Source organism: Crocodylus siamensis, chromosome 2 (genome assembly GCF_052110815.1).
Source record: "Crocodylus siamensis isolate JL-2025a chromosome 2, ASM5211081v1, whole genome shotgun sequence".
NCBI classification, from domain to species: Eukaryota; Metazoa; Chordata; order Crocodylia; family Crocodylidae; genus Crocodylus; species Crocodylus siamensis.
In genome coordinates, this window is record NC_143396.1 from 224,302,552 (window position 1) to 224,570,781 (window position 268,230).

The 268,230-nt window shown below is 45.4% G+C and overlaps 1 protein-coding gene and 1 pseudogene across 4 annotated transcripts; both read right to left on the reverse strand.

The window, feature by feature from the left end:
* Positions 1-10,246: 10,246 nt before the first annotated feature.
* Positions 10,247-32,540, reverse strand: LOC149871776 (cytochrome P450 1A5 pseudogene; annotated as a pseudogene).
* A 17,270-nt stretch (positions 32,541-49,810) lies between these two features.
* ACTN1 (actinin alpha 1) lies at positions 49,811-187,796 on the reverse strand. Of its 4 annotated transcripts, none has more exons than XM_090033216.1 (22): positions 187,453-187,796; positions 124,193-124,307; positions 118,987-119,106; positions 99,143-99,229; positions 98,551-98,638; positions 97,113-97,191; positions 84,921-85,002; positions 81,334-81,419; positions 73,832-73,924; positions 72,083-72,313; positions 71,263-71,410; positions 70,009-70,159; positions 67,220-67,328; positions 65,429-65,569; positions 62,295-62,477; positions 61,593-61,727; positions 59,991-60,170; positions 59,255-59,401; positions 56,738-56,818; positions 56,107-56,172; positions 53,659-53,817; positions 49,811-50,710 (listed from the first exon to the last, which is right to left on the reverse strand). In XM_090033216.1, exons 1-22 carry the CDS (start codon positions 187,555-187,557, stop codon positions 50,552-50,554), a joined length of 2,745 nt encoding a protein of 914 aa, XP_089889342.1. In that variant the 5' UTR covers positions 187,558-187,796; the 3' UTR covers positions 49,811-50,551. The 4 variants fall into 4 exon arrangements, with proteins under 4 accessions (XP_089889342.1, XP_089889341.1, XP_089889339.1 ...); XM_090033215.1 differs by lacking the exon at positions 81,334-81,419 and adding an exon at positions 82,757-82,842 and having other exon boundaries at positions 187,453-187,794; XM_090033213.1 differs by lacking the exons at positions 56,107-56,172; positions 81,334-81,419 and adding an exon at positions 82,757-82,842 and having other exon boundaries at positions 187,453-187,792.
* Between the last annotated feature and the right edge of the window lie 80,434 nt (positions 187,797-268,230).

Sequence of the window (268,230 nt, forward strand, 5' to 3'; positions counted from 1 at the left end):
GGGCCAAGAGAGGACTGGGCCCAGGCCCGACGCAGTGTGGGGAGTGAACCCAAGCCGGGGAAAAACATGGCAGCTGCGGGCGGGAGGGTAGGAGCAAGACTCCTCCCTACATCAGGCCTGGGTCCACTCCTCCCCCACCCCTGCTCTCCTGCATCGGCCCCGAGCCCACTTCTCCTGTCCCCCTGCTGCTGCCCGGTCAGCCTGGTCCTGCTGCTCCCCCTTTGCCCCCCTGCCGTGGCAGCCTGGCTTCTCCCCACCCTTCCCCGCATTGGGCCTGGGCCTGCTCCTCCCTTCCTCCCGCTGTTGCAGCAGGGAGGGAAGGGGGAGCAGGCCCAGATGGGGGGGCGGGGGGGAACCCCATTCTTGACGGGCAATTGGCTAGTTATTTTATATTTTTATATCTTTATTTTATATTATTTTTTCTTTTTTAACCAATTTTATTATTTTATTATTATTTTAAAAGCAAAACATACTTCAATTTGGTATATTAGAAGGCCATAGATGCCTTATTAATAGTTGTGACTTGGTTTGGTCAGGGCTACTAACCAACATAATATAAAGGAAAGAATGTAAAAGAAATCTAAAATAAAATACATATTGAAATAAAAGATAGTTTTGGAATGAAAAAATGTGCCAATATTTCATTTGGAGGGGGTCAAAATGCTGTGTTGAAATTTCCCTTTGAAAAAAAAAAATCAACCTTTACATCTTCCTGCTGACCACTTCAGTGTTAACACAATGGTGTTTCCAGAGGGCAAAATGTTCACTCCAAAAAAGCGTGCCCAGTTCCTGACTGATTGGTTCAACACAATGGTTTTGTGGACCAGTTTTGACTAAGAATGTACATCACAGCTAAACCATGCTACGTACTTTTGGTCCTGGAGCCTCTAGCATGGGGCACAACAGCCCTCAGCTACTTTGAATGGTGCCAGCTATCAGGTGGGGTGAAGAAGCAGCTACAATAGCTAAAGATTGTCAGTGTGGGGCCACCATTTGTTCCTCAGAAGTGCCCTAACAGCAGTTGATGGGAGGAAAGGTACCAGAGATCCATTGCCAAGAAAGCAGCAGATAGTTGCTACATTGTGCTTGGTTCTCTCAGAGATGAGGCAGTAGGCGCACAGGCCTCTCTTCAGGTCTGTGGGCATACTATACCACCTGAACAATCACATATATAGAAGGTCTGGCAGCTTGCCTAGCTTTTGGCTCCTGTGCAGGCAGCTTGCCTCTTGACCTTGTAGGTGAGAAACAAGAGTTTGGTGGTTAGGAAGAATTGGGCTCAGTTCTCTGCTTGCCACAGACTTCTGATGTGACCTCCAGGATGTCACTTAGGGTCAGATTGTTAAAATGTATTTAGGCAACTAGTGCGATTTTTAAAAGCACAGAGGTGTCCAATTCCCACTGGGATGGCTGGGCAGTAGAAATCACTCTCCATCTGCAGGTACTTTTGCAAAGCTGGCCCTCTGCCCTGTGCTTGAGTTCCTCATCTGTTATATGGAGCTAACCATCCTTCTCTGGGGGGAAGCAGAAGGCACCTATTACTCTCACTGCAATTACTACAGCTCACAAGCTCAAGACCTGCTCTGTGTAGTCTGCAGGCACAGTGGGTCTGAGTTTAGGCTTTCAGGTTATCACGTTCGTCTTCAGTTCATGGTCCTGATCATGAAGGAAACTCTACTTCAGCTGCAAAACAAAATGCTGATTTTGTGTGACATCCATGCCCCCTTCCACCTCCCAAATAAATGAGCGAAACTGAATAATAATCATTCACTTATGTCAGCCCAAGGACCACTATTCTGGATGCAGCTGCCAGGGGCAACAATTACAGCAGCTGGGCAACCTACCATCCTCCCTCACTATATATTTCTAATTGTACTGTCAGAAGCATAACTATGTCCAATTTGGAAGAGGTACTCTGGGTCACTGAGGTTGGCAGAGCAGAGAAGGCATCTGAGAGGCACGAGTTTTAGACTCAACCCCAGTTGCAAATGGGTACCTAGTTATTCAGGGAAGTCAAATGCAAAATAGTGCCACAGCACTCCTTTGTCCACTGTTGGCTGTGAAAACTGGCATTCAATAGCTCCAGGGGCTCTAGGCTCAGAAGCAACTTTGGCTTCTTTCTGATTATGGTTTATTGTTTTCTGTCACGTAGGGTGCATCTACATGTCGCTGTACGGTGACATTGCTATAGGGCCATGCTTTAGTACTTCCTTTTAGAAGTACTAAAGCACGGGGCAGTATGGGTGGTTACTGTGCCGTGCGCGCAGTGCATGGTTAGATTTCGCCACTATGGCAATGTAGCTGCCATTCACATGTAGACCCACGTGATTGCTACATCACTGTAGTGTGCCATATGGCAATGTAGCGTGTTGATACCTCACCATAGGGTGACGTGTAGACACACTTACAGTGTCATATATTGAATCACTGCTATTGCTAGCACCAGTCTGAACAGTCAATGTGATGCCTCAAAGGCAGCTGAAGGAATTAGCTAACTGCAAGGTGGCTGGTCTGCCACACAGAACCTGTGGTGGGGAAAGAGTTAATGTCCACCCCCTGAAAATGTGGTAAACACTAGCCCAAGCTGCTGAGGTAATCTCTGTCTCCTGTTTCTGACCCTCCATTAAGCCAGAATGATGCTATTAAGCGTCCTTTGTTCTCCCACAAAGGAGATTGCAAGTAGAGCCACATATCACTAGATGGCACTGGTGGGATGCTCTTCCATGGTCTGTGGGTCACAGGCTTTGTCAGCAAAGAGCATTCCCCCAGTCTTTCAGCCAAACTGCTGGCAATAGGAAGAGTGCAGGACTGCCAAGCAGGACTCCTGGGTTGTTTGAAGTGGTGCCACTCACTGGCTCTGTGACCTTGAATCTGGCTGCTTCATTTTCCCCATCTGTGAAATGGGGAAACATGATAAAAAAATACCCCCAGTAATAACCAAGTTTGGCAATACTCCTATTTACTACCCTGAGGGAAGCTGCTGTTTGAAGAGGAAAGAATTACAGTTGTTATTGAAAGACATTATCAGCCTGAGACCACTGACATGCACGTTATTCTGTTTGTTTGCCTCAGGTTACTTTTTTTTTAACTTCACTTCTTGCTGAGAGCTCTTATTTCACTTGTTTGTTGACTGACATGCTCCTAATTAGTCATGGTATTGAGAAATCATTGTCCCTACTTGAAAAATAGCTGTTGTGATGAAAAATCACATGTGGAAAAATGTTGTTTCAAGTTAAAAAAGAATGATGTGGCACATTGCACAAGTTCATGCAAAGGCCTGCAATATTCAGTCAGTTGGCAGGCAGATAGCTCTGTGGGAGCCTGACACAGGTAGCTTCCTTCTAGTGGTCTGGGCTGCAGGTGACAGCATGCTGCATTGTTTCAGGTTGCTTCTCCCCCTATTTTAGCTGTGTCCCTCCAAATAGACCTCAGCAATTCTGATCTTTCATTTCCCTGGAGTAGGGAACAAAAGGAGTCTGGGACTAGGAGACAATGGCATAACAGTCAACCTGTGGATTGGCTGTCAGACCAGAAGGGGAAGATTGGCTCAGGAACAGGGCAAAAGTGGGATGTGTCAGATGGAGAGCGCAGAGTGGAGCTATGCCTCTAACATGATTCTGTTCTTCCCTCCCTCCCAGATCTTTCAGGTTCAGGAAACAAGGGTTGGATATGCAGCATATGTCCAGGGGAGATCAGTCATGAGACTTGGCCAGTTGCAGGAAAGGAAAAGGCCCATAAAATATCAACAGGAAAGCACTAAAACCCTTTGCTTTTTCCATCTTACAGCTTTACAAGGATGTGCTTCAGAAATGAGAGGGGGGGTGTTATTAGTTAGTTTCACAATGATGAAGTTTACATCCTCTCTTAATGACTGTAGCTCAGTCTACACTTATTTTACTGATGTGGTTTTGAAACTGTTTCCCAAACCTGTTTCAATTTAGTTCTTTCCATCTCTATGACTTTTATAAGCATCAGACTCTGGTTTAACAAATTAAAATAATCTGCAGCTATTTTCTCCCACTGAGTGTCAAACATTTAGTTTGAAACTACTGTAATAATACAACACAGAAGGAAATGGAATAAGATGACTGCTTTCAGATATGCTACTCATTCGTCAGCGGGTGCCAGCAAGATGAACTTTAGCTCTACAGGATTTAAAGTCCTTTACTGCACATTTATGTTAGGGATCAGTTTGCTTAGGGTCTAGGCAAAGGGTATTGTATCTGCCCTTTCCATTGGTAATGCAAATAAAAGCAGTCAAGAGGTGGAGGGCAGGAAAATGCCACTTGTTCTTGCCACTTTTGGTTGGGACACAGAGAGAGGAGACTGTGCCAAGATAAGCGATTGTATTAAGAAGCCTGGCTGCAGAATTCTAGTATTATAAGAGTCTGTCTGTCTGTCTGTCCAAAACGCTTTATTCGCACTCTGACTGGTTGATGGAAACAGCCAATCAGAGTGCTCCAAGCATGGGGGAGCAGCACCATGATTCCGAAGCCATGCTGAAGACTGAACAGAGGGTGGGGCTGCCAAGGACCGGACAGGGAAGAGGCAGAACAGCGGCAGCATGGGGCGTTATATGGCAGCACTCCATCCCAGCCCCTTCCCCCTCCCCCACCTCACCCCCTGTCACTCTTGACGGGCAATTGGCTAGTATTTGATAAGAATGCAAGTGACCAAGAGAGTGACTGTCATTCTTCAAAAAACTTTAATGAAAATTCAAGCTCTCCAATCAATTAGAGCTTCTTTGACTCTTCTAATTTAAATGTGAATAACTTCCTCCATCTGCCTCTGCATCTCAGAAATGGTGGTGGACACTAGTACTTAACATCTTCCAGTTATCTCCCGTTGGAAGTTTCCACAGCATTAGTAGAGACATGATGTGGCAAAAAGTCAGATGACTAATGTGTATGTTTGAAAATAATTTTAGCCTCTGTATATCAAAAACAGATTGTGTGAATTAAGCCCTTGAATTTTGGCATAAAACCGTCTGCTGGCCACAAGCCAAGTACACAAAATCTGCACTGCATTTGAAGTAATGCCATGGGCATTTCTGTTGATTTTTTTGTCTCCTTTCTGAAAATCCAGCTTTTTTCCCCCAGCAAAGTCTACAATGTGTACCTATCTAAAAAAGCTCCTAAAAAAGTTATGGCTTTACCATACCAATTGTACAGTGTAAATTCTATTTTAGGTGGATTATCCTCCACTTCATGCAGGAAACTCAACTGTTCTGGATCACCAAGCCTGTAGGCTAGGCCTCTGACTACTCAGTAGCCAAAGGTGATCTATGGAAATGTGAAGTTTCATTGTAAGAGATGACATACATAGGCATTTCTGAGACTCGGAAGCCTCCACACTTCACATTTTGGGGCAACAAAGGGACATATCTTTCCTTCTGCCTCCATGCCCTTCCTAGGAAGGTTCCAGACTGCCCTCCCAGCAACTGCCCTCCCTTGGCAGGACCTCAGGGGATGACTGTAGCTTTACCTTTCCAGTTGTGAAACCCTCAATCATTTGTCTGTAGATCTAACATACCCCTCTTTCATTCCTCTCAACTAAGAATTTTCTGAAAAAGTTACTCCTCTATGAGGCTGAAGTAAGGCAGACATCATTCCAGAACCAGTGACACCTTTGCCTTATAGAAGTATCATGCTTTTAAGATCCGGTTCCTTTTAGCTGTTCAGAAGTTTTCAGCAGAGATCAGTATTCAAGTTTGGCCAAATGTGTGCACACCCTGCCTTTAAGAAGTGTAATTAATATATATCGACTGAGAGTTGCCTATATATATATTATAATGAGGCAACTCTCAATGAGGAAAACTGAAGCAACACCTAGTTTCCCTCAACAAGAAGGTAAGGTGTATGTCACAATGTAATATTTTGGGCAATGAGGTGGTTTTCCCACTGTAGGAAGTGTATGGTGGGCGTATTACTTAAGAGTAGTGAAACTGCTAGTGAGTGGCACGATTAACCTAGACTTGTATTTTACCCAGCCATGTATTCTGTGTACACCACATTCCAAAACTTATTTTAGGAATATTTTTAGTACTCTTAAATCAGACTGGGACTGTGTTTCTCTCCACAAAGAAAATCAGTTGCTTTAGTTGCCTTAAATCCAACTGAACAAGGTTAAGGAACATACTCTCTTTAAAAATAATGCAAAATTGTTGGTTTATTTATGTAACTATGTGGCATGTTGTATGTATGTGTAATATAATTGTATGTATATTGTATCATTATCACCAGCAATCCCTTGCAGTCAAGGATGATTGTCCTCCATGATTGCCTTATCTGTGAGTCTGAAAATGGCTGACAAGGCCAATCCAAGATTAACAGATTCTGCTGCAACTCAGGTATGTGTTTCCATGCAGGGTGGGTGGCTCTAGATTCTTGATTTGGTCTGTAACATGCTGTTTCTGCTGCTCCCACTTTTCCATTTCCTGGCTTGGGGACAGACATTACACATAAACTGGTTTAAGTGATAAGAAAGTGGTTTAAACATGTAACAGAACAAGCTCAGTGCACATAAACCAGTTTCAAAATGGCTGAAATTTGTTTAAGATAAACCTGGTTGAATGTAGTATCACACTTAACTGATTTGGGTCAAACCGGTTTATGCAATGTCTGTTCTAGACCCCTTCCTGGTTTAAGTTAAATCAGAGTCCCCAATATCCCAGATGCTTTACAGCCCTGGGCTGGGCTGGGCTGTCTGCTCCAGAGAGCAGGGCTGACCCCACCCCTCTGCTCCATAGCTGGAGCTCCAGCAGAGACTGCAGGCACAGCAGGGTCTGCCTGGCTTCCCCCTGCCCCCACCCTCTCTCACCACTCACTGCTCAAGAAGGGATCCCCCCCGCATCTCCACCCCAACCCCACAGACCCTAGGCATATGCTATGCTGGCTAATGCTGAGAGGTGTGTGTGTGTGTCTCCAATTTCACTGGGACAGGACAAAGGCAGAGAGGACAGTGTCTACTTAGGGCTTGTTGGAGCTAATCAACAGGTCAGCTGGTAATGTCCCTCCATTCCTTCCTTAGAAAAAGCTGTTTAAGTAGAGTTTGGACTAATGTGAGAGACTTTTGTTTTCTTGATGGGCTGCTAAATGCTCTGTTATCAGATCCCTGCTGGCTCCCTCACCTGTTACGTTTGCAGACAGTATGAAGAAGCAGGGAGAGGGAGATTGAAAAGCTCAGTATCATCAGCAGATGCATGCACTGTACACCCCACCATTTGCCTCAGACTGCTAGCCAGGGGCTGGGGTCTGGCAACACTCCCACCCCTTGAGCAGCGAGTGGGGAAAAGCCTGGGACAATGCAGGCAGGGTGGAGGTTTAAACCCTTCCCTAATCAGAGCGTCCTGCCAGGGCATGGCCATGCCCCACCTCAGCTCAGCTCTGTTGAAGGGAAGGGAGGGTTGCTATAGCATCCCCGGCTTCTAGTGTGAGCCACTGCAGGCATGTGCCTGCATTTCCTCAGTCTAGAGGAAATGTCTGGGCACTTGCAAACTGGTTCAACCTAGGCTGGTTACAATAACCTGCAAAGACTGAATCAATTTAGGCTCATGCTTTTTTGAATGTCTGACCCTAACCCTGTTGTCATCATGAAATTTCAAAGTACTAAGATCCTTGCAGCAGACTCTTTCTCCATTTTGGCTAGTCCTGGGCCAATTCTCTAATGAATTGATGCTGATTTTTTCAAGTTGGCCTTGAGGATGTCCTAGAAGCACTTTCTCTGCCCTCCTCTTGAGTATACACCTTGACTGAGCTACAAAAACTTGCTTTGGGAGTCTGGAGTTGGACATTTGGACTATGTGGTTGGCCCAGTGAAGTCGATGTTGGATGATCATCACATCGATGCTTGTGGTGTTTGCTTGCAAGAGGGAGCTAATGTTGGCATATCTGTTGTCCCACTGGATTCAGAGGATCTTGTATATTATGTGTGTGTATATGTATGTGTGTGTGTGTGTGTGTGTGTGTGTGTATTTTACACATTCCCACTGGCTAGAATCTACACTCATGTTGCAATCATGGAGTGGGGGGCTGAGAAGTAGCAGCAGCAGCAGCAGCAGTTTGGGCCCAGTTCCTCACTGCCTGGCCCCAGCACATCTCCCCTCCAGCTGGAAGTTGCTCTCACACCACAGTCAGGAAGCAGGGGGCTGGAAAAAGCAGCAGCAATGCTGGGCAGCTCTCATCTGCCTCTCTTTGCTGATGCATTGTCAAAGCCACTCAGATGCACTGGACTGGAAGCAGGTTGTTCTGGCCTATGGATTGAAAAGGTTGCTGGCCCCTGATATAGGCAATACAAACTTCCCCTAACTTTCCTGCAAACATACTCCAATTACTTATGGTGAGTCCACATTTGGGGTGATGGGATAAGATGGAGGTGGTCCATTCAATTCTTGGCCTCTCTGCTGACAGTCCTTACAAGATAGTCAACTGTTGTACATGTACAGATTCCTAATCACACTCACACTAGGAACTATACTGAGATTACCACTCACCTTTAATTGATTTCATACAGGCTGAAGAACAGCCATCATATAGACATATCAGTGAAATACTAAGGTTTAGTTTCTCATATCCCATACAGTATCCAGTGACTCAGTTTCTCTTTCCAGTCTGTGTTGTATTAGTTTCCTTAAGAATATACATTTTAAAACACAAACAATGACTTGTAACAAAACAAAAACTGCAGTAACATTTTACAAAGCAATCAGTGACAGCACTAGTATTACTGAAGTGGTATGCTCTGAGCTAAGCCAGAAACTTGCTAATTGTACTAAGATCTGTCCCTTTATCATAGATATATATCTTGCGGGTAAAATTTACAGCGTATTTGCTAAGATGCCTATCCTTTTAACTATCCTAAAGCTAGAAAAATATCAAATGATAATAAGCTATTATAGCAAGTAGTCTGTTTGCAGTGCAAATGTCTGTTAATAGAAACTGCTATACCTTCTCTACCTTTAACAAAAAATATTTCATAGATTTCAGAGACATTAGGGCTGGAAGGGACTGCGGCAGATTATTGAGTCCAGCCCCCCGCCCAAAGGGCAGGATTTTTTAATTTTTTTAATAAAACCATTTTTAAAAAAGGTAGCAATATGTAGATGGAAGGCAAGTAGTCCTTTATTTCCCCTCTTATTGCTATCTTCCCTTTATTGTCATTGCTTTAGACTTGTGATTTTCATAAAGCTTATTGTTTAATGAATAGAGCTACTTGTAATTAGTAAAAATATCCCAAATTCATGAACAACAGCACCAAGATGTTTGCTGTGGACTAACAGCATTGTTGTTTACAAGTATCCAGATTACTCAGTTCTATTGATGACAACTGGCAATTCATTCACAAGTCAGTTCAATGAATGATCATGCCCAAGATAACTACTTCAGGAAGAAGCAGCACCATGCAACTTAGCTGACTAACCACACACCAGTGGATATTTACCTCTGCTTCACTGAGAAGTCCTCAAACATAGGATTTCACACTACAAATTGCACTGAGAGCGCACAAAAAGTGAATTTCCACATAGCATGTAGAGTTAAAAGCAAAAAGAGTTTGCAAACAGCTCATCGTTTCAAACTCATGCAATTATTTGTGAGAAAGCTGGTTAAAGTTTCTCCTCAAAAAACTTGAGGCAAAAATGAGATGATACATACATGATAGCTGTTCTCATATGCCACATATCCAATCTGATCTTGAATAAAACAATTTGCACAGCAGTAGCCAATTTGTTACATTTCAGAGACAATCCCTGGTACTTCAGAGTGACAGTTACTATTATTGCTTATTCCAAACTAAGGCACACATTAAGGCTACCAATCATGACAATGGTATTATCTGGGACATAGAAGCGCTACCCGCTATTAAGACCTCCCACAAGACGAGCAGTTATGATCAAAGGACCTTAGTATAATCTTTGTTGTGTGTTTATATGGGTAACAATCATGAAGTTAGTTAATTGAGGTGTGAGAAGCCAGTACAAGGCAAGCTCCTCAGGGCATACTAGGCAGGATTTGCCAGCCCTTGAGTCATCAACAATAGTCTTTATCTGCTGTTATGCATGAGCTCTCAGAAAACATTAGATATGAACAAGCCCCCAGTGAACTAGCACAGAGAGATAGCCCCCATTTATTCTGTATTGCTTTCCTGTAGAGAGGATGTCAGCCCTCAAATGGTCTTGGCAATTCCAGAAGGCAAACTCCATATTGTAAAATGGTATGTCCCCTTTCGTGTCCCAGTAGCGAGAAAGTGCAGCTCACTCAAAGCTCTTATTTGGGAAACGCTGCTTAATCTGGAAGTGCTCACAGTTCTTGTGCTTCATGGTCAGTCCATATTGAGGTGTTCCGTCTACCATCTGTCCATCACATATGCTGAACTCTCGTTGCTGGAGCAGTGTGGCCAAGAAGATCTCCCACCTGGCAATGGACTCACCAATACACCTCCTCTTCCCCAAGCCAAATATCATCACTTTGTCACTCTCCATCCTATTAATTTCCATCCCTTCAGCATTGAGGAAATGCTCTGGGTTGAAAGCAGATGACTCTTTCCAAAGCGTTTCATCATGGTTGACTTGCCAGTGGTTGATGAATACACAGAGGCTTTTAGGGATGTAGTAGCCATTCAATGATGTGTCTTTAGTTGTGCAGTGAGGAACTGTGAAGGGCACAAAAGAAGATGCCTGAATGTCTCCAATATAAAGGCCTCGGTATATGGCAGCATGAGTCAGTCTGACAGCCTGGGTCTCCTCTCTCTGCCAATGGTCTGATCCGATTCATTCTGAATCTTCTTCTGAATGTCTGGATATGTTACAAGGTACACAAGAGTCCAGGACAGGGCAGTTGTCACAGTATCAAAACCAGCTCCAAAAAGATCATTGACAAGGTTGACAATCTTTTCCTCAGGGAGCTGAATGTTGGCATTCACATCCTTTTTTTTATCCTGACAGTGTTCAATCAAAGAGTCAGTGGTATCACGGATGTGGCTGTTATCAAAGGTAGTGTAATGTTCCTTAACAATCTTATGCACACAATATTCTCTTAACCTTTAAATGATCAAGCTTTCCTGAAGAGACTAATTAAACTTTTCCAGGCAATTTTACCTGCTGTCTTTTTCTGAAATAACCTTCCCTTCTCCTTTCCCTGTTAAACAGGTTACTGTTTTATATTTAGACTTGTTTTTGAAACTCAGCCTACTTAATAACAGCTGCCAATGATAATAAAACCCTCTTACTTCTATTACAACTGCAGTAAGCAAAGTAGTGTTTATAAATTAAGCTCACAACCAGAGCATAGCTGTTATAAAAGGGCAATACAGTAATTAATGCACTGACATACACATTCATTAACCCAGTAAGTATGCCTGATAAATGCTAGGATACTCAAAGCAAACTTTTATGATATATCATAGGTCTATTTTGAAAAAAATCATTTAAATGAGAACCATGAATATTAAAAATCCCCTGCATACGTATTCTGCTCCCATCCATTACTTATACAAGACTTAAATATAAAATGTCTATGTGGAATTAAAGGTAAGCAATGTGTAATAAACTGACAAGGATGTTTAGCGTTACAAAAAGAAAATCTGCTTCATTTTGATTCTTCTGGCTTTAGACTTTTAATTTTTCATGAGTCAAAAAAGGATTTCTTGGTCTAGAAATGTTCTAATTTTCAAGTGCTGGTGAAACAAGGTTAAAGAGAGCAACGCTGTATGCATGCTCTCTAAGAAAACACACAACATTTAAAATGTGATTTGGTAAGGATCACTGCCAAAAACACATTGCATAAGAGAGACTTGTATTATTAAGATGCTGATATTATTACTTAAGAAGAGAAGACTGAAATGAGGCTATGTAGCAAGTTCTCCTTTAACCAACAGAGTATCTCAAAGCTATATAGATAAACTTCTTAAAAAAAAGAGAAGTGAAATTTGACAGTTTCATTATAGGTTTAGGTTGCTTTTTTGTTTCATCTATATCAAATGATATATATTTTTTATCTTTTAAGGATCACAAGTTTAACAAACATAAAAACAATTGTGCAAATGACTTGCATTCAATCTATGGTATCATTAAGATACAGTTCTTATTTTTCTCTTTGTAAGCACAGATCAATTAGCAACTTCAGACATTTTGTTTTGGAATAAAGGCATGTATTATTGGGAAACCAATAGTAACAAATGTACCATTGTGAATATAGATCATAAAATTAAAGGTGGTTTGACACACAACCACAACATGGTGGGGAAGTAAGATCTGGATACAAATTTAACCGAGTTCTAGATTTCAGATTTTCTAGCTTTATAAACAGACACATATATTCTTATCTCAAAGCTTAGAGAGCTGCATTCAAGAGTAAATTGGGAGATGTCTATGAGTTTTGGAGATAAGATACTGTATCTATTTCATTCAAGCTAGTTACATTATCAAAAAGAGATTAAGGAAGCTATTCTGGGATAAGCTAATGACTCTCATGTTTTAGGGACTGTCACTATTTCTAGTGATACCATTCAAGGTGGAGGTGAGAAGAGAATGGGTTCAAGATGGGACTGGGAAAATAACCATGCTGGACAGTAAAAAATCTGGATTTAATATGGGTAGTGGTTTTATGGCTCATTGCAACCTTACAAGTACTGCCAATCATCTCCCTGCACTTCATGGGTCTCACTTTGCATTAACTAGATGGCTTATTCTGCTACACTTATAATAGCTCCTGCTCACACTTATTCATTCCTAGTTTCCTCCTTCATCCCTCCAAAGCAGACTTTTCGCATTTATATGGAGCTCAGCCTGCTTCTGCTTCTTCTTCAGGCCTGAGGAAGGCACATGGACTGCTTACACACACAGGGGGAAAACAAACAAACAAGAGCTTTTACTTTCAACTTGGTGTGCCCTTGCAGCCAGTGCATTGTGTTAGTTTGACCTGGCTCACCCAACATTTGTATAGATCACATGCTTCAGCAGGGCTTTTTGGTGCTTTTATCTAATAGCTGATTGAATAGCTTTTGACCCATGCCCAAAAGCTTATCCAACAGCTCTCCTGACTATACATTTTGTCCAATAAAAGATATCACAATGTGGTGAGCTTGCCAACAGCAGCCAGGCTGCTCGCTCGAAAAGGGCTTTGAACGATTGGTGGGACATTTCTACCAATCAGGTAAGGGCTGAAGAAGGGCTTGACCCGCCCCTACCTGGGCCAAGACGAAGAGTTGGGATCTGGGTGAGGACACCCCCCTTCGCCCTGGTTGGTCCGTTTGCAGTCTGGGGGTGGAGCCTCCAGAGGGTATAAAAAGAGCAGCGTACCTGGCACATGGGTGGTTGCATCAAGGGACAGAGAAGAGGACAGAAAAAAGAGCTGGCAAGAGCTGTCCAGTGGAGCAGAGCTGTTGCCCCAAAGATCCCACAGACCTCTTTGTCAGATGGGAGCAGCGAGCGGCCATGTCCCCAGCACCACTGCTGAGGAGCATGGTGACAGTGCATAACCCAGTGTATGGAGTGGTCTGGGAGTGGACTAAGACTCTGGGGAGCTGCATGAGGCAGCTTGGGTCCCCCACCCCAGGCAAGTAGCAAGGAAACTCAGTGCTAGCAGTGCAGCATGGAGCAGTTTGGGACCAAGGGACCAAGACCCTGGGAGCCGCTCGAGGCAGCTTGGGTCCTCACCTCCTGGCTGGGAGTTCAGTACAGGAGGCGCTGCACAGTGGGTCCCAGACGGGGACTGAGACCCTGGGAGGTGCTCGAGGTGGTTCAGATCCTCCACTCCTGGCATGTGGCCAGGAGTTCAGTGGACAAGTAGGGCATGGCAGATCCAAATTGGGACCACGACCCGGGAAGCTGCTCGAGGCAGCTCAGATCCTCCAGCCCTGGCATATGGCCAGAAACTCAGTGCATGGGTGGTACGCAGCTGGTACCAAGTGGGGACCTGGGCCTCAGAGCCACATAAGGCAGCCCAAGCCTCCAACCTTGAGCAGAAGACAGAGCCCTTGATGCATGCGGCGGTACATGGAGCGTTGAGCAGGCAGGCGGCCCAGAAGGAGCCAGAGGTTCTGAGTCTCCACAGACTCGTCTGAAGGGATAAGTGCTATTCACCAGGCCCCCTGGAGTCATAAGTTACTGGGGAAAGGGTTTCCAACAGGGGAGGGAACCCCTCCCCCTCAGGAGAGGCTCTCGGGGGGGGCCTTCTTTGAGAATGTATCCCTGCCAGGCTGAGGAGGGCCTGAGGAGCACAGGGGATCTCCGCCTCCCTCCCTTTTGGCATATTGCCACAGCTCCAGGACAGCTTGTGTTTGGAGTGTCTCCCCTTAAGAGTGAAGTTATGGTTGATGTTCGTGTGCCTTCTATTATGTGAAACAGCACCTCATATTTTGTTCAACCTAATTTCTTGATTTGTGAGTTTAACTGATTATGGAGTTCATTATTACAATGATCTTATTGAGACCCTGGTTGGGATGCTGTCCCTTTGCTTATCTATAACTTACCTGTATCTCCAATGGCAGTAAAAGATTGTATATATAGAGAATAAGGTTTATAGTCATATAGTGTGTGTATGTATATATATCTATACAGATATAGATATATATCTATGTTTATATTTGTATATCTTTTTGATCTGCATATATTAATACATTTTTATATAGTTAAGTTTCAGATTGATTCAGAGCCTGGCCTGGTTCTATAGGGAATGGAGGGAAACTGCTCAGCCTGCAGTTTCTACCCACAGTACACCTGCCCTGGTAAAAATCCTCTTCAATTGGAGAAGGGAGAACATACCTAAGTACACTCAGGCTACAACAAAAAAAGCCTTGCCTCTTGGACATTTCCTGGACCAACCCAACGACAATGTTTCTAGTCTCATCTTTCTTGTAAGCAGCTTACTACCTTTTATAAAATGTTTAGGCATTATGGCTTAAAAAGTAAATTGAATTGGTCTAAAATATAGTATGTATACAGGTTATGCAATATTCAAAAGTAAAAAAGTTACTGCAATATTTATTTGATTTGTATGCCAAGCTTCCCAGCAAGGCTCAGGGATGCTTGCAATAAGAAAACAAGCAATTATATATATGAGGGATTTAGATGAAGCCTAATTGTCTCACAAATCAAGTTTAAAGCTGATCAGAAGGTTATTAAATCACCAAAAAATTAATTGTATCATAATTGATAATACAATTTTATCTAAAAGGATTCAAACAAGTTTTATGATCTGAAGCCCAATTCTGCCATTGGAGCTGTAGAAGTGGCTCCATTTATGTTTGTGAAGCGCCACCGATATAAATAAAACTCCAGGCAGGCCCAGAGACTTGAACTAACAATCCAAGCACATTTCTTCAGTAAACCAGTAACACTGGGTGCCTATACCTCTCATGTGCTCAGGGGTGGAGAGGGGCCCTTTTAATTAGAGCAGCTCCCTGACAGCTGCTCTAATTAAAACAGCTCACTATCACATGTGGTAAGCCCCAACATGTTTTAAAATGGCTGTGGGGTTTAACTAAAGCTCATTCCATAAGCTTTAGTTAAAGCCCCCCCCAGCCATTTTAAAATGGGGAGGGGAGGGGGGCTTAATACACGTGACGGAGAGGTGAAGCTGGAGCTCTCTACTTAGAACGTGGAGCAGGCTTGATTATATTGCTTGTTCACTAATGCAGAGTCACTTAAAAAGAGAGAATAAATCTCGAGTGTCCATTCAACTTTTTGTAAAGAGGACAGCAACAGAAAAATACATTAATATAAAAACCCATGATTATGTAGTCATCCTGTTGAAAGCCAGCTAAGGATTAGGAAATAGGTTTCAAACCTCAGTGACAGCATTTTAAGGAGAATTTTTTAAAGAGTTTATCCAAAACCTTTCAACAATTATACTTCAACTAAGTGGCTTTCTGGGAATTCACTTTATTCTTGAGGTATTAATGAATTATGTTCAGTCATGCTTCTCACAAACTTTAGCACAACTAAGAAGTGACTACTAGAGCTCCACTGAGGACAAAAATGATCGCTCACAGATGTGAAACAAGGTTTCTTTTCCACCTTAGCAAGCTGATGTTATATTTCAGCTGTTCAGAAACAGAACTCAGAACCCATGAATATCTTCAGCTGGCAAATATAACCAAGCCAGAACCATTAACCTGGCAGCCACAAAGGTAGTGATGATGACAGCTATTTGTAGAGTTTTGATATTTAGAATTCAGCATTTGACTATTCATTTAAAACACCTGTTAGCATTTTTTATTTTACTTTGATTAAAAGTGAAATATTTAATGTTCAATGTAAGCTTGGCTAGTAAACAGCTTACTTAAAGGACAGGAATATAAAATGATCTGAATAGAGACAGCACAGTGTTAAAAGCAATGGTCAGGAAACAAGACAGGTCTAACTCATGTGCTTATGGATCTAGAAGAAAGATGTTCAACTATTTGTCTGTCTTTAGACAAAAGGCTTATATCAATTAGAAGACAATATACACACACCCACACACAGAAACTGCTGGGGAAATTATATATAATATGTATACTCTCCATATATATATAAATATACATATATGTATACACACACACACACATACATACACATGCATATCTCTCTCTAGATCAGGAGTAGGCAACGTGGCTACCAGCAGCTACTCCAGGTACCTGCTGGAGCCCGGGCCACTCTGAGCAGGGCTTGCAGCATCTCAGCTGCCTGCTGGGAGCAGCCCGCCTGCCCAGAGCCGGGGCGGCTGCAGCCAGGAGACTCCAAACAGCTGTTCCAGGCTCCAGCATCAGCTCCGCACTGGTGCGTGCAGGTGCACCTTGGAGCAGGTGGTGGAGGAGGGGCCTGAGGCAGCACAGCCCTGGTCTCTCCCCCACTCTGGGCACGGAGGCGATGGAAGGCTTCCAGAGCCCAGTGCATCTTTTTGTAGCCAGCCTGGGCTCTGGGCAGCTGCAGCAAGCAGCAGGCAGGCTGCAAACAGCTGTGCTGGGCTCCACAGCTCCAGCACTAGCTCCATGTTGGCGGCGACTGGACAGCAGGGCAGCCCAGCCCGCCCCAAGGTGCCTGTGCAGTTGCTACCAGCATGGAGCCAATGCCGGAGCTGTGGAGCCCGGCACAGCTGTTTACAGCCTGCCTGCTGCTTGCTGCAGCTTCCCAGAGCCCAGGCTGTACCGGGCTCATCACCTCAGTGCCGGGAGTGGGGCAGAGACCAGTGCTGTGCTGCCTCAGGTGTCCCCCCCACCGCCCACTCTGAGGTGCACCTGCATGTGCTGGTGCAGAGCTAATGCCGGAGCCCGGCGCAGCTGTTTGGAGCCTCCCAACTGCAGCCGCCCTGGCTCTGGGGAGCTACTGCTAGCTTGGATCCTGGGCTGCTCCCAGCAGGCATCTGGGACACTGCAAGCCCTGCTGGGAGCAGCCTGGGCTCTGTTGCTGGCAGCAGCCACCCTGGCATGGCTTTACAAGCATTCATGATGCTCTGCCCAGGTGCCAGACGACTGGAAGAAGGCCAAAGTGGTTCCCATTTTCAAAAAAGGTAGGAGGGAGGACCTGGGTAACTATAGGCCCGTTAGTCTTCCTTTGATCCTGGGGAAGCTATTTGAGAAGATTATTCAGGAGCACATCTGGGAAGGACCAGCAGGGGGGATGATGCTCAGGGGCAACCAGCATGGGTTCATTAGGGGCAGGTTCTGTCAGACCAACCTGATTGCCTTCTATGATTAGGTCACAAAATCATTGGATGCAGGTGTCGCCGTGGATATAGTCTTTCTGGACTTTAGGAAGGCCTTTGACACTGTTTCTCATTAAAGAGCTAGGTGACTGTAGCATTGATACCTACACAGTCAGATGGGTTGCAAATTGGCTGAGGGGCCGCACCCAGAGAGTGGTGGTGGATGGGTTATATTTGACTTGGAAGGATGTGGGCAGTGGCGTCCCCGAGGGCTTGGTCCTTGGGCCTGCACTGTTCAATCGCTTTATTAGCAACTTGGATAAGGGGGTGAAAAGCGCCTTGTTCAAATTTGCTGATGACACCAAGATTTGGGGCAAGGTAAGCATGCTAGAAGGGAGGGACAGGATACAGCTGGACCTGGACAGGTTACAGGGGTGGGCAAATGAGAATAGGATGGGATTCAATACTGACAAGTGCAGGGTACTGCACTTGGGTGGTAAGAACCAGCAGCATGCCTATAGGCCGGAGAACTCTCTTCTCGAAAGCACAGTGGCAGAAAGAGATCTTGGAGTCATTATCAATTCCAAAATAAACACAGGCCGCCGATGTGAGGACGCGGTCAGTAAGGCCAACTGCACCTTGACATGCATCCACAGATGCATCACAAGCAGGGCCAAGGAGGTGATCCACCCCCTCTATGTGACACTGGTCAGGCCGCAGTTTGAGTACTGCATCCAGTTCTGGGCGCCGCACTTTAGGAGGGATGTGGCCAGCATTGAGAGGGTCCAGAGGAGGGCCACTCGCATGATCCGGGGACAGCAGGGCAGACCCTATGAGGAGAGGCTATGGGACCTGAACCTGTTCAGCCTTCACAAGAGAAGGCTGACGGGGGACTGGGTGGCCATCTATAAACTTACCGGGGGGAACAGAGGGGAATGGGAAAGACCCTGTTCACTCGAGCACCTCTTGGAGTAACAAGGAATAATGGCCATAAGTTGTTAGAGGGTAGGTTCAGGCTGGACATTAGAAGACACTACTTCACAGTCAGGGCGGCCAGGATCTGGAACCAACTTTCAAGGGAAGTTGTGCTGGCTCCTACCCTGGGGGTCTTTAAGAGGAGACTTGGCAGTTACCTAGCTGGGGTCATATGAGCCCAGTATTTTCTCCTGCCCAGGGCAGGGGTTCAGACTTGATGATCTACTTAGGTCCCTTCCGAGCCTACATCTATGAATCTATGGAGCTGGGGCTAGCCGTCGCGTGCCAAACAAAATGGTGTCACGTGCCACGCTTGGCACATGTTCCAGGGGTTGCCGACCCCTGCTCTAGATAGATAGATAGATATACATTGTTTATGTTAAATATTTATATTTAAAACTTTGTTATACAAAGTTGCACTTGTTCTAAAGTTGCCAGTTAAACTGATTGTTTTCCTTATTGCTGAGTTGTAAATTAGATTTTCCTTCATTAGGCAGACACTATATTTAAATTAATATACCAACTACAAGAGATAAAGTGTGGTAATGGTTTTGGACACACACATTGCTTTTAGAGGCTTCTCCCACAAAGGCTTTAATTGGTTCCTTGTCAACAGAGAACTAGAAGCTGCTGTTTTAAAATTAGGAGCCATATACCCCCATTTTAATATTTCTGTAGCTAAAAGGTTTTCATCTTCAATGCATATTTGGATAAACCCACAATCCTTAAGACAATCATTCTTATGAGTAAGAATATTCTCACTGTAGGGAAAATATATAGCTGACTGGTTACTTACAAGTATCTGGGGGACTGATACAGTAAACGAAATTATTTTTCATACTATGAAATATTATTAAAAGGAATTACCATGAATTGTTCCATTGATAGGGCTGGAAGAGTGGGCAGGGCATGAGGCCTGTCTGCCCTGCCTGGCAGGAGCTGGTGAGTTGGTTTTTTGTTTTTTTTAAGGGCTGGGAGCTGGGGCATGCAGGGCAGCCATGGCGGGGCTGGGAGAGTGGGCAGGGGCCGGGGGCTCATGGCAGAGCCCCCCCATGCAGTGTAGGGTAGTGGGAGGAAGCGGGGATCACTCCCCCACCTGGCAGCAACCAGTGCATGCAGGCTTTTTTTTAAAGAACCAGGATCTGGGAAAGCGGGCAGGGCAGCCATTGAGAGCAGATGAGGGTGGGGCTGATTCGGAGATTTGGCCAATTAGGGTCCGGCCAAATCTCCGAATCAGATTTGGCTGAATTAATTCAGGACAGTGATTTGAATCACTGAATCGAATCACTGTCCCCCAAATCAGCCGAATCTGAATCCAAAGCGAATACTAGCCACTTCACACAGGCCTACTGGCTTCTACCCAAGTAAGTGTTCGACTCAGCAGTTTCAAGGAAAGGTTACCAATTTAGTAATAAAGCACAGATAGCAATTAGTATCCAGGAAAGGTTACCAATTTAGTAATAAAGCACAGATAAACCAGCCAGACCACTTAACTGCAGAACATTTTAACACCTCTGCACAGTGCACACATATAGTCAGCCATATGGGATTGTACAGCTGCTGTTATGTTTGCAGTTCAAACCTTTTGTACTGTATGTGAGGCCTGAATGTAGCAACAGGTGCACCCAATGATGTCTCTTCCTGCATGCTACCATTCTCATTTTTGGACAGACTTAAACAATTGTTTTTGCTTTTTGGTTCATTCTTCCACTTTCTCATAAGGTATTAAGAAATGGCATTTTCTACATTTGCTTGACATAACCCCCCTTTTACTGTTATATAAAAGGTATGATTAATATAAAATAAGCCCATATCATTAAGGTCTCATCTTAAGTTTAGTTTGTATAGCCTGGATGCCCGAATGGTGCTGTGTTACCACACTCCTAAAACAGAAACTTAATGGAGTGTATTGATTTTTCCTGAAACACAGGCACCAAAACATAGCTGAATAGGCAAATTAGGTGCCCCAGATTTTTCCTGGTTTGTGGCTGACACCAGCTCCATCTTTGAAATATACTTCAGGGAAATCGTTATTCCCTTGCCCAAATCTATTCTGAATAGACAATAGTTACATACTGTATTACAAATTAAATAAATTTCACACACACTTGTACTTCAGACATCACCTAAATCAGTGATTCTTAACCTTTTTAGTCTCAATTTACCCTTCATTTGTCTCACGGCGCCCTTCATTGGCCTCAGGGCATCCCTCGGAAAAAAGCTAGCTCTTAGTTTTCAGTTGTTTTTTGACTATGGAAAAATAAAAGACAATTCTTCTGCTAAAGAGAACTCAGAAAGACTGTGACAGGTCAGAATGTTTTTAACACTATGGATTCTTATTTCAGATCTCTGGGTTTATTTTGTGAATCACGTTTGCACACACCTAACAGTGCTAACCTTTTGTGGCACCACATGGCACCCTTGAAAGGATCTCAAGGCTATGGCACCCTGGTTGAGAATCACTGACCTAGAAATAACAATTTAAAATACAAAAATATACAAAATGGCCATGCAGTTTAACTAATACAAATCTGCAGAATTTCTCTTTAAGAAAGTCCATAATGAAGTTACACAAAGGTCACCACTCTTGTGTTAAGCATCTCAAGGTAAGTACTTCCACAGATATTGTGCATCTACCATGTGTATGGTTGCAACTCTCTCTTTAGGCAGAGATTGTCCTTCAGAGACACCCTTTTGTATCAGTAACCTTAAACTGCTACATAAAAAGGGAAAGGTTAAGAGTAATGTTGTACCCATGATGGTACAGGAAACGTTAATGTCTGCCTATGTTGATAAAACCCAGAGTCCTCTCTCATCCAATGCAACATCCATCTTACTGAGTCACAAACCCTCTGGCTTGTTCTCTCCTTCCTGGCCATGCATATTTTCCTTTCTTGACTGCCTGTGGTGGTAACTTTAAGAGGAGGGCCACATAGGAATCCAGATTACAAGTGACTTATGGCAGGAGGCCTAGTTGTGGTTTTTCAGTGATTAAAATTTCAGGGTTTATCCACCTGTTGATGTGTACCTAGGTGGTTCTGTTTTTCCATATACCTGCTCAGCCAGAGCATAGTCGTGCTGAGGATGCTCAGTACGCATTTATTAGGGGTGTGCAAAGCGGGCCCTTCAATTCGGATTTGGATTTGGATTCAGATTCAGCCCGAATCAGGGACAGTGATTCGATTCGTTGATTCAGATCACTGTCCCTGATTCAATTCAGCCGAATCTGAAGATTCGATGTCGATTCGGAGCAAAGCTGCTATCAAATCCCACCTCAGTCTTCTCTTCCGCAAACTAAAGTTCCCTCGGCCTCTCCTCATAAGTCATGTGCCTCAGCCCCTAAGCAAGCTATGGAACTGGTGACAATTGAATCTCTGCCTCTTTGGGTTCTGGCTTGTTGAACGACAACATTTATGAGAAAAAAATGAGCTAATTAAACTTGAGGTCAGTCCTTTGCAACTGGAAGCAAGAAAGGCCTTGCCCTTAGTTTTTATTCAGTGCTACAAAACAGAACCAACAGCAGATATTTCTTAAGCACATAAAACAGCAATGATTCCCCTTCATTGTTTCCATCAAATTTACCAGGGGTCTGTAGTTTAGATTGAATGGGAAGAATTAATTGGAAAGAATCAGTCTATAAAACAGCAGCAGGCTGCAAAAAGGACTGCTGTGATTGTCTAAAATATGTGGAATGAAACAATAAATGTCGAAGTTGGTTTGATTCCTTTTGGTTCTTATATATGTGTTTGGCAGCATTATGAACCACGCAAAGACTAGGCAATTCTGATCCATTGAATATATGCAAGCAATATGTGGATGAATGGTAAGAAATAGTGTGTGTTCACATTTGCAGTAATGAGCACTCTTCTATTTTCACAGGGAAGAGAAATTAGAATGAATAATTGAGGTAAAAAAAACTCTCTCTCGGTTCGTTTTCTTTGGAGGCTCATTGAATAACAAATTCTTAGGCACACATTGTTGGTGAGACAAAAGGTATATATTTGCAAATAGGGTCAGAGGGAGAAGACAAAAGATCAAAACCCTCTGCCCCTGAGTACCATCATTAGCAGGCTTTTATCCCCTCTCTTCTGGCACGTGTACAGAAGCAGGAACTCTTACAACTCATTTCCGGTTCATACAAACATGCATGAGAATACGTCAGATCATGCATCCCATGTGTATTATAATTAACTACTTAAGTATGCGGGGCGGATAGGCTTAATATGTATTAGCTGATTGCGCCTGCTCAGAACGTATTTTAGGTTACCAAAAGTTCAAACCTTCTCTGCCCCAAGGACAGGACCATTAAAAATTGCAATTTACTCTTATCTACATGAGAACGCTAAGGAGTATATGCTTTACTCTAACAAAGAGATAGTAAATTTGCAGAACAAAGAGAGCTCTTAGAGTTTTCCTTCAGTTCCCAACCCCCCCCCTTCCCTCTCTCATTAGGGAGACAAGGAAGGCTGGCAGCCGTACTTAATCAAAGGACAACTATTGATGGGAGCTAACAGCTATTGATAATGCATTTTTAATAATATTTCTAACAATATTCCCCCCTCAAGATGCTTTCTGATCTTTACTTCATTTGGGCATATCAAGATAATTACGAGGAATTCTTCTGAGGACCATGACTTTTGCTACAGTCTGTGCTTTTAGAGGGACTGCTGCAACCTGCATTCCTTCTACTGTGGTGGTTATCAATCTAGTAAGACAAGGAATGAGACAAGGGATAAAAATCAAACCAGTTAGAGCACACAAAAGCACAAACCCTACTTTTTTCCACCAGGGTCCTCCAAATAATTGAAACCACCAGTCCTTATTCCATGTGGTTTCCCACGTTTGTATTGGTACATGGGCTATTTTCCTAATCTCTTTGGCAATCTCTAAGACCACCTTCCCGTTATCATCTATTTGGAGGCAACAATTAGAAAGGTTGAACTTTCCACAGACTCCGCCATCCTCTGCGAGTAAATAGTCTAAAGCCATTCGATTTTGGTATATGGCTTCCCTCATCTGAGAACTTTGTCGAGCCAGCAACTCGAGAGCAGTGGCGGTCTGGTTAGTAATTACTTCCAAGACTGCCTGCAACCGGATGATTCTATTCAGCATATATATTGGTGTCCGGTAGCCCCAACTTCCATCATTAGCCCATGTAGCTGGTCCATAATACTCAATAATCCTCTGAGGAGGCCACTCATCCTCCTTCCACTTTTGGGAGCCACCCTGTGTCAAACTTACATCAATACTTCTCTTGGCCCTGTTCCAATCATCATACAAAGAGACTCCTAGCTTATTTCCACCCTCAGATGGTAACAAAAAGAAAGATGGTACAATTACTCCAATATAGCAGGTTCCCGTCCACCCTCGTGGTAGGACCGTATAGGCACGCTTTCCACAAATCCAATAATGTCCTTTTAGGGCCCTGTGTTCCCCTCCCAAGGCTAGGGGGTCACGGCTGTGGAAAAGAAGGGGATAGTATTTGGTGCCTTTATGCCCTAAAGGGCCAGTGTGATAGTTACTCAGTTTAAACTGACATTTCCATACGCCATCTTTATCCCTATACTCGCACTTGGTTATTTCATTTGTGTCATTTAAGGCACTCCAATATGCATTAAACCTTGCCACTGTGCCATTCAGGTGTGCCCATTGCCACTTATAAATGTAGGTAAATCGTTCGCCTCGGGTCTTTTCATATGCCTGACATCTGGTAGGGTCAGGATCGAAAGGTAATATTCTTGTCCTTTTGAGATTTTGCATCTGTGTGGAGATTGGGAGCCTAACAGCAGCAGAATTCCATTGATCAGCATACCTGCTGCATACTCGGGCCCATTTTAATGTCCATGTACACTGACTATGTCCTAACCTCTTTCCTGTACCATTACTGCTAATACAGTACTCTCCCAAGGCCACTTGGGAAAGATCCCAGCTGTGGTTCTCATTCCATTCTTGACCAGTACTCTTAACATCTGCTTTGTCACTGACTAACCATTTTGGGGCCAAAGGAAAAGCCCTCCAAGGCCACTGTTCTCCGGCCTCTCGGAGCCCCCCACAGGCCCAGCAGTTGGTAAGATTAAAAGTACTTGCAATTCTCTCCATCATATCAACATACAAATTTGTCCCTGGGGGAGTAATTTGGGAAAGCGGGGGCATAGGCCAGTGGCTAAGGCTATGCAATCCTGCTTCTTTCATTATGCAGATAACAACAAGGCACATTATAATTCCCACCATATTTTCCCTTTTACTTTCTGGACTAATTTTCTGAACTTTGATTAAGCCGTCTCAGGCGCACTTGGAGATCACCAGTAGGTTCACAGCTCCACTTGCTGGCTTCTTGTTCCGAAGACGACTCAGCTTCCGGAGTGAGTTCGTCTTGGGAGTTGTTGTCCTCTGACGCTTGTGGATGTCGTTTCACACGGGTATGGTGTATCCAACGGTCATGGCCAGCAATCTTTACAGCGGTGTGGGTTGTTAGAAGTACCTGGAAAGGGCCACTCCACCTCTCAGTCAGAGGTTCCTTTTTCCACCGCTGCACCAAGACCCAGTCTCCCGGGGAGAAGTCATGTACCGGTACGTCTAAAGGCAGGCGCTGAAAGGAGGCTGCATACCTGTGAAGAGAAAACAAGACAGACTGCAAAGCAATAACGTACATATGAAGCTCACTATTACCTAATTCAAAAGTTACATTCTCTCGCATCCCAGGAGGTAAGACTCGAGGCGGCTTGCCAAACATAATTTCATATGGGGTCAATTTAAGGCCCCGTCGGGGAGTGTTTCGAATGCAAGTAAGGGCGAGCGGCAATGCTTGAGGCCACTTAAGACGTGTTTCAATACAGATTTTGGTGAGCCAAGTCTTTAAAGTCCTATTCATACGTTCCACTTGTCCTGAACTCTGTGGTCTCCATGGTGTGTGTAATTTCCAAGTAACCTTGAGAGTTTGCGCGACTCCTTGAACCACTTTTCCCACGAAGTGTTGTCCTTGGTCCGACTCAATGGACTCAGGCAGGGAATACCGTGGAATGATCTCCTGCAACAAATACTTCACTACTGTAGCCGCAGTGGCAGTCCTGGTGGGCCAGGCCTCGACCCAACCAGAGAGCTGGTCTACCATGACAAGTAAAAACCCGTGATGTCCGGACCGTGGGAGCTCGGCAAAATCAATCTGCCATGCCTGTCCAGGGTACGCTGCCCAGGGTCTACCTCCCATTGGCACAGGGGGTTTCCTTCGGGGGTTTACTTTCTGGCATGTGATGCACTTGGTAGCAATGCGCTGAGCTTCTACATATAGCCCTGGAGCTACTGCTTGGCGGATCACTAGATCACCCATGGCCAAGCCTCCCATATGGGTTCTTGCATGGAGCTGTTGCAGCACCTCCCGAAGCAACGGCCTGGGTATCATGACTTTCCCTCCTGGTACCATCCACCACCCCTGTGAGTTCTTTTCTGCACAAGCTCTTTGTGCAAATTTATCTTCTTCAGGGGAATACTGTGGGACTAAATCTTGGATGTCTGGCCATATGGCATGGGACATGGCCTGCTTGGATACCTCCTCCGCTTCTCCCCCAATAAATGCAGCTTCCTTTGCTGCTGAATCAGCCTTTGCATTTCCAAGCTTATGCTTTTCCTCAGCAGCCTTCCCATGGGCCCGCACATGAATGACTGCTACCTCTTTAGGCTGGTGGAGTGCCTCTAGTAGCTTGGTAATTTGGGGGCCATTAGCAATTTTATTCCCAGAGGCCGTAATAAAACCCCTTTCTTTCCACAATAGTCCGTGTGCATGGACTGTAGAAAAAGCATAGCGAGAGTCAGTGTATATATTAACCCGCTGGTCTGTCCCCAGCTGTAATGCTCGGGTGAGCGCAGTGAGTTCTGCGGCCTGTGCCGACCATGAGCTTGGCAATGACTCCCTCCATACTACCTTATCCAAGGTTACCACTGCACATCCTGTTCGTCTTTTTCCATCGATGACAGAGCTGGAGCCGTCTACGAAGTATTCAACATCTGGGTCCTCAATTGGGTCCTCAGCAAGATCAGGTCGCACCTGTGTGGTTTGATTTAGGACCTCAAGGCAGTCATGCATCGGTTTTCCTGGCTCCGGCAGCAAGGTTGCAGGGTTTAAGGCTGTAGTATGTTTGAAAGTAAGTCCTGGATTAGAGAGCAAAAATATCTCATACCGTGATTGTCTGGAGGGGTTAAGAAATTTCCCTCCCTCAGTCCCTAGGATCTGGGGAACTCCATGAGGAGTGAGTATTTCCATATCCGCACCCATGACTATCTTCTGGGCTTCTTCAACAACCACTGCTGTGGCTGCCACAGCCCGAAGACAGGCTGGCCACCCGAGTGCCACTGGATCTAGAACCTTTGAGTAATATCCCACGGGTCTCCAGGTCGGGCCCGATGGCTGTGTCAGCACCCCTGATGCAACCCCTCGATTCTCATGAACATACAGTCGATATGGCTTTTTACTGTTTGGGATGGCCAGGGCAGGGGGCTGGGTTAATGCTGCTTTAAGCAGATCAAAGGCATGCTGCATTTCTTTATTCCATTTCCATTTAGTGAGACTCTCCTTAGTTAGTGAGTCATATAGTGGTCTAGCCTTCCCACCATAATCTGGTATCCATAGTCGACAGAACCCAGTTAGCCCTAGGAATGCTCGTAGCTCCTTGGGTGACTTAGGTGGGGTTAGACCTTGGATTGCCTGTATGCGATCTGCACTTAGGGCTCTGACTCCTTTTGAGAGCTTATATCCCAAAAATGTGACTTCAGGCTGACATATCTGGGCTTTCTCTCTAGAAACTTTATATCCCTTTTTTCCCAGAGTGTTTAGGAGTGACCTGGTGGCTTCCTCACAGAGCTGCAAGTTTGGGCTTGCAACTAGCAGGTCATCCACATACTGGAGGAGAGTCACTGCGGGGTGTGATCCCTTCCACTCCTCCAAGTCCTTCTGAAGGGCAAGTCCGAAAATATGAGGGGCTGCTACGAATCCTTGTGGGAGAACTGTCCACATGAGTTGGGCTTTATGGAAGGTGTCTGGATCCTCCCATTCAAAAGCAAACAATTTTTGACTGTCTCGGTGAAGGGGAATAGAGAAGAAAGCATCTTTCAAATCTAGCACTGAAAATATTTCAGCTTCCCCCGGTACTTGTGTCAAAATCGTGTGAGGGTTCGGGACTACAGGATGGTCTGAAAGGACCTTCTTATTTACTGCCCGTAAGTCTTGGACCAGTCTGTATGAGACCCCATCTGCCTTCGGCACTCCAAGGATGGGGGTGTTATAGGGTGAAGACCCTTCCACTAGCCATCCGTACCTCTTGTATTTCTCTATTAACGGCTTGAGTCCAGCTCTGGCCGCTCGGCTGAGTGGGTACTGCTTTACCCGAACAGGCCCCTCCCCATCCTTGAGTACGATCCTTACCGGGGAGACGAACTTAGCTCGCGCAGGGGTTCCATCAGCCCATACTGAGGGGTCTACTCCAGTCATGTGATGTTCTGGACTTACTGCAGGGCGTCGGTCCTCCAGGAGAGCCATCTGATAGTTCGAGCTCTGCTTGACAGGTAGCTGGACCACCATCTGATCGTCTCTGAAAAAGATCTCAGCTTGCAATTTTGTGAGTAAGTCCCGCCCAAGGAGTGCAACCGGGCAACTTGGAGAATACACAAAGGAGTGCTCAAGCAAATGATCTCCCACTTTGGTGAGGAGTGGTTTACAAACAGGGAGTCGGGTTTGCACTCCCTCAATCCCTTCTACAAGTACATGCTGTTCACTAGTTCCTGCACAGGGGGGTTTTTCTGGAATCATTGAAAATGTAGCCCCAGTATCCACCAAGGCTTCAAAGTTTTTGCCACCAACCCTAATGGTTACCATGGGATCTTCTCGGGCTCCAACCCGAAGGGTAGTGGTCTTAGATCCCTGTCCCCTTCATTCTGAATCCTCACCCTTGTCTTCTGCCCGCATGAGGTGACCTCTCGGTTCCCCCTCTCTCTTCTCCTTCAACTTCGGGCATTCCCTTTTCCAGTGTCCTTTCTCTTTGCAATAAGCACAAACGTCTGCTCCCACTCTTTCTCCTTTCCCCTTCTGCATCCCAGCCTTTTCAGAGTTCCCTCCAGTTATAGCAGCTGCTAGTGCTGCCATCTGTCGCTGAGCCTTTTTATCCTCCTTGCGCTCCTGCACTTGCTCACGATTCCCATACACCTTATATGCAATTTCCACCAGCTCTGAAATCGGTTTCCCAGCACCTCCCTCAGTTTTCTGTAACTTCTTACGGATATCAGCAGCAGATTGACCAATAAACATAAGATTTACCATGCGCTGGTTATCTGGGGCTTCTGGATCCAGATCCGAAAACCTGCGAAATGCCTCATACAGCCTCCCAAGGAAAGCTGAGGGATCCTCCTCTTTTCCCTGTCTCACTTCATACAACTTAGACAGATTGGTAACCCGAGGCACTGCCTTTCCCATTGCTTCCACTATAATTCCCAGATACCGTGCACTCAGCTCTCTGCCTTCGGCAGTGTGATTATCCCATCTCGGCTCTTCTACAGGGAAGGTATCACGCAGAGTACGACCAGCAGCACCCTCTAACTCAACTCTGGCTGCCGCAATACGCTCTGCTGTCCCCAACACTAATCTCCTCTCCTCCGGGGTTAGGAGGGTCTGGAGCATCATCTGGACATCAGCCCAAGTGGGTCGATGAGTCTGCCCAATGGATCGAAACAAATCCCTCATCTTTTCAGGGTCTTCACGAAAAGAGGGGCTCTGATTCTTCCAGTTAAATAAATCTGAAGTGCTAAATGGGGTGTAGACAAAAGTTGCAGTGCCTCCTTCCCCAATAACCTCTCGCATCGGACAGTTCAGCACCGGCTGTGACTCTACAGGCTTGCGCAAATAATAACCCTTATTTCCTGATTCAGATGAGGCACTTGGCTGAGGCTCACGCTCTAACTCATTAGATATGCCTTGGTACGTCGGTGGTGGTCTCTCTAAGGGAGGGGGCGGTGGTGCAGAAGGACTGGATGCCGAGGAGGCGTCTGACTCATCTTCGCTACCCGACAGGGCAACCGGAGCACGGGTCCGGTACTCAGCCAATTCAGAATTCCCCCCCTCATTAGACTCAGGAAGTACAGGCGCCCCCCCCCGAGTCTTTTTCTTAACAAGCATCACATGAGACTTTACTAAGTAATTCTTAATCCAAGGTGGCTGATTTTGAACCACCCACAACCAACAATCAATATAAGGAAACTGATTCCAATACCCATTTTGCATAACAATTTCATGGATAGCTATCACTTCTTTTAGCACAAAGGATCCTTTCGGGGTCCAGTGGACCCCAAATGTTGGCCACTCGAGTTGACAGAACTTAATTAAATCATCTTTTTTCATTTTTATTCCGTAATCGGCCGGCCTTGCAAATTTATTAAAATGACGTAATAAGCACCTTAGAGGGGTATCCGTGTTTTCTACACGGGAGCTAACCGTACCCATTTTGCCCACAAAAGTGCACCCAAGGCACACCAAATACCAAAAAGTCCCTTACAGCAGATGATTTACCATGAGAACATGCACACCTCCTGCTCCGGACCCAGAACCAAATTGGGCAAAGGGAGTTCGTATACTCACTCAGATACCCCAGAGATCTCGATCCAAAGCCAAAAATGTGTACCTGGAGACTCCAAAAAAAAAACAAAATTTGCATAGGAGCTCTTAGTGTTCCGGATGTTCCGGCTCACACCTCAAGCCCCCCCTCAGGGCGAGCCAAAAAGAAAGGCTCGGCGCGCAAACCCCCCAGGGGGGCAGAGACGATGTGCCGACGAACTCCGGAGTTATCCAAAGAATGCCCCACGTTGGGCGCCAAATTGAGGTAAAAAAAACTCTCTCTCGGTTCGTTTTCTTTGGAGGCTCATTGAATAACAAATTCTTAGGCACACATTGTTGGTGAGACAAAAGGTATATATTTGCAAATAGGGTCAGAGGGAGAAGACAAAAGATCAAAACCCTCTGCCCCTGAGTACCATCATTAGCAGGCTTTTATCCCCTCTCTTCTGGCACGTGTACAGAAGCAGGAACTCTTACAACTCATTTCCGGTTCATACAAACATGCATGAGAATACGTCAGATCATGCATCCCATGTGTATTATAATTAACTACTTAAGTATGCGGGGCGGATAGGCTTAATATGTATTAGCTGATTGCGCCTGCTCAGAACGTATTTTAGGTTACCAAAAGTTCAAACCTTCTCTGCCCCAAGGACAGGACCATTAAAAATTGCAATTTACTCTTATCTACATGAGAACGCTAAGGAGTATATGCTTTACTCTAACAAAGAGATAGTAAATTTGCAGAACAAAGAGAGCTCTTAGAGTTTTCCTTCAGTTCCCAACCCCCCCCCTTCCCTCTCTCATTAGGGAGACAAGGAAGGCTGGCAGCCGTACTTAATCAAAGGACAACTATTGATGGGAGCTAACAGCTATTGATAATGCATTTTTAATAATATTTCTAACATAATCATGGTCATCCCACCCTGCTCCAAAAAAATCATCTTATCTCTATACTACCATGCAAATGTAGGCCCTAATCCTGGATCAGTATCTGCTAGGATAGGCCCCGGCACACAGAAGGAGACCCATCATAGATCCATGGAAGTTAGGTGTTGGAGCACAGCCTAGTGCAGGGGCAGACAATTATTTTGGGCAGAGGGCTGCTTACCGAGTTTTGGCAAGCCATCGAAGGCCTCATGACAGGCAGCCAGGGGCAGATAAATATTAATTTTCTAAAATTTTAGGTGCCCTACAGGCTGGTAGGCCACATCTGGCCCATGGGCCGCATTTTGCCCACTCTTGGCCTAGTGCATCACTTGTGGATGTGAAGCAGTCAGTGGTTTAGCATGTGGTGTCTGGGGCTGTATTTGTGAACGTTACCTTTTCTCATACAGTTCTATATCATTTAGTTCACAAACTTTATCATCAGCATTTCTGTAGTCCCCAAACCCTAAGAAAGAAATGACAAATGGAACTAAGTCTCCCTATTATGTCAGTAATGGAGCATTTACCTTCCCAATTACTATGTCTTTATAACTTTCCGTAACCTCCCTTTGTAAATCTTGATATAGTCAATATCAATCTAATGTCTTTGCACAATATATTTATTAAGAGCAGTGAATGTCAACTGGCTAGCCTTAGATCAGAACTACAGTGAAAACTGTTTATGTTTAACCTTAGAAGAATTTTACACTTTAAGAACTATAATGTTCAATTATAATAGACTTTATGACATTGACACTAGCAAAAATGAGAGACTGCATCAGGCCTTTGATCTCTGTAATAAGCTACCAATCCTCTTGATCAATGTCCTCTTTTCATGGGACAAAGGATCATTTTAGGATTATGGCACTGGACTGGGTTTGTCTTTGTAGCACTGTCACATATTGCCTAGAAATTCATATACACAACCCTTTTGAAATTCCTCAGTGTCAGGTACCTCAATAAAAGTGGTTTTTAATTTCAGACATGCTTAGTGCTTATAGCACCCACTGATTTCAGTTAATTGTAGGGGCTAAAGATCTTTGGGGGGAAATAAATATCAGGTCACTTATTAGGACCTAATCCCATAACTATGTGCTTAACAATAGTGACTCAGGTTTCAAAATGCTGTCCTTAACCTCTGCTCTACAATTTATAAAACTTAGTTTAAACAGTCTATGCCTATGAAATGATCTGTGGAGTCTTTCAAGTCTTTTCGTCATGTATTGAAGCTGTCGGTACACCCTGAAGCACATATTTTGCTGCTTCAATTGTACCATCAGTGATGCACCTTTTCCAGCATCACTTGCTTTTTAAAAGTTATTTTAAAAGCAGATTTTATATCAGCAACATTGATAAAGCAACTCAGCATTTTCTAGCAAGATAATTTAGAGCCAGGATATAAACTTCCTACTCAGACCAAGTAGCATCTTGCAGTGTGGTTAACTCCCCGCTCCCCTACCCTGACCCCAGTTTCAGTGTGACAGCTCAGTGCAAAGTGCCATCTAATGGGAGTAAATACTGGTATATGAACTTGGCCTTTAGTGGCTAAAGCAGAAAACCAGCTATCTTGTCTTATAAATTCTATGTGTAGCCTTGTTACTAACTTGCTGTTTGACTTCAGGAAAGTAACTTAGTTTCTGTTTCTTAACTGACAAGGCTGTAAAATGGGAATATCATTAAAGTGTTTTAAGGACCCAGATAGAAAAAATTATTAGGGCTAAACTTTATATTTTGTTAGTGACTTAATAAGTGTCCCAAGAGAAAGTAGGATAATTACTGAATTCCTTTAGTTGTTGTAATTTCTAGACAAAATCAGTTCTTGGCAACAGCCATTGGCATCAGCCCATTATTTAGAGATAAAGACATTAAGACACATAGAATAAAGTTGTTATATCAGTGTTATAAGCATTTTTCTTTTCCTTTTTAATATTTCTTTTACAGAAACAGTTCTCTAGGTATTCATGTAGTGAATTGCTTCAGGGAAGTTAGAGTGTCTTTGAAAATAAGGGGCAATATCCTGAGTCACTTGAAAGCAATGGCAAGACTTCCAACAGAGCCAGGATTTTGCCAGCAGAGAAAGGTGAACAATGTTACAGCTGAACAAGATATAGCCTAGAGTAGGAAAAGTCTGAAATCATTTAATCTGAGAAGCAACTGAAAGCACAAATGTAACATTTTCCATTTTGCCCTTTGAATTGTTATGCTCTGATGCATTTCTTCCCTGTGTGATTTCCTTTCTCTGCTATTAAACTAACCAGATCATTCAGTTGCATTCAAAAGGAATCTCATACCTACCACAAACAAAGCAATTTTGCAGCCTGATTTCTCCTAAGCTTCCATACCATTTGAAGAATTTTTCTACATCCTGTTCTCGGGCTCATGGACTCAGTGTCCAACAGAGGCAGCAGCCACAGTTTCAATGTGAAACTATAAAATAAGAGCTTTTAAATTACTGGTGTTCATAGATTAATGAACTAAAAGCAGCTTGAACAGGGCCATTTTTACATCAAATAGCAGAAATCCTGGTGGTTAGTCAAGCTAGATGCTCAAGGAACAATCAAGTTTAATCCTAGTTAAAGAAGTGATTCCTTTTTATAGTGATAGAAATGCGAAAATCCTTAGTACTGGTTGAATGACTAGTGTCGGAGAACTCTTCTTAGGAAGTATTTTTCTTTTAAATAGTGTTCATTTTAACATCTCTGATATCTGATTTGTTCATTGAGAGTTGGCAGTGACACCTGGTTGAGAGCCACTGGAGTAGGTTGAGCAGAAGAGTGGTTCTCAACCAGGTATGCCACTACACTCAGAAAAATGGGGAAGTGGTCCCCTGACTCTAACAAGGCTGAGAAACACTGACTTATACCATGCTTATCTGCATTTTGAAGTGAATATGACCTGAAAATTGTCTCTAAAAAATGAAACCTTGTTACTGAATAGATTTCCTCTTTCTGCATATTCTGTGTACTATTGGTTTATTTTCTTGGGTACCACATTGTAAGAAGGATATAGATAAAATAGTAAGGGTCTAGAGATGAGTGGTGAAGACTATTAAAAGGGCTGGAAAGTAAGCTGTATGGAACTAGGTATATTCCATTTGGAGGAAAGGAGGTTCAGGGAGAACACAACAACTTGAATACTTGAAAAGCTGCCATTAACAAGAGGAAGAATAACTGTTTGCTTTTGCTACAGGGAGCAAGATGCATGGAAATGGGTTTAAACAGCGGCAAAGCAGTTTTAGATCAAACAGTTACGAACAGCAGGACAATGGAATAAGTTCCCTAGGGAAATTGTGGAATTGCCTTAACTGGAGGTTTTCAAGAAGAGGCTAGATAGGTGGCATCTATCTAACAGGATTTAGAAAGAGTGAATCCTGCATCTGTGCAGGAAGTTGGACAAGATGACCCTGTGATTGTACTTTTCTGATTTTTGTTTTTCTTATCACTTTTGTGGAAGTTCTGCAGAGCCAGTCCAGATCTTGAGCCACCCAGTGTGGCTCAAGCTTCATTAACAGAACTGGTAACTGTGGGCCTTTGCAGGGTCTTTATAATGAAGGGGAATGCATCGTTTTGAAAGAACCCAGATGAACTACAAATTATAGGATGAGATTACAGGGCCAGTAGTTAAAAGAAACTTTTTTTTTCTTTGTCAACTATACAAAACATCGGTCACTGTGATAAAACATGGAATGCCAATGTGTATCTATATAGTCACTATTCAGAAGACAGCCACAGAAATGCTATAGGTAGACAAGTTTCTTTGGGTGAATCTGATATCTTTTATTAGACCAACTAAATAGTTGGAGAACAATTTTTAAGCAAGCTTTCAGGTTCAAAAACCCTTTGTCAGGCTAAGGAAGTTTCTGCAGTTGGTGTGTGCTCTTCCTGGATGGAATGAAAAGTAAAGAAGCCAGAGGCTGGGCTGTGCTGGTCTGCATACAAGACAGGCAGTTAGTGAAAAAGTAGATTAAGGAGTCAATGGGTGAGAGAGCAGTCTGGGTGTGGGGGAGAGAAGAGGGCTGGTTATAATGTGTCATAAATCCAATGTCTATATTTAGTCCATGGTTTTTAGTATCCAGGAGGTTGATGAAGTGCAGTTCATGGGCTCATCTCTGGGAAGTGTTTTGTAAGTTTCCTTTGAGGATCAGGACTGAGAGATTGGAGAGAGAGTGGTTTTCTTGTGAGAAATGTGCCCCCACAGGTAATTGGGTACTCTTGTCTTTGATAGATGTCCGGTGTGCGTTCATTCTGGTGCACAGTTGTTGTTTGGTCTCAACTACGTATTTTCCATCTGGGCATTTGGTGCATTGGATGAGATGTATGACATTTCTGGAGTTGCAGCTGTAAGATCCGGGAATGCCGATGGCTCTGTTGTGGGGTGTAGTGATTGTGGGAGTGGTGGAGAGGTGTTGGCAGGTTTTGCATTTCTTGTCATGGCATGGTCTGGATCCATTTGGTGTGTTCTGGGATGCAGGAAGTTTGTTTATGGTGATGAGGTTGGTGAGGTTCGGTGCTTGTTTGAAAGTAGGATGGGTAGCTCTGGGAAGATCTCTTTAAGAATAGGGTCCCTTTCTAGTATGGGTTGCAATTGTTTGAGGATTTTCCGTACGGGTTTGAGGGAGGGGTGATATGTCATAATCAACTATGCTACAGAAATGTTATAACATATATGATCTGAAAGACAGACTTCATTACTATTAAACTTATTAATTCCTTCCATCCCAGTGGTACTCAACCTTTTTCTCCTGCAGGACGGATGGGCAGTGCCTGGTCTCTATGCAGGCCATCAAGCAGCTGCTTGATGAAATTATAGTACAAAACATGGCAGTTTGCTCAAGTAGCCACCAAATATTTGTATAGGATTTTCAACTAAGATTGTATCCCTTTTGAATAGTGTAATCATGCTCTATCATGTGACAGTGTAGGAAGTACTCTCTCGTCATGAGATAGTTATTTCAAAATGGCAGAAGAAGTGTTGATTGTAAAAGGACCAAGATTTTCAGAACTGGCTAGGAAATTGGGTATGAAGCAGTGTATGACTACACTGTCATACTTCAAGACACCTTGCATAAGCCTGATTTGCAGAAAGTACCACAACTCCACTCTCTGACAGGAGACCTCTTGAATACATCTCATACTGGGGACACACAAATCAAGACCCCATTTTCTTCCTGTTTTAATATTTATTAAACAATCCAAACAACCTGACACTTACAAGCTTAAATTATATTGTTCTGAATGTAGCATGAATGCATTCTTTTAAATTCAAGGGACAACATAAGCCTCATCCTAAGGTCTTTTAGTACCATCAGCATGTTCAGCATCACATAACACACACAGACATCATCTACATGTTCATTAATGTGCAGTGGTTACTGTGCATTTAATTTAGTACTTGTACAATCAAGTACTAAATAAATGCGTGGTAACTAGAGTTAGTGTGCAGTAGTGATGGTGAACTCCTTTTTAGTGATGCTACTGTGCAGTAGCCTAATAATACTGCACAGTAGCATATTAGCATTGTGTGTGCTGTGGTGCGCTACTGTGCAGTATTATTAGACTACTGCGCAGTTAGCATCTCACGTAGACACATCTACTGAGAGCCTATATTTTTCAGTATAAGAATTCTGTCTTATTGCAAGTTAATGCTAGAGGACAGGGACAGAAAATAGCAAGGTAATACATGGTGGACAATGCTTTAGTTGAGCAATGAAACTGAAGTCTATGAGAAGTTGAGATGTAACTGTTTGTATCTTAACTTAATTTGCCATTTACAACTTCAGTGGATTAATGATAAGCTTCAAGCAGCAGGTTGTTTATAAAGAAGGATTTGCAGGAAGAAAAGGATGCCATTTACTGAATATCCATATGTATTCTTTCAGAAATCTAAACTACATTGGCTCAGAACTGAGAAAAATCAGATATTTGATTAACCAAGGTATTAAAAAATCCAATCTTGCTTTTAGTGAACTTACATTATCCACAAATACATGGCTTATTCAGCCTCTTTAAGAAAATACATTTCGTTAAGATTACATCTATTAAAACCCAGGAATTTAAACCTGTCAGCATATTACAGCCAAGAACACTAGTGGTGCCTAATGCTAAATTACTCACTGTAAATGTCTTAAGACAAAACGTAAAATTATTTCATAGAAGCCAGGTGAACAATACAATTAATGAAGCTTAATAATAAATGAATGGCAATGGAGAGTAATTAGATGCAATGTGGTACTGCAGCAAGAAAGCAATGACTGTGGGCTGAATACACTGTCATATTTCTCTGATCAGAGAAACAATTGTCCCCTTTTACATGACATTAATGAGTTTACTTTGAGAATGACAGTCCTAAGAAGAGAATACATTAAAAAAATCAGCAAAGAACAAAATGAGGAAAGGCTGGTGGGAATGAAAGATTAGGAAAGATTAAGAATAAAATGTGGATATATATTATACTTACAGTTTCATAGTTGGTAGGGTCAGAAGGGACCTGAGCAGATCATCAAGTGTGACCCCCTGCCATGGCGGGAAAGAGCACTGAGGTTAAACGACCCCAGCAAGGTGTTCATCTAGCCTCCTCTAAAAGACCCCCAGGGTAGGAGCCAGCACCACTTCTCTTGGAAGTTGGTTCCAGATCCTAGCCACCCTGACCATGAAGTAGCGCCTCCTGATGTCTAGTCTGAATCTACCCTCTGCCAGCGTGTGACCATTATTTCTTCTCTCTCCTGGTAGGGCTCTGGGGAACAGGGACTTCCCCAATGCCTGCTGGTCCCCTCTGACTAGTTTGTAACAGGCCACTAGATCCCCCTTCAGCCTTCTCTTGTGGAGGCTGAACAGGTTCAGGTCCCGTAGCCTCTCCTTGTAGGGCCTGCCCTGCTGCCCCGACCATGTGAGTGGCCCTCCTCTGGCCCCTCTCCATGTTGTCCACATCCCTCCTGAAGTGCAGCACCCAGAACTGGATGCAGTACTCCAGCTGCAGCCTGACCACTGTTGCATAAAATGTGGATATATATTACACTTTTTAGGCATCTTTCAATATATTTTAATATATGGCCAAGTACAGTCATAGTCCATGCTGGGCTTTACCTGTAGCAAGCCTATTGTAGGATCAGGCACCGTATAGGCTTAGAATGATCTTTGTCATCCTCTTTTTGTAGGGCAAATTACATAATTGTCACAATAAAACAATAACTATATTTTATTTGCTCTGGGTTTAGAAGGTTTTGGTTAAGAACCCTTATTCAAGGCAGCAATCCCCAAACAGGTAAATGTGCCCTAACTGCCTATGCTAAATGCAAGTAGAAAGAGCTCTTGAGTCTCATACTTTCTGCCCCCACTGACCAGGACAGTACTCAGCCCCACCCTATGATTGTAGGGTGGAGGATGGGGAACCTGTTCCCTGCTCTGCTCCATGAGCATGGCACTGGGTAGGGAATAGGCTGGGGAACTGGTTGGGAAGACTGTTCCCCACTCAGCATTGTGAGCATGGAGCTGGGTGGGGAACAGGCTGGGGAGCTTGTTCCCCGCTCAGCTCCGTGCTCATGGAGCTGAGTGGGAAACTGGCTCTCCAGCCTGTTTTCTGCCCAGCTATGTGATCATGGAGCTGAGTGGAGAACAAGCTTCCCAGCCTGTTCCCCACCCAAGTCCACACTTATGGAGCTGAGCAGAGTTCAGACCTCTGCCAGCAGGGAGCTCCCAGCACCAGCTCTGCGACAGTGGGGCTAGTGCTGGGAGAAACTTATCTGCCAGCCTGAACTCTGTGGTCATAGAGCTTGGGCTGGGAGACCCTTATCTTCCAGCCTTCACCCTTTGTAGACCTGGTGCTGGGAGATAAGGGTCTTCTGGCCCCCTGCTTCCTGACTGGGATGGCAAAGCGGGGCTGGAAGATGAGGCTCTCCCAGCCCCCACTCCCTGATCACAATCTTGGAGTGGGGTGGGGAGGGTTCCCTGCTGGGGCTTGGAGTTCCCTGCTGCCAGGGCAGGGGGACATAGTGCCTGCCCAGGCTCCAGTGGCAGAGCCCGCTCCAGCAGCAGGCAGCTTCTGGGGCAGGGAGCAATCTTTTGCCCCCTGGCGGCCAGCTGACCAGGAGTAAATGTGCTCCCAGTCAGGTGTCTACAGCAGTGCTAATGCACTGTTACTGATCAAAAGTAAGTTTGTTACTTTCATTTTCAGGCAACAAATTTACTTGCAATTAACAAGGTTTACTTTGCAGTAAGCATGCACACGTGTAGACACACTGCAGGGTGAGGGAGGATGCTAATGAGAAGAGATTCTGGTTTTTCTCTGAAAAAAAAAATCCCAAATTTTCAGATTACAAAAGTAACCCAAAATCCATTTTTCTGTGATTAAAATGAAATGTCACTATATATATTAGTGGCATTTCATTTTAATCATGGAAAAATGTGGATTTTGGGTTGCTATTTTAAATCCAAAAAATTGGGGATTTTTTGTCAGAGAAAACCAGGATCCCTGCTGATTAGTGGACTCCGCCCTTGCTCCATGCAGCCAGGAACAGAGATCAGTCCCTACAGCCATTCCAGCATCTCCATGCCTCAACGTTGGTGCAAAAATCAGTTTTCTTGCTTAAGACACACACCCTGATTTTGGAGGGCTAATTTTCATTAAAAAGTTACGTGTAATATAGGAGTAAATATGGTAGCAGCATCAAAGATTCCCCCCTTTTTTTCCATCACCAGATTTAAGAACAAATTTGCTTCCTGTTAAAAGTTTAAAAAAAACAAACTAATAAAAATTCCATGTGGATGGCTCCATGAGCACGATGCAGGACTCTTCCTATCTTGTGTGACATCACCAGTAACTAAGATAGACATGCTATGTTGGTTCTTCACTTACTGCTGCACAAACCCTCTGTATTCAGTGGAATTGTACCCACTGAATGGGTAGAAATGACCTTCCATCAGCAATTGTTTGAATGATGCCTGAATCAGAAGAGAGTCCAGTTCCCTCTGCGGGAGTGCTGCAGGAGTGCTACAAAGCGTTATACTGTGTTGTCATTAGAATCTGCAATTCTGTCTCTGAATACCCAGGTAGCAGATCTGGATGATTCCCTGTGCAGAGAGTCGCTTTTCAGAGCAGATTTGTAATTTACTTTTGATTATGAAAATAATCCTACAAAGATAGTGGCCTCACTGAAAATTGCTTGGAAGTCCTCTAAGACAAAAATATCAAGCACAGAAATGTAAGCAAATATTCCACAGGAGTCAGGATCCCTTAAAATACTGTCTGTTTATTGCACTTTGCTTACATGTCACTTGGAGGGGGTCATTTCATTTCTTTGTTGCAAATAAAGAAGAAACTGGCCTAGTGCCACAAACAGAAGATTATTTCCTGCTCAAAGTAATAAGCAGCAGGAGGGGAATTCTTCAGTGAAATGAAATGACTGTCGTTTGAATGTGCTCAGCAATAAAGAAGGGATAACGTGCTTTTCCCCACCCAGTTTCCTAGGGAGCCTCAGCAGTTTTAAGGCACAATTATACAACAAAGCAAAGTGAACTCATAAAACACAGCACCAGAAATTAAGGTGCTTGAGGGAATGGCCTATGAAGAAAGATAAAACAGCAGTCACACGGCAAAGACACTGAGAAGAGATGGGTTCCATTGCATGCTCCACCACAGCTTTCCTGGCTGACCTTGGGCACATCATTCAAGGCTAGAGCCATTAAAGATGTAGCTACTAAAGTACCTAACTTCTAGGCCCTTGGAGAGTACAATTCAGAAACCCAAATTAAGCCCTGAGGCTTCCTGCACAGTTCATGGGGAGTAGGCATCTGAGAATGGTGATCCACTATGCCTACATGTGGAACAGGCAGGCACTCAGAGCTAGCAAACAGGGGACCTGCACTCAGTGGGCGCGTCCACACGAGCGCGCATGTGCCTCATGTCCTGAGGCAACTGGAGGCTGGGTCCTCCATAGAGATGCTCTGGCTGCCAGAGCGTCTCTATGGTTGCCCCTCGCCCTGGTGCTGAAACGTGTGGCCGGCCAGCCCCTGTGTTTCAGCACCAGGGCTCCAGTGCCGGTCCGGGGGGGCTGGAGGAGGGGAGAAGGAACTGTGGGGGGGGCCAGCCTCCCCTGCTAGCCCCCCTCAGGCTCCTGATCCCTGCGCTGTCTGGCTCCATCCTCACAAACCCCCCCATCCCTGCCCCCCCACCCCATACTTAAAAAAAAACAAACAATAAAACACCCCGGCACTTACCTCCAGTTTGGCTGTGTCTGTCTGCCTGGGGCCCTGCCTGCCCAGTGCAGGGCAGGGTGACAACCCAGCAGCCCCAGCCTGAGCCCTCCTGCCCCTCTGCTGTCCTGTGCTGCCCTGGGGGGCTCTGCCAGGAGGCCCTGCAGTTCCCCCCCCATCCCTGCTTCTCAGGTAAGCAGAGGTTTTTTTTTTCCCCTGTTATTTTTCTGGGTTTTTTTTAAAGTGATGGTGCTGGGGGTTGTGAGGGTAACCTTGTGGACCTGGGGGTGCAAGTTTGGGGGGGTGGGGCTGGGTGGGGCAGCCATTGAGGGGGTCTGCAGCAGCTGGTGGGGAACGGAGCCAGGTGGGGCAGCAATTGGGGGGCTGGGGTGGGGCATGTGGGCCTTGCAGGGGGGGTTGGTAGCCCCTGTAGGGACCATTTGGCCCCCATTGGGGGGGGCCATACCCCTTGTGTGGGGTTGAACCCCCTGTTGGGGGGGCCAAACCCTTTGTGTGGGGGACAACCCCCCTGTTGGGGGTCTGAACCCCTTTTGGGGGGTTGAACCCCCTCTTGGGGGGTCGAACCCCCTGTTGCGGGGAGTGTAGCCCTTGTGTGGGGGACCAACCCCTTGTGTGGGGGCCATTGCCCTGTGGGAGGGCAGCAAAACATGTATTCATGAATTCATGAAACCTGTATTTAGAGCTCACTTTATTATTATGATAAGAGACTTGCTTTAACACTGTAGATATATCAGTAAAACATTGTCCAAGTGATCGCTGTCTCTGTCTGTCTGTCTCTCTCCTTATAGTGGTCTTTTGTTTTACTTGTGGAGGAACATGGATTTGGGGGTATTTTACAGAGTGACTTTGGGTTGTTTTTTTATCAGGGATTTTTCAGTTTTACAATAGGGAACACCAGAATTCCTGCTAGGGAGGCCAGTGGCAGGATTTTGCCAGCTTGGACCTGGCACCTTGGACCCATCTGGCTGTGGCTGACCTCCTAGCCAAATGGGGCCAGGAGGACATGCTTTGATAGTTCAGACGCCACCACACCTGAAACATCTTACGGGTGATAGCTGCCCAGATGGCTGGGCAGGGGGCACAGATGGCAGTAGTGCCACATAGAGGCCAACCCTGCAACCACAGTCCACTGGCAGCTGGTCCAGAGGGGCAGATGCCTCTACTGGCTCTGCAGTCCCCATCCAAGTCTGGCAGGTCCACAGCAGGTCACAGCCAGGCAGCAGTCCCCACTGCCGGACTACTGCTGTGGGTAGAGGGTGCAGGGACCTCTCAGGGCTGCTTCAGCAGTCCAGCTGGCACAAGGGACTTGTCCCCAGGTACCAACTGGCTGAGCCCCAGAAGCTCCTGAGAGCTAGTAGCCCCAAGCTACTTGCCAGGGTCGCTTTTTATACTGCTGGGGCCAGGACAGGGCAGATTTTTACACTGCAGGAGACAGCACAGGTGCTGGCCCCAGACTCTAGCTCCCCCTGGCTGAAGATCTGGGAGTAGCCAGGCAGGGTTATTTTGCCCCAAGTGGCACAATTTGCTCCACAACAAAGTGCATGTCCGAGCACATGCGCTGAGGCAAAAAGCCCCAGCTCAAATTTGCACCGCTTCTATTTGAGCTGCTGCAAGCGCACATGCTTGCATGTGTGGACATGCCCAGTGCGGTGTCTTAAACCCTGCTTCTCAAGCAAACATGGTTGCTTGATGGGAACATTTACTTGTAATCTGCAACTCAGAATCTTGCCCGAAGTCTCGCAAACTGAACAATTTACTCTTTCTTTTTAAGCAGGACTAGAAGAGGGGATGGGAAGGCTGATGCCTACCGGTCAGATCACTATATCAGGATGGTGAACATATGGATTCAGATCCCCTTTTAGCCTGAGATGGTTCAAGCCTACCAACTCACATCTTCCACATACCATAGAAGTCCTAACCACCAGGCAGCAGGTTAGCTGAGAGCTGGAATGTGCTCCCAAGCTGTTGAAGCTAGGCCATAAGGTAGCTAAGAATGCAAGATTCATATGGCCAGATTTAGATAGGAACAGGACTCTATAGCTTAGTCACTTAAGGAGGGGTGTGTGTTGTTTCTGGTCCCCACTACAGGGACTGTGTCTGTATTTAATTCCACAACTTTTTATCATCAAATGCATGACCTTTTCTTGGAACCCCTGACTCATCCCTCCCAGTGTTGTGGTCTTTCTTACCACATGAATCTGGAATTCTTGGCTGCCTAGTGGCCCAGCTTCTTCTTGGCTGCATTAAGTGGCACAAGGGATTTCAAAACTAAATTGAACAGAACAAAACCCAGGAAGGAAGCACTTCTTGTTGAAGAATCAGTCTCCAGAGAAATTAGTAGAAGCCATTTCACACTAGGCTGGAGATAGCACCTGGGGGTATGCTGTAGGCTGTTTTATATTGGTTCCCAGAGTATAAATTAAATCACTTTTCCACCTTCCTTCTATTTTCAGTGTGCTTGGGTAAGAGATGGCAGTCTATTCAAACATTATGAATGGTCTCTCTACAGTATCTCTCTAGATCAGTGGTTTTCAACCTTTTAAAATCTGCATACCCCTAAAAATTTCCGAAAAATATAGACCTCCTTGGAAATTTTGAATGGAGGTGCAGACCCCTTTGAATTGTAAGTGTGGGTATTCACATACTTTTGATTGATTGTAGTCATTTTTGCGGACCCCTTGGACATAGTCTGCAGACTCCCAAGGGTCCACAGACCACAGGTTGAAAATGACTGCTCTAGAGTATCTAGACGCCAGTCTTTACCCTTTGTTCTGTCTTACTTTTCTTCTCAGGAATCAAAACAGAAAGGCTCAAAGCTTAAAAGATTGGGACCTTTGAATACACTTTGCCAGGAAAGCAAATCCTTTTAAAGCTATTGAGCAAACTTGTTTTGCACACACTAGGGAAAATTAGGAGCAGCTATTTGTTGCTGGACATGCCACATATTCAGTTAATCTAAATTTATTATGGAAAGACTCTTCAAGCAGCTTAAAGCTAATGGAATGGATTTTTGGGTTTACATAACAGTAGCTCGTTTGATTCCCAGGAACCTCCTAGGCAGTTCGATTAATTCAGCAGGGGCTGAGTTTTGTTAATATTTGGCTACCACAAGAGAGAGCTGTCCCATTCCAGTGTCTACAATACAAGCCATTTGTTTGCTATTGTTGGAGAATCAGACTTGCTTTCTGACTTCTTACAAAAGCCATTAGAATTCTATTTGTTTCCCCCTCTCACCAGCAATTACAAACAACCAGCTCCCTTTTATCCCCCACCTCCCCTGCAGTAATTTGACTGAAATAAACAGCCAGTCAGATCCAATTGAATGGATGGCAGGCAGCTCTATAAACACTTTTTAGAAACTCAGCTCATTAATAGTTGCCTTCCAAGGTTTTCTTTCATCCTCTCCTGACACCCCTGGCATCACTCCTAGACTGAAGGCTGGCAGCAATAGAGAAGTGCAAATACAAGATGTATTTGAAATATAGTTTAGATCCTGACAGCTTAAAAAACGTTACAGTCTGTCCAAATACTACTCTTGTCTCTTGGCAGTGTATTGTTAATACCTGACCCTGCGTGGCCGTCTCAGATCTCAGGCAGTAAGATACCAACTGTCTTTTGAGATAAAGACAGTTGAGTTTTAAGACAGTGTTATCTAGAATATTGTGAAACAATCTCAATTCCTGGAAAACACTGCTTTAAAAGACTTGTAGGCCAGCGGAAGCAGCCAAAGACTGCTTCCAAAAATGAATGTAATCAAGTCTGGTATCAGGAGGTAGGCAAACAAAAGCAGCAAGTATGGTACTAGAACTACAAAATATGAGCCTAAATTAAAAAGCTGTTTCCAAAATTTGACAATCAAAACCCCAGCTCCTGTTGGACGGCTGCCATGTGCCACATGATGGTACTGCATGCCACAAAAGTTGAAAAATTTCAAAGCAATTTGGGTGCAATGATGCTGAGCCTTCCTAAAGGCTAGAAACTTGACTCAAGAAATGGAATTCACAAACCCAAGATAGATGTTTCCTGCATTTTAAAAGGGCAGAATTAGGTATCCAGAACTGGTCACCAAAGGCCAGCATGTTGAGCACAGGGGCACTTACACCAGGCTCAGGAAATGCTGAAGAAATTGGTGTTCTGAAATCCTGAGCCTCTCTGCTTTACGTTGCAGCTTGTTGCCCACCTGCATTTGGCATTTATTTATTTAACATCAAAGTGAGAAGCTGGAATTCACAGCCCAAATCCCCCGTGTAGGTTTGGGTACTTTGTGTATGGGTGAGTGGCTTGCTATTTTCTTTTAAAATGGCAGCTGTGTGGGGAATGCCACTGCACATCTTTTCTCTGTAATTGTAAAACAGGTATTAGTACAGCATGAGCCCAGGAAATGAGAGTCCCAAATTTTAGGCTCTCCACAGCCTGAGTATATTTAAAGCACCATCTCTCAACTCCCAGAACATTGCCCTAAATACCAGGTGGTCAGCAGCAGGCCTGTTCTGAGCATGCCTACTGGATCAGGCTTCTCCTGGTACTCAGGGTGCAGGGTTGTCTCATTTGGGAATCCTGGATGATTTTAAGCATCTCAGAAAATTCTCCAATGAAAAAGCTCCTGGTGGGTTTTGGACACCTAAGCAGGTTAAGTTTCCTGTAAAGTGCTCTGCTGATTTAAGTGCTTTAATTCCTAAGTCCTACTTCACACATTTAGGTTCCTTTCTGAATCTTGCCCAAAGTATTTTGCCATAGCACTATGATTCAAAGAGGGTGATACTGCCAAACCTAGGTTTGAAGATGATATAATACAGGCATACCTTGGAGATATTGTGGGTTCGGTTCCAGACCACTGCAATAAAGCGAATATCGCAATAAAGCGAGTCACACGAATTTTTTGGTTTCCCAGTGCATATAAGTCATGTTTACGCTATACTGTAGTCTATTAAGTGTGCAATAGCATTATGTCTAAAAAAAAATGTACATACCTTAATTAAAAAATACTTTATTGCTAAAAAATGCTAACCGATGGAAAAATGGTGCCGATAGACTTGCTCGGCGCAGGATTGCCACAAACCTTCAATTTGTAAAAAATGCAATATCTGCAAAGCGCAATAAAGCGAAGCACAATAAAACGAGGTATGCCTGTACCAGAAATGTGAGAGTCTCACCTTGATTGCGCAAAGCCAGTCCCCTGGGCAGAAGGGGAAGCCCAACATACAGCAGAGGCCAATAAGATTTAATGTCAGGGTTTTTTTAAATACGCAAAAACAGAGGTAAAGGCCTGTAAGTCCACAAGCAACATTTGAGAAACACAGACTACTCCACTTACTGCATATGCAAATTGGATAGCCACATCATTTACTTCACTTCATAACTTGACACCAGTCCCAATTTTTGCCAGTTGCTTTCATTATGACAAACATTGGTTAGCTGCAGTTTAACTAAATGCATAAAACTGCTTAAGTTTTAGCTCTTCAGCTGCAATGGTTACATGGCAATGTGACTGTACTTCTTTTAACTGCTAATGCAGCCATGAACTGACAAGGCCCTGTCAACTGATCTAGTTGAAGATGGTCTTACTTTGAGATGGGGGTTATACTAGAGATGACCTCTTGAGGTCCCTTCCCTAATTTTCTGTGATTCTCTAATTCCACGCCTGCTGTTAGAGGCACAAGGCTCTCTGAGAGACAATAAAAAGAAGCCATAATGAGATATGAAAAATGTAGTCAGCTGTTCCTGTAGTTAATGTGCATGGAGTTTGAGACACTGCATAGTCTTCTAAGGCCATACATGAAAATGGACACTCAGCTGCACTCCTGCTTTTAGGGGTGTTTGAAATGCTTTATATAGTGTTTAGCACAATGGAGTGCAGACTTCTAGGCAAAAACATAAAAACGACTGGTGTTTGTAATGTCCTTTGAAATCCTCCAAGTAAGAGTGAGAATACAAAGTATTTTTCCTCAGAAAGGTCACCAACTTTAAAAACTCTTTGATTCCATTCTAGGTACTGGCTCAGGACATCACAGACAACTTGGTCAGAAACATATGGAAGAGGAACAAATAGCCATGGTAAATTAAAACTGCCCTTCTTCCAGCCCTTCCCACCTCCCAAAATCAGTAATGATACAAGAGTTTAATGTTTCAACTGTGAAAATACTTAATTTATCTAATATTTCTTGGCTAAGTAGATTAGTAATAGCCGTTTTGTCAGACAGGGATGATATCACAACATAGCGATGATTACTAGATCTAATTTAGGAATTAAAAAAAAAAGAAAGCCATGCTATAAGATATTAAAAAATATCAATTTTTCCAGAGTCTACCTCTGGAAAGTCCCAACTGACCTTGCTAGGTGACAACACAGACATTTGCTGCAAATTTACAAATTATTTTTGTACTTCTACAATCTAATTATTCCTCCAAGAATAATACTTGCTGCACATGCTCAAGCCTGTTATATCTGAGGATGCTTACAAAGTCTTCAGAAATCTTAACTTAAAACTCCTTGTTTCCAGTAAGGCTGTGGAAAGTAGAGAGATTAGGAAAGAATAACGGTTGCTTGCAAAATGAGATAAACAGAAAGAGTTTTTTGCTCCATCTTGATACACAAAGAATGCTCCGTCTCTCTTGAATGACTATTGCAAACAAACAAACTTGTCTATCTCAGAAGAATGTGCAGTGATTAAAGATTCAACATCACAAACATTAAGCCACTGAATGTCAAATCTACTGATAGGGGGAGGAATGTTTAATTAGGCTAAGCATATTAGGGCTTTTCATATTTTTTAATTCTGGTGACTAATTCTGGGATACTCTTGTAGTAGTAACAAAAATAACATTCCTACGCATATGCTGATGTCAAGGGTGATTCAAACAGTGATAAGACATCTGGGCCAACGTGGTTCTCATTTTCAAAAAAGGGAGGAAGGAGAACCCAGGAAACTATAGGCCAGTCAGTGATCCTGGGTAAGCTTTTTGAAAGACTTATCCTGGCGCATGTCCGTGAGGGGCCAGTGGGAGAGGTTATGCTTAGGGACAACCAACACAGGTTCATTAGAGGCAGGTCCTGTCAGATCAACCTGGTGGCTTTCTACGACCAGGTCACCAAATCCTTAGATGCAGGGGTAGCAGTGGATATAGTCTTTCTGGACTTTAGGAAGGCCTTTGACACCGTCTCTCACCCCATTCTCATTAAGAAACTGGGGGACTGTGGTGTCGACACCTACACAGTCAAATGGGTCGCCAACTGGCTGGAGGGCTGCACCCAGAGTGTGGTGGTGGACAGGTCATTTTCGACCTGGAGAGATGTGGGCAGTGGGGTTCCCCAGGGCTCGGTCCTCGGGCCTGTACTGTTCAACATCTTCATCAGTGACTTGGACGAGGGGGTAAAAAGCACCCTGTTCAAATTCGCAGATGACACTAAGATGTGGGGGGATGTGGGCATGCTAGACGGGAGGAATAGGCTGCAATTGGACCTAGACAGGTTACAGGGGTAGACCAATGGGAACAGGATGGATTTCAACACCGACAAGTCCAAGGTGATGCACTTGGGGAGGAAGAACCAGCAGCATACCTACAGGCTGGGGAACTCCCTTCTCGTCGGTACAGAGGCAGAAAAGGATCTTGGAGTCATTATTGATGCCAAAATGAACATGGGCCAACAGCGTGGGGACATGGTCAGGAAGGCCAACCGCACCTTGTCATGCATCCACAGATGCATCATGAGCAGGTCCAAGGAGGTGATCGTCCCCCTCTATGCGGCACTGGTCAGGCCGCAGCTGGAGTACTGCGTCCAGTTCTGGGCGCCGCACTTCAAGAGGGATGTGGACAGCATGGAGAGGGGCCAGAGGAGGGCCACTCGCAAGATCAGGAGGCAGCAGGGCAGGCCCTACAAGGAGAGGTTACGGGACCTGAACCTGTTCAGCCCCCACAAGAGAAGGCTGAGGGGGGATCTAGTGGCCTGTTACAAACTAGTCAGAGGGGACCAGCAGGCACTGGGGGAGTCCCTGTTCCTCCAAGCACTACCAGGAGTGACTAGAAATAACAGTCACAAGCTGGCACAGGGTAAATCAGATTAGACATCAGGAGGTGCTACTTCACTGTCAGGGCAGCTAGGATCTGGAACCAACTTCTAAATTAAGTGGTGCTGGCTCCTACCCTGGCAGTCTTTAAGAGTAGGCTAGATGAACACCTTGCTGGGGTCGTTTGACCCCAGTACTCTTTCCTGCCATGGCAGGGGGTCAGACTTGATGATCTGCTCAGGTCCCTTCCGACCCTACCAACTATTAAACTATCTCATTTCAAGCCACTTGAAAGCCACGTACATTTCATTCAATGCAAAGGTAAACTTCTAAGGAAAGAGATATTTATATTGAACCTAAAATATTATGAGCATAAAAATAATTCAGATATCCAATTCGTGTTGAAAGTATCAGCTTATATCCATGATTCTGACTAAATGAGATTAAAACAAAAATCAACTAAACAAATGAAGAAAGGCTAGATCTGTTATCACAAGACATTTTTAATATGGTTTGTGACAAGCAATATCAAAGTTACCAACTCTCAAGCTTCATGTTCTGAAACCAGACAACTCTCAGCAACAAAAAAAGTTGTGCACTGATAAACATAAGAGGCATATTGTAAATTTTTAATTAAATATGAAAACATGAGCTGTGTACATTATTTTTTCCCTAGAAAACACAGCGAATCCAAAAGTTTATCATAAAATATTTTCATGAAAGAAGTGAACCAGCAAACAACATGCACTTGCGTGCCTTCCCCCTCCCAAGATAAACGTGATAGAGACATATGCAAATGGAGAAGTATAACAGAACAAGTGGCTTCTTTGTTTTTGGAAAGAAGGATGGAATGTAACATTGTGCTTGATTTCCTATGTCACAACAAAAAATATTTGGTGCAATCTTTTTTAAATTTTCTCTTTATGTCTCAATCTGGCAGAGAAAAATACCTTTTCTTCTGTAATAAAATATGTCTGTCTTCTTTTTTAAATGTAACTTTTTTTTTTTGCAGAAAATAATTTTGTAAACTGTCATTTCAAGGGCAAGGTAGACTGTCTTATTCTAACGTTCCCCCCACTTTAAAAACATGATCTGTTATCTGAAGCAAAAAATGGGGAGACACAAAATAAAAGGAGGCGGAGTAGAGGCTGCTTTGCATACAGAAAGAAGGGTGTGCCTGGACGGGGGAGGGGGTGGGGAGTGTGTGGTGGGGGAGGAGGGAGGTTAAAGGTCACTTTCGCCATACAGTGCTGTGGAGAAGGACATGTAGTCCAGGGCACCGGGTACAGCATTAGGCCCATGGTACGGTGCCATTCTAGCAATGCAGTATTCAGCCTGATCAGGAGGCAGTTCCCGTCGTAATTCATCCACAGTGATGTAGTTCTGCAAAAAGAACAAGAGACATGAAATATACTATTATCACTTCAGAGTACATTAGATATTTAAGGATGCAAAAGGTAGTTATCCCGCTGGGGCGAAATTGGGATGGATGGATAATGCTGTAGGGAGCAGCCCTAGGAGAACTGGAGGAAAGGCCTGGTCAGAGCTAGGGTGTTTTGTCAGTGAAAATCTCCTGGCAATCTTTGCCATTGATGAGGTTGTTGCTTAGGGTGAAGCGCTGAAAGCTGAATCTTATTTCTTCAGCTGGTCCCTCATTAGCAAGCTTTAGCACATGAGCTCCCTTTCAGGCTGTCTATACTGATTCTAGGCTTCAAAACTGGGCCTTAAGGACTTGTAGACGCCATTTCTTCCGTGTAAAAACAAGGTAACAAATTGGTTCCAGGTAGTACTAGGGTAAAAGGAATCAGCATGAACCAAGGGCAATATAATCCACTGAAAAACTCCTAGTTTCTCCATGGTATTATCTCACCACTCTCCTTGCATTTTCTATTCCTCATATTTTTCAAAAGGAGGCAGACAATCCAGTTAGGTTTGTTTTTGAGAAACTGGCTCACTACCATTTTAGGCAGTGGCTATTCAATGCTGCTTTCTTGAGCAGTAGCTCACCATTAAGTTCTGCTTAGGTAACTGGCTCATAAGCATTTGGAAACTTCTGGAAAATATTTAGGTTTTTAGAGATTCTCTGTGTTTTTGACTTTGATTCCTTCGTGGAAGCTTTTCATTTCATGATTTGGGTCTAAGGGAAGGTTGCTTTCTTCTTAGTGCAACAGTAATCAAACAGTATTTAATTTACTATAACAGTGGAAATGTATGAATATGGCTCATTACACTTTGTTAGATGTACAAGTAACCACGTTAAAATTCAATTACTCTACAGTAAAACTCAGTTAAAAGTATTTGTGTTTTAATTTATATTTTGTTGCAAATAGCAATTTGTCACATGGTTGGTGAGAAATAGAAAAGGATGCTTTAATTAAACAGAATGCATAATCAAAGATGGATGATAAGTGTGAGGTTTATACATAAAAGTTATGATAAAAATGTTAGAGAAACATGGAAGACTAGTGATTGTCACAACATGTTAGAATTTGAGACACAGTATTTCAATATTTTCACTGTGTAATTCCATATTTCAGGAGAGATTAATATTAATATCAGCAAACAGCAAAACATATTAAGATTAATATATTTGGCGAATTTATTTCAGTTAAATATCATGAGATCATGCCAGTGATCTCATGCAAGAGAAAGAATGTATAATTTGTTAGTATAATCCAATTTAATTGATTATGCAAACTGAGAGAATTAATAATTTAGCCAGGTGTGGGGAATTTTCCTATTTATTACACAGTATTTGTAACTGCTACCTCTTCTTAGTCATGCTGTTTTAAATCACTCATCAACTCACAGACACAGGGTACTCTCAAAGAAGATTCGATACTGATAATGTAATATACATCCTTACATGTCATTGTGAATTATCACACGTGGGAAAGACCATCTAAAATGTACTGATGTCTAATAATTAGTAACTTTTCAATATTATTCAAACTACAGTTGATCAAGACTGTCTGCTGAACTTGGTGATGCATTTTAAAATGACCAGTCAAAATGCAGCTTTTGATGACTTGTTTTAAAGTATCGGGGCTCCAGAAGGGTTTTTTGGGGGTTTTTTTAAGGTAATACCTCTGCTCATTTTTAATGATGGAAAATACTAGTGGGTAACAGTGATTATGATGATGGTTAATTCTCCATTGATGACTTCAAACTATGGTAAGAAATGTGTTTTTATTACACAGTAGCAGATATATTTGGCTTTAGACACTTCTATGTTGAAATACCATACTTACTTGAATCTAAGATGAGGGCTTTTTGCCAGTCAGGATGGGGCTGGGGGAACTCATCTTAGACATATGAACAAAGTGGAGTGTGTGTGGGGGGGGGACGGGGGGATAGGCAGCTGTTGTGGCTCTGACTGTCCCTGAGCCTGGGTCAGGGTCAGAGTCAGATCCATAGCAATGTTCTGCCCTCCCCTCTGCCCTCTGCAGTTTCTGCCCACCCTCCGTCCTCTTCTCCCCCACTTACTAGCAGGCACAGTTCAGCTCCAGCTCAGGCTGGATTCCCTCCTGGGCACAGAGCACATGGAACTCTGTCCCCTGCCTGGCAAATCTGCAGCGCTGCTGCGTGGCTCAGCAAGGAAGAGGCAGAGACTGTGGGGAGTGGAGGGAAAAGGGGCAGAGATGGTGGGGAGTGGGTGAGGAGGGAGGAGCAGAGATAGTGGGAAGGGGCAGAGATTATGGGGAGTTGCAGGTGGGCAGGCACAGGTGGCGGGGAGCAGGAAGGCTAAGGGGGGAAGGGAGGTGGGCAAAGAGCAAGAAGGCTATCTGACCACCCAGACACTGCTTTCCCTGTTGTAGTAGTGAGGGCGGGATGATGAATTTAAGACAACGCTCCAATAATTAGATTCTATACCTGGAGAAGTATAACAAAGTTCTACATTTTCCACATATAGACTCTAATTACTGGGGGATAATCTTAAATTCAGGATTGTCTTAAATTCAAGTAAATAAGATAAATTTTGTTTCTTGTTTTAGTTTTAAACTTTATATGTTGAAAATTAAAACACTTGAAACATATACTTAGTTTCCACTGACTTCAGTCAAGTTCAGTGTAACTTAAGGTGACCCTTGACTGCTTTTGCTGAGCTACTAGAAACAAGATGAACATAAAAGCTTTTGCTTGGCCTCTGAGTGGTTCATCAAGTAGATTTACAAGAGCGCTGAATGATTTACTGTTCACTTCTGAGACAGTGAAGAGAAATTTTCCTTCCAATTGGTTCAGCCAATCCTAAATCAATTTTCTTTTCTTTCTTTGTTTCTTTTTTTTATCTAATAATTGCCATGTGTTCCACTTTAGAGGTGTAAGCTCACCTTGTCTCCCGCCAGGATCTTGAAGGAAGCCATGACCTGGTCCGCAGTATCCGTATCTGCTGTTTCCCGGGACATGAAGTCAATGAAGGCCTGGAATGTCACTACTCCCAAGCGGTTAGGATCTACGATGCTCATGATACGGGCAAACTCTGCCTCTCCCTAGATAACAAAAGAATCATTGACAGGTCAGCCTACTGGTGTGCTAAGGATGAGCAGAAGGTAAATCCAGTTCACAAAGAAGTGGTCCTCTGAAAGGTGAGGTAACCAGACTGGAATATGGGACCAATTTTGAAACAAAAGCTCATGGCTAAGAAAAAGCCAAACTACGAGAGTTTTCAAAACAATTGTACACAAGACATTCACCTCCCAATTCTTCTAAGATGGCTTCTTAGTAAAATCATTTCCCATTTATATTTGCTCTTTGAAATGATTTATTTTCCACAATGCCCTACATCAGGGGTTGGCAACATTTTTGGAAGCAGGCCAGAATAACTCAGCTTCAGTCCAAGGTGGTTTGGTGCTAGGACCTAGCTAGAGCCACTTCTCATCACTACCTAGCTATGGTGAATTATGGGTGAAGCGCCTGGTAATGGTTTGGCATAGTATGGGCAAAGCCCTCCACAGCCAATGCCAAAGCCCCCATTCCATGGACTGGATCCAATAGTCCCACAGGCTGTAGGTTGCTGACCTCTGCCTTTGATACTGGCATCTACCATACCATGGCAAAGCACTCGTCCTACCAGTTCATTACTGTGACTCTAGTGGACACCAATGTCACAAACACTTCAGAACACGATATAAATTTCCCTCAATGCACCCCATATATCACAGAGGGTTGAAGATCAGGATCTGAAACATGTTTGCAATTTTTTTTTTTACCAGACAGATTTGTACCTTAGTCTTTATGTGGGATCTCTTCTCTTTCTACCGATCATATTGGTTGTCCCTCTTTAGGGTGTTTAATGGAACTGAGTTCACCCATACTGGACTGGCAGTAGAAATCAGGGACCCAGGGGTGAGGAGAGGCCTTGGAAAGTAGCCTCGTCAGTGCAGACTCTTTACAGCACTCTGACACAGAAGACAGAGCTATATAGTTTTTAGTTTCTTGCATTTTTATTACAACATGAGCTTCTATTGCCATCTCTTGTCTCACTTCTACCCCTATACAAGAAGGAAGGGGAAGAGTCCAGTCTCTGGGAACAAAGGCAAAAACCTTCAGGCAGTTCTAGTTAAATCTACATGAAATGGTAATACTTAGACAAGGGCTTTGGAGAATTTGGTCAAATGTTAATTCACATGGCCTTGTGCACCAGACCAAAAGAGCTTGTGTTTATAGTAGACTGAAAAATGGCATACATTAGAATTCTACTTTGCCTAGCGTTTACAATGGCAAGGTTATTAAAGTAATTACTTAAGCTTTTTCTGTTGTTCATTTCCTCTCCTGGCTGATTATTAGCACCAACATATTTTGTCTGCAGAAGTCTTTCTACAAAGTCATACCAATACTACATTGTCCTGAACAATGGAATCTGCTTTTTGTAGGGGAAATATTACAAGAAAGCTAAAAAATGGACTTTAAAATGCTTGTATGAACAAGCAGGATAGGTATGAAATAAATTACTATTCCAGTGATTAGAGTGGGCATAGGCAGGGCAGGGGAGGGAAAGCAGATGGATACCAGGGAACTGTTCTAAACGTAATTGTTTTCAGTCCGGGAAACACCTTTAATAGGTTGGAAAAAAAGCTGATCTTAGCCACAAAGTTTCTACCTGCCCAAAGAGTCCACGTCACATTAATGCTAGACGGTTTTCAAAGGGGCACCAGTGGTTAAACACCCACGTAGGGCATCAATATGGAACAAACAATGGATACAGAGCACTCAGCTGAGTCTCACTAGAAGTCTGAAAGTGATTTTTTTATCGGGATCAATTTGTTACCCACATGGCACTGCACTTTGCAATGTTCTGTTATATGGATGGTTACAACCATGCTGTGTGCAGAAAATTCATTAAAAAAATCTTCCTATGTGGACATTTTTGTTTCAATTCTGAAGTTAAAGAAAAATCAGCCTGTTGTGTAGATTTCTACAAGAATCCCACTATTATTGCTAGGGAAGTTACAGGGTTGCTGCATACAATGATCACAGCAGTTGAGCAGCTGTGCTGTTCCTTCTTCCAGTTTAAAACATCAAGTCTGCCAAATAGAATTCTTATCTGAAAGACACTGGATGTAACTCTCACGTTCTTTCCTATCTAGTTACAGGTGTGGTTCACAGATTTAAACTCACTTTCTCAAACATGTACATACACAAGTTTAGCTATTGCAACATTTGCTTTCCACAGATGAAGTGTCAGAAGTAAGGTATCTTTTACCTGGATTCATTACAAGTGTTTTCCCTTCCCCCTTGTGGAGAGCCATATGAATTATTGTGAACAGGAGTGACATTACCATATTGTAACCCATGGAGATAAGGCAGGCTCGGAAATCTTCACTATCCATCATGCCAGTCTTCTTCTACAGGGAGTGATGCAAAGATGGAAGAAGCCAAGAAAGAGAAAACGGAAACCAGTCCAGGAAAAATGAATTGACAAGAGATATTGCCAAGGATGGATTGGGGGGGGGAAGGGGGGAAAGGATGGAAGACAGGATTTATAGGACAATAAAGAACAGTGCAATAAAAACGGTTTGAGAAATCGTGAAAGGGTAAAAACGTATTGGGAATGGAATAGTTTGCATATGGGAAACATATGGGAGATAAAAAGGAACAAGGTATGAAGAGATCAAGTGAGATGGATTGATAAATAGAAAAAAGGACCAAGAAAATTAATGGAAACAGAAGTCAAAGGAGTTGGTAAAGACAAAAAAGGAGTTCACCCAAGATGACAGATTAAGGCAGTTAAAAGGGGTAAATAGGAAAATATATTAACAGGAAAGGCAGAATGGAAGACAGTGATGCATGTACAGTAATAAACAAAAACAACAATGACACATGGATTAAAATAAAAAAGAAGAGAGAGGAGAAAACTGTTATTTCCTCATAGTTCAACATCTGGCTGCATTCACCACTAGCATTCAGTACCTGCGCATCGTTTCCAATATCGTAACCCAAGCTGATCAGGCAGGCTTTGAACTCCTCGGGGCCAAGTGTGCCGGAGTGGTCCTAGTTATGCAGTGTGCCAAGGCAGCAGGGCATGCAGTGCCAGTGGAGTGATGATGTGGGGCAAAGGTAAGAAAAATAGAGAGAAGATCAAAGAAGGTGAAAGGACAACAAAGCAGGTGCACCATGCCGTGGGTGAGGAGAGGAGAGGGGCAGAGAAAGAATGACATGCAGACAGAGAGACAGGGAAGAAAAAAAGTGCACAAAGTTAGATACCACAATGACATTTCAGGATGTGCTAAAAATGCTCTCAGAACAGTTGCTTCTCAGAGAGCTCGTAACATCTCACCAGCATTCAAACACCCAGGACAGTTGGGCTTTAAAATCTACTTTTTCCAATTGAATCACTGTTCTTTTCCTCAGCTGTGCCAGAAACCCTGCATGTATCAAAAGTAACCCAGTGTGCAGGAAAGCAGACAGGCCATAAATACTACTGCCTTGCTGTCAAAAGCCAGGTGTTTCTAGTCAAGGAACAGGCTAGCTCCCCACAGGAGCTCAGCTGTTGGAGTGCCTGGTGTGCTCCTGAAAATCCAGGGTTTCCTTGAGAACACCCAAGGTAAAAACAGCTGAAGCTTTGGGACATGATACCACCCCTAGCTCTATGATGTCTGCCTCTGAAAGCAGAGCTGCAGCTGGCTGAGCTTTCTGAAGTGCTCTACACTGAAAGTAGCACCTCTGGTTTTATGTAGGCACTGCCTTTGCTATTATGCAGGGAAAAACACTGAAGATGGAAACAGTATTCCTTCATTCATGTATTATGTCCATTTCCTTGGTGTTTTTGCAAGGCCCACCTGGCAACTGTGAGCATTCTTACAGCAGTGTCTCCTGCATGCCAGCCACCATAGTTCAGCAGCATATGCCAGTCTCTTTTTGGTTCAGAGTCCCAAAGTGTTGTAAGCTGGCATGTGTTCACAGCCATGAATTACACAAAAGTTAGGGCTTCCACGCACAAAAGTAGAACTTTAGTGCGGAGGCAGTGTGAATGGGTTTCCTGCCTGCAGTCACCATCTTGGCAGACCACAGAGGCTGGAAGAGGGAAGTTTCTGGTAGGACTGCAGGGCCAGCTTCCATCTGATTTACTCCTTGCCAAGAACAGCCAAGTTTTTCCTTCTGATTTCATCACTGTTGCCTCCTCCTTTTGTATCTGATATTGTTGAGAAAGGCCTGTTCTCAAGGGTTACACATTGGGTAACATAGCTAAAAAGAGAGGACCATTGGGCAACATAAGGAAGACTTAAGATGGTCACTAGCTATTTGGATATACAACACCCTATACATCTCCTTGAAATTAGACTGTAGGAATTTACTCTACATGGTGATACCTCCTGAGACCATTAAGGCACTAAAGCTGACAGAGCTGTGGCAGGCTTAGCAAGTGCTAGGAGCACAAAACCTTCACACTGCTTCTCTGGCATCTCTACACTGGCTGCCAGTAGGTTTCTGGATGGCATTCAGGGTGATGGTATGAAACTAAGAGAATCCTAAATGGTTTGGGACCATTTCTGTCTCCTCTATGACCTTGCTGAAGTTTAGCTGGAGTGCTTCCACTAATCATACATCTCCTAGATACAAATGATGAGTCCAGCTGAAGGGGTGACAGGCTCGAGGGTTAGAGGAATTTTTTGTCCCCCTCATCCAACTTTTCTTATTACTGTGCTTGCTAGGGGTTTGGTACTTGTTTAGGAGTCAGAACAGCCTCATATTCTACTGTCTTACACGGATTGCTCTACTAGACATGGCACTTATATGATAACTCAGAGGCTGGGTGCTGACAGATTTCAAAATCAAAATAGTAGTGCTAGAGTGATGTTGTAGTTACGATGATCCAGGAATTATATGAGAGTCAAGAATTATGGGGGTCTTTTATTAGACCAACTGCATGGATTAAATGAATTTAGATAAACTTTCATATGCAAGGTTTCCTGAGGAAGAATGTCTTGAATTCAAAACCTTGTTTAACTTTATCCCAACCATGCAGTTCATTCAATAAAAGATCAAGTTAGACAAGCTTTTGAATGCATGACATTCTTCTTCAGGAGATCTTATCTTCAAAAGTGTATTTAACTTGTTTCAAACCATGCAGTTGATCCAATAAAAGATATCACCCCTCAAAATCCTAACTTTGTGCATAAATCAAAATACTCATCCACTATACAGAGATAAGGGGAAATGATCCATCTCCTAAATAAGCCCCAGACTTTCCCAGTGTCTTATCTCAGTCAGGAATCTCATGGTTCAGACAAACCTTCTTTCTTGCCAGGTGAACAGACCAGCCTAAATGGTTACCTAACTTTAAAGAGCTGAATGCTCATGAGCTCTGGCCTAGAAGAGTCTACTGTGGTGTTCATTCTACTGCAGTGACTGATTGGTTGCTAATGCTAAGCCAATCCTAGGAGGAAGCCTGTAGTCACATGCGCTGCAGGAGGCCCTGACTTTTACCCTGTCAAAATGGTTGAAAGAGGCCCGGAATTCATTCATTTGCTCCTGGCTGATTCCTTTGGCATCGCGGGTCAGAATCTGATTTTCCACTTCATTGATGGTTCTGGCAATCGTTGTAAGTAGCTGCTCCCATCCCACTCGGATATGCTAAGGGAGGAAGAGGATAATGTTTTATTGAAAAGTGGCACTGTCTCCCTCTGGTAGCTCCGATTCAAACATGTTAATCGTTACCAATTCCAATTTAAAAAAATGCTTTTTTGTAATTTTTCTGACCAATCCTACAAATAATACATAACCACATCATCCCCATGCCAGTACTTTCATTGTGGCTCTTAAATCAAGGCCTCTGGCTAAGCAACTGGCAGGCTAATAGGTGTCAGGTAAATTTTCATTATGTATGGCTGGTCTTTATTAGTCCCCATCTAGTCCAAGCTCACACTGAGCTCAGGGAACACTCAGGACTGGATTAACATGAAGTACTGCAGGTCAGATTTGAGATGGTTTGGCATTACCCTGTGAGTTGAGCAGCACTGTCAGCAACTCAGCTCTATGAGGATCAGGTTTAGCTCAAGGCTTTGAAAAAGATGGGGCAGGGGGTGGAGGGGTGTACAGGGACATTCAGATTATCTGAGGATCACAGCGGGTCTTAGTGATTCACACGTGGCTTAATACATCTTAGACTGACTGCATACTTGCCCCACCACATTGCAGCCTGAATACTCTGCAAGGCATTTACCTCCATGGTGTAATTGGTGTGCTTGTTGTCAAAGATAAGAGCCTCCTGAATTTGTTGGTGGTCTCCCTCCAGCTGGTCAATCTTTGGTTTGTAATTCACAATGCTCTTCTCATATTGCCGCAGGTGGTTGAGCTGGTCCTCCAGAGTCCCGTGCATTTCTATAGAAATGCGGCCAATCTCCTGCATAAACAAAACCAACAGATTTGGGTCCATTAGACAGACAAGCATCAACCTGCATGCTATTCATCTGCAACAGTTCCCTGTATGGGCTAGATGCTTCAAGAACAGGTTGTGTAGGTCAGACAGGAGAGCTTAGCTTTATGACTTTGCAGAGGAAAGATACACACACAGAAGGCATGGATGGTGGGTTCCTGCTGGAGCCAGTGCATCAGGGACCCAAGCACAAGAGCTAGCAGTTCAGCACTGAAGATTTCTCCAGAATACAGAGAAGCAACTTCATTGCAGACAGTTCAAATGAGGTGATATTACTAATTTGGCAGCATCTGGCAATAAAAGACAGAGGCTGGGCTAACCACTCTCAAAGTATGATGATCATAATAGCTATTTAAAGGACAGGACTTAGCTGGCCAATATTCTTCCCTTCTCTCAGCTAAAGAAGAGGTCAAGAAGATTTTTCCATGACGCTTTCCCTGCACAGTATTCTTTGTTCTTTATCACTCTGGCTGTTGACTCACTGTTCTCTTTTCCCGACATCTCTGTGTGTCTAGCACTTACTGCCAGAACTCTTCATACACATTTTCCTCTATGAGCCTTCTTTGCCCTGTCTGCCACCAGCAATAGCCTGAAGTTTCTCCATTCCATTAGCTCCACTTACCTTCATCCAAATCTTAGCTAAAAAACCTCTCCTTTTAAAATGTCTCTCCCACTGCTATTTAGCTATGTCATTCTCTCTCGTCTGTCATGCATTTCAAAGCATGCTATACAAAGCAAGCTTGTGTCATATTTGGGTAAGGCAAGTTAATACCTTCAGATACATTCAGTGGTCAGCATCTCTAACTTTGGTGGACATAGGGACACAAATTCAGCAAACGGAGAATGGGAACACGACACAGGCTTACAGTGGTGTACATCGCTCCACCATGGCACCACAGCAGTGTACCAGTTAGCATTCCCTCCCTTATCAGCTTGTTATTCCCTCCCTTCCCAATTTTATTTTCCGGCGGTTGCTTGTAGGATGCAAACCAGTTTCCTTGCTATCTAGTGTTAAGGCTTTGTAATAGCACCTATTGCAAGCAGGCAGCTTGGGATAGAGGTCACTTATCTGTTTATAATAAAATAATAATAAAATAAAGTGGCTACAGAGCAAAATGATAGGTAAATCCATAATAATTCTGTTGTTGTGTCCATACCCTTTGTCTATGTCATATTTTTAATATCTGTTTCAGAGAGTGGGTAAGGAAAAATACATGCACCTGGGTACCCAGAGACAACCTCAGGACTCTATCCATTCAGTGTGCCTGGTTGAAGCCTGACAGGAGGATGTCCCCAGAGGTTGAAAGAGGAGGTCATTCAGAATGCCAGCTGAAGTTGTAGAGGAGGGGAAAAAGGGAGGAGAGTGTTTCAAAATAATCAAGATGCTACCTCCATCTTGGTTTGGATCCAGGGTCCAATGACGTTAGCCTGAGCACCAAACTGTTTGCGGAGCCGTTCATTGTGTTGCTGGCGTGCATGTTCCTCCATCAGGGCCTGATCCCTCCGGGGAACTAACTGCCGCACCTGTAGTAAAAAAACCCACCAGGATGGCATATTTGTCATACATGTGGAGGTACCTGCAATGCAGGAAATGGGAGTGGGTATGTCTATAGTGTCCTCCACTTCTGTGCATATAACACAAGGCCAGTCCCAAGCTGCTGCCCATCCCTTACGCCGTCATAAACATATGCATGTTGGTTAATGCATACATCACAGATGTGCAAAAAAACTACCAGCCACACTGTCTACTTTTTCCTAACTGTAGTCTGTTTAACTGTATAACTAGTGAAACTGACTATAGTGCAGGCTGTAATTAACAGACACTGTTTTACACACACTGATCTTGGGTAAGTGCACACTCTGAGAAGTGCACAGGCTTTCCAGTCGATAGCTACGTACTCCAAATAAGCAATAATAGGTTTTGATTTGAGGTCAATGTCCAATGACTATCTAGTTACTTTTGGCAGTTTAGTAAGTTTTGGGTCTCTGTACAGTTCCTACTGGAGATTTTAGAGTGACCAATTCACTTTGCTAAGACAAGCTAACAGCCTCTTCCCTTGCAATGTAAAAGCAAAGCTGAAAGCAACTCACATGGTCCCATTTGCCATTGATCTCCTGTGGGGTTATGGTAGTGTAGGGGTTGGTTCCTGCCATGTTGACGTGGTAGGTCTGGACAATCTTTGAGACTTCATTATGGATTCCCAGGATGGCTTGTCGCTCCTTGTCGGCATCTGGCAAAGTGGCTTTGAACTGTTCATGGGCTGTGGTCAGTCCCTGGAGAACAAATGTGACAGCAGAGAAAAGGTAGGGAAAGTATTAGCTACAGGACAGCATCCACATTAATGTGTTATGAACAACGTGATCTGGAACTCTCCTATGGCCAAAGCCAAGCAAACGGACATTATCAGGCTGCAGGAAAAGCTGGTCCATAAGAGGGAAAAACATTTCTCATACTCTCATAGTTGCTTAAGTTTTAACAATGGGCATTTATGCACATAAGTGGCACTAGAAAATATTACTTGGGGGGGGGGGGGCTGGGTCATGCGGAGTGTGCCTGCCTGCCCCTGCCCCTCCCTCCCTTGGGGCCACTTTGGGGCTGGTGCACACTGGTGCTGTGCGTATGGAGGTGGAGGAGCACATGGCGGAGGCACTGAGCATGGCACTCTGGCGGTGGCACTGGAGCCACTGTCACCAGCCCAGTTGAGGGGGTTAGCCCTGTTAACCCCACCCTTCTGCGGCCTATTTTTAAACAGCAAATTATAACCTATCCTATAGTGACCAGCAGCAGACATCAAATCCCAAGACATGGTCAAATACTTGTTGCTTTTAGATTCTTGTAGGTTGGTTTTCATGGGGTCCTTGTTGACAGATCAAAAGCTGTGGGTGTTCATCCCCTCTGGAAAGAAGAACAGACCACCAGTGTGATTGTTCAGCCCCTATGTCTCATTTTGTAACAAAATGATAGGGCAAATGGGCAGTTTCTTTCCTCATATCCTAGATCCATATTTAATACAGTCACATAGGACTGAGTCCAGTCTCCTTTGTTCTCAGGTACCCAGATGTCCAGAAGAGCCTACAAGACTATCTACTCCAGTCCTACTCACAACATAGCCACACAGTGACATTTAACACACTATGATGTGCACAGATAAAGAGCAGAACAGCTGAGAATTTATAGCTGGCTCATCAGAGGGAGACCTAGTCTATTCAGAGAACATGAGAATTAAGCAAACTTCTTCCAGCCTAGACAAGCTGCCACGGTCACAATGGCAAAATGTGCTTCTTCAGCTGAAAAAGGCTCCCTCGCCTCCCCCCCCACCCGACTACAAGCAGTGCATTTCTCTTATTGCTGCAGCTCCTAAAATATGATCCCAGAACTACTGGGGGCATGGGGAACACCTGATGATGACTTATGGAGAGCTGGTAAGTCACTTGGTGCTGGTTCATTTCCAGCTGATTCTATAGGTTTTTAATTCCAAACAGAACAGAAATCTGTAAGAGAGACAGCAAAGGGTCCCAGGAGGCAGAAAGCATGTGCAGGGACAGAAAGGGGAACAGTGCACATACAAGGGGAAGCAGAGCTGAAGAATGTATGTGGACTGCATGACTGACCACACACTTATGTTATATGCACCCTAATTAATTTCCTAAATTACTATCCTACATAGTAATTTTACTGCTTTACTACTTGATAAATACAGTTGTAGTACCTACAGGGCTACAAGTACAAATGTACGAGACAGTCCACATAGTTATCAGTCTGGAGGGGAGGAGATGCTCACAAGATGCAATCTCTGTTAGATTTGGTCCATAGCACTAGAGTTGAAAACCCTTTGGTCAAGGGGGAACTCAGTAGTCAGCAGCAGCTCAGTACCAGGGCTCATACCAAGTTGGTACCCTTTTATTACACCTTGCCTAGAATTGATGTTATAGGCAAAAACCTAATTTTAGGCAGGCTCCGTGCTTTTGGAATTGTCCCTGTAAAAAAAGCAAGTTACCAAAATTAAAATGCTGGCTCCCTTGGCAGAGCAAGCAGTCCTTGTAGCCACTGTGACTAGGCAGTGCAGCCTGGCCAGGACAGGGGGGTGGTGAGGTTTGAGGGGCAGGAGAAAGGGGGGGCTGCGCTCCTGTCCTTCATGGATGATTGGCTGCAGACAGCCCTCGCAGCCAATCAGCAGTGTGAGGCGGGGCCAATGGGGCCCCTTGGGTAATCAGAGACATGGGAGACCCACCACTGCACCCTTCCCTGAAAATGGCTGCTGCCCCCATAATCTGCATGTGAAATCAGCTGGCAGTTACCTTGAGTTCAGTAGACCTCTAGTTACAGGGCACTGTGGCCTAAAAAGCCAGCAATGTTCCATGCATCACTGGTCACATGCAGTCTCACTGTCAGCTGCCTGCCAGTGACCTACTCTGGAAACTTCCTATCATCCTCACAGAGCTGGCATTGTGACCAATGTATCAGCTGTTATCATGGAGCAAGAAGACCTTGTTCCTCCCATTCAATAAGGATAATCCAAGCAAATACTTGCATTGCCTGTTGTCTTCACAAGCACTCATTCAGCTGGAGTAAAAGAACTTCCATTAAGAACCCAGGAGGGGGCAAGCAGCACCCTTTCAGATCTATGGGTTATGAAGAGCAACCACCAGCTCTTTACAAGTGGCCTTGCAGACAGAGAGGGGCAGCTGAGCTGCAGCCTCCAGTAGGTCCAAGGATGATTGAAGAGTTTGGCTCCCTATAGCAAGCAGGAGAGAATGCCAGTTCACTGATGCTTAGCAATGAAGCACAGAACAGCAGTCCAGATCAGCTGCATCCAATAGTGGGACCAGAGCAGTTCCAACACATCATATCAGAGAGACACAAGGGCTGGAGGAGCTGTGGCACGCAGAACCTGACAGCAGCTCAGGTTAAAGCCTTGCTCATTAGGATGATAATTTGTTATCCTCTTAATTCTCAATCTTTTAAAAGCAATTCCCTTGTCCTAAAAAACCATATTCAGGTCCTTGTGTCCCCCACAATGGCCTGGCTCATATTTGCTTGTACCCACCTTTTCTGAAGCGGAGTGGGAGGAAAGGTCCATTTTTGGCTAAAGTTCATTAGGAAGAAGAAGCAGCACCATAACATTCACCCTGGGAAAAACAACTGTACCTTCCATAGCCTGAGACAGAGTGAACCCTGATCTGTGTGCACTACAGTGCATCTCTAGGGAAGGATTAGCACATACCTGGATCTCCTCTATGGTGTGAACAATGAAGGTGTCCTGCAGATCCTCCATGGCCCCCTCCATCCAGTTATTGAATGGGGCGGCTCGTTTGGCATATTCCAGGTACAACTGATCAATTGTTTCCAGCAGCTTTTCTGTCCTCTGGGAATTCCCCCCACAACACACAAAAAAAGGGTTAGAGAAAAGTCACCAAACAATACACTCTGCTGCTTGCTGAAGCAGAGACTTTCTCTGATATGTTGCCTGTTCCCCACTGTGTTCTCAGAAGGATGTTACTATTAGATGTGTTCCTGCAATTAGGCAGAGTACTTGAAAGGCTAACTTAAGCACATGCAAATTAAAAATATTTAAGTCAACTCCATGAACCACAGCATTCTATTTTATGGTTATGATGACCTTACAGAAGGGACAATCTTTTCCTTTTTCTCTGGTGCCACTATTTAAGAAAATGATGTTTTTTCAAACAAATCAGTTACAAGATGTAGGAAACTCAAGAGAATGTAAAGGCTTATGCAAAGATGAGGTCCCACACTTAATGGTATTATTGGCCTCAGATATATGGAATATAGAAATCCAGTATGAGTTAACTAAGATGGACACTCCAGCTTTGTAAATGGATTGGATACCTGAGGATGGAAGTCAGTACATGTTGCGGCTGGTTAGGAATCCATACTAAGAATGAAGGCTACGCCTGTATTTATGGCATAGAGTAGCCTTGGAAGTTATCTCCAAGTCAGCTATGTCCAAGTGGCAGCAAACATTTTGAGAGAGGAAGAGGGAAGATAATTGTCTGTGTACATCGTGCCCCTCAACTTCCAAGTTCCTCGTAAGGAGGAACAACAGAAGGTCCAAAATGTATGCTTTACTAGTTGGTCTAGTAATCTCCAAGACATATCATCAAGGAGCTATAGGGTTCCCATCTCCTTTTGGAGTAATGGCTAGGAATGGCAGTGATGATGTCCTGTTCCAAGGGATGCATCAGATCCACATGCTTAGTCTTTTGCCATGGGGGAAGGAAGGAAACAGTGGTAAACTTCACAAAACCATTCAACTCTTACGTCTCTTAGATGTCACATGGGCTTTGGGCTTGCACCATCCCCTTGTGCACTGTGTTACTGGACCTGCACTAAGATTATGAGATCCTTGGGCCAGGAGCAGCACCTCCTAGGATTGCAATGGGCCAAGATCTGTATGTTTTAGGACTTCAGAAACATACAGCTGGCAGGTGTTTGCATCTAGATGTAATCTAAGTTTCAGTCTGACAGCCAGCCAGAGAAGAATCTCGGGGAAGCAGTGACCCACAGAGAAGAGAATCCTTATAAACAGGAAGTGAGATAACTGCTTGATTACCATATTAGCATAATACTTTAAAGTGCTGAAAGGCTCCTCTATCAGCCGAACAAGCCCAGCAGGGGCAGCAGTAATGCAGGCTTCCTCTAGAGCCACGTTTCTCAACCTATGGGTCGTAAGACTACACGAAAGGGCCACAAACAAACTTTAAAATTGGATCAACAAACTTTAAACATTTATTCTCCTTTAAAGGAGATGGATACTCATTTTCCTTTGCAGACTGGCAGAGTTCCAGCCTGCAAGCGGCTGTTTGGGGCCCCCTATGCCCCATACACCCACCCCTTGCCTCACACACTGGGAGGCTGGGGCCTGGGGGTGGGGGGGCAGCAGGTCAGGAGTGAGGGGTGCTGGCCATTGATGTTTACAAATGGGTCCTGGTACAAAAAAGGGTGAGAACCACTGCTCTAGACTCTCAGTTTAACTTCAGCGAACACATCTTACCTCCAAGGCCTCTCTACGTTTCTGAGTTAAGGCACCCAGATTATCCCACTGGTCACATATCTTCTGGCACCGGGCATTGACACTTGGGGAGTCGTAATAATCCAGCTCACTAACAAAAGAAAAAGGAAAGAGAAAAGTAAGCAGACACCCAGAGAAGCAATCCGTCAAGAGCTCCCTATCAACCTTAGCGCGAAAGCAGACAAAATGTCCCAAGTCCTATAAAGGAGAATCTTTGGGGGGACCAGTGGTGTTCAGTTCCAGAGTTGTTGCACAATGATACTGTGTATTGATCTCAGAAGAGTGCAACACAGAGATTCTAAAGTAAAAAAAATCACCCAAATACATTGTTTCTCTGTGATCTGTTATCAATTAGTGGGGAAGGCTGCCCAGTGAGCAGAGTTGTACAAGTATCCTGGGAAAGAAAAGCAGACTTCCATCTGAACCGGAAGCTGGTAGTTTCTGAGTTTGAAGGCATACCTAATTAACTCCAATAGAGAATATCAGGCTGGCTACAGACCTGCATCTTTATATGTGGAGTGGGGGGCACAAAAAGTCTTCATTAAACATTAAAAATAAGCCTATACTCATTCTAATGGATGCAGGGTGTGAGAAGCACCCTCTGGGCAAGGAGGAACAGCAGGTGTGCACAGGACATTAACACATTTAAAATGACCCAAAATATAAAGTATGGGGTAATGCGCAGTGCCACCTGCACTGCCTGTAATGACCAGAGCATGGCACTCTAAGACAACATCCATTAAGAGCAAGGAGGTGGAGAAGATGCATGCAGCTATGTTGTGGATCAGGATCTTGTACCACTTAGTTCTTTTACTTCTGCGTATATATAGCAGGAGAGAAAAAGACCTCCATGCAGGAAGGTGAAGGCCGGCTAGGAATCCTCTGGGGGAAGAGGGAGGGCATACAGCTGAGCATCCTTGGAATATTGGAATAACTGATTTGATGACCAACTAAACATGTAAAGGGGCTGAGCAGTTAGTCCTGGAGAGTGAAACCCTCTAGTTTCCCTAAATAAGCCCTGCACAGACAGCAGCAGTGCTGACTTTCTCCAGAGCCCCCAACCAATTTTTCATGCGTGACTCATCAGTACATCTCTAGGAAACAGGGGAGTCTAGCACACAGCTTATTCAGCATTTCGCTTCTTTGTTGAGAATGCTAACAAAGCAGCCAGTCTCCAGCTCCGAGGGTGGCCTTTGGACAGGCACTGAGCCTGCCGTTCCCTTACACCTTTCAGATGTTCTGAGGTGTGGTACTTTATTCGAGCCCAGAGCCAGGCTTCTCCAATCTTTCCCACTCCTGGCAGGGATTTTACCACTTTGGCTGCTTGGCTAACACACAGGCTCAGTCTGCCTTAGTTTTAATCTCTGCTTTCTGAAACCAAGCTTTGACACCCCAGGTAAACTCCTGCAGTGGACTTACGAGCAAATTTTCAAATCTGTGCTGGTGAAAGAGTGAGTCAACAATCTTGGTTTTTGTAAAGAAATACACTCCCCACCACCCCCAGCCTAAATAGAAATACACTCCCCACCACCCCCAGCCTAAATAGCACTGGTGTTAGCTCAGCCCTGGAGCTTGAATTGCAGGTTTTATTCTTTAATAATGAGGACCTGGAGACAGGGCCAAGTTGTGCAGAGCCCCTTGCCAAGTAACACACAGGGCCTCAGCCAGTTCCCTTCTCAAACCACACTGGCCACCTCTTGCCTGCCTACACCGCAGCTTTCACATGCTCCAGCCTCCCCTTTCCAGGAGGCTTCATTTTTCCTTGTAACCCCCATGCCACCCTCACTAGGAAATAGAGCTGACATTAAATTGAGTTTTTCAAGCAAACAGCAGGGGAAGGCAGGGAAGGAAATTCAGCTTCTGCTAGGTCAGACAGGGAAGTGGAGTGTGTTCAGTCTGCTAGGCCAGCTGATTGGTGCAGGGCTCCTGGAAGCCTGGGGCCTTACAAAACTGCTACTGCATGAAATCAAACAGTTCACCTCATACCAACCTGCGATCGACGAATCACTCTCCCCTCCCCAGCAGACTAACCAGGGTTTGATATGTGAAAAGGAGAGAAAAGGATTCCAGGTTGGCCTCTGCGGTGCTGCTGTTAAACTACTGTATTCTTTTGCATACAACATACAACCTTCTCCTCCTCTCCGCCCAAAAACAGCTGCTAAAAATCGGAGTGTGCATTATAAGTGAGGAAATATGGTAATAGCAGTTTCTGATGCTTAAGCTTCTGCTGGGCAAAACTAACTCAAGCAATCCACAGGAAGCAGAACAATAAGCAGGCTTGGGTACTAACTGCTGCTACTCCATTACTTACTACATGGAAAGATGTTTTTTTCTTCATTTTGCCTTTCAAAAACAAAGCCTGTATCTTATTTTAGGGCATGTGTATGCTAGAAAATATGGTAATAAGAGACAAACTATTATTCCTCACCCTGAAAAACTGCAGCAGCTCTCAAACCCCACAAGGGTGGAAGAGGGCAAGGCCGAACAATGAGACAGAATTTCCATCCACTTCTATCTCAGAATCATGCACATTACCCTACCCTCCCACAGTTCATCATCTCTGGTTAGTCAGTGTCCCTGTCTGCACTTCTGTGCCAGCCTACTGGAGAACAGTGCCCTCCCCCTCTAGCAGCGCTGGGGTTGTCCTATATTCCTACATGTTGGACAGGGACAGTATATGATATTGCTGGGCAGAACAGCAAAGCTGATTAATCTCCACAGTTCCCCGTGCTACCCCAGAGGAAAGACTAGGTGCCAGAAGGCTGTCGTACTTGAGTTCTTGTGCAATAGCAGCAATCTGCTCCACACGGTCCTGGTGAGCAGCCAGGTCGCTCTCAAAGGCCTCATGTTTCTTAAGCAGGGCCTTGATCTCCGACAGAGTAGCTGTTTCATAGTCCTTCTGCTGCAGCATTGCCTCTTTGCCTAAAGAGGGAGCCAAACAACAGAGAAATGAAAGAGGGACCCAAAGCAAATCAGTTTGCATCCCTACTCCATGCCAAGGCAGACAGGCTTGCCTTCCCACGAGGCACCCACTACCATGCCAAACACAGCAGTTCTAGCATGCAGAAGCAAGACACACAAGTCTGCAGAACCACACTTCTCAGTCTCAAACCACCACTCCTGGGTGGTAAGTCATAAGCATTAAAGGCACACTGCTCAGCTCAGTCCAGCTTGATCAGGCTCACAGGCCCCCAGACTCAGATTTCCAGCATGGACCCAGAAAAGGCAAGCAGTGCATGAGGCAACACAGTCAGAATGGGCAATATGTTGTGCTTAGAGACCATATATTTTATGGACTGTAACGGTAACCCATGTGACCACAGAATTCCTGGAAGGATAGTGAAGCAGGCAAATTCACAATGGTGTCTTTCAGGCATCATACCAAAGGTTGGTATTTGCCAGAGGCCAGCCAGTAGTTCCCCAGCTCAGAAGATACAGATGCACTGACACTCTTGTTCTTAAAATGGTGGCCATTCTGAGTGTCTGTGTTATTTGGTTGTACAGGGCCTAGGAAGAATGGGGTTCTAATTCTTGCATATATTCCTCTAATGCCCCTGTTTTATAAGTTACTGTTATTTCTTTAGACTTGTATCTCCTCTCAGTATTAATATTTGATATTATTTTTTCCTCTTACAAAGATGAGTGGATTTGGTGCTTGCAGAGGTGCAAATGATGAACAGACATCACTGGTTTGAGCCAGGCCAGAGTGTTGGCTGCAGTGATAAAATTTCCTTCCTCTGACTCTGCCAATCTCACTCCATTTTCACAAACCGCCCTCTTCTACCTGTGCTCCTCTGGATCTGTCCAGTTTAGTGACTGCCAATTGTGCCGCACCATACCGTGCAATGGACACCAAGGTATTTTCTTTAATTTGAGATTTAACAATAAAATAACCAACAGCACCCAGGTCTTTTGATGTGAAGGGCTAATACTATAACCCCTTATGAAATCTCTCTCTCTCTCTCTGCCCTCAGATAGGTGACTGTGTTTTCAGAGGCAATGGGAAGTATTAAGATTGGCATTACCATCCGTCCAGGACTCGTGAATAGAAGCTTTCTGCCGGAACTTCTCAGCCAGGTGGTCCAGCCTCTCTAGCCTTCGGATCTCATTCAAAAGCCATTCCTCATAGCCTTTCTCAGCCTGCTCTAGGCCTGCCCATGCGTTGTTTATATCCTATAGTGATGAAGAAGTTACAGCAGCGTGAGGGGAAAGGGACTGGTTCAGAAGATGCGAAAGGTTCTTCAGCATCATGCTCTGAGCATTCGGCCAAGATGGCTATAGATTTCCATTCATCGTTGTGTAGCAACAGGAAACCTAAGTTTGGCTTCAGAAGTCGTGAAATGTAGATTTGGAGAGGGCCAGTGATTTGATAGGCCTGATGTAGCAGGTCAGGATAGAGCAGAAGCATGGAACTCAAGAGAGGTGAACCACTGAACCTGTATTAAGGTATCTAGGAATAAAATGAAGTATAGTGGGAGGCTGTCTCTACCATGCCCCACCCCCCACCTCTTGGTCAGTCCTTCAAATGGAACATCAATAAAAAATTACTTTGTGGGCTCAAAGCAGGTGCACTCAAACTTCACCCACTCACATTTGCCAGGAGCCTGCGGGGGACAGCTTATCTGTATAATTTGAGCAGGGAGCAACTGCTCCCACTTCATTATAGAGGAATAATCTGTGAAGATGACAGGTCTCAAAGAGCTATGTCCTGCAGCATAGTGCATACAGGAACTAGTAGTTTACACTGAAGATGGTCACACTTTGCCCAGCCCTGGGGCTCAAAGAAGTCAATGTTGGTTAGGAATGGAAGGCAGAGGTCTCACGCTCTCAGTATGTCAGACTCACCGAGACCATTTTCCCCTCTGATGGCATGAATGCTGGCCTATTGCTGAGTCGCAGCTTGGTCTGCAAGGTGTTGAAATTGATCTCAAGCTGGCACTTCTCCTGGACCTTGGGGGGTTTGTGCAGGCGGCGGTAGTCCCGGAAATCTTCCAGTTTCTGTTGCATGGCTTGCATGGTATTTTCTGGCGCCCGGTTCTCCAGCCAAGGGATAGTGCGGCGGATCCATTCCAGCAGCTACCAATATCAAAGGTCAGAAGAGCTTCAAATGACTTAAGATTAAGCCCAAATTTAGATTTTGTTAAAATTATGTGCGTCCTCTAAATTTAACAAGGTCTGTCTGCTTTAAGTTGGAAACTGGTTGTTGCCAGCAGGGTTCTGCCAAAGGCAAAGAATTTCAAGCAATGACTGCCAACCAGTTGAAGTAGCATTATGGTGTCTACACTATATATACATTGATATTGAGGAACATAGTTACAATACTGTAATCCTCTATATGCACTTAACTCATAGTTTGGTTCTGTAGTGTCAAGACCAAACTGTTTTCAAATTGTGTGGTATGATTTAAGGACACTGAAAGCCTGACCAGGGAATATTAGCTCCCTTTACTGTCCTGTAATTCATTTGCCTTCCCTGACTCAAAACGCTTAATCTCACACAAACGAAGTTCTGACCTCCAATCCTATTTTTTTTCACGTTACCTTTCTGGAAGTCAGCATGTCTCAGAGAACAGTCTGCATTTATCAACAGCTCCTTAATAGGGAGCTAGCAGAAGGGGCACTGTAAGCAGAATGCCCTGCCTTGTGTAAGCACCAAGAAGCAGGACATGATGACATACATTCCCAAAACAACTCTATTTATTCTGATTTCAATTCAGCATCAGTATTAAAATCTCCCCCCTTGTACTCCAGGTCTTTTGTTGTCTTGTTCCAATCAGCTTTATCTGGCCCCCTGGGGTCTTCAATCTCCCACCTCCACTTATCTACTACTGATGTTTTCTGGTCATGAGTATGGTCATTTCTGTAGTCTCAACACTGTTAACGTGCGAGCCTTCATCTGGCAGTTCTTGTTATCTGGAACAGCCTCCCCACTTGTATCTGAGAGACTCACTCATTCCACCTATTAGTGAATGTTTATTTCCTTTCTTGCCTATCCCTGTAACGTCTTTGGGATACCGTTTGTAAGACTGATGCTATAAGTCATACAATCCTGCACAGCATATCTTAGAAATGCTTGCTTTTTCCTGTAATTTTTGGCAGAAGGCAGTGACACCTTAGAGAGAACTCATTCATTTTGTGATACAGTGATTTCTTTTATTAAAATCTGCAGTCTGCTGCCTATTCTGTTGCAGATTACCATCAAGATAAAGGAGATTATATTTGCCATTGGCATTAACTCAAAGTATTTCATTTTTCCTGACTGGAAGAAAAATTACTTTCTAAAACATGGAACATTAATATTCTAAAGCAGCAGTTGGTAACATTTTTCTGTCAGTGGGCTGAAATGACCCAAATCAGGTCTGAGACAGGCCAACACCGGGACACCACTGCCTCTTCTCCTCACTGCCCAGCTGTGGCATGGCACATGTGAAGTCATCCACTGCCAAATGCTGCCGAAGCCTCCTAGCTCTGGGTTAGATGTGGCCCACAGGTCAAATGACCCTTCTTCTACAGTATTAGACACTGGATCCTGGGTTTAAATTAAATTCTTCTCTGCATACACTGTTCAGGAATTGACAGCACTATGGACACTTACATCGCTGGCCAGTTTTTCATAGTCTTCCATGAGCTGTTCATTCTCTTGATTGACTGCCAGCACCTTGCAGATACGATTTGCTGCTGTCTCCGCCTGTCAAAGAGGAGAAGAATAGGAGGAAGAAAAGAAGCGTTAAACACCCTATTAACCAAATGTTGTGTTTTAGCTTCTTACATACCTGTGGGAAAGGGTTCTGTCTTCCATCCCTGAATCTAGCATCTCATCTCTGGTCCAACAGTGTGTCCTGGAAACTTACTGATCCATCTGACTTTCTATTATAACAGATTTTTTCCACTTCAAATAAATACCTCTCTGCACTGCCTAATGTTCAGCTGATCCAGCAACCTTACTGTGTTAGTCCCCAGACTCTCAGGCTATCCATATCTGCTCTGGAATTATTCCCATAGATATCTCTAAGGTGTCCCAACCACTCATTACTTATTGAAGGGACACTGATTCTCCCTTTACAAAAAGCACAAAGCAGCTGTCATTCAGATGTGTCCTCCCTTCACAACATAGATGCTCAAAGCTATGAGTTTAATAATTGGGTTCTGATCTCTGGGCACAACTGTGATAGATGTCAAATGTAAGACTTCCTTAAGTGCTTTTATCTCTACAAAAGTGCTGCCTAATTACAGTTAATCCATACACTGGACTCTGGATAAATTTTTAGCTAGTCTCTAAGAGAAAGTTTTATATATCTAAGTAGTTTCTTTTTCCTCACCTTCACTTCTGCTTCAAACAACTATCTTCTAGCTTACCTGTCTTGAGAGCTGAGGCTGAGGATAAGCCAGGAACAGCCTCACTGGCTTGCTTCTGTGTTTGGAGGGTGTGTGGACTTAAATAGGCAGGTATGCTCAGCTGGTCCTCGCTGGAACCTGGAACTACTGTGGTATAGACAAAGCCCTGGAGTGCAATACTGTCATAAACAGCACGGGCACCTCCCATCTTCAAAAAAGGGAGGAAGGAGGACCCGGGAAACTATAGGCCAGTTAGTCATACCTCAATCCTGAGTAAACTTTTTGAGAGAATTATCCTGGCACATGTCCACAAGGGGCCAGTGGGGGAGGTTATGCTTAGGGGCAACCAACACGGCCTTCCAACCTGATGGCCTTCAATGACCAGGTCACAAAATCCTTACACACAGGGTAGCAGTGGACATAGTCTTTCTGGACTTTAGGAAGGCCTTCAACACTGTCTCTCACCCCATTCTCATTAAAAAACTGGGGGACTGTGGTGTTGACACCTACACAGTCAAATGGGTCACTAACTGGCCGGAGGGTCGTGCTCAGAGAGTGGTGGTGGATGGGTCATTTTCGACCTGGAGAGATGTGGGCAGTGGGGTTCCCCAAGGCTCGGTCCTTGGGCCTGCACTGTTCAACATCTTCATCAGCGGCTTGGATGAGGGGATAAAAAGCACCCTGTTCAAGTTTGCTGATGACACTAAGATGTGAGGGGATGTGGGGATGCTAGATGGGAGGAATAGGCTACAATTGGACCTAGACAGGTTACAGGGGTGGGCGGATGAGAACAGGATAGGTTTCAACACTGACAAGTGCAAGGTGATGCACCTGGGGAGGAACAACCGGCACCATACCTACAGGCTGGGGAACTCCCTTCTCGTCAGTGCAGAGGCAGAAAAGGATCTTGGAGTCATTATTGATGCCAAGATGAACATGGGCCAGCAGTGTGGGGATGCAGTCAGGAAGGCTAACTGCACCTTGTCATGCATCCACAGATGCATCTCGAGCAGGTCCAAAGAGGTGATCCTCCCCCTCTATGTGGCACTGGTCAGGCCGCAGCTGGAGTACTGCGTCCAGTCCTGGGTGCCACACTTCAGGAGGGATGTAGACAACATGGAGAGGGTCCAGAGGAGGGCCACTCACATGATCAGGGGGCAGCCAGACAGGCCCTACCAGGAGAGGCTATGAGACCTGAACTTGTTCAGCCTCCACAAGAGCAGGCTGAGGGGGGATCTAGTGGCCTGTTACAAACTAGTCAGAGGGGACCAGCAGACATTGGGAGAGTCCCTGTTCCCCCGAGCACTACCAGGAGTGACTAGAAATAATGGTCACAAGCTGGCAGAGGGTAAATTCAGATTAGACATCAGGAGGTGCTACTTCACTGTCAGGGTGGCTAGGATCTGGAACCAACTACCAAGAGAAGTGGTGTCTCCTACCTTGGGGTCGTTTGACCCCAGTACTCAGGGGGCCAGACTTGATGATCTGCTCTGTCCCTTCCGACCCTACTAACTATGAAACTATGAAACTGTATTTGATACATGAAACAGACAGAAGTGTTTGTCTTTAGAGCAGCAGTTCCCAATCTTAGGGATGCAACTAAAAATGGCATTGCAAAGATGCTCAACTGTGACATCTAGGGTTGTTTAATGGTATGGCAGCACTGCAAATATAACCCACAGTTAAAGCAATTTAAATAAACGTCAAATAAATGCATTTAATGGCTTTTTAATACTTTGCTGTCAATGTTGTATTTTTAATCTAAAAAGAAGTGTAAATGATTTTAAATGTTTTAAATGAAAAATACAAAGACCATACACATTGTAATGCCATATTTATGACTTGTTGATCATGTTTGCATCATTTTGGGGAAACATTTTCCAATGTTTAAATAGGGTCATGCTGAGGAAAAGGCTGGGAAGCCCTGCCTTACAGCACACATCCCCCTCTGGAGTTGGAATGAGCCACAGGCAAGATATCTGCTATATAGGTCATTTGAATGGCTGCTTTATTTTTGGCCCAGGTTGCAGAGCACTAGGGGGCCTCTGTCCTTGTCTACTCATCAAAGACCTGAAGCCTCTCATCTCAGAGCAAGTATCATCCAGGTGGACAAGGAAGCAGAGATAGGATTCTCCATGAAGGTGGGTACTTCCAGTCCTTCAGTCACTTGCAGAGCCAACAGAAGATCAGTGCTGCTATAGCAATGCAAGAAGTAGATGCACACAATGTCTCTATAGCAGCCTTGTTCTTTCGGTTACACACCACTCTGGGTCTGAAGCAGTTGTGTGCATGACTGGAGCTATATGCAGCCCTCTATTTAATGAGCTTATAACTGGAAAGTTTAAACTGTCATCTATTTTTAAAAGGCCTTCCGTTATTTGTTTATTCAGACTCTGAAGTCAGTGCTCTGAGTATTGTGGTTGATATGAAGCAGTAAGAATAGCAATAATATCATAAGCTCCACAATGACATACAATTCCTTCAGTCCCAGAGGAACTGGTGATCTTAGTCACTGGTAGGAGACTTTAAAAATGAATGCTAAAATGGGCCAGCTTGGTGGTATGCAAAAATTGGCTATTTTAATAAAAGAACGAGAGGGTGAGCTTCAAAAGGGGAAAGTTTGACTATAAGAGTTTCAACAAAAGTGCTCAGGATAATTGTCCATTTCAGAAAGCTTGTACTTGCTTGGATTTTAATTTCCTCTCAGTGAATTCCCAAGGGCAATTTACACTATTTAGAGCAGAGGTTCTCAATCTTTTTATACTTGAGACACTCATCAGAAAATGCCAGCTCTTAGTTTTGACTCATTTTTGGCTCAGAAAAATAACAGAGCAAATCTTCTGGTGCAAAGAACTCAGAAGACCATAGCAGGTCAGAATGTTTTTAACACTATGGATTCCTATTGGAAATCTCTGGGTTTATCTTGCAAATCATGTTTGTTCATCTAATGGTGCTAATAATGTGGGGCACCAAGGAGCACCCTTAAAAAGAAGCTTATGGTACCCTGGTGGAGAATCTGATCTAAAGGGTCCTTTTACATTAAATAAACTAAGCGCTAGATGACCTCAGCCCTGTTTTTCTATAATCTATATGACTGGGAGCGTGGGATCAAGATAAAGGTTCATCCTATACCTTACAAGACGCAGAGCTGGGCTTTTTTTCTTTTTCATTCACCCTCCCTGCTCACTGTAACATGGCTGTGAGCAGCAGCCAGCTGAGCAACAGAGATTCCCAGGGATGTTTACATGTATGTGAGGATACCTTTCCTACAGCCCCGAGGTTTGGTGGGGGAGTGGGTGTTGTATAGTGGTTCAAAAATAAAACCCTTCAGAACATCAACAACCGGGGAGTTATCTGTAAGATCCCAACTGCTGACATTTAGATTTTTTAGAAGGCGGTCTACCTTCTTACCAAACAATCATACTTCTTTCTAGCTCTGTCTCCCCCAGCTACTCTCTAAAACAGGAGTCCCCAAACTGTGGCTCTGGTAAAGTGGTCTGCATTGAGTCCTGTGCCCAGAAGAGCTCCACTAAGTGACAACCCCATTTTTTTGGTATTTTCAATTACAAATTTGATGATAAGGGAAACATAGGTGCCCTGTGAGACATTTTGAGGGATGACAGAGTCATAGTGGTCCAAAAAACTTGGGAATTGCTGCTCTAGAACAGTCTGCTGCGACAAACAATGGTAGGAGTGCTACGGTAGGAGAGGCTGTGTAGCCACAAAAGCTGCAAATGTGTTAGCCTGACCTGCTCTGAGCAGGATTAGGTGGCCATATCCTAGTTGTTGCCTCGTGGTCTCTGCTAGTGCTCCCTCTATTGCTACTGCTAGGGGACAATATTGTGGGTGGCAGTAGTGGAATATATTAAGGAAAAGAGTCAAATGTAGACATAGCCTATGTATGGTCATGATGGCCCTATCCCACTTTCCCTTACTGAAGGAATGTTTAGGGGCATATTGGTGCTTCTGAACAGTTCTCAGCCAATGTCTTGGAGACTCTAGCTACTCAACACGTAAGGCCATGGTACTGAAAGCATTGCCGATGTTGTCTTGTCCATAAGTCCCAACCTTCCCCTTGAAGAGCCATCCTTCTACATAAGAATGAAAATGAAGTTATGTGGCCCATTCAACCCTGGACTTCTCTGCTAAGAACACCAGGAAAGTAGCCTATCGCTGTAATGGTTTCTGTGACATGGATGTCTGTCTACAACTAATATGTGTACCTGAGAGCATCTCAGAACACTGCATACAAAACAAACTTTTTATAAAACATTGATAAGTTAGTTAGAAACTTTCATGGCAGAAATCAAGTTTTCAATACTGTAAACCCAACCAGGACTAAACAACCATGCAGTTTAGTGTTGTGAAAGTTAGAAGCAGTTAGAAAACAAGCAAACCAATCAAAGCAAGTATACACATATATAAAAATCATATAAAGGAAAAGCAGCCATCCGTACACAAGTCACGTCAGGATGGGTACCCTGTACCTTTAAAGACTCAGTACAAGAGAATGAAAGAAGCAGAAAGCTGATCATGAGACCTTCCCTTCAAGGCTGGTGGCAGTAATGAAAAATCTGAATGAAAAATGGAGTGACATCACAGTAAGTCACGCAATCGAGTATGAGATGGCAGTGATTAGAAAGACCCTCTGTGATCCTGGGCCTAGGTTGAGATTCATGCTCAGAAGTTGCTTTACATAACCCTTGGATTCTGACTCTATGCCATTCAACAGTTGGATAATGTAAGACTGGCACTGAGAAAGAGCTCTGAAAAGGAGATAGGCTAGGTCATGGGAAAGTTGCTGGCCATCAGGCCTCTTGACAACCTTTTTTTTTAATCCTCCCTCTAAACCAGTTAGACTACATAAGAATGAAGCCTTACCAGCTAAGAAACCAAGTCTCCAATTCTTGCCCCACATCCCTGGGTTAGACACCAGGGCAGAAGAAAATGCTGTTTCTAGCAAGTCTGGCACCAGTACTAATTGATAGCAAACGTACAGGATCTGCATAGTGCATTTTCATAGGATGGCATGGGCTGGGAGGAGAACAGAATGCAAGACTGACAGAGCAGCTCCTTTAGCAATACTAGAAACCTAAGCAGTTCTTTCACTTCCTCCCCAGTAGTTTGCTGTCAGTTTAGCCCGAAGAACTACACGTGTCAACTGGGAAGTACTGGGGCTTGTCACTAGACTGGCATAGATTTTTGGATTATGATCCTTATCATAATCAGCTGGCTCGTATTGCACTTAGCCCACTGTGAAGGAGTTTCTAATGATTTACTAGCCAGCATCGTCATGGAAAAATACCACTGCCAAATCCCTGTTTGTCAAATAGATATTCACTTATTTGAATAGCTGGGAACTACAGAGCTTCACCTTGCATACAAAAAACAGGGCAAAAATACAGGTCAAACACAGGACCTGAGCAGAGCCTGTGTGGTTCACAATAAAGGGCAGCATGATGGAACCTACTGCCCAAGGGTGGACTTGTGGTACTACAAATAATGCTAGCTACCGTCAACCACTATTTTGTACCAATTAGACATAGTCCTAAAGATTTTAGTGAGCTGCCAATTGGGTCCGCAGCTGGGCAAAATGTGGGCTGTCTCTCACTAATAGAAAAAGGTCTGAGAAAATCTATGGCCTGTCTGTACCACTGTAACTGGAGTTGGGTCCATGTCTCAGTCTTTGAATCCACTGGACCCACACTCCCATACTGCCTCCTCACCCCAGTCTTTGGGAAATCATACACATCTGCTCTGAACAATTCTTGGTGGGTGGGTGTCAGGAAGAAATGATGGATCTTTTCTCCTTATAGCAGGAGACCACTAGAAAATTGATATATTGGGAGACTTGCAGAAAGTGAGGGAAGGTTTTCTGAGCTGGTTACAGAGTTCCACTGAGACTGAGTAGCCCAGTAGCAACTGTTTGAGATGGAAAGAAAGAGGGAGCAGGGAGAGCAATGCAGAAGATGAAAAAGCTGACAGAGCGAGGAAGGGTAAGTGCAGGCTGCTTGGGAAAGGAGGGAGGATGAGTGGGAAGGGATGAATGAAAGGGAGAGAAGCAAGGGAAGAAGAGATGGGAAAGTAAGGAAGCTAAAATGGTCAAAGCCTAGATGCAAATAAACCCTATGGGTGGAGCACAGTCCCTGAATAGGAGATTATGGGACACCTGTCTGGTCAGCTCATGTATGACTGGTGCTGAGCTGTAAATGGCCACTGCCCCAGTAGGAGCGCAGTGTAAAGAGACAGATGGCAGCTGTAGAATGAGTCCATCTGGGGTCCCATTTTAACCAGCATCAGAATAGGATTATACTTGGTGAGGCACGATTTAAACCAACTTAGTCAAGGTGCTCTGGGATATACATCATTCAGGAAAGATGATGCCCAAAGGACATTAGTCATAGGGTGGATACTGAATCTGCTGTGACACAGGTCCTTCTCTTTTATGTTAACACTGTCACTGAGGGTGTGCCCACTCTGAGCAGGAACCTTGTATTCACCACATGGGTATGGACTCTGGGAGAGGCAGAGAGGAAAGAGGCCATGGATGTTCAAAGAACATTTTCTGAATCTACAGTTTGGTCATATAACTTCTTCAGCAGGGATAAGGACCATAAATGCTGGACATGGTACAGGCAGACTACTCAGCACCTCTATTATTATTCAATGGACTGAAGGTTTGAACCATTTCATAGTGGAGGGTGAATTGTTGGGAGTCAGGGGAGAGAAGAGGGAGGGTGTTTTTTAGGGATAAAGTCTCACCTTCTGCGCACCTGAGAAGGCGTGGTAGTAACATGAAACATAGGTCATAATGGCCTTCTCATCCGGCCTTAGCGTGCCTATAATATCTGTGCAAAGAAGGAAAAGAGGTTGAAAGGATAAAGTAAGAAGCAGCACATAGAATAAAATAAAACAGTCATGGGTGGTGTGAGAGAGGGGGAGAAAACTTCCCATCATGCATTGCAGGACAGGCCAAACAGATTTCCATGCGGAGAGCTGGGAATTCGGATCAGAACGTGACTAGCAGGGTTGGCTCTGTGGATCAAAGCGGCACTCCCTTCTTCCTCCTAATATCCAGCTTTTGCTCCTAGCCAACTATCCGGGCTACATATTTTCACACCCTCTAGTCAGTAGGCTTGTCCCAGCTGTGACTGGGTATGATTTATTTGTGGCTTGAATGTTTTAAGTATCTGTGGGTGTGTGTGTGGGGGGGTGGGGGTGTACTCAAGTCAGATACTGCAAAGATCAGGCTGTTTGCCCACAAAGCATAGTTCCCACTTTTATTCAGTGTGCTGTGCATGCTCCTCTGGCACTGACAGTTTGCTTGCTTTGGTGAGAGCATTTACAAGGTCTCACCTGCAAAGATTTTATTTAGGTGATCATAGCAAGTAATTACTAAGCAAAAACCAGCAAGGGCACATCTGTCTAATCTCCACCACAGGGTGTGGGGTGGGAAAGGGAAGAGGCGGTGAAAAGCATACATCTCAGACTCAAAATATGGTACCTCCTGCTCCTGAAACCACAGAAACAAAGGGTTGGTCAAATCAATTCTTTAAACCCTAGATGAATCTGGCTTGTATTCAGGGTATAAAAAAGGACTTCAGGCTATGTGACAGCCTATGGAAATGCACGTTAGAGAACTGATAAATTTTTGCAACAGTTTAGACCTAGTCTAAAATACCTGCCCATGCCAAACTCCACACCCTCCCAAAACAGGAGATCAACATCAGACAACTCAGATGGGGTGCATTTTAGTGTCTGAATAGCAGTGAATGGCAGGAGAGCAAGCCTAGGAAGAGTACTGCACCATGTAGAAGGTCTGTATGTGATTTCCAGCTCTGGATTTGTTGAGGTGGCAAGAGCTGCTACTCAGCCATTAGGAAAGGAGTCTTGTATTCCAAACCTGATGCCAGAGCTCCCAGTTCCAATGGATTAATGTGTGGTCTTTGGCCCTGTGCACTGAAGCAGCTTCGCTGATCTCTGAACGCATGAGTGTGCCCTACCAGCTCCTTTCCCCCCCAGCTCTCACACCGGGAGCACCGCTTTGAACCAACAGCCAACTCTGCCAAAAAATAATAATAAAGATGCCCGTAGCTAGAGAGGAGAAAGAGAAAGAAAAAAAGGTTTGGACATTAGCAACAGGACCAGGTGCGCTGTGTGGAGGGAGCTTGGAATCCTGCGATACCTTCTGGGCTCCTGAGAAGGCGTGGTAGAAGCTAGAAACATAGGTCATGATGGCCTTCTCGTCAGGGCGGGCCGTTCCAACAATGTCTGTCAAAAAAAACCTGAGGTTAAATGCATATCGATTGATGGGAGGACAGCAAGGGACAGGGAGAACCAGAACTGTCCAGGGTGCCTGGTATAAGGGGCAGGGAGTTACAGAAGAGTCCGTCTCCACACACTCTTGTGCAGGGCTTTCTGATCTGCGTTTGCCTCAGATAGACAGCCTCAGATGTCTACCCTTCCCTGCACCCTTCCCTCATCAGCAAAACTTCTCCCAAGAGGACATGAAAGCCAGGTGCTGGCTAGGCTTGTGGGACCACAGTGTGTTTTGTGCTGGAATGTTTCCTTTCTCTCTTGAAGGACCCGCCATAGCTGAGCAGTCTGCTGTTGCGGTGTTAAAGTTTTTTTTTTTAAAAGCAGCAGCTCCTTCATTTCCTATCACCCTGCCCTGACATGAGGATGGCTTAAAATTCAAAAGGGGTCAAATGTACACAGAGCTCTCACTGATTTTACTGAGAGCAGTTCAGGATCCAATGACTGTTATTCACACTGTGAAGATACAGGTTTGTTCCAATCCTTCAGGGAGAATGCTGCTGGGAGAAACCCCGCACAGGCCAAACTATTCGTCTGTTAGTTTTACTGGGACCCAAACCTAACCCCAGTAATTTACTGGATTTCTAAGCAGGAGGAAGCACTCGCATAGAATTCAGGATTCTTCTGAGGGGTGGAGAGGGGGCACTCACAATGGGAAGTGAGGGGTGTGAAGCAAGACTTGTTACTAGGATTGAGACAACCTGGGCTAAAAGGTGTGCCAGTAAAATGTTGGTTGCCTAAATGCTGATTAATCAAGTTTTAGTTGCATCTGCCCCACCACAGAGATGTGCTATTTCACAAAGGCCATTGCTACTCCCTACATCTTCCTTGCCCAAACCAAGTTTGGAACGTAGCCTTCCTTTTCTAAGCCAGCTGGACTTGGGCAAAACAGTCACCTTTTAAATTAATTTCTGGTCGGTCAACCATTGTTTGTGCTCTAGAGTTGCAGCCCCAAGCCAGGGACCCCACATGTCTCTAAAAGGTCTTCTTGCCCCAGTGCCTTCAAGTAACCAGCTACATTGTCAGTGAGAGGCACTTCTGGAAAAAAGTAGATTTCCCTTTGTTTCCAGAACCAGTTAATAGCATATTCTCATGCCTCATATTGCTGAGCAGTTGAGAAGGAATCAGTTTATAGAACAGTCTCAGAGAAAACAAGGGAAAACTGGCAAAGTTGGTCTCACTGAGTTTGTTCTCCTCTAATTCTCAAAAACTGCATCTATTAGATGGAGGTCACCAATTACACCAGAAGGGTTCAGAACATGACTTCCAGAAGAAGTGGCACCAGACATTGGGTATCCAACACTTTACTGTTCTTGGACATACCAAGTCTAGATTTGAAAGGGATAGGGAACATAGGTCTCAGGTAAGTTTTAAGTTCATGGCAATAAAATGAAAACTATTACCCAAGGCAGCAGTAATAATGCAGAACTCTAACAGAAATGACAAATTGGTCTAAAGAACAAGAGGATGCCTGTAGCCAGGACTCTGGACCATGGAAATTGAAAACTAGATCAGACACAAGTTGAATCCCTTTGGTTTATCTGATTAGTAGGGCACCATGGGCCAGAGACAGAATGTGCTGGTGTCTCAAGCATGGTGTTGAGGCAAATGAGACCTCAGTTATATTTGGGAAGCAGCTATTTGGATTGTTATGCATTATATACAGTTATCATTGGATCTGCTGTTCATTCAGAATTTAGTTTGATACCCAAAATGGAGCCTTACCGAGTCAACCCCCACTCCCTCCAGAACCCACCCCCCCAAACAAACCAACAGATCCAGGTATTACTAATTTCTGCCTAGTGCATCAGCCCTGGGCTAAACATTATGCAGCAGACTTGGTGGGGCACAAAGAAAGAGAAGCAGAATAAGTGATTATTTTTTTCTGTTGTAACATTTGTTTTATTTGTTTGGTGTGTGGGGAGGAAGGGATTGGTCAGAGGGTAGAAAAATCTGGTACAATACAAGTCCACCTAGAAGAAGTAGGAAATATCTCGGGAAGACCAAAGATAAAAAAGTAGATTCTGCTTTACCTTCTGCGTCCAGCATCTTGGGGATATCCAGGTACTTCTCAGCCACATCAAAGGCGGTGTTTAGGTTAGTGAGAGGATCATCCTAGGAAAAGAAGAGTCAGATTGTCAGCCTCAAAACACCTCAAGAGGAATACTACGCTTCTTTGAAAAACAGAAAGCAAGGTAATTTGATGTGGTCCAGGTACCTTGGTCTACTGACAAGAAGACACACATGAAAGCCCTGCTGGAGCAGACCCTATTAAGAGGTTAAATAACTAGGTTCATTTTAAAGGTATGGTTTACAGATTCAGTCATGTGACAAGATTAAGATGCCATCTAGTACTTGATTGGTTAGTAATTAAAGTTGCAAACAGATGAAAAAATATCCTAAATAGGGTGGGATTTATAGCTTTCAGAGCCAGAAGTCACCACTGTGCTCATCTATCCTGCAACAATTACACCCTCTAACTTTTCCAAGTTACAGACTTGTTTTTCAAATGATATCCAGTCTCTATTTAAAGGGACAAAACACAGGAAAATACCTATAGCTAATGGTTATTATTTAGTTCTGCTAGGTCACGGGTATCAAACTTATGGCCCACAAAGCCATGCTGTGTGGCTTGCCACCAAAATCTAGAGCAAAGAGCTCTGCTTGTGTTACATGTTTGTATTACTGTGGGGGGGCAGGGGTGAGTGATGGCTGTGTTAACTCTCGTGGCCGCCACTGCCACATTCAGATTCAGCTTGTGAAAAGCCCTATGGTCCAGATCTGGCCTGGAGATTATAGAGCTGCAGTCTGTGTCTTCATTCAGCATTCCTTGCCCAAAATGTATTAGGATTTCTTGCACCTGCCTTCATCACTCTTGGGCTTCTAACTAACCTGGGAAAGGCACATATAGTTGGCAGTATATACCAAGACTCAGCCTCCCTCCACGACCACCTCTGAACCAAGCATGAAAGCACTTTGCCCATTATTCTCAAGGAGGCAGGTCTATGCTTAAGTGAGGAAACCACCTCAGAGTACAGACGGCATAAAACTGCTGGCTGTTGCTCTGGTCATCGTGAAAGCCATCTGTGCTTCAGTGCTGCCTAACAGCGCTATTTTGTTGCACCATGAACAGGACTCATGTAACTGTGAACATACCGGTGCATCTCTGTACACCTAAGGCCTCTATCCAGAGCTCCACCCTGACACACAAGAGAGGGATTTTAAGTAGCTTCCAGTCAGAAGGAACTGCATCGTAGGCTGGAGTTATGAGGCCTGTATGTGCCAGCTCCACCACAACTATCTTGTTCCTATCTATATCAGGAAGAAAACATTTGAGGCTGTACCTACTCATCAGGAGCTCAGCTCTGAGGTGCTGCAACTAGTAAGCACACTCGGGTATTTACTCACCTTGTGTAGATAGGGCATTAGACCCATTGCCTGAGAGAAAAATGAAAGCCTGACATTCATTTAACCATATTTTATTAGCCAGGCTGCTGCATTAAAATGAAGGAGTATACCAAACCCCACCCACCAACACATATCTTAGCTCATCCCCTCCATGGCATTTTCTACTATGGTGCAAGCAATGCCATTAATAGTATCATTTCTCAATCATAACTGAACGTGAACAGTTTGGCATTTTATGTGCCTGAAAAAACAGAAAAGCCTAGTATTGCTTCTGCTCATCAGCACAGAGCCATTTGAATGTGCATTCTGATAAGCATGCTCCTTTGGGAAAAAGAGGAGTGAGTACATTAAGTCAAACCATGTATAAGGGTTATAGAGCTAAGAGGAGTAGAATCAAGTTAAAAGGAAGTTTTCAGTTGAAAGTTAGGAGGGGCTTCCTGACAGGGAATATCTACAAGCTGGAAGGGCTCCCAGAGGAAGTGCAGGAAGGCTAAACATGTAGGAAACTGTACAATCACTTTGATCGGTCAGTAGGTTTATATTTTCTACGTAAGATGCAAGGCTGAAGTGGTCCATCTGGGAATGGAGCTGATGAAAGGAGGCTATCCAGTGTTCAGTAAAGTTGAGCTTATAGATGAGCTAGGATTCAGGCTATGTTACTTAGAAGCAGAAATGCTTTGAGCAGGTGCCAACCCCTGGGCTCTGTCAAATGCCAGCGTCTTGTTCTCCTACGCAAGAGCCGAGTGTGGGACTTTTTTGCTGGTGATGTACCAAAGGTCAGAAGAGAAGTCATACAGGCTTTACAGTACTTTAGTACAGCACTTGAAAGATCATCTCAGCAGACTGGGGTATTTCTGCTAGACATCTCTCCCCTTGCCCCTTCTTTTCACACACATACCCCACCATATAAGACCCAATCCCATGTGCTTTGTAAAGCACAGAGCCCTAGAAGGAAGCTGAAATGTTATGCAGAAGATCTGGCTTTCATTATCTTTCAATCTGTTCAGGTTATCACACTGTGCCCATCACTGTGCTGACTATGTGCTGCATTACACATTGCAACCAATCTCTGTCATATAGTTCTTTCCTCCTCCTTTCTTTATTTCTCCAAAGGGAAATCCACTACAGGCAGATTTAAAATAACAACAATTTATCTGCCATGTAATGTTTATATTAATGAAAGTAAGGTTGGAGTGTACATCACATTTGCAATACAAAGCAATGAAGTTTGAGGTGGTTCTTAAAGCCTGTGGGAGTTCAGTCTACAGGCTTGGACTGGCCCCAGGAAAGCACCCTCTCTTGCACAAACAAGCTTTACCTTTTGCAGTTGATAGCTCTGCTGTGCTAGAGAGACAGAGCACTCAATCCTGGTCCTCACCCTGGAGCTATAGACAATTTTCCAGGTACACAAGACCAGAAAGCTAACAGGAGATTCTGCAGGGAACCAGTGCAGTGAGCAGAGGACATGTAACATGTTTTCATGGTAACACATGCTGCTGTGGAAGATGTGCTGCTGAGTCTTGTGGCTCCCTGGGCAACATGCATGTAGACTGCCCGGATCTAGCTCAGTCAAGAGGTAATGCTAGGAAGTGTTTCTGAGGTCAGGTCACAATCCTTCAGGATGGAAACTACTTTCCTAGCCAGCCAGAGAAGGTATAATACATTGCTTTTGTCTGCTGCTTCAAAGGAACACAAGCAAGGCATATATTATGGGCTGACTGGACTAGTGGTGAGCGTGCATCTCCTACCAGACTGCTTAAGACCTATGATGCTGCTGTGGGCCACAAGTCTTTATCTACACTTACCTACACTACAGACACCAGTCCTTCTGCAGTGAAGATATGTACAGGCACAAGACAGAAGCAGAGAGGGCTGTAGAGGAAGGTGTTGAGGAGGGGACAGGCACTAAGCTGCATGCCTTTTGATCACACTGCTGCCCTGGGGTGGGCTAGACTTTCCCAGGCTAGAGTCAACCAGGCCTGTGCAAAGTGGCTAGTATTTGCTTTGGATTTGGATTCATCAGATTCAGAGGACAGTGATTCGATTCGGTGAGTTGAATCACTGTTTTGAATTGATTCAGCCAAATCCGACTTGGAGATTTGGCCACAGCTGAATCAGCTGAATCTCCAAGTCAGCCCCATCCTTCACCTGCTCTCAATGGTTCTCTGCCTGCTCTCCCAGATCCTGGCTCTTTAAAAAAAGCCTGCATGCACTGGCTGCTGCCAAGTGAAGGGGGCGATCCCTGCTGCCCCTCAGAGCCCTACACCATGGGGGGGGGGGCTCTGCCACGAGCCCTGCAACCCTTTCCTGCTCTCCCAGCTCCACTGTGGCTGCCCTGCACGCCCCAGCTCCCAGCCCTTTAAAAAAACAAACAAACCCTGATCCATCAGCTCCTGCCAGGTGGGGCAATAATCCCTGCTGTACCCCACTGCCCCACGCTGTGTGTGGGGGGGCTCTGCCATGAGCCCTAAGAAGCCCCAAGACTGCAGCAGCAGCTGGTGAGTTGGGACTTTTTTTTTTAAAGGGCCGGGAGCTGGGGAAGGTGGGGCAGCCATGTGGGGGGAAGGGAGAGCAGGTAGAGGCCAGGGGGCTTGTGACAGAGACCCTCACTCAGCACTGGGCAGTGGGGATTGCTCCCCCCTGCTTGGTAGCAGCTGGTGAGTGGCAACTTTTTTTTCAAAGAGCTGGGAGCTGGGCTGGGCAGCCATGGGGGGTGGGGGCGGGGGTGACTGGGAGACTGGGCAGGCGTTGGGGGAGCAGACAGGGGATGTGGCCCCCAATGGTCCCCTCCTGCCTCCCCTCCCTTCCCCTGCCCCCTACTTACCAGCATGGAGTCCGGGTCTAGCTCCCTGCTGCAGCCAGCAGGGACTGCCCAAGTTGCCAGAGCTCTCCAAATGCTTTCCGACTCAGTTTGAAGAGCTTCGAATAGATTCAGACCTTTTAATTGGTATCCTGCTTCAATTTGGATTCAGAGATTCGGACAACTAATCAGGTTGAATTTCCTCTGACTCGAATCAGCACCCGAAGCTTCGCACAGCCCTCGAGCCAACCTCTTTGGCGGCTGAATGCAGCCCGGTTGCTCGGGTCTGCAGGGGAGCAGTCAGGAAGGCCAAGGCGGAGATGGAGCTGGGACTAGCAACCCGGATCAAGGACAACAAGAAGTCCTTTTTCAAATACATAGGGGGTAAAAAGAAGGTACCAGGTAACACGGGGCCTCTGCAAGACACGCTAGGAAATCTGGTCATCGCAGTGAGGATCTAGTCAGGGAACTTTGGGAGGGACTGGACATCTTTAAATCAGCTGGTCCTGACGATCTCCACCCCAGAGCGCTGAGGGAATTAGCAGAGGTCATTGTAGGACCCCTGGCATGGCTTTACGAGTACTCGTGGTGCTCTGGTGTGGTGTCAGAGGACTGGAAAAGGGTCAGTGTGGTTCCCATCTTCAAAAAAGGGAGGAAGGAGGACGCAGGAAACTATAGGCCAGTTAGTCTTACCTCAATCCTGGGTAAGCTTTTTGAGAGAATTATCCTGGCACATGTCCGCGAGGGGCCAGCAAGGGAGATTATGCTTAGGGGCAACCAACACAGGTTCATTAGAGGCAGGTCCTGTCAGATCAACCTGGTGGCCTTTTATGACCACGTCACCAAATCCTTAGATGCAGGGGTAGCAGTGGATGTACCTTTCTGGACTTCTGGAAGGCCTTCAACACTGTCTCTCATGCCATTCTTATTAAAAAACTAGGAGACTGTGGTGCTGACACCTACATAGTCAATTGGGTCACTAACTGGCTGGAGGGCCACACCCAGAAAGTGGTGGTGGATCGGTAATTTTTGACCTGGAGGGATGTGGGCAGTGGGGTCCCCCAGGGCTCGGTCCTTGGGCCCACACTCTTCAACATCTTCATCAGTGACTTGGACGAGAGGGTAAAAAGCACCCTGTTCAAATTCGCAGATGACAATAAGATGTGGGGGGATGTGGGCACGCTAGATGGGAGGAATTGGCTGCAATTGGACCTAGACGGGTTACAGGGATGGGCCGATGAGAATAGGATGGGATTCAACACTGACAAGTGCAAGGTGATGCACTTGGGGAGGAAGAACCAGCAGCATACTTACATGCTGGGGAACTCCCTTCTCGTCAGTGAGAGGCAGAAAAGGATCTTGGAGTCATCATTGATTCCAAAATGAACATGGGCCGGCAGTGTGGGGAGGCAGTCAGGAAGGCCAACCGTACCTTGTCACGCATCCACAGATGCATCTCAAGCAGGTCCAAGGAGGTGATCCTCCCCCTCTATGCCGCACTGGTCAGGCCACAGCTGGAGTACTGCGTCCAGTTCTGGGCGCTGCACTTCAAGAGGGATGTGGACAACATGGAGAGGGGCCAGAGGAGGGCCACTTGCACGATCAGGGGCAGCAGGGCAGGCCCTATGAGAAGAGGCTATGGGACCTGAACCTGTTCAGCCCCCACAAGAGAAGGCTGAGGGGGGATCTAGTGGCCTGTTACAAACTAGTCAGAGGGGACCAGCAGGCACTGGGGGAGTCCCTGTTCCCCCAAGCACTACCAGGAGTGACTAGAAATAACAGTCACAAGCTGGCAGAGGGTAGATTCAGGCTAGATATCAGGAGGCACTACTTCACAGTCAGGGCGGCTAGGGTCTGGAACCAACTTCCAAGAGAAGTGGTGCAGGCTCCTACCCTGGGGGTGTTTAAGAGGAGGCTAGATGAACACCTTGCTGGGGTCGTTTGACCCCAGTACTCTTTCCTGCCATGGCAGGGGGTCGGACTTGGTGATCTGCTCAGGTCCCTTCTGACCCTACCAACTATGAAACTGCACTATTAACCCATTTTAACTATGATTGTAAGTAAAACTGGCCAGAATAAAAACCTAGCTTGTGTGTGATTTGCTTTTGCCAGCTGGAGAGAGCTGGGTCAGATTTTCCCACAACTCCCACTCCTCCTTTCTCTCTCTCTCTCTCTCTCCCCCTCTCTCCCTCCTCCTCCTCCTCCTCCAGTCAGCACTAAGTCCCCATATCAGAAGATGTTGCCATGGTAATTATTACAGTGTCACCAATACAAAACATTCTTCCATCAACTAGTGATCAGGGAAGGATGGGGGTGGGGGGTGGCAGATAGGAGTGCAGAGACAGGGCACTTGGTGTGTCTGTCAGAGAAGCCAGGAGAGTTCCAATTAGGACAATTTTTATTTGTTATGACAATGCCTGAAAACATATTAGGAGATATCCAATATGGCAATATGAAGCTTATGCTGGTCAGGTTTGTGTGTGGACTATAATACAGGAAAGGGAGGAGACTCAGCCATTGTTCAGTCTTCAGGCTGAATGCAAAGGTCGAAGATGTGGTCTGCAGCTGGAGTGAGAAAAGGAATCCCCACCTCCCTTTCAGAGGTTTGCACGCTGGGGGAATTCACCCCAACAGTTTGCCTTCTGTCATCTACCTGGCTGGGTCAGCAGCACTGGCCAGAACTCCTTGGAACAAAACTAGAAGCTGTGAGACGGGGGTGTTATTGAAACCCACTCCTATTAAGGCTGAGTTGAGTTCCAAAACTATTGAGCTTTGCACAATTGTAGGCATGGTCTAAATACTAGAACGTTTGGCCAGTCCTCCTAGCGTGACCTAGCAATGCTGACAACACCTCCAGCATGAATGCAAGCTACTTCCACAAAGAGTTCTGTTGTCAGCAGGGACAATGCTGTACAGGGAAGCAATGAAGCTCCACTGGCTAAGGAACTCCTTTTACTGGCACACACCGTACTCGGGGATTTGACATTGTCGATACAGTGCAGCCAAGCCTTTTACGTGAAACCTCTCAGCAGGGCTTTGTGCAAATGCTGTCCATATGTTAAAAGAGGAGGCATACACAGTGCACATCCCCTTGGTTTGGATTTCTTGGTAGTGTGGGCATGCACACACATGCTCTCTCTCCCCTCCCCACCTCTCTCTCTCTCTCACACACACACACACACACACACACACCAAAATTAAGCTGATATTGCGGAGCTGAGAAGAAATGAAAAACAACACAAAGTGTGGTGACACCAGGAAAAGCCTTAGCTCAGGAAACAGTGGAAAGGAGTGCTGAATAAAAGAAAGAGTCAGAGGACCTGAAGATCAGAGAAAGGTGCACATAAACAGAGAGGATGTCAATCTAGTAAAAGAAACCAAGATTTACTGCTGTTGACTGAAAACAGCATTTGGCAGCTAAACAGTGGCAAGTACTTTCTCAGGCTGTGATCTTGTCAGCTCACAAGCTATGCAAGGCTGAGTCTGATCAGTCAGGGCTGTTAAACTCTCTTACATTTAGGTAGAGATATCTGCAAAATTTGTTCAGATACCTGCTTATACTGGAACAGTCTCATCAGCTATCACCAAGACTTTGGGCTTGAGCTGGTTTCTGCTCCTGCTCAAGAAGAGGAGCTGAGTAAGAGTAGGGGAATGGAAAAGGAAATAGTTGAGCTGCATGTCAGTGGTAGTGCAACACAGTGGGAAGATTTTAGGTGGAGGCTAATGTTGGAAAGGTTTTTGGCTACTTGCCTTCTAAAGTTCACAAATCTGTTCTGCTTACCAGATAGATTAAAGCTGTGCTACACAAGCTACTCTTTAATTAGTTAAATAGTTCTCCCATAGCAAGAAAGGAATAATGGGCACTTTGTAACTTTGGTGGCACTGTACCCAGTCAGCTTAGTGCACTATGGGTCCAGTACTGCCTACAGGGCCAGCCCCACACCATTCATCCAGCCTGTGTACTGGCTTCACTCCACTCATCCAGTCTTCAGGGCCAGATGAGTTAGATACCACTGATGTAGCTTATGTTGAAAGCAGAGAAGACTGTCTACAGTAGAGATTCCAGACGTGTTAGTTTACATCATACCTTTAAACTGATGTCTAAGCAAAGCCTAGAAGAGCAAAGAGAAAGGAAAAGAGACCAATGTTAGAAAGGATAGAGTATGGGGGAGAGGTTCTTGCCAAGGGAAAGTAGACAGGGAAATGAAAAAGGAATAAGGCCTACTCTATGCTACACTGCACTTGAGCAAATTCATACTCAAGAGCTCCTCTGAAGTAGCAGAGCTCTCCTTTCCTTTGGCAGTTACACCACCTCTGCCGAGCGGACAGAAGCTTCTTCCACTATGTGCCAGAAGCCATGTGCTGATCCCAGATGCCACTGTCCCTTCAACTGCTGATGCCTTCCTCAGGCACACTTTTCACTCAGGTGGAACCTGCAGCTGCTCATAGCCCACATGGGGCTGCCTGTGCCCACTCCAGACATCCCCGTGCGGGCTGTGAGCGCCTGCAGCGCGGGGCACCAGATGTGGGGTGGAGGAGGGGCTGCTTCCCCCCCACTCTCAGCTTTTCCCTAGGCTCCTTCCCTGTGCGCAGCCTGCACAGGTCTGTCCAGAGCAGGCACAGGCAGCTCCAGGCAGGCTGTGAGTGGCTGCAGTGCAGGGCGCTGGCCAAGGGGCAGGGAGGGGCTGCTTCCCCCCCATGCTCAGCACCAGCTTGTAACCTGGCCCCACTGCCACACTGGCAGCGGGGCAGGTTACAAGCTGGTGCTTAGCGTGGGGAAGAGTGGCCTGTTGCCCGTCCCACGGCTAGCACCCCACGCTGTAGCCATCTGCAGCCCAGATGAGGCTGCCTGTGCCTGCTCCAGACAGCCCTGTGTGGGCTGCGAGTGCCTGCAGCAGGGAGCACCGGCCATGGGGCGGGCGAGGGGCCGCTTTTCCCCATGCTCAGCACCAGTTTCTTCTCTGCTGGTGAGCAGGGGGTCGGGGCTGTACACTGCGCCTGTACCGTGGGGCTGTGGGGGGCACTGGGCGTGAGCAGGCGGGGAGTCAGTGGGAGCACAGGGCAGGGTGGCAGGAGCTCTATGGAGCCAGGCCAGCTCCCCCCTCTCCCTGCTGGCGTAGCTCAGCCCGGCTCCACAGACTCCTGCCGGCCTATGCCCCACTCTGGGCGCCACCGGAGCTGGCCCTGGGACATTGGTTCCAAGACACTGGGATGTTGGTCCAGGATGGTGACCAGGGGGTGGGGCACCTGTCAAGCGGCGGGACTACCCATGCAGCCCTGACAGCCTGCCAAAACTGGGTAAGCCGCCCTCCGCCCAAAATAACTGCCTGCCCTGGAATAGAGCCACAATGAGTATTGCTGCCAGGTTATGAGCATTTGTGCCCGAAAGCTTGCAAAGAACAATTTTTCCAACTATTTAGTTGGTCTAATAAAAGATATCACATCTACCTAAAGAACCTTGCCTGCCTATGTCCTTAGACCAACACCCCTAAGGTCGTGAGCAGGCACACACTGTGGCAGCTTGGCAGCTGGGGCTCCTATCTGCTGCTAGAATTGCCAGCAGGGACAGACAAGCATAGATGAGGGTCCTGTTGATGGTGTTTCTCTTTACTATTTTATAAAGCAGACACAAGATGAGAGAGAAGCAGGGGTTGCCAGTCCCTTCCCACAGCTACTTGATTTGGACAAGATAATCACCCTCATTTTCACTCTGAAAAGCTAGCAAGGACTTTTCCCCCCTTCCCTCACACCAGGTTTGTTTGGATTTAGGTTTGGCTTTTGTTTCTAATAAGGGAACTGTGCAGTTTCCCAGCTGGATTTTTTCCTTTTAAAGAGACATTGTTCAGCTGCTTTCTTTTTCCAATAGAATAAATTGAAAAGGGGATTGGTTCTAACCATTTCTTTTTTTTCACTGCTTCAGTTTGTGTAAATAAGTGGAGTCCTCCCCCATTGTTTATTCAGAATCATTAGGTGCTGACCCAAGACACAAACTGATACAATTAACTGTTCTACAAGACAATAAAAACCTCTCAGGTTATTGATTGTCTAAAATTTGAGGCGCCCTATAATTGACCGTTTCAAAGACACAGCTAATCTGATTAGCTCATTTGCAAGTTACTTTGATCCCATCCACCTAGCCTCATTGCAAGAAATAGGGATCCACTCCAGCAGTAACCAATGCTACAAATGGCATGTGCAGTCTCTGTTTGTGGCACATGATAAATCAGGGAGGGGACAGGGAGCACAGTAGCAGACAGGGCAGGAAGCAGAAGACAAAGCAACAGATCAGGCAGGGAGCACAGGGCAAAAAGCAGAAAGCAGTGCAGGAGACTGGGAAGGGGGTACAGAGTAGGGTGAAGAAAGCAGAGCAACAGATTGGGCAGGGGAAGATGATCAGAGTGGCATTTGTGGAGGGTGTGGGGTCAACTGGTGGCATGCCTGCCAAAAAGGTTGGTTCCCACTGCACTAGCAATATGACTTTAATGACTTCTATACCCAATGTGCTCAATTTACAGGTACCACATATGTATTTTCCTAAACTACCAGCCCCTTACACTGATCTTGGTATCAGACAGCCAGCTTGAGCCTTTCCTTCTTGTGCATCATCACCATGAGTAAAAATCCTTCAAAGATATGCCTCAGTAACCTCTGTACAGTCCCTGTGCCTTCAGTGAGTGTGCACAGATATATTAAGTATGCTGCTTTATTGACAATACAAAAGTAGAAAGAGAATCCAGTTCACTCCTTCATACCTCTGCTACCTGAGGAATGCTGTGGGTTATACAAAGCACTAAACACTTATTTTGGTCACTAAGTCATACCTGCTGCTTCACAAAGGGAGTTGATCTTTCAAAGAACAAGATGGTATTTTTGGTCATTTTTCAAGAGGTAGGAAACTTTAGTGAAAGCACTTTTTTTTTGTTTACCATACTAAGGACCAGGAAGAGCTGCAGTGTTGTAGCTGTGATGACCCAGAGAATACGCAAGAAGCAAGTTTTGCCTGATGGTATTTTTTTTATTGGACTCAACTCTATTGTTGGGAAGAGGCATTAGATAAGATTTCAGCCACGCAATGCCCTTCCTGAGGACCTTCACTTTGTTCCCAAAAGTTTGTCTAACATCACTCCCAACTATGCAGTTGATCCAAGGAAAGTTATTACTGTAATAAACCTTCCTTCTCACATAAGTATCAGGAAGTCATCTTAGAGGCATTGGACTCTAACTACTAACTTGGCAGCCCATGACAAGTCTTCATTCTGGCAGAAGAGTACACATACGCCTGTTTCTCAGCTGTTCTGTAAAAAAAGGCACCCTCACAGCCCGGTATCCTGTTCCATCCTGTTTGCTCCAGAAACACTGCCTCTAATGTTGACTTGACTGGCAAATGCATATAGTTTGCACATGTACTTAGTGTCAGACTTGGCACTGCTGAGAGCATATCTGCACTACAGGCTTACTGTGCCAGGCAGCTCAAACACTGCACTGCTCTGTGTGCACTACCTCCCTGACTGAAAACAGCACAGCCGTGTTCATATGGTGCTGCAGACAAATGATTTATTCCTGACCCTCAGGAGTACTAATTAGTTCACCAGCAACACTGCATGAACACAGATGCCTTTTGCAGCTGAAGAGGTAGCGTGTGGAGAGCATCAGGGTGTGTTTGAGTGTGTTGCTGCCCAGCACATAAGCCTGAGTTGCAGACACACAAACTTTTGCAAGTTGGGACCTATGCACATGTGACTGATTGTTCCTACATAGTACAGCCACCAATAAGTCATCTGAAATCAAGCCAGCCAATAAGTCATCTGAAATCAGGAAAGAGTAGGGAGATAATTCATGAAGTTTCCCTTGGTGAAGTGGAATGTATTGATTTCTCTTTTTCTTCCCCAAACCCCAGTAAGTGTCAACATCAGTTGCAGCTGAAGTCCTCCAATTACTGCATGTCAGACTAGCTTTCCTGCCTCTTATCTTCCATAGACCTGGGGCACCTGCTCCTCAAAACAAATGAAGTTGGTACCTTTCGTAGCTTCCCATAGTCGATGAGCTCTGGGCGATGTCTGTGAATCAAAGCACAAAAGCCAAGACCATCCTTCCAGCTGTAAAGAAGGTAGAAGAGGACATAATTAGTGATGTTCAAACAGGTGGAGTGGCAGGCAGCTGACTGAAAGTGCACAGCAGATGGGACTAAGATGCTGAGAGCCTAGATCATTACTTCAGGCTTCATCTACTTTTAGCTAAGGCTTCATTCAGTAAGCATTAAAATGTGAACAAGGCCTATTTCTGCATCAGGCTCCTATCCTGCTCCCCCTGAAGCCAACGGCAACAATGCCTACAGCCTTCAGTGGTCTGGGATCATTTTTATTGCTGCCACATCTATTACCACAACATTTTCATTGTCAAATAGAATCTGAATAGTACTAATGGGCAGAAACTGAGTTTGGGCATGAAAAAAATAGGTGAATGTCTGAATTTGCATGAAAATACTTCTAGGAAAAGACAGATAAAACATGGAGGGGAAAATTATCATTCTGGGTTACATCTATCACTATGCTTGCTATCTCTGCCCTCTCCCCAACCAGTTCAAGCTTGTCATACAGAATCAGAGAGAGAGACAAGTCTGATGTCCATTAAGTAGCAGAAATGACCTGTCTCCTACCATCAAAAGGTGGAAGAAGAGAAAACCCCCCAAAACAAAGACAAAAATCAAACAGTTTTTATCAGCTGCATGTTCCCCCTCTCAGAAAATGGCTTATTCCTTGCAAAGTATGTATTGTACTGATTTGTTTAACCAAACTGTGGGCTTCAACTACTGGGGGTCCCTTTATTTCCAGGAAGTGTTTGCACACCCTAGCAGATCTCTCACTTGGCTATGTCACATGACAGCCAGGCTGACAAACCCTCCAGGTGTAGATGCAGGACATACCAGCAAAAAGTGCTTTTGCTTTCATAGCTCATAATGGTACCCTGAACCATACCAGCAAAAGGAACTGTACCATTTACAGTTGCTTTGACCAGTATAAAAATATTAACAATGCCTCTTCCTAGCATTTCCATGCCAGCAAACATTTCTAGTGTAGACCTCACTTTAGGAACTACACTTCCTAAAGCTATTTGTAGCATCACTGGTTCAAAAATGTTTTGACCAGTCTCCAACATGAACAGCATCTTCAGGAAATGTAATGCTCCAAAATATTTGTCGAAGGTAGTAATTGTGGCCAGAGTGAGGAACTGGGGGGCTGGTAATCTGGGTGCTATGACGGGCTCTGATGCTAATTTACTGTATGGTATTGGACAAGTCTCTACAGCCCATTTTTCTCCTGTATAATAGGAGGGTAACAGCAAGTCTCACAATTTCCTTCAGAATTTGGTAATGCAAGATGCCTAACAGTGCCAAGAGCCTTATGGACAAACATGATCTGTCAAGATCATAAAGATAAGCCCCACCTCTGACTCACCTGATATGGAAGTTCTGGATGTTCACATTTTTGTAGGGGGCTGTCTTCCTCTGACACCATAATAAAAGTCCTTCTTTAGCAGATGTCTCTAGAAAAAGAGCAAAGGAGGCAAGTGGACTAACCAATTTCTCTGGAATTTTTTCATCCCTTGGGTTCATTCTGGCCCTTTACTACCACAGCACTGAGCCATGCCTTTAGCTTCCTTTTTTGAGGGAATGTACTCTTATACAGCTCTCAGATTTAGGACAGCTTTGTGAGACTGGTAGCAGAATGACCATTTCCATGGATCATCCAGTAAGGGAATGTTCTGGAGTCTATGACCGCCTCCCCATCCATTTCATGCACCTCATAAATACTCTCTAGGGAGAAGGAGTTAAACACTCTTCCCAGGATGTCTGTACCAACCTATGAATTGGCCAGAAAGGGAAATCACAGCACAAGCCAACTTGGATCTTAGTGGCTCCCTGGTGGCTTCCAGGATGTGCTGATTCGGTACCACCAGAGCTGGATCTCATGTAGCAAAGAGATGCTGTTGCCCTGACCACAAGGACCATCCATTCTGAAACAGCAGTGGAAAAATACCAAGGTTTACCTTCTACTGAGATATCCTGAATGGCAAAGCGAAGGATGATGGTCCAGATCATTCCAAGGGTCATTTTAACATTGCCATCAACAATTTCTGCAGGGGGAGAAAAAACAAGTTCATGCTGGGTGTGCAAATCCCAGTGCAAGACTGAATAAAGAAACCTGGAGAGCACTGCCACTTACAGAGCTGAAAGCCGGCATTCTAGCCTTACCAGTCTCATTTACGCATCTCAGTCCTACTACTGACCGCTGAAGAGAGGCCGACAGCCTTTGAGATTGCCAGCAGGGGGATGTTATACCACTGTAAGGGAATGCGTGAATTTAAATCTCTCTAATGCCCCACATAGAGGCACTTACTGCAGTGAAAAGTACCTTTTACATTGCTGAAGAAGCTTAAGAAAAAGCCACTTCTATTCTCGGATAAGTATCCAGAGGGCGTCACAGTGGTATAGTGATCTCAATTTGACCATATCAATATAATTTCACCAGTGTATGGGTGAAGCTCTCTCCATGTAGCTAAGCCCTGAAAGCTAGTTCTGCAGTACAGACAAAGATCCATTGAAACAACCGAGAGCCACCCACATTTAATTTGTAAGCAAAGCTACGTGCTGGTCTTCAGACTGCATCTGTGGAGGGCTACTTTCAGCTATAAAACTTCCAGTAAAATAAACCAATGTGTTTCTGCATCAAAGTGTAAACACAGGGGCTGAAGAAAAAGTAAAAGGATGTGCTTGCTTATCTGCATGAGTGGAGCATAACATCCACTGAGATGTCAAGCAGATTGTACTTCGTTGCTCAGTGTACTCTGCAGTGTAAATCAGCTGGGGCTGACAGCTCAGAGGCTTTAGAAACCAATCCTGTGCACACGTGAGACATAATCTGTTTAGAATTTGAGAGAAAAGTTCTGGAGAGGGCTCAGAAAAGGGTTGTAATTGTGCACAGATCAGTTCCAAGGAATACAAATGACATAGCCAACAGCTGGTTCACATACTCCAGAGAACCCCTGACAGACATGAAGATCCCGCACAGGTTGAAAAGGAAACTTTCTCAACATTTTTAATAAGCCACACTAATATATGCCCTGTGTTACTGCCACCAGAGGTGAACTGGAAAGATTCCTGTAAAATTTATGCCATGAGTTCTTTTTGGACATTGACTAGATAGTTGCTCTCCTGCAGTTTCCTGCTCTGATTTCAATTATGAAGCCATTCCAAGCTATTCTGACTTACAGCCAAAAGGGTTCAATACAAATTACTGCATTAGGTTTGCACCAATTGAATGCCATCAAAAAGGCAGGAAGGGTTTGGTTTTGCATCAATACACTTATACTCATGCAGCTATCCCAGCACTAGTGCAGATGGCATGTACCGGTGGCTTGGACTAGTTGTAGTTCCCAGCATTTTTGGTTTGATTGTGCAAGTCACAATATTTGGCATTGTCCTTAAAGCCTCAGCTCTGAGCATCCAGGAATTACATGAAAAGCTCAGTTTTTCATTTTAAATTGGGCAAAAATGTGACCGTTGAGAAAAGCTTGAAAACACAAATCCTGAAGGCTTCAAAGGATTCCAAATAGAAAATGAAAACTCCAAAAGAAATCTCGTTATGTTAAGCCAGACTCATGGTTCTTGGAAGCTTGAGGTTGATAATGCAGCCACCATGACATTCCCTGGTGACTTACAAGAGCAAACCTTGCCAGTGCAATCCTGGTTTGTACTGCGCAATGGGTTTGCACTGATACAGATCTCCCAATTTTAGAAAAAAACCCTACAAACAGATTAGCCATCTCACTCCCCTTGCTCCGAGCACACACACATACCTCTTCCTAGTTACAGGACACTTGCAGACTACAGTGCCTTTTGTATTCCTACTTGGGACACACTGGTATAGGAGCTAAGTGTGAAAGGTTCAATTTGCTCAGGAAGAATAACCAGAGAACCATCCACATGGGGTGACACTCGTTTGTGCAATCGTATTGGAGAGATTTTAATAAGGCCTTAATAATAAATACATAAAGCACGTTTCAGTCTCATTATTTTTGTTGCTATTATGAAAAACACCTGAGATGGTACAGACAAAACACATTCATGAAAACATCTTTGTTTTTTATTTATTGTGCATTTGATAACAGTTTGCATGGGGTTTTTACAAAGCAAGACAGAAAATATTTATACCCCCAACACAAATAAGAGAAACCTATGATTATAAAAATCACAGCAGTTGACAGGGAGGGTCAGGGGCATATCTAAGACCTGAAAATCCTTTCAGTTTTCTAGATTAATGGACTAGATTTAAATCTGAGAATATTTCTTTATTTTTGAAGATACCAAACAAACAATAATAAGTGAATCAGCAATGTGAAGCAGGTAGTATTTTACAAGCGTATTTTAAATGGAAGCAGAGTAGAAGTGACTTCCATAACACCATGGGGGGGGGGGGGAGGCAGAGGCTAAAGCAGGAATACAATGAAGGAGCTCTGGCTCCCAGCCCTATGCTCAGATCACTTCTCAGGCTACAGCCTCCTCAACTCAGCCCATCCTCAGTACTCTTATGGTGTGACTAGAAGCAATCCTGTGCTCTTCTGAATTAAACCAAAAAAGGGAAGCTGCGTTTCACCTAGACCCCCCTGGACCCTCAGCTTGCTGCTTTCCTGGCACTGCACAGTCCAGCCATGTCTGATCTGGAGGAACTCAGAGGTTTCCTCCATTTTACCTCTGCAAATGGCCACATGACAGTTCTCTTGATCAAGAGAGGCTGAGCAGCAGCAACCTCCCAGGCAGAAGCTAGTGCCCTGATAACAAGGAACCATCCTGCCTTGGCAGGGAGTGCAATTAAAAAAAAAAGCCTTCTCTAATTATTTTTGTTCTGATACAAGTTACAGAGTTGCTACTCTTAGCTGGTAGTGATCAAGCAGTCTTCCCTTTCAGAGCCCAATTACTCCCTGGGACCCTGTGGACGAATTCTCTCAGGCGGATGAAAGAGGACAGCGGTCCCTCACCTATACTCCCAGGCAACTGTCCCACCCTTACCCATGCACTTTCCCAGCACTGTGCAGATGTGTAGCTTAAAATGCGCCTTGGGCAGCACAGGGTGGGAGGGTGCTGAGTGGGCAGCTAAGCCTTACTCCTCATGCAGGGCCTACAATAACATAGCCACGTGGCATGGGCTACTGCTGCCTCAGCACAAGCTCCCTGAACATAGGAGGCAGTGGGGGCTCCTGAAGGGCTCCCATGCTGGCAGCCCCTCTGCATAAGTGTCTGGAGCTGGTGCCCTACTCTCTGTCTCCCCCCAGGTTATGCAACTGCCACTGTATTCCCTATCCCTCGGGATCACTCTCAGGGCATTTGACTCTAGGATTCTAGAGGTGCCTAAGAGCATCTCTTGTTTCTAATACAGGGGGCAAGACTCTTGGTGCAAGGAGGAGAGAAAGTCCATGGAGTTTTCTGGCTCCCTTGACTACAAAGGGAGAAATTTCACAACACAGCAGAAGATCTAAAGCAGTTGTGCTCAACCACATGAATGGTGCGGGGCTGGTCTGCAGGCCAGATCCTGGCACTGCCCCCTCTCTGCTCCATACTCTGAAACTGGTCCGCGGGGGCCTGGCACTGCACCCTCCCACCTCCGGCCCCCTAGAACCCAGAGCCCAGCACTGCCCACTCGTGCCCCGTGGGATTGAGGTTCTGGGCCTTGACACCATCCCTTCCTACCCCCATGCATCACGATTAGGTCCTGAGGACCCATCAATCCCTGCATACCAGGATTAGGTCCCAGGGGCCCAGTGCTGCCCCTCCTGCACTGGGATAGAGCCCTGGGGCTTGGCACTGCCCTTACCTGGCCTTGTGTACTGGGATCACAAGGTACCCCAGCCAGCATGCAGGACCTGGGGCTCTCCACTGGCCCAGATATTTAGCAGCAGGAGAGCAGTGGCACTGCGTCACTCCCCTTCCCGCCCCCCCCCCCCCCAACTTTCTGGTCCTCTGGGGAGCCCTGAGGGCTGGATAACACAGTACTGTGCACTGCATCTGCCCCATAGGCTGGGGGTTGAGCACCCTGATATAAAGCAATTAAACATAACTAACAAGAGCAACCTAAAACCTCCTGAAGTAACGACTCAATGTTTGTCCCCCATGGTCATAACTGATACTGAACTGTTTGGGAGCAGTTCACATATGACAGGAAAGGACCAGTGACCAGCAAGTGCCTCCTGAGGCACTGTTTGTGCCTCCTAGGTGGGAGCTCTGCCAGGATTCACTGCACTTCCTCTAGCAGCATCAGACTGTTCTATGCAGCAGCAGCTAGGACACGTAATTCATGTGATTTACGTCTGATATAGGATGGATCAGTTTGACACTGAAGCAGCTGAAAGTTTGCAGCCAATGGCTGGGAATTCTTTTGCACCACTGAATATGCTTCCATTTGATTGCTATTATTGCGCTATGCACGAACAACAAGATATGGAATAATTACTGCACTTCCATCCATTTGTTTGACAGCCAATTAAGGGACTGACAAATATGCACTCTTCAGGAACAAGACTGGCTTGTTACAGGGATCTGGGTTTTAAAATGCCATCCCCTATTTCATATGCATGACTTAATAATCCACACTCTTTGGATAATGTAATGGTACCATACCGTCTTCTCCTCCCCTACCCAGGCAGTAAGATGCAGCTTCAGTACTAGTAAGAATTATCTTTTCTCTTGGCAATTTGTGTGAGTCACCCACCAGAATATAGCTTGTAGTTACCCCATACAGAGAAGCAGTTTGCACCGTTTGAATAACTGGCATAAGAGAAGATATTATTGATTAAGTGAGTGAGAGACACCGCCTGCTACACAGTAGTTATCAACATGTCAGTTTACATCCAAATGAGAAACATTAAAGATGATCAGCCCTATGGTCACCACAATGGTTTGTTTGTCCAAACAGGAGACATAAAATAAACAGCCTCCAAACTGAGGTCTAGAGGAGGCATGCAGCTATTGATGGACTAGGAGCAAGACAGATCTAGGACAGACTGCTGACATGGGCCATGGGGGTGTAGATGTCACACTCCATTCCTTCACTTCCTGCCCCAGCTCCCTAATTGGGAGTGGGCAAGAGATGGAGACAAAAGATAATCCTATGTCACAAACGCTGTAATGCTGAGCCATCTCCTCAGTCTCTCTTTTTCCCCCCTGTCATATTCATGCCTGCACTGCCTGGAATTTAAGTGGGTGTCCTGCTCAGATGGGAATTTTATATTGTTGCGGTCTTCAGCTTTATTTTCCTCTCAGTTACCTGGTGAGAATCAGGAGTAACCTAACTAAAATCAATAGTTATTCTGCGGTAAGTGACAGAAGAGCCATACCTTGTGCCTTTAAGAAGCTGATTATTTTCTTTGCAGACTGGAGAAACAAGTAAAACAGATTTAGTCAGAGGTTAAATGTTAGCACCTCTTGACCCTGACTGTTGTCATGAACAAAACAGTATACCTGCAAGAAGCTGAGAGACAACTTTCCAACATGGAGTTTTATAAATTCCTGACTCAAGACTTCATGGACCAATATCAGAGGGAACTATGCAAGCTCTGAAAGATGCTACCTCTTAAAACACAGGAAAGGATTGATGCTTCTACCTCCCAGGATCCCAGGCCAGGCACCCTTTACTTATTACCCAAAATCCACAAACCTGGCAACCCAGGACTCCACATTATCTATGCTATTGGCACTATTATATAGGGAGTGTCTGGCTACGTTGACTCATATTTCTGTGTGCCACTGGAGCTGCCAGCTATTTGAAGGACACCATAGATTTCCTAGCTTCTATTGACAAGTTTCCATCTACCAGCATATATTAGCTATCATGGATATCACATCTCTGTATACCAACATACCACATACGGATAGATTACAAGCCATATGGAATATTATCTGACATTGACATTGCTTCTGTTTCCACCACATTATTTCCACACATACCTATTTCAGATTTGGAGACTATCTATACCTACAAATGAACAGGACTGTTATGGTCTTGCATTTGCCCCTCTCTCCCTCCATCCATATATTTATGCCAGACCTTGGGGACTGCTTTCTCTGTAGCTGCTCTCCCATACCCCTTGTATATCTAAGGTACACAGATAGCATCTTCATCATATGGACACAAAGGAAGTAATCCCGCAATAAATTCCACCAGGACTTTAGCAATTCCCACCTGTAGCAGGGCACTAAGGTGCCTGCTACTTGTACAGCAGGGATAACTACCCAGGTGCAGGTTGCTACAGTAACCAGAGGGCGCTAGTGACCCACATCTGCCAGCAGTCAGATGACTGGAAGGGGCAGGGCCTGGCTCACATTTAAACCACAGGGCTGAGGCCAGGTGGGCAGTTCCCTGCTGGCAGCCAATGGGGAAGGAGCTCTGCCTGAGCAAGCAAAAGGGAGAGACCTGACCACACTAGCAGCTTCTGATACTGGTGAGAGATAGAGCACCCTTGGGGTGGCTTCAGTGATGTTATAGCCAGGCGGCTTGAATTTATGTTATAGTCCAGGGGCTTGTGTTTTGTTTGCTGTTTTGACTGGTAGCTTGGGAGAGGCTATAAGGGGATGAAGGAGGCCTCATAGGGGGTCTGCGCCAGCGGGAGCGCAGCATTGGGGCCGTGCTGACCCTGAGCACCAGCCCCAATGCTGCACATACCTCATAAGGCTGGGGTGTATCGAAACACCCATTACAGAAACGGGGCTAGTGTATAGTAGGAAAGCCATGTCCAAGAGGACGAAAAGGCAGCCTCCCTATTATGTGTTTAACATCAAAGACGTGACGGGCAAGAATTGCTTTTTAGACTAACTGGGAACGGTAAGGGGATGTTAGGGGAGAATACGGTGATCCCTAGGATGCCATCTGGTTACACCACCCCTCCAAACTGACTCTTGAACACTCCCACTCAACATATACACTTCTTAGACACCACTGTGAAATGTTACAATGAACACATCACTACCATGTTATACTGGAAATCAAAAGACTGCTACAGCTACCTTCATGCCACTGGCTTTCATCACAAGCATACCACTAGACGCATCATCTACAGCCAGGCTCTACACTAGGGATACACACCTTAGGAATTTGAAACAGGTATCTCTATCCAGCAACAACCTACCTCCTATTCTCAACAAAGCACCAGGCCTTGCTCCAGACCCACAAGCCAGCTGTGCCCCCTCATCAACATGTATTACAGCATCATTGGACCACACAATGTGGATTATAACCTAGGATTCATTCACCTGATCTTGTACCATCACTTGCTTACAGCACCCCTCTGCTCAACACTGGAGAGATATGACAATCCCTATGTGAAAGAATGAATGGATACTGATCTGACATCAATTCCGGAAAGACACGCAAGCCTGCAGCAGAACGCTTTAACCTCCCTGGACATCTACCCATGTCCTCAAAGTAACTGTTCTTAAAACAACAGGATTTTAAAAATCAACTTGAATGCAAAATTGAAGGGGAAGAAGTCTTCTATAGACTGGATTATGTTAAGTATGCTCTCAACAGACTCTGGGATCTTATCCCATTACCTGTACTAGTTTTTATAACCCTCATATCCCTCAATGAGTTAACTGCTTTTTTCTTCCTTTTGATTTCTTCAATCTACCTTCGTCTCTCTCTGCAGTGCCTCATGCTTTCCTCCTCCTTTCTCTATGCTTTGTATTTATATGACTTTATTCTCTGCAAGTCCATTCAGGGCTTCTGATGAAGGGTATCTCTGTAGTTTACAAAGGGTACCTGGTATCTCTGTAGTTTACAAAAGCTCATGCCTCTGAACAAGTTAGTCTATTAGGTGCCAGCCCGCCCTGCCTTCTACCTGAATCCTGATAGACATCAAACTCCCAACTGGAATCCAATTACATCCAAGAAGGACCCCTAAAGAGCTTGAATCTCTCTTAGAGATTTTCAACATCACATGGATAATTCGTTTGAAAGACACACCTGGCTAGGGTCGTCCTTGAACCAGGTTTACATACAACAAAAATCCTGTAGGCAAGAGTCTTGATCACACAGACTAAGCTTAAATCACTTTTAAAGGTTAATACCAGTGCCTTAGATCATAGTTTCTCAACCTGTGGTATGCGTACCCCTTGGGGTATGGGAGACAAGGGCAGGGGGTATGCGGGTACCCCAACTCTCTCTCTTGCCCTCTTTTCCTCTTTCTCTTGCCCCTTTGTCACAGGGCACTTTAGGTGCCCAGCTCCTATAAAGAGTGGGAACTGCCAGGGAAAGAGCCCTAGCAGTGAGTAGGGAGCCCCAGCTGTGGATTACCAGGGCAACCAGAGTGAGCCAGCAGCACACCTGCCAGCAGTCAGCTGATAGGAAGGGGCAGGGCAAGGCTCACAAGTTCCAGGCCTGAGGCCAGTTCCCTACCAGCCACCAAGGGGGAAGGGGCTCTCCCAGAGCAACCGAAGGGGAGAGGCATGTCCGCAGGAACCGCTCCTGCCACTGTTGAGGAACGGAGTATTCCCTGGTAGGGTGACTTATAGCCCGGCAGTTTGGATTTTGTTATAGCCCAGGGGCTTGTATTTTGTTTGCTGTTTTAACTGGTGGCTTGGGTGAGGCTATAAGGGGATGGAGGAGGTGTCATAGGGGACCAGCAGCAGTGTGGGGGCCCCAGTGCCAGAGAGGGTGTAGCACTGGGGTTCACGGACCCCGGCACCAGGGAGGGAGCAGAGCAAGACAAGGCTGTGGAGAGCCCAGGGAGGACAAGGAGAGATAAATTATAACAAGGCCCGGACAAACAACATCAGTACCATTGGCGAGGCTTGGGCTGTGGTGTAGGGGAGGAAAAAGAGCTGCAGATAGCACCCCCTGGCATCAGGGCAGTAAATGGGCAGCCTCCCACTAATTAACACCAATTAACAACAAGGCATGGCAGGAGAGAAGGCGGGGGGGGGGGCTTGGCCCATAACAGGTGGGCAGGTTCACCAGTAGACAGACCCCAGAGAGGCACAACTTCCTCCTCTCAAAACTATGGCAAAAAATTTGATGCACCACGCATTGCACAGCACTTTAAATTCCCCAGTAATAATTTAGTGTGGTATACTTTGCCTGGCACTGGTTTCAGCCCTCTTAGCTTTGACCAACATCACCTCAAGCCCAGATACATACTTGAGTTGTGCACCCCTGGTGTAAAAGGTGGCAACCCTACCCAAACCAGATCAGACATCTGTCATATCATGGCAGATTATATACACAGTCCTTCTTCCAACATATAAAATCCCCTGGAAAATTGAGTGTTGGGGTACTTATTTTAATAAGTTAGGGGGTACTTACTACTTAAAAGGTTGAGAAACTACCTTCAGTCACTGACTGTTAATGTAGTTGTAAACAGAAGTTTCTTCTTTGTATTGGTTATTATGTTTGCTTACTCTGCACTTTGAGTAAAGTGGACATGGAGAATGTCCTGCTCTGCTATTGTTTATAGCAGGGCTGTCCAGCTGGACGCCAACCAATATGTGACCCCCAACCTGAGGTTCCCAGCCTCCTGGTCTGGTCCCTCCTTCCCCCATCAATCTCCTGATGCTGTCATCAGGGTCTATGTGCTCTTTCTCTCCCTCCTCCTGCTTCTATGTCTTTTTCTCACCCTTGGAAGTAGGGCAGGGCAGCACAGCAGTGATGCACAGTGAGTGCAGTGGGGAGAGAGGGTGAATGTGCGGGACATGTCCTGTACAGAGTGTGACCAGAAGGCTTGTGGCTTTTGGCCTCCCAGGAACTGGACATCCCTGGTCTATACAGAATTTCAACAGAATGGTTGGAAATGTTTCCTCCGCCATCTTTAAAATGATAATGGTGGATGCCAGAGAGAGTATTGAATAGGGCAGCAGTTCCCAAACTCTGATAGATTGTGCACCACCAATTTAAAATGATACAACCTTAAGTACCACCAGCATTTTTTTCTGTTTAACCTTAAGTACCACCAGCAAATTGTCATATAAAGTAATTATAATAAAATCTGTTAACGTGTACCGGTGACAGGTTATCTGAGTACCACTGGTTGTACCCATACCATAGACTGGGAACTGCTGGAATAGGGAATAGATCACTCTAGATATATTCAATTCAATGCTTTCCCTCCATAGCATCCATTTCTGCTACTCTCAGAAACAGAATGCTGGGCTAGATGGATTAACCCAGCAAAGCACTTCTTATGTTCTTAATTCAGATTGACTCTGGTTCTCATGTACTACCACAGTGAAGCAATTTTAGCCTTGTAAATACCAGAGCAAGCTTGTTATTTGGTGGAATGTAGAAGAAAAGTCACAGAAATATTTTATTGGCTTCATGTTTGAAGAAAACAGGATTTTACAAGGTTTAAGTTCTAGACTGAATTCACCTAACAGTGGTCTCATTTGGAGTTTTTCCCCTGAGCTTCCTTTTTGGAAGGAGGAAGGAAGCTATTCATTTGTCTACTTTAACAATAACAAAAGCATCTAGAAGCAGATGGCAAAGTCCAGTAACAAACTGCTTTTGTTTAATATAGATATATTTTTAGTTTTGTTTCAAGGGCCAAATTACTTCTGAATTCTATTGAGCAAAGCCCAATAGTCAAGTTCCAAATTTCGACTAAGCAGAGCTCAATCATTCAAATCTGTGTGGCTCTACCACCAGGCAAGTCTCCTCCTTCCCAGTCAGTCTGGGGCTTCAGATACTCCCCAAATTTGGGGCAGGCATCCTATGTGCAAGGCCCAGAGACCCCGGGGTTCAGATACCCATTATTTTCACTTGCTCCTAGCCAAAGGGGTGAGGAGCAAGCCCTAGGGAAAGCGAAAAACCGGTCCCCCATTACCACAAAGTTGTGCAGTTGGGTATTCTGCATTTGGAGAACCTCACAGGAATCAGTCTGCCTGGAGTGCAAGGGACAGGCCTCACCCTGGGGAAACCATCTTCACAATCGTTGTGTTGCCCCTGCCAGGCTGATCTCATCCAAAAGGCTGAGTCAATCTTGGCCAAAACAGTTTTGTTTAACACAGGGAAAAATACAGCCCAGGCTGCAGATCCTTCATGCAGGATGCTATGCCACATGTCATTCCTTATCTCCCTTTATACGGTCTCGCTTGTGATTTGAGCAATTGGCTATTTGTGTAACACTTTGGTGGAGAATGTGGGCATCTCACAAAGATTCTATATGCGTTTGTGCCCCTGCTGCAGTTACCCTTAAACTTTCCAAATCCCATCACTTGAGCAAGTTATTTATTTAACAGAGCCACCTCTTCCTATTTGTCAGGCAAAGAAAAAGATTTTTAGAAGCCTCCCTTAATAGCCAAATAACTGCAGCTGCTTTTCTCATGGAATGTGGAGGCTTATCATACAATTCAACATATTTTTCTTTGAAATCGGTAATAGTGCAGTCATCTGCTACTGCCTGTTCAGTCCAACGGCTGTGCCCAAATCACTGGAGCACTTGCTTCAACAGATTCATGTCCTGCAGATCCATAGGCAGTGGATTTTTTACATCTTTTTTTTTTTTTTTTTTTTATCTGCCTCACCCCTTACTGTCTTTCTTTTAAACATTCTAACTTCCGTCTCCTGTATTGTTCTTGCTGCTTAGAGTTAGTCCCCATCTATTATTTCTTAAAGCTATTAAGCCAGTCCGTAAAACATGACAAAAGTCAGACTTCCCAATATCGCCAAGTTTAAAAAAACCAAAATCCAAATCAAAGCAATGGACCCCTCTACAAGTGGTCCAGACTGCACAGACAGTCCACAACCCACAAATGAGCTTCTAATCATTCACAGACCACAAATGAGCTTTCTAAATTAATCCAAGTTCAAAGACAAAATCCAAATTAACTCACTGGGCTCCTTTTTACAGCCAATCCAAAACCCACAAAGTGAGCTTCTTTTTCTTTTTTTTGTGGTCAGTCTGACCCGAGACCCCTGTACCTGGCACTACTACCACCGGGCAGTGTGCGCACCTTCAGATAGACAGACAAATAAACACACAGATAGGACTTACTATACAGATAACATAAAACTGGTTAATAACTGCAACATAGAACTGTATTTATCCCCACATGCATTCTCCACCAAAAATGTTACACAAATTGCCAATTGCTCAAATCACGAGTGAGACCTTATAAAGGGGGATAAGGCAAAATGCCACGTTTATTGATTATGTGAATTAGACATAGAGGTCCGGACACACCACTCATATAGACACACGCATAATATGTATGACTATTTGTATCTCACACACACATACACACACTACAAACCGACATGGACAGACATACAGACAAAACCACTCCAGTAAAATGTTATAGTTACCAGCAGATGTTACTCAATATTAGCACTGGACGGCCGGGTCCAAGCTTATTGAGGATATGAGTGGGGGTTTACAGGTATGTGTGCCTGTGCTCCATGAGGCTGCAGAGAGTGGATTCCCCATCTTGGCTTGCCTGCATCTCCATTTTATAGGGATTTCAAGTCTTTGGGCATTGGGATTTTTCCATACCCAGCTTCTGTTTTTGCAGTTGCTCCTTCATTTGTCTATACCTTATCTCAGCCCGAGGTCAGTTTGGTTGTCAAAGCTGGTATCTTAGCTTTGGGGTTTTTGCTGCCTGTCTGGCAGGATGTGTGCATTCTTCTTCCTCGTTATCTCTCTTGCTCTTGGCTGCAAAGGGATTCTTCAGCCATTCGTTAATTAGTTTACTGACTGGTAACTTAGATTTGGTGCCTTGTTGCTTATATAAACAGTTACATCTTCTCCCATCTCTATGCCATTCTCTCACCATTCACCCTTTTACACACTTGTACATAAAGGCCATGCAGAGTTCATTCACTTATGTTGAACAGAAGGATACAAAATGGAGTTTACAAGTTGCTTATAAGACAAAACTAACATGATTACATTTCACCATTACACTCTATGTTAACATCAGCTACATTAGTTCAGTTCCTGCTACGCAGGGGCAGGCAATTATTTTGGCAGGAGGGCCACTTACTGAGTTTTGGCAAGCTGTTGAGGGGCACACGGGTAGCCCTGCCCTTTGACAGGTGCCCCACCCCCTGGTCGCCATCTTGGGATGGGAAGTCCTACCATCTAGCTCCTGACCTTTGCCACCAGAAGTCCCTCCCCTTACTCCCAGAAGTACTTTTTTCAGCAAGGGGTCTTGCCGTCTCAGAACCAGAAAAATACCAAACAATATTCTAAAAATCAAACATCTACAACATTAATTTGATTTTTAAAATATTTTTGTCCTGATTTATATGCGTTTGTGTAGTGTACATGGAAGTGACTGCACAATAGCTTAAAATGAAGTCTTACTCTTGTATATTGCAGGGGAGTAGAGGGCTTCTCTCTCCCACTCTCTCATTGCATGGACACGAGGCCTGTGCAAGTCAGCAGTGATTCAATCCGGCTTCAGATCCGGCTGCTTTGGATAGCTGCAATCTGACCTGGAGCTCCAGACTAGGTTTCTGCCTTGATTTGGCCAAAGCTTCAGAGCCGCCTCGGAGATCCAGCCATAGGGTATAATGGGGAATAAATGAAATATCTACAACTTTGTTTTTTGTACAGTTTGGATAAAATTTTCGGGGTTGTAGACTCTGCAGAGAGGATAAAGCCTGCCAAGTTTCAAGAAGATCGGTATAGGGGTTTGAGGGGAACAGCACCCCAAATTCGTGAAAGCAAAACTCGCATCACGTCTAGATGTTACAACATAGTGGGGTAAAAACTGCAAGGGTGGTAGCCTATGCTGAGACCACAAAGCCTGCCAAGGTGGCTCCAAACCACTTTGGGAAGCCTAACGAGGCCAGTGCTTCGACCCAGATGTGCTGCTTCAGACCCCGAAGCGTCTGAAGCCTCGCACAGCCCTAATGGGGGGACACACACACACACTCCCACTTCTGGCCCCTTGTGGTCCAGTGATGCACTTGGGGGCCATGTGGTACTGGAGCGGCCAGCAGGTGGGCAGGGAAGCAGTGAAAGCCATGGCAGGCAGAGGCTTCCAGCTGGAGGTGGGAAGGGGCTGAAGGTGGGGTGGGGCTGGGCCTACCTTTCTCCTGCTGACTCCCACTGCCCCTGTGTCTCCTGTTATCTTTGAGAGGCAGCCAGCAGCAGGTAAATATAAACTTTCTAATTTGTTTAGGGGCCCCACAGGCCAGAAAGAATGGCCTAGCAGGCTGGATCTGGCCTGCCCCTGCCTTGCACCAAGACACAGAGAACTCTCTCAAGGTGAGGAAGGTACTTCCCTGGCCAATAATGCTGGTTTAACTGCTGGAGTATATGATTTCCCTCTCTGGTAGTAAAGTCACCTGGATGACTTTCTAGCTGGGTCTCACTTACTTGAGCAACTTATAGCTCCTTTTTCTAGGGCTGCATGTTCACTGCTTCATTGGTTTTTATTTTCTGGTTTGCTGCTGCAATGGCTTTTTAAAGTCTTTAATTTAAGCCCTTAAAATGGCATGAATCAGGAAGGTTTATAATCCCTTTAGCAAGCAGTTATTGCCATGCCTTTTGAAGCAGAGACCCATTCCTAATGCTGAAGATATCTGCTTTGTACTTAGCACCTGGCACTCACGTGAGGTGGCCAAAGAACTCCTGTAGTGTGCTTATGTTTATTACTCTCTTAACTGGGGCAGTTTGGGTGAAACCTGTGTAAGATGCATGCAGGAAATCCATGCTTCTTTAGCGGTCACTTAAGCCTGGCTATTGCCTGAGCTAGCATTAAAGAACATGAACAAAAACTTGAGCTCTTCCTTGGTCCTAACTTTCAGCACTCTTTGCTACTGTGGACTGAGCTCCCCCATAGATTCAGAGGCTTGCACACATAGAGCAAGGCAGGGTTTAACTCAGTAAACCAGGTAGCCCCATACTAGTTCCAAATGAATCTTTGTCCTGCACTTGCCTCATGCCACAGAAGGTTATGCCAATCTCAGGGTCCCTCCACAGCCCTGCACTAGTTAGCTAATTTTAACCTGCATCCTAGTGCTACAGAGCTTCATCAGAGTTTTGAGTTTTGAACAAGGGCACTACAGTGGAACAGTTTTGCTCTATGAACAGACTCATAAGTCATCTTTACACATGCTCTGGGTTATATTCAGTGTCCCGTGCTTCAAAATGGTGGCAGGGGCACTTTAACTAAAGCTCATTTGATGAACTTTAGTTAAAGTACCCCCACCACCATTTTGAAACATGGGGAAGCCAAATTACACCATGTTGGAGCAGGTGTCCTGCAGATGTACAGGCATCCGTAGGGCTTGGGGGATGGTAACTGGGTCAGGCATCATCTTAGCCCTTTCAGTAAAGCAAAGGGGCAAACAAAGACACCTATCTTGCGTGCAGACTGCCTCCAACTCATCCTTTTTTTGAAAGAAGGGGCCTGCCTAAGGAGGAAGGATGGATTTATGGCCATGGGCAATCCTGAAGACCTGGGGTGACTAGTTTGGGATTCTGGCTTAGTTGGCTAACTTTTGTATTTTCTGCAACCTAGTTGTTCCCCACCTCACCTCCATCCCCTTATGTTAGTCCATCACTCGGGTGATCTATATTTCCCTATGGGCTTTGTCATCTTCTTGGATTCATAACTCTTAACATCTACTAATAAATTTCAATCTATTCTCTTCCTGCTCTTCTCCTGGACTACTTCTGATCTTCCACCAGCTGTAGCTATGTCTGTCCTCTGAGTTTGTTAAAACAGTTGAGAGCCATGCAGCAAATCAACAGCGTTTGTCTGCTAGTCTCCACTGGAAAAGGAAAAGGTTATTTAGCTCTTGATGATCTTTAATGACTCTCCTATTCAGGCAGACTGTGAAGTCTTAGACTCCCTCCATATAACACAAGAGGGGTGATGCAGTCTAATGTGGCAACTGCGTGAAAGATATTAGCAAAGCTGTAAGCCTGCAGGGAGTTCAAAAAATAAGCTAAAATTCTTAAGTTCAGCTAGACAGAGTCCCAAACCTGTCACCCCAGGTCTTCAGGATCCAGTACACTTGATCTGAGCCTTCAAGAGGCCAAGAAGTGATAACACCAGATTCTGGTTACATCGACACAGCAAGTCGAGTAACCCCAAGGTCAACAACCTCAAGCATACTGTGATGCTCTCGGTGAGCTGCCTCCTAAACGAGAAGCCATGTAGCCATATCTGCAAGATGCCTGGGGCAAGCTAACACGCATTCAGCAGCATGGAACTGCCACATGGAGGTGGTTATACTCCTTCTGGGCAAGGAGGAAGCCCACTTGGACTTCAACAGGGTGCTTGAAGGTACTCACTCCAGGGTGCTCCAGGAAAATTTTAGTGTGTATACTAGGGGCTGGCAACCTACAGCCTGCGGGTAGCATTTGACCCACAAATCCTGGATGCTGGCAGCAATTCAGTGGTGAGGGGGATTTGGCAGCAGGAAGAGTGGCAACTGGGTCAGAAACGCATCAGCAGCAAATTTGGCAGCAGGGGAAGCGGTGGTGGCCAGGTCCAGTGCTGCTGGAGAGACCTGCTCTAATTTGCTCCACTGCTTCCAAAAGGTTGCCAACCCCTGGTGTAGACATGGCTTTTCTTTCTCTAGCCATGGGAAATCAGAACCAGGAGAGATGACTGTACAGAGACAGAAGGAGCCTGGGTTCCCTGGAGGAGAACAGCAGTCAAAACCCTAAGTTATATATGACTGCCCACACAGGTGAAGCTCTAAAGAGGGCACACTTAAATGTCTGGAGGGACTTGCTGGTTGGGATCAGGACTGGTCTTGTATAGGATGGCTGGATCCTGTGGTTCCATTTCCCAGAAGTTGAACCAGTACAAGAGTCCGTACACTAGGAGTGTGCCTAAAAGGCTAGACTTTGAGGTAGTGTCTGGATGCTGCTAAGATCAAGTGGATTTAAAAACTCCAAGGTTTGGGGATATTAAACCTTCCTACCCTCACCTAGCCCCTGTGAGAACAAACCCATAAACACTTTTGAAGTTCTCAGGTCCTGCAGGAGGAGTGGCAAAATAAGTACTTAGAATCTACACTCTGTTCTGGTGTAGAAGGATATCAGTGTTATAGAGTTGAAATCCAGATCAAGAGGAGGTAATTTACATTTGCAAATATTAAAGCACTTAACTGAGACCTGAAGTAGTCGCTGGTTATTAACAGGCACTGAAAGCACATTTCTTGCAAGGATTACAAAAGGACCTTTTTATCTAGACTGATAAACTGAGGAAAGCTTTAAGGCCACTGTTTTCAAAGCATATTCCAATTGCAAGTGCTTCTCTGCCTGGGCATTAGTTTTTGAGGCCTACAGCCTCAGTTTCTAGAGATGTGGAATTCCTAGAAGAGCATAATCAGTCTTTGGGTAACGCAACCTGAGTACTCAAGTCAGTGGGGAGTTGAACTAGAAAATTTGACCAAGACCCCACAGCTGAGCTGGGAAAGATACCAAAGAACCTAGCTCACATCCTTAAAGGTGGAGAGCATTACTTTATGCTGTAGCACTGATAAAAGTTCAAACGTAACTAAAAATAACAGAAACTAACTGAAAAAAAATGGATTTCTCTTTGCTACACAGACCTTGTTTCTTGTAAACTGTCCATTTTGTGGTTTCTCTTAGACATGTTTGCAGCAACTCCCAGTATTGCAGCTGACTACTCACAGATACTGCCTTGTATCAGCAAGCTTGTTGAGATTTCCTGTTCCTGAAGTTGTCCCTCTCTCTATACTAATACATGCAGAAGGTGCGGTGCTAAAGCAGTGGTCCTCAACCTTTTTAGACTCAAGGCATCCCATTCCATTCAATTCAATTTATTAAGGATCTTGGCTAAATGCCATGTGCCCGAAAATGACATAAACACACACACACAACCATAATATACATAAGTTTGAACAAAGTAACTGAACTACAAATATTATACTAAAAACAGAGCCCATCAACATAAAAACATTATTAATTTAAATATAGTAGTAAATCAAGACATGAATCTATAATATTGTTGTACACAGATTCACAATTAAGACGCTAAAATCATATCTAATATTAAAATGCATCACTCATATCAGTAATAAAGAATATTTAACTCTAATCACCTCAGCCTTATAAGCAAAAATTGCAAGACAGTTTACTAAATTTGGATCTGTTTGCTGTAAAATCCAGATTAACTTCTCTCTCTTTGAAAAGTGTATCAATTTCCGCAAGAACAGAAATAAGGTTCTCCTTATGTCACCATATAAAGAACATTCTAAAACCTAGTGGATAGTATCTTTTAAAACTCCTAGACAGACGGGGCAACATCTTTTAGCCCTTGGAATGGAAAATCTACATCCAGCCAGAACAGCTATGGGCATCTGTTTGGTCCTGAGTCTAGTCAAAGAGGATCACAATTTAATATTGAGATCCAACTGTAAATACCTTTCTCCCCCTCAATTTAATTTCCAAAGAGTATAAAGGGGCAATACAAGTACCCCCAGCCACTGCAAAATCATTCTGCCTGGCAATATCTCATATCCTCTGGAAAACTTGAACCTTTTCTATGGGGGATAAAAATATGTCATCGTCTTTAAGATAGTATCCCACCCCAGAAAGTGCAAAAGTACGGAAAGAAAAGCTAACCAGGTGATTGGGCATGTTGTGACAAGCTTGAGGAACCCCTTGGAAAATACCAGCTTCTGGTTTTCATTCATTTTTTGATCTCAGAAAAATAATAGAGCAATTCTTCTGTTACAAAGAACTCAAAGACCACAAGGGGGTTGCAACATTTTTAACACTGTGGATTCCTATTTGAAATCTCAAGGTTTCTGTTATGAACGACGTGTGTCTTCCGAGGCTGGGAGGGCATGGTGATCAGTGGTGTTGGTGGTGGGGGCATAGTGGCAGTGAGCAAGGACCGCCTGCAGGCAGCTGCAGTGCGGCAGTACTGGGGGGAGTAAGCAGCAGGTGGTGAGCAGGGACCGCCTGCATCCGCCATCCACGCTGTCGGCACTGGTAACTGGCAAGTGGGGACTGCCTGCAGCTGCCAGCAACCGCATCGGCAGCAAGGGGGGTGGGTGGCAGCGACTGCCCACAGAAGCCAGCAGCAGCCAATCTCAGGGGAAGTACGTGCTCCCCTGTGTCCCACCTACATGTCTTATGGTTTATCTTGCGAATTATGTTTGCATACCTAACAGTGCTAACATAGGGTGCCACAGGAGTCTACACATTCTCAAGGCACCCTAGGGTGCTCTGGCAGTTTGGTTAAGAATCACTGTACTAGAGGCTCTCAAGACTTAGGGTATCCTTCACTTTAGCCATGGCTCCAAGGGCTTTCAGGCTGCACTGCTGGGAGCCTTGGAAGTCCTGAAAGTGCCTGTTTTAGCCAGAGTTTTCACAGCTTCTTAGCTCCCTGCATGATATCAGGGTCTTATCTACTCCTCACATGAGATCCCCTGTAGAAGAGTCAGCTGTAGATATTAGGGGTCTCCTCTAGTCCTGACTCCTGAGGCACAGCCACCTGCTTCATTTTCATGTAAGAATTCCCTTTCTCTGTCAGCTGGTGTTCTCATTTGAAATGAAAACTTTTTTTGAAATACTGAAACTTCCCACTTTTGATACCTGAGAACACAACTGTCCACATTGCAACCGGATCAGAGTATAACTCAGGGTAAATGTATGAAGAAATGCTCAAGTAAAGTGCAAGGGACTGCACAATTGTACTCCCACAGACACTGCAGTCAAATCTTCAAGGATGGTGTTTAAGTGGGATATAAAACCTCAAGAAGCCAATATGCTTCCTCCTGCCACTGTCCCAGCAGAGAATGGCCTGAGCTTGGTTAAACAACAGAAGAGAGGAGCAAAACAACACGGTATGCCAGATCGGGAAGGATGGTTCACTCAAACTAGGTCTAGAACCAGGCAAGTGGCTTCTTTACCTTCTGCTCCAATGGACACCAGCTTGACTCCTTTGCTAGCAATGAAATCCAGGGCCTTGTTCACGTTGGAAATTTTATGGACTCGCATTTTGCCTCTCTCAGGCTTAGCCAAACGTTCACCTATTCAGAAAAGAGAGAAACAAAAATGAGATCCCCCTGCACACTACAAACAGATTGCATAGTTCAATTAAAATAGCCTAAATCGTGCAGACCCCTATTCTTGAGCTACATCTCAGAAGTTCTTGCCCTCAGCAGTAAAGGTAGAGAACGTCTGTATGTTGGTACCCAGGAATTTTAATAACTGACATGCTGTGCTGACCCTCCCCCAAAACAACTTCCATGAAAAGGATACCCTTGAAAAAGCTGTTTGAGGGGAAGGGAGCATTGCTATTATCAACCCTTAAAGATTTACTGAACCAGGCAACTCGTTAAAAACTTCTGACTCATGCTATGGTGATGCCTATTAACTACAGATTACAAAGGCTGGTCTTTGATCCAAAACTCACTTCCCTATATGATGGGTCAGGACCTGAGCTCTAGGAGGGTCCAAGCATTCCTCAGAAAAGTCTCGGCTTTTTAGGACTCGATGCAAGACTCATCTTTCTGTAGATATGGAACAGCTAAGCACTGAATGACCATGATAGCATGTACCAGGAATAAAAATCACCTGGAATTCTTCCTCTGCTATGAAAAGCTTTATAATTAAAAAACCTGCAAGTTCAATTCCTCTCTGTTAAGGGATCTGGTGTACTTCTAACTGCATATAATGGGGCTTTGCTATTACAGTGGTGGGCACCTTAAATGTTTACAATAAGGCAGCAGGAGGGAGTGACACAGCTCATGGTCAAGAGTAATTAACCTTTATTATTGGAGCTGGCTTCTATAGTCTATAAAATACGTTTTATAGCAAACACCGGTTTATGACTTGTATCAGAGCTGGGAGAATGCACTGATAATTTTTCTGGAGACATTGGTTTGAAGTGGTGTGCCCTTTCCTGGTGCCATCCTGCACATATTCAGGTCACCCTAGTTTTACTAGCACTAACCTATCAGTAACAGAAAATTTATTAAGCTCAAACCCTTGAGCAGACCAAATGAACTTTCTGCGGGTGTTCCTATCCGAAACCTAATTAGATGCACATCAGAAATCATTCCATATGAGACACATCACTAATCAACTACCCAGCACTGCCCGAATTTCAAACAGCAAGTGGTAGAATGGAGAAAAAAAGGTTGGGGGGACGGAGGGAACAAAAGCTTTTACATTTCAGACAGAGAGTTAGCAAAAAGTGGAACATCCACAAGGAAATAAAATGGTACATTTAGGCAAGTCATTTCTTAGCCATATATGCTAAGGTTATCTTCAGTCACAGAGGCTGCTGCTACAGCTCCACCCTGCATCTTTTAAAGCCAGGGGAGCAGCATCAAACACATTTCACTAGGCTTAAGGATGAAAAAGGAGAAATGAACCATAAAGAGCTCCTCTACTCTTTTTAAGTAAGATGGGGTGGTTCCTTTAAAAACAAAAACTAGGAGAAAATAGAGGTGGGAAAGCAGAAAGTCATCTCAACCAGCACTCCCTCGAAAGTAAGAAAAATATGGAAATAAAGCCTTTTGAAAGTGTTTTCTCAGTTATTCTGGAAGGCCAGTTTCTTTAACTGTCACATAAAAAGAAACAGAGAATTGGCTCTCAAAGCAAATACCCACTTCTGACTTCATCCTCTGTTGTCAATACATTTCTTTACCTATGTTACAACCTACACCTTAAAGACCCTCTCTCCTACTGAATGAGAAGCAAAGAATATGCCATTATGTGCTGCTTTCTGCTTTCCATTTCTTCCAGCTTGGATATCTAAAGTCATTGTAAAACAAGAGCAAAGGCGGTGTGATTAGTTTCATGAGTTTAACTTGAATTAATAAAGAATAAGAAATTAAATTTGAGGCCAAAACTTCAAACAACAGTATCCCCACAGAACTCTTCCCTCATAATACTAATTAATTCAATTATTACGATGAAAGCATTCAAGAAATGTTCTTTACTTTCAGCTATTTGCATTACTGTCCTGTCCTTCTCCCTGTCTAGCCGCTTCCACCTTCTGGTTCTCATGTACTAACCCAAGGCTGCAGTTTGTAAGCCAAACAATGCAAGGAAGTGTTGGCTTAAGTACTGTTTATCATGGAATTTGTTCAGTAGATAATTTCTATTAGTCATCCCTTTTGTTCAAGAGAAAAAAATGTTCTCTCTTTCTTTCCTTTTTTTTTAAACAAGAACTAAATTCTGGGCCCGGTTTATTTGATCTTACAGGGCGCATAGGGAGAAAGGGTCTTCTCAGGGAAGCACTGGAATGCAAGGTTGGTGAGAGAAAGCTGTCTTTTGGAACAAATCTTCTGGGGCCTGGTTTTTACCTGCATAAGAACAAAGGCACCTTGCTTTAAGAAAACTGCTGGGCTTTCCTTGTGAATTTCTCCTCTCATCATCCTGTTTGGGAGGTAATGAGGATGTTGAATAAGGCTGGTCAGTGGTTTTTCAAAAAAATCCAGTTTTTCATTGTAAAATGTCAGTTTGTCAAAACAGAAACTTTCTGCAAGACCATGCCAGGAGAGGAGATGAAATGCCAGCATGAAACTACTGACCAAGCCTAGAGAGAGAGACCGAAAGAGACTGAGACAGAGCCCTGTGCTTAGGGTATGTGGGAGCCTCAGATTCAAGCCTCTGGCAGAAAACAGGCAGAGCAGAGAAATGGTCCCAAAATGGGAACATTTTTGAAGTTCTGCAGTTTCATGGGATGGGGTAACCACGTCCTGCCCAGTGCCAGTGTGTAGGCTAGGTTGCCCCGCATCCTACTTGCAAGCAGGATAGTTCACAGGACAAGCAGAGCTCCCCCACTTCTGCTTCTGTAAGTGCTGCTACCAAGGATTTGACCCCTCAACCTCAACTCCAGCAGTTGTAACTTCTACCAGGCTTGTGGAGTCAGATGATATACACTCCCTCATGGAGGGTCTTAGCTTTGCTCAAAAGTCTTAAACCGGGCCACCACTGTTATATTGGGCATGTTGCCTCATCGCTGGGTAATTTTATCCTCAGCCCAGCTAGAAAGAAAAGATGCAAAACTAATGGAGGATACTGCTACCTAGTTCAAAACTGGATCAACACAAAGCTTCTTTAATGGTCCGTGGAGGAAGCAAAAAGCTGAGAGAGCAGAGGTAGCAAATGGGGAGCTGGGACTGGATCTGTAAGAAAGCCAGGAAAGGGTGCACACTCTGGGTAGAGGACCAGTAGTAATCACAACAGGACTATAAGGGTAGCAAGCAGCCTCTTGGCAGGACAGCAAGAGGTAGAAGAGGTGTCCAACGAGACATCTAGGGGCTGGATCTGGAAGTGCTGGCTTCATCTTTTGTGCAACTCTGTCATGGTGCCTACATCTTTCAGTTCTGGCAGCCTTCGCAATGGAGGCCTCAACACGCCAAATACGCAAGTGTTTGGGGTCAGAGTCTGAAGTGCCCAGTGCCCAGGTTGGACATCGAGTGTACAATGTTCCCAGCACCTATCCTCCCTCCAGCATTCTCCCCTCATGTTTTCCCTAACCCTGGTGACCTGCAACTTAAATATTAGCTTCCATGTGCCTCTACCTTCCCACTGCACCCTTTTAACCTTCCCTCTACACATGATCAAAAAGTTCAATGAAATGAAAAGGCCCACCCAGTCAGCTAGCTTCCTGCAAGTGTTGTAGAGCAAGTGTATGTGCCCTGCAACTCCCATTCCTAACTCCCAAATAAGTATTGCCTTGAACTCCAACCTTTCCAGAACATGAGGGGTTATGCTATCTGCAGAGCACAAGAGCTGACCCCCTAAGGCATAAGAGGCAGGCTCTGAGTGCTCTCACTGAGGCAGCACTATTGGTAAACACGCCAAGAGGGACAAGAGTGCAAAACGGAGGGGAGGTAGCATTAGCACAGACAGCCTAGTAGAGCAGAGGTTCCCAACCCCTGGGCTGCAGGCTGGCATCGGGCTGCGAAGGGTTGGCTGCTGGTCCATAGGAGGGTTGGCTGCCAGACTTGAAGTCTGGAAGTGACCAGCATATTGCAAACTGGCAGCCAGCCCTTTTTTATACTGAGTAAAAACTGCCTGGAGAACAAAAAAGCAGCAGCAAATACTTCTTGAAGAATTGATATCTATCCAAATATTAATTCATTTAATAAGTTTGATATTTAGAAGCACACTAAATACTCAGTTTATACCGAGTATAAAAAAGGGTTGGTTGCCGGTCTGCAGTATTCCAGTTGCTTCTGATCTACAGCATGCTGGTTCACAGTTTGCTGGTCCATGGTCACTTCTGGTCTGCAGTCTAAAAAGGTTGGGAACCACTGTACTAAAGGAGCCATCAAAAGAAAGCTGACAGGGCACCCTGGAATTTAGGAGCCCCAGATTCAAGCCTCTGGGCTGACTCTGGCAGAACAAGGACTCTGATAGCACATTGGCTGAGGAGCAGAAGTGGGAGTTGCTGGATCTGTGTGGATCCTTGACTCTGCAGATCACCCTACTTTCCCCACTTCTAGTTCAGGAGACAACTAAACCTTCCTACTGGCTTTGGATAAGATATGGTTTCTCTGTTATACCAGACTTCTCAAGACTTCAAACATTTTCACATTCCACATTGGGGCCTGGATCCCAGTTTCTCATGTTAATGTCACACACACATGTACCTACATACATTTCCTGATGCTTGCTGTAAAATACATTTTTTGCAGTTTGCCAGGATCAGCCCTGCGGTCAGCCCCATTTGAAAAACTCATCCCAATTCAGGATGGCATCAGTCATGCAGAGGGGCACTTGCCATAACTTCAGTCATTCTCCTGCTCTAACAAGCATATGGCACAAAGTGCCAATGTGGGAATCCTGCACTTTGCCTAAAGTCTCTTCATGATTCCTGCTGTGTGGTCCAAGACACTGGGTAAGACTTCACAGAATGATGTGTGCTCCTTATTGGTAGAAGAAAGTTGAAAGAGAAGAACCACACCAATAGGCGGCATGTGGAGGATAGCTGAGGCAAAGCCTTTCCTGCCACTGCCCTTGCTGATCCTATTCTGTGGATGAGTGGGAAGACAGTAAAATCAATGGCAACACTAACGACACTGAGACCATCACCCCAAGCCTCTCCTCACCTGAAATTTCCCAAAGTGGGGGTGAAATAATTTCCTAGCTCACCTGAAATGACTTCCAGAAGTAACATGAGTTTAAGGCCATCCCTGAAATCTTCCTCTATGTTTTCAATCTGTGTGCCAGCCTTGCGAAGGTGAGAATTACACCATGCTGTGAAAGTCTAGAAACAGAGGAGAAAAAAAAAAAAAAAGAACAATCAGTAATTTTTCATGGACTACACTGGTTCAGAGAAGAGAGCCAAAGAGTAAAATCATTGATGGTAGGATACATTGGGTTTTTTTAGGTCCAAAATAAATTAGTGGTCCATGCATTTACCCTGTAAGGCATAAGAATAATACCAGACTACACAAAGGGGCTGCAAGGCCCTTCCATCTCAGAGTGCAATACTAAGACGAGTTTGTTTGAAACAGCTACTTAGTCCTAGGCTCTAGCACATCAAATCTGCTTGATGGGTCCCTCATTTTGTTTGCTCTATCTGGGTTTCCCCAAGGTGTTCAATTTTCAAAGTGCTAGGCACCTGTAGCTCTCATTGACTTCGGTCAGCCTTACTGGACACTTTCCATGGCACAACATGTTAGAGAAAGTGAGAAATAAGCCTGGCTGCCTTTGTCCTATGTAGGTTCTTGAATCAACGGACCATCCTTTTATGCCAGTTGCCCTCAGGTTATTCCTTCATTGACAAAGCATCCCTAAATACTACAGGCCACGAATGTAATGCGAGATGCATACTGGAGAACTTCTCAAGCATGCAAGTGATATTGCTTATAGCAACTGTCGTGTAGTCTGCCTCTTCTCTCATTCACTGTAATGCAAACCAGTTCACATACATGACTGCCTACCATTCCCTGCTTTAGCTTTAGCAGCTGCTTGCATAAAGGACTAAATGTTGGCTTAATAATAATGTGATTTTTGCTATTTTTAATGCAATAAGGTCATTGTAAAAGCAAAGTGCGTGACGACCAGCCATCAGCAAACTTTTTATGAACTACTGGTTGTCCATGGGCCCTTGTTTAGGAGCTACTAATAGACGGACTGCATCCACTCCTGAGGCTGAACACATCAGCCATTCTGGAATTAACAATTCTACACAGCAGCAGTTAAAGATATGGGGAAACCCTATAAATTTGAAGTGGAGGGGCAGGTATTGAGGTGCACAGGCAATCTGGCTAAATTGCAATTGGGCCAGGACACTACATCTAACACTTGTGGAAACTAGCCTAGTGTCTGAAATACTAACCGCAAGTGGTCAAAGCACAGGATCTCTCATATGAAAGACAAACATTACCACCACTGCTGACAACAGACATTTTCTGTGGTTATGTTCTGTCATCCTATAGTCTAACAGTGGAGTGTTAATTGTAGATAATAATGGCTGGGTCAGTTTTGAGGAAGTACCAAGTTAGAATTAAAATGTTGAGAGATGTAGTAATACAGAATGCTGCAGGGGGAAGTGCCATATATGCAGAACCAGAAATGTGGTATGTCTGCTATTAAATAGAAACAGATAAAAATACTCTGAACTTCAAGTGCACCATTGTCCTAATTAGCTGAATACAAGAATCTAATTCTCAAAAGTAAAAACCGCCTGGAGAGCGAAAAAGCAGCAGCAAATACTTCTTGAAGAATTGATATCTATCCAAATATTAATTCATTTAATAAGTTTGATATTTAGAAGCACGCTAACAAAATCCTTTTCCAGCGAATATGTTGGTAACCTTACAATTACCTAAGTGACCCAGGAGATCTCAAAACTGGGTCCCCCCACAGTAAAAAATTAAGCTCTGCCAAAACTTTGTATTGACTATAACAAGCAGGGCAGGCTGGCACCTTATGGCCTAACCATAAAGTAACCCCCTGCCCTGCCCTCTGCCTAACTTCAGACTTCAGGAGGGGGAGGAGGATTTTTTTAAAATTTATCTGAACACCATGCTGCTCCAATAGACCAGACCGAATATTACCGAAAATGGTGAAACGCTTGCTAGGGAAAAAAAAAAGTACTGCTGAACAGCTGATGAGCTTTCTATTATTCCATTTCTGGCTTGCTCTCTGCAGGGGGCTGTGTCAGAGCATGATAACAGTGCAGATGGTGTCGGCGGGTATATGTTACTCTCAAGGCACTTTGTCCTTTGGAAGTGTACATGCACTGTGGGGGCATGGGATCTCTTTCTTTCTGTGCTGGGTTTGTTTCCTTCCAGCTTAGAAGTTAAACAACTTTAAACATTTTTATATACCATTCATTGCCTTTTTACTGTTATTCTACTGGATAATTGAGAATGGCTTTGTTTAAAAATGCACCGCTGTATCCCTAGGTTCTTTTAGCACTGTCTACTCCCCTGGCTCCACCACCTTCACTGCATTATTTAACAAGATATTCATCCTGCTCTCTTAATCTGATGAGGCCCCTTCACTGTTCTCTCTAAGACTGTCAGTCTTGTTGAAGAGAGAAGAGATGGTGCAAGACAGTCAATGTTAGAGGCAAAAGGGAAAGCAACTTGCCTTAGGTTACAGAGAAAATCTATGGTAGAGGCAGAAGACCCCAGAGCTTCCAACCTCCCTGTTTCAACAGGCCACATTTTTGTGTTTCAACACTGTCCCCTGCAAAGCCAACCCACAGCCCTAGTATCGTTTGGCCCTGGGCTGAATAGAGGGGCTCTTACCAAAATCGGAGCAAAACCAAACACAGCTCAAGTGTACAATCAGTTTGGTCTGTGCCACAATATCCCGGAGGGTGGCAGAAGTCAGCAATGCCTGTAGTACCATGAAATATCAAGTTAAAAGCAAGTCTGCAAGGGCTCTACAGAAAGGTGTGTGACACTAACCGCATTTCTGGCAGGCATGTGAGACAAGATCAGTGCTCCTGCAGTACTGGAAGAGAATACATTGTGCATAAGCACCCACTGCTCACACCTCTTGCTCTCAGCTGGAGTGACACCCACCACTGCCTCAGATCTTCTGAGGGAACCTGAACTTTGCAAAGCTTGGAAATCCAGGTAGAAACGCAGCTTACTGAGCCCAGGTCTGCCATCTCAGCCCCAGATGGGTGTATTCTCCTCTGAGCTTAATCTGAAACAGGATGGCAGTTCCCACAGCAGTTGTTCAGAACACCTTTCAGGTCCTACCATCATTCACAAGTTGCCAATGCAGCCAGTGAAACCAGTGCATGGATACAGCAGCACCAGGAGCTCATTTTGGAGGAGGCAGGCAGATGCTCACTCTCTCATTAGCTGGCAAACTGTGCACTCTCCCAAACAGCAGCCATCGTGAAAGGACTCACACAATGGCTCCTCAGAATTAAATCACAGGGTTCACTTTTCTCAAACTTGCAAAACATTTTCGGTACAGAGAAAGAAACCTTATGGTTACTTTGGCTACAGCCACTGTAGAACATGGATTGCTCTACAGTGTAATCCTGACCTCTACCCCGCTGTCCGCCTGGAAGCACGCACGTAACCGCTGCCATGGAGCCAGTACTGAGGCTGTGGAGCCTGGCGCAGCTGTCTGCACCCTGCCCACCACTTGCACCGGCCCTGTCTCTTCCTGCCACTCTGGGGCTGCAGAGTCCAGTGCAGCTATTTGCAGCCTCCTGGCTGCCTGCCACAGCCGGCCCAGGCATTGTGTAGCTGCAGCAGGTGACGGGCAGGCTGCAAACAGCTGCACTGAGGTCTGGAGCCCTGACACTGGCTCCACAGCAGAGGGAGGTGCACGTGCGCCTTGCAGCGGACAGTGGGGAAGGAGCCAGGGAAGTGCAACCCCAGACCCTCCCCGACTGTCCACCTAGAGACATGCATGCAGCTGCCAGCAATGAGGATCGGGCCCCTCACAGCTCTCCTGCCGTTGGCATGCCAAGCTGTGGCATGGGTGGAGGTTAGGGTGGCCATCATAGAGGACAGTCTGGTTGTCCTCTGTCTTCTATTGCTACGAAACCAGATGCCTTTATGTCCTCTATTGAAGAGAAAAATAGAGGACATAAAGGCGGGTTACATATCAATAGAGGATAGAGTAACAGAAAACTGGACTGTCCTCTACAACTGCCACCCTAGTGGAGGTTGGGGTGTTTTGGCACTCTGGCCAAAAAGACTGCCAACTCCTGCTACAGAGGGTAAAATACGTTTCCCTTTTAAAGTAACAGGTTGGAGGGAGAAATGAGGGAAGAGGAGAAAAGCCCAAGACTGAGAAACATTGTAGGATGAGTAGGCTGGAAATTTTTACTTTCCACTGGGGTTAGATCTTTTGGCAAGCTTGGCCTAAGCCCTTTTTACTGATTTGGCTTCACATAAAAGGCAAAGACCCGTTTTGTTCTTCTAAGAAACCTACTGCAACCACGCGAACACCCTCCAAATTTCTGGCCAGTAGGACAGCTCCAAGTCACAGCTAACTGTGGCCATCGGCACCTGGCAGCCGTTAAACCTTGTCATCCTTCCTGTCAGAAAAAAAGCTTTTGAAAGAGGAAAAGGCTGTTGAAAGCAGTCAGTCTCATTTCCCTCACAGGCCCAGCCCAGATACCAGCCAGACAAAAAAGCACCTGTTTTCCAGCAGCGTTTTAGGCACTCAGCAGTTCTGCAGGGACATCAATAATTCTCACACTATGGAATCTGAGATCATTTGCAATCCCCATCTAGTTATTCACTGGCTAAAATTACCACTCTAATGCAACAGATGTGTTTCCTAGCCATATACACAGCCAAGAGCTAGGAAATTATTTCACCCCCACTTTGGGACAAGGAGCTAGAGGGAAAGGAGAGAGTGGATAATCTTGTTAATCTCAAGGCTCTAAAAAAAAAAAAAAAAAAGACTTTGCAGGACTTGATAGAATAGCGGCACAAATAGGTATGGCCAGTGGTACACACTTCTGGTATTACCTCATTCATCTGCATGATACTCAACTCAAAAAGCTTCATAACGCAGCAGTGTTTTTTGCCCCCAAGATCATAAAACTGCATGCACTCCTAATTTAACTGTTGAGGACAACTGTTCTTCAATTTGTTCCTCAAAGACCATCTCTGCTATGCTACCTATTGGCTAAGTAAGGGTGACTATGTTGAGGGGCAAAAGCCAATATTTAATTATTAAAATTTCAGAGAGATTCAGAAGTATTACATTGTGTTGCTAACCCATCTAACTGCTTGATTTTCTCATCACTGTTCTCAGCCTCCTGCTATTCCTTTTCCTTGCTACTGTCTTTTATTTTTTGTGGTGGGATGGGGGGAATCTTATTTTAAGGTTGTGACAAGTCTTTTCCTAGATGTGCCAGGTGCCATGAATGACTTGTGCCCCCAGCGGCTGGGGGGCATTGCTGCACTGGCAGCCAGAGTGCGGCGGCAGTAAGCAGAAGCTCCTGCAGACGCTGCCAGTGGTGCCTTTTTGTAGGGGGTGCACCATCACAGCCAGGGGTGCACATGCACCTGCGTGCACCTCCTACATGTCGCCCCTGCCAGCTGCTGCACAAGCAAAAATGGTCTTGATCAACAGAGGCTTTAGAATACTATTGTAATACAACTGGCTAGATAATATAAAAAATGACTGAAAAAAGACACTCTTACCACTTCTGCCATTCCAGATCAGCTAGGCTCCTTTGGAGAGGGGTAACTGTTTTAGTTTTGTAACATGTGCAAACACTGTCATCTCTACACAAGAGAGCAGATTGTGTATCCACCTACACAGGGTAATCCATTTATGAAGTAAGACCTGCATTCGTATTCTGTTTATCTCAAAAATAGTCTTTTATACTATTAATTTTCTTTGTGAGCTTCCCTGGATCACAGCTCACCAGATATCAACCTAAATGTCCAAATAAGACTGATTCAGACAGGGACTCACTTGCTATTACAGCACGTAAACACAAGCACATTCCACCCCAGAAGCATGACTGACAGAAGTGCAAAGTGGAAACCAGTACACCCAGAGCTACATGCCTGAAATAGGATAGCAATGGACAGATGCCAGCCGGATGACTTCCACTAAAATGAACCTGTCATTAAGGTAACTGGCATCCTATGATTGAGTGACAAGATATATAGTTGATGACCCCCAGGAGATGAGATTGTGGGGAAGGATGCATTGCCTCCACAAGCACTCTTCCAAGGAAAAAGTTATGGAGTATCTGGAGCAATAAACCCATAATCCAGTCATCTAAACGTTAAGAAAATTCTCATACCCCACAAAAATATTTCAGATTTATGACTGATTGACTCAAGCTGCTACTTGCTTTCACCACGAGACTCAATGGTAATAGAAAGGGAGCTGCTACAGGCAGCGTCAACCTGAGTACCAGGTTTCCAACCTGAGGACTCCCAGGGCTTTAGGCATTTCACTTCAGATTAAAGGAGGTTCTTTTCCCCTTATGCTACTCCTAGAGCTGTTGTCACACAGATACGCCTACTTTGAGGATAATAAGGGAAAGACTGTACTGTCCATATAGTTTCTTTGCTGTTTCAAAGACAAGTTTCAAGAAAAGGATGGTCTTAGGAAAATATTTAAAAATAAGTTTATGTCAATGAATAAAATACATAGAAAAGCTCTATGCAGTCATTTCATGTTTTTTTTCTCTTCCATCCTTTGACTCTGGGTTCTCTGCCTATATTGTAAGTTTTCTGGGACAAGGGTGTACCTGCATACGTGTCTAAAGGAAATACCTGTATATGCCTTTTTGATGTTGTATAAAAATCTCCAGAATTTCTACACAAGTCCGAAGGATATAAACTACCCAGATTCTACTGTACCAATTCTTGCCAGGGAAAGCAAGGAATAGGAAAAGTGACTGCTCAGTGTCCCATAGTCAGAGCTGCAACACAAGGCCATTCATGTGCTGATCCTCTCCTTGGTATTAGGCAGTCCTGCTAATTTTAAAGCTAGTGCCAATTTTTCCCATATTTATTTCTCTCCCTCACCTCAAGCACACATGCACACACAGATGTTAACCCCAAGCTTCAGATATTGACTGATTTAAGGTCTTTATTCATCTCATTTCCAAATCCTACACGTCTGGTATCAACAGCTTTCATATGAGCTCCTGCAATTGAGGGGAAATTGTAGGGTAAGTACACACATCCACTTCACGTTTTAAAAAGTCTGAGCCAATCCTGACACCCAGTACTGATAGAGATGATGTATCATTGAGACTGAGGCCATCATATTACCTGGGCGTGTGCTCTGAAAACAACAGCGTTGCACAAGACCAAATCCAGTGACACTGATGCAATCAGCCTAAGGCCACATCAAGATGGAAAACCTACCTCAACCACATCATGCTGCTCTGAAACTGAAAGCAGCATAGCCATATCTGTACAGCGTCACAGGCAGACAAATTAGCCTGGGGTGGGCTAAATGCCAGTGTTACTCAACACACTCATCAGCCCACTTGAAGAACTGCACAGATATGACTACACTGCCTCAGGTTTAGGAGGCAGCCTGAATGGATACAACATGCTTGATGGTGCCACTCTTAAATACGTGAAATCTACTGCATAGAGATGGCTTAAGAGTCCTTTCTGCAGCAGGAAAGCACATAAGTCATAAAACATCTCAACCTTTGAGCAATTTTTGCAATGTAAATGTCAAAGCTGCCACAACATACAAATGACAGCTATTAAAAACTCAAATGAGCAGTTTTATCTTCTTGTGGCTTGGACACTTACATTGCTGCTTTATCTGACCTTTCCAGCTGCTCTTCACTCTTTCTGTCACCGCTAAATCACTCTTCTTCCACCTCAACCCCTCCTTCCACTGGTTAGCATAAACTCCTTTGCACAGCAGAGTCCATCTTATCCATACAATAGCTGTTGGAAAGTTGTTAGTTGAGACAAAGCACTTGCTGCTCTCTTATACAGAAGAATGAAAAGTGGTGGCAAACAGCTAAAAGATGCTTATGGGGGTATATGCTCTAGTAAACCAAGAAGGTACTCAAGTGAGGTAGTTTTAATGACCACCAAGAGTTATGCAGTTCCTGCTGTCTCTGCCAAGAGTTGCACTTAATTTGGTATTAAACACCCACTCACACATATGATTTTGCGGCTAGGTGAGTATTCACAGAGGTTTATCCTGCGTTTATGAGAGGAAACAGCTTCAGACATTCGATCCTTGGTTAGGCCAAACTTATGCTGCAAGGTGAAATCATGAGCAAGTTATAAGCCAGAGCAATGCTCGGCAACTCTCTCAAGGGGAGGATCAGCAACTCTCTCAAATGGAGGATCACGATGACCCAGCTCAGGTCTAAGACCAGCACTAGGACCTGCCCACTGCTGCTTCTCCTCACTGCTTCATCCCCTCCCCCTCTCCTTGGTCACAGCATGGACAAAGCTCCCTGCTGATTGGCCATAGCACCAGGACCTCTCCCACCATCACAATGCCACCAAAGTCTTTGCCACTGAAGCCCCATTGCTCTTTGGGCAGGATCTCACCTGTGGACCATAAGTTGTCCACCCCTGACCTAGAGGATGCTAAACCATGATTTCCTGTCTGAGATTATGGAAAAGTTCCTCCCTCACCAAAACAAAAGGCTCTAAAGGCACATCCAAATGAACCATCATGGCATCTCTGGAAAACAAGATCAATTCACTCAGCTCTATGTACTCAATTTTGGAGAGTCTCATGTCAACTGCACCTGTACTTTCTGAACTCAAAATCTGGTCTGCATTTACCCACTGGCTTGGAAGTAGACACTCTGCACTGCGTGAATCACAATGCTGTGCATTATGGGATTGCCTAGAACAGGGGTTTCCAACCTTTTTGGATCAGTGTACCCCGGTGGCTGGTCACGGAGCATCTCTGGCAGCTAGATGCGGAGTGGGATGGGGAGGGGGGCAGTAGGGCAGCGGTGGCACGTGGCTGAATGCGGAGCAGCAGCAGCTGCTGTGTGCAAGCTTCCCCTGCTGTGCGCATCCAGCTAGGTCGGCAGTGCCTCCGTGGCAGCGTGGGACAGTTCATGGCGACACTCCATCCCCGCCTGCCTATGCATACCTCCTAGGGCCTTCTCAAGTACCCCCGGGGGTATGTGCACCCCTGGTTGAGAACCCCTGGTCTAGAAGGATTCACCAGCTTCTATGGCAAACCCCCAAACCTCCATCTAGGCTAAAACCAAAGTACTGTATTTAAATTAAAATTATCCAGAACCCTATATGAGGCCCTCACCTAAGTTTTCGTAGTAGGGGTTTTTTTCAGTTTCTTAAGTCAGGCAGGGAGCTTGGCGTCCACAGAACTTCCAGGCAATAAAAATATATATTAAATCAACTTTAGCTGCCCAAAAGCTAGATTTTTTTTTCCAGCCTGGTAATCTAAAACTTTAAAGCATGGCAAATAGGGAGGGTCTGAGCCTATTTCCTACAAGCCTATCCTGACTTCTCCTTGAACAGACCGGGTCATAATTAGCTTATTATAAACAAAAAAAACCCAAACAGTTGGACTGCAAGGCTGAGCAGACCATGAAATTTCTCCCCAACATCCAATCCAAGTTTCCCTTCTCTCAGCGCTAACTCATTATTAGTTCTAACCCAATGTCCAATATGATTTTTTCCTTTTCCTGTGCTGTTACCTTTCTTTTTTACATGCTCTTCTTTCATCCCCACTTTCCTGACCTTTTTTTTTAAAAACTTGTGTACCTATTTTCTCCACCGTCTCAAAAACTTGTATCTTGGCTGTTTTTCCTGACCCCATCATAGGGTCAGGAGGGTCAAATTGAATGTGTAGTCATTCATATAAGCCTAAACTGGATACAGTTCTGCTTCAGATCCAAGGCTGTGGCTTAGTCTAGTCCAGAACTGGGTGGTTATTTAAACAGGCTACAAACTAATTACAAATCTTGCCAACACTTGAGATCAAAACCAAGTGCTGGAAAGTGTAGGTTATACACACTACTGTAGTAAAACTCAGGAACCAAAAATGGTCTTTGCTAGAGTGTTTGGCAACCAGATCATGATGTATGCATGAGAGGTCACCCAGAACTTCAATGCATAAGCTGAGGCAGGAGTTCTTTTTTCATTTGTTTTTTTGGAGGAGTGGAGGCTGCCCAGACCTTCCACACCGCCTTCAGGCCACTGAGACAGAATCCAAAGGCCAGACTGAGTCCAGACATTTGGTATCTCCATGGCTGTATTTGTATAAGCATCTGTGAATTGAACCCGGGTCTTCTGTGTGGCAGATAAGGATTCTACCACGGAACCACAGGGGGCTCTGTTTGCTAGACCAGGGGCAGGCAAAATACAGCCCGTGGGCCACATCCAGTCCACCAGGCCATTCTATCCAGCCCCCAGGGCTCCTAAAAAATTTAGAAAATTTTTATCTGCTCCTAGCTGCCTGTCAAAGACGACAGGAGCCAGGGGCAGTAGGACCCGGGGGAGCTGGCAGCAGGAGTCAGAAGTCCAACCCCGCTCACCCCCAGCCATTTCCCTGCTTCCTGCCCATGCCCTGCCCCAGCATGATGTGGCTCCCAGCTGCATGGCTTGACCAGGAAGCACAGAGTCCCACTGGTAAGGGGGTACATGTGCATGCAGGCAGGGGCAGAGAGAGAGACAGAGAGAGAGTGTGCGTGTGTAAGCAGGGGCAGTGTGTGTGTGTGTGTGTGTATGTTTGTGTGTACATGTGTGCATGCACAGATGCAGGCAGGGGCAGAGTGTAAGTGTGTGCGTGCACACAGGCGAGGTAGAGTGTGCATGCATGCATGTGTGGCAGAGAAAGACAGAGAGACAGGTGCAGGGGCAGAAAGAGAGACAGAGACAGAGTGTGTGTGTGTCCAGTCAGGGGCAGTGTGTGTGTGTGTGTGTGTGCGCGCGCGCATGCGCACACAAGCAGGGGCAGAATGTGCACGCATGCATGTGTGTGTGGCAGAGAAAAAGAGAGGGGGTGTGTGTGTGGGCATGGGCAGTGTGTGTGTATGTGTGTGCGCACGCAGCCAGGGGCAGAGTGTGTGTGCAGGCATGTGCAAGCAGGGGCAGAGAGTGTGCGTGTGTGTGCGTGTGTGTGTGTGTGTGTGCACGCACACACATGCAGGCAGGGGCAGAGTGTGAGCGTATGTTCATAAGGTGAGTCCCACGTGCACATCCCACCTGTGGCAGAGCGCCCTCTAGGGGTGCCATGAACTCCCCTAGTGCCCCCTGGCTACTGTGCCAAGCCGGTGTCAAATGCACCCTCACCGATCTCACCCGCCACGTCTTTGATGTTTAAATGTTTAAGGGAGGCTGCCTTTTCTATCTGCTTTGACACGGTGCCTACCATGCTATACCGGGGCTCGGTCCAGTTGCCCACCAGCGCCCTCACAGGCGCCCCCCTTCGTCTCTCTCGCAGCCCTTGCCGCACTAGGACCCGTCTCCCAGGCTCTCGTAGCCCGCACCGGGGCCTTGCTCACGCTTCTCATGCTCTCCGCCCGTACTGAGGTCTATGCTTTGCGCTTCCCTGCCCTCACTGGGGCCTCGCTTGTGCCTTTCACATTCTCACCCCCCACTGGGGCCTATGCCTCGCACTATTCATGTTCTCCGCGCCTTTCGTGCGCTCGCCCCCCACTGGGGCCTATGCCTCGCGCTTCTCGCGCTCGCCCCCACTGGGACCTATGCCTCGCGCTTCTCGCGCTCGGGGCTCAGGCAGCCGCAGACTTACCTGGCCCCAGACCCCTTTCTTGGGTCTTACGCCCACTGGGCTTTTCCCAATTGGGGCTCAGGCAGCCTCAGCCTTACCTGGCCTCCGGACCCGCCTCCTCGGGCCTATGCCCCACTAGGGCCTGTCCCGATAGTCGCCCACACTGGGGCCGGGGTCGGGACACCTCAAAATGCAGCGCCCTCTGCGACGCTAGGAACCCCCCCCCCCCCCCCCCTTCTACTGGGGAGCTCCCTTGAGGCCTCCTCCACCCCTACAGCCTTGCCCGGTCCTCCAGTGTAACAATAACCATAACCAAACAAAACGCAAAGCCCCCATGGCTATAACGTAAACCTTAAGCCAACCTGGCTATCCTTCGTTCGTATCTATCACGGTTTCTTCCACCTGGCATTATCAGGCAGACACTGTCCAGCCATCAGGCTCCTCCACTATGTTCTGCTCTGCTTGCTCTGGCAGAGCTCCCGCTCCTCAAGCTGCCAGAGGGGGACTGACTCTGGCCTCAGCCTTCTCTGTTTATAAAGGCCAGGCCCTGCCCCCTTCTGGTCAGCTGACCCAATCTGGTTGCCCCGGCAACCTGCACCTGGGCTGCCCTGGTGACTGGCAGCTGAGCTCAAAGTACCGCTATCAGTAGCAGGCACCTTAGTGCCCTGCTACACCACCGTACACAAACACTCTCATCTCACACTGCCATACACGCAGACCCCCACACCCCTCACACACCTCATACCCACCAACACCCCACACATCCACACACCAACCCACATGCTCCCTCACCCCGCATACCCACAACCCCCACAAACCTATATCCACCCCCCCACAATATATGAGCATAAGTGTTCATTTTAAGCTATTGTGCAATCACTTCTATGTACATTACACAAATGTATGTAAGCCAGGGCAAAAATATTTTTTGAAATCAAATTAATGAAAGTTTTAGATGTCTGCTTTTTAATATAATTTGGTATTTTTCTGGTTCCGAGATGACAACACCCCTTCAGGGGGCAAGGGGAGGGACTTCTGGTGGCAAAGGTCAGGGTTTAGGGGGTAGGGCTTCCAGTCAAAACATGGTGATCAGGGGGTGGGGCACCTGTCAAGGGGCAGGGCTACCTAAGCAGCCCTCAACAGCTTGCCAAAACTCCGTAAGCAGCCCTCCACCCAAAATAATTGCCTGCTCCTGTGCTAGACAGTATCTTATATCAAATATGCCAAAATAAATTCTCCATGGTAGCTGTGCCAAATAGAAGAAGCTAAATGCTTGCACGTCTCACAAATTTTCCATTGACTACACGCACAAGTTGGCTTTAAGATGTGTACATTACACCCCTTCTTACATTTACACTCCTGAATGTGTTTAAAACCATGAGCCAGAGTCCAAAATAGGCAACTCTTGGTTGACCTCACCTTTATGTAGGAACTGGAAACCAGTTGATCCTCTATCATGCAAAGCCTGCCTACCCTTTACTCATCAAAACCCCTGGGGTAAAGAGAGCTTCCAGATGCACTTTTTTGTCTGAACCTGAATTAAGAGGTCTGTCATCATGATTTACCCTACAGTCGAGTTTTATCTTCTAGTCAGAAAAATAATCTTGATTCCACTTTCCCCAATTTTTGTAAAGTTACATAACAATTTTCAATGGCAGCAGGATGTTTAGCAAGCACTTGAAGCATTTAGTTGTACAGTCTGTATTGCATTAAGATTTTCTGGTGCACCTGGCTTGCGTTGAAAAGTATCTATCTATCTACCTAAAGATACAGCATGAGGATTAAGTTGATCTAGGTAGCAAAGCTACTTTACATTTTTACAGTATCCTTTCAAAGCAAAATGCAGTAATTACTTAACTCACCTTTTTTAAAGACTAGAACTATTTCAAATTGATTTTTAGACAGAACTGTTATAGAAAGAGCCTTCTTACTGTTTTGTTGGCTCCCTCATGCAGTTTAGTGTCAGTTATTGAGTATTGGTGGAGCAGGTACATCAGAACCAATGCTGAACACAACTTATTACCCTGCTCTATGTTCAATTTAAGGCTAGATAGAAATCTGCCACAAATATGGAAAATTTTTGTGGCTGCTTTCTCATTTTGTCATGCTGTTAATTGCCCGAACAAGTGGCAGAATTACTATTTATGATACAATTAATATGTTAATTGCATCATATGTGTAATATCTGTCACTGGCCCCTGTTACAAGCATAAACAAAAGCATACAACACTTTGTGGCCAGAGTTACCTGTATTCAAAAACATGCAGGTTTCACTGTTACTTTGGACATCACATATATCCTCCTAATTGGTTATTTGGTAGCAGCCAAAACTAAAGCATGTCACTGAAACGTGGTAGGACCCAACGTATGACTGAGTGGTGAATATCAAGGGCTATAGGCTGTACAGGAGGGATAGGACAAGGAGGAAAGGTGGGGATGTGACACTCTACATTAAGGAGGAATACACATCTTTGTCAATTAGCAAAGAATCAAAGGAGGGGCACTCTGAAGTGCTCTGGGTTAGAATACAAGGCAGGAGAGGGGAAGAGATTTAACAGTGGGGGTCTACTACAGACCACCCAACCAAGGGGAAGAGCTAGACTAGGAATTCTTAAGTCAGCTCACGGAGGTAGTTAGGTCAAAGGACGTGGTCATCATGGGTGACCTGAACCTTCCAGAAATCTGCTAGGAAGAGCAGTTAGCCAGGTCTGACCGATCACATAGGTTCCTAGCGAGAATGCAGGACCTCCATCTAACCCAGGAGGTGCACAGCCCCACTAGGGGAGATGCCTTGTTGGACCTGGTGCTGGCCACTGGTGACCTGGTAAGGGGGCTGCAGGTGCTTGACCACCTGGGCGACAGTGATCAACACCTGCTGGAATTCACCATTCAGTGCAAGGTGGCAAAGGCCTGCAGCAAGGCAGCAGCCCTAGATTTCAGGAGGGCGGACTTCAATGAGCTAAGGAGAATAGTCAGGGAGGCACTGAGGTCCCAGAGGGGAGGGGAGCCAGGTGTCCAAAAAGAGTGGTCACTCCTTAAGGAGATGATCCTCCAAGCCCAAAGGGAGGTAATCCCAACATGAATCAAAGGGGGCAGGAGGGTGCAAAAGCCCCCATGGCTCACCAAAAGCATCCGGGAGTGTCTCCTAGCTAAAAGGGAGGCACACACCCAATGGAAGGGAGGGGCCATCACCAGGGGGGATTATACTGCGGTTGCTCGGGGATGCAGGGGGGCAGTCAGGAAGGCCAAGGCAGAGATGGAACTGGGACTAGCTTCCTGGATCAAGGACAACAAGAAGTCCTTTTTTAAATACATAGGGGGCAAAAAGAAGGTACCGGGTAACGTGGGACCCCTGCAAGACACACTAGGAAATTTGGTCGTCACACCAGACAACAAAACTAACATATTTAACGATTTCTTTGCCTCCATCTTCCTGAGCAGGGACCGGAACAGCCACCCCCACTCTGGCCCCCCCTTGCACCCCAGGGGAGGCGCACCAAGGCCAAGGGTTAGTGAGGAAGTAGTTAGGGAACTTCTGGAGGGACTGGATGTATTCAAATCAGCTGGTCCAGACGAACTCCACCCTAGAGTAGTGAGGGAATTAGCTGCAGTCATTGCGGGACCCCTGGCATGGCTGTACAAGCACTCGTGGTGCTCTGGTGTGGTGCCAGAGGACTGGAAGAGGGCCAATGTGGTTCCCATCTTCAAAAAGGGGAGGAAGGAGGACCTGGGAAACTATAGACCAGTTAGTCTTACCTCAATCCTGGGTAAGCTTTTTGAGAGAATTACTCTGGCACATGTCCACGAGGGGCCAGCGGGGGAGATTATGCTTAGGGGCAACCAACACAGATTCATTAGAGGCAGGTCCCACCAGACCAACCTGGTGGCCTTCTACGACCAGGTCACCAAATCCTTAGATGCAGGGGTAGCAGTGAACATAGTCTTCCTGGACTTTCAGAAGGCATTCAACACGGTCTCTCACCCCGTTCTCATTAAGAAACCGGTAGACTGTGGTGTCGACACCTACACGGTCAAATGGGTCGCCAACTGGCTGGAAGGCCGCACCCAGAGAGTGGTGGTGGATGGGTCATTTTTGACCTGGAGGGTGGTGGGCAGTAGGGTCCTGCAGGGCTCGGTCCTTGGGCCCTCACTGTTCAACATCTTCATCAGTGACTTGGACCAAGGGGTAAAAAGCACCCTGTTCAAACTTGCTGATGACACTAAGATGTGCGGGGATGTGGGCATGCTAGAAGGGAGGAATAGGCTGCAATTGGACCTAGACAGGTTAAAGGGGTGGGCGGATGAGAATAGGATGGGATTCAACACCGACAAGTGCAAGGTGATGCACTTGGGGAGGAAGAACCAGCACCATACCTGCAGGCTGAGGAACTCCCTTCTCGTCAGTGAGAGGCAGAAAAGGATCTTGGAGTCATCACTGATGCCAAGATGAACATGGGCCGGCAGTGTGGGGATGTAGTCAGGAAGGCCAACTGCACCTTGTCATGCATCCACAGATGCATCTTGAGCAGGTCCAAGGAGGTGATCGTCCCCCTCTATGCGGTACTGGTCAGGCCGCAGCTGGAGTACTGCGTCCAGTTCTGGGTGCCGCACTTCAGTAGGGATGTGGACAACATGGAGATGGTCCAGAGGAGGGCCACTCACATGATCAGGGAGCTACAGGGCAGGCCCTACGAGGAGAGGCAACGGGACCTGAACCTGTTCAGCCTCCAAAAGAGAAGGCTGAGGGGGGATCTAGTGGCCTGTTACAAACTAGTCAGAGGGGACCAGGAGGCATTGGGGGAGTCCCTGTTCCCCCAAGCACTACCAGGAGTGACCAGGAATAACGATCACAAGCTGGCAGAGGGTAGATTCAGGCCAGATATCAGGAGGCGCTACTTCACGGTCAGGGCGGCTAGGATCTGGAACCAGCTTCCAAGGGAGGCGGTGCTTGCCCCTAACCTGGGGGTCTTCAAAAGGAGGCTAGACAGTCACCTAGCCGAGGTCATTTGACCCCAGTATTCTTTCCTGCCATGGCAGGGGGTTGGACTTGATGATCTGCTCAGGTCCCTTCCAACCCTACCAGCTATGAAATTATGAAGTCTATTAGCAACAAGAGTGGGATGGAACATACTGTATATGAGATAATTGCTACCAGCTGCTATCAGGTAAGGCTTGTGGGCAAGGGACAACACATCTGCCCCTGCAATCCAACTGTTCCTCTGAATTATGAAAAGTAAAGTAACAAGCCACCTTCTTTCTTGCATCAGTCTCAGTCATTCATGTGTGTCCACTCGGATGGAAGAAAAAAAGACCTGGGATTCTAGCCCTGCTCATTTTCCCTGCAGGCAGGGCCAAGTACTTTGAACTTAGAATATATATTTTTTATTATAAAAGAGACAGGCTGAAGTAGCCAAGAGAGGGAAAAAGAAGTCAAACAAATCAAGCTGAAACAAAACGCCCAACATGCTCCTCCCTATAGACATTGTAAATATTTGTTCTTCCCTGATCATGTGCCTCCTGGGCCCTTTGTATCCACTTACCATTACAAGGCCATAAAGTCACATGAAGAGTCCGTTGCTGCCATTTTCAATCTTACTGATCCTTAAATTAATGATTCAGATGGCATTTCGGATCAGTCAAAAACCAGCAACCCTTACCCCTGCATCACCACCGAATATTAATGTTAGTAAGATGCACAAGGCAGAAAGGCTTGTCACATACATTCTACTTCACAAAGAAAAGTCCTGGCAAAATGAGGTAACAAGACTGGTTGTGTTGGGAATATTAGAAGTATGCTTTTTATTGTTTTATTAACAAAATTCCCAGATGCAAGACTTCTGGGACAAGGGCACGAACAACGCGTGCCCCTGGCAGCCGGAGGGGCATGGCTGCGCTGGCAGGAGCACGGCAGCAGTAAGCACGGAGCTTCTGCAGCCTGTCATTGTACAGTATAACTTCATAAATCCAGGTTTTAAAAATCCAGAATTCTCAGAAATCTGGCACTTTGGCAGGTGGTCCTGAAGTAGCAGCAGCCGGTCCCAGAGCCTTGGCTGCACACGGTGCAGCAGCGCGGAGTGGTGGATGCAGTGGCAGCCACCGCACGCAAGCTTCCCTCTTCATGTCCAGCCTGCCAGGCAGTGACTGGCCGCTGCTACCCTTTCCTCCCCTTCCCTCCCCGCACCAACCCGCCCCCCCACTTTACTTATGTTTCAGAAATCAGGCATTTTCAAATATCCAGCAGGTGCTCGGTCCTGAGCATGCCAGATTTGGGAGGTTATACCGTATTAAAAAAAGGCATATTCTAAGTTCAAAGTACTTGGTCCTGCCCTATGGGGAAAACCAGCATGGCTGGAATCCCAGGTCTTTTTTCTCCCATCCTAGCGAACATGTATGAAATGTTCTTCCTAAGACATTATGCCAGGGCCTTAGGGGCAGCCACCTTTGAATAGAAAAAGTGGCAGCAAGCCACTGAACACAAAAAGTAAAAATCAAATCAAGTAGGAAGACAGAACTCAACTGCCCAGAAGCGGTTTTGACCAGGACATCAGGGCTTAACCCCCTACTAAGAGTCACAGAACTTTGGATGACCCCCAGATACCCTCTCTCATCTGGAAATGCCATCTCCAATGCATATAGTCATGTCACGATGCTTGGTCTCTGCACTGGTTCAGTATATAACCCCAAAGAAACAGAGCCATCTCTGAATCACTAACAGCTATTACTGCACTACTCCAGATTTCTATAAACGTCTCCCAACTCCCCCTTAGTGGGAACCCACTCTTAAGTAGAGTCAAAAAATATTCTTGTTTCAACAGCCCAACAGCATCCCACAGAAGATAATCTTTCCGCTAAGAGAACACACCCATGACGTTGTCTAAAGTGCTTCCTACAGGTAATTGTATCGCTAGGGCTTTGTAGCTTGTTTTTGCTTTTCAGTGAGCTCACTGGCTTTCTAGTTCAGAGAATTTCTGGGCCCTCCCAAAGCCCTTGTTGTCATCAAACACATTGCCAGCCAAAGCAGCCCTGTTTTCTCCCGTGTCATGAAAGCACTCACAGGTGCTGCCTTTTCTGTGGCTTTTCTTGAGTCTTTTATTTTGCTGGGGGGAAGAGGGGGAGTTCAAATGTTTTCTTTCCGGCCTCTCTAAATCCAAAACTCATTTAGACAGCTGAATAATTAAAAGAGCATAACCCATCTCCCCACTGCTCTGCACAAAAGGCTGCCAGTGGAGTAGCAAGAGTTGTTCACCAGCTGCAGGCACAAGGCCCAGTTTCAATCCCCAGAGCTGGAGCAAACCAAATTCTCAATTCCTAATCCCATTAGTGAGAAGAAACTTGAAAAATGTTAGGTTGGGGGGGAGGGAGAGGGGGGCAGGGGGTGGGGACGACGACAGTGTTTCTTACCTGGAAGTGTTTTACATTGCTGCAATGTATTAATTTTCCCCTTTTCCAGACTTACTATGTGGTCTGCAAACTGCCAACATCACCTTTCTGAATGCAAAAATATACTGTTACTGAAAGGCAGCGTGCCTTACTGGAAGCAGAGGCAGGGAGAGAAGTGTGCTTTAAGCCTGCTTTTCTCAACCCATGGGTCATGACTCAAAACTGGGTTGCAAGAATATATGAAAGGGCTGTGAACAAACTTTAAAAATGGATCAGCTAACTTTAAAAATGGACTCTCCTTTAAAGGAAAAAAATGTAGGAAACCGTGGCTTTTTCCTTGCAGGCTGGCAGAGCCTCCTATCCCACACACCAACCTCCTACCCCACACACTAGGGCTTAGGAATGGCGGGGCAGCAGGTTGGGAGTGAAGGGCACTGGGTCAGGACTATTCATCAATATTTACAAATGGGTCCTGGTACCAAAAAGATTGAGAACCAGTGCTCTAAGCTACAACCTCATTCAGGAAGACAGCACTCCAAAATGCAGCACTGCACCTCTTGTGGCAGGTGTCAGCTACACTGCTGGATTTCCAAGGAGAAAGGGAATCCAAACTAATCACTAGCACTTGCCTGACAGTTCACTAACCATAAAGAGCGAGGAGTCTGAGAGGATATCTGAAGCCAAGGGGCATCATGGTTTGCTATGTATTCTGGTCCTCTGTGACCCAAAGCTGCAGCTAGAATCACAGGAGGAAAACATACTGACTAGGACACTGTACCCCACTTGAGTCATCCCCTCCCACTTTCGTAGATTTACTCACCATCCCCTCCACAGGAGTCTTATGTATGCCACTACCACTCCACTGAAATGTTCTTTCTGCCTTCACTTCTTACCTGGTGTGATCCCAGTTCCCTCTTCTATCTCCTTTCTAAATCCTAGCCCTTGGATCTGTAAGCACTGCAAAATGCTGCAGCCTATCCTCAGGTGTACAAAAAGCATCAAACACATGGCTTTGAAGCAGCACAAAGCACTTGCTTCTTCCCAGATTCTAAATTTAAAATCAAAACTGATCAAAACTTGCAGGATTATAACATTTATTCAGTTGTAAGAACATGTCGTTCAGATGCCCTAAACGCCGTGTCCTCCTCTGTGCAGGGATCTAGTCATTAAAATGCTGAAGTTAGGTTTGAATTTGTATAAGGGATAAACTAGCTTCTGGGTCAACATGACCACATCATACATATTATTTTAACAACTAATTGTATTAGTGTGGCAACTGGAAGTCTTAGATGAAGAGTGAGAGAAGGAGAAGAAGGAAGGAAAGAGGATGAATTTAAGAAGCAACTGAGAGTGGGAATAAGAGAGGATTTTGCCGATTTATGGAGAGCTTCTGCCACATGAGGAGCAGCAGGAGAGAAAGCAAGAAGGTGTCCATGCTTGACAATTTAACAAATGGGCAATGAGGGCTGGGACTCTGGGCTGGCTGGAGGCAGAAGCCTACATTTTAGTAGCAAGTAAGAGATGTCAGGCTGGGGCCCTAAATGTGAAGATACAGGTTTTTTGCCTGGACTAGTGGAGAAAGGAGAGGCAAGATTACAGACACCTGCCCTTTAAAGTCAGTCAGTGATATATCGGTCAGATTCAGCTGTGATCTAGAGAAATGCAAAGAGAAGAGCACAGGGACTGATGGAACTGGCAAGGAAATCATCTTTGTGGCAAGCACTTTGAACAGGTGTGGTAGGGGAAGGTTGTATTTGTCAAGGCAAGTAAAAATGGAGCGGCTGTTGTCACCGAAACGCCAAATACTGAAGGCCTGACCAGAAGTTTTACACTTAATTCTTCAACAGTTCTGGAAAGAAATGAAACTCCTTGACCTCAGTGATGCACTACATCTGGGGCCTGATGGAAAGAGATCATTTATTTGGGTGGAATGAAGGCTCTAGCCAGGTATGAAGTTATACTGGGTGAATAAAAAAACCCCCAAAAAACAAATTACAGGAACAGAACGCTATCCTTTAAAAAGGTAAAAGCATGAAACTGAACCCCAGGGGATTCAGAGTTAGTGTCACTCGGGAAACCTCACACATCTGAGATTACTGAAAGGCATAGTTGAAACGTAGTCTGCATCCGAGAAGTGACTGTGAAAAGGGAAACTTCTTACCCAGCAGAACTGCTCCCTGTGTGTATTCCAGGTCAGAGGTGTTGAATTTAGGGCAAGGAGGGGTCATTCATTACATTTTACTTCAGTTATTCCAGCTAAGCCAGAACAGCTCAAATGGAGCAGCCTGGATGATGTTTGGGGCATAAAGAGAATCTCACAGGCCAATTCACCTGTGATCTGTGTGGTTGCTCAGGTGTCACTGCAGGGTCTAGGTTGAGCTGTAGATCTTTAAGCCAGGAGTTGTCAACTGGGGCTACACGTACCCCTAGGGGTACATGAGACAGCCCTAGGGGGTATGCTTGGGTGGGCAGGGTTGGAGCACTGCCAGACAGCACCCCGTATGGGTGCCACCCAGCTGGCCAGATGCAGGGGAAAGCTGCACACAGTGGCTGCCACCGCTTTACATCCAGCTGCTTGCCACCCTCCCCTCCCCTGCTTGGTGTCCGGGCACGTGCCATGCCGCCCCCCCGTCGTGGCCAGGGGACACACTGCTCTAAGTCTGGCCACCAGTGAGGTACCATCATGCAAAAAGGTTGAAAACCCCTGCTTTAAGCAACGGGAACCCCAATCCTGCAGGTTATAGGGTGCAGAGCCCTACTGATTTCAGTGGGGCCTGGCTCAGGCACAGGCCTCTGCTTATGTGTTGTAACTTGCAGGGCTGCAGCATAAACTTGCAAAGCTGTTATTTAGAACATTTTTTACTTGTAACCTGAGTACCTTGGATATGGAGTGACTGAGCCCAACAGAGATGCCATTGTGCATACGTGTGTCTGTCTGAGTCTGTGCCCACTGCAATGGGGCTTTCTTTCCTCCACTTACAAGAAAGATCATCATTTAGACTACAATTACACGTTGGCAATTTTAACTGTACCCCAGACAACCCTAGTGCTACCATAAAGGTGGGATTACAAAGACACTGTCCATATAAGGTCAGTCAAACATATCTCAAATCACCTAGGATAACCTGGAGGAACCTAGGCAGCTGAAGCCATCTTAAACCATTTGCTATGGTTTACTCAGCAAAGTACACACTGCCTGTTAGCACAGCCGTACAGGGTTTAAACTGTGTGTGGCTATAAGGAGTCTCTCCCCTAGTAAGCTATTTTCCAGCATCCTCCATAGGTAGAAAGGCTGCTTGCCAATACATTGCCTTTTTAACTATGCATTTCAGATGACCAGAGGCTTCTGTTCTCTCTCTCCTGTGCATTAGAACAGGCTGTAACAAGGTCTTACAATTAGATACAGATAAAAATGAGATAAAGCAGAAGGGGGGGGGAGTTTAAAAATTATGGTGTGGAATCAATTACAGAAGGAGCTCTTTCCAGACTGTTGTGGTTCAGCGTTTCAGACATCCTGTTTCAAGAGACGCAGAGCCAACCAATTTAAGAGAAATGGTGGTGTTTTCAGATCATCCCATGTAACTTCTGGTTGACGAGAACGTGGCTTCTTCTCCTTTTCCTCTTCTCTTAGCTCACCTTTTCCAGCTAGTGGGTGGGCTTTCCCCACTTTCAGCAGCCAGGACTCCAGGCGAAAGATTTTTAAATGGAAAATCATCCAATTCTAAACAGACTGTTAGACAGGGTTGTTTAAAAATTCGCTTGACTTGTACAACTAAAACCTCATATAACAGTGGGTGTAATAATCTGGTTTGTTTGTGGAGTTTGTGAAAGCAAGAAACTGTCTCACCAATAGAGATGTCCAATACTGACCTAATGCTAAGGTGTTTTTGTCAAGCATTTTTCTTTACTACTTTATTGCACTTGGACCATTAAAATGACTGGTTTCACTTCTTGGTAACTCAGCAACACTCCAGCAATGCAAGAGAACCAAAGGCTACAATTAAAAATTTCCTATTTGAAAAGCCACACTGACTGCTTTTAAAATCTTACTCTGTTTTGATTATTTTGCTCCAGAAAGGTCTACTTAGTTTCAGAGCCCATAAAACAGACTCAGCTCTGTGGCGAAGAGAAGACAGAATAATTTTCAGACTAAAGGTAAAGTTTAAAACACAGCTACACTGGGATTTTATAGTAGTACGACTGGATGGATTTTTAAATGGATTTAGTTAGAACAGTCGCAGTAATGGAGGACATGCTGGTGTTTAGTGTCATTGCACTTACAGGAGGTGGGAAACGCAGTCAGGAAGCCCTGTGTAACCTACTCTGTGGCTACTGAGCTCTATGGGAGTGTTTCCGTGGAATTCAATGAGTTTTGGATCGGGCCCCTTTTGCTGGGCTAAGGGGAAACAACTGAACGAATCTGGTGACTCAGACCTATTCCAAACAAGCCGTGAGATGCTGCTGCAGCACTGTTTGAAAGTAAATACAGATAATGCTGTGCCAGAGGCAGTTGGGAAGAATTAGGTCTATTCTGTTTAGCTCAGCAACAAAATCTCTGGAGTGTCCTGATCACAGGAAAGCCTCTGGGAACATAGGGAAAAACACTCTGCAGAAAGAACCGAGAGGAAAACGCCCCTATTGGCCAGCTCAACCCTCCAGGAAATGTTTGATGCTTTTACTTTTCCGCCCCAAAGAGTTGGAGGTTTCAAACAGCATCCTCTGTGAATCTGAAGGGGTGGGTGGAGAGAGAGAGAGAGGTAAAAAGTGTTTTCCATTTTCCAGAAGGGGCAGTTCTCTCACTAATGTAAAGTGCATTCCTGCCTCCTAAGATCTGGTGTTCCCACTAGCTTGCAGAAATTCAGGCTTTCCTCAGCCTAAGCTTTTCTTCTATAAAACCACATTTTGCTTTCAATCATCCCTCCTTGTGAAAAGACATGACAAGCCCAACCCTAGCCAGATTAGCAACACCATGCTACTGTATTAAGCCTGGGAAACTAATTTAACATATGGGGTAGCAGGGAAAGCTTATAAATATTGTGGGGAGGCATATCAACTACAAAGCCTACAAAGTAGTGGAGACAGGAGAAGATTTAAATCCTAGCCACATTTGGGACAAATTTGCATTCTTTTATGGGCCCACTTCTAGGAAGCAAGGTGGAGCTTGCAAGAACAGAAAGGACAGCTATCAGGCAATATAAAAGGCAATGACAGATATCAGGCTGCCAAATTCCAGTGGTTAATTCTTCCAAATTACATCTCTGAACATGCCCAGATTTTTACCATTTAGATGCAATGCCACTATGAACCCTGTCCTTCATGGCCACACAGATACCGCTTTGAAAGACATATACATCATGTGGACTGCAGGAGGTGTTAGCTCATCTTCCAGATCTCTTCACTTCCACTCGAAGGGTGAGAGCGCCATGTTACACCTCTCTCCCAACAGCAAGGTTGAGAAATATGGGTCACCAGGGAAAGGACAGCACCAAGAAGAAAACCAAGCCAACCAAGTATAAAAATAATAATAATACTTTAACAATCAATTACTAACAGTAATACTTATGATTGATACATGAGTATTAATCAATAACAATGGTGATAATGTTCATCATTAGCATTATTTATTGTTTGATTAGTTGATACATATTGTTAATTGGGGGAAGCAAGGCTGAATAGGGATGTATCAAGAAAAAATTAATCAATTTCAGATTTCATAAATGCATTGCTGGTATTAGAAAAGACCTAAGATCTGGAAGTGTTTTCCCTGAAGGGAATTCCCAAATCCAACCATCTCTGGGGGCTGCTGATCACCCCACACTGCTTTTCCAGAGAGTTGAGAAGTTTGAATTACATTCAGCTATATTTCATGTACCTTGAAAAAGTGGATTTCATAGGGTGACATGCATACTTTGCCACTCAAGCTATTCTAAAGCCCTACTTCAGTTTTAAATACGACGATAACATCAGTGTTCTCATTAGCAACTGGAGCTGGAGAGCTACATATTATTCCATTTAATAGCTGTGAGCACAAGCTTTCAGAGGACATAGCACTCATTTCAGACTTGCTCTGACAATTGGAAATACTAGCTGGAGGAGCTGGTCAGAAAACATCTTCCTCCCCCTACCCTAAGAAAATGTTATTTTTCAGCAAAAATTAGAGTATTTAGGCCTAAAACTAAAATATTCCGTTTGGGAATGCGGCCACAGTTTTAGGTGCCTCATGCTCCCACTCCTCTCTAGACCTGAAGGTCTCATCTCCCATGTAGTCTTGGACTACATCTCCCATGATGACAAATCATGGTCTGAAAGGTACATTATGCAAGTCTCTGGCCCCTGTGCAGCATGAGAGTTGAAGTCAGCCAAAATGTAGCCTATAGGAAGGAGACAGGAGATGCATGAACTACAATTCCTGTGGGGCACTGCAGCTGCATTTCCAGATTAAATTATTTTGGGTTTTGGTTGAAGTGTTTGGGGTTTTGAGCATTCACTTCCAGCAAAAAACAAAACAGAACTTTTTCCAAAGAAAGCTGACACCTAGGCAGAAACTTTCGGCTAGTCAAAAACATTCAGTGAAAGAACAGTGTTGAAAGGAAATTTTCCACCAACCCCCATACTGGCCACCAGAGGCAAGTCAGATCAAAGAGGGTTAAAGCACGCTGTCAATTATGCTGAAATATCAGTGTTCAAATCTCACAGCATTGCAGAGAAAAAAGAATCCTGTGCATCAGAAACTCCCAAACTATAGATGGAGGGAGAACTGGGCTCCATCTACGGCTACTGGTTTTGCCCCCTCGTATTGCATGCCTGAGAGCATGCAGAGAGCGCTCCTACTAGGGTTTGCTTCTGGAAGACTCCATAAAAGGGACTACAGCCTCCTCCTGTCCACAGCTCACACTGTGACTGCAGCCAGACAGAGACAGACCGTGCCTAAAGAGGTAATGGTGAGAAAAGCATAGCTTGGGGATTCATTTTTAACCTGTTAAAGCGAGAAAAATTCAACTGCGAAAGACTCATTGTGGTATGGTAAACACAATGGAGTTACCAGTCACCTCTCACATCTGTCATCCACATCTTAAGGCGCTGATAAGGGACTAGGCATGTAGAGTAAGGAAAGATTGTGACTATGGAGAAGGGATGCAAGAAAAAGGGGTGCAGGGAACACTCTCCCCCTTGCTCCACACCTACACATCTGGCGTTCAGTTTTTCCCCAAGTGATGCGTAGCATTTATTCCCCATTGTCTCAGGTATCAGACACTAAAATGATCACTACTGCCTTGGGACAGCAGTTATTATTTGTTACTGATCTAGGACTTCACGTGCAGGGATAAAATAATGACACATGATCAGGCTTTGAAGTCTATTTGTCTTATTGCAGAACCAGACATCTAAGCTCAGAGAATTTGTAAGGCCTTGCCTACAGGGAGTGTACAGGAGCTTAGCAATAGCCCTGAGGCAGCTACAGTAGTTAACAGCACATACAGCTTGCAGTACAATTAGTGCAATGCAGGATGCATGAGATCTTGGTGGTGGGGGGTGGTATTTCTGCTTGTTAACACTGTATTGTGTAAAGTATTACCTACACTTCACTTCTTAAGAGCTCTGGTGTAAGTAATAGAAAGTCCAGGTTTCCTGTCAAAGATTGGCTCTATTGAAACAGCTTGGAGATCACAAACCACGCGTTATAATAATAATAAATAATAGTAATGAGGAAAAAGTGTGTGCGCATGCACACACATAAAACAAAAAATCCACCACAATTAAAAAACAGTTATTTTTCTACTCATCCCACCTCCCACTCCCTCCCTGAAGCACTTATTTAGCTCATCGCTGAGAATCTGTACTCAAAACATTACAGCAGCTAAGACTACAATGCATTGTTAGGCAGTTTTATATCCCTCCAAGGAAGGCCCAAGTCATTGGTAGTATGCTTATATAAAACCATAAGCAAGTGAGCATTTGAATCCCATTCCTAAGCTGGGCAAAAGAGGCGGCAGCTAGGATGGTAGATGTTTGTTTCCATGACCATGCAAGGTACATCTGGTTTGTTCAGAACACCTGGGGCACCTATACACACGTACAGGGAGGCTGCTCTGACGCTCTGTAATTAACTGAGTCTGCTGGAGCGCGGCAATTACTGTGCTTCAGCAGACTCCAGGGTCATGTGTATCAGTGTCCCCACCCTGAAAAATGGTGATAGGGGAGCTTTAACTAAAGCTCTTTCAACAAGCCTAAGTTAAAAACCCCCTGCTGCCATTTTTCAGCACAGGGACACTGATACACATGATGCCCTGGACATTTTAATAAGAGCACCCTCCCCCCCAGCAGCTCCCGGAGCACGTGTATAAATCCCCCTGAATTCAAGCCACATCATATGGCAAAGACCCAACTGACAGTAGCCCAGAGGTGATTTAAGGAGTGCAATGGAAGGACACTGGAGTAGTTACAAAGCTGACCACAAGCCCTAGAATCCCTCAGAAGCTAACGGTATTAGTGCTCCCCTTGCTACGCACTAGAGATCTTTGGTGTACACACACCCTTTTCTGAAGCAGAGCTGTAATACAAACCAGATGCTGCAGAGATTTTTTTTCCCCTCCTTGTCTGCACTAAATTTAAATACTGAGTGGTTCATTTGCCAAAATTAATTCTTTAGCTCAGATCTTAAAGGGTCCATGCACCATTTCTTGTCTCCTCTTTTCATAATTTTGCTCAGGTTTAGTTGAGACCCTATTAAAACCCCACAACTCTCATCTACACTTGGGGTGCAAATATTCCTGAGGGAGGTCTTGAATGTGAAGATTTAGGACTCTGCTTAGAGCTAAAAAAACAGAGCTTGCTTCACATCTTTACAAACTTTATTGTACTGCTGTCACTTCCATGTCAAGAAACTCCCTGCAGGTGGAAAAGATAAAATGCAAATTAGCTTTTTTTTCCCCCCTATAGATTTCATAGATATTAGGGTCAGAAGGGACCTCAGTAGGTCATCAAGTCCGACCCCCTGCCCTGGAGTGCTGGGGTCAGATGACCCAGCTAGGTGCCTGTCCAGTCTCCTCTTGAAGACCCCCAAGGTCGGGGAGAGCACCACCTCCCCTGGAAGCCCATTCCAGATTCTGGCAACACTTACCATAAAGACGTTCTTTCTAATGCCCAGCCTAAGTCTGCTCTCCATCAATTTGTGGCCATTGTTCCTAGTTACTCCAGGGGGTGCCCTAGTAAATACAGCATCTCCTACTATTTATTCCCTGCTGCCCTCCCCCTGATGACTTTATACACAGACACAAGATCACTTCTCAGCCTTCTCCTGCAAAGGCTGAAGAGATCTGGGTCCCTCAGTCTTTCCTCATAGGGCCTTGCCTGCAGGCCTCTGACCATACAAGAGGCCTCCTTTGAACTCCCTAAAGATTCTCCGCACCCCTGTTGAAGTGTGGCACCCAAAACTGGTCGCAGTACTCCAACTGTGGTCTGACCAGTGCTGCATAGAGGGGAAGCATCACCTCCCTGGACCTGTTCGTCATGCATCTGCTAATGCATGATAAAGTGAAGTTAGCCTTGTTGATCACTTCATCACATTGACGACTCATGTTCATCTTGGAGTCAACTATGACTCCAAGCTCCCTTTCCACTGCTGTGCTGCTGAGAAGGTCCTCCCCCAGCCTGTAAGTGTGTTGGTGGTTCTTTTTGCCCAGGTGCAGCACTTTGCAGTTGTCTTTGTTAAACTGCATGATATTCCATTCTGCCCATTTTTCCAACCTGTCCAGATCTGCCTGGATCCCTTCCCTACCCTCTGGTGTATTAACTTTGCTCCATAATTTGGTATCATCTGTGAATTTGGACAGTGTTTTCCACGTCCTCAGCCAAGTCACTGATGAAGACACTGAACAGCACTGGTCCACGGACAGAGCCTTGTGGGACTCCACTGCACACATCTTTCCAGGTCGATACCAACCTGTCCGCCATCAGTCTCTGGGTGCGACCGACCCCCTAAGCCAATCTGCCACCCACCTGACTGTGTAAGTCATCTACATCACAGCCTGTCAGTTTATTTATGAGAACAGAATGAGATACCGTATCAAAGGCCTTCTTAAAATCTAGGTAGATGACATCTACCTCGACTCCTGTGTCTAAGCATTTTGTGACCTGGTTATAAAAAGAAACAAGGTTAGTCAGGCAGGATCTACCTGCAATGAATCCATGCTCATTTCCTTTCAGCATTATTTCCCCTGCTGGGCTCCCACAAACCTGATCCTAATGATTTTTTCCAGACGTTTCCCCAAAGATAGAGGTGAAACTAACTGGCCTATAGTTTCCTGGTTCCTCCCTCATACTCTATTTGAAAATAGGGACCACATTGACCCTTTTCCAGTCCTCTGGGACCTGACCAGAGCACCATGAGTGCTCAAACAGCCATGCCCCTGGCTCTGCTATGACATGGGCCAATTCCTTCAGCACCCTTGGAAGAAAGTTCATCTGGGCCTGCTGATTTACACACATTCACCCCTCCAAGTGCCCCTTCACTAAGTCTGTGCTAACAGTCAGTGGGCCAGTGTTCCTCCTGTGTCTGTCTATGATCCAACTGGGAGATTTGTCTTGGTCTGTGTCTAGGAATACAGTTGCAAAGAACTCACTGAAGAGCTTAGTTTTGTTTCCCATCTTTGTCACCAATTACCCCAGTCTGTCCTATAGGGGTCCTGTGCTACCCTGTGCCTTTCTTTTGCTCCCTATATACCTGAAGACGGACTTTTTGTTGTCCTTAATTTTAGTCACCAGCCTAAGTTCTAATCCTGCTTTGGCCTTCCTAACTGATTCCCTGCAAGTGAGAGCCGGGAAGGTATACTCCTCCTTGGTAGCTGCCCCCTTTTTCTGCAGCCTGTATACCTCTCTTTGCCCTTAGGTTTTCCTGGACCTCCCTGTTCAGCCAAGAGGGCTTCTTGGTCCCTTTGCCCCCTTTTATGTGCAATGGGATTGTCCTTCTGCGCCCATAGGATCACTCCCTTGAGGAATGACCACCTTTCCTAGACCCCCATTTCGCCAATACTCTTGAGTTTTAATGGCTCACTAACTAATTTCTTGAGCACACTTCAGCCTTTCTGAAGTTTAGCACTTCAGCCCTGCTGGTTAGTTTGCCCACCCTTTGCTGGATAGTGAATTCAATCAATCAATGGTCACCATCCCCTAGGTTACCTTGTACCTGCAGATTTCCCACCAGGTCATCCCCTGTAGCTAACAGGGGATGCCCTGTAGGGCATTTCCCCTAGTGGGATCGTATACCTCCTGCATTAGGTGGAGGTCCTGCATCAGAGCCCATCACTTCTTTTTAATGTCTGTCAGAAGTCATACATATGGTAAGGGGTTTGCCTGACTCCTATCTGTTCATTTAGCCTTTGCCAAATTGGAAAGGATGGGCAACTGAAATGCAAGATGCACCTAGCATACTATTAACCAATTTGTTCTAGCATAGTGGCTGTGTACAAACTACAATACAACTGCAATACAATGGACACTTCCATTTTAGAACTACGTATTTACCATATCCTAGTTTGAATGACCCTTTTAAGGGCCCAGTCACTGTGCCCCAAATTTAATGGCAGGAAAAGGAAGTTAAACACAGACTGACATGCAACCTTATGTCCAAATGCAAACTTAAATCCTAATTTCACACAAGCAAGCTTGTGTCTCAAGAAGTCTTCTCAATTAACAAAAACATTCACTTTATGATTTCCAAATGTCTATTTTGAAGGACACCACTCTCGAGTCCACCATGCATTATTCATTGGAAAGAACAAAGGATGACATCAAATTTAAAAATCAAAGCCTAAATTCCTCTCTCATGGGTACACGACCTAGGCCTTGCTGGAAGAGTTGTACTGTTAAAATATATAGAGAAAGTAGTTAGCTGTGTTATTCTGAAGTAAGACAGAAAGCAGGACAGGGTGGCACCTTCGAGACTAACTTGTTCAGAGAGGCTTGTATTGGTGACAGTTTACTTGGTCAGATGCTATCATAAGGTGTCACCCTGCCTTGCCTCTGTTAAAATGAATGAAAACTGATCTGATAAAGAAAACCCTAGGTACTTTCCACTGACTAGCAAAACTGGTCATGCTGTCAGGAGCAGCTCAATAGCCTTCAAAGAAGAACTGACTCAGACTGAGGTTGGGCTTTACAAGCAGAATCCTAAAGAACAAAAACCTGACCGAACTGTACATTTCTAAAGGACACCAAGGCCTTTTAATGGTCAAGCAGACAAAACATAGGCAAAAGTACTGTTCCTTTCAAGTGTAAGATATTACTGGTCACACTCACATGGTTAGATTACAGTAGTATAACTGAAGTGAACAAATTCAAAGGTTGCACCAAATCAATAGTTCTCTCTACAACAATGACAGATTACGTTCTTCCGCTGACAAAATACTGCTGAAGAGTTAAATGACAAAAGTTATGAATCGCCCAAAACATCCCTCTTGTCTTCACAGTGCCAATTTCATCACCAATGGGTTTTTTTAATAACTTGCAATGTCCTTCTGACCCTATTAGCAACTTGTTAATCTTCTCTATAGTTCATAAACAAGCCTTTAAAATACAGTAGATACCAAGACAGTTCTGAAAACAGCATATAGTTAGTTTACAGTCATACCCTGCTCTATTACATTTCTACTTGATCTCCACCCTTACTGAATTCACTTTGCATGCCTCCTCTGAAGTCAAATATTAAGCAATTTACTGCTTTACTATAGAGGAGGCTTTCAAAGCCACACAAGACAATAAAGGCGGAATTCTATTTCACTTTGTGTGCCGAAAGGGCAACTGGCCTGCCATGTAAGTGGCTCATCCAGGACTAAGACAAACAGATTGTGAGTGTATTGCCCCTGCAAGGTGGATGCACATCCTGACCAAGCTCCATAAGCAAGGCAGTGGCCAGGCAGGTATGCAGCTCTGGTCATTCATACCTGAGCATATGTCTCAGAAAAAACAAGGAGGAAGACACCTCTCCCATAGAATAGCCCCAGTAGCTCAATGGTCAGGGCAGGCACTGAGGATGCAGACCTGGGTTCTAGCCTCTACTTATCCAAAGGTGGTTTGAACCCACACCTCTCCAGCTTTTCAGTACAGACTGGATGGTGCCTGAGACTGAAGTTTGGAAAATGTGGTACTGGAGTAAGTTGACATAATAAAGAACAAGCCACCAAGGCCAAACTGAACATTTGAGAGTAAACTGACAGCAAAACGGCTATTTTTTTTATTAATATTAAGCCGTCTTTCATATCAGAAGCCTGGATCACAACAACTGTTGTATCTATTTTCTTTCTTAAAGGGCAGCACTAAGAGCAATCCTAGGGAACTACAAGCCAGCAAAGCCAGCAAGTCTTACTTCCAAATCGAGTAAAACTTCCAAACATGCATGACATTACTGAGGAAAATAGCCAGTGTGGTTTCTGCAAAGAACTAAAAATTAACAACAGACATGATTCTTACTTGTATTACAATAACAAATGTAATAGTAGTATCTATAAGAACCTCATTGCATTAGGGCTCTGATTAACATTTGGAGATCAGGAGAGTCACCCCAAAGAATAACAATATAGCCAGGACCCAGGGCAGCTGCCACACACAGGGGCAGCAGCAACTTCCGGTTGTCGCTGTACTGTTGATGCAACTGTGTGGCTATAGTGGCAGTCCTCTTTCTGCACTCCCACCCCACCAAGCTGGCACCCCACTCATGCCATTCACCCACTGACCTTTAGGCCTGTCAACAAAATTAGCAAACAAGGGAAAGACAAGCAAGTAGCTTAGTCAAAAGTTTTTTAAAAATCCATGTAAGTTACTCACCAGAGGTTATCAAAGAAGCTAAATAATCACTGGGCAAAAGGTGATGCCCTCTCACAGATTAGAAACTTGCCAAGAGAAAAATAAGAGCAAATGAGTTAGGCGTCATTTGAATTTCCATTTCCAGAAAGATGCTGGGACAAATAATCAAGCAAACTATTTGTAAGCACCTGGAAGATGGCAAGGTGACAAGAACTCTGCTTTATCTACACGGATTTGGTAAGAATAAGGCACATTCAGATTGCCTTTGATGACAGGGTAACAGGCTTTCTGCAGAGTGGAGAAGGTCCAATATACTTTGACTTTACTCCAGCTTTTGACATTATCTCACATGACATCCTTTTAAGCAAGTGAGGATAATACAGCCCACAGAAAAACTATTGTAAAGTGGGTGTCCAACTTACTGGAAAAAACAGAGTCAAAAGAGAAGTTATCAGTGACTCACTTTTGAGCAGGAAGGAAGTATTAGGTTGGATTCTGCAGGCCCAGTACAATTCAACATTTTCATTAATGACTTGTATGAAAGGATAGGGTGTCTGCTTATTACGTATGCCGATGATATCAACCTGGTAGGGATTGCAAGCATGGCAGAAGGATAGGTTTTGAATTCAAAATGATCTTGACAGGGTGTGGCAAAGGTTTGAAATAAACATGATGAAATTCAATATGAACAAGTGTAAAGTTCTACACGTGCGTAAGAATAATCAGCCGTAGAAATACAAGATGGGGAACGACTAACAAGGCAGCAGTTCTGCAGAAAAGAATCTGCAAATTATGGTAGAGGTAGATCACAAAAGAAACTCGAGTCAAGAATATCATACCGCATAGAAAAAGCAAACAATGTGCAATGATGTGTAAACTGGAGCTCTGCATGTAAGAAATGAAGTAAATCCCTCCACTCCAATCACCAGTGGTAGGGCCTCAGTTGGAGTAATGTGTCCAGTTTTGGCATCACGGGAAGACCTGGGCAGAGCTCAGAGAAGAGTGATAAAGATCAGGAGAGCTTTAGAAAACATGATCTGTGAAGAAAGATTGAACAGCCTGGATTTTCTTAGCCTAGGGAAGACAGAGAAGCATGATATTGTCTTCAAATATGTAAAAGGTTATGGTAGAAAAGAAAACTTATGAATGGTTTTCTGTGCCCAATAGAGACAGAACAAGAAGAAATGGCTTTAAATTGTGTCATGAAAGATTTAGGTTAGATGTTAGGAAAAACTTTTGTAGTATAAAGCTAATCATGTGCTGGAACAGATTACCTAGTGAGGTTATGGAATCTCCACCGGTGTTGGTTTTTTTAAAAATGGGTTAGACAAAAACGTCTCAAATAGGTGCTCCCGTTTTTTTGGACAGATTGCTCCTTGCAATCCTATTTTTATGATTCTATGAATGAATGTTCAATGTCCATCTCAGCAAAGGACCAAAATTAGTGGGTATCCAACTGTTCTGTACAGCCGCTAATGCCATTTAATGCATTTATTAATGATCTAGCAAACAGGTAAACAGTAAGATGACAAATATTTAGGTTAATAAAACCTAGTAGCCATAAGGAACTTTAGTAAAACAGCTAGGCAGTAGGCAACACAATGACAAAATAAATTCATTGTTGATGAATACACAATGATTCACATCAGCAAGAAAAATTGGAACTGCTTATACTTTTTACTGATTTATAAGTTAAATGTAAATTCTAATCAACTCTGATCACCTTGGAAATTGATATGGACATCAATGCCTCGGTTCAATATATAGTAGACAAACAAGATGTCAGTGTATATATGGAATAGGATAGAAAGAAGCTGACAATATTACATTGCAGGCTTACAAAATCAAGAATGACATGCCGTCGCCTAGAACATGAGTTCAGTTTTGAATTTCAATAAGAGAAGGTAAACATTGTACATTACCATCAACATATATTTTAGCACAACAGAAATACCCATTTTAAAACTGTGTAGCCACGTAATAAAAAGCCCCAAACTGAATGTAAATGTGCAGCACTAGTTCAATATTTCAGGAGAAATAGCTGCTCTCAAAAAAAGGTCATAAAACCTAATTTTAGGACCCTTTATAAATCCTTAGTAGACTACAGTATACTCCAGTAATAGTTTAAAACACCATTTCAGTATCTCCAGGCTATGTTAGAGGAGGTTTACACAGTCAGATTTAGACAAAGGTTAGTTTTACACTAAGCAGCTTACAGCTGTCGTTATTTGTGTTTAAATATAAGAACTCAGTCCCATTTTGCTAAAAGAAACTGTCAGGGTTCAGCAATAGCTACTGAAGCCAACACCTTCTGTGGACATTCTGGTTGCTTATTAACTACAAGGGAGACTTGCCACCAAAAACAAAAACCTTGAACCTAAAAGGGAGGTACCTTTCTCCCACACATCAAACAAAAATGTTTATTAGATAGGGTACCTTTCACCTTATCCACAACAAATGGACAAATTAAAAAATGTTCTCACACAGATGCAAGTATCTCTAGAGTGGAACACAATGGTGCTGCTTAGAAATGCACACTACTGAGGAACTGGCTAGAAAAATAATAACTTTTATTACATTAAAAACATCCTTTGCCTAAGTCCTTAGAACAATACAGATACAACCTACACCCCTGAAGCCTTTGAATCAAGACATTTGCCTGCACTGAGCAACCAGGTAATCTATTTGTAACCTTTATCCTTCCTTAGGTCTTCTTTTCTCACCATGTTATATCCTTCCCTACCTGTCATGCTCATTATCAAAATAAAGTTCTTTAGGGTAGGGGTTCATTTTGTTGTCTGCAAAGCATTAAAGATGCTTGGCAAGTTCAATAAAATTGCTTCACAGAGAACAGTAAGAACATTAAAAGCAACTGAAATGGTTCCTTCTTAAAATAAAAATCCATTACATAAGTAAAGTTACAGACCTGCTCAAGGTGGCAATAACCTAGGGCAATGAAGGGTAAACACAACAACGACCTGAACCTACTTAGTCACTGCCGGGGGAGAGACTGAGGAAAAAAGTAGGAATCAAATGAAATGGTGACCATTACTGCTTTGGAAGGCTAGTGAGATGGCCCCGCCTGCTTGAATGGTTAAGTTGCTACAGGTCATCAAATATAGAGCAATTAGAGGTATTGTTTGGCTTTTCATAATGCCATCACTTATTATACAAAGTTGTCAATGATTAAAAGAATGATTTAGAAAACCCTCTCTTCTACTCTGAAAGGTGAGAAGGCTGAGGGGGTAAAGAGAGTGTACGATCAGCACCATACCTAGACTCCTGACAGCCCTGGAGGAACTTTTAGTATTGGACCCCCTTTGCCAGAACTCATGATAATAATAATTTAGAAATTACCATTTTTCGGGCACCCTTTCTGTCCGGGCCCCGGATGGCCGCCTAGTTTGCCCATGCCTGTGTCCGGCCCTGCGTGCAATTCACAGTTGTTCCTTTGTCACAGCTTTTGTATCTTGTCAACTAAGAGACCCCAGGGACATCTGCTCAAGGGGTGGCCCCAGACTGCGACAAGTTCCAGTAGGGGACTCCAAAGCTGTAACAAAACTTGAAAAAGTCACCTGTGTTTTGAAAAAAATGATTTAGCAACTGAGCATATGAAAAGGGTATATTTGAAAGTACACTTGCGAGGAAGGCTTACAGGTAAGAAAGGGATACAATGCCTTTCAAGGTAAAGCCAGTGACCTGACTGACACTGCTAAGAAGGACCTGAAAGGTGAAAATGGAAAGGTAGTCCTGCCGGCTACTATTAAGAAAAAATATTTTGTTCTCACCATCCAAGCAGCACACCTTCCCCTCCAACTTTCACAGCTGAACCTGGTACAGGTTCTTATTTGAATAATTATAAGAGAGATTTGCAAACTGCACCTCAATTCCATGCAACTGTGTTTGCATATACACCCAGATACTCCAAGTCAGAGGAGTAGGGAGATTGGGGAGCTATACAGCATCTGACTGTCCATTCTTATCTGCTGACATCCAAGTGGCTTGAGTCATCCAGGGGCATACAGAAACCTCCTCAATTAAAATGCTGATATCAGTTTCAGCTGGTGTAGGCAGAAATGCCAAATCACTCCCACCCAAGGCCAAGGAAGGCTGCAGTGATCCCTCCCTCCTAGGTTGCAAGATGAGAAAAAAAATCTACTTTTTCCCCCCCTCTCTCACCACTTGCCCTTAGATCAGTGGTCTCCAACCTTTTTAAGCAGATCACCTTTGGCATTTAAAAAGCAACTCAAGATTTACCATGCGCCACCACTACCCTCCCCCTGCTCAGCAGGTATGTCCATGGGGAGGGAAGTCGGGGGCAGACTGAGGCTGAGGGAGTAAAACTTATTTGGGGGCATGCCTCCCCAGTAGGTAAGTCCCACCCCGCTGAGGCCCCAGTCTGCTCCTGCCTCTGCGGCACTGTCCGTCACTGCGGGGCCCTCGATCTGACGCCCAGCTCTTCCCTCCCCCCCAGACTGACCTGCTGGGCTGGGGCACATGCATGCACGCAGGCACTCAGCCCCCCACCCCAGCCTCGGATTGACTCTAAGAGGCTCCAAGATGTCCCACAAGAGGCTCTGAAATCTACCAGTGGATCAAGATCCACTGGTTGGTGACCACTGCCTTAGACTGTTTGACCCAAGAGTAGATACCCATCATCCCTGTGGTGACAGAGTCCTTTAGTTACAATGCCAGTGCAGTGCACTGCTGTTTTGAATGATGCATTCACATCAAGTGAATGATGAATTTCTTTTGTCCAGAGCAGGGGTTGGCAACCCCTGGCATGCATGCTGGGCGTGGCACGCAAGGCCATTTTGCTTGGCACACCACGACCAGCCCTGGCTCCGGGAAACTGCTGCCAGCGATGAAGCCTGGGCTGCTCTGAGCAGGGCTTGCAGCTTCCCAGCTGCCTCCTGGGAGCAGCCCGGGATCCCGGCTGGCAGCAGCTCCCCAGAGCCGGGCGTCTGCAGCCAGGAGGCTCCAAACAGCTGCTCAAGGCACCAGCACCAGCTCCGCACTGGCATGAGCAGGCATGTCTCGGAGCGGTTGGGGCTTGAGGCAGCGCAGCCCTGGTCTCTCCCCCACTCCTGTCATGGAGGTGATGAACCCGGTGTGGCTGTTTGTAGCCAGCCCGCTGCTGCAGAGCCCACCAGCGCTGGTGCTGGAGCAGCTGTTTGGAGCCTCCCGGCTGATGCTGACCCGGCTCTGGGGAGCTGTTGCCAGCCGGGATCCCAGGTTGCTCCCAGCAGGCAGCTTCAAGTCCTGCTCAGAGCAGCCTGGGCTCCAGCAGCTACCCAGAGCTGGGGTAGCTGCTGGCAGCCACAGAGCCCGAGCTGGGGGGCAGAGGCAATAGGGCTGGGGGGCAAGGAGCACAAACAGGGCATCCTGCCATGTACCCCTTGCCCTCATTTTGTTTTTCTGCCATGCCGGCAATCTGGCACCTTCCAACGTAGGCTTTATGGTGTTTTTCGGCTCCCCATCCAAAAAATGTTGCCTATCCCTGGGTCCAGAGGTAGGAAAAAAAAATGTTGATCATAGAGTCTTACTTGGATACAGGCTGAGACATGCCCATTAAAAGTGGACAGCCCCACGCACAGCATTTCAGTTTCTGTGGAACATGGTGAAAGGTCTACCACATTTTAATCAGCCCAACTGCACAGTAAAATATGCCTCAGGACAAGATTTTGAGCACTTTCCAATTGCAGTTTGACAAAGCCTCCTGACTCTTAAGAGTCCCATGGGCACTGAGAATGAAGTGAATGCTCAACTCATCTCATTGGGGCTTGTTAAAAGTGCCAGTTAAACCAGGAAAAGAGCTCTCACAGGATTGTAACATTGTCCTCAGGCTTCTATCATTCTAGTTGATGGCTTCACTCCCTCACCCCTTAAGACACTTGCCAGCGTGGTGCAGACAACAGGATGTTTGCAGGACCTGAATTTCTCTTTAGGGGCCTAAACCAATATCAATTATGGTATCACATGTGATCTGTTGATGTGGAATGATACACAAATATCATAAGGTCAAGTACAGACAGCAGCCTGTTCTAGTGGTCAAACTCTAGTATGTGGCAACCCTTCAGGAGAGGAAGAAAGGCTATTTGCTCACAATCCACAGATCCATATGGCAGAGACAGAGCAGCCTTTCTCTTGGGATAGGAAGACACTGTTCTCTAACACAGGTCTGTATCTGTGGAAGTCAGGTGGTAACCACCTCCATTCTCCAAACAGAATGGCAGAGATCACTCTTGAGCGAGCATCAGACCTGGAATCGGCACGTAGCACACATGTTCAGAGAAAGGTTGGCAGCGATGAGTCACTACTGCCGACTGGGGTGGGAGGCAGCAGAGCTGTGAGCGCACTGGATAGATCTTCGGTGGTTATACAGATTTAGAAACAAAACACCAAATCCTTCTGAAAGAAGCGGGTATCCTGCAGTAGGCTGACTAACGTCTTTGCCACGCAGAGAGCCCGGCGCTGAAATAAACAGAGGACAGCACTGCCGAGGAAGCGCAAGCCAAAGTGAAAACCGACTGCAACATGGTTGGTATCCAGGAGACAGAGATAACCTTGAACATGCACACTTCTCTCTGCACCTTGGCAACCATGTGCCATAGTGGCCTGCACTATTTGACAGGCAAATCAACAAATAAGATGCATCCAAAGCGCAGTCTCCTCTCCCTCCCTTTTCCACCCCCTTATCATGACGCCATCTCTAACTTGCGCTGTCCCACATCCTCAGTAACCAAGCGGTCTTCACGCAAACATGTGCATCAAGGGAGGGAAAGAGCTATTTTTTTTGGAACAGAGTCTAACAGAGCACGCAGGATAGAGCTGGCTAGTAACCATGGCATAACTTTCCACTGTAATTATGCTGGCAGTGCTGCTGCCCTCCCTCCCCCCGCGCCCGTGGAACATTCCAAAGGTTTTGTTTCATTACCACACTCGTCAATAAACGGATGAGGGTGGAGAAGAGAAGGAAAGAAATGATTATGGCAGAGCCAAGGGCACTAGATAGCATCAACACAGCCTGGTCCATCAACACCTTTGAGGCCCCATGTGTTGTTAGTGCTGGGCTGACATTATTATAAGTCCATCCAGAAGTTGGGGATGGGAGGGAGGGGATTTATATAGGACTTTTTGCTCAGGACCAGATGAACTAAGCAGGATTCCAGATTTATTTGTGACCTGTAACAAGCAGGAAAGTGAAAGGGGCCGGGGTGGAAATTATCTATGCAAACAAAATTACATTCAAATCTAGCAGGGTCACTGCTTATATTAGAGCTGCCCCAACACACCTCAGCTAACAAAATCCTCCCTGCTGCTCTCACCCACTGCTCCCCTAAGAGCGAACGCAAGGTGCCAGAGCGGAGAGAGGAAGCAGGTTCCAGGACAGGGAACCCCTCATTTAAAACGATGCCATGCTAGACCCTTCAAGTTCAATGTATGGGGCTGTCATCTTAATACAGCCTTCAGCTCAGCTCCGTTGTCACAGCAACAGAGTGATGATCTGGATTTTCCAAGCCGGGGCAAGGTGGGAAGAAAACATGAGTGTGCAGGTCCTGAGGCTGTGGTTCTGGCTATTCTCCAATTTGGTTCTGTTACAGTGATGAGACGCCACTATGGATCTTAACTACGCTGCAGATGTCCACACAGATTCTACAGAAACCCCTAAACCTACAGCTCTAAAACCAGTGTGGGAACATCACAGAGAGGTATGGTGGTTTTCCTCTCTGTTGATATCATATGCTTTATTAACCCTGGATTTCATAATAAATTAAACAAGCTTCCTTTACTTTTATAACACAAGTGCTGAGGCGACCAGCATCACCTAGTAGGTCTTTCAGGAGGCTGTCAGAGAAGCCCTTTCAACTAGACTGAGATTTGTGTGTCCCCTAAATGATTTCAGACAGGTTTTCTTACTTGCTTACATCATGACTTCTATGGCAGAGGCTCCCAACCACCGGGTCACAAAAGATTGGCTGCTGGGCCACCAGCAGTCACATGCAGGGTTGAAGCTGGGCGGTGGGGCAGTCCCAGAGGGAGGTAGCCAGCTCCGTGAGCCCACTCCCGCTCCTGCCCCCATAGCTCCACCTGGCGAGGTACTGCCCACGCAACAGGTACCCCCAGCCCCACCTGCAGCTGGGAATGGGGGGATGCACGCAGGGAAATACCTGGGGCAGAGGGGTGGGAGGCAGCTCCACTGCTCCACTGCTTGCTCCTAGAGAAGGCAGCAGAGTCCCTTCTTCCTGGGCAGTCCCAGCTAGGTCCCCCTAGGCCACCGCCTACACAGCCCTGCAGGGTCCCCCGCAGCTGCGGCGCCCTATTCCGATTCTTGAAACCCTGCCCCTCCCCATGTAAAAATTAAAGTTTAAAATTTGTAAATAAAATTAAAATGCGTTTCCAGTCTGCAGTATAAAAGAGGTTGGGAACCACTGTTCTATGGGTAAGTGACCCGTAGTCAGATTTCCTACTCGCTGAAAACGAGGCTGCCCTTACACTGCCAGAGTGTATAGTCTTCACCTATTCTATTGTACATTAAGCCACCCTTCAGAGGATGCCGTGTCAAGGCCTCAGTAGAAAAGGCAGGGCAAACACGTGGAACAGAAGACACATTCCATGATATTAGTGTGTCCTAATATTGCTTGGCTTAATTCCCGTTTCATATTTCAGTTCTTTTGCTAGAGTGACCCAGGGATTAGTCTCCTTCATAGAGGACTCTAGTACCAAATGCTCTGCCACATGCAATTTAAAGCCTTCTCTACTCTGTGCTTACTTTTCCCCCAAGTTTTCCCACTACTGCTCCCACTGGTGCAACGCTACTGGAACAAACAAGTGCTGACATTTCAACCACCACGTTGTCTAATCTCGCTCTGGGCAAGGTTAAAGGACTCAGTAGTAAAGAAGGCATTTGTGTTTCTACATCAGTACTTCCACTATATGTTGCCAGTGGTGCAGTTCCAGCAGCAAGACATGCAGTACATATAGATCTGCCAGTTTATGACAGATTTGGGGGGAAAATGAAACAGTTTCTCTGTGGAGATTCGGTGACGTCACTACTACATAATGACCAATGACGGCTAGATTTCATTTGCTTTAAAGTCCATCAGTGCTGCTCAGGAGTAGTCCCAGAGATCATTGCAGAATAAAGTATTTCCCTGCAGAGCCACAATGGATGCCACATGGGGACATCTAACACAAAAGGCACCACACATTCTACTTGATGACACAGGTTTTATACTAGACAAGCATATTAAAGAAACAGATTTGCAAATTGCTACCCATAGTCTGGTTTCCTAGTCTTCTAGGTATGTTTGGCTAGCCTTGGAATTTGATGCAATTTCCCGTTATATGTAATCATAGATATGCACACCCCCTCCCAAACAGACAATCTTATTCTAAGTCATTCTGCAGTGGGCAGTAAGTCACAGTACAGCCCATCTCCATAAGGAAGAGGGTCTCCCATACAAACTATATAAATGTAAGGTTTTGATCTTTGCTTTAACCTGCAAATTCTTCTTGGCAACAGTTGTTAAACAAAACACTGAAATGTAGTTTACTTTCAAAATTGGTATTGGGTAATAATTTGGAATACTTGCCATGCAAAATGTATTGCTATTGATTCTTGCTTTCTTTCAATACCTCCCCAAATTCTCTAGACCTTCTGCTTTCTATATTTCCTAAGTGCAAAGGTTTTTGGTTCTTTACTCAAGCAACTCTTAATTGCACTTTTAATGCAGAAATATCAATGTGTGGGTGGAGATAGAAAAAAAAATTGGAAAGCAGCAGACCATGGATTCCACCTCACAATGAAAGGAGGGGGAAAAAAAAACCTGTAACAAGAAATAGATCAGCCACACGGTAGCATGTTCAATCCATCTATTATTTGATCCAACCTTCATGATGTGTTGTCATCTGCTTTCTTGACTAAGGATATTGCTTAAATGAGGTAAAGCCCAGGAAGGAAAGTAAAATTACAATAGGTTGTAGCCATGTTGGTCTAAAGACATTGGCAGACAAGGTTCTTTGGATAAATCTGATATCTTTCATTAGACCAACTAAATAGTTGGAAAATCCCAACTATTTGAGTCAGTCTAATAAAAGATATCAGATTTACCCAAAGAACCTTGTCTGCCCACAGTGTATAACTGAATTTTAGTTATGACATGGAAGTCAAAGTTTTGGTACAGAGATCCAAGAAGCTTGTCTTGCTACGTGCTTATGAAAATCTACAAGCTCATCCCAATGATAAAAATGATTCTCATAAATAAATAATACCCTATAATAGTTATGGATTTTTTAAAATACAGGAATAAGCAATTGTTTTCTTGGGCCCAAGTGGTTATAGGTTTTCCCCGTAAATCTACTTAACCCCAAAGGTTTATACTAGACAAGCATATTAAGAAACAAATTTGCAAATCACTACATTTTTGTAGCGATTTCTGTGGTAAACTTAGCTGTACTATGGGCTAATAGGAAAACCAGAATTAAAGACAGGGGGGCGCATCTACACAAGATGTTTATTGTAGAAATGATTAATTGGCTTCACTGTAAAACATCAGCTTCTACATGTGCAGTGCTACTAAGACAGAGTAAACTAATTAACTCTGCCATAGGACAGTATTGCCAGACACAAGTACTATCTTACAGCGGAGTTATTTACTCCGCTGCAACACGTGTAGATGTTGAAAGGGTTGCCTGTGGCACGAGAGGGCTTCAGTGCCTTTGTGCTGGCCCAGCCAGTCACTCCGCAGCATGTTGGGCTGGTAGGCTGACCCCTGGGGCCCCCTTCAACCCCGGCTCAATGTGCTACAGTCCCAAGGGAACGTGGAAATGATGCACCCAGGAGCAATTAACTCTGGCACAAACTGTGCCAGAGTTTATCCAGTTGCCTTAATGCACATGTAGATGCACCCAGGAACTCCCATGTCCTAATCCTGGTAAGACACTGAGTTCCTCTATTGGGATAGGAAAAATATTTCTGTGCCAGCGATTCTAATTGTTTTACAAGATTCATAAAATTACCTCTTTGATTATAGCTACACAAGCAGAGGAAGATTTCAAGACTGTGCTAAGACCCGGGGCCATCACCATGCCCCTCCCTACCCCCCAACCAAACTCAGGTTTGAGAGCTTGGGAAGTAAACAGACTCAAGTAACAAGGTGGTGAAACATTTCTTACATCATGAGCAAGCTGTCCCAATTAGCTGAGACTACATCCTGAAAGAGACCAAGCAATTACAGGTTCATTTAACATAAAGGATACTTGACAAGAAAACAATCTGACTCTAATTAGCTCTATGCTGGAAAGAAGAGGGATGAGAAAGCTGGCAACAGGGGCAAGATGTGGAGAGTACTGCATGACTAAAGAAGCAACATCACCACAAGAGGCTGTAGGCCTTAACATACCATCAAACCTCCTCTTGAACCCTTCTCACTTACCAAGAATGCTGCCTCCATAGCCAGATTTTGATAGCAAATAATTATTTTCTCCTTTCCCACTCTCTGACAGCTGATTTAATGTTTGCCACCTTTACTAACCTAAACTGCTCCACAGAGCATCCTCGTAGTCATCTTGGAAAGGTAACAAAAGGAATAGGACATGGTGCACCAAGCTGTACAACTCCACTAGGTTCATATTTACACCAGAGACATATGTGGGCCAAAAAGCTTCCCCTGAGGGAATGGGAAAAGAAGCTGGTGGCCACAGTAGTTTACTGTGTGGATAAACAGGAGCACCAACTCAAATGGCATTACTTCAGGGGCTCCAACTAAGTGCTAATCTGCTTCCGGATTTGGAGGCCAACCCTGATTAATACAGAAGAATGTAGTAAACAATCACACAGTGCAATAAGTCCACTTAACCCTATTTTTGCTGGTATGTTTGTGTCATTCAGACACTGCAAAGGGAGCTGCAAGACAGTGTTTGTACACATGGCCCAGCCTGTTGTCCTCAACTCACCATGTACAATGGCCACATGAGAAGAGACATCCATCCAGGAAATCTGCTTCATTCTTTGGCACACTCCAGTCCATCTACAGTTTGGACCAACCACCACCCCTTGGAATGCAACACAGATGCTAATATGCAGCACACAGATACAAGAGCGAAAAACTGAATACAAGGGTAATTAAAGCTCAGCAAGGGACATGGCCTCCAGGACCTCTTGGCCAATCAGCAGTGAGGGACGTGATTGTCGCAAAAGTGCCCACAAAGGTGGCACTACGTGTCTTGAGCGGGCTGCAAAAAAACCAAACACAACCCCTTTTTCCTCACCCAGGCTCTCTCTAATAAACAAAAGCAAGAAGACAAGTTCATCTTGGACATACAAAAGAAAAATACAAGAGGTTTCTGACAGATTTTGGGTTTGAAGATTTGGTGGAAATGAAGAGACTGCCAATGCAAGAGTGTTTTTAGGTCAGCTTAAGGCAAGCTATCCACAATACTTTGCGTTTATGAAGTATGCATCTACTCACCCTCCTCTGTATGGCTTCAGCCTTGCTACAGAACCACTGAATTGCACCATTTCCAGAACAGATTTAACTCCGTATAACAAGCCCATGAACAGACTCAGAGGGCATGCTGTACCTCACATGTACATCTGAATATGCTTTGTATTCTTCTGAGAATCACAAAGTGCTCTACATATTGTAAGAAAATAAGCCCCAAACAAATTCTGAGGTAGACAAGTAAACATACATGGTAAACATTTACATAATACTTCCTTTGTGGGGGGTTATAAAACTTCATTTATATTTTGAGCCACCTGGATACTATGGTGATGAATTATCCTGAAAGTTAATCCCATTTTACAGATGAAACTAAGGGACAGATTGTGCGACCTTGGGGAAGCCTCAAAGCATTTCATGGATGAGCCAGAAACAACAGGCTCATGATCTCTCAGTTCCTGATTTGTTGACTAAAGAAAAGAACTATCTTTCCATATCACTTAAGCATGTTTATACAGAGGACAGCCCTGGCGGTGTACAGTATACACAGATACAAGTGAAGAGATTTGTTGTTTGCCACCATGGCTGTTTCCTTGCATGCACTGTGCAAATGACATCCCCCCTCAATCTCAGAACCATGTAATCTGACGGTGTTCTACACAAAAGCTTCACCATTTCAGATGTCTCTTATGGTCATGCACAAAATCTCACAGAGCTCATGGCTGAAAAGAAATTCAAAATGAGTTTTTGAAAACAGCATGCAGAACGTACCCTACAAATAAAGAAGCTGGAGATAATTCTTGACAGTTTGTTAACAGAAGCACAGTTTTATGCACTTCCTTTCCGTGATGGTATCATTTTATTAATGTACCAGAGCGTGAGAGCCAGCAACCCATCTAAGCGGAACAGTGAACTTCAACCCAAAGCACAGGAGATCATCAAAGACAATGCCAGATTAAAATGAGATCAGGGATTTGGCTTCACAGGTCCCATTAATGAGGGTGCGGAAAGGCAAGGGAGTGAGGAGAGTAGGAAGAAGAATTGAAGTTAAAAATAAACCTTTCAAGCTTTATCAACCCAGTGGCCCTGAAGGAAATGCATTTAGGAATACTGTACAGGAGTTAGGCTCAAGCTAGAGATCAAAAAAGTTTTAAAAAAAAAGGGGGGGGGGAAACAAACCCAGCAGGAATGGAAAGTTTTGCAAATTTTTTCCTTTATAGTTTAAGCCTACAGCCACGCTAGGAGCACTTTCCCAGGATGGTATACCAGTATTCTCATACCATTAAAATACCTATAGTACAGATGCAGCCTTAACGTCAGTGTTGTAGTGATATAGTAGGAGACGTCCTCACAAGCAAAATAAGGTATACTGATCATCTACAACTGCATTCAGACCAGGAGTATCTACCACTCTAGCTCTGCTGATCATTGTACAGACCTTGTCAGACAGCTTTGCTGAGAGAAGTCTGTTATGTAGACCTGGGCTCTGTGAATATTCATTGTGCAAATGGGAACACAGAAGATGGTACAATGAGGAGGGTACCACCCTGAGACTTTAGGGATACCTATCCAATTCCCTACTCTGCCATGGACTTGGGCAGGTTATTTAATTTAGCCTCTGGGTCTCAGTTTCACATTGGTAGCAAGAAATATTTCCTTACTTTGTAATAAAGATTTCAGGATGTTCAAATGCTATGATAATAGTGGCCACATCAACAACTAAAACAGATGGGAACTCAAACATATTGAGGTAGTCAAGAGAATAAGGAATTGAAAATATTTTCTTTGTACAAGCCAAGTAGACATAAATAAGTGCTAAAATGGGGAAGTCAATTAGAGTTGTGGTCATCAATACATGTGAAAGTTCTACAGAACCAGGTAAATGTTAATAGTATCCCTTTAAAACCTGTTTGTTTCTTCATAATTATTTGTATTAGTATGGTACTTCAGAGCCCAATTCATGGACCTGGACCCCATTGTGCAAGGTGCTGTACAAAACACAGAACAAAAAGATGAGCTCTGTCCCAAAAAGCTTACCACTCACATACAAGGTAACAGATGGCTGCAGACATATGAGAAAGTACAAAGAAACAGAGAGAGAGAGAGAGAGAGAAAGTATCGGTTTGTGGGACAGGCTGTGGTCTCTGCACATCTGCTAGTCTTGTCCTGTGAATTCCCTCTGGACTGCACAGGCTGACTCCTGTCTTGGAGTAATTGATATTCTAGGACTTGCTCCGTATCTTAAGAATAAGGCTCTGTGCCAAACCCACAGGTTGCCTAGTCAGTCTGGGTCATATCTTGTTCCACTCTAATCTGGTAACATGAGGGTCTCTAATGTGTTAACATGATGAACTCTATGGGATTGTGATATCAAAGATTGAAACCAGGCAACAAGCAAGCATAACGTCTGCCCATTTCCAGCGGTATAAAAAGTGTACATGAGTCAGACCAACACCCACCAACAGCTTTTAAAATGTTTCTTATACCCCCACTTCAGCTGTAGGGAACCACACTGCAACTCACACACATTATAGCATTACTATTGCCCAGCACCAGTCTGTAAAAACAATTAAATGAGATTCCCTGTAATTGAAATAAAGATTCTGTGGTAGGAAATACTTTTCCTTTCCCTGTAAAGAAAGCAGGTTGAATACTCCTTTGCTTTCTTGATCCCAACACAGGCCAATACACATACGAACAAACCAATTCAATCACTCAGCACATCCAGCCTGAGAACTGGCAGAGTTGGCAGCTGGACGCACCAATATTTCAACATGTCAGATCCTTTGTTTCGTGTTGCTCTGCCTGCCCCTTCATCCTCTTTCCCCTCAGCCTGCACTACCCCTGCCCACATTCCACGTTCCTCTCCATGGTCCCCCTCCTACACAAGAGGAAAGAGCCAGTCTGATTTACTGTGTGCTTGATATAAGGTGGAAAAAGTAACTATAAGGGTGGTAGAGAGAGGTATGCGGGCACAACCAGCATGGGACCTTACAAGCAAAATAGATAAACAGGTGGAAGAAGGGACAGAAGAACAGGAAAAGCCCTTGGGATATCATCTCCTTGGTCCTAAAAAGGAAACATCTGAAGAAAGCAGCAGAGGGTTTTGCCTGCTTGGAAACCTTGAGCCCTAGACAGAAGCGTGAATCAGCAGACACGAGAAATTAACTCACTCAGTCTTACTTAGGAAAGCAGAGAGCTTGAGGGAGAGAAAAGGAAGGAACATGCATTATTTTGAAGGTAAGAAAGCATAAGTGACAAGTAAAAGGAGATAGACGTTGGAGGTGGTGTTTGTTTTAACTATGCAAAAGAAGCAGGTACCACTTGCATCCTTTTGCCCTGGGTATCAACCTCCAGCTGCCACTTAACTCCATGCTACAGTGTTTCCTTTGATTATATGCTTATTGATGCCTCATCCAGGAAGAAGTGCCATTTTCAGAGGATGGTAGCACAATGCCTTGCATCATTTGCTGATGACAGGACAGATTTGCCCCCACACCAAAAAGACAAAGCCAACCTTATCTATAGGCTCAACAAGTCCCTCCAACTCTGCTGTCCACCAGACAAAACGGAGAGCAGAGTGACCACTACTGAACAAATGTCACATCCCCCATTGAGAGCTCTCATTTCTCCTCTGTCCCAATGGCCATTCTTTGGCAAAGGGATCTCTGGAGAGGCTCAGGAAAGGGATCTCTCTTCTGAGTGGAGAATATAGCATTCTTCTCCCTGCCAGACTGGAGGGGATTGAACATAAAACAATCCAAGCATTACCACTTACCAGACAGCAGCAGGTGACAGTGGATACCAAGAGGTAACAAACCTTGCCAGGGGTTTGAGAGGTAGCAACTTAGATGCTACAGCTTTTGCATGTAAGCGAGATGGGAGGCTTCCCACTAAATACTGCCAAGGGGATTCCCTTTATCCCCTCCTTAGCAGCAAACTTGGATGCATCAGGCAAGTTGCAAATAGAAGGCATGAGCCTTCAAGGGGTCTTAGTTACCATAATAATTTTACTAATTACAGCAGTGATTGGATTATGGCCAGCCAGCAGTTTTAAAGAAACAAGTCCTTACAGAAGGGGGAAGGAAAGATCCCCAAGGTAGAAATTTCTCTTTATAGATTTCTAATATCCCTCCCCCTCACCCCTTCAGAAACTGTAGTTGGCAGAGCTGGAGCATTTACAGAGGCAGGAACAGCATGGAGTGCAGTGTAATGTGTCACAAATGATACACTGGGACACAAAATTACAGTCTTGGGGGGAGGTGTGGCTGCACTAACAGGAGCATGGCCTCACAAACTGCAATGCCCATAAGCAATTTTAACTACACAGTACACTGCGGACAGGTGCGTGCGTGTTAACTTATCTACATGCCATTGTGTTTATAACTATTTGTGAGAACATGTAATGATTTGTAACTACAGACCTGATGGAAACTCTTAATATAAACCTGCCAGCTGCAAATGAGCAGCCCATTGCAAACCCTGACAGCATTAGAAGCTGAAGGCAGCACCATGTGAAATGGCAACCAGGGAATTGTTCTGGTGACTACTTATCTTTAGTGACAGAATTGAGACTTGCAATGTCAGATGTTATCCCAAGGGGCCACAATTTCATGTTGTTGTTGAGGACCCATCCTACGATGGCTTAGCGAGGCCTCCAATCTGCCAGGCTCAGTCACTGCAGATGCACTGGCTCTCTCCTTTTTTCTCCATGTGATAGCAGTGCCACAGGAAGCTGATTGAACCCATGGACCAAGGCCATGTAAACACCAGCACTTGACAGCTGCAAGAAGCAATGGCACCTGAGAACTGGAAAATAAGATGGGCAGTTTCATGGAGCTACATGTTTGCTGGGGGGGCAAAGATGATCATGGCTACATGGTTTTCTTGCTCTAGCAAAGTGCCAACTCTGTCCCATTCCAGCCCTGATGAAAGAATTGGAGAGAGGACAGAGATGTCACATTTCATAGAAGAAAGGAGCCTACCATGTGCCACAATAAAGGAGAAGACACTCCAGTTCCCAGCGAATGAGGCTTTTCCCATAAACCCCTGCTAAATCTATATGCACAAAGCACTTCTCTATGGCCAGCTCCCTACTTTGTTTATCTTTGCTGTTGGCCATGAGATTTTAGCATGCAAAACCCTTCACTGCTGCCAAATGAACACTATTTTACCCAAATCTGTGTGGCCTCTTCATCCTGCTTCACTGCTGAGGTTTGAGTTAAAGACTGGTAGCAGCAGCAGCAGCAGCAGCAGCACTTGGTAGTGCAGACTGGGGATCAGGATTTCTGGCAGGGAAAAGCCAAGGAGTTGGGTTCTTGCCCAGGGTGAGTTCAAACTTGGCTCCCCACAGCTGGAAACAGTCTCATCCTGGCCAGAGTTCCCCAACGGTCTAACAAAACCCTTGGGAAACAGCTAGTTTCCACGTGTTAGCCATCTCAAAACAGACCAGTTCTTAATGAAGCCTTTATAGAACGCATTTCTCCCTGTCCCCAGCACAGCCTCCTCCACACAGTTTGTCGGACTGAAGTTGTGGCTGGGGAAAGGTGCTAAGCAAACCAAACTAAAAAGACTGAAGTTCTTCTTGAATGCACACAGAGCAGGTACAGCACAGACAACAGCCCTTCATAAAGGCATCACCACACCAATACAGCATAGGAAACAGTACCTGGAAATGCTCAGAAAGACATATACAATACATGCACACACAGGCCTAGTGGCTGCTCTTTCTTGTATGGCCCACACAAATCCCCCACGCTAGAAATGACATGGTTTCATATATTTCCATCACTGTCTAAAGGTATAGGCATACCAACAATTTACCACAAGGTGAAAAGCACAGGGATTTTAGTGTATGGCATTTGTCCCATTGTAACTGTTAGCATGCACACTTTTAATCTGCAGGAAGCGGAAGCGGAAGCAAAACCACACACAGCCCTTGATGAAAGGTGGCAAACTACCAGTTAAGTTTCCACTTACTGTGGGGGAAGAGTAGGAAGATGGACAATTATCAAGAAGCAGCTGATGTGCAGTTAGCACCTCATCTCCTTCACCTCATGGTAAACTGTTTGTATGCATCATCTTAGTAGGGGCAGCTGGAGATTTCTAGTGGACTCTTACAAACCAGAACAGAGCGCTGCCATTGACTGTAACCAATGTTTTCTCAAGGAAACTAAGTTTTATCTGCTGTGCTGTAAAATGGCATCATTGACATAAATGCCACAAGAGAAGAGTTCTATAGCATCACTAAACAATTGAAAAGAAACATGAGAGTAAGCAACTAGGACATTATGACACAGTGATCCTTTTCAAACCCTGCTGAAAGAGAGATCCTGTGCATCACTCTTCTGTGGGTTATAGGACTAAACCCGATACTAAGGACAGGCTAATACTGAGGCAAGTGCATTCTCTGTGGGACCCACTCTACACCACCATGAACCTGTTCACAGGGAGGCAGAGTGAAAGTTCCCGCACAGATTCATTTTTGAGGACACGCTGCTCAGCACAAAAATAGATGCTTCACAAGGGCTCCCCTGGAAAATTAGATTGACGGATGACTGAAAGAAGCAGAAGGTGCCTGTAATATTGTGACGGATGGGCCTACTGGTCATTCCTTACAGTCAGTTCTACCTCTTTACCCTGATAATTTAATATAGCTAGTTATTAAAACAAGACTACATTTCCTCACCAGTTTCAGCCTCTTACTGCCTTGAGCTGCTTTTGAGTCTGTAAACACCCAGGCAGCTAGGCAGATAACAGAGAAAGCTTGCAACATAGCAAATAGAGCAAGTGTCAGGTGCTGGTGAACTTACCCCCATTTTATATTATACAGTTTTTCATTAAAGGCACTTAGAGGATCACCAAAGTCATCTAGGGTCATTGCAGAATTAAGGAGACTTCACATTATTGCCAAAGCAGCAAGAGACTGATTTGATCCCGATTCATCCTCCACCCCCACCCCCGCATGCACGCGCACACACACACACACACACACACACCTTTGAATGATTTTATGGAAGAAACTCCCCCTTGCACCCCAATCCATCTCTTAGTTACCCACATTGATTTGATTTTAAGGTTGATTGTAAGTATCAGGATGCTGGTCTCTTGAAATCCAGAGACCTACATGAACTGCACGGATCTGAGAAGAAGCACATAGGTTGAAATGGAGCCTCACTTCTCACCGGGGTCCACCTGAATGAATATAAATGGGCGAGACAGCCTTTATCATCTGTCAGCACTTCCCATTCAGAAGCGTACGCTGGCTTCAGTACAATGGAATGGCAGGTTCTGCTGTCATTTCCCACATGAAAAGGATGACTGCATTTTCCAGGAGGCATTCAGCATGTGTAGTTTGATCCATAGCTACAAGATTCAGCTGGATAAGTGGCCATACACCACTATGTTTATCCATGCACATCCCATTCCAATCCATGGGGGATATATACTTATATACTGAGGGAAGTCAAGAGGGAAGTCAATATCCCCCAAGGATTGGAGTGGGATGTACATGGATAAGACTTCCAACACTGGTTTTCCAGAGGTACTGAGCAACTAGCATGGCCACTGACTTTCACTGGAGTCGTGGATGAGCAGCATCTGAGAATCGCATCCTAAAAGAATAGAAGAGGCTAATGGAAGAAGACATCATAGCCAAAATGATCCCCTCATATGCACATCAGCTATGAGGCATACCTTCGCTGGCTGGTTCAAGACCACCCACCAAAAAACATGGTTGCATTTCATTGTGCTTTGAGTTCTTTCAGGCTGAAGAGATACAACACAGTTGTAGATCAGGACTGGTGGGGACAAAAGCTTCTCTAACACCAATCTCAGTCCTTGAAGGCACTTGGAGTGGAAGGGAAAGAAGAGCTGATGGTAGGAGGAAAGGGAGTTAGGAAAGGGATGACTTGGAGCCAAGACAAATCAGAGGCCCTCCACCTGTAGGCCGTCAGTCAGCTGCGATGCTAGTACAACCCTGACAAGATGCAGCTTGTAGTCATCCAGCACATCCATTACCAATAGGATGTCAGTATTACCACCATGGAAGGAAAAACAGGATGACGGAAAACTGACATGGGGGAGGAGTGTTGCTTTGCTGCCTAATAGGGAGTTAACAGGCTTGTCTGGCTCCAAGCCACACCACAAACATCCTATGGCCAAGTTCTGTTATAATGAAGGGTGGGGGGAAGGAGACAGCAGCAGCAGAGAAACAGGAAGCAAGCCCACTCTTAGCTAATCCTATTAACACTTGTGGCTTCACTCAGTGAACTCATTTTTGTTGTTGCTTAACCCCAAGGTCTTCAATTTCTCCACACTCAAAGGCCCCGTCTTCATGAGTCCCCTGCCCGGCCACCAGCCTCAGTCAGTCTTGCCTAAAGAGATCAAAATGCAGTTGGAAGTACCCATGAGAAAGCCAACTGGATTTGAGCTTTAAGCATAGCTACTGTCAGACAGAAGGCCTGACAGACAGGCAATCCTGTCACACACATCACTTTCTTCATGCTCCTCTCCATAGGGTTTGGGTATCTGCAATCCTGGGTGAGGCAGGAGGACTTTTCTTATGGAGATGATGGAATGGGCTCCCTCTTGCCAAGCTCATATTTGGCAATACTTAGATATAGGCATTTTGGATATAGAGCTTTTTTTTAAATAAGCCTGTAGCTGGATGGGGGCATATGAAGTTACATCAGACCACGGGGCTCTTAAAAACAGTATGTTTCTTAAAGTAATGGTAATTGTTATAATGCACATCCACGTGGCGATGGATGAATTATGCATTCTTAGATACCATGAGAGTTGCTTTGACATTGTTCCTTGGGCCCTACGATGGCAATGGGCCTTTAAAAATAGCAGCATGACCAGCAAGCTTATGGGCAACTTCAGCAAGTGCAGCAGGCCCGCTCACTGCCAGAGGCACTTTAAGGCACCACCCTCATGAAGGCTTTTAAGTGGACACAGCTTCCAACCTCTCTCACAAGTCACTGCCTACTTCCTTACTTTCCAGCCTAGTGTCAGAAAAGCCGCCTCATACCAATGTAACCAAGGCCCCAAGAGTGACCTAAGTGGCAGACACAACAATGATAAGCCACAGGCAGGAGGACCTCCCAGACACATGATACTATAAAATTAGCCAGGGTGCAAAGTCCTTAGTTCTTCTAAAGCAAAGCTGTGCTATCTTTTACTATCTCTGTCACCAAGGCCACTAACTACAAAAACTTTCACAGCTTGAGCATAGGTAGACTCCAAAGGTACCGCAGTGAGTAGCATGCATCCTCATTAAGCACATAGCAAATGCATTGCAAACTAGGCCTTGGAGTTGTCTCTCACATGTAATGAACACCTATGTCCAGAGGAAGTTGCTCAAGACAAGAGTAGCCATTCAGACTGAGTTTTATTATAGTGTGCCAGCAATGGTCATTTTAATGCTTTGGCCAGGGGATGTCATGTCTCAATTGTAGCATAAAAGATTTTTCCCCCCCTAAGTATAATCCAACTGTTGTTGCAGTCCAAGCCATTGTAATAACACCACTAGATCTGTATTTTCTCAAAGCTGTATTTTAGGTATATTTGATTTCTGTAGCAGGCCAGCACCATGTTAAAAACACAGTGCTGATCACTTTTGAAAACTGATTCTTGCTAGACAGCCAGGAAAAAGTATTGGGACAGTTTCTATTCAAATCTCCTATGTGGTAGGCTGGCACAGGGCAAACCATATGTACATGGTGACACACTGAAAAATCATTCCTAACAGAATGATGGTAGACAACGTCATCACCTTTAGTGCTGGCAGCTATGCATAGTCAGATGACAATAACCAAATCAAATGCACACAAATTCAAAGGTTGCCTGCAGCAATCAGGAAGGAATTCCCCAGATGCACACATTCACATCACTGGACTAGATGCCAGGGAATCAGGGGGACAACTCTTACACTTGGCGAACCAACAGTTTGACCCAGCATGCTTATCTTTTCTAAGGCTATTCACAGTGATCTTTCATAATGTTTCCCAAAATGTTCCCATTCTCTAGTCCATCCCCACCTCCTCCTTCCTTTTTTCACTGAACAAGCTGCTGTGTGGATGAGCAAGTCACTACAAAGCCCACATACCTCACTCCTCTTGCAACACAAAGAGGTTAAAATGAATAACGTACTTTTTTCTTTTTTTTTTTTAAACGTCATCATAAAGAGTATGAGCCAGCTCCCACTGTTCTATGATGAATAATTGCCCTAAAAGCCAGTGATTAACGTATCCTCTGCAGCAACACTTAAAGTGATACTTTTGAGTTAAGCATTTTTACAGATCAAAAATACAACAGTAAGTTGAATATGCTATTGACAATGGGCTTGCTCCAGAACTTATTTAAGACAATGAAACAATTTCCGAAGCCATCAATGTTCTTGGAAACAGAGCACAGAATAGCAGATGAGCAGGCAGTCCTGTAAAAAGAGGAGAATCAAGGGAATGCATCTCTCCTGCAATGTTTCAGCAGTTGTTACATAAATGACAGAAGTGGGTGTGGAGACAATTCAGTTCTATGCATGCAAAGTGGGCAGAGAATTAACTGCTCTGTGTGTGTGTGCATGTGTACATGCACACTTAATACCAATAAAGAATCTAAGTGGCAAGCAGGACAAAGTAAGGTATGAGCTCCCTACCCACTGTAGGCTTAGGCTACACTCCAAGGTTTGGTCAGCAGAGCCGAGAATTAGTTGACAAAACTAACCATGTTCACACCCAGAGTTCCTGTTGGGGCAAAACCCTCTTTTTGCCTGCGGAGGGTTACCACCTGTGGATAGACGCCCTCACATCTTCTGCCAGCTGTTGCACACCCTTCAGCAAATGGTGCCATCCAAGGTGCACTTCATGCCCTGGTGGACTGTCTGCCACAATCACATGGATGTGCAGTGGTAGCTGCTGTCTGGTGCTAGAACTTCTGGCAGAAGAGAGACAGGTTGAGTACAAACAAGGCCTGTATCTGATCTGTTGATTATGTGGTATCACTTAGCTGAGTTTCTGAAGCTCAAGGACACAACGTTGTGCTGCTGCTGCTGCTCAGTCACAATGGACACTATCATTTCTGTGAAAGAGGCTATTGTCAGGAAACAACCTAAAAGAGGTTAACTTCCTGCTGGAATTCAGGAAAACAGAATCACACTTGTATAGTGGCTACTTGGGGGCCATTCCCTTTACAGCTTTCTACAAAGCTGGGTACCTGAAGGGACAGCCACAACTAGAAGGCAGCATCAGCCCAGGTTTAAGCCAAAAGAGCAATGTGTATAGACAAGAAGGATTGTCAGCCTCATGCTATTCCTCATGAACGTACTGCCAAAGGGGCACATACAGGGTACATCATTAGTTGTTAATTCTACCCACAGACCTAGACCACATCCAATTTAGGTGTAGTTTGGCAACACCTGAATCATTACGGTGTGACCCATAATAGAAGCTGGTGAGCTAGATCCAAACAAACTACACTGAACTTTGAGACCTAGAAATCAGTAATTTTACAGCTTTCTGGATCAACCAGCCACCATTCACTTTCACAAGCATCTTTTCATATGGCACATTTCACAGGGCTCACTAGATAGATTCAGAGGATGAAATCACTGAGATAGTGCCATTTCTTAGAGATATTTGCAGGCATTTAAATCATCTTATAGATACTGTAGTTGGTAAATATTTACCTAGAATATAGAAACAGGAAAAGTGTTCAGTACAGTTTAGCCATTGCTGTCATTGATATGCTAGCACCATAAAAATGAAGAGTTAAGAGCTCTCATCCAAGAGGTGCAATTTATTGCCACATTTAACAAAAAAAGTACATGGATCACCTAAGTTAATCAGCTTCTATAAAACAGTTGGTATAATCCCTTTCAGTGTATATAGTAGGCAGGGCTGTTATATTTTTTCTCCCTCTTGTTCACTCTAAGAATGGATCCTTCATCCTTCTCTACACGATTTTGTCAAGATGGCAATTGTCCATTCAGAAACAGCGTAACATTGCAGTTAGTGTACAGGGCCAGGGATCTGGAGATCTGAGTTTGTTTCCCAGCTCCCCAGTCTTGGATATTTTTCAAATATGAATAAAGAAGAGCCTTGGAACTTAGAGTGCACAATCTGAGAAATCAAAAGTGATTTTCAAATGTGCCAAGTGTTCAGCACCTCCAGAAGTCCTATCCAGGGCATTCCAGACTGAAGAATGTGTGTCTCCCCCCCCCCTCCCAAAAGTAAAATCAAATCAAATCAAATCACTGGCTTTGCACAATAGTGCTGGTGCTAACTTCATCAGTTGGCTGGGGAGAGGGAAAGCAGCTTTGATATCATGAGGCTCATGCTGGGTTTTTGTCTTCTTTAATTCTAGATTGCTTCCTCAATTGATCCAACCAAGCCCAAGCTTGTCAACCTTCAAGGAGTTCACCCATGCAAGACCCACTCTAGCTCCCAAGGACAATGGCAGTCTCTTCATTGACAGTGGGGCTTGATCAAGGCCTCCAGTCTTCTTGAATTAAGATACGGAAATTCTTGTGGGCTGCCGGTTCTTTCCAAGTAGCTTTTGTGAATCTTATTTCAGCCCTACAGTGTCTTCAGCTAGTAAATGCTCACAGAAGAACATTCACAGGCACAAGCAAGAGTAGACAGGCTTCCTATTAGCTTGCAGATGAAAGTATTTCAGGTGAATTTTTTTCTGGCAGTAGCTTTCAGCAAGTTTTGTTTTAAAACAATGAAAAACAGCAGTAAGTACCTGTTACAGCTTGGCTAGTGTTATTTTGCAGAGGCCTGGTTCTCTTGTTTTCTTGGATAGAAAAGAAGAGAGGAAAGAAAAGGCTCACGATATTTCAGGAGGAAGAAAGTACAGAGATGAGTTTGATATTGCAAGGAAAATGCTTTAATATCCCAGAGAGGCCTTCTGCTGCTGCACAAAGGCCTGTGCAGAATCTTATTAAAAGTTAGATTTAGCAGAATTAGTTCTGTTCATTACTCTCCTGCTCCCTTAAGTGAATATAAATACCAAGAGCAGCTCTTTAAAGCTGCTTAAAGACCCTTTTGAGGGATGAACCAACACCCCAAAAAGTCTCTTATGGAAGTGCTATGCGACTGGAACAGGAAAAGCTGATTTTCCTAAGCATTGTCAGGGGTTTCAGCATTTCACCCTGGTAACATCATCACCCCACTTAGCACAGTCCTGAAGAGGAAAAAAAGGTAGTTAAGAGAGTGATTCAACTTAGGGCACATCTGTCTCCTGAGCCTTCTTCTGGCACACAGACATTGCTACTAGAAAGCCATCAAAGTACTTGCACACCTGCGCACTCCTACCAGCTCTGCAGACAGGGTACAGAGTGCACCAGTTGTTAAAGGAGCTGGTGGCATCCCACAGAAAGCATATGTAGACATGCCCATGTTTTTCACTGGCTGCCAAGCGGTGGCAGAAATCTCTTACGATACAGCAACTTTAATGTAAGCGTCTACTATTTTTGACTACTAAAGCAGAGCCCCTGAGCTGTACACAGCCACACACTGGGCCTCCTGCTTTGAAGTGTTAGGACAGCATCTTTTCCCTTGCACTACCAACAAATGGGGGGGAAAAGATGACAGAACCATTCCCTATGAAAATACTGAAATAGAAAGACCACACTGTAAAACTGACTATAGAAAATACATATATACTTTCTGAAACACCCTTGTACATGGAACAGCAATTCTGAAATAAAACCATTTTATGTGCAATCTGCACCGCAACACTTCTCTATATAGATGTAAATGGTGGGTGCATTTAACAGTGCTACTATCAGTGTTCTCTGCTGCTGTGTAGTGCACATAAATGGTTTTATTTCAAAATCACCATTGCTTTCTGAAACATCCTTGTACAAAAATATTATGTACACACAGAGCTCAGAAATAACTGGTATATATCCATTCACCATCCTGGCACTTCTCTAAAGCAATCATTTTTGGCCCAGAATCTCATTTTTCTTTTACATTAAATATAGACAGACATTAAAAAACAAGCCTCTAGCTGTTGTGGTTGGGAGGGGAGGAAACCCTAAAAAAACATAAGCCAAGCAGAACAGATTCAGAGGCATCGCTGTAGAAAGCCTAGAAAACCCCCCCAAGCTCAGTGGGGTTTATGGTTGTACTCATCTCAGTGGGATGTTAATGCAGATGCCCAGTGATGATCATTTCATTATCAACATTGTTACTTATTTCCTTCCTTTTTTAAGAAGAGGAAGACATGAAGTCACTTGCTCCATGTCTCATTTTTGTGCAACAAGTTGGTAGTGCTTGGAGCTACCACTACTTCCCCAACCCCAGCAGCCCCCAACGAAGGAGGCAAGCCATATAGTCCATAGGCATATTCAAACCTCAGTGAAGTAAAGGAGGCACCACGCAAAATGATATTTGAACATCTGCTCATACTGCTGTGAACAGACTAATGCTGGTGATTCACATAGGCGGAGCTTAACTTGTGGGAGGGACTTCGGGGGTCATCCACCTCTTCCACCCGGGTCAGATATCACACATACAATAGCGTGGTGGCTCAGAGGGAGATGGGGGATCCTACATTCACTGGAGAACAGGGTACCTTTCTTTCGGTAACATCTAGAGGGGGACGTGTCACATCCCCTCACTTCCCTAAAGAAAGGGATACACAAATATTCACAGCCCTTCCATCTTAATAGGAACAAGAATAACACCAGTATTTTAAGTTCATTGGCTCCAGGTCCATTTCAATGGATTATTTTAAACAACATGCACTAAATACTGCCTTGGTTCATATTACCTCCTCGGTTCTCAAGTGTATCAAAGTTGGCAGTGTAGCTCTCTGTCTCCTTCTAGAGGTCAGATCACAGAGGTCAATGAGTGTCATTCTTGAGATAAAAACACTACCCTTTCATTTTATGTAAGAAAACTGTTTTTAAGATACAGAAGTCCTGGATTCGATCACTACTTGCAAACTAGCCAGAGTGCTGCATTACACATACAGTCACTCTAAATGCTGCCCTCTGATATACCTCATATAAGAAAATTAAAATCTGCCTGTTGCTTTGGAGAAGTAGCCTACGAGTGATATTGCTCCTTTTGCTCTGTAAAGAAGATCGTTGGGCTTCACTAGGCCATGTTGTAACTTTTCAAATTCATCATCCAAATACACATGAGAATTAAGCTCTGGACAACAGTCCAGACAGTTTCTGAAGGGAATGAGTGGTTAAGCTGAAAAAAAGAACCCCCTTGCCCAACTACTACAGGTTGGTCCTTGGGATAATTGTTCCCTGCACTGTGGTTTGCAAATTAAATCCCCTCTTCTTTCCCCTTTGTTGACATGTAAACTCTTAGGCTATCATCTCTATTCTCAAATAAGTACCTTTGTTTGCACGCTTTATTTCTCAAGCTTTTCATCTCCCTGTAGCTTTTAGAAAGCCATTGACAGAAGTTCCATAGCTATCCCCTCTAATTAACACATCTTTAGTGGAAGTGTTTCTCAAACTCACCATTTTGGTAAACTATACATTAAAGTACCTGTAAGACTCTCTCAGGTCGAGGGGGAGGAAGAAGGAAAGATGAAAGGTCCTTTTCCTGGTACACACCCCTTTCCCAGTTACTCTCAGCTGCCTGTAGACAGCCCAACCATAAACAATGTAAAAGAAAAAGCCAGTTCTATCACCTCCCGTCTCCAAGCTCTATACTTGCTACCTGCAGACATGATACATTTTTTTCTGTTCAGAATTCAAACAGCGGGAATATGTGATACAAGGGTAAACTGATAAAGTAATTCACTCCAGTGAGTCCATGGCTGCCACATTTCTAGGAGCTGCCCTGCCAAAGTTTTTTTTTTTTTAATTCTCCTTTATTGTCTGACAATGCGACTAAAAGGGAAATGTTTCAGGGATTAGGATTCCAGGGTGATCTAATACAGGATGCCTTTGGCTTAAAAAAATGAAAAGAAGAAGCTAGAACTCCTCCTAACACTCCTCCCCTCCTTTAAGTTTAAAAAAAGGGACGAATGTTACCATTTTTGGACATGAGTTTTGCTTTGCACAAGCCCAGCCCTAAACCACACCAGTCAAATGAGAACTCAGCTATCATCCCGCCTGTAATCAAAACGCAACTGGGAAGTGACTGGGGACTGTGACTGGTGGGAGCACAGGGAGGTAGCGTACAGATAACTGATTGCTATTCAGTCAACCTGATCTCCAAGTTCACCGCAGTTCTCCTGTTTCCCTGTACACTGGGAAGAAATGTTTAACCTAAGGGGATCGTCACAGCAGTAGAAGAAAGCAAGCAGCCCTGGGTAACTTTCTATGCCAACTTAATCCAGTCCTGTCTAATTCCTTCTTTGATCAGTCTCTGTGCCCTTGCAGAGGCATCTTGCCTTTGTGCATTGCCCTGCTTTGGGGCTTTTTGCAGTTGACCTGACACTCTGTTGCAACACACACACACACACACACACACACACACACACACACACACACACACACACACACACACACACACACACACACACACACACACTGTACCTGAACAATGTCAACCCACCCTTCCCCTAGGGCAGTGGTCTCCAAAGTGGGGTGCATACACCCCAGGGGGTACACAAGATGATCCACTGGGGTGTGGGAAGAAAATATTAGAACTTCTATTTATATTTATTTTTTATCTAAAAAATAAGAAAGAAATTAAGCTTTACTAATATTTAATATATGGATTGACACTGGCGCCCTCACTCGGTCCATATGTCAAATAAATAAATATACATATAGTGGGGGTGCGTGCTCAAAAATTTTTTACTGATAGGGGTGCGCGATCAAAAAAGTTTGGAGACCACTGCCCTAGGGCACACCCAGCTCCAAAGGCCTGGATCAGATCTTCGGCAGCTTTCAGAGGGGCTGCCGGAAATAGCAATCACTCCAACATTCAAAGAAAAACTGCTTCTTGGAAGGGGTGGTTTTGTACAATGCATTGCAAAATGCCAAGGGGGGGGGGAAGCTGCAGATCCTGGCTGCATGGCTTGTGGCTCTTGACAGGGAAAGCATCTGTTGCTGGGGGTGCAGAGGGAAGGAACTTCTGATCTATGGAACTGGGCAATCAAGCAGGTTTCATTTCTTCACCCATCTCCTCCCCATCACATATCCTACCCAGGGGACACCCTCTCCAGGCACCCTCTCTTACTAACTGATAGCAATCACCCCACACTCTAATACAGCCCCTTCCATCACTAGCTCTCCAAGCACTCTACCTAGGAGACCAGCAGGTAGCAAAGGCAACCATGTAGCTCAGACTTACACCCAGCATGACCCACGCCTTTCCTTTACCATCACCCAACAAAACCAAAAGCTATTTCCACTGGGCCTCGAGAACAACCAGAGGATGCTTTAAAAAAAAAAAAAAAATCAATTAAAAACTCTGCTCCAGAATTAATTAAAACAGTTGGGGGAAAGGATCTAATCAGAGATCAAATAATGGAGCAACTAGCCTGCCCCCTCCGCAGGTTACTTGCTCCATTATTAGATCTCTGAATCCCATCAGGTCTTGTGCAAGGCTAGGACAACCCTAATGTTCATCGCAATCTCTTGCCATATGAGAAAGCAACAGAGGGAAGAGGAAGGAGGAAGGAGAGGTTAGGCATATACAAATCTGTAATAAGGTGGATCTCCCCTCCTCCCTACATTATTTAAAGCAATATAACAAGAGGGTGATGCAGGGGACCCAGCTCCCAGCAGCAGTGTCCCACCACCAGCCGCAGCAGCTCCCTGCCCTCCACCATCCCCAGCCCAGGTTAAAAGGAGGGGGGCTGGGGGAAGGCACTCTGCAAAGGGAACCACGCAGATTCCCAATACACAACTAGCCTCTGGTGAGTCCTAGGAAGTGATCCCCCCTCCTCCCCCCACACATACCCCCACTAGATGCCTGCAGCCTCACATGCACCCCATTAGATGCCTGTAACCTCACCCCCCGCCACTAGATGCCTAATACACACACCCCACTAGGTGCCTGTAACCACACACACGCACACGCCGCCTGTAACCCAACACTCCGGGCTAATGGAGCTACCGCAGCCCCCACCCCCTGCTCTCGGATCTCCCTAGGATGCTTTCGGAGAGGAGGGGAGGGCACTCACCTTCCTCTGCTGCTTTTCCCAGGCTGGATCCAAAAGCAGATCCCTGTCCCAGTCGTCCTCTGGCTGCATATAGTCATTGGTTTGCTGCGAGTCATAAGGATCCATGATTGCCACTGCCGGGGGTGCGGGGTGGGGGTCCTTTGGTCTGCTCTGCCTTCGCCTCCCCTTCTTCTGCGGGCGGTGCCGGGGTCCGGCTCGCCCGAGGCTGGCTGGGGAGCTCCTTGCTGAAGCCCAGCTACAGCAGAGAGAAAGAGAGGGAGAGAGACCAGGCAGCAGCTCCCACTCACCGGATCTCAACCTAATCTTTGCACACACAGAAGAGGAGGAAAAAAAAAAGGAGAGAAAGAGGGAGCGAGAAAGAGCCCTGCCTCCTGCTTCCTCTCATTGGCTGTGTGAGTTGCCAAAACTTCATGTTCCCTGGCTCCCGTCACTCTCATTGAGGCCCCCTTGTGTCACTCAGGGCTTCTCAGCAGCTGATATAGGTTGATTTAAGACTCCCTCCCCCACTCCCTCCTGGCCCATGTGACATGTGAGTTTAAGCTGCTGGAGGCGCTCAGTGCGGTGACGTCTCCTCTGAGCCCGGGGAGGGGGCAGAGGAACCTCAGCCGCTTTGAGCAGGTAGCCCCAGCCGGCTACCTGTTGTGCAGCGCAGCAGCCCCGGAGCCAGCCGAGCTGCCCCTGTTTTGCTAAGCAGGCTTTGGCGGCTCTGCAGCTGGCGGTGGAAGCAGCCTGGGCAGGTTCAACATAGAGCAACACCCCCCTTTTCTGTCCCTGTGTTACCATGATGATGATGATCCTGTGCGGCTGCCAGCTGAAAGAACATCTTTTCAAGAAGCCTGCAGCTGAATTAAAGATCCTGCAAAGCCTGATGCACCAAGCCCGATGCACGTTTTTTAGGCTGTCCGCTGAACTCAGTGAGGTCCCAGAAGTGGAAATGTAATCAGCACCCACCTGTGCTTTTGCTTGATGGGGCATATCCATTGCTATCAAGTGAGAGCACCCAAATGGGGTGTCTAGGCACCTTCACTGTTGGGGACTAGTGTCTTGGCACACCTCTACTGTGTTGGGAACATAATAGCAGAAAGTGTATTTGTGGGGGGGAAAAAAAAATTGTTGGCATTTTGATTTTTTTTTTTAAAGGTGTACGCTAAGCTTTCTTCATTTTAATACCTGTATTTTATTTTGAAAATCTGTGGCTTTAGCATAATTAAAGTTGCAGCTGGCATCCATTACGGAACTCCATCCCACTCTCCTTTCATTTTGGTTTGGAAAATTGGTTTGAAAAATTGGTTTGACCTGAAACTTGACCAACCAACTGACTCTATCATTTGGTTAATATGAAATTAGGTTTTCAAAACTTGAAGGGGAAAAAATGTTCAATGCTTCCTAGTGATTAGTCAACTAGGCCCTGATGCTAAAACATGCACACATTCTAGGAATTTTCTCATGGGACAAAATTGTCTTGGAGTATGCCAACATTTGGAGCATCCATTCATTCAGCATCAACTTTGATGGCTTGTCATATACAGAGAATGGGTGATGGCTATATACCTAAGGTTCTCTTGCATGGAGAGCTCTGCATATGAGAAAAGGATGCCCACATGGTCTTCTTCCTGTAAAATGATACTTGCAAGTGAGATATAGAGGCAATGAACATTCAGCCAAATGACTGGGAGAAGATTGCCAAGGAATGAAGCACTTGGAAACAGTCTATTAAGCATGGAAAAAAGTTTTGAGGAAAGAGCCCAACATGCAGAAGAAAGAAGAAACTTCAGGAAGAACCCTGCACCACATTCAGGACTGTTTGATACAAACGTCAGATGTGATAAGTGCGGAAGGGACTGTCACTCATGATTTAGGCTGTTTGGCCACACTCACAAGTGTTCAGCTGGTGTCTCATTTGGCACAATTAATTCTATTGTCTCACAAGACAGATGCCTACTAGTTTTGCTGAACTCATTGAGGCAGGTGACAAGGATGTAAAGGTTCCAAGCCTAAAATTACTTTGTCTTGAGATTTTTATTTAGGTATAAGATTTGCTTAGAATGTATTCCCTTTCACATTTTCAATTTTGCTGAATCTCTCTGGAAGCTCATGGATTAGGTTTTATTTGGAAATAAGCAACCTGTAGTTAAGTAAAGTCCCCCCCCCCCCGGTTTCAAAGGGACTGTTCCTCTTATGGTCACCAATTCCAGTGGGAATGGGATTGGGACTTGTCCCAATTCAGTACATTATGCATGTATTTAAAGTTTATAACATGGAGTGCATTCCACTTATTCATGTACCAGATAAAGGCATAATTCACTTACTACAAGGGCAGTCACTTTGTCACCTATTGCTTACATTGTAACAAACTCTAGTTATCTAGTTAAACACATGAAACCCTTACATATTTGAACCCCACTGTCTACTTTGTAACTTAATGGAACTGTGGTTAAATACATATTAGCTATTAACTACCTACTGAGCACTGATTGTTTATATTATGATATGTGCATACCTTGGGTGAGTACATAGCCTCTTTTCAGTCCTCAGTCTATGCACTTAAACAGTGCAGACTGCACATAAGTTACTTGCTGCTGCATTGAGACCCAAGGCCCCAATCCTACGTAGGCCCCAGTCTACACAGATAGACCTTTGCAGGCACACAGAATCCCAGTGAGGACCTTAGTACACACTGAGTCTCCAGTATGGATAAGGGGCAATATATGCCCATGAATATGCCCCTCTTGCTTAACTGGAGTTCAGAAAGAACATCATGGTTTTGCTATATCTGACAGCACTTTCTCCATCTTACACAAGTAGGTAGGAGCCCATATTTTTGGAGCTATTCAGCTGAGGTTACTGAAGGATGGTTCTTGACGCTGCAGACGGTTGTTATTTTTTATGGAATGGAACAGTTTCTTCACAGTTAACATTGCAGTCATGGTGTCATTTTGTCTTTTGCAAATTAAAAAGAAAAACAAAAAGAAAAACATGGTGCTTTCAAGTGATTGAGGTTACAGCTCTTTAAGAACTAGACTGTTGCTCTCCTATTAACAAGAGCCCAGCATTTTCTTTGTATTCCTGTCTTTCTCTACCAAAGGATATTATTATATTGCATTAGAACATCTTTAGACCCAGGAAGATTTGCACCTTGGCACACTGAGGAAGAGAGGTTGCCAGAGCAGGAAGAGTTAAGAAACTGCTGATATTTGAAAACTCAGCATGGCTCTCTGTCCAGGAAGCTGATGGAAAGAAAAACATGGCAATAGCAAATATTTCACTCATGGTTCTGAGCCTGCCAGCTATGCCTGCCAGGATGGAACCCTCCACAAAGCTAAAAGGAAGTACCAAGATTGGGTTAAAACATGTGCTCCTCAGGCACCCTGACAGTCTTGATCTTGGCAGTGTTCATAAACCCCATTGTCATGAGAGTTTGAAATGTGACTGGTTATGAAGGAGACAGCTTGAACAGACCACTGATTGCTAGAGGAGGAGAGCCAGATCTTACTAATTAAATCCTTGTGACTCTCATACAAATGAGTTAATTCCTCTGCACTTAGGCCAGTTGTAAAACAGGGACAATAATGCTTACCTGGCTTTTATAGAGTGGCTTGAGAGCAGTAAGTGGAAAAGGACTTGTTAGCCACTCTTTTCAAAATGGGGGAAATATAAGGCAGAGAGATGTTCAGTGATCTGCTGCACAGCACCACAGATGGAGATATAGTACTTCCACCTCTTGGTGGACTGCTTCAGTTCTCTGAAAAGTACATAGCCACACTGCACAGCTACACAGGAGGAGAAGAGGCAAAGTAAGGATGAATATAATATCTGATTGGCTCCACAGGGAGAGGTTTTTAGGGAGGCAGAATGTAATTAACTAAATCTGAACTTGTCCAGGATGTTTGCACAAGTAGTACTGCTCATAGAGGGAAAAATACCAGGGGATCTTCAATGCCTATGGGCAATCAATCAAGAGGACTTCAGTGTAATGTTTCCTGTACAAGACCTAACCTCCAGTACATTGGATTGTTTGTTCACTGTCTCAGGACAGAGAAGCCACCTACTGAATTGCCAACATTGCTAATGTAGAAGAAGAAAGATCAGATGCTTGGAGTATGTGACTTGGAGCCAGGAATTTTAGATTTCCTTCCCTGCTGGCACCTCCTCCCCCCAATCAGTTGGCCTTACCACTGGCTTCTTGTTTGTCTTGGGGGGCAAGTCACTTAGGGCTTTCATATTTTTGTCTTTGTAGCTGTCAAATGGTGGTAACAGTGCTCACTGGGCTCCCATAAGTATTGTAAGGCTTTAATGTATAATGTTTGAGATTAATCAGCATAAAAAGTTGATAGAAAAATGCAAATAATTCTTCATTCTTCTTGTTAATATACACTTGTTCGAAAATGGGGACAGCTGGCTTGCAGGCATGGCATGCTATGCTATAGGCACTTAGGATGCATAGAACAAGATAGATTTCTGGCTTTGGCAAAGCTCCTTGGTGGTAGATTTAAACTGAGGAGTCTCTCAACAAAGGCAGCTAATTAATGGCACATTTGAGCCCACACACCACATTTGAAGCTTCAGGTAATAAATACTGATTTAAGTACTCAAATTCTTTGAAGGCAACAGCTTATTTTCAGGCTTCAACTTAGACATGTACAGACATGCTTTGCTGGATCAGTGCATGAGTGCTTAACACCATGCTAACCTAAATCCTACTGTTGAGATAAAATAACTAACTACTTTGGAAGATGTGATTCTTATACATTTTCTCCAAATTGTTTGTTGGGTAAAGCAATCATTTTCTTCTCTTCCCATCTTAAGTTGCTCCGCAAGATATAGTGACTGCAAAGGTCTTTGGGATTCTAATGTTTATCTGTGGTGTAAAGCATCTACCATGCTTTAGCAAGTCAAAAATAATAATGACAGTTTCTCTGCACTATAACAGAAACCATTGCATTGCACCCCAAAAGCATCAACACTTCAGAAGTGTGCAAGATCATTGCAGTAGTTGATGTATGATGCCCAAGTGTTTCCACAGAAACTTGGGATGCCTTTATATGGGGCATATTTATATGCACGTTAAAGGGTCTTCATTATCAGCAGGTGCTTTTTTCAAGGTGTTGCAAGCTGGACATCCAAGATCTGAGGCATCCAGAAAGAGCCATTGTTTTGTCACCTTTCACTCTGAAGAACTTTCATCAAATTCTTAAAAACAAATCTTGAACTTTATAATACCATGGAGAAAAGGGTGGGGGGATGGATATGGGGAAATCACTGTCACATTGACCTTCCTACTGAGGATTATGCTGTAGTAGTGATGTTTTTGTTGTTTGTTTGTTTTCTTTTAAGCCATAAATTACAAAATGGGGGATTAAATCAGGAAAAATGAGGAAGTCACCAGGGCTTCAAAAAAAAAAAAAAGAAAAAAAAAAGTCATGAAGAAAATAAATGAATCGTTTTTGTAAAAGGTTTAGACCTCTTTGGTAATGTAAGCTGTTTTGATCTCTTGAGCTCTAGGCTGGGTCACTTGTCTTTGAAATCATGCATACCTTTGGTATAGCTGGGTGGTATCATGTGATGAATTCAAGACAATGAAAAGCTATGCAAAATTCACCTTCTTTTTAATTGTTTCTCATTTATCAGCTTGGGATTTCCTACCTGAGGATGTTTGCATCGGCAAGATCTAGGAAAACAAAAGGAGGAGCACTCCCAACAAATTCCTCAGGGATAAGTAGTGTTCCCAGACAAAAGGCCTTGCTTTATATTCCAACAGCCTCAAGACTCCATTTTATTGCCTTCTCACCCCCCACAGCTTAAGGGCCTATTACTGCCTTGCAAATACTGCTGAGAACCCTCCATTCCCAATGAAACTAAAAGTTAAGGACATTCATTATCTTCCAGGAAACTCCTGAGACTTCATATGTTTGAGTCTAAATCACATAAAGGACTTCTCTGATGTTTAAACTTCTGGAGGATGCTATCCGCAGTCTTGGATTTATTTTTTGTGTGTAAAAACAGTCAACTACAGTAGAAGTCCAAAGGGTAAACTTATGCCCCATTCTCACATTGTTTAGTTCTCTTTAACTGGCCTAAAACAGACTTCGCTGTTGCTGTAACAAGTACCTTTTAATAATAAAAATACCTGCAGTGTAAGTATAAGACACAGCAGAGACCCAATACACTTTACAATCCATTCTTGAAAGTCTCTGGGAAAGAGAACTTCTGTTCTGTTACGGGTTTAAACCAGTTTCTGATCACTTAAACTGGTTTATGTGTAACTTCTGTCCTTAGCTGCACCCTCATAGTGAAAGCCATCTCCTCTGTGCCATTTTAGGTTGGCTTTATTAGCAAAGGGCTGGTTTTTACTGACCCCTTTTTCCCATCTACTCAGAGCAGAGGCTGCTTTCTCTGACTGGCCCCCTCAGCAGTCATTCCCCAAGGCCACATAGCAAAGGGAAGGAACAGAGGTGCCATTATCCCATGGCACTTATTTGCACAGACTTTTTTACCCAGCACCTCTGGCCAGAATCTCTTCCCTTTCATTCTCAGGGTGTGCTCTGTGCCTGTGGGCTGCCTCCCTTCAACCCTAGAGGTGCTTGCATTTCCGTGGTGCTGTGTGCATCTACAGACCAGTGCTGTGGCTTAGAATCCTTTGCTAAGACATGAAGTACATCCTAAATAAATAGGTGACATTCAAACTATTCTTATTTTAAAGGTAGTTTTATGCACCTGAAACATAGCAGTAGCAAACCCTGCCTGTGAGACAAGTTCTAAAGCCCTCAGACAAAAAGCAAGTGTCATTTCAATAGGGCCCTGTGTGACATTATGCATCAACAGAGCTTACCTGCTGTGCAGACAGGGCTTCTTACAGAGGTCTAGGACTGTTCCTAGGAAAGCACATCCCCATGGGAGGGGAGAGTGTTCTCCTGTACATTAAACACTAACAGAAAACAAGGACCAAAATACCCAAATGCCCTTGGGTTTGTTTCCTTCTTTTGTCTACTGCAGCCTGAAGAGCTGGGGCGTGTCCAACTCTTCCCATGGGAGGGCTCTGACTATTGGCAAGAGAAAAATGCTCACTTTGGCCTGAGACCATTTTGCAGCTCAAAAGCCCTGTCTACCCTTGCAGGATGTGACTAATAGCCATGGAAGCCAGTGGCTGTTGCATGCATCTTGTACTGAGACAATTTTGCACCATTAAAGCTGTTTTAAATACCTCATTTCTTCTTCCTCTGCCTCCAGTTACAATTCAACCTCCTCTCATAAAACAGGTAGAGCTTGCTTGGGTGGTGGGACCTCCTCTGCTGTACATCGTGTAATACAATGGGTAGGATATAGCAACAAAAAATGGCCTATGAGTATAATATGAAAGCTGGAGGTGGAGAAAGGTCTGTGAGCAGGATCAGATTAAGGCCAGATGCCTCCCAAAAATTGCCCAGACTGGTTTAAGATAAACCTGGTTAAATGTAGTATCAGACTTAACTGATTTGGGTCAAACTAATTTGTGCAACTTCTGTCACAGACCCTTTCCTGGTTTAAGTTAAATCAGAGTCCTCCAGCATGCTCTGCTGGGCTGGGCTGTCTGTTCCAGCTGAGCAGGGTTGGCTCCACCCCTCTCCCCCCTAGCCAGAGCACTAGCATTGCTCTGACTGGCTGAGAAAAAGATGGGGATGGGCCTGAGGTGAAGTGGGGAGGGAGGGAGAGGGGAAATTGCAAAGAAGCAGGGCTGGCAGGTTCATGTAGCCCAGGCCCACCACCCACCCACTTTGCCCATGGCTGGGGCTGGGGGGCTGAGTTGGGTCAGCCTGAAGGTACTGTTGAGGGTGGGTGAGGAGGGGACAAGACACAGGGGGAAGGCCCTTCCCAGCCAGCTGTGGCTCAGGCTTGGGCTGCAGTAGCTGTGCACCTGGCTTGTCCCTGGCTCTCCACGCCCAGGCCAGGCCAGGCTGTCCCAGAGCCACTGCGGTGGGCGTGGCTCTCCCTCTCCCCCACCACAGTGTGGCGGGGGGTGGGATAGGAGCTATGTGCAGCACGGCCTCAGGGCTCAAGACTGGAGTGGCACAGTGCTGGGCCCTGTTGAGGAAGGGCGGGGGAATTGGCTGCTCATGCAGCGAGTTGATTGAAAGCCTGGCAGGCCCCAGCTGGGGTACTATGCCAGTGGGACATGGGAGAGAAGGGAGATTAAACCCCCCCTTCCCCTGAGGCTAGTGGCATCCGGCCACACCCCCTGCTTCTGCCACTCGAGCAGCGAGGGGGGCACCCTGGAGCATGGTTTCCCACCCTCACCCCCTTCTCAGCCAGTTCAAGCAGCAATAGTGTTCTGGCTTGGGAGAAGAGGGGTGGGGCCAACACTGCTCCACCAGAGTAGACAGCCCAGCCCAGGCCAGGGCTACAAAGCAACATGGGATGCTGGGGAACTGAGAATTAACTGCTTTAGGTCAAACTGGTAATGGAACTTCTGTCCCAGACCTTTTTCTGGTTTAAGTTAAGTCTAATACTACATTCAACCAGGTTTTCTTAAACCAGTTTTGTCCATTTTGGAAGTGGTTTATGTGCACTGAATTTCTGTTCTGGTACGGGTTTAAACCAGTTTCTAATCATTTGCATCCATTTATGTGCAACTTCTGTCCCTAGCCTGTATATTTACTCTTCTTGTTCATTACTACCAGACTTGTGCATTTAGATCGTATCAATCAAATCAACAAACCCACATGCATACATGCAAAAGCAGAAGTATGTATCTGGAGCAGAGACACTGCTGTTCTGTGTCTGTGTAATGCCCAGGGTAATGGGATCCTGTTTTTGTTTATTGTGATAGAGTCACAGCAAACAAGAGTTCACATGCAGTCAACTTCTTCCAGCCTTGGAAGTTCAATGCACAGCAGCATTTAGTTCAATCTCCTTTGATTTACTGAATTGTTTGGTTCTAAGGACCTGACTTTCCTATCATTTTGCATATTAGGAATTTGGCCCTTTTGCCACAGGAGGTTTCAGCTATCAGTACCCAGGCTCAAGTCTAATATCACTGATTCAGACCCCTAGTGCAAGCAGACTAAAGTGCTTCAAGCAGGATTTGTTCCAATAAGAAGTTTGGCCCTTCTTGAAACTGGAATAAGCTACACTCATGGCATAGCGGTGCACCTGATCTGTACAGATGCAGGTGTTACTGATGTTTGGCCTCTAATGGCTGATACCCCCATGTTAGGGAAGGCCCATCTCCACTGCTGTGAAGCCAGTTTATATTAGCACTCAACAAAGCCCTGAATTGCAAAGTCATTTGCTCCAGTGCAGAATGAGCATAAACTCTCCCTATGCCTGAAGAAGGGTGTTTGTGTCCAAAAGCTTGCAAAGAACAATTTTTCAAACTATTTAATTAGTCTAATAAAAGATATCACATCTACCCAAAGAACCTTGTCTGCCTATGTTCTTAGACCAACACAGCTACAACCAACAACCCTTTAAGCACTGGACTCACTCTGCATTGGCACAAATAACCATACAAGGGGCAGAGCAACCTTGAATGAGCTCTTGGTACATAAAATCCTTATGATGGACCTCTAAGCTATTTCTCCAGCCTTGGAGGTTAAACTCTTGGTCTGGTGGGTGCCAGACAAATATCAGCCATAGATATTTTCCTTTTCAAGTACTGGCATTAGTGTCAGGTCTGGCTTAGGGGGTGGGAGCTAGAGGACTGTAAAGTGGGAGAAGAAATTAATGGGGAAGGCAGGGTGGCATATCCTGTGTAGAATAAAAGTGAAGATGAGAATCACTTTGAGTCAAAGTTACCTACAAAATTATCTTCCCTGAACAGTGTCAAAATATTCGGCAAGATCGTTTTACTTGTGGCCAATTCCAGCTGGGCCTCCATCTTCCTGTAAACTGTGCAAAGCCTACAGCCTGACTAAAGCCATCACCTTGACCACAGAGATGAAGCATATGTTCGGATTACTCTTGAAGCATCCCTGGGGCTACTCTTGTGACTATCCTTGTCACTGTTGAAGTACAGGTTTGCTTCCCAATCTCACTCCCTGATCCAGCAGTGTGGGCAAAGACAGCCTGACTCTGCCCCTTAGGTGAATGGATGTCTTACATCTCTCAACTACAGCTCCCCACAAATGAACAACCAGGACAGGCCTTAGGAGGCAGGCTTTGTCAGGTTCCATTGAAGGAGGGTGATGGTATTATGGTGGTGGAGAAGCAAAGTAGAGGGATTAGGTATTTAACAGAGATGCTCTTTTCCAAATCCCAGCCCTTCCCTTTCAGAATTTGTGTTTTAAAGCAGGGGTTTTCAAACTTTTTTAATGAGTGCACCCCAGTGGCTTCCCCCCGACATCCAGCTGGCCAGGAAGTGCCTGTGTGGCCTGCAGAGGGGTGCCACTGCTTTTGCCCCCCTCGGTCCTGCTCCTGGGGGACAACAGTGCAGGGTGGTGGTTGGCAGCACTCTGTCCCTGCCCACTTGTGCATACCCGCTAGGACCTTCCCAAGTACCCCGGGGGTATGTGTACCATCAGTAGACAACTCCTGTTTTAGAGGAAGCATCAGACTTTCAAACCTGTCATCCATCTGCAGCCTAAAAATCCTCCCCTGACTTTGAAGCTCTCTCTAATTGCAAGGCCTTGTTCCTCAGCTTGGAAAAAAAAATAGCCCTCTTCCTAACTCCAGTCATCTCACACACTATTATGTTCCTCTGTTTTCAGCTGCAGTTGCCCTCTGCCCATAGCATGAAAAATCACTTTCCATGCATGCAGTTAAATGCTTTTTTGAGGCACAATTATTTGTTTACTTGTTGATCTCAGCACTTCTTCATATAGTTACTCAAGCATCTCTGCACCTCTCCTACCAAGGTTCCTCTTTTCCCTGAAGCTCATGTTGGTCCCATCTACATTGAATACAGAACCATGCTAAGAGGTCACGTCAGATGCCTAGGTCACTATTGTGACTATTGTGGCTAGTATCATTTAGTTTATATGCAGAACTTCTATTTCCCTGCTACAATTCAAGATCAATTTTTGCACTTTAGACATCAGGGAGCCAGCGACAGTTCCCCAGTTCTCTAGGCTGAGGTACACTGACCGCAGCCTCAGCAAAACAGAGCAACCTAGCGACTACTTTAACATACAGCAGTTAGCTCTAGTCTCCAAAGGACTGTGCTCTAGCTCAGTGGTTCTCAACCATTTTTTGTACCAGGACCCATTTGTAAACATTTATTGCTAGTCTTGACCCAGTGTGCTTCACTCCCAGCCTGCTGCTCCCCAGGCTTCGGCCCCTCAGTGTGTGTGTGGGGGGGAGGTGGGGGAGTTATCAGGGGCCACAAGCAGCCCCTACCAGGCTGGAACTCTGTCAGCCTGAAAGGGAAAAGCCACCGTTTCCTGTGTTTTTCTCCTTTAAAGTTTGTTTGCAACCCTTTCATATATTCTTGCAACTCACTTTTGGGTTGCAACCCATGGCCTGAGAAATGTTGCTCTAGCTCAGTGGTTCTCAACTTTTTTCATACCAGGACCCATTTGCAAAGATCAATGGCTTGTCACAACCCCCAGCCTTGCTGGTGCCTGACCCACCGTGTCCTGCCCTGCCATGGCCTTAGCATCCAGTCACCTTCACCCACTGCCAGCAGGCACTGCCCCGCCCCCCGCAACATTCCCCAAGTCCTGGCCCTCCAACCCCGCTCCCCATACACTTACCTTCATCTGGCTGCTGGAGCTGGTCCCACAACCCTGCCTGGCTGCGTGCTGGCCATGGCCCAAACAGCCCCTTGCAGGCTGGAATGCTGCCAGCCTGCAAGAGGAAACCTGTGCTTTTGCGCATTTTTCAGGCACTTGCTCACGACCCTTTGAAATATTCTTGTGACCCACTTTTGGGTCATGACCCATGGGTTGAGAAATGCAGCTTGTGAAGGAATCTCCTCTGTCTGTCCCTGTTTTGCTGTGTGTCTTGTTTGGGCTGTATGCTTTGCTTCTTCCCACCCCCATCCTTACTGGATCCAGATTCTTTGTCTTAAGTTTCCCGCCAAGGAACCCATTGGACCAGTTTTGTGACACTGGTCACTCCTCCAGGGACTGCTGATGACTGTTAAAAGGATTGGGCTCAGCAGTGTTCAGAGGATGCTTGTTCCTGGTTGGAACCAGGTGATGAGGTCAGAAAAGTTATTTGAAGGTGAGGTCACCTAGTCTGAGGGGGCTTCCTCCAGCAGGCATTTTGGAAACACACACCGAAGCATGGGCATTCAGACTTCTCTGCATGTATATGCAAGTAGCTTACCTGAAATTTAGCAAGTAAATTAGGGCTACGTATCTTTAGCTGTATGAATAAAAGGGCCAACAAGCCCATTCTGTTTTACTCAAGCCATTTTCTTTAATACTTCTCTGTCTTGTACCCCTCTCCCATTTCCCCCTTCTCTGGTTAATAAAAGCTATCTGTTACAGCACACCTAACTGTAAATGCTTGGGTGGGGGCACGCCTTTTCACTCGTATCAGAGCTCAGCTGATTATTATCTGGTTCTGTCCTAACTGAAAATATCCTGGGTGGCTCCAGGCTATAAGGAGCACCCAGAAATATTACCAAGGGGTGAAGCACCCAAGGTCTGTAGGGTCTGTGTACCCCAGGCTGCACAGATCCCTAACCAAGACCAGAGCCTAGGTGGTGGCAGCAGTTACCCCAGGCTTGCAGGTGTGCTCCAGGAAGGGGATCGGCCAGAAGCAGGTGCCCCAAGGGAGACACCCAAAACATGGTTTTGGTCAGGTACAGTGAGGCAGGTGGCTCAGTGCAGTAGTGCCCCCTACTGTTCCGCCACACTGCTTAGCTGACTATTGCCACCGTGTACTGTATCATAAATACAGACAGTCTTTAAGCCTAGCAGATCTACACTTACATAACAACAAAGGCCACCATGCAGGGGCCTAGCACAGGAACTATGCTTGCTTAGGAATCCCCCATGACCCCTGACTGGAATGATGCAATGTGCTTCCACTCCCTTTCTGAAGCAGACCTTGTAATGTGACCTTAACTCAACCCCCATGAAGGCAGGGAGAATCTGAGGTAGGGAATGTTAATAGTCTGTTGTCCCCCCAAGGACAGAGTAAAGGTTGTGGAGCCCATATTATATGATGGTTGTACTACTACTATTAGTCTCTCTAGGTAGAATAATATAGTGTACAGGCTTATAGATAGCTTAGTCCTGTTGCTCTGGTCTACAATTACCACAACACAACCTCAAAAGCAATCTTAACAAATACATAATAGGAGGTATTTTGGCATACAGATAGGATGTAAATACACACAACTAGAATAATTCATTCCTTCCTCACTGACATACAGCTGCTAGACAACCCAATGAAGTGTTACACAACAGTTTAGTACCAGCAGTTTGGGCAGAAAAAGTATACACATATATAAAATAAGATTTAGCAAGATAGAAAGTAACATTGTACAAATTAGAATTTGGCCAGTTGCAAGGAGGTTGAACACCCATGTGGAAGTGTCTGGCTTTGTTGCATTCCAGAAAGCATAAGAGGGCAAGACCCAAATTTCTCTTGCATGGTAGACAAGACAAAAACATTAGGGCTTTGGATTGCAGCATGTTCACATAGACAAAAATGCATATAATCCATTTGCTAATGTAAAGGAAAGTGCTATTTGCTGTTATAAAGCCTACTGTAGAATCTAATATCACCATTCAAAATGCTGTGAGATGCTTTATTCCTAGTTTTGCCTTTCAGATGTACCTCATGGTCTCCCTACTTTTAGCATAAGTTGTTTATGTCAGTGGTGACATCTCAGTGACATCTGACCAACAGCTGCAAATTGTACCTATAATCAATGAATGGATGTCAGAGACCAGGACAGCAAATAGATAGTTCACAGACAGCTGAGAAAAGATAGAGCTGCAGGATTGAAGCTAAACTCTAGCAGCCTAGCTCCATCCCCAGCCTCCTTGTACAAACAGACCACCAGCTCCCTTGAAAATACTTGTTTTGTTTTTTATCCTTGCTTCTTGGCAGCCCAGGGCATTACCTCTCTTTCCATTACTTGCTGGTGGCACCTAGTTTCCACAGCTAGGAGTAAGTAGGGCAAGAGGGCACACTGAGGTCAGGTGGCATGACTCCTTCACTTCCCAGGAAATTGATTGTCCACACTCCATGAATGGTCCCTTCTTTCTGTGCAATGCCTCCTGTGACAGGATGATGCCAGAGATGTCCCTTGGTGGCTGCCTTGATCCTGTCCAACTCCCAGTCCTGCCTCCCAGGACTTCAATCTGCTTCCTTTCCTGCCATGCCTTGATGTTGATAATGGGAGGCTGCCCTTGGAGACTGATGAGCCTAAGACAGAGGTGTGCAATTATTTGGGCCTGTGGGCCACATACAGAGTTTTGCTGAGCTGTCATGGGTGAGGTAAGCACCTCCTACCCCGTGCGACCGCTCAGAAAAAAAAAATCACTAAGCGGCTCCATGCCATCTGCCATGTGCCCTGCCCATGCAGATCTTGGCCAGTCTCTATGGAGACCCAGGGAGCACAGGATGGTAACAGCGTAGGACCAGGGACTGGGGTTATCTGCTCGTCATATGCCCCTGCCTGCAGAACCCATGCCCAAAGGGCTGTGCAGGGAGCGGATCATGGCTCTGCCCTGGCCCCATACTGTCATCGTCCTGTGAAACCACCTTATGATATGGGCCTTGCCCACCCCACTCCTGAATACCACTTTCTTCCCGCCTGTGGCCCCATTCTATCCACCTGGCCACACACCTGGCCCACGCAGGTCCTGCCCCCAGTGGTAGATGCAGAGTGGATTTGCTGGGGTGCCTGGGCTGGAAGAAGCTGCTGCCACTGGGGCTGCCAAGAAGCAATTCTGGCTGCCCTACTGCCTCAGCACTGCTATGCCACAGCCTGGGCTTCCCTGTGCATGTGGGCTAGGCAGGACTGAGGGACCAACCACAGGCTGGACAAAATCCCTCAGTGAGCCAGATCCAGCCTGTGGGCCATGTTTTTCTCCACTCCTGGCCTTGGGTGTCGTCTTTCTCTCATTTTCTCAGGGCCTACTTGCCTCAAGGGCTAAATTTGTGGTCTCATTCCACCCCTATAGCTATGCCCCTGCTTTGCAGGTGTTACTCAATCCACATTTCAGTCTTTATGTAGTGCCTCTCTTGGCTTTAGTTCCCTCCCCGTTTTCTCTGTCTGCAGGCCTTCAGCCCTGGCCCACTGATTTAGGCCCATCTCTCTTGGCCCCAGCCCTTGCTCCATCTCTGGTCTCTGGGCCCCTCAGCCCTCTCTTCTGCCTAATCTCATTCTCCCCTGGTATCCCTGACCCAGGGCAAAGCTGCTCCCTGTTCTACCTCCTTCTACTCTCAAGCAGCATACCAGGTCCTTGACCCTGGAAGGCACCTATGCTAGGTTCCCCTGCAGCACGCCTGTGGTCTCCAGTCTACCCCCTGTCAACCATGGCTGGTCCTCTGGTCTCAAGCTTAAGTTATAACAGAAACACAAGCCATTCCTTCCCAACTAAAACCTACCCTGCTCTGGGTCATTACCTCACTACAGGCAGCTCTCCATAGCTCTCTCATGGCAGCTCCAGGGAGCAGCTCATGCCTGCCAGTCTGCCATCTAGGAGCTCCCCCCCCCACACACACACCAGGCAGGGCCAGCCTGGCAACTACTGATAAACCCTCTTCTGGGTTTCTATAGGTGTCCACCACGTCCTACCCTTTGGCTGTTGCCTCTTTGCAGCTCCTCTGGCACCCATACTGCTGGTCAAGCTCCCTTTTGCTACAGCTCAGGCTAACAGGAATTTTGCTCCCAGTAGGAAGCAGAGCCACACCACACTCCATAGTTGAGGGACCAGGCTTTTAGCATGCTGGCCTTCTCCTTGGCCAGGGGTTTCCAATCAGCTGAGTACTTAGTCTGCCCTCCTGTATGTCACCTTAAAACCTGAACTGCAGCCACTTCCCTCTCCCCAACTGCTCTTTAACTCTTTGTAGATTTCCCTGGCTGCTTGTGTATTCTGCAGCTGACTCCCATAGCTATCTACCAGCTTGTAACTCTTTGTCTGCTTCCTACCTCCTGAGTACCAGGGGTCAGGGGGCCCTGCTACATCTCCATTTCTATATATCGAAGTTTGTAATAGGACAGGTTATATGACTTCATCTTAAATGTAATGACATGATAATAAATGCAGGCCGCTAAGCTGGAAAAGCAAAGGTTAGGTCCAAACTCAAATGCACTTCCGGAAGCAGAAAACCCTCAAGAGACAGGTTCAAGGGCACTATTATCCATTAGTTCTCCTGAAGTGAGACTTAATAGGGTACAGGCCCATCAATCCCCCTCAGTCTGTTTAGACTGATGGGTTTTGGCTGTGGTAGGTGAACTTCTATCACTCCCTGTTCTCACACCAGGACACCAAAGGGTTTTTGGAAGCTACAGCTGGAGTGCGTTCAGAGAGGTGTAGCCCACATGTATACGATCCAGACTACTTAACACATATCTGACTCAGAGCAAAAAATTACCTCTCTCTCTCTCTCTGTGCGTGCGCTATTGGCTTCCTTCTGCCAAAAAGGCAGAGTTCCCTTTCTTTTGACACAGGCCTCTCTCTTCTGGTTGCTATATACTGAACTCATGCTGGGTAGGGATCTCTCTTTAATTAACTAGTAGATAGACTGCCTGCATGGGAAAGGGGGCAACACTGTGGATTCTTTCAGCCAAAGACACTGTACTCAAAAAAATCATTGGCTGGTAATTTTGTGTGCACTCCTCTGCTCTTACGGAGGTACTTGTGTATTCAGATGCCACCTACTCAGCTCAGCCTGTTCATTACTTGTTTGCAGCCATTCCCCAGTCATGGATCAGGAGCTCATTGTGAAAGGTACTGTACTGTACTATACCTCTGTCCCAACAATCTTACAGTCTACTCTTCTACTTGAGCCTGAAGTGGATAGGCATCATGTGGTACTTGTGGCAGGACAACAAACAGCAGGCAGTGTTTGTGGCATGACACAGGCAGCACTGCAGGATTCAGGAGCTACAGGTGGCTAAACCCAGATTGAAAACACAAAGCACTGGAAGTGGGGTGATGGATGAAGAAAACGAAACAGAAATCAGTCATTGTAACTGCATAGTTCCTCCAGCCTGGTAGGGACCCAACAGAAACTGCCTTCATAAAGCAAAACCTCACAAACCTGCCCTAAAAAAGGTTCTTCTCCTCCCTTCTTCATGTTACAGCCACCTGTGGTTTTTCCAGCAATGTGCAAGGTTTCAGACTTCAAACCAAACAGCTTCATCTCCATCCTTCACTGCCTTCCTTGCTTCTGTTGAGTTTTCCAGAGTAATGTTTACCTGTCTTTGTGTTCTCTCTGAATTTACAATAAAAGCTGCTTTGACAGCAGTAAACGAGAGAGGTTTAAGTAAAGAAACACAGGCTGAGGGAATACTGAGATCAGCCTCATAACAGCCTCTCCACCAGCTCATTCATTTTAATGGCTTTATGCAAACCCTACTTGTGCTTTCTGTGGCTGTAGTCCAACAGGCCAAGCCAGATGTTTTGAAGGCCTCTGTGGTATTCCAAGAGAGTTCTTATAAATGAGAGTAATTTGCCCCAGGAGAAGCCTCCTACCTGTTCATAGATTCCTCTTCTCCCCCTCCTACCCTCCCTGCAAAAAATCTTCCCCCTGCCCTGCCCTCTGAGAACAGTTTTATTGTTTAGTGATTGTTGATAGATCCAGGTCAACTCAGTGATATATTGCTGTGTGTTGCAGTTTGCTTCTTTGAGAGGGAGCCATGCACTAATTCTATAACTAGATGGGAAAGATAAAGAGGCTGTGGGATAGGTAAGAAGCTATATAGTTGTCTGGCCAAGTAGGCGCCTGTGCAAAGCCAGAAGCCCTCCTGCCAGTAAAAACTCTTTGCTAAACATGTTGTAGAACCTGGTTTCCCTAGCAGTGAAATGTAATTACACTTACCTCCTAGACTAGAGATAGAAGTTGCACATAAACCAGTTTAAGCGATCAGAAACTGGTTTAAACCTGTAACAGAACAGAAGTTCAGTGCATATAAACTAGTTTCATAATGGCTGAAACTAGTTTAAAATAAGCTTGGTTGAATGTAGTATCAGACTTAACTGATTTAGGTCAACCTGGTTTATGAAACATTTGTCCTAGGCCCCTTCCTGGTTCAAGTTGAATAAGAGTTCCCCAGCATTTGGCTGGGCTGGGGTGTCTGCTCCAGAGAGCAGGGCTGGCCCCATCCCTCTACTCCCTAGCTGGAGCAGTGACGGCTGGCTCACTGGTCTCCCCAGACAAACCCTGGCTGGTGTCTGGGGCCAGGGTGGGGTGTTAAACTCACCTTCCCCCAAGTACAGAGCTGCCATGCCCTTGTAAACTTACTGCTGGCTGTGACTCTGGACCACAAATCCCAGAGGCACTTGGAGGCAGGAAGAGGAAGTGATGAGTAACTCTGCAGAGTCCTGCTTCTGTGATTATGGACTATAAATCTCAGAGAACTCAGGGGCAGCAAGAAGAGGAAACGAACACACAGCCCATGCTGGCTATGTGGCAGAGAGACATGCTCTAGCTGCCTTCCGCTTCTGGCTTGAGCCACTGTATGCATGTGGCTGCATTTCTCGAATCAAAAGTGCATGTTTGTTCTTTTGCTTATTGGTTCAATATTTGCAGCTTAGAATAACCTGCAAAGATTGAATCAATTCAGCTTTGGGCTTTTTGACAGTCTGTACTTAGCCCTACTGTGTAACCAGGGCCAAATAATCCATTAAATTCTGCTTCAAGATAGAGCTCACATTTTAATCCACTCATAGCTATCCTGTGGCTTGTTGAACATAAGAGAGCACAGAATCTTCCATAGGAGGTGATGGGAATAATGCCCAGTGCCCTTATCCAGCCTCCTTAGTCATTTTGAAACTTCTTTGCATGATGGTTCTAGGGCCATGGTGTCTCACTGGATGGGAATCTGAGGCTAACTAGAAACCCTTCAGGAGCAGTATGCATCACTGAGAACATAAGATTTACTAACCTGCATCATAGTGTTATTCCACCAGTATTTGCATCATGCTTCAATGAGTTAACACTACCCAGGGCTAGATTAACACATAGGAAAATGAGGCACATGCCTAGGGCCCTAAGTGAAGAAGGAGCCCAGTTGTGCTTATTTTACACTTTATAATTATTGAGTGAAAAAAGTAGAGACACATGAGTTTGTTTGCCTAAGGTCCACTAAAGGGGTAATCCAGCCCTGCCAGTATCTGGTGCACCTAAGGAAGAAGGAAATCCCTAACAATGCTGCCAAAAATTGCATGGGTGGAAGATCATTGTGATCCTTTCCGCACTGAAATCTTCACAACAGGGAGAACTTTGTCCCACTCCCTTCTTTTGTCCTTCTTCCACTCCTCTGCAGATGGCTGCACAGTGAAGAACTGAGTATCAACATGTGTCACATGGAGCAATGCAGGAGAGGCAGCAATTTCCTGGTATACCACTCATCGATCTTATAATAATTATATTTCATTAAAAGATACATGGCTCCAGGGTTGTGCAGAGCTAGGCTACCTGAGTGGGGCATGAACAGAAATATGTTCAGGCTTCCTTTGGCCTAGGAAAAGTATTTTGGGGTAATAGATGTCAAAGGGTATTTTTGCTGATGTTTAATTAAAGGTAGTCAGTAATTTGTTCCCTTTAAAATCACACTTTAGAAAGTACTACATTTTAATGACCTGTTTAGCAAATCCCATTCTTCTTAGCTAAGAAAGTATGAAAAGGACACTGTTCCCCTTTTCTCAGGCTCCTTCTCTTCCTTGCTGATTTACGTGATATGCTGCTGAAGAATGGTTACTGGCAGCTGAAATTAAGGCTTAAAAACTACCTATTCTAAAGAGGGTAAACTATTTTATCATGTCCAAGGAAGGTTTTACAGCAGGATTTTCAAAGAGGTGCCTCAGGCATGCAGTAGAACTGGTGACTACTCATGAGATATCATGACAGTCCAAACACCTGGACTTTTCAAAAGCTGAGACCAGGCAGGAACAGACACTTGAAGATCTCTTTGCTTCTCTGGTAGTGCCCGCAGCTTCCGTTCTGTGCTCAGCTTTCTTGGAATTTGGAGAAAGCACTTGTCAGCATAGCAGTGGTTGAGAAATGCAGTCTGGTTACCCAAGGCCAGAGATTTCTCATGCTAACCTGGGTCCCAGCAGGAAGCCAGGCTGGAATATACGAAGTGACCACTGCAAGATATTCATAAACTATGTTGTACATCATTGTGTTTGTATTAGCTTGGAGGTTCAGTGGCTGCCAGCATACGTGCATAAGGGAATGGGAACACACACACACACACACACACACACACACACACACAGAGTGATTCTCAACCAGAGTGATGCAACAGTGGGGTGCCTTCAAATCCTTTTAAGAGTGCCAGCCAATATTAAAGGTACAAACACTTGCACATGATTGTCAAGATAAATGCAGGGATCTCAAACGGGAATCAGTAGTGCCAAAAACATTCTGACCTGTTCTGGTATTTCTGAGTTCTTTGCTACAGAAGAATTTCTCTAATATTTTTTAGTCAAGAAACAAGTGAAGGCCAAGAGCCTGGGATGCCTTGAGTCTAACAAGGTTAAGAACCACTGCCATAAGCATTCTGCAGTTCTAGAGCAAGAAGTTAGCTACAGCTTCACCCATTGCCTCAAAACTGGAATGCTGAATCTATAGCTTCATCACTGGGAAAAAAAAAAGAATGGTTACGAAGTTGCCTTCAAATAAGAATTCAGTTGTAACTGATGCACTTCATCTTTCCAAGCGTGAGAAAGTTTCAATGCAGCTTGCAATGGAAGATGTAACGTCAATGGCACTTCATCCATTTTTTCTGGGATGCAGGTGATCCAGAGAAGTTAAGAGGTCCTTCCCTCTCCCAAAGCCCCTCTGTGGTAGGACGGAAGAACATTCCCAGGCTGGAAAAATTCCTGGGCAGGCTCTCTCCAGGCATATACCTGAGCACAGAAACCCGGTGTGGAGAGAGTACTCCTTAGAGGGGAAGAGGCATTTTGGCTCTTCACCCCTTCTAGAGCTGCTCAACTGAGGTGAAGGGCAGCAGGGGGACAAGGAATTTGCTCGTTGAGCCAAATGCAGACCTGCTGCAATGACCTAGAGCTCTGTGTTCTCTAGCAGTCACACTCCTTCTCCAGGCTTGTATTGGGTCTACCACATCCCATTTTCTCCCACAAGTAATACTTCCAAGAGGCAGAGGCTGAGGTGTCAGGAGGGCAGTTGACATTCCTACCCTACCTGTGGCTGTCAGCACAGGCAGGCAGGTTTCAGAGCACCAAAGCCAATGTGGTGAATAAAAGGAGCTGTATGCTCAGCATAAGGCTGACACGCCAAGGGACAAAATGGAGTGGAGCTAGGAAGAGCTGCCCAGCAGGGCGGTTCCTGTTGCTTCTGAAGAGCTCCAGAAGACTGCTGATGGCAGCAGGGAGAGGAGGTCGACTCCAGCTCCAATACATGGTGTGCAAGCAGCGCACAGGGATTCAGTGCAGGCAGCGCTGCATGGAGCCAGACCCTGGGAGCAAGGGGCTCGGGTCTGTAACCCCTGGTGTGTGGTCAGGATGTGGTGCAGGTGCTGCTGCACAGAGCTGGACCCCGGGAGCCATGAAAGGCAGCTTGGGTTTGCAACCCCTGGCAAGTGCACAGCAGAACCCGGACCCTGGGAGCTGATAGCAGCAGCTCGGGTCTCTAACGTGGGGCCAGGGTGTGGGGCAAATCTTGCTGCACAAAGGGTCCCAGAATGAACTGAGCCACAGCATCACATGAGGTGGCTCAGGCCTCCAACTCCAGTAAGAAGGAAGTAGCCTCCAGGAGCACATGACTGCTTGGGGTCACTAGCAGGCAGGTGGCTAGGATGGAGCTGGGGCCTGAGAAGCTCAGCAGGAGGAGGAGTTCAACTGGAAGAGCACTGATTCCCCTTTATGACCCTGGAGTCGTGAGTTATTGGGACAAGTGTTTCCCACAGGGGAGTGTTTCCCTGGGGGGGAGGGGGGAGAGTAGACTGTGAAAGGGCCCTGAAGGATAAGAGTCCTGGCCATGCCCTGGAGGGTGGGGAGGTATTGGGGACCTGCACTTTTCCCGTTTTTGGGAGCTGGGCCCAGGTTCTTTTCCTCTAGAAGAGTGACATTGATACCATGAAGGAGGGTATGCGCCTTATATCTCATATCCAGTGCCTCATATTTTGTCATTTAATAACCATTTGCTGTTTTTTTGTTATATATGTGGATGTGTATATCTTGTTGACACCCCCTTATTGACACCTCCCTCCAATTGCTAGTATTTATCTGGGTGTGCCTAAGTGTGTTTGCTGATTACCTGAACTCACCTGTAAGTAAGGAATCTGGAACAGGTAAATACATGTGTGGGTTCAAGGCCCTTCAGAGCAATCCCCCAGAAGTCAATTATAGATGTATAGCAATTTACATATGTATAAAAAGTGTGTTGAATATACGTGTGTATACACACACACACACTTATTTAATTTTATTCTTTTCCTCCTGTATGTTGTACATACATTAATAAATTTGTATATAGTTAAATTCCATAACTGTCCTGGCCTGGTTCTACAGGGACAGAGGGGAACTGTGAGTGGTCTGCAGTTTTGCCTACAGCACACCTGTCAGCTAACAATCCCCCTTCAATCAGAGGAGAGAGTACTTATCTGATACATCCAGGCTACACCAAGAAAGACTGCCTGTTTCCCTTCTAGGAGTAGCCAGCAGGGCTGTGAGGTGCATTCCAGGAATGGCTGTTCCCAGCCAGGCTTTGGGTTTCCTTTTCACTTTTGCATACTAAGAAAGAGCATGCGAATCCAGATGCTTGCCACTGCCACCCAGTGCTGCAGGGTGGAGGGGCGGCAGGGAGCTGTGGTGAGGGCCATCAAAGAGCTATCCAAAGAGACCAGAGGTTTTTGTAGCCTTCTAAGGTAAGGTTGCTCCCTGCAAATTCAGCCCTCCCCCCTGCAGCAGAGAGATGAGAGGAGGAAAGGTGAAAGGTTGCCTGCCTTAAATGGACAAAGTTGCATACTTGAGCTGACACAGTGACATCATGCAGCTGGATAAGTGGGAGGGAGGGGGGAAAGGCCCCTTGTAGAGTTGCTTTAGAGAGGTGCTGGCCTATATTACTACAAATTTCACACAGCTCTCTCTACCTCTGCACTGAAATGCCTGGCACTGCGCCTCCCAGCCACACACATGCCAGGATTCTTCTTTCCCATCATTTGTATGGGTACAGCTTTTCTTGACCCACTTTAACAGTGGGAGCTTGGGCCATGATTGTATCTGCAGTTTTTAAAATCTCCATCTCCTCACCTCCATTTTATATTTATAAGGGTTTTGTGCTTCCTACTCCAGAGGAAAAATTGAATGGGCTGTGATAGGCAAGAGGAGAAAGGTCTGAATGGTCTCAAAAGATGAAGAGCCAAATTCAGGGGGTCAGGCCAGTGGAAGTAGCTGGCTGCTCCATGTACCCATGATATTTAAATACATTTTAAAGAAGGATACTTCCCATGCCCATCCCAGCAGTGTGACCAGCATGAATCCTTCTCCCCCTCCCTCCCCCCAGCTCATCCAGAAGTGTAAAGAAGAAATGAAAGTCACCCTTTCAGTCACCCTGGCATCTTCCTCTCCATATTTATACCAACTCCCTAGAAAAACAAACAAACAAACAGTGAACTATTTATTTTACAGAATACAAGTAAACTGCAGTGAAGAGACCACACTTTTAATTGATTAAAACCCAGTTTAGCCATGGCCTGTTCCCATGACTAAACACTGGGGTACCCCATTCACAGACACTGGGGGGTAATATTGAGAAACAGTTAGATCCCTTTTAGAGTTAGATTAATTAGAGCTCACACCTAGGTTTAGCTAGTTCTGTTCCTTCTCAGGCTCCATCACAATCCCATCACAGGGAGAACTGGACAAGGCAGAAGTGTTCTCTAGTGAAGAAGTGTAGGCTTGCTTTTCAAACCTGGTCTCTTGTTCACTCAGAAAAGGGTTCGTTCCAATATGAGGAAGAAATATCTTGTAGTACTCAGAGAGCGTGTTTACATGTGCACTTTAACATGCAGGAGACTATTTACTGCACATTAAAGCATCACATAAAAAAGTGACATTATGCTTATGCACAGTAAAACAGTCCACTGTACATTAAGCATCACTAAAAAACAAACAAACATGCAAATGAGTTACTGCGCATTAGCACAGCCTAGTGTGTGTTAATGTAGTACCTCACACTGGAGGTACTAAATTTAATGCATATTAGAAAAGGCACAGTAGTGCATGTGTAAATGCACCCTGTGGGCACTTCTAAATCAGAAGTTTACCTTACAGTAGCCTAATAATACTCTGAAGTAGCATGCCAGTCAAAAACTGTGCTAATATGCTACTACACAGTGTTATTAGGCTACTGCACAGTAAGCATTTAAAAAAAACATGCACTAGTGCTACCGCACAATAGTGCAAGTTACTGCACATTTAGTTACTACTTCATTAAGCAAATACTAAATTAAATGCACAGTAGCTACTGTGAATTAATGAACATGTAGATGCACCCAGTGTCACCTACTTTTGTAGCTCATTTAAGAGCATCAAGGAAAGAGATTTAGATCTCTGGGCTAGTAGTCTATATAACTTTTTACCTCTAGATCACTTTTAAATTCATCCCAAATTTGGCACTGACCAAGACTTGTTATCATTTAATGACTCTTTGGGCATTTGTATGTGAAGGGAATTGGAGACCACAACTAGTTACTCCAAGGCAGGTCTACATGAGAATTGCTACTTCCCTCTCTCAACCTTATTGGTATATGTGGCAGTAATGATAAGTAGGTTCACCTTTGGGATTAAAAATTTTCTACATTCTGGTTCTATTCAAAGATTTTTCCCCCTTAAAACTTTGAGCTAAACTCCTTCAGTTTCAGTTCTATGAAAAAAAAGTTATGTAATTTACATAATAGCAAATAATTTTGCAACTATTTTTAAACAGCATTAAATGAGCAAGGTTCCATTTGGAAGTTTCCCTTAGACATACCTCTTGCTGAGAGCAGAATAGCGCCTTTGCTTGGTTTGGATGTGGGGAATGAAAAGCTCTAAGCAACTTGAAATATCATTTTGTAGCATACTGAAAAGGTCCCAAGTCTGTTATTCAAAAACAAGTTCACTTAAGAACCAGCCCCCAATTCCCATCACCAGCTGTGCTAGTAATGAGCATGAGAGCCACAGACTAGGCCTGAATAGCTTAGTGAACATGAGCACCACCATCCAGAGATGTACTCAAGTGTTGACCTTGAAGAGCCACTTGCACAGCTTTATAGGGGAAGCTTTCATAGCTGCTTCCCTCATTGCTTCAGAGACTTTGTGCACACGAGCAACCCATATATTAAAGCTGAAGAAGTGTAGGCTTGGGACAGGCACCAGCCAGGTCTCAAAAGGCAACAGCATTTAGTCAAACCGTATGCGGGTCAAAGGCAATCACCTGGAAAGAAAGACTCCACATCTGATTCCCCCTTGCCAACACCTTCTACTTCCCATCTTGTGGAATTTGTTACCTTCTGCCCAGCATGTTGGTGTAGCTAGCCACTCTTTTATTAACCTCTGCCACTTCATCCTCACTAAGGATAGGGACAGAAGTTATATGTAAACCAGTTTAAGTGATCTGAAACTGGTTTAAACCTGTAACAGAATAGAAGTTCAGTGCATATAAACCAGATTCAAAATGACTGAAGCTGGTTTAAGATAAACCTGATTGAATATAATACCAGACTGAACTGATTTAGGTCAAACTGGTTTATGCCCCAGGCCCCTTCCTGGTTAAAGTTAAATCAGAGACCTCCCAGCATGCTTTGCAGCCCTGGGGTGTGCTGTCTGCTCCAGAGACTATGGTTAGCCTCACTGGATGGCTTATTGCCCCCACCTAAAGCAAATTCCAGCTGGGGCCACAGGGGTGCTTAAACTCACCTTCCCCCAAGTATAGAGCTGCCATGCCTTGCTGGCTTCCTTAGTGCTGACTGCAACTGTAGACTACAAATCCCAGAGGCACCTGGAAGCAGGAAGAGGAAGTGATGAACAACCCTGCAGAGTCCTGCTGCTGTGACTGTGGACTGCAAATCCCAGAGACCTTGGGAGCAGCAGGAAGAGGAAGCAAACACACAGCCCATGCTAGCTGTATCAGAGAGCTGTGCTCTAGCATCCCCAGGCTTCTTGCTTGAGCTACTGCAGGCATATGGCTGCATTTCCTGAATCAGAAGTGAAAGTCTGTTCATTTGCTTATAGGTTCAATCTTTGCAGTTTAGACTAATCTGCAAAGATTGAATCAATTCAACCTCAGGCTTTTTGACTGTCTGTACTTAGCCTGAGGCTTCTGGGTTCTTCCTTTTCTCCCAAATGAGGTTCAGGTGGGGAGTCCTTATGTTTTGGAGTTTTTTGGGCTTACTTATATTTCCCACCCTGCTGGCTGCAACACCTGATCAAAACTAAATCACCATTTCCCTGCTTTCAACAAAGATGGTTGATCAGCATGTAACACACCATGCATTCTTCATAGCATCTGACAAAGTGGGTTGTCACCAACAAAAGCTTATAGCTTCTTAAATGAGTTACCCTGCCTTCCACAGAGAATAATATCAGGGACAAAGGGGTTGGTGTCTGTGTCCTGAAAAACATCTTGCATGGCTCTGTCTTTGTATTTATGCTACAGCAAGAAGCAGGGGGAAGGGGCATGAGCCACTCACTTCAGCAGATATGGATTGAGGGGAAGAGACAGGGGGATGTTAATCAATGTAAACTATCACATGCAAATCACAGAGCAAGAGAAGTCCAGAAACCAGCACATGAGCTGTTATATATGGAGGTGCAAAGGCTTGGGGAGGTTTCAGGAGAGCATAAATCACACACCCACTTGAAAGAGAAAATAACCCTGCATAGTGTTGCAAGAACAAACTTACTTTATATCAGGGATCCTGGTTTTCTGTGATAAAAAAAAATAAATCACAAATTCTCTGGTAAAAATCTCCAAATCCATGGTTAAAATTAAATGCCCCCCCCAGCCCTCCAGCCTTGCTTGTTCCCCTTGCCCCCCACCTACAGCCCCTGCCCCCTAGCCCTGCTGGAGGGGGCCCCCAGCTGCCAGGGCTATGGGGCCAAGTACCCAGGTCTGCAGTCCCCTGCCCCCAGTGGAAGGCAGTGGCTGCTACAGCAGGAGCACGAGCGGCTCCCCCCCTGCGGCTGCCTGTTGCAGAGTGCTCCGAGCACTCTGGCTGGGAGCAGGCAGGCTGCAAACCCGCTCCTGGCTGGAGTGCCTAGCCAGCTGCAAACCCTGGGTCACAAATGCTGTGCTCCCTCCCCTGCTGCCCTCCCCCAGGCTCTCCAGAGCACAGTGTGTGCGACTGGCGTGGCAGGACACAGCAGGGCCACATGCAAAAGCTGCCTGGCACTGCAAGCTCTGTGCTGCCCTGGCCACACTTTCGCTGCATGCACTCCTGGGGGGCAGGGGGGACCTGTGCCCCCTAGATCTGGGGGTGGGTGGGGGCGGGGCATATGTGCACTGCCCCCATGCGTGCAGCGGAAGTGTAGCCAGGGCAGCACGGAGCTTGCAGTGCCAGGCAGCTTTTCTGTGTGGCCCCGCTGTGTCCTGCCACGCCAGTTGCACACACTGTTCTGGAGAGCCTGGGGGAGGGCAGCAGGGTAGGGAGCACAGCATTTGTGACCCAGGGTTTGCAACTGCCCGGACACTTCGGCCGGGAGGGGGTTTTCAGCCTGCCTGCTCCCAGCCAGAGTGCTCAGCTGGCTGGAAACCCTGCCACTCCCAGCCAACTGCAAACCCCACCTCCCAGCCGGAGTGCCCGTATGGGGAGTGCCCAAGCTGGCTGGGGGTTGAGGGAGTGGGGGGGTCTGCAGCTGGGGGGGTGGTGGGGGTTTCCAACCAGTTGGGGAGCAAGGAGGCTGCAAAGCCCCTCCTGGCCAGTGTGCCTGGCTGACTGCAAATCTCCCTGCTCCCTCAGCCCCTAGCCAGCTTCCTCCACCCCAGCTCTGCCCTGCAACCCCCAAGCCCCACTTACAGCTCAGGCTGTTACACTGTATTGAGATTAATGAACATAGTATATCTTGTCAGGCTAGTGCTCTAGAGAAATCAGTGCTGTGCTTCAGATGCTGCTAAGGCAAATCACCCTCCCATACTCCTAACTGACCCACAGGTGGGTCTTTTGGACCATGCCTATTTTCCTGATTCCTTAGGTGATCCTCCTATGCCCTGGAACATGCACTTTGATTACCTTCATCGTAAGAGAGCTGGCTTTAAGAGCTGATGGGTAGGGTCCCATTTGGAGTTCCATCACTGGTATATCTGAAGTGACCACCACACAGCCACTAATCTGAGCAGCCATGCTTTAAACTTAATGTTTATGAAAGTGATAGGGGTGGGAAGGTATGGCAGATAGGAAGGGAGGGGTTGGTGTCTTTGTCCCCATCAGGGAGATTTTGGCTGTGCAATTGATGCAATGGGGCCCTGGAAAGGAGGTCTTTTGTAGCTGTGCCTATGGATCCTGGGGCATAAGCCATCCAGCCCATTTTAAACAGTTACACCAACAGCTCTGGCTCAAAACCCAGAATGCCAAATGTATGGTAGACTTCTTTCTTTGCAGTGTCTTGGGAAAATGAATGTTACAAATACCAAGAAATGAGGGTCAGGCATTCAGTTTACATTAAGACGCTCTTGCACTTAGGAATGCATCATGCTTTCTCAGGCACGCAGACTGAAGTTTTCCATAGGTTGAAGTCAGTCCTTATGGATCAGCTTATTATTGGGAGAAGGGGAGAGAGAAGAGCAACCAGTTTTTTTATCCTTGTTTTTCCTCACCCTTGTGGGCTAGGGACAGACATTACACATAAGCTGATTTAAGTGATCAGAAACTGGTTTAAACCTGTAACAGAACAGATGTTCAGTGCATATAAACCAGTTTGAAAATGGATGAAACTGGTTTGAGATCAACTTGGTTGAATGTAGTATCAGATTTAAACTGATTTGGCTCAACCTGGTTTATGCAATGTCTGTCCCAGATGCCTTACTGGTTTAAAATAAACCGGACTCCCCCAGCATCCCAGCATGCTGTCTGGGCTGGGTGGTGCTCTCTGCTCCACAACAGGGCTGGTCCCTCCCCTCTGCTCCCTGGCTGCAACTTTGGCAGTCTCTGGAGGCATCTACCTGGCTTCTGCTCCCCATCTCCCCTTCCCTCTCCACTCTCTGCAGGCATTTCCCCATCCCTCACAGACACCTCTCAATATTAGCTAGCAGACCACATGCTGGCTACCTCTACCCCGTGGCACACGGGACAAAGGCAGAATCAGCAGACAGCTCGTAATGTCCCTCCCTTGTTTTCTTAATGGGCTGATAAACACTGAGTTAGGGGTGATAAACGTTCTCTGCTGGGCTAGTCAGGAGAGGGGAGGAAAACCCCTCCCTAATCAGAGCATCCTGCTAGCCTGGCCATCCCACCCCCCCAGGTCAACTTTGTGCAAGGGAAGGGAGGGCTGCTCCAGTGCCCTCTGGCTTCTAGCCTGAGCCACTGCAGGCATATGCCTGCATTTCTGGAATGAAAAGGGAATGTCTATCCACCTCCATATCAGTTCAAGCTTTGCAGGTTAAACTAACCTGCGAACATTGAATCAATTCAGGCTCATGCTTTGTGAATGCCCGTCCCCAGCCAGAGACACATCTTTATGCTCAGCTGACATCATTTCTGAGGTCAGCTGGAGCTCTTTTTTTCTCCTCTTCCAAATCAACCATTTGTAGATATGGCTTTTCAGTGTCTTTTATTAATACCAGAATTCATTGTAATTCTAAGTAAGCACCCACATTCAGAAGTTATTCCATGGGGCATTGTGATGACATACATCACTTAGGAAAACAGGAAAGGTACAGGGAAGATAACTAAAGAGATGTTGCACTTTCCACCTGGTATACACTACTAGGTCAATGAGATATTTTTCTCTCCTAGTTATCTGTGTTCATCTTTTAAAGCAAAATCTCTCCAGGTATTTTATTGCACTCACGCTTATGGTATGTGTGCCAAAAGGCATTCTGAAATAGCATTACAGATGGGACTAGAAGTTCTCCGTGTGGAGTCTTCAGGCACTTGATAGTACTTCAATGGGCTCCAGAATAAGAAAGGAGCAAAGAATTCTTTCCCTACAGAAATTGTCATACATGTTTGTGATGTGCACTGCACTGGAGTGCTGCTGTGTATAAAACTGAGCTAGCAAAGCATGAAATTCAAAAGGGCCAGATGTTCAGTTTTTACAGACCACTCAGTCCTGCTCTGAATGTATTATTCTGGGCCTGAAAAACATTTAGCTCTCTTACAAGAAGAGGTTTTCATGAGGTTTCCACTTGCTCTAGAAATAGCATCTCTGAGGTAGTCTACCAATGGGAATTTTGGAAAGCAGAGACAGCTGTGAAAATGAAAAACAACTGGAGGAAAACATACCAGATTTAAAAAAGAAGAAAAAATGCAAGCCCTCCAAATATTTGGGATTTGAGCTAGGTTTAGTTTGCTTTGTTCAACTGTTCTATGTGTAAACAGATATGGGTATATTAGGAATCTGCATCTATCAAAACACTCAAGTTGCCTAAGGTCATCTTCATATACAACAGCTTCAGTTTCAACAACCAACACTTCCTTCAGACCATGGACACAGCTATGGGCACCAAGATGGCCCCACAGTATGCCAGCCTTTTTATGGCCCACCTAGAAAAAGACTTCCTCAAGAACTGTGCCATCAAACCCTTACTATACTGAGATACATAGATGGACACATTTGGACTGAAACCCTGGACTTTATGATGGACTTCCACCAAAACTTCAACAATCTCCACCCCTCCATCAGACTATTGCCTGAATACTCTAACACCAGCATTTCCTTTTTGGACACCATGATCAATATCCAAGATGGTAAAATTCAAACCACCATATACAAGAAACCCATGGGCCAACATACATATCTACACAAAACCAGCAATCTCCCTAAACATGCCAAGAAAGCTGTAATTTACAGCCAAGCTCTCTGTTACCACTGAATTTGCAGTGAGAATGCCCATAATAGACACCTCACAAATCTCAAAAGGGCCTTCAGCCAACAAGGACATTCCTTCAGAGAGATAGATCACACTTTTGAAAGAGCCACCCGGATACCACATGAATATTTGCTGCAGTACAGAAAGAAAATCCCCACAAATCGAACACCATTAGTTATGACATATTATCCCTCCCTGGAACCTCAAACAAGAAAATCCTCAAATAATTACAACCCATACTAGAAGAAAACCCCATTCTTAAAGAGATCTTTCCAGAGCCACCCATCCTAGCCTTTAAGCAAGCACAGTACCTTGCTAACCTCATCACCAGAAGCAAACTCCCTATGACCCAGACCACACCCAATGGATCTAGACCATGCCAGGACAAGAAATGCAAAACCTGCCAACATATCTCCACCACCCCTGCAATAACTACACCCCACAACAGAACCATCACCATTCCTGGATCCTACACTCTCACCTCCAAAAATGTAATACATCTCATCCAGTGCACCAAATGCCATGGAAAATATGTAGGAGAAACCAAAGAACAACTGCATACCAGAATGAACTCACACTGGAAATCTATCAAAGACAAGAATACTCAACTACCTGTGGGAGTACACTTCTCACAGGACAATCACTCCGTCTCTGATCTCTCAGTTCTAATCCTCAAAGGGAACTTACAACACACTTTTCATAGATGAGCCTACAAACTTCACTTCGTCAACCTACTGGATACTAAAATCCATGGACTCAATATAGACATTGGTGTGACATGGGGCAAGCTCGGGGCCAAGTCTCAAGTTGGCCCATCCACCTGTCTATGAGGCAGTCCACCCAATCTCACTTGCCATGACTTTGCTATAACAATGAACTGGTGGTGAATGCGGGAGGCTGCCCATTACATGCCCCGATGCCAGGGGGGGTGCTATCCATGGCTCCATACGATCTCTACACTGTGTAGAGAAGTATGTAGAAAAAAACATTTAAAGCTGTGTCTATGTCCAAATCATTGAAACTCTCCAAATCTCTCCAAATTGATTTGGAGGGTTCCAATATGATTCGGAGAGATTAAAGGATCTGATTCAGAGATTTGTCCACTGAATTGGGCTGAATTTGCACCAAATTGAATCAGTGACCAAAGCTTCGCACGGCCCTACTGCTCTCTCTGCATGGCTGGCCTTTGTTTGAAAATGGTTGCCTTAATCAGGCACCTTTTGGCTGCCTGCTCCAGCCCTTAAAGTAGCAGGCACAAAGATGCACTTAGAATTAGCTTACTTAGAATTACAATTAATTCTTGTACTAACGAGAGACAAATTACAACCTGCCTGACATCTGATTTACATGGTACCTGCCTGACCTGACTTCTTACATTCCTCTTTTCCCCCCAACCTTTTCTTTCATCCCCTCCCCCTCTTCTCTGCCCTTTTTCTTCCTGGTTCCCTACCATTTCCTTTTTATTGATAGCCTATTTTTTACCTTGTATCATTACCTCTGTAGTGTTTTCCCTTTGTCTCTTTTCTGTCCCCGGTTCTCTTCCCCCTCCTTTACCTTTAGTTTTCCTACTTCTACCCTCTTATATTTTCACTAACATCCAGTCACACTTTTAACTTTTCCCATTCCTGCTTTCATGATCTCCAACTATTTCCTTTTTCACAGACTGCCCCTTTTTCACCTTATATTTTATCTCTGTTGTCTCCCTTACTTTTTTCCTCCCCTGCTTTCTTCCCTTCCCCTCCCTGCTTTTCCTTTTGTCTTGCTTATCTCTACCTATTTATATTTTCACTGACATCCTTCCATACTTTTAGCTTCTCTCATTCCTTTGAGTCCCAGACCAGCAGACTCCCTGTGCCTGATGAAGGGCCACTATGCCTGAAAGCTCACTAAGAACTTTTTTCCAACTACTCAGTTGGTCTAATAAAATATATCATATCTACTTGAAGAAGCTTGCCTGTCTCAAGTTGTCTAACACACACACACCTGTATTCCATAATGCATGAGACCACCTCAGGGGCAAAGTCAGAAATCAATAATTTGCTTTCAGAGAATGAAGGTTCCTTTTCCCATCAGTATGTCTCTACCTACATCTCAGAAAGCACATTTTATTCAGTCCATGTGTTTCTGCAAGTATTCAGTCTTCTTAATAAATAAATAAATAAAATGACCATGAGTATTCCTTTTTTACTCAAATCCTATGAGATTTTATATGCAAATATCAGTTTGAAAACTGCCTTCTAATGCCCTTTACTTCAAATATTGTGCACAGCTGGCTCAGGAGCTTTCTTTGGGAATGGTTAAATCACAGCCTTAAAGTACCTTCTCAGTCTGCTTTCTATTCTTTCATTCTCAGAGGATGCTGCAGTTAAAGTTGTGAAACAGTTTTCATCCTAACACCCCAGTTTTCCTATGTTCATAACTTTTGAAATGTTCACTTTTGTGATTAAATTTTTCCATGCTCTGTCTCTACTTGAAGATGAAGGGGTTTTGTGAAAATTTGAGCTAATTTTTTTCAGTCTCAGTTCTTGAGTTATGGCTTACTGTGCAAAAAAGCACACAGCTCACTTAATATCATAGCATTGTAGCTGCTTTTTTAATAGTTGTAGACAAGGTTCATTTTAAAACTTGCTGTGGGCATACTTCATATTGAATACAGAGGAGCACCTTTGCTTGGTTTGAGGGGGGAATTAAAAAAGCTGTGGGCAGCTGAGATATCAGCTTGCTCAAAAGGCATCTGCTAGTGATTAGTATAACCTAGTGTATCCCCCCTCCCTTTGTGACATCATAATGCACATTCCTTCTGACCAGGGGCTTGGGCAGGGACCACAAAGCCACAGGGGCACTCTGCATGGGTCACATTGAAGCACAGACAAAAATCCTCCTAACTTCCTTCTCTTAAAACAACAAGAAAAGTAGTCTCAGTGAGACACTACTTAACTAAAAAAAGCCTACCACACTAGACTGGGACAATCACATGTCTGTCTGTATATTTTATCTGTTCTGTTCATTGTAACACTTGAGAGCATTATAAAAAATATTAGAGTATAAAAATTCCACATTTTCTAGATTTTTCAGTCTGTTTATGTTGTGCATTTGGCAGGGCCGTGTGTTTAATCAGTTTCAGTTTCCCCAACCAAGTTAGTTTTCCAGGCATATTTGCATGGGTCTTTTACAGAGTGCAGAGAAAGGAAAACAGCAAACCCATCCCCATGCCATCACAGAGGGGAGGTAAACTGTACCTCAACTATGCAGGGTCTGCTGGGAACCAGTGTGGGCCCACTATAGATGGGGTTTGTCCTTAGGGCTGCCATTAACCTGCAATCCTTTTGCAATGGCCATTATGGGCCATATTGTGAGCATGAATCTTCCTTAGTCATTCCCTTGCTTATCCTGCATCCACACTGGGGAAAGGAGCAGTTGCATCAGTAGGGTTGCCAACCCTCCTGAATTGGCCAGGAGTCTACCGGCATCTCTCGGTGACTATTGAAAACAATCCAGGAGATTTTAATAGGATATTTTAAGATATTTTTTCCCCCCCAGAATAGCTTCAGTCAGGGTTGGCAACCCCATGCACCGGCCACTGTGAGTTGTCAGAGCCAGCATTGTGCCACTGTTGCTCCTCAGAAAACATGGCAGTGGTAGCAAGGACAGGGGCAGCAGTAGCTGCTGTCCTTGTGCCCCCTCTAAGCAGTTCTGATACTGCCCATTTGTTCGTGCAAGTCCTTTTGGCTTAGCATGTGCAAAGAGGCTGCGGCAGAGGGGTAAAACTCCCTGCTCAGTGCTCTGCTGTGAGAACATTCTGCAGCTCGGTAGCATTCAGTCCCTTGGGCACTCGGAGTGACATCTATTTGCATCATTGCCTTTGCGTTCAACTCTAATGAAAACCTTCACAGGGAAAAACCAATAATAATGGTAATTAAAACAGAACAATTTAAAGAGGAGAATCTAGGCCCAATCCAATGCCTGCTGAATCAATAGCCAAACAACTGCTGACTCTAACAGCAGGGAGGTCTGGTCAGCTCTTGATTACCCCTCATATTAAAGACATAACACAAGCACCTTCAACTCCCACTGGAACTGTATCAACAGCCTCTCTGCTGCCTGCTTTTTGATCTATCCAGTCACATTTTTCATTTTCATAATTTCACGTTTATTTCTAAGATCACCCCATTCCACATGTGTCAGGGAGCCCACACAGAATCTAGGGTAGTCATGTAAAAGACCTGCCCAGAAGCCATTCTCACTCATTTCCACCCAGTAATGCCAGCTCTCATGAAAAAATCATAAGACTCCTGATTTCCAAGTCAAGTTAACTCTCATTCATGATCTCCTGATAGATCAAATCTTGGCATTTTTTCTTCTGGCACATGTAGAGAGCACCAACCTGGTAATTCTGTAGGGGGAAGGGGCAGGGGGAGAAGAAAGAGAGGGGCAGATCAAGGGGAGGGAGTGGGGCAGGGGCTTGAGTGAATGGGGCCTGGGGGTCAGGGTGAGTCATGCAACAGAGCCAGGGGCAGCTGTGTGTGTGTGTGTGTGTGTGTGTGTGTGCCCCTCACTCCCAAGCCATAGCCCCCCCCAGCCCTGTTCCTGCCCCTCACTCCTGACCCACAGCACCCTGCATCCTGCCAGGGTGTGTGGGGACCCCCTCCACCCCAGCTCCAACCCCCCCCACACCTACAGCCCCCCACACCTTCACAAATAACACCCCCCCCATACACACACACTTTTAAAAACAGCATCTCATGATCTACATTCCAAATCTCTTGATTTTTAAGTTTGTCTCATGATTTTTGACACGATGGGGTTGGCAATACTGTCCACCAAATCTTTTTTTCTCAGTCCTAGGCCGAAGCATGAGAAGAGAGAGAGATGCACAGTTCCTTAAAAAAACACAGGTCAATGGCAGGAGTGAATTACAGAAAAAGGACTGATTCTGTAAAAGGAGAGAAGCTCATCTCCATCCTCCAGATTTTAAATCAAAACACCTCAGTTGCTGCAACTGCTTTGCTTTCAAATGGCCTTTGAGGATGGGCCTGAGCGGAGGAGAGGAATAACACTTGCATTTGTACTGCTCCTTCCGTTCTAAGAGATCTCAGAGTGAAGCCTGGGATTGAGCACCATGCAGAAGAGCAAGGCTGGACAGCCTCTTTCCCATGATGGGTTTGTGCTTAAAGATAAGTTGGTAAAGGAATGCCAGAAAGGGGAAGAGGGGTCAGGTCCTCTCCCCCAGGGCTCCCTCAGCACATGGAGGAAGTGTATGTCCTGCTCTTTGTGCTACTGACACAGTTGGGTCTCGCTTTTACTAAATTGCTATACAACACCCCTCTCTGTCTCTTTTCCTCTTCCTGCAGAAAATGGAGGGAGAGGGGAATTAGCCTGTATGGCTGAACTCTGCAGGCAAAGAGAGCATTGCTGCGTGGGCTGACAAGCAGTGGGAACCACCTGATTTATACAGATTGGGTGATCCACTGGGTCAAAGCACAGAGGGGAAAAGCTTAGGTCTTTTATGAACTATGACTGGGTTTTCTAGAGAAACAAGCCCTGCATTTAAAAAAAGAAAGAAAGAAATTAAAGTATGTCCCTGCTCCTGTTTAATTTCTGTTAAAGTGTGCAGCAATTTTTTTTTATTATTGTAAACAAAGAAAAAAAGCCTTTTAGCCCTTTGAAGTGGATTTATGGGCAGAAAAGCAAAGCGTTCAAGTGATGTTTTCTTGCTCAGCAAGCAAGTGCTTAAGACTCCTATCTGCTGACTTTAGTGACTGGAGGATGGTTTTACTATATTGTAACCTTGTCAGTGATGCAGTGTTCACTCCAGCTCAGGGAAAAGCAAGAGAGACCTGTATCTTTTCTCCTGCAGCAAAAAAAAGTGATCATTAAATAAGTTGCATTTAGAAGCCCAAATGTTGCCCTCAGCTACACCAGGACAAGCTGCTTGCTCTGGAAGCCACTGAGGGACAGGGAGACCCCCACAGCCCCGTTTAGTTAGTCCCATGGAATCCAATGTCTTGAAAACTCCAGTTGGACTGGTGTTTAGTAAACCAGGATCTAGCAGTTGCAGTTCATGCTTCTACAGTTCCTGGCACTTTAAAAGATCCCATGTCACCTTGCACTCTCACGAGGTGGAGGCAGTCCTGCACATAGCATTGCAGATAGGTCTCCTGTGGGACAGAACGTAGCCCGAACGTAACCACAGCAAAAGACGCCAGTCAGTAGAAGTAGCTGGAGACACAGCCAAAAACAAGGACAGCTGCACTGGAAGAGATGGGGTAAAGAGATCCAGCCTTTCCTTCCCCGGTACTCTTCTGGACTCTCCAGAAGTTTCTCCACCTGATCATCTTTTGGGGAATATTGCAAACAGAAGCCAGCCAGAGCCACCCCCATATTGCCTGGGACACTATTCCCTGAGGCACCATAATCATAGAAAATGAGGTTGGAAGGGACCTCAGGAGGTCATCTAGCCCAACCCCCTGCCATAGCCAACTATTGTCATCCCAGCCAAGGCTTTATCTAGTTGGGTCTTTATCTAGTTGAGGCCCAAACTCAGAAGCCAAAACCTCTTACTGCCAATGCAGCAACTATAATTAAATTTCAACCATCTCTAGGAGCTATTCAGCAAGGCAGAGCAATGCTTCAGAACAGGCTTAGGGAAGAAATTGAATAATTCTGCCCCCAGAAAAGCAGAAAGTTATTCTGTGAGGCTGAATTTGGCTGTGATCCTATGATTTAAAATGTGGCACAGGATCTTCTTGGGCTACAAGTAGCCAGGACATTTGTTTCATGTGCCTCACCTGAAAGATAGCCTGTCTACAATCACAGAGTCCTGCACAGGCACCCTGCTGCAGCATAGTTTAGCATTGATGTAGAGGGAAGAACTCAGTACTGAACTAACCACTAACAGCATTTCCTGTAGCACCTAGGTTTCTATGGAGATTACTCAGCCAAAAAGGGAACACATCTAAGCCTGCTTTGCTAAGGAGATCTGGCAATATTACAGTTCATATCAGGCAAATCTCTTGTTTTGATAAAGGCTTCCCTGAGTTTTTAACCTCTGACTTTGGCACCTACCATCCCCACCAAGAAAAGAAGTCAAGTACTAGTAATAATTTGGCTATGAGAGGCTGTGGAGAATAAAGTAAGAGTTTCAGTTGTTCTCAGACACCAATGGAAAGGCTGCGACAGGTAATAGTAGTGGTGGTGTGGAGGGGGGTCTGGAAAGCTGAATAGGAGGAGAAGGGAGTAGGATGCTCTTGCCAACATTTGTGATATCATTGTGAATCTTGTAGTGTTCTCCAAAAACTCCTTGCTCCTCAGTAAATTGGGTGAGGGTATTTTTATTTTATTTAACAAAACCATTTCTTGTCTTCATGAATGAAGAAAGGCTCTAAAACATGGCTGGACACCTAGACACCAAGGCAAATAAAAAGCAACAGAAAGATTTTACATCTAGATCTAGATAGATCTATATATATAATTTTAAAATCTCATGATTTCTTGGGCCCTGACTCAACTTGCAAAACCTTAAGGCTGCGACCACTGCTCATGTTGTTATGAGACCAGGAGCCAAAGCGCAGAGCCTGGAGGGCTGTTTCTGGCTGCGGCACTGCACCACTTCTGTGTTATACTGGCTTTGCCATGAGTTGAATAGACTCTCTGACAGTTATGCCTGCTTACTGTGTTGCTCATTGCTGTTGAAATGGGGTGAATTCTGGTAGCCAGCCAGCTGGTAGGTCCTTGCTCCCTCTTTACAGGAGCAAAACATTAGAGCTGTGCAAAGCTTCGGTCCCTGATTTGATTCAGTGGAGATTAGGCCTGATTCAGTCACCAAATCTCCGAATCTGAATTGAATCAGAGGACACTTTAATCTCGCCGAATCAAATCGGAACCATCCAAATCAATTCAGAGAGATTTGGAAAGATTCGGACACAGACACAGCTTTAAATTATTTTTTTATGTACTTCTAGGTAGCAGGGATTCATGAATGCTGTGATGCTGGAGCGCATGGATTGTCCCACAGAAGCACGGGGGGGTCCCCAGCACGCTCGGCAGCTGACCTGGAAGTGGACCAGAAGCACTTCCAGTCCACTTCCAGGTCTCTTGGGAAGCAGGCGGGGGGGCTCCCCCATGCCTCCCCGGCTGGGTGACTGATGCCTCCTGCATCTGGGGGGGCACCTGGGGTCCCCCCACGGCTGACTGCTGAGCTGGGGAGGCACAGGGGGAGGGAAGAGTGGGGGCCAGCACACTCCCCAGCAGACCCAGAAGTGGACTGGAACTACCAGTTCACTTCCAGGTTCGCCGCCAAGCCAAGCACATGGAGGCCCCCTCCCCTTCCCCCCCCTCGCACTCCTGTGGGATGCTTCATGTACCCCAGCATTGCAGCATTCACGAGCTGTGCCTACTACCTCAAGGTATGTAGAAAATTTTTTTAAAGCTGTGTCCATGTCCGAATCGCTGATTCTCCAAATCAGCATCTAATCTTCAGGTTCGGATTTGGCCGAATCGAATCAGGGACAGTGATCCAAATCAATGAATCAAATCACTGTCCCTGATTCAAGTCGAATCTGAATCGAATACAGCCCGTTTCACACACCCCTACAAAACACGCACCAACAACTGGACTGGCCTGTCTTCTGCTCTCCATGCTACTGTGGGAGAGGGCAAGCGCAAGTAGGGGTGGGTGAAAATAAGGAGATAGAAAGGGATTAATGCTGGAAATCAGAAAGGAGTTGGAGACCAAGAGAAATATAAAAAGTAAACTGAGGGACAGAAACTGGCAGATTTCAGTAACAAACAAAACTTGGGGCAACTCCAGGAGACAGGTGGGGCCACTACAGTGAGAATCTTCCTCTGCAGAAGAGAGAAGGGAAAATCCACCAGCAGTGAGAAAGGGAAGAAGTCTGATAACATCCTCACCCTGCTAAGGAAGAAGGGAAGGCACCTCATGAAGATTGACTGGATTTTCACATGTTGAGATTATTCTAAAAAATTCCCCGAGGGAGCTGGAATTGCCCATCGTTGTCTGAAGGTGATGTTTTGGAAATGAATGAGGGAAGTGCTATTAAGGGATGGACAAAATATCATCTTCCTATTTGTACAAAAAGTTTCTAGCTATACTTTGGAAACAAATGGGCTGCAGGCGAAACAGGTGGTATTTAAAACTTGGCTTAGAAATATTTTATACCAAGGACTGGTATCTCCTCTTGGCTGCAAGGGAAAGATATTATCTTAAAATAAAGTTATAAGTGATTGGCAAAATCACTTCTCAGCACACTTTGTGGGTGTCGGCTAAGAGATGTTTTAAGTCCTTTTGGTATCACGGAGCACTCTCTCCTTATTTCAATAGGCATAGGGGCTCTTGCTCTCAGGAACATTTGCCTGAGGGAAACTACAAATAACTAATTGACACATGAGCATCAATCTTATCCCAAAATCAATCAAATGTCAAAGGCAGGTCAAAACTGTGGGTGTTATTAAAATCAGGAACATCATGATTTCAGCATGTCCTAGGAATTTTTGCTGTGTTGTCCCACATTCTACAAATGCTAAGCTTTAATTCACTTGTGGGTTTTTTTAATGTATGTTGTACTAATATCAATATAATTATAGAGAAAAAAACAACAAAACTACGGACAAGCAACAAACATATTGCAAAACAGTCTGGACTACTTAGACTGCCTCCTCCCCACAATTCAGCTGGTGTATTATACTTCTTGTACATCTCTTACTTCCTTTAGATAAAGACATTCTTCCCATATCACATGAAATTCTTCAGCTTTATCATGAACCTTACAGATAGATTAGAGGCTCATATGAAGCAATCCCTGCTATGTCAACATTACAGTCTTCAAGAAGCAGAACACTAGAGCTTTCCCCCTTTATGAGGATCAGTCTGCTTGCCTATACAAAGAGAACTGCAATCGCTTGTTAAAAGGCTTCTTAGTTTTGAGCTGAAAATGTAGCTCTAGCAAGTATTATTCAAACTCGTCATGGTAACTTATTATTGGTTCTAGAATAGTTTTTGTGTGTGACCCCAAATGAATGAACTTAGAAAAAAAGTCCTGATCACAACATCCAACCAATTCAGTGCTGCCCTGGTTTCAATCCAGCCTTGCAAAATGTGTTGCTGAAAGAACAGAAGCTAAAGGTAGGAGTTCATATTTACCCACACCTATTCAGCGAACTCTGCTGAACTCCAGTGGATCTATTTAAATATGATGTGGTTCTGATTTCTGTTACTAATTGACTGGAGATGTCTGTCTGTATAACGGTATTTTTATAGTTCATCAAAGAGCACCTAAATCGCAGCATAAATGTTCTTTTTACTATATTAGAGTAACAATTTACAGTAACTAAGCCCAAATGTTTAAAATGAACCAAGGCAACTAAATGTTGCTCCTTCCCCTTGATGCAAATATAAAAATCGTGCAATTAAATCATCCAAAGTCAAGAAATAAGTGTCCAACAACAACAGTGAGAGAGCCAGGCTGGTCACAGGCCAGACTTCCTGTTCAGATTCTGCTTCCCTGGTTAAATATGTTGCTTATATATTGCTGTTTTGTAATAAAATGAATACTGTAAAATACATAGGCTGTGAAGCATGGCTGAATTCAAGCTTCTGGTAACTGTGCATTGTTAAAAGTTCCTCCCTCCTATCCTTGCTTAGAGGTCAGAAAATAAATCCTCTGTCCACCAACAGAAAAATACCTGCCTTGAAATCAAGAGGGAAAAGGGTTCTCATGTTTGGTTGCTTATTTAGCATTTTGTTTCCAACAATCAAGGATCTACTGCAGATTAGCCTAGTCTCCTTCTGCCAAATGTGCATCACATTCTCTTTATCTGGTATTACTATATTCAAATTGGTGCAGAGGTTGCTGAGGTTATATTCAGCAGAGAAAACATGTCAGTTGTCCATGAGTTTTCTCCATATTTTCTGGACCATCTTCTCATTGGCAGAAGTTGGGCCATGACAATTTTTTGTGTTGTGATACCACAGAGAAGGCTGGGCTGATGGATGGTTATTGTTCACATACCGTGTGGATGAATCCTCCATTAGAGCAGAAGGGACTAATGACCACTTGGGGTTTTCATGTATCTCTACTGTATGTGGTAGCTCACCAGCTAAGCCTGGGAATAGGCCCTTTCAGACCCAGACAAGTTATTCAGGGGGAGGAGGAAGAAAGGGAAGGCAGGGGTGGAATGGTGTTAAAAAAAAAAAAAAAAAGGCTTGGTTATATTTTGTCCTTTGATTAGCACTGTGTCTTACCAAAGAGCCCTTGTCTCTGCATCCCACTCCGAACTATTCTTCAAAGAGTGCTAAAAAATCAGTGTCAACACCCATAAAACAGGAGCCTATTATATGAGCAGAGTGAAATCTCCAGCATTACACTTATCCCTTATGCATGGTCTCCTTGTGCAAGTCAAGAAGATGCACACATGGTCCTTCTAAACCATGTGTGAACATTTGACCCTCCCCTCCCCCCAAAAAGAAAGCAAATAAAGCTCTGGTTCAGCTTGAGGCATCACTTACCTTTTTCACAGCCCCTTCCAGTCTTCCTTGAACTTCCCAGAAACTAGTTAACTATGATAGCTATCTCAGCATATTAAATCAGAATAGAGTCTAATACTGGAGCGGCTGCATCTTGCATATCTCAGTTTATGGTGCCTTTCATCCCAAAGACACTCACAAACTATGCAAATGTTTGCATTTCTAAAAGGCTGAAACCCTGCAATTTGTCATTATTACAGCCAAGAAAATGACAGCTCTCTCCACTTCCACAGCATAGAAGTGCAAGACTTCGCTTTAATGCGAACAGTTGGATTTGGAGCTCCTATATCTGCTTCTATCTTGAGTCATCTGTAAGTCATGGTGGCTGACTGATAGTGATGTTCACACAACTTTCAGTCTATGCTATGTCCCAGATTCTCAAAGATATTTAGATGCCTTCATACCTTGGAGGAGGTTGTTCTGTGTCCATAATCATGCTTATTATATTCCGGGAGACCATAGCATGTTGACCCAATGACTGAACAGTAAGACTCTCCAAAATGTTCTGGAACCAAACTAGTTCCAAAAACGTCAGCATGTGGGCCATAGAAACTGGCCCACCAACCTGACAACAGGAAGCAAACTTGTGGATGTCAGTAGAGAGACAACAATCAGATTCATATTATAGGGCAGGGGAGTCTCTCCTTCAGGAAAGGGTTGAGGATTTTGACCCTTTTGATCCCCAAGAGTTATGTACATAAGCAATTGCTGTCTCCCGAGTCTGGGGGGGAACCAGTGGGGCATGACTGGGGTGTGTTGGGTGTCCCGCATTGCCCAGGTGCCGAGCGCACTGATGGCACGGCAGCAGCAGAAGTGCCAGCACTTCTCTCGGTGGAGCCAAATTCAAGGGGGGCATGAGTGCTCATCTCCTATAGGTATGTAAAATGGAAGAGGCCTCTGTTGTTCTAATGCATTGTCCCTAAATACCACAGCAAGCTGTAGCAGTACAGGCCATTACTGTGGTGGCTGAACACAGCTCATCATGGTCCATTTTAGCCCACCTAGCTCAAATTTGTGAAATCAAGAAGACCTCAGCTAGTATAATGTACAGAGGGGAAGGGAGCAAAGGCCAGTCATTGGATGGAGAAAAAGCCTAATTAGAGAGGTCAACTATGAGGCCTCAGAAGAGATAACACAGATGGAAGCCAGGGACTGGAGGAAGAAAGGTTATTTTTAATTAAAACACAACACAGAAAGACCCACAATATTGTTCTTGAGTGAAAACTATTTAAAGTAATAAACCATCACTATGGAAACAGGGAACTTTGCCAGAGAGAGAGGCAGGAAACTAAGTTTAGCGAGAAGTACCTGAGGAATTCTCCATATGATAATATTACTAACAGCTCATATTGCTGTAGTACCTTTCAGACAAGAGGTGCCCAAACCTCTTTCTGTGCTCCATTTTGCTGGGAGTCAGTTGACCTAGCACTGACATGCAGCCGCTTCTGCTAAAACGTAGCAGCTGATTGAGACTGTGCCCCAACACAGCACAAGCTGGGAGTGGGAAGTGAAAAAGAATACAGCATGCAACTGAAACTGCAAGGAGAATTTAAGGAGGTGAAATGAGCCAACCTGGAATTAGGGTAAAATGAATCCAAAGGGTTTGGAGCCCAACTACGTGTTATGTCAGCTCCCAATCCTCTTCTAGATTTACTTCCAGGGACTGTTCTTTATGTTGAAATCCCTTAAGAGGCAAGGACTTAGCTATCTCAAAAACAACCAGTCTTTACCTTCATCTAGGCGACCTATGGCTATGCTCAGCTTCAGTGGAAATCATCTTTACCTGCTTATTCAAATTGGTTTATTTCAAAATAATTGACCTGTATGCATATAACAGCTTATTCAATTATCAGCATTTTTCACGAGTTTCAGCAATTGTGTCAACCATGGATATTCCTACCTTGCTACCAAAGAGGAGAAAGGCCAACTTGGGAGCTAGTCCATTCATTAATAAATGTTTGTCCTTTTGTGATAGTGTTGGAATGATGTTATAGCTGTGATGGTCCAGGAAATATGCAAGAAGCAAGGATTTTTGTGAGTTATACCTTTTATTGGACCAACTTCCTTAGGTCTACATAGTGCCCCAAAACTTGTCTAAATCTCTCCCAACTATGCAGCTGGTCCAGTAAAAGATATCACCCCCAAAGCGCCTGCCTATCCTTTTGTGAGCAATTTTCATATTCGGTATTCCATGGCTGGCTCCAGACTTGGACAGTTTACATCTTCTCCACAGCACTTGCAGCCAAAGGGTACATATACACAGCTGCTTCATCTCTTTTTTTGTTGAACATTTCTCTGATGTAATTCCAGCCATGATCCAACATCCAGACAAAACCAAAATTGAAGGAAGGGTAGAAAATACAGAGGAGATGAACCCAAGGGCAAAGTGACTTGGAAAAATTAGAGCAGTGGGGCTCCAGGCAATGAGATGAGATCAGACACCAGGAAAGGTGAAGGAAGCAGAGATGAGCAGAGCAAATACAAAAGGAGAGGAGGGACCAAACAGCTGCAGCCTTCAAATTAAAGGGAATTTATTTTTATCTCATCTTCATGAGGCTGTCCCAGTATTTCCTTCCATAAAAAACAAACTCTGTTGCTAGCGCAAGGATGGGAAAGAGCTGGCAGCATTGGAAATAAGCTGGGGTTCAGGAGAGAATCTCTGTTTTAAATAGCAATCAACATTATGAAAGAGGTGTAGCACAGAAATGCAGTATAATTAGTTAATGCTTATAGAACATTCAAATTCTCAGCTGGAAAAAAAGCTAAGTATGGTACTATCGTCTCCTGGGCATACTTAAAAGTCAACACTTTCAAATCCAAGGGCCTGAAGTTCAGTAACTGACATCAGTATCAAAGTAATCAAAGCATCAAGGCTGGGTCATCAGAGGCAATGAATACTCCAGGGTCCAAATGAAGCTGGTGGAAATTGTGGGAGCTTGCTGCCTCTGAAAAGCAGGCCAATTGTTTATTTATGGATGTAGGTGCTTAACTTTAGCCACTCACATCTGAAACCTATGCCCTCTGAGAAAGGCCAACTATCACAAAAGCTCTCTGGAGTCCACTCCCCATTGCAAAGCCTGTTGTTCATTCCAGCAATTGAACCGAAATGATCAAACTACAGTCCGTAAAGGTATCTAACCAGACAGAGGCTAATTTTAGCTCTTTCCAGAGGTTCAATAGGTCATTGCTTCATCCTGGGAGTTATTCCAAATTTTAGGGCAATGAGGAAATTATTTACATTGGCCACTAGTAAGAGACCCTGGAAAAAAAGGAAATTACAGGACTTCTGTTCTTTAACACTGAAAAGAAACCAAACTTGTCTAGACCATTGCAAGCACGTGGCTGTCTTCCAGGCTTCTCCCATCTGAAGCAATAAGTAGGCTGGAAGTTCTCCAAAGTGGGGTTTTCAGCACCCATAAAGATGCTTTTTGCCCCTGCACACTGGTTGGTATTAACCAGAAAATCTGACCTGAAAAGAATAGAAAAAGATTTTAGGGCAAGGAAAAGTTCACAAAGTATCTCAGTATTTTCCTCACTTCCTTTCTAGTGGTATAGACTTAGAAATCTCTTGGATACTTCTTCATTAGTTAAGCTCCTACAGGGTAATGAATGCTTCTTTAGCTTCTTCTTTTTGAATGGTATCTCCTAGGGAAATGGCAGCTGGACCACCAGTGAGGTTCCAATAGGAGGGACAGGCCAAATGCCTACACTCCTCCAGCTTTGGAGCAAATCCATCCTGAGGAGCTTAAGTCTGTGCACTGGGATAATTAATGAGAGACTGGGGTTGTGGTGGGTGAAGAGCTTCTGTAATGGATTTAAAAGTCATTCCAATGAAAGGTGCCAGAGGAGCAGTCCTGGATATTGGAGTCTTCTGTTTATCCACAAACCAGATGCAACACAGTAGTAAGCCAGACTTCCCCCAGACTATCACACCAACATACCACAATGCCGACCAACAGCAGTCACTGGTAGGCATAGAAACAGTCATTGTGGCTTATTCAATCCTTGCCTCTTTGCTTTGACTGCCAACAAAGGGGATAATTAAAGTTAAGAAGAGCTCAAGAATTGATGAGAGCTGAGTTCTATCTAATCCACAACCCTGTCTCCAATACAGGCCAGCGGCAATGCTTTAGAACAATCTGTAAGAACCCCACAGGAACCAGATGTGAGATAAGTTATTCTCCCCTGTCTTGCAAGTACACATTAGGTCTCATTTTTTAAGAGACGGGGGTACATCTACACATGCATTTGATCTGGGATCAGTTTAATCATGAGTAAACTACTTACAAGTAAACGCTCCCAGGCTGGTGTCTACACATACAGGGAAGTAGGAACAGATTTGCTGCTAATGAGCACCTGCACACACCATGGGTTTTAATCCTCATTCAATTAAATAGGTTTATAAAATTTAAATTAATTTATTTTGGAGCATCACATCTTTGTTTGCCAGGTTTTTGAACGAATTAAGCCTTGGAGCATCACATATGTGTCTGAATACACAAGATCTTTAAATGAATTAAGCCCGGTCCCCAGCCAGACCACAGGAGAGCAGGATGGTCCAGCACTGCCCCCTGGCCCAGGGCCCCTCATCCACCCCATGCCCATGCCCTGCTACACAGCTGTGGAAGACAACCATGGAAGAAAAAACTGCACAAGACAAAAAAAAACAGAAGAAATTCAAAAGTGAAAGCAATCTGAAGGGGTGAAGTACAAAAAAGTCGCATTACCAACTGGTGGACAAAGAGGTTCATTACATAGCTTTGAATGCCTTTATGTTTGCATACAACAAATCCATGGACATGACGCTTTAATTCCCAGTGAGCCAAACTAAATGTTGTCCAAGGAGTTTTAATTTAATGCACCAGAAAGACTTTTAAAGTGTTGGGAAATCCTGCTTGTGCAAACAGACACGCAGTTGCAGAGCATGAAAGGGCAAAAATTGTGGTGTGTACATGTGCCCACAGGCAGCAAACTTCTCCCACTTCCTGGGACCCCGCAGTGGGCCGCTGCCACCACCAGAGAGAGCTGTAGGCTCCCCCTGGGTGCTAGCCTAGGGGCTATCAAGGAGTACCAAGCCAGGAAACAGCTGTCTCCTGGCTGGGGCTAGGACATTACACCCTGCCCCTGGAGGCTGCCTGCTGCCAGGGCTGGGACATTGTACCCCTACCCCGGCATCAGGGAACTCCTGGCCCTGGCTCCCCGATTGGGGCAGGGGACTTGGAAAGAACTGCAGGGGAGGGGTTAGCTCACTGCTAGCTGCCCCACTTGTGGATCAGGGCAGGGGGCTAGGACCTGCCCCACCCCTGCAGCTCTTTCCAAGCCCCTTGCCTCAATCATCCAATCAGAACACAGGGCTGGGACCTGCCCTGACCAGGAAAGTTCCCCAGCTTGTTCTCTGCCCAGCTTTGTGCTCATGGAGCTGAGTGGGGAACAAATTCCAAAGCCTGTTCCCCAGCCAGCTCCATGCTCACGGACCTGGGAGAGAAAGAGGCTCCCCAACCCCCACCAGTAGGGAGCTCCCAGTGCCAACTCTGCACCATGGGGCCAGTGCCAGGAGACCCTTATCTCCCAGCACCAGATCTGCAACTGCAGGGCAGGCACTGAGAGATATTTATCTTCCAGCACCAGGTCCATGACTGTCACACTGGTGCTGGGAGACCTCTATCTCCCAGTGCCAGCAGTTGTGCAGCCCCCCACCCCTTCCATCACAGTCTTGGAGTGGGGGTGCTTGGAGCTGCTGGGGCAGAGAGACATAGTCCTCTCCCAGGCTCCAGTGGCAGACCACACCCTGGCAGCAGGCAGCTCCTGGGGGCAGGAAGAAATCTCCTGCCCTCTGGCAGATTGCTGACCAGGAGCAGATTTACTCAATCAGTCATTTACATAAGTGCTACTGCGTTGTTACTGAAAGTAATTTTGCTACTTGCATTTGAGGTAGCAAATTTACTCATGATTAACAAGGTTTACTGCCTAGTAAGCATGTGCACATGTAGACACATGTGCATACTTTGCAGTAAACTAAGCTACTGCACAGTTAAGCATCTTGTGCAGATGTTCCCAGGGACATCCCAGGTCTACCTTCTCCAAATCATTTCATATTTAAGTACTTTTATCACGTCCTCTCTTATTTCTTTGTGTACTGAGGTAAACCAGTTCTAGTCTTCTCTGTCTCCTCACCTGAAATTTCATTCAGTCCTCTTGTCATTCTTATCACCCCTCTCCAAACCCTTTCTAATTCTGCATGGATACACCAGAAACTGAGCTGAGGCATCAAAGTCATTCCACAGAAGCCACAAGTCAGTCAGTCAGTCAGCAGACGGTAATAAGTTCTGGTTGCTACTGTGGCTATCAAATAGCTGGAGGTTTTATTCAATTTCTTTTTTTTAGCAGTTCTAAAGTGAAACCATTAACTCTCCTCCCTAGTAGTCCTCACATCCCCCCAGGTTTTGCAGTCGTCATCCATTTTACACTTCAGTCTAGCTTTAGTTCAGAGCCCAGGGAGCCTTTTCCCAGTTAATACATGTTAAAATCAATTGAGTGTGAGGCTGTCCAGCTGCTGTGCTCAATGGGCTGCCAGACAGTAGGCTAGCAGTTAACTGTCCAGATTTTATAGTCACAGTGAAGCAATCCATATAAATACCTGCTAGCACCCTGTAGTTCATTATACTCAGGTTAAAACCCAGTTTATTAAAGGCAACTGGATTTTTTAACTGTTTTTTTTACTTGTTTATCAAATGCTCTCAGCCACAAAAGGTGGCAGTAATAAGCTGTGAAGAGCTGACTTAGGATGTGCTTACAGGACATAACATCAGTTAGCTAGCTTTTGGGTGTTATCAACTTGCCTGTGGACTGTGGCTGGGCAGGATGGGGTTACCCATCAGTTGCTTCCTTGGACTGGTTACACAGGGTATTTGTGTGCAATTGCTCCTCTTCCCAAAGAGTTCTCAAGCATGGATTCCTGCAAGGTGTCATTCTGTGACTGCCTCTGTTTTACACACGGTTGGGGTGGGTAGAGTATCAGTGAGGAGGGGCATCATTTTCAAGTTTGCTGATGACACTCAAATGTGTATCTCAGCCGAATCAGTGTTGCTACTTCTATGTGAGGTTATTGCAATGCCTAAAGTTGATGAACTGGGGCAGTTTGCTGGGAGTACATAACACCAGTGCTCTAGGCTTTGTGCTGGTGGCCCTTGTCTCTGGTTGAGACTTAAGGTGATGGGTAAATTCTGTAGACACTCAAGTTCCTTGTTTCCCTTGATACCATCTCAGTTTATTATGGAATTGAGTTTATCACAGTGTCACAAAGTATTTTAGACAGCCTCTGCTACCCAGCAAGGAACACCATCATGAAGCACACCTCACAACTCATTTCTTCACCAGAAAAGCCAACCTCTACAATAAAACCATGGTAGCTGCTGTAGGGCAGCCCTGAGCACATGCCCAGCACTGCTTTGAGACTGTTTGGGTGCCTACATTGCCTTCCTTCCAGGATCCAGTGCATGGGTAATGGAAGCAAGTGGGAGGGGCATGCTTCAAGGCAGCTCTCAGGGCTGCAGTCTGGAAGTGATGTACTGTAGACAACACAAAGGTGGCTCATAGAGGGTCAGTGAATATTGTTATCCCCATCCTGCAGATAGGGAAAGTAATTTATTGAGTTGCTAAAAAGATCACACAAGAAACTTGTGGCAGTGCTGGGTATAAAATTCATCTTCTTCTCAGACATGGTTGATACATTTTCTTTTAAACCTTTTCATAGATTTATTTCATAGATTTCATAGACATTAGGGGTGGAAGGGACCTCGGGAGATCATCGAGTCCAGCCCCCTGCCCAAAGGGCAGGAAGTCAGCTGGGGTCATAGGATCCCAGCAAGATAAGCATCCAATTTACTCTTGAAGGTGTTCAATGTAGGTGCTTGAACCACCTCCGCTGGCAGACTGTTCCAGACCTTGGGGGCTCGGACAGTAAAGAAATTCTTCCTTATGTCCAGCCTGAAACGGTCTTGCAGGAGTTTGTGACCGTTCGACCTCGTCATCCCTCGGGGCACTCTGGTGAACAGACGTTCCCCCAGATCCTGGTGGTCACCCCTGATAAACTTATCGGTGGCCATCAGATCACCCCTGAGCCTGCGCTTTTCCAGGCTAAAGAGTCCCATGTCTCTCAGCCTGTCATCGTAAGATGTGTTTTCCTGACCTCTGATCATGCGCGTGGCTCTCCTCTGGACTCTCTCAAGCTTCTCCACATGTTTTTTGAATTGTGGAGCCCAAAACTGGACGCAGTACTCCAGCTGCGGCCTCACCAAGGCCAAGTACAAGGGGAGAATGATGTCCCGGGATTTGCTCGAGAAGCATCTATGGATGCACGCCAGCATTTTGGTCGCTTTACTAGCCGCAGCATCGCATTGGAGGCTCATGTTCATCTTGTGGTCAGTGATGACCCCCAAGTCTCTTTCTTCTGTAGTGTTAACCAATGTAGCACTGCCAAGCCTATAAGGGTGCTGCAGGTTTTTCCTCCCAAGGTGGAGAACCTTGCATTTATCGGTGTTAAACACCATCAGGTTCTTGTCTGCCCATTTGCTGAGCTTGTCCAGGTCAGCCTGGATCACCCGCCTATCTTCTGGCGTGGATGCTTTGCCCCAAAGTTTGGTGTCATCGGCGAACTTGGCCAGTCCGCTCCTGACTCCAATGTCCACATCGTTAATGAAGATGTTGAACAGTATGGGTCCCAGGACAGAGCCTTGAGGGACCCCACTGGTCACAGGGCACCACGATGAGTGACTGCCACCCTCTGGGTCTGACCACGGAGCCAGTTCCCCAGCCAGCGGATCGTGGTGGAGCCAAGGCCACAACTGGCCAGTTTGGCCAAGAGGTGATCATGGGATACCAGATCAAAAGCTTTTTTGAAGTCAAGATATATGACATCAATCTCTTCTCCCTCTTCCAGGTATAGGTCACCTGGTCATAGAAGGAAATGAGATTGGTCAAACAAGACCTACCCGCAACAAACCCGTGCTGGCTGTCCCTTAGAATGTTAGCCTGGGCCAGTCCATCAAGGATGGCCTCCTTAATAAACTTTTCTAAGATCTTCCCCAGGATAGAAGTCAGGCTAATCGGCCTGTAGTTAGCCGGATCCACTCTCCTCCCTTTCTTGAAGATCGGCACCACATTGGCCTTCTTCCAGTCTTTGGGCACTACACCAGAGCGCCAGGAGTTTTCAAAGATCCGTGCCAGGGGCTGGGCTATGACGCTCGCCAGCTCCTTGAGTACCCTGGGGTGCAGGTTGTCAGGGCCAGCTGACTTGAAGGTATCCAGCTTCTCAAGGTGTTCCTTCACGAGGTCAGCATTGATGGAGGGTAGGGGATCCCCCTCACCCAGATTTCCCTGTCCCATAGCAGGCATGGGCGTCCCATGGGACTGATGAAAGACTGACGCAAAGTGCCTATTTAATAGGTTGGCTTTTTCCTGGGCGTCAGTTGTCAGTTGCCCCATCTGGTTTAGCAGGGGTCCAACATTGCCCTTGCTTTTCCTCCGGCTCCCCACATATCTGAAAAAGGACTTTTTGTTGTCCTTGATGCCTGAAGCTAGTTGGAGTTCAGTTGCAGCCTTAGAAGGACTTGTTCTGCTTTGAGGCAGTAGGGACTCAGTGACTTGACCTGGTGTAGGAGCCCTGTGTAGCTAATGGTGACATTTCTTGGAGGAGATCTAAACCAAAGCTATGAGCATTGACATTCCTCAGCACAGATTCTATGCTACCTATCACAAGGGCAAGCGGTAGATTATATTTCTGGTTTGTTTTTTTTCAGTGGCAGGTAAGAAACCGAAATTATAAGAAAATATAGCTAACTGCTAGCTGCCCCACTGGCAGATCAGGCAGGGGCCTGGGACCTGCTCCTCCCCTGCAGCTCTTGCCAAGCCTTGTGCCCTTGATTGTCCCCAAGCAGCCTCCTGGGGCCAAGAGACAGCTGTCTCTTGGTCTGGTGCTCCCTGCCAGCCCCTGAGCTAGCACCCAGGGGGAGGCTGGCGCTCTCCCTGGTGGCAGCAGGGTTCCATTGCAGGGATGCAGGGACCTGGGAGCAAATCTGCTCCTTAATCCCCATATATGTAGATACCCAAAAACCCTTACTGTGCAGTAATTTACTGCACAATGGGCACATCTACATGTGTGCATTTACTGCACAGTAACTGAAATTACTGTACAGTATGGGTGCATGTCTACACATGCATGCCTGTACTGCACAGTAAATATAGCAATTTACACTGATTTGAGCACAAATTTGATACCTGCATTATGCAGGTATCAAATCTATGCCCAATTAGTTACTTTGCAGTAACGCATGTGTAGATGCTGTACTGCACAGTAGCACTGTGTGTGTGGACTGATTGGAACTAACTTTAGTCCCAAGTCAGTCCACACAGCATTAATGTGCTTTAATACCTGCATGTGTACACACCGTTCTATTCCCATTTACTGTGTAGTAATTCACTGCACAGTAAACTTAAACCAGTGTAAATGCATATGTAGACACAACCACTGTCTCTGAGCTTTTTCTGATTCTCCATTTCTGTTGCCAGGCTGGCTTGACCTGCTTATAGTCATGAAACCAACCTGACAACCAACTCTTCAGACAAACAGAGCTACCTGAGTTCCTGGACAAGTCAGTTTGAGTTTCATTTTCCTCAGCAATTCACAAGATCAAGCTCTACCAAGCCACATATAGTAGTAGGAAAATAGAGTATGTATAAGACAAACTGCTTATTTAAGAAAACAACTGATATTTCCTTGCCACTGGGCATGAGAGCAGTTGAATAAAATGGTGTCTGGCTCCTTTCTCCTGTAAGGGTAGGTTTGCCCAGAATCCTGGTCAGGCATCTACATGAGCACTATGGCACCATTACTAATGAGTAAATGTACTACTTTTATTTGCATAGTAAATTTACTTGGTATTAGGGAAGTTTACTGTGAACTAATCATGTGATCATATAGACACACATGCTTACTTCACAGTAAACTATGCTAATATGAAGTTAAGTATCTCATGTAGATGTGCCCAGTCAATTTCATACCATAACCGTTGTGGGGTAATCCACATGTACCTCCTGCAGTAGGACTATATAATCCCACCTTCCTCAAAAAGAAATACTGACTCATGTCATTGTCAAAATATAGTGGTACAATCTCCCCCTGCTGGTCTACCTGTGTTCCTGGGATCCATCCACCACGGCATGCTGGGACTGAGCTAGAACAATTTAAAGAGGGCAAAAGGTTATTCTGCTATCAGTTCACACACACCTCCCACTATTCCAGTGCTGCTCCATTTCTGCCCACTTGCTCTGGCGACATGCCCTTGGCACAGCGTGGCATGAAATCTGGGAGCTACATCTCCCATGAGTTTGCTTTCTAAAAGCATCTTTTAAGCTATGTTTGGTGATGTGTAACTCCAAGTGACAGGACTCCTGCTATCTCATGGTTTGATTCTGAAACAGACAATGTAAGAGGGAGGAAAATGATTAAAAATTTCGTAGGAAACTTTTCTCCTGATATAACATTCTGCTTACTCCCCCAACAGCCAGGAAGAAGAGAAAGCGCTCCTTCTCGCCTCCCAGTGCGCACTATGATGGGCTTCTCTAATGAAGTGCAAATGTTCCTTCACCATTTCCAGTATATTCATCTTTTTAAACCTTCAGCTGCAGGCTCCCAACCAGCCAGCACAGAGGCTTCACATGCAATTAGCTCTTTCCCTATAGCCTGTATGTCATGGAAAACAGAACAGCTGCCAGAAGTAAGATCTTCCTGGAGGCCAGAAGTAGTACCTCTTTTTTTAAACCATGTGTAATTTACACCATCTATCCAGTGAGAGAAAGGGATGCATAGAACAGGCAGTTATTCAATAATCTATGATCAACAATGTACTGCAACAATGAGTGTCAGCAAGGAGAACTGCGCAGGCTTCCAGGTGAAAACCTGGCCAAGCTGCATAACTAGCTCAAGTCGACCTGCTGTTTAACCTCCCCTTCAGGCACTCAACTTTGTGCTTTCAGAAAAATAGATATTGATTTCAGTGTTTTATCTCCCAAGCATATGGGAATTTCCTACCAAGCCACAACTGAATGGTAAGATCTGACAGACCTGCTGAAGGTTTGCGAGCAAGTAAGGATTGTTTGAAATGTGAAACTGTCTCCTTCCTCCCAATCCATTGCTCCTGTATTCACAGTGACACTCCCACAGAATTGCCATTGCACTCCTGATCTTTGCTAAGCACAGGAGCTAGACAAGGCCAGCCTGCTAGCATGGTGCTAAAGCCTTTATGAAAGATTTGCTAGCTCAGGAGATTAAGCATCTTCTATCTCTGTGAGGTCATTAAGAGCTGCCAACAACCTCAAAGCACAAAGTAGTGAGTTTGTACACTGCAGACTGAAAGGGAAAATCCAAAGGAGAAATGGAAGCATCAAGTGATAACTTTACAATATTTGCTGTCTGCTCAACATGCACATTTAAGGCCCTATCCTGCCAACACTGTTAGAAACATGGTAGCAAAATGGTTAAGGCCTCCCAGTACAGATTCAGATGTGTGAGTTCAAGGGTGGAAACAAAATTAATTACTGTCTTTTGTCACCTTTGTGCCACCAGTCCTCGAACAGAAACAGTCAGGTCTGAAAACAGTGAGCAAACAAACTGAACACCAAAGCTTGCAGGAGGACTGAAATTGTTATGGTGGCAAAAAACAGAAGCAAATAGATGTCCATACCCTTTGTCATGCCACAAACGGTTGCAACAAAAGGCAGTGTGAGGGGGCCGAGACCCCGCGGGGCCCGGCCCGAGGGAAGAACCCTGGAGGTCCGCCCCGTTTCCGGGCCAGGACCCGGAAACCCGGCGGGGAACTTAATGTGTGCCGGAACCTGAACCGCGCCGGCGCGGGACCGGCGCGGGAGGATAAAGAGGAAACGCTTACCCGCAGAGGGGAGCGGAGGCTCCACCCGGAGCCCACTCCAGGAGCAGCGGAGCCACGTGTGGTGAGGCCGGGAGACACGCGGCGGGAGTCGGCGGCAGCGGAGCCAGGAGCCGCGGACCCGCGGACGGTGGGTCGGGGAGCGGCGGAGCCGGGAGCCTCGCGGCGGGGGCCGGCGGCGGCACGGCCGACACCGGCAGAGCCGGGAGCATCGCGGCGGGGGCCGGCAGCGGAGCAGCCGGCAGAGGCGGAGCCGGGGGCCCCGCAGCAGAGGCCGACCGCAGAGCAGCCGGCGGAGACGGAGCCGGGAGCCGCGCGGCAAGAGGCAGCGGCGGCGTCCCGGAGGGCGGCGAAGCCCCACACGACCCTAGAGGGACCAGTGGCGCAGGAAACTGCGGAGACAGCGACGGCAGGAGGCCGCGAGGACCGGAAGGTAACGCAGACCCCGGGGGCAACCGGGAAGGGGGCCACCGACGGGGGAACCCTTCTACAGAGACTTCGGGACACGTGGTCGCGCAGGACGACCCGCGGGCGGGGAAGGCCGGCCGTGGAAATCCCGCTTGGCGGGAGACATACGTACGGGGGTTGGGATAACCCCAGACCTTAGGAGCCAGCGGCACCAGAACACCGGTGAGGGTCCGGCCAGGGAAGGGACCCCCTTTCCCACCGGACTGGGACTCTACCAAGGGAGCCCCTCACGGAGGCTCACCCCGGAGGACCGGGCGAGGGTGTAGGGGAGGAGGAGCCCTCAGGACCCCTGGACTTTGGAGGTACCGTACCCCACGTGGACCGCCAGCTTCCCGGCACGGGTGAACCCCATATTTTCCATCAAGTCGTGGCAGGCGAGAGCGGCGAAGCGGGACGGTCCACCGAGTACCCCTCCTCTCCAGGGGACATCCGGGGTTCGGGGTCCCATGGTACGTGGTACACCCCAACCCTTACAGGCAGCAATAAGTAGTCCTGCTTTCTTACTGCAGACATCTATTTTCTTTATGCCTGGAGAGCACAGGCAGCACAGAGCTGCCCACACTCTCCAGCTGCCGTGGGCAGGCATTCTTGGGCCTTGAGGGGCTCAGTCCTGCATGTCTTAGGAATGCCCTTGCAGTTTTGGACCCCTTAAGCCTTCCTGATTTTCCCCACTTCCAGAGACATGCCCTGGAGATCATTGGAGCCACATCTCTGGAAGAAAGGAACATGTTGCTCATTGTCCTGCAAGATAAATGGGTGGGACAATGAGCGACATATGTTTCACCCAGTGAAATCGATCAGCTTGTAAGCATGCATCCCAGCTTATCTACTTCATTTGGTGATGTCTGTTTCTAACCCAAGACCTGCTGGGGGCTATACTAAAAGCTGATCTTCTCTGACTCAAATCCAAATGAGTACCAGGTTGTGTGGAGTACAGAGCCAACAATGGCTAATGCAATGCTGCCACATCATTCCCTTTTGGGTTTTGGGCTGCAGAAGCTGGCGTGCCATAAATACACCAGCCTCATGGACTAACAAGGCATGGGTGGACTTTTCACCATGACCTGAAAAGGCATTAGCAAGAGCTTATCTTTAAACAAATGAGTAATCATGTTGATTGTAATGCTTGCATTTGCTCACATGCCTAAGGTACCTTCTTGCAACACTAGTGCCTAATTGCCTTTCCTCTGCCCAATAAAGCATTGCATTTCTTCACCTTCCTGTCATAAAGAGAAGCCAGAAGGATGTTCCCACTGCCAGGGAAGTTGCCTGGAAGAAAGGGGAGGTGCTACAGAATCTGTGGAAGTCTCTCTCAGGAAATCCGATAGAGCTGTCAGAGTCTGGGTCACTGATACCATTGCCTTTCCCTTCCCCTTCAGATATTGGTTATTTGGAAACTTAGGTGAAATAAATATGGAGTGGGGAGCTCAGCTGCAAGGGAGGAGAGGTATGTCTCAGTGTTTTTCCTGGGGAGCCTGTGTCAACATCACACTTACAGGAGTCCCAAGTCTCTATCTACATAGCACCCTTCTGCTTAGAGCCCAATACATCCCTCATAGAATAACAACTTCATGGACTTTTATGGCTGCCTCCATCAGCTCAAGAACACTATGAGGGAATATATGGTGCAGCTAGTCAGAATCATTTCTCAGTAATGCTGTCTTTGTAAAAGCTCAGTATGCTGGCAAACGCTTATCTCCTCTTCCACCTAACCCCAATTGCCTTGCAAATTGCTTCCTTGGCCGGCAAAATGTCATCTTATTGATGATGCATGAAAAAAGAATCAAAGCACAAACTTCACTGATAATTTTATCCACAGTTGAGAGTATGGAAAAATAATTAGATTTATTTAAAAGAGAGATGAAGAACTGAAGTACTATTGACCACGAAGTGTTCTGTTGAAGCCTAGTACATGGATAAAGAGAAAATCCAAACCCACCACATGTCAGCTAAAGTAATAGACCTTCTCTATGAACATCTATAACTTCAGCGTGCTTCCTTCATTTACTCAGTGATGAATTTTCTGGCTGATTATATCAACTCTTCCATCACAATCTTTATGAGGGGGAAATTCAGTCTAATTCAATTCACCACAGGTAGTAAATCAGATATTACTTAAATAAAACAATTTGGGGAAAGAAGACCTTAAGCTGGTAGTTATCTGAAATGAGCAAATAAATCATATGAACACTTAATCCAATGAATTGTGTCCTGTTGAATTGAATTGATATATTGAGTTCAAAGAATAGGGAGTATAGTGATAGAAGTTGCAATTTAAATATGCTCTCTAAGGGGATTGAGGAAGCTGGTAACTGGGAGATGGTTCTTCAGTTAAGTAGCTAGTTAAGCAGAGACAGACCAAGGGCCTGCAGAGGTTGCCTACTGCTCCACAACAAAGATCATTGTTTAGTTCTTCTCATTCACATATGCTTGTTTCTTCATAGTTTCATAGTTGCTGGGCCAGAAGGGACCTGAGCAGATCATCAAGTCCGACCCCCTGCCATGGCAGGAAAAAGTCCTGGGGTCAAATGACCCCAGCAAGGTGTTCATCCAGCCTCCTCTTAAAGACCCCCAGGGTAGGAGCCAGCACCACTTTGCTTGGAAGTTGGTTCCAGATCCTAGCCGCCCTAACAGTGAAGTAGCACCTCCTGATGTCTAGTCTGAATCTACCCTCTGCCAGCTTGTGACCATTATTTCTAGTCACTCCTGGTAGTGCTCGGGGGAACAGGGACTCTCCCAGTGCCTGCTGGTCCCCTCTGACTAGTTTGTAACAGGCCACTAGATCCCCCCTCAGCCTGCTCTTGTGGAGGCTGAACAGGTTCAGGTCCTGTAGCCTTTCCCCATAGGGCCTGCCCTGCTGCCTTGGTCATGCGAGTGGCCCTCCTCTGGCCCCTCTCCATGTTGTCCACATCCCTCTTGAAGTGTGGCACCCAGAACTGGATGCAGTACTCCAACTGTGGCCTGACCGGTGTCGCACAGAGAGGGAGGATGACCTTCTTGGACCTGCTTGAGATGCATCTGTGGATGCATGACAAGGTGCGGTTGGCCTTTCTGACCACATCCGCACACTGCCAGCCCATGTTCATTTTGGCATCACTAATGACTCCAAGATCCCTTTCTGCTTCTGCCCTGATGAGAAGGGAGTTCCCCAGCCTGTAGGTATGGTGCTGGTTCTTCCTTCCCAGGTGCATCACTTTGCACTTGTCAGTGTTGAATCCCATCCTGTTCTTATCCGCCCACCCCTGTAACCTGTCTAGGTCCGATTGCAGCCTATTCCTCCCTTCTAGCATGCCCACAGCCCTCCACATCTTAGTGTCATCTGTGAATTTGAACAGGGTGCTTTTACCCCCTCGTCCAAGTCGCTTATCAAGATGTTGAACAGCGTGGGTCTGAGGACCGAGCCCTGGGGGACTCCACTGCCCACATCCCTCCAGGTCGAAAATGGCCCATCCACTACCACTCTCCGGGTGCAGCCCTCCAGCCAGTTGGCAACCCATTTGACTGTGTAGGTGTCGTCACCAAAGTCCCCTAGTTTTTTAATGAGAATGGGGTGAGAGACAGTGGCGAAGGCCTTCCGAAAGTCCAGAAAGACTACATCCATTGCTACCCCTGCATCTAAAGATTTTGTGACCTGATCATAGAAGGCCACCAAGTTGGTTTGACAGAATCTGCCTCTAATGAACCTGTGTTGGTTGCCCCTAAGCATAACCTCCCCTGCTGGCCCCTCATGAACATGCGCCAGGATAATTCTCTCAAAAAGCTTACCCAGGATCAAGGTAAGACTAACTGGCCTATAGTTTCCTGGGTCCTCCTTCCTCCCTTTTTTGAAAATGGGAACCACATTGGCCCTTTTCCAGTCCTCTGGCACCACACCAGAGCACCACGAGTGCTCGTAAAGCCATGCCAAGGGTCCTGCAATGACCTCTGCTAATTCTCTCAGCACTCTGGGGTGGAGATCATCTGGAGCAGCTGATTTAAAAATGTACAGTCCCTCCAGAAGTTCCCTAACTAGATCCTCACTGACCGAAGGCCTGGTGTGCCTCCCCTTGGGACTGTGGGGTCCCAGTGGAGGGGCTGATCTGTTCCCTGCTCAGGAAAATGGAGGCAAAGAAATTGTTAAATAGGGTAGCTTTGTTGTCTGGTGTGACAACCAGATTTCCTAGCGTGTCTTGCAGAGGCCCCACATTACCGAGTACCTTCTTTTTGCCCCCTATGTATTTAAAAAAGGACTTCTTGTTGTCCTTGATCCGGATAGCTAGTCCCACTTCCATCTCCACCTTGGCCTTCCTGACCGCTCCCCTGCAGGCCCGAGCAACCGCAGTATAGTCCTCCCTGGTGATGGCCCCTCCCTTCCATTGGATGTACACCTCCCTTTTAGCTAGGAGACATTCCCATATGCTTTTGGTGAGCAATGGGCCCTATTGCCCCATTTGATCCATGTTGGGATTACCTCCCTTTGGGCTTGGAGGATTGTCTCTTTAAGGAACGACCACTCTTCTTGGACAAGTGATTTCCCTCCCCTCTAGGACCTCAGTGCCTCCCCGACTATTCTCCTTACCTCATTGAAATCCGCCCTCCTGAAGTCCAGGGCTGCTGCCTTGCTGTAGACCTTTGCCACCTTGCGCTGGATGGCGAATTCCAGCAGGTGATGATCGCTGTTGCCCAAGTGGTCGAGCACTCACAGCCCCCTCACCAGGTCATCGCCCATGGCCAGCACCAGGTCCAACAAGGCATCTCCCCTGGTGGGACTGTGCACCTCCTAGGTTAGCTGGAGGTCCTGCATTTTGGCTAGGAACCCACATGAGCAGTCAGACCTGGCTGACTGCTCTTCCCAGCAGATGTCTGGGAAGTTCAGGTCACCCATGATGACCATGTCTTTTGACCTAACTACCTCTGTGAGCTGACTTAAGAAATCCTGGTCTAGCTCTTCCCCTAAGTTGGGTGGTCTGTAGTAGACCTCCACCATTAAGTACCTTTCCCCTGGAGTGCCTTGTATTCCAACCCAGAGCACATCAGTGTGCCCCTCCTCTGACCTTGTGCTACTTGATGAGGATGTGTATTCCTTCTTGGCGTAGAGTGCCACACCCCCCATTCTTCATCCTGGCAATCACCACATGGTATCAGGAGTGGGGACTGAGAAAGAACTTGAAAGGATTTGAGATTAAGCTGAAACAGAAGTTGAAAACCGAGAGCAAGTGGAGCGACAGAGTTACATGGAAGGAGAAGGGCTACTTAAATGATCTTTTGCACAGTTACAGTCTAAGTAAACAGACAGTTGGTCACGGAAGTTTTGCAACCTCCACCTGCCCTCTGACATTGGGCAAGGTACTGGAAAACTGGAGGGCATTCAGACAAAAGTTTGAGTGGTACCTATGAACCGCAGGGGCAGAACAGAAAAGTGACAGTCTTCTTCTTACATATTGTAGGGGAGGAAACCTAACTGTTTATAACACCTTTACCTTCAAGAAAGGTCAAAAAATTAAATCAAGTAAAATAGTGTCCAAATCTGAGTAGCAATGCATGCCAAAAAAAGTATCAGAAGCTTGACAGATAGATTTTTTTATGTGTAAGCAAAAAGCAGAACAAAGTATAGCTCAATATGTTATTGAACTAAAGAGACTGAGTAAAAAGTCACCTCACAGGTGGAATTTTCCACTGGTAAGAAGCCACATCACAGAGTTGAGGCAGGATCACCCCTATTCAAAGATCCCATGCAAATCCACTGAGTAACATCTTAGTAAAACTATGCAGCCAACCCTGACACAGCTACAAGACACAACACCCTACTCTGCTGCAGGTAAAGCAGGGGAACCATGGAAGCTAAAGTCCTACTACTGCAAAACTTGTTAAAAAAATGCTTGAGAGATCTAAAGAATAGACTCATATCCCCACCCACTATGGATGAAGGAAGAAACCCCCCACAGTTCATACTAATCAGAACATGGAGTAAAATTCCTTCTTGACTTCAAATATGGCAATCAGTCTGACCCTGAGCAGAGGAGTAAGCCAGGAACCTCCAGGTTTAAGTCCCAGCAGGAGTGATGACACTAGGGCTGTGCAAAATTCCACCTGCTGTGTGTTTCAATGCGCTTCAAGCTTGAAACAGCAACATCAAAATGAAACAAAAGCCTTTGAAACAGCTTCAGAATGAAACAAGGGAACTCAAAATGTTTTGAAAGTTTTGAAACATTTTGAGTTTCAAAGCTAGGCTTACTGGCTTCAACACCGGTCCCAGCGTGCAGCACATGCATCCTGTCATCCAGCAAGCAGATTGGGGGCTCGCCTGCACACCCGGCATAGCTGCGGGGGCTGTGCTGGAGTCTTCCCCAGGGTGCGGATCCCCAATCTGTCTGCCAGATGACAGACCAGCGCTGGGCACAGCTCATACCCAGTGCTGGGAAGATCAGTGCTGCTGCTGGTCCCAGACAGCAGCACCCAACTCCTATCACCCAGCAGGCAGATCAGGGACATGCACCCCTGGGAGGACTCCAGCACAGCCCTGGAAGCCCTCCCAGGGGTGCTAGTGGGCCCCTGATCTTCCTACCAGCTGACAGGAGGCAGATGCTGCCACCTGGGGCCAGAGGGGCTGAGGCAGATCAACTCGTGTGGGGACTCACCACCCCAATCCTGGGGCAGGGGATGGTCTCCACACAAGCTGATCTGCCTGAGCCCTGAACCCTCCTTGAGCTAGCTCTGGTACAGGCCTGGGGCAGATCAGCTTGTGCGGGGACCCGCCACCCTGATCCCGGGGCAGGGGAGGGTCCTCACATGAGCTGATCTGCCCCAGGCCCCACATCCTCTTTGAGCCAACTCCAGTATGGGGCCAGGACAGATCAGCTCATGCAGGGACTTGCCACCCTGATCCCGGGTCCCCGCATGAGCTGATCTGTCCTGGCCCCAGGCAGCAACACCCAGCTCCTGTCAGCCACCAGGCAGATCAGGGGCCTGTTAGCACCCCCAGGAGGGCTTCAGGGGCTGTGCCAGAGTCCTCCTGGGGGTTCATGCCTCTGATCTTCTGGCTGGGTGATGGGAGCCAGGTGCTACCACCTGGGACCAGTGGCAGCACCAATCTTCCTGACACTGGGTGCGGTCTATGCCCAGTGCTGGTCTGTTATCTGTCAGGCAGTTTGGGGGTTTGCATGCCCGGGAGGACTTCAGCACAGCCCCCACAGCCCTCCCAGGTATGCAGACAAGTCCCTGATCTGCCTGCTGGATGACAGGAGCTGGGTACTGCTTCCTGGGACGAGTGGCAGCACTGATCTTCCTGGCACTGGTCCCAGGCAGCAGCACCCAGCTTCTCTCATCTGGCAGGCAGATTGGGGGCTTGTCCCCCAGAAGAACTCCAGCACAGCCCCCACAGCCCTCCTGGTATGGGCGAGCCCCTGATCTGCCTGCTTGCTGCATTTTATGTTTCCCCATAATAACCTATGGACGAAACATCAAAACAGCATTGAAACAACAAAACAGTTTTGATGAAACGAAACGGAACAGTGTTTTGGAAACGAAACGAAACTTGAAACAAAACACTGTTCTGTCAAATCATCGAAACGGAAATTGAATTGGAACAGTGCTGTTTTGCACAGCCCTAGTTGACAAACCCTAGTCAAAATCCCCAGCCTTGGCAGCAACCAACACCTAATGCTTCAAAGAAGGCTAAAAAACAAAATGAAATACTGACATATGTAGCAGTAGGAAAAGAAAAAAATCCCTCCCCAGTCCCATGCGGCAACCAGCAAAGCCCAGAAGCATAAGAAATACCCTCAACAGAACATAGCTATGCCTAGACCATTCCTAACCAATGCCTGATCAACCTCTTCTTCAATGAAGGAGTCCCACCAACACTCTAGTCCACGGCCTCTCTCTTTTAACAGCAAAGATGTTTATCCTTATCTCAAATGTAAAAACCTCAAGTACACAAAATTGACAGTATACTAGAAGAATTTTATATAGATATGGCAAAATCAAGCCAAGTCAATGAGAAGGACCAGATTTTGCCAATAGAAGAGAAAGGATTAATGGTTTCATTTAAATTGGACACTGGAGTTCAGGTTCATATTTTGCCAGAGCATAAATATAGGAAATTAAAACTGAAAACAAAAGCGAGTCCAACAAACATCAAAATAACTGGTTACCCAGAAACAAACATAGCAGCAAAAGGGATGCATTGTAGCATAAAATATATACAACGACCATTCGTTGTGGTACCTAGGAAGGTAACACTAATTTTGTATCTAGTGGCATGTGAGAAACTGAATCTCATTAAGTGTGTGCTTACACTGCAAGAATACACAAACTTCATGCCTCCTGCTGATCCTTCTTTGTCACAGCCCAAAAGGGATGGTCTTCTTGAAAAGAAAATAATTGTTCTCGAACACAAGAAGCAGACATGTCCCAATAGGAAGAAATGTACCTAGGGATACAAATGTAAATACTATCATAGAGAAAGAGGAAATCGGCTTCAGTGGTCTGTACCTAGTGAACTTGTTCTATGTGCAGAAGCAGATCTGCCAAAAGTGCAAGTCAGTTAGATCCCAGTATAAGGACTCAAGACTATCAAGACTTGAAGGAAAAATTTCCCATGGAAAACAAATCAGAAACTGGATCTGATACCTTGTTGGTCTGAGAAGGAAGTGTAACCTTCTGAAAGACTCTCAGACTTGTTAAAAGAGCTGCAGAAAAGGGGAATAGGAAAGTAAATGGTAAAGACTCATGAGAGTGAAGTGTTAGCAACCTCTCCTCTGTAGATGGGTGTTAATTGATTTTTGTGTTAATTGATTTTGTACCTATTGTTAAGAAGGAAGATGTAGTGATATAAATTGTAATTTAAAGATGCTCTCTAACTAAGGAGACTGAAGAAGTTGGCAGTTGGGAGCTGGTCCCTCAGTTAAGTAGCTTGCTAGCCAGAAACAGACCAAAGGTCTGCTGAGGTTGTCTACTGCTCTATAATAAAGTTAATTGTTTTTCTTATCCATGCATACCTATGTTTATTGAAGCCAGTGATCACTACAGGGAGCAGGAATGTGGGCAAGGGTATCATAAGTACAATGGTGAATAGGAGACACACACAGAAATCAAAACATTCTTCTTTTCTATCCCTTTCACAGATCAGCCATACCTAACACCAAACCTAAAGGGACAGATGTTCAAAAATCTCTATACGTATAACCCTGAAAGCTCAGATTAAAACCTGGATCAATAAGTAACACAATGATTAGAAGGTAAAACTGATGAGAAACCACAGTGCTGTGACAAGTCCCTTCAAATAAGATATAACATTGCTGCAATCAGATCCTCACTGGTCTGTCTAACCTGTCTGACCAGACCTCCACCATCTTGAAATATGCCTTCTCCAGCTCCATCCATAGACAGATTTAATAGATTTCTAGTGTTGGAAGGGACTTATTAGATCAGCGAGTCCGATGCTCTGGGCAGGAAAGAATGCTGGGCTCAAGTAACCCCAGCCAGATGATTGTCTAATCTCCTTTTGAACACCTCCAAGGTAGGGGAAAGCACCACCTCCCTTGGAAGCCCACCACCTCCCTTGGAAGAATGACTTCTTACTCAATAGATAACTTTCATAGATTTCATAGACATTAGGGCTGGAAGGGACCTCGGGAGATCATCGAGTCCAGCCCCCTGCCCAAAGGGCAGGAAGTCAGCTGGGGTCATAGGATCCCAGAAAGATAAGCATCCAATTTACTCTTGAAGGTGTTCAACGTAGGTGCTTGAACCACCTCCGCTGGCAGACTGTTCCAGACCTTGGGGGCTCGGACAGTAAAGAAATTCTTCCTTATGTCCAGCCTGAAACGGTCTTGCAGGAGTTTGTGACCGTTCGACCTCGTCATCCCTTGGGGCACTCTGGTGAACAAACATTCCCCCAGATCCTGGTGGTCACCTTTGATAAACTTATAGGTGGCCATCAGATCACCCCTGAGCCTACGCTTTTCCAGGCTAAAGAGTCCCATGTCTCTCAGCCTGTCATCATAATATCTGTTTTCCTGACCTCTGATCATGCGTGTGGCTCTCCTCTGCACTCTCTCAAGCTTCTCCACATCCTTTTTGAATTGTGGAGCCCAAAACTGGACATAGTACTCCAGCTGTGGCCTCACCAAGGCCGAGTACAAGGGGAGAATGACGTCCTGGGATTTGCTCAAGAAGCATCTATGGATGCAAGCCAGCATTTTGGTCACTTTACTAGCCGCAGCATCGCATTGCAAGCTCATGTTCATCTTGTGGTCAGTGATGACCCCCAAGTCTCTTTCTTCTGTAGTGCTATCCAACGTAGCACTGCTGAGCCTATAAGGAAGCTGCAGGTTTTTCCTCCCAAGGTGGAGAACCTTGCATTTTTCGGTGTTAAACACCATCAGGTTCTCGTCTGCCCATTTGCTGAGCTTGTCCAGGTCAGCCTGGATCACCCGCCTATCTTCTGGCGTGGATGCTTTGCCCCAAAGTTTGGTGTCATCGGCGAACTTGGCCAGTCCACTCCTGACTCCAATGTCCACATCATTAATGAAGATGTTGAACAGTATGGGTCCCAGGACAGAGCCTTGAGGGACCCCACTGGTCACAGGGCACCACGATGAGTGACTGCCATCAATTACAACCCTCTGGGTCTGACCACGGAGCCAGTTCCCCAGCCAGTGGATCGTGGTGGAGCCAAGGCCACAACTGGCCAGTTTGGCCAAGAGGTGATCATGGGATACCAGATCAAAAGCTTTTTTGAAGTCAAGAAAGATGACATCAACCTCTTCTCCCTTGTCCAGGTCATAGAAGGAAATGAGATTGGTCAAACAAGACCTACCCGCAACAAACCCGTGCTGGCTATCCCTTAGGATGTTAGCCTGGGCCAGTCCATCAAGGATGGCCTCCTTAATAAACTTTTCTAAGATCTTCCCCAGGATAGAAGTCAGGCTAATCGGCCTGTAGTTAGCCAGATCCACTCTCCTCCCTTTCTTGAAGATCGGCACCACATTGGCCTTCTTCCAGTCTTTGGGCACTACACCAAGAGCGCCAGGAGTTTTCAAAGATCCATGCCAGGGGCTGGGCTATGACGCTCGCCAGCTCCTTGAGTACCCTGGGGTGCAGATTGTCAGGGCCAGCTGATTTGAAGGTATCCAGCTTCTCAAGGTGTTCCTTCACGAGGTCAGCATTTATGGAGGGTAGGGGATCCCCATCACCCGGATCTCCCTGTCCCATAGCAGGCATGGGTGTCCCATGGGACTGATGAAAGACTGATGCAAAGTACCTATTTAATAGGTTGGCTTTTTCCTGGGCGTCAGTTGTCAGTTGCCCCATCTGGTTTAGCAGGGGTCCAACATTGCCCTTGCTTTTCCTCCGGCTCCCCACATATCTGAAAAAGGACTTTTTGTTGTCCTTGATGCTTGAAGCTAGTTGGAGTTCAGTTGCAGCCTTGGCTTTCCTGGTTTGCTCCCTGCAGGACTGGACCAGCGCAGAATAATCCTCCTTGGAGGTGAATCCCGTCCTCCATCCTTTGTAGGCTTTCCTTTTTAGCCGCAGGAAGTCCGCTAGGTCCCTGGAGAGCCAGGAGGGCTGCTGTGCCTTCTTCATAGATTTCATAGACATTAGGGCTGGAAGGGACCTCGGGAGATCATTGAGTCCAGCCCCCTGCCCAAAGGACAGGAAGTCAGCTGGGGTCATAGGATCCCAGAAAGATAAGCATCCAATTTACTCTTGAAGGTGTTCAATGTAGGTGCTTGAACCACCTCTGCTGGCAGACCGTTCCAGACCTTGGGGGCTCGGACAGTAAAGAAATTCTTCCTTATGTCCAGCCTAAAACGGTCTTGCAGGAGTTTGTGACCGTTTGACCTCGTCATCCCTTGGGGCACTCTGGTGAGCAAATGTTCCCCCAGATCCTGGTGGTCACCCTTGATAAACTTATAGGTGGCCATCAGATCACCCCTGAGCCTGCGCTTTTCCAGGCTAAAGAGTCCCATGGCTCTCAGCCTGTCATCGTAAGATCTGTTTTCCTGACCTCTGATCATGCGCGTGGCTCTCCTCTGGACTCCTGCTGACTTTCCTCCGTGTTGGAATAGATTTAGCTTGTGCATTGAGGATTGCTTCCTTGAGAAGCAACCACTCTTCTTGAACTCCCATCTCCCTGGGGTCATGGTCCCTGAGGGCCTGACCGACAAGCCTCTTGAGCTTGTCAAAGTCGGCTTTTCTGAAGTCAAGGACTTCTGTGTTGCTGACTGACTTGCCAGCTTTACAGCGGATGGTGAAGGTGATCAGCTTGTGGTCGCTGTCACCCAGCTTCCCATCGATCACTAAGTCACCGATTAGGTCATCCCCTGTAGCCAGTACCAGATCGAGCAGCACTTTGCCTCTCGTTGGCCCATAAACTTCTTGAGTCAGGTAGAGGTCATCCACGCACGAGAGAAAGCTTTGCGACTGCTCGGATTTTGCTGAGTGATCTTCCCACGAGATGTCCGGGTAACTGAAGTCACCCATGACAACCAAGGTCCTGGAGCAAGCGGCCTCAGTCAGTTCCCGGGTGAACTCCTGGTCAAGCTCAGGACTTTGAGTGGGAGGTCTGTAGTAGACTCCCACCGTTGTGTCCCCTGTGCTGTATTCCCCATGAATTTTTACCCAGAGGGTCTCTAGCTGTCCATGCCGGTGGCCAACATCAGCTTGCAGGGACATGTAGCTTTCCTTCACATAGAGAGATACACCCCCGCCCCTTTTGTCAACACGATCCCTCCTGTACAGGGTATAGCCCTCTATACCTGTGGTCCAGTCATGGGTGGAGTCCCACCAGGTCTCCGTTATCTTAGAAACCTTGAATGCCTTGAGCAGACAAATTGTTTTCTTCTTTGCCTGTGGCCTTTCCTCTCTACTCTCTATTCTGTTTGCTCACTGTGTGGCATTGATATCGTGTGTCAGCTAAGTAACCTTGCTGATTTGCTTTGTTCCCCCCCCCCCCCGGTGTGTGTGAATACTTGGCAAAGTCTGTTTGGCTTGGTAGGCAGATGGGTATGCAAAAATCAGAGATTAAAGCATTTTTGCAGTGCAGAGCAGCCCTTCTACTCCCAGGCATGAATTACTATGTGTATGTCTTCCCTGACCTGCGGACAGAAGGCCAGGCAAGCTCTGACATATTTTCCCTCCTCTGGTGCCTGGCCCTGCTTTTACTGGAGCTGAGATATTCTCTACTGGCTGAAGAGGTGAGATCTGGTGAAAGGGCCTTCCCAGGTTCAGTCTCCAGGCAGCAACAGTAAGGTCTGTATACCACAATGAGAAAACAAAGTTGAACACCAAAGCTTGCAGGAGGACTAAAAGGACAAGTTGGAGGCAGCAAGTTGTTCCCACAAAATAATTTTCTAGAAACCACAAACTTGCTTTTCAGCAGCCAAAAAGACTCAATTTCAAGCCAATTCCCTTTCAGTATTTCCTGCCTCCTTTCTCTCTCTCCCTTTTGCAGCCTTCCTGGGGCACTGGAGTGGGGATCTTCCATTAATACAAGTAACTGTTGCACACTCAATATGTTTTCTTCCACTCTAGCTGTGCTGGCAGCAGTGGAATTTTATATTTTCTTAGTCTTGTTTTGTTTCCTTTAAAAAAAACAGATACAAATTCTAAACCCTGCCTGAGTGCAACAGCCCATCAGGCTGGTGTGGTTAAGGCACACCACTCTCTGTGGCCAGTGGCACACAAGGAAATGATGTGGCAGCATCATATCCAGCCCCAATCTAAATAACCAGGTACCTACTCAGAGCTTGGTCAACTGGGAGCTGCCTTCAACATGAGTTTAGAGTAAGGCTTCAAACTAGTACCTTCTGTAGCTAAGTATAAACAGTCAAAAAGCCAGACGCTGAATCGATTCAGTCTTTCCAGGTTAATCTAAACTGCACAGATAAGACTGAAACAGAAGTGAACAGACATTTACCTTTGATTCAGGAAATGGAGCCACATGCCTACAGTGGCTCAGGTCAGAAGCTAGACGGCGCTAGAACATGGCTCTCTGGGATATAGCCATCATGGGTTGTGTGTGTTTGCTTCCTCTTCCTGTTACCCCCAAGGTTTCTGGGTTTTGCAGTCCAAAATTACAGCAGCAGGACTCTGCAGGGTTGCTCATCAAGTCCTCTTCCAGCTTTCAGGGACCTTTGGGATTTGTAGTTCACAGTCACAGCCAGCAGTAAATCTGAGCAGGGGAATGAGTGTTAAACCCTCCTCCCTGGCCCAAAACTCCAGCCAGGGTTTGCCTTGGGGGGGCAGTCCCCCCATGGTAGACTGGGCTGCATCCCCAGTCAGGCTTGCCCCTGCCCCCACGCTCCCTTGTCGGGCAGGCCTCACTGCTCTAGCTAGGGAGCAGAGGGGTGGGGCCAGCCGTGCTGTCTGGAACAGACAGCCCAGCCCAGCTCAGGGCTGGAAAGCATGTTGGGATGCTGGGGGACTGATTTAACTTGAACCAGGAAGGGAGGTATAGCAGGACGTGTTAACTCATCTACAGTACCACTGTGCCCCACAGAACGAAAACAGCGTGTCCTGTGATAACTCAGTATGTAAAGCTAGGTTTTCTTTAATCAAAGTCTTATATGTCTGAGATGCCAAATAGATTCAAAGCAAGTCAATACTGAAATAGAAATTGCAGGTGGCAATTAACTGCTGTGTAGGCTCCAGCGAGAATTCTGGGGACCTGAGTGGTAGGGGTGTGTGAAACCATCTGTATTCAATTTGGATTAGGATTTGGCCCGAATCAGGGACAGTGATTTGATTAGTTGATTCAGATCACTGTCCCCAATTCAATTTGGCTGAATCTGAAGATTCGATGCTGATTCAGAGAATCGGACATAGACGCAGCTTTAAATGTTTTTTCTACATATCTCGAGGTACCGGGCATGGTTCATGAACACTGCAATACTGGGGTACATGGAGTGTCCCACAGGAGTGCGGGGGTCCTCCCACGTACTCAGTGACAAACCCGGAAGTACTTCCAGTCCACTTCTGGGTCTGCCGGGGAGTGTGCTCAGGATGCCCCCCCCATACTTCCCCAACTTGGCAATCAGCCATGGGGGGACCCCGGGTGCCTCCCCCCCAGACCCAGGAGGCACCAGTTGCTGAGTCGGGGGGGGGACCCCTCACGCGTCCCAGTGGACCCAGAAGTGCCTCTGATCCATGTCTAGGTCTGCTGCTGACTGTGCTGGGGATCCCCCCATGCTTCTGTGAGACACTCCATGCACCCCAGTGTCACAGTGATCACAAGCTCCTGCCTCCTAGAGGTATGCAGAAAAAACATTTAAAGCTGTGTCTATGTCTGAATTGCCAAATCTTTCCAGATCTCTCTGAATCAATTCAGAGGGTTCTGATTCGATTCGGAGAGACTGAAGGGTCCTCTGATTTGATTCGGATTTGGAGATTCGGCCACCAAATCGGGCTGAATCTCTGCTGAATCGAATCAGTGACCAGAGCACCTCACAGCCCTACTGTGTGGCTCTTTCTAGTTGTCTTTCACAATTCTCTATGAAATGAGGCAGTATCAGCCCTGTTTTACAGGCAAAGAAGTTGTGTTGTAAGAGCACATCAGGTCAGCGGTAGAAGGCGGTGGAATAGAACTCTAGAATCCCTAGAAGGCAGTCATGTGCACAACCCACTAGCTCACACTGCCTCTCAAATGACTAAAGCAGTTGTGCCCAACCTTTCAGACCTGCAGGCTGGGTAAGCAATAAGGCTAGTTCATGGGCCAGGTTCAGCACGGGGATAATGCATGGGGTTGGTCCATGGGTGTTATCTGGCATGTTGGCCTGGCGCTGCATGCCAGATCTGACTGTATAGGGCTGCCCCCCTTCCCTGCCCCCCCCGACCAGATATGGCTGCAGAGTGACTCCATGCATCAGCCTAATCAGGCTCCAGTGCAATCTAGCACAAAAGGCCACATCATCTGGCCCAAAGGACTCCCCACACCATGGTTCCAGAAATTTGACAACCAGGGAGCAGCACCAGAGTGGGTCATGCTCTTAAGGAGATAGATGCTTTCAAGATCAAAGATGTCCATGTCAACATACTTACCATGAACACTTATTAGGTATCAACTTCTGTATTTTCCTTTTGTCATTTAGCCTAAGACTCCTGGAAAGGCAGCTATTGTTTGAAATGCCTTGAAGGTCACTACAACATCACATTGGTTGACTGCAATTCAACCAATGAATTACAGTGAATTCCAGGAAAGATCCTGGAAAAAATGAATCCTGGAAAAATGAAGGATCTTGGAAAAAGTAAAGGAAACGAATGAATTCCAGGAAAGATCCTGGAAAAAATCATCAAGGAAAACATTACCAACATCCTAACAGAAGGAAATATTTTGAGATAGCGAACATGGCTTCATGGTGGCTAGATCTTGTCTGATCAACTGATTTCCTTCTATGACCAGGCAACACATCACCTGGACAAAGGAGAAAAGGTGAATGTCATATTCTTGGACTTCAAAAAAGCCTTTGACCTAGTGTCCTATGATGTCCTCATGGAAAAATCTGGGGAATTGTGGTCTAGACAATTTCACCGTATGATGGTTGGGGAACTGGCTCCGTGGATAGAGCCAGAGAGTGATAGTTGATGGAACCAAATCAACTTGGCACACTGTAACCAGTGGCATCCCCCAGGGCTCCATTCTTGGACCTGTAGTCTTCAATGTATTTATAAATGATCTGGACTTGGGTATTATAAGTGGACTGTCTAAGTTTCCTGATGACACCAAACTATAGGGAAGTGTAGCCACCCTAGAGGATAGGCTGGCAATCCAGGCTAACCTTGACAGGCTTACAATCATAGAATCATAGACTCATAGAAGCAGTGAGTCGGAAGAGACCTAGACAGATCATCTAGTCTGACCCCCTGCCATGGGCAGGAAGGAGCACTGGGGTGGCAGGGGTCATAAGACCCCAGCCAGGTGCCTAAAGGTGGGCAGATCAAAACCTGATGGCATTGAATGCCGAGAAATACAAGGTGCTCCACCTTGGGAGAAAGAACCCACACCACACTTACAGGCTCAGCAGGGCTACGCTAGCTAGCACCATGTCTGAAAGAGACTTGGGACTTATGACTGACCACAAGATGAACATGAGCCACCAATGCAATGCTGCAGCTGGCAAAGCAAACAAAACTCTGGTGTGCATCTTCTGATGCATCTCAAACAAGACCCAGGATGTCATCCTCCCACTTTCCTCAGCCTTGGTGAGGCCACAGCTGAAATACTGTGTCCAGTTCTGGGCTCCACAATTCAGAAAGGATGTGGAGAAGCTCAAGAGAGTCCAGAGGAGAGCCACATGAATAATTAGAGGTCAAGAAAGCACCTCTTATGAGGAAAGGCTGAGAGTCATGGGACTCTTCAGCCTGGAAAAGTGCAAGCTCAGAGGTGACTTGGTGGCAGCCTATAAGTATATAAGGGGTGTGCACTGGGAACTGGGAGAACATCTGTTCACCAGAGGACCCCATGGGAAGACTAGGTCCAACAGTCACAAACTCCTGGAAGACTGTTTTAGGCCGGACATAAGGAAAAACTTCTTTACTGTCTGAGTCCCCAGGGCCTGGAATAGTCTCCTCCCAGAGATGGTGCAGACACCAACTCTGGATTCCTTTAAGAAACACTTGGATCTTGCTGGGATCATTTGATCACTGCTGACTCCCTGCATTTTGGGCAGAGGGCTGGACCTGATGATCTGGCATGGTCCCTTCCAACCCTAAAGTCTATGAAATTTAATAAATTAAGCAAGCAAGGGTCCCTTGTATCAGGTCTGTCATGTGAGAGGGTATTTCTCAATTCTGAAAGACAGTGTGTGAATATAGCAGTAAATTTCCCCCCATATGACTTAATGCAGTGCACAAGTATGGATATTTCTTGAGGGGGTGGAGGGGCTGGTTTTCTGTTTTGTTTTAGTAGGTATCAATTTAGTATTTTGTCAGCTATGACCATGACAGACTAGCCCAAGCATAATTGGCTGTATATAACCCGTCCCTGCCACAACCCTTAGCCAATTCAATGTATAAAACACTTGTTAGCCCCCTGTTTGCCTGCTCTATAAAATGTTCAAATTTGTTCTGGACAAAGCCTAAGTGTAACTTTATTCTGTGTCACTTGGCCATCGCAAAGCAATGCACTGCACCACAAAATGAATTTTGGCACAAAAGTCTCTTGAATCACTATGGACAAACAGCAGAACAGAACAGATACTGCCAAACACTGCAGAATGCCAGCTGAAAGACACCTACAACTTCTGAGTTCATCTGAGATTGAGACATGACATTCACTTACATGTCAGACAGTCACTGCCTTGACACACAATTGGATACCACAGTAATGCCAACTGTCGCAAAACCATCGCAAGACTCGGGATTTCAAAGTCAAAATAACTCTGACTTGCAATCTCCTGATCAAACCCTCCAATCTCCAGATTTTCCCAGCTGGTAAGTGGATGGAAAGGGGCAGGGGAGAGGGGAGGAGTAGGGGGGAGATTGAGGACCCTGCCATGAGGGAGAGAGTGAGGCAGGAGCAGGGGCTGGGGCAGGTCATCCAGAGGCATGGGGGAGGGACACAGCTCTCCATAGCAGTTCACACCCCTGGGGGAGTCATGGGGGCATGTGACCCCCATGGGGCAGAGGCAGGCTGCCCACTGTGACCTGGGGCTCTGCGCCCTGCTGCCTTGCCCCAGGAGCTTAGCCATATAATGCCATTGTTGCCAGCCAGGTAGGCAGGGGACATGGGGTGCATTGGCCGTGCGGCACATTCCCTGTCTGCTCAGCAGCAGGAGGCACACTGGGGTTGTGCAGCTGACCTCCCGGGGCAAAGGCAGCAGGGGAACCACTTAACCTGCCATGGGTACAGCAGGGGAACTTCAGCAGCCCAATGTCCTGCTTCCGTAGAATATTATCAATATACACTTAACAAAGATCCCAAGTAGAGGCCACGCCCCCGGTACAGATGAAGGCAAACCCCCATCACTGTACAACACCAATCTGGCCATGGGGTAAAATACCTTCCTAACCTCAAATATGGTGATTGGTCTGACCCTGCGTGGAATGGCAAGACCCTCTAGCCAGGGACCTCTGGCTTTGCTTCCAGCAGGAGCATTGGCACACCCCATTCAAAGTCCCCAGTCTTGGCTGTAGCCAAAACCCAATGCCTCTAGGAAGGCTTAAAACACCTTGACAAATCCAACAGAAAGGGAGGGATGGGGGACAACAAGCAAAGTCCAGATACATGGGAAATGTCCTTGGTAGAACATAGGCATAGCTACCCTAGATCACCCCTGACCAGTGTCTGTCCAACCTCTTCTTGAACAGCTCCAGTGATGGCGAGTCCATAACTTCCCTAGACAGTCTATTCCTTTGTCTCACTGTTCTAACAGCAAATATGTTTTTTCTAGATATCTAATCCAACTGCATTCCAATTTCTAGCAGCTGGTTTTTAGAAAAAAGGCATGTCATATGCAAGAAAATAATATGTTAAATTCATTGCTTATGGTGTCATGTGTTTAGAAACAATGGGGAGGATTCAGACAAAAGATAAATGTCAACAGTGCTCCAACAGTATTCCAGACACAGAAAACATTTACACATGTAGGCATGTGACAGAATTGTATGGGTGTGGCATCCTTTCCGATGGACACTTTGTAAATCCCCCAAATTAAACATGGCAAGTTGGGAAATGTTAAGTTAAACGTAGGAATAAAACAAACACTTTTATCACTCATAGATCTTTAGGTCTGAAGGAACCACTGTGATACTTCAGTCTGACCTCCTGTGCAACTAAGGCCAGTAGGACTTCTTCAAATTAATATTTGCTTCAAGTGCAATAGCTGTGGTTGTACTAAAGCAATGATGACTAGCCATTCCCACAGGCCAGATCAGTAGCATGGAGCCAGTCAATGGGCTGGATCTGGGAAGCAGGATTGGTCCATGGCTAGATTTAGTGTCCGGGCCAGTTCATGGGCTCAATACAATGGGAAAGGCCATGTCATATGACCCAGAAATTTGGTGGCAGGGGAGCAGTGGCAGCATTAACAGCCACCACTCCCCTGCTGCCAAATTTCTAGACTCCTGGGGAGATTGTTGCCAGCTTTGGCCATGTTCAAGGGGCCTAGGCCAAGCTGAAGAAATGTGGCTAAGTAGAAGACCCCAAACCCTCTTTCTAAGTGACCGCAGAATTAATCTTTGCATACATGAGAACCAACCTGTTCAGTGAAATAAAGAAAGCAATCAACATATCCAGCTAAACCAGTAATAAGATCCAATTAAACAGGGTACAAGGCCTTAAATTAGATGATCCAAATATACTATATCATAGGTTTATCTTAATGATTAGAGAAACCAAATGTATGTATATGCTGTTTTGCTATATCTATATTCTCAGATAAGTTGTAAAAACAAAGTAGTCTTGTCAGAGAAGACAGTAAACTAAGGTGAAAAAGAAAGAGGACAGTATTGCACAGCATTGCAGTGTTGAAGGAAAGGAGGTAAGAAACTTTCCCTTTTACTTTTCCAAGGACATAAATCCCAACTAGCTGACATCTTATAAGTCTACTGGTTCAGTCCAATCCCAAGAGTTTCAGTGAAACAAAATGAAATAAAACTAATGAGATAAAATTTATTAGAATATTTAAAATGAGCCATCTATAAACACAGGGCACAGGTTGGAGGGAAATTCAGAGAGCTCAGCAAATTCAAGAAGACCTGCTGCTAATTTGCATGCCCCCCACTTTGAATCTCCCCAGCTGGGGTGGGGAAGGACATACTATTATGGGTAGCCACATAGACTTTAGGATAAGTGTTTGTTTTTCTGTTTTGGGGTATAAGGAATAAAAAATTAGGGTCAGGCTGTAGACCTATCCTTTGAGTCTTTTATCAGTAGCCAACCCACAAGTTTACCTGTAATCCAAGTAACAAGTTCTGCTGGCCAAAAAACATGGCACCATGTGCTGGATTGGTTTAGCAGGCCATAGGTTGAGCACCACTGTTATTTGCTATTCTCCCTTTTTTGTCTATGGCAAACTTTATCAGTAGCGATTTTATATCACTCAGGTCATTAAAAAAAAAAAAGCTCTTGTAAGAGCTGCTGGATCCGCAAGATCACTAGACACACACCCACTCACTAATGATTCCCCACTTACAATTACAATCTGAGACCTATCAGTCAATAGTTTTTAATCCATTTAAAGTCTCATGTTGATTCTGTATCACTCTAGGTTTTTACTCAACATGCTATAGTTACCCTGCTTAAGTATAAACAGTAGGGCTGTGTGAAGCTTTGGGTAGTGATTTGATTTGGAGGAGATTTGGCCCGTTTTGGTGGCTGAGTCTCTGAATCCGATGGGCCTGGGTGATTTGGAGATTCAGCAGCAGCCAAGTCTCTGAATTAGATTCGGCCAAATTGATTCGGGACAGTGATTGAAATCACCGAATTAAATCACTGTCCCCCGAATCATCCGACTCTGAAGCGAATACTAGCCACTTAGCACAGGCCTAATAAATGGTATTTTCACATCTTTATCTCTGCCAACTAAACTTGTAATTAATCAAGAAATAAGAAAGCTAGTCTGAGAAGATCTATTTTCTGTTAAGCTATATCGATCACTAATTATGTGAATAATTAATATGCCAATGATGGTATCCTTTTAATTCCTTATTAAATTGAATTGCGTATCAGCTCTTCTATTATTTTGCCTAGGATTGAGGTCAGGCCACTAAGACTGTGACTAGTTATGTCATTTGCTGTACCCTATTATATATGGTATAGACGTGTTTTAGGGAACTGCCTTCTAGTCCTTGGGAACTACTCCAAGATTTCAAAATATAGTTAAAATAAATCCATAAGCTTTAATGGTTGATGGCCCAGAGAACTCTTTATAAAACGCTTGGGTGCAAGTTGTCCAGTCCTGCTGATTTCAAATGTTGACATTTCTCGTTTAACAGCCTTCTTAATTACTGTTGAATTAAGAAATGAATAACTTGACTGCAAGCTATTTCATCCTCTGCTTTCAACATTAATTATATCACTTGGCTTTTTCTCCAAACGCAGAGCAGAAAATTATGTTGGACACTCCTGCCTTTCCTGCATTTTTATGGACAATTCCACCATTTCCATCTAGCAATGCACTAAAACTAATGTTAGGGCTCCTTTTGTTTTTGAGATACTTACACTCCTTACTGCCCTTAACATGCTGATCATAAATTTCTCTATGTGCCTTTCACTTCCTTCATCAGAAATCTAAATTTCAATTTATATCCTTTGCTCTCAACTTCCTATTTCTCCATTTGGTTGTTCATATTTAATTTTTTTATTAGTACTTTTACTTCTTTTTTAGAGCGGCGTAGCCTTCTTTCTTACAAAGTGGCTTTTGGGACTTTTAGCAAAACATTCTTAAACAGCAACCAATTATCGTTTGCATTTTTGTCTGATTAAACTGTTTTCCTTAGGGATTTGTCTCAGTCATTTTCAGCTTTGGGAAATTGGTCCCTTTAAGTGCCAAGTATGTCAATTACTGCAGTGAACTTTTAAAAAATTATAATAAATGCAATCAATCAAGATAATGGGCACCAAAATCTGTCTACTGTCAGCTCTTGTCCATCAAAATGATCTCCAGTGTAAGCTTGGTCTTTGCTGGATGCAACACTTCTTGGTTTTTTGAGTTAGGAAATTGTCATCTATAATTTTTAGATATTTCAAATCTGTTTTAATATCAGCAACTCAGGATCTCCAGTACATGTCTCTCAGACTGAATTTCCCTGTGATAATTTGAGTATTTTCCCCAAACTTAACAGACAGATGATTAATGAGACAGTCAGCCTGTTCTCAACTGAGAGGGGAGATCTGTGGCAGACACCAAGTAGTGCTTTAGCTAGAATGCTCATTCATAAAAACCCAAGATTATTTGCTTCTGAATTGTCAGTGGCTCAAAACATGGTGCATTTTTGCAAAGTCCTAAATTATATTTTGCAAAGTCCTATTCTATATTTTGTGAAGTCTACCTTTTGTTCACAGACTCCCTCCTAAAATCATCATCAACATTCAAAAGGGAAGTCCCTTTATACCATAAGGAGCTGGGCTCATAATTGGGAATAGAGAATTATACTGGAACAATTATAATGCTTCCCAGGTGCAGATAAAGCTCATTACAAATTAACTAAGCATCACACCACCAGGAGATAGATGGGCATTAGCCCCATTTTGCAATGAGGAAACAGAGACAAACAGTAGGGAAGCAATGCCCCCAGAGCAGGTTAGTAATAGAATCATAGAAAAACTGGGGTTGGAAGGGACTGCAGGAGGTCATCTCATCCAGCCCCCTGCTCAAAGCAGGACAGTCCCCAACTGTATCATCCCACCCAAGGCTTTGTCTAGTCAAGTCTTAAAAACTTCCAAGGATGAGATTATACCATGTCTCTGGGTAACCTGTTCCAGAGCTTTACTACCCTTCTAGTGGGAAAATTCTTCCTAATATCTAACCTAGAATCCCCGTGCTGCAATTTGAGACCATTGCTCATTGTTCTGTCATCTACAACCACTGAGATCAGTCTAGATCCATCCTCTTTGGAACCCCCTTCAGGTAGTTAAAGGCTGCTGTTAAATCCCCCCTCAGTCTTCTTTTCTCCAGACTAAGCAAGCCCAGTTTCCTCAGCTTCTCCTTGTAAGTCATATGCCCCAGTCCCCTAACCATTTTCATTGCCCTCCGCTGGACTCTCTCCAATTTGTCCACATCCTTCTGGAGTGGGGTACTAAAACTGGATACAGAACTCCAGGTGTGGCCTCACCAGTGTTGAATAGAGGGGAAGAATCACTTCCCTCGATCTGCTGGCAATGCTTCTACTAATGCAGCCCAGTATGCTGTTAGCCGTCTTGCCAACAAGGGCACGCTGTTGGCTTATATTCAGCTTATAGTCCTTTGTAAGCCCCAGGTCCTTTTCTGCAGAATTGCTGCTTAGCCAGTCAGTCCCCAGCCTGTAGTGGTGCATGGGCTTGTTCTGTCCTAAGTGCAGGACTTTGCACCTGTCCTTATTGCACTTGTACTAATAGACTCAGGAGCAGACCTCCTAACCTCTAGCACAGAGTGTTGTATGCTGTCCACTAGAGCAATGTTCTCAGACTTTTTAGATTCAGGGCACCCTTCATAACTTTTTAAAAATTTGGGGGCACCCCAGTTGAGAAAAACTGTTGTAATGACTTAACTCACCACAGCGCTTCTCAGCTCAGGTGCTGCCACTGCCACCACTAAGTGAACCTGCCCCATGTGCAGTCAGATAAACCTAATGCAGGAAGGCGCACCCACTCTTGTCCAGCCCTCCCTACTCTGGCTTTCTGGCACACCCTACAAAAACTAAGGCAAGCAGGACAGTTTTGCTTGCTGTGTGCCTCTGTTTCTGAAGCACAGGAGTCAGACTGGGAAGGGCCTCGGAAGGACCGGGAGCTTTTGTCTGCTTTTTGTTCGTGAGGTAACTCTAATGCAGGGAGGAGTGCATGCTAACAGACCAGCCCTTCCCAATCTAGCTGTGCATAAGGCATGCAAGGCAGTTGTAGCTGGCCATGGCCACATTGCAGCACTGCATTAGAGAATACTTATTCCCCCAGTCTTACGGCTGTGCATGTGTTGCAGGGTGGAGGGAGTAGGAGAAAGCAGTAGTACCTGAAGTGTCTGGAGATCTGAGTCCGAGTCTTTCTTCAGCCTCGTGCTAAAGGCCATCCCTACTAGATCCATCTATAAATGGGTACCTATTTAGCCAGGGAAGTTAAAGGAAGAC

What these genes read in the sequence shown, in the direction of transcription:
- ACTN1 (XM_090033216.1), bottom strand. Translation starts at nt 187,557, where the DNA reads ATGGATCCTTATGACTCGCAGCAAACCAATGACTATATGCAGCCAGAG. An exon ending in ATCCAGAACTTCCATATCAG is followed by an intron (nt 97,192 to 98,550) that starts GTGAGTCAGAGG and finishes CCTTCTTTACAG; the next exon opens with CTGGAAGGATGGTCTTGGCT. An exon ending in CAGAGGGGAAAATGGTCTCG is followed by an intron (nt 71,411 to 72,082) that starts GTGAGTCTGACA and finishes TCATCACTATAG; the next exon opens with GATATAAACAACGCATGGGC.